The sequence below is a fragment of the Ischnura elegans genome, chromosome 1, assembly GCF_921293095.1.
Source record: "Ischnura elegans chromosome 1, ioIscEleg1.1, whole genome shotgun sequence".
Classification (NCBI taxonomy): Eukaryota; Metazoa; Arthropoda; class Insecta; order Odonata; family Coenagrionidae; genus Ischnura; species Ischnura elegans.
The window spans coordinates 117,885,266-118,173,623 of NC_060246.1; the positions used below are offsets into that span (position 1 = coordinate 117,885,266).

Below are 288,358 nucleotides of genomic sequence, written 5' to 3' on the forward strand. Positions count from 1 at the left end.
AAACATTAGTATAGTCACTTTTATTTTCTGCATCTGGGGTATGCACTTTAAAACGTTTTGAAAGTCGGAAAATTTCATGTTGCGCTGAAACACAGTGCCTCCATCTTGATTGAGATGTGACGTCACAAGGCAGTAGTCACCAGTGGAGTATCGCTGTATTCCGTCGCCTTCTTTAGCGCGGCGAGAGTTTCCGGGAATCGGTGGAGTTTGCTTCCTAAAAATGTCGTCTAGTACCGAAAACATGAATTCAAAATAGAATTATAAATGATTTTTTGTTCCAAATTTCATCTCGACGTCGAAACAAAAGCCTGGAGAAGATATTCATTCCCGTGCCTTAAGCACAAGCTATACGGAATAAATGGTTCAAGGCTGCTCCTGACTCTTACCTATCGATGATATTCTGTTTTGAAGATCATTTGAAGGTATTGTAAGATCAAATTGATATTTATATTATGATAATTTACTTATTAGGTACCTCAGTCACATCAGAAAGAGTGTTGAGTCAAAATATAGCATCTTCCGCGTAGACCTACGTAATTTATAAACTGAAAGTAGTTTGGTTAAAGAATTATGGCGCGACTGTTTTTTTACACGACCGGGCAAAATGCGTACTTTGCCCATGATATGTGCATATATGATAACAAACGATTTTTGCTAAAGTTAATCTTTATTTATTGAAATTATTACATTTATAGGTGATACAGATATAAAGGTACACGGCAGGTCGCGCGGCGTAATTTATACTCCACTGGTGACGGGTTCATCTTGCTGATCTAAAAAATTAACTACAATACATCGAACTTTGAAAACTCGCAATATAGGCAGTCAAAGTACATTGTAAGAATACACGAGACCATTATAGCCCAGAATGTACGTACAATGTCGAAATCCTTGGTTTTCAAAGATTGACGTATTTTATACGCCAGCGCGCCCGGTCCAGGGTTATCAACTTTTATTTCATCCTATTTGTTAGTTGAAATTATATTTCAGAATGGTTCTTTTAGCACTGCTACTGAGGTAAACTGGTAGGTACTGAGTACAAGGTGCTGAGGTATGTACTGAGTAAGTAAACTCCCTTTGGAGTAATGTGAATTACAAGTGTTCGAGATATATGGCATTTTATATTCGCTTTGTGTTCTTATTAATTATGCCTGTACGCATATTGTTGCTTGCCGCGAGCCTTTAATGGTATGTGCTCTTGCAAGAGTGGTTTTCATTTTTAATGTGGAAGTTGGTCAGTATAAGCAAAGAAAAAATTAACATTTCAGCGCACACCAACCCTTGTAGTCATCGTATCTCTGCGTTTGTAAAGACACTGCTAAAATACCTAAACGCCATAATGATGATTAAAAAATTGTCTCATGTCAATGATTGCTGCAATTATAATTGATGAAAAACTTGATGCCGTATGATCACAATGAAGACAACAAAAAATAATGCCATATCATAGTCTTGAACCACGGTCCTTCGGATGAGAACTTTCCTTTGAATCGTGCACACTACCACTACCCCAACCCAAGGTTCTTAGACGGTAAGGTTGCCTCATTCGTAACTGCGCATGCGCCAGCAGAAGTCCCGTTACGTCACGGTAGACCCAACTTCCAGCGCCATTTCAAATTCTAGCCTTTCCGCGGGCCTAACTGCTTACCGCAGCGAGTTCTTGAATTTACCCTCTATCGAACACTATTAGCCGAATTTTAAATTGAAGGCCGATTTATGAAAATAATGATGATAAGATTTAAAAAAAGATAAATTCGTGTATTCAGACGCCATAATTTCCTGATGAAGTGATGAAATGGGAAGGTGTGCGAGTTGATTCCGTGTCCACACTTCCTTCCTGTAACTCTCAAAACACTGTTTTCCTTGCTACTTCCGCAATATAATTTAAACTTAGATTAATATGGCTGGGAGGAAAATACGCAAAAACCAAATTAGTTGCTTCAAAAAATTACAGTTCTGCAACTTTTTGAATAAAACTTATGCTCGTTTTCATTCCTCGCCGGGCTTTGAAAATACAGACTGTCCCAAGGGTCGTGTGTCATTTTTGACCTGTAATTTTAGTAACTTTGCATCGAGCATTGTTCATGAAAATTGGCATATGTACTTATGGGAAAAGGTCCTAAGTTTTGTTGAGTATAAGCAAAATTTTACAATTTTGACCTTTTGACCTCACAATGTGGGTCCAAACCAAAAATTTCAATTTGCCTTATGGGGTTTCAATGTTTAAAAAATCGAGATAGAAAAAAGTCTGAATTTCATTGACCAAGATGACTATTCTTAGGTTTTCGGACACGAGAAACCCGAAAATAATACTTTTATTCACAAAACTTCAACTGTTGACCCAGTAAGGTCACCGTCAAGGTCACAAAGGTGGCAAAAAGAATAGTATACCAACAAAGGTGTCGATCCATGGGTTTTATAGGGTGCCCAAGTCATTGGTAAAGTCCAAAAACCCTTATTATTCACTAATTGACCTCCGAGGGTCACAATGGGGGTCAAAGGTCATAGAGTTAAACGTCGGGCCATCATGACAACCAACGTGTCAAACCATGGGTTTTGAAGGGTGCCAAAGTCGGTTAGGCAGTTCATAGATCCGTAGTGTTGATTTTTAGACCTCCGAGGGTCACAATGGGGGTCAAAGGTCATAGGGTTAAACCTCGGGCAATCATGACAACCAACGTGTCAAGCGATAGGTTTTGGAGGGTGCCAAAGTCGGTGAGGCAGTTCATAGATCCGTATTGTTGATTTTTTGACCTCCGAAATTCATAATGGGGTCAAAGGTCTTAGAGTTAAACCATAGAGTAAGAAAGTATGCAACGCGCTTACCATCCCTTCCTTCCGAATTTTTTCCATTTCCTCGCAGTCTTTTCCAACAGGCCCCCCGTGCTCTCTTACTTTAACATCGCAGTTGATTATTTATTTCTCTAAATATTCTTTTGATTTGTCGCCCAAAGTGTAAGACAAAACTCCGTTTAAAAAGATATTGGCTATGTCCAAAATTTAAGGTAAAAAATAAAAGCAATGGATGAATCCAGCTTTTATTTTGATTGTATCAAGCAATCTGATAAAAATTTGACGATTTTAGAGAAATATCATAAAACGACAACATTAATAGGATAATAAACTGAAATGTGAACATGGAGTTTTCATTGTGCTAGTCAACCATCCAATTGTAGATATGGTTTCGATTGCCATGCTCTTCTTCTTTTGAAGCTCCTGCAACATTACACTTTCTAGGTCTTCCAGTTTAGAATTTTTAAATTCGTTATAACGCACACCTGGAATTTTCTAGTACACGCTGCGCGGACAATAGTGCGCGGACACAGAGTCGGGAAAAAGGATGTCTAGGGAAATAAATAATCAACAACGGCTCGAAACTAAGAGGGCGGGGGAGGCTTGTCGGAAAAGACAGTCGATATGTGTACTACCACCACTCACTTGGTCACCCTTCTAAACTTTTGGCTGGGGACATTAGTTTTCCTATTACTCCAAAACATACCTCTATGACCTTTGACCCCCATTATGACCCTCGGTGGTAAAAAAATACACAATATGGATCTACGAACAGCAAAACTGACTTGGGCACACTTTAAAACCCATGGTTCCACACTTATGCTGTCATATTGGCCCGAGGTTTAACTCTATGACCTTTGACCCCCATTGTGACCCTCAACAGCAAAAGTCTATGAGCGGATCTATGAACTGCCTAACCGACTTTGGCACCCTCCAAAACCTATCGTTTGACACGTTGGTTGTCATGATTGCCCGAGGTTTAACCCTATGACCTTTGACCCCCATTGTGACCCTCAGAGGTCAAAAAATCCACACTACGGATCTATGAACTGCCTCACCGACTTTGGCACCCTCCAAAACCTATCGCTTGACACGTTGGTTGTCATGATTGCCCGAGGTTTAACCCTATGACCTTTGACCCCCATTGTGACCCTCGGAGGTCTAAAAATCAACACTACGGATCTATGAACTGCCTAACCGACTTTGGCACCCTTCAAAACCCATGGTTTGACACGTTGGTTGTCATGATGGCCCGACGTTTAACTCTATGACCTTTGACCCCCATTGTGACCCTCGGAGGTCAATTAGTGAATAATAAGGGTTTTTGGACTTTACCAATGACTTGGGCACCCTATAAAACCCATGGATCGACACCTTTGTTGGTATACTATTCTTTTTGCCACCTTTGTGACCTTGACGGTGACCTTACTGGGTCAACAGTTGAAGTTTTGTGAATAAAAGTATTATTTTCGGGTTTCTCGTGTCCGAAAACCTAAGAATAGTCATCTTGGTCAATGAAATTCAGACTTTTTTCTATCTCGATTTTTTAAACATTGAAACCCCATAAGGCAAATTGAAATTTTTGGTTTGGACCCACATTGTGAGGTCAAAAGGTCAAAATTGTAAAATTTTGCTTATACTCAACAAAACTTAGGACCTTTTCCCATAAGTACATATGCCAATTTTCATGAACAATGCTCGATGCAAAGTTACTAAAATTACAGGTCAAAAATGACACACGACCCTTGGGACAGTCTGTATTTTCAAAGCCCGGCGAGGAATGAAAACGAGCATAAGTTTTATTCAAAAAGTTGCAGAACTGTAATTTTTTGAAGCAACTAATTTGGTTTTTGCGTATTTTCCTCCCAGCCATATTAATCTAAGTTTAAATTATATTGCGGAAGTAGCAAGGAAAACAGTGTTTTGAGAGTTACAGGAAGGAAGTGTGGACACGGAAATCACTCGCACACCTTCCCATTTCATCACTTCATCAGGAAATTATGGCGTCTGAATACACGAATTTATCTTTTTTTTAAATCTTATCATCATTATTTTCATAAATCGGCCTTCAATTTAAAATTCGGCTTATAGTGTTCGATAGAGGGTAAATTCAAGAACTCGCTGCGGTAAGCAGTTAGGCCCGCGGAAAGGCTAGAATTTGAAATGGCGCTGGAAGTTGGGTCTACCGTGACGTCAAGCCAATGGGAGCCCGAGTCGCGAATGAGGCAACCTTTACTTTAAGAACCTTGACCCCAACCGACCCATTGGGTAAAGGTGGATATTTTAAATTTATATATATAACTTGTGAAAAGTAACGCATGAAAATTAATTAATTACAGCCTAACTAACGCCCTAATTTAAAAAGATGCAGCAAGGTACGCGGTCTCCCCTTGTTAGCCTTAACGTCTCGCATTTCTATGGAGCGTTGAACCTGCCCTTATTCAAAAATTCAGTAACCATAAATACATCAAAGTTTGGTATACCATTTATAAATCGTTGGAATTTTCCTTCTCCCAACCAAGATTACCTTTTCTTGAACCCATCCTGGACAGCGAACCATTGCAACAACCAGCCAGCTCGGAAATAAGGCTAACATCCCATGATTCTAGTTGCGAAGGGCGAACGTTCCGGCCGGCGTGAATACATACGCAACGAATAAGTCTTGCAGCAAACGTCTGAAATAGGTTTATTAGTTTGACTCGGTTCTTACAAAAAAAAGTTTTGGCATGATAAACGGCATTGTGCCAAAATATACCCAGCGAAAAATAAATGCCATCATGCATTTATTAAAGATTCAATGTGCTATTCGTACTACTCTTTCCAAACTTGAAGTTGACACGTAAATGAATATTAATATATTACGCAATGATGAAGTGGTTTAGTCAAAAGAGAAGCAGCCACATATACATTCTTAAGATATTTTATGACAGCAAAAAACGGATACCCTCAAATTCTGTAATTTTTCTATGCAATAATAGTGGTAGAACTAAACGGTGTAGAAGCTGCCTTCTGCTACTGCCTTGTGACGTCACGGCCAATATTCAACATGGACACCCGTTTTCGCGGCCTTTGAATTTTTCCATATTTCAGACGAATATCTCGAATCAAGTATTCACTATTAGGATTTAAACTGTGGTTTTACGACATTATGTTATTCTGAACTCTAATTTAAAAAATGTGTTTGATGCATTTGAAACACTAGTGCACTTCCCTATTGTTCACATATAGCTTTTTAAAAATTTCTAAGAGGCTATTTCACATCGTTTGAGGTGATGAAAGGGGACGAGGGATAGTTAATAACTTAGTTGGGGAATAGGTCCGACGCGTTAGCTATTAGGAGAATTATCCTTTGACGACGTACTTTTTCGTCCAGATGAGACCTTCTTGCTCAAACCACGATAGGTACGATAGTATTATTCATCGTTCGACTGGCAGCAAGGTGTCTCTTCGTTCGATTTCATAGTAAAACTTAGTGTAATCTGTTTGCGAAGAAAATAAATAAATTACTCGCCGTATTACCTCTTCCTTGCCATGGTATTAATATCTTCCTGTCTCTCTCTCCTGAGTAGGTATCACTAGACCAAGCATTATAATTTTTCGTTGATATTTTTTCTGTCAGTCGCTACATTCCTCTATTCTTGTTATTCTTTTAGCATGACTTTATTTTTCATTGCTAACAGTCTTCCTAACCAGAAATTTACTTAATGTGCACGAAAATTGATTTATTGGATCGTGCAATTTCGCAAACTTTATTACCGGTTATCTGCTTTCCCTCTCTTCGTTGGAACCCGCAAGAAAATATTGGTAGCACTACAACGGTTGCCGTGGTCAACTACATATTTAAATAAACGTATTCTGCCTGATATGAAACGAACTGAATTTACGGCGTGAAATGAAGCTCACAACATTATGCCAAAATTTGATGAATTTTTAAATCCTTCAATCTGGCTCGATATCAGGGGCTAGAAGGTTCTCATGCCTTAATCGATTCATTGCTAATGTTGACAAGGATAACTAATTTCATTTCAATTAAGTAAATTAAAGATATAAAACAAACTCGTTGAGATTAGATGGAGTCATAGCTCCTCTTAAAATATAATACAGATAAAAATGTCTTTATATTAACCGTTGATGCTGTTAACTCTAAAAACTGTAACCTAAATTAGTGTCATTGGAGCAATTATTTTTCACTATCTTTACGATAGCTCCCTTTGAAATAATTACAACCTCTGAAATCCAACATATAAAAGTAAACAAATTAAAATCACAACTCACCCAAAATGGAGTCCATTTAAATAATACCCATCACCTACAATTAGTGTAAAAACAAACCATGCGAGGAGCAAGCATCATTGCAAGAACGCTAACATTTATAGTGTAAAAATGTTTATAATGTAAATGTGTACTTTAAAAAGGTATTGGCACGTTTATTAATTAGCCTTAATCATTTATGGTACTTAAAAGTTGAATTCATACCTATGAATGCGCCAATTATTTACTGCTTGAACAATATCTTTTTTCATAATTTTAAAGCTACTGTTTGCTTGTGACTTTACAAAAATTAATGACTATTTCTATCAAATAAATTTTTGGGAAATATCTGCAATAATATTTCGAATTCACTAATTCACTCCATTACAATAATGAATGTTATTGCAGAGGAAATCTAAAAATTACAAAAATAAGTAAAATTTTTGCTACTTGTTATAAAGAAATTATTTAGGAACTTAGACTCATACACATTTCGTCGAAACTAGCTGTTGAAATTCATTGTAAAAATATTGTTAGTCCTCTAAAACGGTCTTGCCTCGCTATTGGTCTTTAGTAAATAACTCGGTCACAGCAGTGATTTGCATCACACTTTCCCTCAAGCAATGATTCATGCTTCTATTTAGAGTAGGTAATTCAGCATTCAAGAGGCAGAGAAATCACTCTGAAGCCTTCATCATCTTCTCTTCGTCCCGGTTATGCTTTCGGCTCGCCTTGCATTATTCCCGTGTTTATCCTTTGAGAAGCTGGTGGTCCGAACTCTTAACTCACCGGCTGAGTCCCGTCAGAACATAACGCCTCTCTCCTCACATCCATTCTTTCTCCCTCTCCCCCGGGAAGCAAGCAGTGGCCGCCGCGTGTGTCGCATGCCAGCCAACCAACTCCCTCCCTACCCCACCTTTCCCCCCCCCCTCCTCACATGTCTATTTCTGGAGACATTTCCCACCTACCGCCCGAATTCCCCCCACCCCCACCTCTCTCTTTCCCCCACCCCTCCTCTTCCATTTCTCGCGGCGCGGCGAGCGAACGCAAATACAGGGGAAGGTGGCTGAGGCAGGACGGTTGAATGAAAACATGCGAATAGGATTTGAAAGCTTTACTACTTGTCCCGTACACGGTTTCCTTTTGAAACCGCGAGACCCAACGCAAACTGTCTCCCATCGTCCACTCAGGACCCCCTCGTGCCACTCAACCCCTTCTCCTGCAGTCTACCCTTCACGGGTCCGCCATTATCAAGGTTTCTCCAGGACAATGGGAGAGAAATTGCGCTCAGCTCTTGAACCAGCAACTCGATATATATGCCATCATGCTCAAAATCTCTCTCATTTCTTTTTGATTAATCGATCTTAAGCCTGTTCAGTGGTGTTCTTAAAATTCGCATTCGAGTGGCGGAGATATTCAGCAATGGAGCTAAAAACTTAAGTAAATTTTATATTTCCCTTCGAAGCATAAAATTCTCATGGATTCCAATTTTCACAGCAGAAACATTTCTGTACTATGGTTAATTAATAAAAATTTTAAAATATCCATTAACTTATCCATAAATAAATAAAAAATATCCATAGTACTTTCAATGGCGCATTTTTTAGACAGGACGCATTATTAGCATAGATCTAGAAAAACTTCTACACTGGATAGCCGCTACTCCGACCAATAATTGTTTCCCTCATTATGTTCTGCCTCTTCTTTTCATTTATCATAATGTGCTTCAGAAATAATAATAAGGAACATTACGGTAGGCCATCATGAGCTATTTGAGCTAACCCTATAGTCGATGAAACTTGGGTGTGTTATGACATAAAAATGCTGCGTTTCTGCACCAGCGATTGCAGTTATATCCATACATCGGTTTTATTTTTACGACTGTAAAATCGATTTTTGACTATTTTTCGAAGTTTTGGACTTGTAACCTGATTCCTACTTAAGAAACATGGTTTCTGTCAACATTTCTATAATCAGCATGTATGGCTTCTATCAACGTTTCTATGTACAGCATGAAATCGGGAGCATTATTTAGAATTGTTTATATGAATTACGCCAAATATAATTTTTTACCTCTTTCTGGTAAGTTGGTCAAATGAAATATCCCTTTGCTTGGTAAAAAAACTTTTTCGACGCTTCGCTATCTGATAAGTGCATAACCAGTGTTTACATTACATTTACATGGCAATCGCTTTAGACCTAAGCTTTGAAAAAATGGGAATATACTTTTATTGACCCTTCATAAACGTCTAATGGGCTATCTAGTGCTCATGAGCAGCCTGAAGTATAGTATTTTAATTATTATATAACAGTCTTCAATACACATTATTCAATTAGACTTTTCACTTAGATAAATGATAAGTTCGCCATGATTTTAAATATATTTAAGTAGAACGGTACACTAATTCTCAAAAGATTTCTGTGTGTGAGTGACATCAGAAAGCTAAGTAGACTGTAAATTGGAGCCAACTGCGATTTGGAAACAATCACTTCCGTGCTTGGCTCTAGCATAAGAATGTCTCTCAGCCTCTTCCAATAAGAGGCGGCGGGTGTTCCCTCTCTGGCAGTCAACAAGTAAAACCTGATATGTAGAGGTGCTTAAGACGGCCTAAGACCTGTGCCAACCAACTGCCGGGCGGAGGGGATTCTAATATGCTCGCTTTGGCCTTCGGCAGGAAAGTTATCTTCGTTCCGATGAGGCGTCACAAGTGCTTGCCAAAGCCTCCTAAATCGCTCGTGCTATCAATTTCGATTCTAATTGTCATTCGTCTTTCCCACCTGATGTGTACACCTTGTATTTATTTTCATTGAAAACTTTTGCCGACTCGCGAAGCTTAAAAGTAGGTTTAATAGTAGCGATGGAAATCACCAGGAAGGCGAGACTAAATTTTGTGCAAGGACTAGCAATTATTTACTCCTTGTATTTACTTGAGTGTATCTCATGTTTGAATATTTGACTTATTAATTTTCCCATGTACAAAGTTTTTATGTTTGAGAAACAAGTAAATGCTGTCTAAGTGCAGCGGAATATACTCTTTGAAATTTTAAAAGTGATAGCTTAAATTTTTATTGAGCAATATTTATATATAAGAACCAGAAAAGGCAAAATGCGAAAAATTTTCGAGAGAATGGGATGTATCTGGGGAGTTTTTACCTCGAATATGGATGACCGTTATCAAAATATTTACTCTATACTTAAGTCCAAAATTTAGGATATTCGTATATTGAATTTTTGCTAGGGTCAAATGCATTCCCAGTCATGTCCTACTATCTGATAAAACTTTATTTCATTTACTAATCAAGAATATTTTATGACCTGCAACATACGTTCTTTCAAACTTTTTTATGGCAATATTTGTGATTTTAATTGTAAAAACTGTGGGCAACAAAAATAATCCGATACATGTTTTTATGCTTTGATTTAAAGCAACTCGATGAAGGAAAATAATTCTTAATTTTCCTACCTTTCCTTTCCTCTCCTTTTTTGACATATTTCGTAGTCAATTTTTTCCTATCTATGCTTTATTTTGTTCAGGAATTGCTGCTATGCTAAATCAAGAGCAATACAATTCCTGGATCCAAACCCGCTTAGCTTGGAATATTTTCTTCTCCATTCCTTTCCGGCTTTTCTTGTTTTATCTCTGAAGCTCATTCGTCCTCTCCAGTCCCGGTGGCCATGTAAACATTCTCATTTTTTCGGAATCCGGGAGATACGAGGATTCTCCCTTCCGAGAATCCTCTGTTCCCCTAACCCCTCCACACAGTTCCATCTTTTTCGATAACCCCCCCTTACATGCCGTTTCAAACGGCATATCCACACAGACCCATATCTCCCATTACATTCCCCCGGCCTTTTCCTCGTAGTCACCTGGTATTTCCTATCCCAAGCATACTACTGTGACTTTTGCCCCAATCTCAAAACGCAGCTTTGATCTTTCCCCTGTTCCCAACAGTTTTTTTTCATTCACTTTTCCGGACATAATTTTGTTTCCCGACATAAACTTTAATGCTTTAGTAACATCATTCATTCTTCTTCTTAAACATTTTTCAACTACCCTCTTTCCGCGGCTTAGGGCTATTTTTTATGCCAGGAGAGGGGAAGCCTCGTGTCTCATTTGCCTTTGCTTGTGTTTGTCTCCGCCGCAGCCTGATTTTCATGGCTTGTTTTTCGTCTCATTTACTTTTACTTCCTCCTATATTCCTCTCTCATAGTATTTTCCAGGTTCTGAGAGCAGTAAAAAACTCTATAAGGTAGAATTTTTCTCCCTATTCCTCATATTTGAATCTTCCACCTTGCGACCGACCAGTTAGTCACGAGCGTGATTATTTTCCCGTTTTGTAAAAAAGACTCTCTAGTTAGCTAAGTAAGTAGTAAGTTAGCTAAGTGGTAGGATGCTACCCGGTAATAAAGAGTTTTCCAGCCTCTCCTTTTCATGCTATCAGAAGTAATCTCTCTTTTTTTATTCGTGCCATAACTTTCATTCTCGTATATTCATCTCTAATTGACTTACGGAAACTTTCTGCTTTTTCGCCCTTCTCTTCGAAGTCTTCATTATGAGATGGGGCAAGCATTGAGAGTAAGTCATGATTCCACAGAAACACTGAACAATCCGCGGGGTGAATCCAATCCTGCTCATTATTATCATGGGTTGTAACTATTTATAAGGACATCTATATCGGTTTTTAATAACAGTTAAAATGATACTTTCAAGCACTACGCTTTACTTTATCCGCAGCTGTCTTTATTTTTACTTTTTCCCTCGGTATATTTTTAAGGTATACATTATCTGTAAATATTTTTATGCTAGAGTATCCGAGAAGTATAAAACAATTTGGTTCTAAATGATAAATTTAGGTTAACAGAGTGTAGAGACATGTTATGCAACAATTAGTTCTCCGCTACACGCCATTTTCTCTTCCTCATCCCAATTTCCTCTACGCCTTTTTATCTTTTTTTTGTTTTTTATTCCGTTTTACCCGGTCAGTTCTAATCTCCCTCACCGTTCCTCATCCTTTTCTTATTTCTGTCTTTATTTACTCTTGTCTCTTGTTTCACGCCGCCTTTGGGAAATGATACTCGGTGTTAGTTTCTGTACACACGAATGAACCACTCGTTCAATAGTAATCAGAGGTGAAACCGTATGATATCATAAATTTTTATTTCGTGCTGTTTTTCGTCAAAAAGGTTTTCAAGTGCGAGGTTATGTCAATAAAATCATCGCGTAAAATTTCCTTCGTATGACACAGTACTGAACATTAGCCTCGAAAATACTCGACATTTTAAGCATATTCGGAGTCATATCCGAGTGTTAACTGCTCAGTTCCTTTGTATCCTCTTCCATCGGTTTTGCTTTAATATATCATTATCACGCCGTGTTTGTACTTCCTTCGCGAAGTAATTTCTTTTTAAAGGCATACGTTGAAATTTTGAAAAAAAAAACATATTTTGAAATTTTTTATTCTCATAAATTATATCCTCTACAAAATTTACCCCTCTTATAATTAAGAAAATTATACCTCATAAAAAATACTGAGTCAAAAATTTCTTACGTAAGAGAGACAAGTGTTTTGAAAGGGCTTAATTTATGCATCCTATCAATTTCAAAGTGAAGTTAAGTTTTCTACAAGCATTAGTGCGCGCCGGCCAAAGCGGAAGAGATGCCTCCTCTTGAATGATTTCCCTCGACAGCCGCGGGCTAAATTTCCGATCACTTCCAATGTGGTGGCGTCATTGTACTCGTCAGATCCTTTTTGCGTCTGTGCATTAGCACCGTGGCCTTCAATCGCAGCCACTTCCTTCGATCGCTTTAACGCTACACCCTCCCTCTCATCCCTCCCGCAATCCCCCCCACCAATTTAGACCATTATTTTTCCGCTTTGATTTCATTGCCGCTGTTTATCTTACTTAGTTCCTGCTTTCATTCAAGCGCCCTCCGCGGATCCAACGGCCACTTATCACACCCAGCCGAAAGCTCGCTGTTGCTTTTCCCTGCTGGTAAACATGTGCCCCAATCAGATTTTTTGCCTTATTTAACAGCCGTCGATATCCCAGAAGGGGTTGCTGCGTGGTCAAAGTTTGCGCATATAGCGTTTTATATTCTTTCAAACTTTTATACATTTGATCTCGAAAGTTTTTTATCACGTAATCCTTCATGTTTTTACAACTCCTTGTAAGAGCCACTTTCTCCGTCTTTCCGGTGCGTCTTCACGTCCAACTTTTTACGCCCAAGCACGGAGAGTGAGCAACTTATCATTTATTTACTCTTGTTAACGGAGCAAGAATGCATCCCTTCGCCTACAAAACTCTCTATCGAGCCTTCGTTTAATTTTTCTTGAAAAACTGTGACCTCCTCTCCACCCAGGTTTACGCGGCACCGTTATTTATAACAAGCTCTACGCTCGCTCCGCTTCATACTTCAGTCCTGGTTATGCTTTTCTTTCAGCTTGGCTCCTAAATTTAGTAATTCTATCTCGCGTAAAAGAGAAATATGTTCTCTATAATTTACGTCATCGATAAAAGTTCACGTGTACTCCTCCGTTGACTGACTTTGAGCTATGATCCAATATCAGACCCCATGCTCCAACATTTTGTGATGCCCAGACTCACTATATCGTCAATATTGATCTCAAGCCTTCTATCTAAGTCTTCTAATTATTTTAAAATATAATGTACTAAGGGTTTTACCATTTTGATGAGTCTAATTTTAATTGGTGTAAGAAAATTTCTCTTATTTCTTACCAAGTTGCAGGACATAGTTTATGTCATAGTAATATATATATTGGCCTTGATATAAACTTTTGGATCATTAATTTTTACCTTCAAGTAATTGTCAAGGGTTCTTATGATATTTGATCATTAACTAAGAAGCTCATTTTCTGTTATTGCATGACTATAATGTAAACATTTTTCCAACAGCGAATGCGTGAATGAACAGTGAATTAGTCTTTGAATATGCTTCTGTAGTCCAATTTTTAAGAAACATTAAGAATTAAAATGAGGAGAAAATTAAATTGTTTCTTTACAGGGTTTAATCACATTTTCAATTTTGTTGTAATGGTCTTTGAATATGCTTCTGCAGTCCAATTTTAAAGAAACATTAAGATTTAAAATGAGGAGAAAATTAAATTGTTTCTTGACAGGGTTTAACATTTTCAATTTTGCTGTAATGATCAATAGTTTACCTTCAGAGCTAGTGAACTGTTTCTGTTTAACAAATTAACCCGTTTTCCATAGCGTTGCTCATGATGTATTGTAAAGAGGAAAACAATTTGCTAGCGTTTACGTAGGATTACCTAGCGTATCATTAATATGTTTGCTCCAATAACTCTCAGTCTATTTTATGACTAGGTTTTTTTTATATCTGATCATATTCTCTTTTCTCTGAGGGCTCTTCCGTCATGTTCTCTTGGCCCTCTTTCCATTTTCTAGGATATCATCTTCTGCCTCTTGCCTTTCCTGTCACATTTCCCCTTCCTCCCTCCCCATTCCATCCACCCTCGACCCCATCACGCCACCCCAAACCCTCCCTCCAACCCCCCCCCTTCCCCGAAAGATTCCTTCCCGCTGACTCCGTCTCCTCCGCATTTCGTTTTTATGCCCGCATCCCAGCGACGCTGTTCGGATGTTAACTGCCGCGCCATCGCAATCCGCGTCTCTGACCGCCACCACCACCGTCTCGTACCTCCCCTTCTTCTTCCACGGACTTATTCTCCTCACATCTTCTCTTCTAATCCTCGCACCCACTCCTTTCATCCCGATAGATCATCCTCGAAGCATTTCGGTGGCCCAAATCAGTGGCGTAGCGTGAGGACTCAGAGCCCTCACCGCCCATACTTCGACCTTTGACAGAGGCAAAAAGGCATGATGGCATTATAATAAAAGGGCGTATAGGAAATCCAAATTCCCAAAATCGATGATAAAGTCATGGTGATACTTTTTACAATTACTTCAATAAATTATTCGATGAATTAACAAATTTTTACTGAAAATAAAAATACATGTCAAGGTTGATATTTTTCAGTTTAAAACTCGTTATGACATTAAAAATACTGTAGTTTTTAGTAATATTTTTATTATTTTTAGTGTGAATAATACTTTATAAAACTATTGAAAATTATGAGAAAATCAATGTAAGTGATAATTAAATTATAAGTCAAATCTTTTCATTTTGAAATTCTGTGTAATCCGAATTATTTTGTCAGATATTTTTTATTTTGCAGAAAAAATCTTTTAGCTGATTAAAATGTCCCTGTATTAGATTGAGATTATTTTTCTCTGAGATAATAATTAATCCTTAAAATATTTCATTATTTTTTAAATTATTTTTGCGTTTAGATACCATGCTTATTTTTTAAGTGGAGGAACAACATACATACCAGCCCTAAGTGAAATAAACCTATATTATGCCGCTACCCGCTTCGCTGAACTTCTCGTCCAATCCTATTGTGTACCAGACCTCTCTCCACCCTTGTCTCCTGCCTCTCTCTATCTCCCAATCGAACTGATCCCCACCCGCAACCCTTTCCCCCCTCTCGCCGTATATCCATCTTTTTCCGCATTTCCTCCCATTAGTTTCAAACATCGCGCCCTGCCGCGGCAATTCATTTTCTCCAGCCGCATTTCGCGTCGTGCCCGCGGCAGCCGTGTAGGTATATTTGACGTCGCTGGTGCAACTAGTCGCGGGTGGAAGAAGTCGAGGAAAAAAGGGGACAATTTGAAACGGCACGAAAACAAAAAAAAACTCAAGTACCGACGCTAGGTCGTCTTTCGCGTATTCCCCTGATGCTAAATTTAGAGTAATTTCCTTGACTTGCCATGGTAAACTGTCTGCGTCCCTTAACTCTGAAGTTTACTGAGTCACAAAAGGCAGGCGTGTTCAAAGTGCGGAAACTTACAAATTGGACGGCCCAGTATTGAAAAAAATGGGCGCACATTTTTATAAGCAAGCTAACTAAGACTTTAAATGTGGCAGTTAATGATATCGTTAAAAAAAATAATTGTAGTATTGAATAGATATGAAATGAAAAACCATATGAGGCCATTCTCTTAAGGTTCTGAAAGTAAAATCGAGTAAAATTATAAAAATTAAAATATAACGGTGGGAAATACTCGCTCAAAATCAGAACCGCATCCTCATTTATTCTTCTCCTGTTCGCTTCCTTTTTTCTTCGTATCCTTAAAATATTTTAACAAATAATGCGAAGATTGGCAAGTTGTAATAGTGAGATAGCACTCTACAAACCTTATATTTCTATTGCATTATTATATGGGCAAAATCGAACTTGCTTCCATATTAATCATTAATTAATTAACTTTTATAATTTTCCCCATTCATCTTCCTTTACCTCTACTTTCATCCTTTGTGATAAAAAACGGCCAACATTTGAAACTCATGATATCTTATCATGATATAGCTTGAATTCGATTTTTACGCTAATGTATATTGAATCAAAATCATTAGTTTTCAAAGGATAATTATTCATTTATTTTTTTCAAAATTATGATTTTCTCCATCCTATTAAGATTCAATCGGAGTGTGCTCGAGAATGAGGTCGTCACTAGGATACTTTTTTTTAAGTATTACTTTTCTCGATACTTTCATTTTACCTGTAACTTTTTTCATCAACTAAAACACCTAGCTCCTAACGTCTTGAAACCTTTATTAGTTCATCTTTTATCTGGGGAAATATTCCTTACTACAATCGACTATTTGAACTTTCACAAAATCATACGAAATCGCATCTACTTATCATTTCTTGCTGAAGTGAAAGCGTTTATGAAGATGAATAAAAAAAGAGGATTCCTTTCCAATCCCTACATTTAAAGCGATACGCATTGCCTTTCAAAGTCGTATTCAAAGCTCTAGATCCGTATGGAAACATGCCGAAAAGCTCCAGAATCCTACGTTTTCGCAGCTCACGACACGTTCAAAAATACACCAGAAAATAGGGTTGCGGAACAGGAGAATTTTCTTTACTCTGTTTCCCTCCAAATTAACATTGAGAGGAGAGTTTCAGAACCCATTCCTAAAGAGCGAAAATTCATGGGATTTCGCGGCTAAGATAATTGACCACCTAGACGGGTCATGCCGCAACCGTATTTCCTTTCCTCCCAAGTTTACCACTCTCGTTACTGGAGTTTTATTGGCAGCGATCGGCACTTTTTGGAGCTGAAATAGAACGGTTTTTTTTAGGAGATGAGGGAGGGATACTTTCGTGTTTTCCACATTTTCCATAATATGAACGATTCTAACGCCCACCTCTCCCGCCGCCCATATATCCATAAGACTCCATCTCGCCCATTCCTATTACATTTTCGAATCGTGCCACGAGTTCACCTCTCGCTCGTATTTACCATCTACGGATTTTCTTCCATGAGGCGTCGCTGGAAAACACCCTTCAAATTATTCAAGGAAATAACCGCGGACTAGCCAGCGGTATACCTTTTACGGAGTCACCTGTAAGTGAACTTGAAATGTGAAAATTCCGCAGAGGAAACATCATTTGCCTTAGCCGGGATTCAAACCTGGATCTCAAAAATACACCAGAAAATAGGGTTGCGGAACAGGAGAATTTTCTTTACTCTGTTTCCCTCCAAATTAACTTTGAGAGGAGGGTTTCAGAACCCATTCCTAAAGAGCGAAAATTCATGGGATTTCGCGGCTAAGATAATTGACCACCTAGACGGGTCATGCCGCAACTCCAGGAGTTCTACTACTTGAAATGACAAGGCGTATTGTTCTTCCTCTAAGATTGTATTCTTAAGACGAGAGGATGATTATTTCTGTCATGGTTAGAACACTTGGCTAAAATTCATGAGATCCTTCCCTTCCCCAGTTCGAATCCAGGCCATGGAAAATGATTTTTCTTCTGCGAAATTTTCACACCATTCTTATTGCTATACGTTCTCGCAATCGTGTATTTTTATTCTCCCATGGCTCTCAACAATAATCCCCATCCATTGTTTACGCGTAAAACCTATTGTATTGGATTGTCAACGCTTTTTCATTCAATACCAAATGCGTAGTTTTCCTTTCGCTCGCCCAGTTACAATAACTTAGGTTCTAAGTTCTTATATACCGAAAGACAGAGAACTACTCTTTCACAACCAGATGAACTGGCAAGTATTCTTCAGAAGCAATTTCGTGCAACCTTCGATGCTGAAAGTGAAACGCTAAAACAACGCTATTCCACCGGATATATTTTTTACATGGTCTAATCTCAGCCGAGAGAAATCTCATGGCTTTCAATGGATGGGAGGAAATTATGAGTGAAGGGTATGGGTGGATTGTGGGCACACATGAATTTCAAGCAAGATGATTTTTAGCATCCTCATTGAATGCTAATTCTGCTAAATCGACTGAGGAAACGTAAATGAGATTGAACAAGACTTTTCGCCCCTTAAAGCTATCTAGATTTCTTCACCTTGATTAAACCCGAGGTCATCGGATACGAAAAATATTTAAAATGACGATTTACAAAATTATTCTCATAATTGCATGCTATTTGGTTCATTTCATTCAGTAAGTACCACCTCTTTGAAAAGTAAGTACCACCTCAGTTTTGAAAATTTCTAAACTTTTTTTATACAATGAGAAGTTTACTTCTTAGCTTGCACAGCAAAATCCCAATCCGTGATTCCCTGTTTCACATTTCAACGTTTCGCTTTCCTTTACAAACAATCGCTGTGGTGAGCAACTGAGGGTGTTCGGATACATTGTAAGCATGCATACCGCCGTTATCCAAGTTAGCCATTGCATTTTTCAGCATGCATCCGTCGCTACGTTATTCCCCGCCATAATCATGCTGTTTTCTTTGAAGTATATGTGCTCTCTCAGTTGCAAATACGTCGCCCGCACAATTCCATAACGTCTCTCGTCGGGAGCCGTATCATTCTATCTAGCCTCATCCCCCCTCAACCCGAACGAATCCCTTTTTCTCGCACGTACCCTTCACACTTTCCATTTTTACACCAGCCTTTGCCATGCCCAACACATACAAACACGCATTCCCTCCCCCTCTACCCTCTGACTACCAGTTTCCACCCCTTCCCTTCATCCTCCTCGTAAATCATATCGCCTTCTCTGACTCCGAAACCAACCTCATATCCCCCCCCCCCCATCTGACCCTCCCTCGCCTTCATATCAAACACCCTGCCGATGCAGTCTTTCCCTCCTGAGTATATATTCCACCGCCTCGCGAGGGATTGGGGGACACTTTCCCTCCCTCCCCCCATAAGAATATTTATAAATGATGTGGTGCTTCTGACAAAATAGTGGGAGTGTAGGAGGGGATATAGCGGATATGGAAAATAGTGGTTCTGCATTAGGAGTTTTCCAAATGCATATAAAATCGTATCCGGCTCGATTTTGTGGAAGTTCTTTATATCCATGATAAAAAGAAGAACACAATGGTAATTTCCACACTTTTAATGTCAAAACTCAGCAACCGAAACCATACGTGTTGAAACCATGGTCGGTTGCTGAGTTGTGACATTAAAAGTGTGGAAATTACCATTGTGTTCTTCTTTTTATCATGGTTTCCAAATGCACTCACTTGCGGGTATTCGAGTAACGAGATAAGCAACAGCGTTACTAGGACTTGGCTTTGGGAGGGATGTCGATGGATCAGATTGATTGGCACACAATAACGGAACTTTATGCGCGAAATTTTACATTATAGAAAAAGCATATTTTAGAAAAACATGCCTACATTTAATATTTTATACAGAAAGTTACAATTCTTTAAGTTTTTCACTGAAATGAAGGCGAATCGAGTGTAGCGGCAGATGTGTACCTAATTGAGTGCTCATAAAAGTGAATTGCGAGCACCCATGTATTCCCCTTGATGCTAGAGTGCCCAATACCGCCGAGAACACAATAAACCCCTACGCGTGAACGAATAACTCAGGTAAAAATTAAAATGGCTCCCGGAGTGTGCAACAATATGTTTATCTCAACGAATAAAACACGGCTGTTTACTTGATAACTACCGATTTTCCATGCGTTTTCCTGGGTACTTAAGTACTCAGAAGGTACTCGAGTGCTAAGGCTGGGTTTTCAATTAGAATACACCACTTATTCCCGTGTATTATCAATTAAGGAAATATCCGCGGGCTAGCCAACGGCATCCCTTCATGGAGTCACCTGAAAGACACATAGGATGCGGAAATTCATCAGAGAAAAATAATTTGCATCTAGCCAAAACAAATAATTTTTCCTCTGAATACCAAACTCTTTTCTTGGTACGCTTTACTTGGTTTTCTACTACTTTACTACTACTATTCTACTACTACAATTATATATTCGAGTGCATTTGGTTCATTCTTACCCATGACCGTCCCACCCTCAATAGCAGGATCTTAGGCGCAGCATTCGGCATTCCGACCAAGGTCGCTCCTTTGCAGCGTGGAAAAATTTATCGAGACCATGGGAAGGGGCCAGATGGGGTCCTGGCGTGGCGGGGTGGGGGTACGACACCGCAGGGAAGAGGGGAAAGGCACCGCAAGGACGTGAGGGAGAACTTGTAGGGCTAGAGGGAGCGTTGCCCTTCCCCTCCCCTCTGTTTTGGCCCTCCCCGAAAAAAAACCCCTCCGGCCGATAACCTCACCTGCGGCGAGCGAGTATTTTAATGGCCTCTCGCTTACTGGGTCTGCGGTTAAAATCTTAGTCTGCGGTGTGCAGCCACTCATGTGGATTTTGCGAGTGTTATGCACGGTTTCCAACAACTTAACTTAGCATAACTTAAATTAATATCACTCAGACCTGGAAATGATATATTTCACCAATCGCAGCTAAGACCGTGCAATCAATCGTGAAATAGATTTCAGGAACTTTCTATTTTCTCAAATGACAGCCAATAGAATTTATTACCATCGCTGCTACTCCCTACATTTCAGAGAAATTTAGTATCTTTCCGTTAATTACTGTTACAAAAAGAGTTGAAGAGTTGAGTTAAGTTGTAGTGAACCAGTACTCGATCTTTTTAATTTGTAAACTCCGTAGTTATGCCAAGTTAAGTTGTTGTGATCAAAGCCTCAAGGTTAAACTTAAGCATCTGTGCAAGGGGAGGAAGCTTTTGAAGTTCCTTCTTAAAAGAGAAATCTGTAGGCCCAACTTTCATCTTAAGTTTCATGTTTATGCTGATATGGATTTTGATACCTGCCAAGGATTTCAGCTTCCTCCTACATTTACAAAGTGAGTTGTATCCCTCGTACAAAATTCTTTGCTTATTTCTTATACAGAGAAAGTACTGCGAATTAATAGTAATCCGCAACGGATGTTTTGATATTCTAACTTTCGCAGTCTCCTTGTGGTATATTTTCCGGGTCGGCATCTGGATGTGCAGAAAATAAATTCGAGCTTCTCCTCTACCACTTGGACGCAATATATACGGAGCCAAAGAGATGAAGGCTATCGCTACCATAGTCCAATCAAGATGTCGTCAAAAAGGGCCTTAGCAGGAGAATTTTGGGATAGTTTTGGTTTTTCTGTCCTGTATGTTTTCTGTGCGGCTGAATCAAACTCTGAGTGTTCAAATAATTTCGTGACGCAGCATTGCAATTTATGGCAAAAAGGTAAAACATTGTTACATTTTTGTTTGATTTTTTTCCGACAAGGAATCTGTGATTTTCAGGAATGAATGTTGAGTTAAAAATTTAATTAAGTATAATATCCTACAAATTTTATCCCTAAGATCTTTCTCCGGCGAACCAATTATTTGAAATTTGGCATTTTTCGCTCATCTCTGCAAAGAATATTTATACTACTTTCATTGATGATCATTAATTAAATGATAAAAAGGTTCGCGAAGTTGCTTGATGTTTTGCATATCCCTGGTATACTGTGTGACTTAACAAGTGGAGCTAGGCCAATAGCTGCCTTTTACTTGCTTGGAGCATGCCGTTTAGAGCATAAATAGCAGTCGTCAACATAACCCACTAAAATTATAGCGCCAAAAGTAGTTTTATTTTTTTCTTTTCTATTTGTGTGCGCCTCGGATAATTTATTTCATTGTACATCATAAATTTTACAACTCTCCCAAAGGAATTCCCAAGAGAAGTTTACTTCCTTATACCTAGTCTAGTTTGGGACCCAGTCTAGTTTATGCATATAAAAATTATTTTCCGTCAAACCTTTTTTCCTAGCTGTTTCCTTAGAGTGCATAAATTGTCTTTGGTGATGGAAGTAAGAAATGCCTTCTAATTTCACGTAAAACGACTTCTGGCTGTCATGAGCGAACTTTTGCGTTGGAAGGAAAGAAGGTAGGATACTGCGACTTGAATCATCTCAAGGCCTTTGGCCTCCTTCGTATTATTCTTGATTAACCATAATGTCATCTCCATTATACCATTATAGGTCAAACTTTTTAAATATATATTTAAATTATTATGTTGGCAATAGTAAATTAGAATGCATTTTTATTGCATTTGTCAAAAAGGCCAAAGTTCATTGTGATTTGCAGTTTTTTTAAATTTTGAATCAAATGAGAAGTTTAATATGTATTATAGTTTTATCAACTATTTTCCAAAGTTATGGCATTATGTGCAAGTTGTTTCTGGTTCGATTTGCAAAATATAGGGGACGTCAATGCACTCTGACAGTTGGGATAACATATGAGGTAATGCAATTTAAGAAAAGTTTAATAATGATATGGAATGGTGGAGTCTGTCATTGCACTCTTTCCTCAGACCATAGAATTCTGCCACAAATTAATTACATATTAAGTTATCATATCATGTTCGTAGGCTATTTGTTTACTATCTAAATGCTTTCTTTACACTGAGGAGATTCCCGGATGATGGCGCTACAGCTATCCAAAATTATCCGCTAGAAACAAAAGAATACACCCTTTGTTGTCCCGAGTTTAAATGAGAATCTAATTTTAGTAAGGTTGGCTTGAAACTTGGCTTCCTTCGCCTCCGTTAGATAGAATTCCTTAAGTCTTCTCTGCTTCTACTTTCAACGTGTTTCTACCTTCTTTCTTCCGTCCGTTCATCCCACCTCGGCGGCTGTAGTTCAGAGCCGATTTTTGCATCCCTGAATCCTCGCAGTCTTACCTTTTATGCTCAATCACTCCCTTTAAACTGTCTCCTATTTTTCGATGAGAATTTTTAATCCATCAAAATAAATTGAACTAAAAGTTAATAGCCATATAGCATGCTACTTCTTAATGAAAATTTCGTCGAAAGTATTTGTATAACTATCCATAAAATATTATTATTTATTGAAGTGAAAACTTCTTTAGCGGCGTTAACCACTTTTGCGGGATGGGGAAAAAGCATAGAATTCGCGTGAGCGTCACCGACCCGACACCGCGATCGCTACAGCGAGATATACATTTCTCTCTTAAAATTCGTCTTTTAGTTTCACATCCTCGGTAGTATAGTGGTCAGTATCCCCGCCTGTCACGTGGGAGACCGGGGTTCGATTCCCCGCCGGGGAGGATTTTTTTCTCAGTCTCATACAATTTAAAAATATTTACAATGGATACAACTACGCAGGCTGACTAGGTATATTAAATAAACTTTGTTAATATATTGTTAATATATAGACTCTTAAAGTCTTTTTGTTTTAAAAATATTAAAATTGAAAATAAAAATCTATAGTGTAAATTGTATAAGTTCATTAAATATAAAGAGCTCGTGCATGAACGTGCAGAAGAGTGTACACGCTATAAAAATACAGGGCAGTACAATTTAAGGCAGTTTCTTTTATGTGCATAGTGAACAACTATAGGTTTTAAGCATATTAAATAAAAGAAATAAAAGCATATTATATTTTGATATATAAATGATGTTACTTTCTATTCATACACATCGTATTTTTAATATATTTAATAATAAACTGTTTGCTGAAAAAAATAATTTCAATTTTTGTTGAAAAATGAGTATTACTGGAAAAATTAGTTATTTAATAATATTAAATCTATATAAAAAATAAATGGATAATAATTATTTCAGTTTTCACTTCTGTCGGCCAGTCCCACGACTGCCCCGTTTTTTTTATCTTTATGCTTTGTATTATTCGTCTTTCCGCAATACTAAAATTTACATTTGAGAAAAATAGGTATTGTTTATTTGTATAGGAAATTCTTGTTAAATCAATTTTAAGTTTTGAAAATTATTTATTATTATAAAAGAAATTTATTATTTAATATTTTGTATCGAAACAAAAAATTAAAATAACATGCAATTTGACTTTGATATTAAACGATATCTGTTTTCTATAATTTTCAATTTCCAAAACAAGTATAAAAAACAGGAAAGTGCCTCGCTTCACCTTACCTGAGTGGTGTTCCACCTTTCTTTTTATTGTAACTTCTTAGCTCAATGGCTCAAACCTTATCCAACAAAATTTTTATCGCCATCAACGTTCTTATTTTGATCATATTTTTATGGTGAGAGAAATCCCTATATTAATGTCTCCACAGAGGTTTGTTTAAAGGGAATTTAATGCAGCCGTTCAAATAGCATGGGGTATGTCATGGACAAAATTATTTGCTGCGTAGATTTTACTGGCCTTCGAAATACATCTTCACGGATATGGACGTTATATTTTATCTATATTTACATTCTATACCGCAAGCCGCCTCAACAGGCGTGTGGCGAGGTTGTTAACTCACCGGCCATCAACAAATGGAAAGGATATGAGCGTACGAAGTTCCGCCTAGCATTCATTAAAGTGCTTTATTGTTCTGAAGAAAAACGAATTCATATATTTATCGCGTCGGAAAATATCTATATTACCTTATTGTATTAATGTTTTCTGTCAGACCTGAAAATATAGTGGGGTTCAAATATGATGTTCTCCGTTTCACTCTAAAAGATATCTATTCTCAATTACTCAAGAAGTCTAAGCATAGTGCGTAGCCTCTGAGCCTCTAGCGGCTTCCAACCTAATTCGTATAACATCTTTGAAAAGCTTTTTGTACGCCCGTGGCATTTTGTTGACTAATCGCACGAAATTCTTTTGAATTTCGTTAAGTTTACGGATAAAGTCTTTTTGCACCGAATCCCATATGCAAGGTGTGTCCGGACGAGTACAAAAAAGTATCCCTCTTTTACTGATTCATCCGTAAATCTTCCCACAACGCGCTTGACGAATCTTAGCTTATTCAAGGCGCTGCCAAAATATTTCTAATATGTGCACCTCACGATAGGTTCGAAGTAATCTTAACTCCCAGGTACTTTTCTTCATCTGACACCTTTATTTTGACACCATCCACTTTATATACATGGGGACAGTTGGGCAACCTAAGCAAGAAATGTACTACCGCCGTGCATTTGCTCAAATCAAGTTCTAGCCCCCACTCTTGTGTCCACACATGATGCTGTGAACTATCTTTCCGGAATCAGTATATACAGCCGTGTGGGAAGTTTCGACTGTCCAGGAAAATCATAATCGATAAAATCTTAGAAGTAAGTAACTCATTTCCAAAAGGATTTCTTCATTCTTACCCAATATATTTTCAGGTATTTTGAATCTCATTTATGCCTTGTTTCTTTGTCTAAAGCTCATGGCATTAGTGTTTCGATGATTAGCTCTTTATATACACTGCTCTTATCGTCTCGTTTGGCCAATAGTTTTTGAAAAATGAATATTGTTAAAGAAAAGAAAGCTATGTATTCAACTGTATAAGAACTAAAGAATAGGAGTTTTATGAATAAAATTCAAACGCCAGAAGCAACATTTTTCATGTAATAAACAATTTGAAAGCTTTTTCATCGGAGCTGAAGCTCTCCCATCATCATCATCATCATCATCGTCATCATCATCATTAGTCAACAATCCTGAGATTGGTTTGACGCAGCTCTCCATTTCTCTCTCCTATCCGCTAATCTTTTCATAGCTACATATTTCTTCTCTTTTACATCCTTTATAACCTGTCCTATATAACTCATTCGGGGCCGTCCCTTGCCCTTTTTCCCTTCCACTAGTCCTTCAACGATTGTCTTCATCAGACCATCGTGCCTCAAAATGTGTCCAACTAAGTTGTCCCTTCTTCTGCATAAGGTTTTTAGGAGGTTTCTCTTTTCTCCCACTCTTCTTAGCACTTCCTCGTTACTCACACGGTCAATCCATTTTATCTTCATCATTCTTCGGTAGCACCACATTTCAAATTCTTCCACTCTTGACTTCTCTGCTGCTGTCAACGTCCAAGCCTCGCTTCCATAGAGAAACATGCTCCATATGCAGCATCTGATGAATTGTTTCCTTACTTCTATGCTGGTATTTTCAGCTGTAAGAAGATTCTTCTTTTTGTAGAAAGCCCTCTTCGCCTGCGCTATTCTACTGTGTATTTCTTTCTTGCTCCGTCCATCGCTGGTGATTCGGCTTCCCAGGTAAGAAAACTCGTTCACCTCTTCAAGTTTATGCTTTCCTAGGTTGATGTTTGTTTTAGCCTCCTCTCTTTTGCTGCAAACTAATATCTTAATCTTCTTTTTGTTGATTTTCAGCTGATATCTGGCCATTGTCCTTTCCATCTTTATCAACGTCTTCTTTAAATCCTTCTCTGTCTCGGCTATGCCTGCTATGTCGTCAGCAAATCGCAGCATGTTAATTTTTTCTCCATGGATATTGACACCCGAAGCTTTCTGCTTGATTTCATTGATGGCTTTCTCTATGTAAACATTAAAAATTAAGGGGGAAAGCGCACAACCTTGTCTCACCCCTTTTCTTATTTTGCTTCTGCACCGTTTGGTCCACATTTGATCACAGCTACTTGGTTTTTATACAAACTATGAATAATTCTACGATAATTGTAGAGTACGCCGATTTCTTTCAGAATTCTAAGCATTGAATTCCATTCCACGTTATCAAATGCCTTCTCAAAATCGACAAATGCTATGAAAGTCGGTTTGTTTTTCTCCAATCTCTTCTCTATGAGTATCCTAAGTGCCAAAATTGCTTCCCTTGTGCCCCTGCTTTTCCTAAATCCGAATTGGTCCTCATCCACGAATTCTTCTGCTCTTCGTTCTATTCTCCTGTAAATGATTCTTGTCAGAATCTTCGACGCATGTGTCGTCAGGCTTATGCTCCTAAATTCTTCGCACTTCTCAGCTCTCTTCTTTTTGGGTATGGGAATGATGATGTTCTTCTCGAAGTCACTAGGTAAATCTAGGTAACGGCGGCGGCGGAGAGTACGGCGACGCGGCAAGCGTGTGGATGAAATATGATCTCATTCACTTTTATACGTAGACAAAAGATATAATAGTGATAGAAAATAATCACCAGAAAGTAAAATTAATAAATATTGCTACGAATTACTCTTATCATGCAATTGCTGGGCACTACAAGAGGTGCACTGAATGGCTTCTTTCTTTCAGTGCATTCCATATACTACTACGGAAAATGGACTTAAATCGTGATGTTTAAGTACGGAAACGGACTCTTTTATTAACAAACAAACTCTATTCCTAGGCAAGAGCCGTCGATGATCCATGGCCTCCACTTCCTAACCTCCCATACATATTTAAAGGCCTGCTGACAACGGTCGTTTTATAGTATTGTTGAAGTGCGCAATCCTTCGACCTTGCTTTTGGTATAGTCTCCTGCTAGCTGTCTTTTGGTAAGGTCTCCTGCCGTCCATCATCTAGGAAAATAAGGCGCGTATTGCTTGGTTTCTCACGTTATGGTAGCAATTTAGGAGCTAATTCTAGAAAGATTTTGATAAAAATGAAAAAATTTCCCGAGCACGAAATTAACTGCCCTTGATGAGAGGTGGGAGAGACGAAAATGTGATTATTTTGCCACGCCGCAGTTAATTGGTGGTCACAGCGAGGGCTTCTTTCCAAGGAAAGGAGGTTAGTGAGTGCGCGCTTCGAGTCTCCATCGCCAGGGCGCGCTCACGAGGCCTTGTGGTCGCGGCGTCGCCTCTCTCTTTTCATCTTTCCTCCACCGTAAATCATTTAGCCCCTTTGTGCGTGGAGGTCCATTTACCGCAGCAGCGCCAAGCAATGCCTCAGATTATGATCTCTCACTCGTTTGCCCGCCACGAGTTAAGTCCTCCGCCACCGCCGCCGCCTCCGTGCGCCTAATTGGTCAATTAAGATGCGCCCGCATGCACTTCATCGAAATCCGCTCTAATGGAATTGTGCGAATGTGACACTCTCTCCCTGAGTTGTCCCGATAACCAAAATGCACCCGTCGCTGTTGCCTCCATCCATTGTTCCGGACGAAAATGCAAATGCCCTTCTTGGTTCGCTCCACTCGCCCGCCGCAGCATCACGAAACAAGAGGGTGGGCTGGGGAAATCCTCCCTCTAACACCGCGCGGGTGTAATGCATGGCTCTCGGGTTCAGGGGTCGTGTGTTCTGCGGCCGCTGCCAAGCCCGGAGGACAAAGAGCGGCAAGAACAACCGCGCAGCATGGATGACTGGAGGTAGGGGGAGAGGAGTACAATCCTATTTTCTTGCTCGTCGCAATCTAAAGCCGGAAGAATTGCCTCCTCTGTGAGGCACGTCAGCTGATGCATTTTGATGGGAGCTTGGGACTCCGGGAAATTTATTTGCGTGCATTGTTAAGCCATGATACAATCCTGAGATTTGCTGTCTCTGGTCTTCTTCTCTGCCTATCTTTGATCTTCTTCTCTGCTTCTTCTGCTTTGTATTTCTTCTTCCTAATAGTGTTTCCTTGTATCCTTCATATTCTCTTGTGGCCTTCCTCGTGACTTGTGTTAACTGTTCATAACATATTTATGCACGAAAAGTCAGAAAAATTGTTAAACTCATGACTGTCATCGTATTTGAGTGTTCTCAGAATCGCTTGTGTTGAATCTATTGAAGGTTGGGAGGCGATAAAAGACAGAAGTTCCTTTAGAAGACTATACGGCTGTGTTAATTGGCTCATTTTTGTGAAAATTTCTCAAATAATTTAGTTATTCCATCAAAAACGTTTATACTCGTTAATAATCTCTTATAATTGGCGACTATGTAAAAAAGTAACAATCTTCAGCTCAGATCGTTCTCACTATATAAAGATGCAAGTTCAGTAGATCATGGATCATTTGCATTATGAATAATCGTCGTGAATCTAACCTAATTTTTCTGCGCAGCATCATTCAATGTGATCATTCAGAAGAAGTTCCAAAAAAAACATTTTCCGTTTCTTGTGCTAAATAGCTCTCATTGCGTCTTAACAGTTTCGATGCTAATCCGCTGTGTTTCACGGAAAACCCATTATGGAAATAATATAATGTTTGTCGTTGCGTAAATTCGGTGCAGTGATAACGGTGAGTGGTAGTAATGACTTAGAATGTTTCATTTAAGAGAGCACAATTGAAACTGAATGAGCTAGATTGCTATAAAATGTGATCGATAGATCACTCATCCAAGGGAAACTGAGATTTTCCCTCGGTCAGACTGAAAGGGAGCTGACGATTAGGACGATGCTTCACTGTAAACAGGGAGGGCTGTGTCAGATTAAATCAACTCATTATATGAACAGAATAATTCGAAAGCTCTTTGTGTTTAATAGTCGTGTGCTTAAATTGCCTTGAGAAATGAATCAACATAGACTTAAAAAGGGCGGTTATTGTATAGAAAAACTAACATCGTGTGCTTCGTAGTGCAGCCGTATGAACAAATGAAACATAACCGTATTCGCACTCCATCCGAGGATATGAATTATGAAGGCACTTGTGAGAAGCATTTGATCGATTCAAGAAATAATTTTGATCTATCTTTAGAAATTATGCGGTGAGTCAAGTTAGTACTTCTCATTTCTGGAGAGATACATATATTTTCCTTTTTTCCTTTGGACCTTCCAATACTCTATGAAATGGGAGAAATTCGCAACTTCTATATTCGGTTATAAATGCTGATAGATTCGATTAAAACGCAGCTTACTTCGTTGATAATTGCGATACCTTGATAAAAAGACGAAACAACGCTATAGGCAATTTCTGAGGAAGACAATCGTCGAGGGACATGTAGATGGCAAGAACGAAAAAGAAAGACCTCGAACAAAATATATGGAACGGGTAAAATAATAATGTGAACGAGAAGACTTACGTAGTTATGAAAAGATTTGCTGATAGGGTAATTGAGTGGAGAGCTGCCTCAATCCGATCTTAAAATTTGTGACCAGTGGTAATCATGATGATAATACTTTCTATAGGAAATTTAATTGCTTATTAGAGAGGAATTACTTGTTTTTAAATTTCATTCTCAGAGACATTCCTTCATTTATTTTTTGAATTCAACATAAATCTATAAAAGAGAGCAATTGAAAGTACTTTAACTAGTGTAATTGATAATTACATTGAATTGCAGGTTTATCAATTCAAACAATGTAACGTAATGAAACAGAAAGTATATCTAATTTAGTCTAATGAGGAGATGTTTTGGTCAGAATATATATTTCGTTTTTGCTCCTTAAATTAATAATGCCTGCCATGCTTTAGTAATTTTTCGCCAGTAGTAAAATATTGTAACACTGAGGAATTACGCGGTCATAAAAAACCATTTCCCATAAAAGAGAAAACTAAAGCTGAAATTTCACATTCATAATGGTTTGGAAGGTTGTGTGGAAGTTTAGCAGTGCCAATGCTCGTAAACCCTTGCTCTCATATATTTAACGCTTTTTGTACTTAGCCTTTGATACACGCTATATTTACCCGTTTTACACCCAAAACCTTTCCATTCGCATAATGGCGTGGCACGTCTCATTTCATCCTATGAGAAAGTGGGGAATATTCCCGCTAATTGCTTTTCTTCGCGAAAGTCATTCCCCAACTCCAGGCCATGGGAATCGTATTAAGGGCACTTCCTTACATTTTTCTTTTTCAACTTTGTACGAGGCGCCTGGGACGTTTACTTGAAATATCTTGTTTTCGCCTCTGTCGGACTTTGCCATCAAGAGATACCAAATGAAGCTAGAGCGGGAGATAACAGCATCATTGGAGGAATAAAGAGTTATGTTTGAGGAGACAAAGGGCGCAGTGAATGAAATTACCAGAGAATTGCGAAAGTTTTTTCTTCCAAAGACCTTACAATCTCGACCTGAGAGCTAATTTCTGCTCAAGAGCTAATTTTATGGAGGCATTTAAAGCATTGAGAAGTTGAATAAAGCGTTCATTTTTCCAGCTATGCGCCATGGGAAAAAGGTTCTTGGATTTTTCTGCTTGAGATAATCTTACATTTGAGAGATAACGGCAAACGCTAAACAACGAATCAACTCAAAGCGTTTAGCGTATCTCAGATATCTTTTCTGATGTGAGACTAATCAGGCTTTTAATACCAACAAGCATTAAGTAATATTCTTCATTTTTCGGTTACTGCCGTGTCGGTTGCTGTGGCGAAGACAGCAATTTCTTTGACACTAGTTCCAGCCTCTCCAGATGGAATAATCTGGTGTCTTCGTATCAGCAATCAACGCGATAGTAACCGAAAATGAAGAATTTCCTCGCACACCGCGGAAATCTCCGTTCTCACAAAGTATTAACTTAGGTATCAACAGTTTGGCTGGAATGGACTTAAATCTAAAAGTGAGAATTATTACCACGTTTTACCTTCCACTCGTAATATTTCAAACAAATTAGTTTAAAGATTCACCAACCTTCTTTTTACGTTGGACTTAATTTTTTTAATGTAAAATATTTTGTACTTGGGTCTTTTATTTTTAAAATGGAATGTATTCTTTTTCAATTAAATCTGCTATTATTTATCTGACTTTCTCTCGGAAAACTTTCAAATGAGAGGAGGTTTAAAGTGTGTTTAGATCCGTCTGCTAAGAATATCTAGAATTAGACGCTCAAAATGACATGTAACACAAATTTAGACATGAATGTACACCTATGAGATAGATTATACACCAAACATTTAAATTAACATAGATCTGTTTTCCGCACGAAACTACCTTTTATTTCTTTCGACCCTCTTTTGAATATTTTTCATTTTATAGAAGAAATACCCATTTTTATAAGTTGTATTCTGCTTTTATATTCCTAATGCTTCTACTACCACGGCGGAGTTCATGTTTCATCCATCCTTTTACTTAATAACAGTATGAAAATGGCCATTTTAAAACTAAAAGGAAAACGGTAATCAACTCCCTTCCATTCCATTTGCACAACGAAGTACATTTCCCGAATACCTAAAGGTAAAATATACAAAAATACATCACTATGAGTAACTTACTGAATGTTTCTATTGTAAAAGTTTCCATATATCCATAAACTTTTAGGTTTTTCACACACATTCAGCAATCTTTCCGCTGTTGCCTATGCTCTGGAATCGCTAAACGTCTCACCTAATATTGTAAGTAACCTCCTCTTGATTGCTTAAGAGAAACTTCAAGTGCTAAGACTACTTCTGGATTTGAAATACGTTTCTAGCACACGTTCTCAAAGGGATTACCTGACTTGACTGAAAGAGGTAGCACTCAAACTAGAATATGGAACCCTAAGCGACTATTTACAGGATAATATTTCTTAGACGATGTACGTCGGCCAAGAATAGGGACTATCACCATGGCACATGTATCTCGCCTGAAATAATCTTTCTGGTTTAGAATTTGAGCGTTAAAAAAAACGTTTTAAAATTAAAAAGAAAAATTGACGTTGACGCTGCATGCCGACGACATGACTCCTCACGTATCCGTCCTCGCCAGGAAACAATTATCCGTATGTAACGTTGAGGCGCTCTGGCAGCGCTGCGGCGGGCGAAAGAAGAACAAAAGGGAGGAGTGGGAGGGGGTATGCAGAGAAAGAGATACGGGAGGCCAAGAAAGAGGAACGCGGAAGGCGTGGAGGGAGAGCGGGTTAGAGGCGGTCGGTCGCCCTGGACCCCGGTGGGCAAGCACCGTTAAGCACTTCTAAACATATCTCCGTCTCCGGACTGTCGGCGTTAATGTGCATCGGGGGATGAGAGGGTGGGTGGGTAAAGGGGTTTTTTGGGATTTTTAGGGAGAGTGGGTTGGGTTGTTCACGGGCGCTGAAGGGCCAAAGAGATGATGATGATGAAAAGTGATAGAAGGGGGGGACGAGGGTGATGGGAAATGCGATATCTTGGGGGATGAATTACCATAAAAAGAAGGCGCTCTGAGGGTCTTTTTCGCTTCGGCTCCGTCTTTCCCCGGAATGGCATTGTTCCCCTCCCGTGAGCACCACGCTCCGCCGCCCCTTTCTTCGCTCCGAGAATAAATGAAGGAAAACAGAAAATGCTCCAGGGATAAAAATTCTGCCACGTCGTCAGGTCATGATGTAGCGTTTTTTCGTGGGTATTCCCTCCTTATCTGCCCTTTCACATCTAGGAAAAGCTTTGCATCGAATGAAGTCGCTCGGCACCATTGTGTGTTAAAACTTTTTCCTTAACTCTGTATGGCTCATTTCAATTCCCACCTTTTTCCATATCCTGAAGTGAGAAATCGTCATCCTAGCTAAACATACACTCTTCTGAGGTTCTTCCTTTTACTGTCGATAATTCTGAAGTATTCAAGTTATTTCGTGTAAATTATTTACATTTAATCCTCTAAATTAACTAAACACATGCCAAAATATATTTCACATTCTCATAATTTTCAATTTCGATGCTTCTAAAGACTAGCGTTTCTTTCGTTAATTTTCTATGCCTGCAACTCAAATAATCCTTGCGTTTAATAATGGGAAGGCACTTTCAATGGTATGTTTTACGACGTCAACATGTTTTTTAACTATGGGTTTTTGATAAATACTTGATAAACCATTAATTTAATTCAAATGGAAGGAATGGCCGTGAAATATATACTTGTGGCGCACGGTCAACTCTCAACATAGAATGCATACTTTATGCCTCTGCGCCTTAACTGTTTTAATTCCTTCGGCGGAATCACGTCATTCCACCGCGTGAATGGGGATAATAAATCCTTAATGAGTCATGTGAGACCTGTGACCCTGTGAAAACTTTGTGATGTAATTTTATAGGCGCGTTAATCTCGCCCCTTATCCATTTGAGACACTGCTTAGGGAAAAGGGATTTGCCACCCTCGTCGCCGTCATTAAGCGGGAAAAAAATGTCTAAATCCATCCCGTAGGGGGACAGTTCCTTTGATTTGCCTCAATATTCGGACGAGGAAAAAGGGGCCGTTGATCCACTAATTTCCATGGTAAGAAAGCTTTAAATGGCGTCCGCGCCGCTGGGCTTAAGATTTCAATGCGGCCTCTCCCAGTATTCTTGTCCTAATAGTCCAATCCTCAGTCGCGATTGCGTCCTTGAACTTGCTATAACAAAACGAGTAAGCACTTTCCTTTCTAATTCTCAATGAATAACTTCATCATAATATGATCATATCCGGGCATTCATTCCACTACGTTTCCAGTATATCAAATGCTTCCGTTTTTGGAGTGTGAGTTGGAATTTCCGTTGAAGTCTTTCAAATTCCTGCAGAAATACGGTTAGGCTCTAATAATTTTTATTTAATATTTTCTCACCGAGTTATCATCACCACGGAATTTATGAATCGTCATTATTAGCTGTAATTGTAACATTTTTGGCTAATTTAAAATTTTCACGCGTTCACTGGAGCTTCCTTCAAGTCTTCTTAATGCATTCGAAAGCATAAGATTTATAACCATCATTCTCAAAATTTAACTAAGTATCATCTATGAGTTCGTATTTTTTGCCCAAATACAACGATATTCTCATTCTTTACCTCAACTTATGATACAAATTCATCAAATGGATTACGGGAAAAAAATTTTATAGCATAACATTTAATTTCCACTTTAATTATATCTTTTGATGAGCTTTATTTCTGCCATATTTTCCTGATTTTACTGTGCATTATTGTATACTCAACTATTCCAATTTTATCAGTCACCAGATCCCATAAAGCAACTACATCAGTTTGATATCATACCAATTTGCAGTCCCTATATCTTTACACCTGGGATTCGCTATTTTGACGCGCATCCATACCATCGTAGCTTAGAATGGAATTGAGTGGTTTTCATTTACCGCCTCTCCATACTTATTAACAGCTTTTGATTATCCTTTGAGATGTTAGCTACATATATCTGATTTTGTGATTTCAGTGAGTTGATGAAGTAATAAATCGTGCTCATTTGTCATATATATGAAGTATTTCAGACAGGTTTTATTTATAAATCCTTTGCTTAGTGATTCTATTGAGTTTTTTTACTTTATGAATTATCATATACGTATTATATTTTCTAGCATAACATTTGCAGGTTTTTCATTAAAATACGGTTGTATCTTAGTGTTCGGTAACCTCTGGCTCATTCATCGTTATGTCTACACTCCTCGACACTGGGCTAGTCATGTTTTTCGCTTGTCTGAACAAAAAGGAACTTGATGGTCGATTCTATTTTTGTGATTCCTTACATTTATTTAGTCAAAAAGAGCACATCTGGAAACAGCTGGAAGCTACTTGATACCTTCAGGCATTTGAGTTATCAGAAGTGTTATAAAAGATGCTCCTCAGTCACCCACGAATTAATGGCCACGCTTGATCCCTTTCAGGACGTATTGAACCACAGTCCCTCTTCATCGAAATAAACAAATAAACTTCGCTGCGCGATGTGAAAAGGGGACCCACAGACCCATTGCCTCTCCTCATTTGCCTCTCGCTCCCTGATTTCACGGCAGGGCGAGCCTTATGCCAAAAGGGGTCGGCGGAGCGCCGCCGTGGCGGCGGCGGCTGGGCCCGCTTGCTCTCCCTTCGCCCGTTAAAACGGCCGTCACCCGTCATTGCGGGTAGAGCTCCACCTCTGACCCTCTCGTCTCCTACTTACAATCTCTATTTATATTTTTCCATCGATACTTCCTGATAAGGCATATTAATAGCGAGGGAATCGACCAAGATTATCCACCCTAGTGCAGCTTCTGAAAATGTTGCCATAGTTTTACTCGTAAAACTACTATTTTCTGTAGGTTTTTCTGGAATGAGTGAAAATTTTACATATAATATACAATATGTTTTTTTAATTCAATTTTTTTGAAAAATGTAGATATATGTGGGTATCAATCATTTATTTCTACATATTTGGTGCTAAGATAAGCGTTTGGAACTTTAAAAAAACAGGCCTGTATCTGGATTTGACTCTAATTCGCTGTCTATTCTCATGCTTAAACCTCGCCCGCGAAGAGAGATTGTTTCTTCAGGCCTATGAATATTGCTCAAGAGCTTACAAGGGGAGTAACCCAAGTGTTACCGCAAGATTGCGTTCAAACTGAGAAGTGTGATACTAACTTACTTCATGCCATTAGGTCCACTGGACCGTGTGACGCCAAAACCCAGACTCTCCACTCTCCTCTTCTTTTGGTCACTTCCCTCCAATCATCCTGGGCTTCCGTTCATTGCGGATATTCTATAATGTTATCCATCCAAATTTTATTCGGTCTTCCTCCTTCTTCCTTCTGGGACCATGTAATTTGCTAATTTAGAATATCTTTCGCTGTTCATCCGTTCTACATGTGCTATCTAATCCAATCTCCTGCTTTTCAGTGATCCTGTTATCTTATTGTCCTCATGAAGATTGTTTCGTTCCGGATTATGTCGTTTTCTCCATCCTCCTGTTGATTTTTCCTGGACTCGGTCATACATTTTCCTAATCTCCCGCCTGTCAAAATTAATTGTTTATTCGAGTCTTGTTTCCTTGTGCTCCAGCTTTGGCTACCATAAAGAACTACAGGAAGAATTAGTGACTTGTACAGTCTTATTTTAAGTTGTCTCGACACATACGGGATGTTTCTTCCGATAGTATTGTACCAAGATATTTAAACTCGCTACCTCTCTTAGGGCTGTCATCATTTGATTTTAACTATGTCTTATCTCGCAGGCGGTGTCTCCCCGCATTCATTTAATTAGTTTAGATGTGCTTACGTTCAGGCCAAATTTCTTGACTGCGAGTTGCAGTGTATGCATTATAATCAAATTACCAGTATTATAGAAATACTTTTAAGAGAAACGTCGACTACAGGGTCATTTGCACCGTTTCTTGTTCCTAACCTAAAAGAAAGCTTACTTTTTCCATTATGAGTATTCATTATGGAATGGTCTCCTATCGTTTGGCATTACAAAAGTTTGATTATGCACGTATTCATGACATAGAGGATAACATTATTGATGGCATCTACATTATTACCCGGGACGGTTAGTAAGGAATAAAATTGAATTTGTCATATTTTTCCATTTCTCTATTATTCTCTTCAAGGAAAAAAATTATTTCGCTGCATCGTGTTTCATATTTTGTGCGTACCGTAACTATCTCCATGTAAAGGGCTGCAAATGAGTGCAAAATTATATGGAACAAATAAATAAAATGTTCTTTTACTTCCAAAAAAATATGATGTCGAATGTTTATTTAAGTCAGGAAGGTTTCACCAATTAATTACAATTATCTCTCAAAAATACATTCCGTGAACTTTTATTACCATATAATTTTTAGTTACTTCAGCTGAAAAACTGTAGTAATGCTCTAATTTAACATTCTGGTTAGAAATAATATCGATTTATGATTAAAGACCTTGCCATGGTGTAAAATATTTTTCTATTATTTTTTTCAGTTCCTGTCCCTGTTTTGGAAAAAAATGTTTTAGTGGCGCTTTGTCAAAATTTCGTTTTTTTTAATTCTATTTTGTCACGAACCAGCAGCCTTAAATTTAATCCGCAAGGTCCCTTTGATATTCCCAGAGTTGACGGGCTTGAATAGGGCATGAGCCTTGTGCACTTGGAACAATGAGGTTGCAGAGCGGTGCAAACAGTATATCATTCCGCGCGCCGTGAACCGAGAGCGCGCGTGGGCGGCCGCAAGCCGAGGTTGTCTGGTGTCTGCTCCCTCGCCCGGTCTGTCACGCTTACGTCCGCGCTTGAATTATGGCGCCCGCGCGCACCGGCCCGAGAGATCCCGGAATGCAGTTGCCCGTCTCCTGCTTTCCATCTAACTACTTTTCCCCAATTTTTCTCCTCTCTCTTCGTCTTTTTTTCTTTCTTTCTTTCTTTCTCCTGTGTTCCTCCCTCCTTTTCTCACTAGCTTACCTCCCCTCCTCTGGGCCGCCTTCCAAAAGTTTCCCCCCTCTCCTTACCTCGCCCGTGCCTTTCCTCTCGTATAGCCAGAAAGAAAATCTTATCCGTATCCACTCCCCTTCTCTACCCTCGCGATCCCCACTCTAATCTCCTTAAAAATCATTCCGATTCCCTCTCCATCATCGAGCAATCGTATTCTCAAGCCTCATCATGACGCTTTAAGTCGTAATCTCGGAAGAGGTGAGGTGGGTCACAAAGGTTTTCACGCTCTCCCGAGTCCCTGTTCCGAAACGGAAAACCGGTGTTATCGTCTTCGCCAACCTTGGCAGCTCTCCAGTAACCTCCGTAATAGTTTCACGTATATTGACTGCGGCTGACATTTAGTAACCTTCTTCCAATACTTATTTTCTCAGGCTCTGACGGAATTCTTCGCTTTGGTATTTCTAAAATCCCATTCTTTTCCTCGCAAGGTTGATATATAAAGCTTGATTAATGTTTTCTCAGGAAAATGGCTATAGGATTAATTCTGAAACATACCAATGCCGCAGGGCTGTCCGCACTAAATTACTGCACCTACGGGTCTAGTCTCCGCTATTTTTTTCTCTCATTGGGTATGTCTCCGCTGAATCGCAATATTTTTCAAGAAGAGAAAAAAGCTTGATTAAATGTTCCCTCGAAAGTCTCCACTGAGGCCAGGTAGATCATTCACCTTCGTATCTCGTTTTTTTTTTATTTTATTCTCCTGCTGAGTTCAATTTGGTACCTTAGAGTATGAATTTTACCACCCAAATTTTTTAAACTTGCCTCTGCTTGAGGCAAAAATTTATCATAATAATTAAATTGACTTGTTCATAAATATTCCTTTGGCTGACGCCAGAGGTCAGTTGCCTGTTTCCATAATTACATTTGCGAAATATGTTGTTATTATTATATTTGCGAAAGTCCGTCTTCCCAAACTATCTATGCTTTGATGTGATTATTTATTCCTAAAATTTGGCTCCCCTTTTCTCAGTATTTTATTATTGAACAACGTGCACTATTATCTCTCATACCTTACCTCTCCTGTATTATGTTTTCTTTGGTAGGTGTTATTCCCAATGAAGCAAGACGACTTTATTAGGATTAGAATTTCACTGACAATGATAACGATCATTGCTCATTGTTCGTTCTAGTAATCATTCGTGTCATAAATAAAAATCTTTACATTTATTCAATGCCAATAATATATAAGTCAAGTTCCAATTATAGGCACAGTTTTTTAGAGTCATAGAAAATATTTAATCTAACACTTTTGAAATACATGCAGTCGTTGCTATGATTTTTCTGTTGCATTTCTTTCAGTTACCTTAATTAAAGAAAATCCCAACCACCCTCTCACTGAACCAACTTGAAATAGCCCTTGTTTGTCTGTCTGTATAAATTAAAGAGTAAATGGAGTATGCGTCTTAGCAGTTGGATAAATGTAGCACTATTTGGCGTTACTCGGAAGACTATAACCACTATGGTTATGAAAGTAAAAAGCATTGTAATTCCACTATGCATTTTAATGCACGACATAAAGTGACACATGATGGTGCTATACTGCAACGAACCCTGGGTGGATCATCAAAATACATTCGTTGAATTACAGTAATTTTATTTATATCTCTCTGATAGTTATACATTTGAATAGAAAAAAAACTTGAAATAGAAAGTCATTCTTATGCTCTGGGAACCAACCACATCTGGACTCTGGACATCTTGCCAAATGTTATTCCTGCTTTGCCAAAAAAAAATATTTGCCGCCCAACTACTTTGTAATGGTTTAATGATGACTGAATGTAGGTCTGTCCAAAGTTATCGAGAAAACCGAAATAAAATTGCGATACATTAGAAAATTCATATTCCCTCACCGTTTTTTATAGCTTAGCGCTCTGTGTATTAATTAATGTATCTTTAGTAAACCAGTTGCATATTTTTCAGCTCAGATGCGAACAAATTTTGCTGTTTGATTGAGTACTTGTTTTCTATTGGTTCATATTTATTAATTTGTTGATAGTTGATGCATATTTCCATTAAAATGGTTGTATTCGTGTAATATCAACCTTTAATTATTCAATCATCGTTAAAATAGCTACTATTGATATTTCTCCTGATACTATAAAATATTCCTAGAGACTTCAAGCATCATACCTTAAATAACTATTTCAATGAATACGTTAATACATTACTTCCCGTTGATTAACTATTGCCATTCGTAAAAAAATTTCTACTATGTATATTACGGCGGAAATTTGGTGGTGTAATGTTTTGTTCAATATATGAAGAGAATTATACGAAATAAATTTTCTTTGCACGGAACATCTTACATATTTCTTGCTGGAATATTTTTTTAGTTAGATAAGTGTTGAGTAAAGACGTCTTATTCAGAACTTCGGTTGTAGCATTATTGCATAGAATAATAAGACGGAATTTGCTCTTACAATTTTTTGGCTGACTCTAGTCCAAAAATCTCTTAAAATCTTCAATAGCATCCACGGCATATTATGAAACTATATCTGTCACAGTTTTGGAGTCAAATTTCATCTAATAAATTATAGGCCTCAGTTATTACATGAATTAAAATTTCTTCCCCTTCTTCTACTAATTTTCCGGACGTAATTCATCACCATTTTTTGTCGTTCCAATCAATATCTGATTCGATGTTATTTCCTTACAAATTGAATGAAGAGTATTCGACAATTTATGCTGGATAAAAATCGTCATCACAATTTAAATTTTTTAATGATTATCTTTTATAATATCCTATCAACATATATTTTCATTGAATGCAGGAGGAAATGAAAGTGAAAAATCAATGCATGTATGAAAAATTGAACCAGGTTAGTATGAGAACCGGATGTTTTTTTCATTCTTCCTCGCATATTGCAACTCTTCAGCACGCACTTCGGGAATTTATACTCTGTGCAATTTTAAATTCATGGTATTAAAATAAGCCACGAATTTTTAAGGAAATTTTACTAATTTATTCATCCGCATCGCGATTACCGCATCTTGAAAATGTTTTTCTGTGTTGCCGGCGGGGTTAGGCCTCGCCTGCTAAACCGAAGGTCGCGGGTTTGAGTCCCGCCTGGGTAGGTTGCCCTACCCAGGGAATGGTTGTGTGTGATCGTCGTTGTTTCATGTTGTTTCCTCCGGCATAAAAGGCCTTAAATGATCTGATGATGATGGCGATGATAATAAATAAAAAACTTTCCTCTATCCAGCGTATCTCAAGTGATTATTCGAAGAGAATGATCATCATATAGAGAGCGAGGCTATCTGAATTCCAACTTTGCTGTCATTAGAGTAACATCGAAATGATTGAAGGCGGGATAACAAATTCATCGTCTAATTGTGACACTGAACTCTAAACAATAAAAAGCCTCCTTCCCAAGGAAAGCGCATTGCGCATCTCGCTATCTTGAGGAGGGCCTCTATAGTTGCGTCCTATTTGAGTATGCATAGGATATTGCGCAACGTTTTTTTTCGGCGCGCATGATTCGAATGAGTTTTCAAATTTGGAGATACATTACTCGGATCCAGGGCGACAGCTTTTTCATTCCAAAATACATTATTACTTCAATCGAATTGGGCGTATTTTCCTATTTAAATTAATGGGAGTCGGCTGTGTTTGGAGCGATTGGACGGGTTTCAACCTGGCTTCAACCGCTCACGCGAGAAGTGCCTAGCGACCGGTATTTCATTGTTTTGAGTTCGGTGGCTTTTGATTTTGAGATCGGTAAAACTTCGCCTCTTCTCTAGCAACGGCTTCGTCGGCCTTCATTAAGCCTTTCCCGCTGCGTCGTCAACTACAGCGGCCTGTTGCCAGTTGGAAACTCGCGCGTATCGAATGAATTATTGCCACGAAGCGGCCGAGAAATAATGAATTTTCTGAGCTTGCGTTTGAGACGGGACAGGCTGTAGACGGGAGAGGATCCAGAGTATGCACGCGCAGTTTGTGGACACAAACCAAGGTTATATTTCTCGACTTTCGTTGCATAATTTTGTTAAAAAGTTCCTACCGCAATTAAAAACTGCAGTACAAAGGAGGGATCATTAATGCATTTAGAGAATGTAGTGTATAAATGAAAATGAAAAAACTTTGTGAATGTCTACAGTATTTATTCAAGTATGACGCGTTTCAGCGAATCATCGCTATCATCAGGTAAAAATGCATGGTTTACGTCAAGAAGTCTTATATATGTACATACGGAAAGGAGGGGGTATGGTTATGAGTTGGTGGAAGTAGGAGAGGGGTTGGGGGGTAAAGGATGGGGGAATGGAATGGGGAGGCGGTTGGGATACGTAAGGAATTGGGGTTCGGTTGAAGGTTTTAGCGGGGGCAGGGCTAACAGCGGGGAATGACTAAGGAACTCAATGTCGTTCATGATATTTACTTTGCGTTTCCTCCTTCTGGTGATCTCCCACTGCTCAAGTGCGTCGAGCCGACGTCCTTTATTCTCGAAGGCCAATATTTTTGGGTTGAAATTGCACGAATGGCCCTCGTTGACGAGATGATCGGCTACCTGGGATTTAGCGTCTTTCCTTTCATAATCACTTCTATGTTTTTCTGCCCGTACTTTGAAATTGCGGCCTGTTTTACCTACATATTTTGCGTCACACGAGTCACAGCTGATTTCATAAATATGGAAATAGAAAGAGGGTCCAATTTATCTAACGATTCGTCGAATAATGATTTAAGTGTCATTGGGGAATAAAAACAGAATTTGAATCGGTCACTCGGGAAGCACTTAGAGACTTTGTAAGACTCTTTGCCTACATATGGTAGTTTCACCTACTCTTGATATTTGAGGTCGGCTTAAGGTCTGTGATTTCTTTGATCAATAAGTGCCAGACACCGTTGAATGTAGTGTAGTCCAATCATGACTCCAAATCATTTTCAGCAGTATTTATCCTTAGCTAGCAGTGCAATTTGCTGAAAAAGAACTCTTAACCTTTTAAGTTGGTGTTGACTAGGCCTCAGGAGCTAAAAATCTCACCCGATCTCTAGTGCGCTGCTTTCGTGACTTGAAAGATGATGTGGGAAGAAACAAGCATAGGGTGAGGGTTGTTGTGTTGATTTGTTACTCAAAAGTCCCAGGTTCAAGTCTTGGTAGAAATTTTTCTTATCTGGCAATCCCGTGAGATTGTGGAGGGAACTATATGTTCAGAACTCCGAACGTCTGAAGGGACGTCAAACGTAACAATAGTTGTTTTTTGTTAAGACCGGAATAATGCTAACGCTGGTTCTCTCTCCACCCTTCATTTCATATCGTTCTCTGTGGCGTAAATGAGTTATAAGCGTTGCGAAAGCTTATGGCAATGCGATGGGGATAATTTTGGGCCTGGAATTTTCTGTAAAAGTGTCGGGTCGGAGAGCAGTACCAGATGGCTGATATTTATAATGTTTATTTCCAAATTTATAGCTTGTCATATTTCACAATCATAAATTTAAATTGTCTCCAACCATTTGTTGCAGTAAAGTACGGATGACATCTTGCCTCTTCCTTCCTGAGTGGCAGCTGCATAATACATATTCCATAACGAATCAGGTTGCTAAATGCGGCTCATATTTCATTTCAACGTTGAGACTCAATGTTGGTCATTCTGTCAACCATTTGCTTAATTCTCCTTTTCTTCTTCTTTGCTTCTTTCTGCTCCCAAATAGAAATTCTGCGCATCTAGAGGACATATCCTCTCTCGAGAATTGAAAGCTGACTGTCACCTCCTTCCAATGATCTTTAGGTTCCCGAATTGACGTGCTCACGGCATAAAACGCGACGAGCAAGTGGAATGAAGGGGCAGTAACGGTATATATCCTAAAAATATCGGGTGACTTGACATATGATGGGAAAAAACAAGTTATTAAGTGGAGAGAAGACATACAGTTTCCGCGTATTTTCCCCATGTGACTCCATTGATGAATCAAGGTGAAATTTGTTCTTAAGATCGCAATCGAATTTATCAGCCATAAACATTCGAGAAAATAAACGAAGAATACAACTCTAAGTAATGTAAACATGATTAATTTTACAAAATTTTATAGTACAACGTTATGTTAAAATTTTTGACGTAAGGAGATAAACCGAATTTAGGAAAATCCACATGTTACAAGTACTCCGAAAGCCAGTCCAGGCACATGAGCATGAAATGCCTCTTGAGAGACGCATTTAAAATATATCGAATACATATGACTAATTACAGAGTTCGCAACAAAAATCGTTCACATTAGTTCAGCAAGCATTGATTTTAGATCACATTTTAGAAGATATTTCTTATATTCGTCTAATCTCAAGTAAAATTTCCTGCCAGATTATACCATTTGAAGTGATATACAGTCAGTGGTATTGCATTATAGAAGGTAAACTCCTTTATGATTAAAATGAGCTTTAAAATGAAATTTACTTGAGGTGACTGGATTTTAAAATTATAACTTATATTTATATCACATTTTGGGAACATTTTTCCTTTTTTACAATATATGTTGCCTTTGAATGTACTTTGGCCCACTTTTCCTCTGACGTCAGACTAAGGGAGAGGCTCATTATTGGCAACAAAGTCCTCGACTCTGATGTACTCAAGTTTTATGCTCACAATCATGGAGACTAGCCCCCATTTTGTACCGTAAAGGCTTGATTTATGCCGCCACTTCGGGTGCTTTGCAATCGGTATCCTAAAATATCAGCAGCACGGTGATGATAGCAGAGCGATGCATTTATTCTCAATAATTGCAGTATAATGTATGCACTCACGAAAAATAGTATTTAGAAGCCAATAATTCGAATCGTGTAATATCATTTCGAATATAAGTTTTTGCTGGTAACCCGCATCTACACCTACGAGGTACCGCGCAAGCCAACGTCAGGGCGTGTGGCAGGGGGTGATTCCACACCAGTCATGCAGCACTCATCTTAGCATTAACCAGACATGTGCTTGCTTACCCGACACAGACCAAGTGCACATAATCCTATTCATAGCCTACATCCCCGTGAAATTCGCGTCACCCTGCCGTCATCGTAGAGTGTAGCGACTTTTATACATCCATTTAATTGCGCTGGTGGTGAAAACACATTTAGTGGCCCTCTGGTAAATCCTCTACTGTAGCATTCATCACCGCAACCACCGAGGAAGGCCCCACTTGCGTGAGTGAAGCATCCGATCGCCGAGGAGATGACTGGCCGCGCTCACGTCCGCCACCACCGTGCCGGAATTAGTCCACTGCCTCCTCGGTGGCGGTGGGGAACGGACTGGGTGCGATGGAGGGGTGTGGGAGGGGAAAGAAAGAGAATGGGGAGCGGAGAGGACCAGAAGAGGAGACTTAAGACGTCCCTCGCTCGAGGGAAGAAGAGCGGAGGAAAGAAGCGCGTGTGGGCATACAGAGTGGCGCCCCAAAGCCTTCAGAAGCCCCGCACTTTGAAGACACCACGACGACCCCCTCTACCCCCTCCGCAAATAATTTAAAAAAAGAGGAAAAATCTTCGACAGACGTAGTGAGTGCCTCCCTTCCCTCTCCACCTAGCCGCGGGATGATTATTCTATCGGTGCTTTTTTTGTGCGCGTGTGATGTGTGAGGTGGCCAGTGAGCTTTGAGTTTGAGGAAGTGGAGTAAGGAGACGGCAAGGGATTTACTCGCGCGACCAGGAATCCCAGTTTTGTTCTCCTCCTTTGATCCTCGCGTGTTTGTGAGAGTGAGTGTATTTTTCTCGTACCAGTCGCACTTCTCCCCCAGCGATTCTGGGTGGCCGCGGAGAGTGGCTTCGGAGGTCGAGGGGCAGCCTCCTGGGGGAAAAAGGGGGATGCACTCACCCGCCGCCGCGTCTCCCAGCAACCACCACCACCACCTGTTCTCCTCTGCCCCCGTGGAAGCACGTGGCGTTCCTCTTGCCCCCGCTCAACCACCTCTCTCCTGCGTGAAAAGCAGTCTTGCTAGCGATCAAGACTTATTCCGCCCCTTTTTTATTGCCCTAGCATAATTGTAGACGTGAGGAGTCGACGGCTTTACTGAGTGGTGTCGTCCTGATATCGGATGGATAAATTCCTCCTCACTACTATTCGCTGCCGCTAGGAACAGAAATTAATTCACAAGTATCATTCAGTACCTCAAAAGAGTAAAAACTAGAGAATGAAAAGAGATGTCTATTATATTATTTTAAAAAATATACAAGCATTAATGATCCACTGTTTACTTCACACTTCTGAGCATCATGTCACAAACCGATTGATAAAATTGACAGGGTTTAATTTAATTAATATTTTCATGATTTCCTGATCGATAGGAAAAAATGCATTATTCATTATCATACGTGATGTGATCAGCAAATTCCGGTAATGATATTGAATGAGCAAAAATTGTCTGTATTACATTTCATCTAAGTTACCATCCACAAGTTAGCTCTCCAAAATTAGATTTTTCTCTTTCAATCCAGGGTATTAGATATTTGCTGAAATGGTGGTAAAAACTATAATTTTTAAGGGATACCAAAAGCAGCCATTCCCAAATATAAATTTAATAAAATAAATATATAAACATACCAGATAGATACAGTTATACCCTAATAACAGAAAGTAAATTTTCCCCATGAAAAATACTCTTAATACTTCTAGATTCCATGAAACTCCAATGAAAAATTTAACTCCAATGTTTATTCGTAGGAGTATAAGCCAAATATTTGCGTACTGCAGCCCTCCATTTCTCCCAAGCTAGTGCCTTCGGTCCCTTTATGTTTTTCTTCCTTGTGTCCCTCTTGATCTGTCCCAGTGGCATATCTCTAGATTTTCATCAGGGAACTTTTCTTTCCATATTTCTCTCCATTATATTCCTCGCGTAGTTCCTCGTTATGACCCTTTGACATGATCTTCTCTGTAGTATTGTGTTCATGCTCCTTCTAACTACCCACGCGGTTATTTTCGTGTACTGCTTCCGTGTCTCTATTCTAATGATCTTGGGGCATAGTATTAGCCTTTTAGCCATTAATACCGTCTTAGTTTAAGCTATGAGACGATTTGTATGTGCTGTGATTCTTCCATCCCAATTAATGTTACTCCTGAGTGGGATGAATGATTCCATTTAGTTCAATGACTGCCATTAGAGGTAGATATTGGACTGCTTTCTCTCTCTCCCATGCCAATTTCTTTTTTTCTTCGCATTCATTCTCATGTTTTATTACTGGAAACCTCCTTCAGATGCGTTTACTATGATCTTTTGATCACTTTCGCCTCTTGCTACGGTAACGATATCATCAGCAAAGCGCAGCATGTCGATTTCATTTCCGTTCACCTTGATTCCTTGTTCTTCATTGCTTCTTTCATGTGAGTGTCATTAAGATTGCTGGTGATCATTATCGGAACATTTTTTAACTTCAAAATTTATTCAGTCCTGCGTTCGCATTTTGGCCAAGTGGTTATGGTAGAGACTTTTCTTCTGCCATTGAATTCCAAGCCTATTTTTTCCATTGTGCTGGACATCTTATTCAATTCAAAATGATCAAATGCCCTCTCAAGGTCACAAAGGCTATATACAGTGGTTTTTTCCACGTGTGTGATTCTCTGCCATTAGTTTCAGATATAGTATTGTATATCCCTCGTTCTTCTCTTCTTCCTAAATCCTAACTGGCTCGGTTTTGTCTATTGCGCTCATTTTGATATTGATATAAACCAGCGCTGTTTGCATGTAATTTTTGAACCTATGCTTTATAAATAGTTCCGATAGGTTTTCTGCTTTATGAGTAACCTGAATAGATGTGTATGAAGTTTTAGGGGAAATGAAAGCCGTGAAAAAACGAATTGACCCAATGCAAAAAGTCAAGTTGATTAATGTAAAATTGTAATTGATTAACGTTAATAAAAAAATTAAATTTGGCCAAAACATAGAAACACTATAATAACTCTCATTTTCAAATTTTTCCTTGGCATAACTTATTTCTAATATAGTCTTACATTAAAGGAATAAGTGCATTAACTTTATTGGCAATTGAAATTTGTTCACATATATTTTGCTGCCGACATCACCAAACGCCGTGTAGAGGTGGTTTTTGCGCATTATATATGAATTTGTTTAACTATCGAGGGTGATTTTTTTATCAGACAGCTATATCATAGAGTAGATTATATTTATTTTCATTAATTTCTGGTGTCAAAACCACATTAAATAATAATACGATTGATTTCCAGGTGATTTCCTGTGAAAATTTCTTCCTCTTAGGAGCGTGCTGATGAATTTTTCTTGTCTTAAATATGTTATCTTATCTCCTCCATTATTTTTAACAGGTTGCAGGGCTTCATTTGAGCATCACTTTCTCACAAAAAACGATCAACTTTATACACCTTTTGATATATCCATCAATGTTGTTTTTCGTTGTGATTATTTAAATTCCTCAGCAGATCCTCAGTAAAATGTAAAATTATTTTTTTCCGCATGCTTTTTTTTAATTAAAAATGTGCATCTGATATTCTTTTCTCTGCAATTTTTGGTAAAAATTAGTAAAAGCCCGTTGTAGTGGTCTCGGCTTCTGTACTCGCTTTCAAACCCTACACTATCTTTCCTCGATTAACCTCATAGTTTATTTGTTTTTTGGATGCCCTCAGCAGATTGTTCTCCTCGGTTCGTGGGGGTGTTTTAGGTGTAATTCGATAAATTTGCAATCCACGTAAAGGCAAGTGCGTTTTTGACCGAAACTTTTATATCTTGTGAATTAAATTGTAAAATAAAATGAAATATGTTAGTAAATACAATTAAATACATACTCACATTTCATGAAAAAAAAACACTAATAAATGCCTTCAATGCGATATTTTCTCTGTAATCTAATCAAACGGATAATTAATTTTGCAAATATCTCTCAACCTTTGTTAGATGTCAAATAAAGGAAACCTTTTTAAATCATCTTCTTTGATTCATTCTGCAGACCCTGAATTCAGCCTAATCGGGAGACAGTTGCCATCCAGGAAGTCTCAAGGGAAAGGTCATCATCTCTCTGATCGAGGATGGGCCGGAGGCAGAGAGCCCTTGAGGCCCAGTTGATGTTCGAGCGCCGCGTGCTGTTCGGCGTCACCGGCCTCGCTGGACTGTGCATCATAATATGGATCTGGGCTATCTCGAGCGACTACTGGTTCGAAGTTTACAGCGAAAACGCTCCCGAGGATCCACGGAGAAGGGAAGGAGGGATATGGGTCAATGAGACGAGGAGGTTCTTCCTCAAGTCCAACTCTGGCATCTGGAGGATTTGCAGGACCACGTACGCAAACAATGCCATGGACCAGAGGGCCATTTTCAGTAAGTCGGGACATAACTCACGCTATTCTATTCGTATTTTCATTAATGAGTGCAATTCGAGTGATTGGTCAATTACCTTGATTAATTATCAATTTCTTGAATGTGAGATACTCTTACTTATCACTGGGAGAGCAAGAAAGTGTCCTTTTATGGGCTCATACATGACTTGTGCGGAATTGAACGATTATCAGTAATAATTTACAATACGTGCAATGATCGATCGAGTTTTTGTATGGCTGAAAACTTCAAGATAATTATCAAATTTAGAGCAAATACTTTCTGTTTACTTAGTTCCACCTTGAAATGAGCAACGTTTGATTTGATACCGGCTTCAGTGGATTTCATGGTTAGCCACTATCTTACCTACCTGTTTTTGTATGCTATTTCATTAATACTCAATTGATTCCATTAATCCATTTCTTGTCGGAATACGTATCGCCTTTTATCGGCTCTCTTAAAATTTATCCCCATGGCAAAAAGTGTCATCCAGTTCTGTTTATGAGCCAAAATATTGGATCATACTTATTTTCTCCCCCGCGTAATATTTTATCACCATATTATCATCAGTAAAGATACTAGAGATTGCTTTGATCCTGCAACACAATCGATTCTCCAGCTATCTTTTTTAATGTTTTTATATTTCTTTTCTTTTACATCTTCAGGTCACTCTTATTGTTAATTGTTTGTACTTTTCAGAATTAATTCCTCAATTTATTACTCAAAAAATCGCCGTGAGATTAATTCATTAGGCTTTCAACTAAAAAGTACGGGTAAATAAATGCTTACTAAATAAATATCTTAAGTATGAGCGGACCCGCACGTACATGAGTGCTTACAGCCATCGCAGCTAATATAAGGTAAACCGGCTGTTTCAGGTGAGATTTAGTGGAACCATTCCATTAAAGTGAAAGAGATTTTCCAAGTTCCACTAAAAAATATTATTCACTGCAAAACGCGTTGCGAATCTTTCTCGTCATTTTCAAGTATTCTAAGCTCTTTTCTCCGTCCATTTACACCAATAGTATTTGGAATGGGGACTCTGGGACCAGAGTGGGGTCACTTTCCTCTTATCACCCCTTCTACATCATCCAGAGGACACCGGTAGGAAGATACTAGGACCTCAACCGCAGATCCCAGGGATATGCCACAGTTAAAGAGTCGTCGCACCGTGGGCTGAAATCGAAAAAAGCTTGCCAAAACCTCAAAAACTTTTTTTTAGCTAGAAAGTAGAAACTTACCATAAACATTCTCAGCTAAACTTTGCGTAACTTTCCCCATCAACATAATCCTTTTCCCATTAACATAATTCTGTTCCCACGCGTAAACAATACCTGTATATGAGGTCAAAGTTGAAAAAAATCTGGCGAAATCTACCGTCCTCGATTTTTTTCTGAAAATTACCAAATATTTTTTTCTGTAGTTTAAACAATTTATCTATTGGAAAAAATATTACACCGATTTTAATTACAGTTTTTATTCCATTTTGAGGTACTTTAATTTATTATCCACTGTAGATGCGAATCGAAAAAGCGGAGTCTGTTTTCAGCCAATTTTTTTACATACCTATACGTAGAGAAAAAGTAGGTACTTCGATTAATTCCGCCAAGTGACTATACTATGCTGTTCTACTAAGTCTCTATATTGGGAATCTAAAGTAAAATTAGTACATATAAGTAAAACCATAAGTATTTCAATGACCAATGCCGCAAATAACCCTTATCACCTAATCTCGGAGCACCATGAGATATATTATAAAAAACTTCTTTCTTTGAGTGCACCCCAGATACTTCCATCGGGTTTCCACTTAAACCGTGCAGTCTGTCTACAGAAGAAAATTTACTTATTTCTTTGACAAACTTACGCTCTTTTGTAAGCGCTAGCCGTTATCTGGTATTGCATGACATCTACTCCCCAACCTCCACTACAGTCCTACCGGCAAGAGTTGTTTTGATGGCATTGGGGAGCTCTTCTTCCAATTTTTTGCGAATGTTTATAACATATCAAATGTATACATTACATACGGAACAACTTTTTAATAAAGCTAACCGTACTGTCATATTAATTCAGTTATATTTTAAACTCGATAAATAATTCACATGCACTGAAATATTTATTTTAGCCTCCAAAATGTTCCTTTTGTACAACTGTAAAATGATCTTGTGATATAAGCATTTTGGTTTGCATTTATTAGCAGGAAATATTAATTAAACAACTTTATAATGCTATTATACAAAAAATACATGAATTTACAGATACCAATTATAAAATTATAAATTCATAATCCATGCTTTTAATGATTCTGGCGGTTATTATACATGTGTTTCATATATAACACTTGATTTAGCGATTAACGAGCAATACCTCAACAAAACAGCACATTTTATACTTCGATACAAATAAAGACCTGGAAGTTATACTTCAGCAATTGATTAAGTGTTCTTCAATCTTTTTTTCACTATCTGAAAGGGATATTTCATCTTTACTACCTGAGCTCAAAATTTGTTTTTACTAGGTAACAACAGATCTATCCACTTTCAACAAGCTTGAATTTTTCATCTGTGGAATTGGTGAGGAATTAGTATTACCCAACGTGATGTGAGGAGTAATCTTTGAAGTAAGAATTCATTCGCGACCAGATGAAATATTATCTTCGAGAAACATTCACTGGACCTACTCTCTATCATATTGCGTACATTGTTCTTCTTGAGTTGTTCCAATGGGTCACTTTATCATCTTATGAAGGATTCTTCTAGTCTTCTTTTGTTATCGTCATTTTTTTTAATTCTTTAAGGAAGAAAATAGTTACCCTCATTACCATCCCCTCAAATTCATTCATGGTGCAAATGAAAGTGTTGCATCGAAGGGCCTGGAGAAAGATACCTGGACTTTACCTTCCCATGTTTTTGATCTTACACTGGAAGCCTAGAAACATATTTCTACATCTATCTGCACTTACTGTCTCTGTACTGTAAAGTAAAGGCAAAATATGCATGACTTTGCATAAGGAATCCGCATAAGGTGTTCAAATAGAAAACTTGTAATCGAATAAATACGCATGCATTAGGTTTAAAACTTTGATTTTTATACCACAGCGAATGCAGGGAGTTTCTAAAAAAAACTTGAATAGCATTAAAATCTTACCGAGAAAAATATTAAACTTGACCCCTTTATGAAGAGTGCCAAAAAACGGCACTTTTTGCACTGTAGCAATGAAACAAAATATTATTTCATGTTTTAAAAATCTTTTTTCAATGCGTTCATACAAATTTATTTACTAACTTCAAAACTCAAACGTCCTTAATTTGCGACCGAAAATAGTTTTTATGAGTTAAAACTCTCTAATTCTATTTAGATCGTGCTAAAATGGCCACATTCAATAATTTACGGTGAAGTTACGAACCGGGAAATCCTGAATTATCGGACTCTTTTCTTTCCGTAAAGCGATCATGAAAAATTTTCAGACATTTCTCGGAAGAATATTAATCAATTATAAAATTTTCTCTCGTTTTGAAACTCTAATATTCATTGGAAATTTCTGATATCTCTCTTTTTAAGCAATCAAAAGCTTTTCAACCCCATCAGGCTCTAGTAGAACTTTTTAAAGCTTTTTTAATTCCATGACTCACCTAGACTGAGATACAGGGAAATTTTCCCTATCATTCCAATTTGTACTTATTAGTATTATTTTCCTTTCTTAGGAATGGTCCTTCTGTTCATAAGAGGTTAATCTCATAAAGCCAGATTATACTTGGTGAAACAGCTTCGCAGTGCACAGGAAATACCTATAAAATACAGATGAGTTCGTTCCTCTGCATTATTGCTACCTAAGAGAAAATAGGAGTCCATAATTCCACGTAGCTATAACTAACTTTCCTTGGAGATGGTGTATGCTAATGACATAATTGAGCCTACCCATACCTGCAAAAAAAAACAACATTTTTCCTGGTGGTTATACTTCATTAATTACTTTTTTGTTACTTGCGTTGCATAACCTAGAGGATAACATCTCTGATATTTGAGGCTGCATCAATTCCTCTAATTTGTCACTCAGAAAGAGAGTGGTAAATGTACCACGGTGATATCTTTATTTGCATGAAACACAGCGTACTTTCGTTCTGTTATGTTATAGTTACAAAATTCTACGCAAAATCTGCAGTAAAAAGGAAGGTGATATAACAATTTGAAGGTAGGTCTGATCCACCCAAAAATAGTATGTACTAAAGAGAATAGGCTTTCCTTATCTTTCTCCTCATTGCTTTTCAAACTGACTTTTGCAATGTTTTTCTGTTTTATCCACTTGGAAGGTTAGAATTTAGGCTAAAGTAACCTTTCTCAAGAGTTCACAGGAATGCAGCTTCTACCATGTGACAAAGGATGTCTATAATATTTGCACACACCCTCCGTCTGCTGTTGACCAAAGTAGGAAATAATAATGAAGATTTATGAAAACCATGCCTTAAGAAGAGGAAAATTATGCCTATGCCTTTAAAAGGTTCTACTTTTAGGCCGTCCTGAGTCAGCATATTGAGTTTCACTCACAAGTGGGGGCTTGTGATGTGCACTTGAGCATAAGATCAGAGGCATTTGCAACTTCCGTCTATCAGTGATAGTACCATATTCAATAGTCTTAGTATCATCTGTGAAAAAAAAACTTTCCAGGCAGCATACCTCATTATGAAAAAAATATATTTCCCATGACCAGCTTCGTAGGTTCATTTTATTGCAGTATGTTTGTTTTCCTAAGAGCATTCAAATGCTTCTTTGATATCTCTCTCTTTCTTAATCATTAGTTTTAACATAAAATATATGACTACATGGATGTATTGAGTGATTTTTTATGTTCATCAGGTCAAATTGCCATCACATGGGTACAGTAATTATTTCACTCATTTTTCGAATCTTTTTCTTTCAGCCCGATGCAGAAGTCATGAAATGTTCCCTTCTGAGCTTAGAGTACGACTGGATCCATCCCTTGATAAAGTCATATTGAGTAAGTTGCAAGGCAAAAACTAGCCATAAAAACTCAAGTGAAAATGGCTTTGGTTGGTGGTAGCATAGATGCTAGGCTTACAGTGCTTGATCAATTAGGAAAAGATATTTTTCAGAGGGACATGGAGAACATCATCTTAGAACTGCTTCATATTTCCGGGGGGATTACATATTCTGTATTTCCAAATTTGGGTTCAAATTCGGATAATGTCAAAGATTTAACCAAGTATGGGCATTGTTTGAAAGTTCAATAAGTAAATGCTCACAGCATGTGAGATATGGCTCTCTTCAATAGGATCAGTTCATTTCCACTGTGTAGTCATTGCTACCTTGATCAATGATTGAGTCATTGAACGATTCATTGAAGATCCAACAGGTATCGGAATGTGGTCTTACTCATTCGAAAATACTGAATTGCCCTCCAGATCAGGCAATTAAATAATAATATAAGACAGATATTGTTCAGAATGGAAAGGATGGGAATGTATTTTTCCTCTAACAATGAAGCCCCACATAGAACAAATGCTAGGTGGAACTTTAAGTCAAATCACTCCAACTCAACAAGCTCATTTTCTTTTTGTAAATTAGTGGTGTTTTTACTCCAAATGCCTAATGCCTAAAAACACCACTGACCTGTCTGGGGATGGGGCGTCAATCGGGGCAGCTTATGAGGTAGGATGTCGATGTAGACCTAGATCCTTGTCAAAAATTATTTCACTATGAGACAATTCCTGTGATTCATGGCGAGTGAGAAATCGGACAACAGATATGGAATTCCTGTCACTAAATTAGCCACTCAGCCATTTTTGGAGCAGTCTTTTTAACTGGCACATACCCGAGTACCTGATACATAGCATTAGTGATTGAAAAGCACTCTGATCATTGACCTAGAGGGCCAAATAAACCCTAGCACTGCTATCTGTGTACCATTGCCTAAGAAATTAGATACCTATAACCTATTGCATAAATTAAGATTATTTTGCTTATTAACCCTTTCTAACCCAGAGCTGATTTTGGGAAAAATCAATTTTCAAGATTTTTCATTCTGAAAACTTGAAAACTTTATGCTCCATTATAATTACCATGGCAGCTAAATATTTTGTAAGGGTAATTTAGATATTTCCTAAATAGGGCCGAACCTTTAAACATTTTTCGTGATGCTTAGAAGCAACATTGGATTATAAAGAGTTAAGGACTGAAGCTATACAGTGTAAAATCAAAAGAACTGTAAAACTGAGAAAAAATGTACATAAAATCAAGTTTTCACCATTGGAATTCCCGATAGATCCCAGTTGGATTTACATTTTGCTTTGCACCACTTTAGCTCTTCATTTCTGGTTGAATTTTTATTTCACTTCGTTGGGAAGGTAATGACTACGCACCATGAGTGATCCTTTATTTTTTCTCTTTTAGATTACAACCGGACAGAAGCTTCATTTGCCATCATAAGCTTACTGCTCATGTTCATGGGTTTCTTCTTTTCAATTTACACTTTTAGAAATCCAAGATATATGTTTAAACGCTTGGCTGGAGGATTGCACTTCATCACAGGTATGGTATTTTGCTTTCTCTGTATGTTATTTAGATTTATGTTATTAAATTTATGTAATTAATTGTACTGAATATATCTTTCCTGAAGCAAAATTTTGGGCATACATATTAGTTTGTAGGCCATTTTCTATAAATGATACGTAGTATACATAATGGGGAGTGTGTGCAGTTAGTCTGCTAGTTTAGCTACATGAAAATAGTCTGCACTTGGTCTAAAAACCAGCTTTGGTGCTTTACAATGAAGGAATTGATATCTAGTGGAGCTTCATGATTAGTTTGACTTGAGCATTTTCAACAGTAACTTAAATATTTTTCATTAACACATTCAACGCGGAGCTCGTCAATTGACGTGGTCCCATCCATTAAGCCGAGGTACGGAGCATGTCAATTGATGTGCTCTAGCAGTCGGGCCGGGAGCCCTTTCTCCACCTCCGTACGTAATATATATCCACTTCCGAGTCTTCCGATCATGTGCATTGCCTTGAGCAAGCTTCCTTCTTTCGACCTGTATATTCCCTTTATAAATAGCAGTATTTGAATGGAAGTTATGACACAAAAACCTCTATTTTTCTTTCTTATTTTATCGGCCGATTCTGACGACTTTCATGAAAATCGGGCCCGCATTGAATGTGTTAAGTATGTATACTAAAAAATTTTCCTTATCTTACATTATCTTTTTTTTTCATTTTCAGCTGGCTGTGTGTTCATTGTTATAGAAATCATGATAAACTCTATTGCTTATGAAAGAGAACATATTCAGTTCACACATCCAAAAGGTGCCACATATCAATATGGTTATTCATTTGCATTAGCTTGGGTTGTAGTGATTACATATATATGTGGCGGTTTAGCTTTTCTCATATACTCTCGCAAAAGGAAAGGATCCAAAGCTCCAAACGAGGAAATTGCCATGGCTGATGAGCCAACAATAATTGGGCGGTAGTAAAGTCTAAATGGTGAATGTACACCATTCCTGTATCTAACAGTTTTTTTTAGAGGACATTCATTGCCTCGATTATTAGAGGTCTTCCAGTCTGAATATGGTTTCTACTTTTCAGTCCTTCATGAATCAATGAAGTACTGTAATGGTCTGCTGAAAAGATCATAAGATGGACTTTTTGTGATATTGCATCTCTGAGTTTTTTCACTCTTTCGTAAGAAAACATCAGATTGTGACTCTGATTCGCGGATCTCAGTTTCATTACAGGCTTGTGTAATGTGACAAAACTTATCATTTCATATGGTGCTTGCTTTTTTTGGCCTATCTAGCATTTATATCAACTCTAAGTTTATAGTTTAAAAAAGCTCATTTAATGTTTCTCATTGGACATGAAGCAGTTGTGATCTGATTAAAAATCAATTGTTAACAAATATTTCATTAATGAAATCACTCACGAATGGAAATTTTAATTTTGGCAATAAGTCCTTTCACATTAATTATCATGAGAAAAAATTCCCCTGGACCAGGAATCCCACCTTGACTTTTGACTTTCTGGGCCACTGTCCAGGCCCATAACTATCAAGGCTATTTAATTTCCAAGGCAGTTTTGCCGAGGTTCACAGTGGCAGATTTTAGGCCCTAGCAGTCCATCAAGGATGTCAATGCAATGGAATATGGGCTTCCAAGAAGCTACTGCATACTGAAATGTTGTAACCCCCTCCATTGCACAATTATCGCCAAGCTAGCTAGATAAAGTATTTGTCGGCTCAGTGGTCAAGAAAGCCAAAGGTCCGTGGCTCTAATCCCGGTCCAGAGAAATTTTTTTGTCATTGCAATTAATGTGAGTTTCACCGCAGTTCACGCTGCAGGCTTGAAATAAACCACGTGAAAACAACTTCGTTGAGGATTTCATGATGTGATATTAAAAATCCTGGCCATCCAAAATTTTTATTTGGCTTTCCTAGATTATGGTAATACATTGAATTCCTGACAAGCAAGGAAACCACCTCCCAGCAATATGACAAACCATGGATTTATTCAAGGCATTCTACCGGTGAAGGTAGCTTTAGGCATCCTGGGAAAAAAAGCCTTTTTGGCAGAATTTATTCCTCATTTGTAGGACTTTCATGGTAGGCCACACATCATATAGTTCACCTACCTATCTCAGGGATTGGCATACATGCCTATGCATATATTTTTAATTGTATGAACAGTATTTGTATGACTGCATTACATACAAATTTTCTAATTGTATTATACATAGTCACTTCTCTTATAAATAAACATTTGTGCGTGTTCCAAAAGTTGGACTTCAAATTGAAATCCTTCTGTTTTACCACAAAATTCCCTATTTCTTGTAATGCTATGTACGGAATTACTGGCCTCGTGTTCTTTGAGACTACATATTTATAATCTAATGCTATGTTAAAGTGATAAAATAGAGACTCAAGAATTACTACAAACGATATAGGGACAGAGATATACCTACATGTCTGTGGTAGAGCTTCTCATTAGAAGCACCACCAATAAGGACTAACACCTGGCTGAGGTCACTGCTCTAGGTCCCTGGCATGGCTGCTATGGTACGGAAAGCCTAGTACCTGGAAGGCACCATAAAGACTCACTAAAAGGGCCTGAAAGAGAGAGGGCTTCCTTCCACATGCCACAACTGAGAGTGCCTCCAACACTTATCAGATTGTACAGTTGTATCATCCAATAAACATGGTCCGACTTAACTTGAATTTTTTTCGTTAAAGCGAGGTTATTTACCGTACACATCCAACCCCTTAAATATCCATATTAAATATGTTGTTTCTTTCATTCACAAGTTGTTTGTGTATCATCAAGTACTTTAAGTTTCCAATATTTACATTGATAAAATAATTTGATGAGATGAAAAAATATTCCGTAGAATGTACATATTTGTGTTCCAATGACTAGGCATATGCATCTTTCAGCTTGTGAGACTGCAAAATTACACTTCGGGGACAACTAGAATCGTGCTATTAGTCGTGCTTAAATCGTGCTATAGATATAGAAGGATCCCAGCTTTGCCTTTCATGACTTTCAAAATTAATTTTGTTGAAATGGATTGCTACGTACTTATGAGCCAACCATGATCTCAATGATTCACGGGAATGTAGAAATAATGCTTGAATGCCAAAATATGCCTTTTGTAGGTTATTTTGCAAAGGCAAAATAATGGATTTTTTTCTATAGAAGTATGATACATATAGCCGATATCGATCATTATGTATGAGCTGTCTCAGGACATGCAGTCTATTTGTTGGAGAAAACAAATGATTAATGAACATAATAGTGAGATTTATTAAGAAAGAGGTGCTAAAGAAAAGTATTTGATTAAGAGATACAGCAGAATCGAAACTCTGCTCTTGTTTAGGAAGGAATGTTAATTCTTTTGATACCAGCTGATACCATGAACTGCAATTGTTTATCAGGTTAAATATGAGAGAGAACAAGGCATAACTCATGTGCAATCATCATGGCTGTCTTATGAAAGGTTATTAGAATTTTTACTGCAGATACTGTTCTAAAGAACCCTAAAAGATGGGCATTTCTTTTCACTAGATAATTTCAATTCAACACCATGCCACTTGGTCCACCCGCAATGGGAGCATATGAAGACTGCCTCTTTTCACCTACAAGACGTCAACCCAAGGGTCACCTAAAGGTTCAAAAGAAAAGAAAGAGAGTCACGAAATAAATCAGCACAGCAAAGTAAAGCATGGATACATACATATACTGACGAACTGCCGGGTAGCACTTAACTGGTCTGAATATCCCTGCTGCCCTCTTGTCTGTCTCTGCCCATCTATGCTGTGCTGTACTGACAGCATACTCCATCTTGCCATCAGGTGTCACCTTGCTACTAAAGGGCAACTGCTGAACTGTCTGTGGGGCACCACGTGATCGAGCTTTGCTCCCCAATCTTTACCCTTTCCTGCCGGTGCCTACATGAGGAAAACGTTTTCCATGCTTCGAGTAGCATAAGAATCTCTGTACGGAGCTCTTTTTTGGGGTGTAGTTATCCTGGTATTCTCGTCCCTCAATTAGGGACCCAACTCAATGAGGTGTCCGGCTCCATATTTCTAGCATTACGTGTATTTTTAAATACAATGAGTGTATGAAAGGAGTAGACAGAGCGGATAAATACCTATCCTATTACTCCATTATGAGAAAAACAATGAAATGGTCAAAGAAAGTAGTATTGTGGCTCATAAATTGTGCTCTTTTCAATGCTTTTAGGGTTTTATAAAACTCTAAACGTTTCAAGTAGCATTCATTTCAAAGGATTTTTGCTCTAGATTGCCAAAGAGTGGGCAGTGAGTAAAGAGTCAAGTTGAGTCATCCTCGGACAAGGAGGGTGAAGATAAGCCAACAGAGCGTGTCCCTTCAAGGGATCACCCACAACGCTTCTCGAGAGACCTTGGTGGAGATCATCTCATCCCTATCATTGGAAAGGGGAAGAAAAAATACATACTTTGCATATCTGGTATTGGGAAGGGGAAGAAAAAATATGCAAAGTGCATATTTTTTCTTCCCCTTTCAATACCAGATATCCAAATACCAGAAGATGCGAAGTGTGCACTTCAAGAAAAATTAGGAAAGAGACTAGGTATGTGTGCTCAACTTGCGGGATTCCCTCCACAAAGGAAAATGTTTTATGGAATATCACACAAAGATGAAATACTGATATTATTTGTGAGTACTACATTCAAAGTCACACTTAAAAATATTAATTTTTAAATAAGTTATGGAATTTTTACTATGACTACCCATATGCACGTTCTAAGATTGAGGTTTAAAAATTCGCCGGAACAGAGGGTTAAAAGGCATTTAAATACCACGGTACGCGACGTGTTAAATATTGCCTGAATCGGGAGTAAGTTAAGAAAGATTTCGTGGTTTCCCAGCAAATGGACTTGGAGAAGAATTCTCGGGATCGCCACCGGGTCAGGAACTCCATATCTGCCAACGTTTCGATGTCCGACTCGGTCATCATCCTTAGGGCTATGAATGTCGAGTGAGAATTTTGACTTGCTTATATACAGTCACTCTGGTGGTCAGGTGACTGCAGATTGGCTGTCGTCAGCGGCATGCTCTGATTGGCTGGCGAGATGGTTTTGCCTAGCCTTTTTTATAGTCTTGAGCACAGGTTTCCAAGTACTGCTCGAAGCATATCCAGAATCTCTATTGATGGTATTATTGGCCAGTCTAATTTCAATAGACTCTTTGATGAGTCCATCCCAAAAGCTATTGGATCGGCAGAGCATCTTGGTGTCATCAAACTTAACAGTATTTCTGCATTCCATCCAATGCTCTGCGATGGCTGACTTTTTGGGATGTCCTAGGCGGAGGTGGCGCTTATGCTCTTTGAGCCGCGTATCTATTGTGCAGCCAGTCTCACCGATGTACATATATCTTCCCGCACCCACATGGCACTTGGTAAACGCAAGGAGTCTTCAATCGTACCGGATCTTTTGCTTTGCAAGTCCCGGGCCTTTTTTGGTGATTTGTGGATGGCCTGTATGTTGAATCTCTTCAGAATTCTCGCCACTTTCCCCGACACTGAAGAGATATATGGTAGACATGCCTTCGCAGTTGGATCGTCTCTTTTTCCATCTTCTCTCCTTGAGTTGGTCTTGGATATGGACCTATTTAGGGCCTTGGAAATTTGTCTCTCGTAATATCCATTCTCCTGGAAGGTTTTTCGAAGGTGCTTTAGTTCTGGTGCCAGGCTATCTTTGTCGGAGATGGATACGGCTCGATGAATCAGGCTTTTCATTACTGCCATTCTCTGCAAAGGGTGGTGGTGACTATGTCCATGTAAGTAAAGGTCCGTGTGGGTGGGTTTTCGGTAAATGCTGTGACCGAGAGTTCCCTCTGTCCTTCTGAAAACCAAAACGTCGAGAAATGGAAGTCTATTGTTTTCTTCTATTTCCATGGTGAACTTGATGCTGCTGTGTTGACAGTTCATGGGTGCTTTCCATTCATGCGACTCACGCGTCGACTTGTGTCTACTCGCGTCATTTGTTTATAACTCTCCTATTCCTGAGCGTTACCGTTTGTTGACTTGTGTCACAACAGTCGGCGACACACACCGAATGGAACACGAAATCCACGACGCAAGTCGACTTGTGTCGACGTGTGTCAATGAATGGAAAGCACCCCATGTGATCGAAGAATTCATCCAGGCTGCTTCTCCCGTGGGGCCATACCACAAAAGTATCGTCCACGTATTGAAGAAAGAGCAAAGGTTTCAATGGAGCCGAACTCAGAGCCTTTTCCTCAAAGTCCTCCACAAAAAAGTTGGCAATAGCAGGGGAAAGATGGGAGCCCATGGCCACCCCATCAGATTGCTCGTAGAACTCTCCATGGTATTGGAAGTAAGTGGAAGTCAGAACATGGTGGAACAGCTGCACCATATCTGCATCAAATTTCTCAGCTAGTAGTCGCAGGGTATCGTCTAGAGGTACACGTGTAAAAAGAGATACCACGTCTAGGCTCACCAGCAAATCTGTCTCTTTAAGATGGATGCCAGCGAGTATTTTTACAAACTCGGTTGAGTTTTTAATGTGGTGCTCACAGTGGCCAACATATGGTGATAAAACACCAGTGAGGTATTTTGCCAGGTTGTAAGTTGGTGAGCCGATGGCGCTCACGATTGGTCATAGAGGAATTCCGTCCTTGTGAATTTTTGGTAGGCCATATAGTCTTGGTGGAGCTGGCGCTGGTTGTCGAAGATTCCTGATCGTCTCCTCCGGTAAGCCCGTCTTTTTGATGAGGGCGTTGGTCTTCCTTGTCACGGCATCTGTGGGATCTCGTTTCAGCTTGACGTAGGCCTGGTCATGCAGAATGTCCTGTATTTTAGTGTTGTAATCCTCGGTTCATAAGAGGACAGTGGAATTCCCCTTAACAGCAGGCAAAATGGTGATACTTCTGTTTGCACGTAGGGCTCGGATGGCATCGCGTTCTTCCTTTCTGATGTTGGATTTGGGAGGTAAGGCCCTCTTTAGGACCACAGAAATTTCAGTTCTGGCCTCCTCTGCTGCCTCTTCAGGAAGTTTCCTTATTGCCTGTTCAATACTCCCCACGAGGCCTGAGTAAGGAATGGACCTGGGTGCAGGAGCAAAATTGAGTCCTTTGCTTAGTACCGATATGGTCGGTTTGTCAATTGTGAGGTCAGTCATGTTGATGACCAGTCGCATGTCATCATTGGTACGGATCGTCTTCTTGGATGAGGGCAAACGAGAGAACTTCTTTTGCCTCTCTGTATTCTTCTTCAGAAGCAGATCCCCCGAAGCTGCAGTGGCGTGGTCAATATATTCCCAATCAAGCAGCGAAAGTGTAGCCACGAGACGTAGGTGTAGGTCCAGAAGTTTCTTGTCAATTGTATCTAAAGATCTCTGTTTTTTGTGAATCTGTTCACGAACCGATGCTAGACTTGTCCGCCGCAGAATTTGTTGGGCCGCTGGTGACTTCACCGATGACCAAACCTGGGCGAAGGTAGGGATAATTTCTTCATCTCGACATCTCAGTAAAATGACAGGAGAGCTCAGAAGGCTCGCCTTATCCTTCCGCAGCTGTTCAAAGGTCCGAATGCTGCTGTGTATCTCCTCCCTGTAGAGGTAGGTGAAGAAGATTTCGTGCTTTCCCGGCGAATGGACTTGGTGAAGAGTTCTCGGGATCACCACCGGGTAAGGAACTCCATATCTGCCGATGTTGCCATAAGGCCTAGGATAGCCCGAAAAGTTAGCCATCGCAGAGCATTTGGATGGAATGCAGAAATACTGTTAAGTTTGATGACACCAAGATGCTCTGTCGATCCAATAGCTTTTGGGATGGACTCATCAAAGAGTCTATTGAAATTAGACTGGCCAATAATACCATCAATAGAGATTCTGGATATGCTTCGAGCAGTACTTGGAAACCTGTGCTCAAGACTACAAAAAGGCTAGGCAAAACCATCTCGCCAGCCAATCAGAGCATGCCGCTGACGACAGCCAATCTGCAGTCACCTGACCACCAGAGTGACTGTATATAAGCAAGTCAAAATTCTCACTCGACATTCATAGCCCTAAGGATGATGACCGAGTCGGACATCGAAACGTTGGCAGATATGGAGTTCCTGACCCGGTGGCGATCCCGAGAATTCTTCACCAGGAGTAAGTTGTACAAATATTTATTTGAGTCAGGGCAATCATACCTGATGAACGACTTCTCCTCAAAAGTAGTTCAAATTCATTGCATAGGTATCATGCAATGTCACGACTCAATTGAAAAAGAGATGCCGGAAATCTTCCTCCCACCTAATCTAATGTTAAATAGTAACCCCAAGAAAAAAACCTTAAGTAAATGTCTTGAACAAGCAAACATCAGAAGCTGAAGAGCATTAATGCTATAATTAATGCCATTACATTGTAGCAACTCCATGTTGGTTGCAGCACAATGTTTCTGCAACGTTTTCACAACACTTATGGTTTACAGGGTTAACACCAGGGTCAATAAAGAAACAACTCATGTGCTAAGACAAGAGAAAAGAAAATTCATTAACAGTAAAATAACAAAAGCAGAAGAGAACCAAATAAAAAACAATCCAAAGATCTTTCACAGATCAGTAAGATGTTTTCAAAAGGGAAACCAGCCAAAGGTTTTTTGAATCAAAGATATGGATGGTGCACTAGTTAGTGAAAAAGGAATTGTTCTGAATACTTGGAAAGAATATTTTCAGCAGCTATATTTAGTAGTGAAGAAGCGATGGAGATAGATGAAGAAATGCTTCAAATAAACAAAGAAAAAGCTCCTGTAGCTGACCAACTCAGGAGGAAATACGTATTTTAGTGTGAAATAAATAACTTAAGTAGTAATGTTCCCCAAATATTTACTATTCCGAGCCTAGGTTTCAACTATACTATGTAGTCATGATCAATGTAGCCGTTTGCAAATGGTTCACTGTGAGTCCCGTACATTCATAGTGAGGGGGTAAGTAGGCAGAAGAAGGGGAATGAGTCAAGCAGGCAAGGAGTACATGACTGGTCTGAAATGAGAGAGGGGATCCCCAGGATCTGATGCACACATGGCTGTGAATGGCCATTGCTTATTTCCACCATTTCGCCATTAGTATTTTCATGGACACAAACAGCCATGTCCTTTAAATTTGTCAGAGGCCATTTATAACGATAACTCCTTTCATATACCGTACATATTTTGGGCGGCACACAGTGCCGCACACAAATTTTCATCTCACTGCTACATTTTGCTCCATACGTTTTCTTCCACTTTCCAATCTTCAAATTTTCCTCCATTTCATATTAGTATAGTTTCTTGAAAAAGAATTTTTAAAATAAGCAATGCACTAAATTCATTTTTGAGGCCTATTAATTTGTAAAATTGTAAAACATAAAGCCTAGTCACTTAACGCGCTACACTTTGAAATTAATCGCATTCATTTGTTTGGAAAGGGCTTCTGCGAGAGACACCACACGAGATGTTATGGAACTGAAATTAAAATAAGCAACAAGGAATTTTGGCATCTGAAAATTTGTTGTCAAGTAATCTTTGTTAATGGCGAGGATTTTGTGGAACAAGTTGATCGACAAGAAGTGACATACCTGATTTAAGTTGTAGTACAAAAACTTGTTTCGATACACCTGAAAGTGGGGTAGTCATGAATGAGTTAAGTAGGTTAAAGGAGGAACTTTAAATGAACACATCCTGTTCTTGGAGTGTACCCGTGTGGTATGTAACACTTGGAATTGGATTATTATTTTAGTTATGGCTAAAGTATTCAACGGTTCGATTGACCGTTATGTAATGTTAATGATGGACGTCCTTCATCTCTATGTTTTACAGGTCACATAGTGATATATTTATCTATTTCGGGATACTACACTTGTTGGGTTGAACCTCATTTATTCTTGCACTATATGTTAATTTTCATTTGACTACTCCTGCAATCATGCATCACGGACTGACGTAGTGAGTGGTGTACTTATAGTGAACTAATAATAGCTAAGTGGTAGTGATCGACTTTGACTTGCACGTCAAGACTCCCGTGCCATGCAAAAGGAAGAAGTTATTCGTTAATGATCTGGTTAACTCTTAAGAAGCATGGAGGTTCCACCACGGGGCCACCAGTGACATTATAATCTTAATGAAAAATGGGCACAAGAGAAGATAATAAATATCTGCCATGGAGCTGAAGGTGTGGGTGGAAGGCATACAAAGAATTGTATGCGGCGTTACCGAAAGCACTACCTGTCAGGTGTGTATTTTAGCATTCGTGGCTCTGTATACTCGTACATTGTTTACCCTGCACATGTTCTTCCTGCTGATTCCTACGCTGTCGCTGTAATATTTCATATTTTCCTTAAATACCCTTACAGGATGTGGTGTATGCGTTAGCTCATGCAACCGGGAAAACGGGTCGCTTCACCTTAATCGAACGTTGGAGAAGCAGTGAAAGACTCCTTGCTCCCCACGAGCATCCCCTCGAGGTGAGTTACCTATTGGTTACCAAATTTGCCAATCTTTCGGTTACCTATCGATTGGTACTTATTGGTTTCTAAATTTTTCGCATGTGATGTTCTAGGTATATGCGAGAAAATGATACATATTTCTGTAATATCGTGGAAATCTTAGTTTTCATCTTAATGTCGTGAGGTTGTTGCTTTTTAGTACTTGTGATGTTATTCCCTGAGAATGTATTAGTATTTCAATCTTGTCAGATTAGTCAGCACTAATGGTGCCATCAAGAAATATAGTTTGTGCCTGTGTATGTATTTTTGTGTTGTTAATTTGACATTAACATTAGTTAGCATGTCGCACCTTTAGCTGGAACGCCATAGTTTGCAGCAAATTTTTGTCTCTCGAGAATTAGGTGGTTACTATCAATCTTATGACTTATTCGTTAGATATGTGTGATGAGTTAACTGATGGCTAGTTTTAGCCAGAGCTGTAGTGGTGAACTCAGTTACATGTAAGGTGTGTGTGTTTCTGAAAGAGTTGGTCTGTGTCAGTCTCCTTCTGTATGGAAAACTTCCATCAAATGATAATTTATGTAGAAATGCTGTTTCTCCTGCATTCCCAGGGAAAAGAATTTTATTACTAAACATTATTTTTTGAGTAAAAAAATTGTTGCCGAAACCAAGGGAAGAAAATTTACTAATTCTTGGTTAACCTTGTGGTATTCCATTATAAGTTTTTCCTGGATTTACACAATTACTAAAGTGGTATAAGTAATTGTGTACATCCAGGAAAAACTTACCAAGGGAAGACTTGATAAATCCCACTAAAATTGCACCCTCAATTTCAATGGTGAAGAAGTGGTTTACTGAATTTGCTTGTGGTTGTACCAGTGCTAATGATGTCAAACGTTCAGGACATCTGAAGGAGATTGTCACAAGAAATCATCAATAAAATCCATGGAATGATAGTGGACGATCAAGAAATTAAAATATTTTAAATAACTGATGCTTCAGTCACCTCAAATGAGCGCTTACATTACATTTGACATGAAATTATGTAAATAAAAAAGCTATCCCCACTATGGGTGCTGCGAGTGCCCACACTCGAGCATGAGCACAAACGTATGAACACTTCAAAGGAGTGTTTGGTGATGTTAAGTCTCAATCTGAATGAATTTTTGCACTGTTTCGTAGCTGCGGACAAAAAATAGATCCATTGCAATACACCAGAGACCAAAGAACAATCAAGACCATTGGTTTCTATGGGTGAATGTACACCAAAGAAGGCATAGGTGGGTGCGTTAGCCAACAATGTCATGGCTACAGTTTTTGAAAAGCTGGGAGTGTCATTCACATGTATTATCTTGGAATGGGGTAAAAAAATCACTGGTAAATATTATTCAGGGCTTTTATACAGATTCAATATTGATTTGAGGGAAAAGCGACTGCATTTGAAGGAGAAAAAAGTTTTGTTCCATCAAAACAAGGCATGGGTGCATACCTGTGTAGTCAACATGGAAAAAACTCAATAAATTAGGCTATGAACTGCTACCCCATCCAGCATATTCTCCAGATTAAGCCCCCTGCAACCACTTCTGTTTCCATGTATGAAGAAGTGGCTGAATGGTAAAAGATTTGGCTCGCATCAAGAGGTTATTACTGAAAAAAACACCTAATTTGAGGGCTTTACTAAATGCCATTTTTTTTAATAAATTAAAATATTGGATAAATGTTAGACTAAATGTATTGGGCTTAAAGTCGCCCAGGTAGAGATATAAAACACATTTTTGATGAAAAAATATATTTTATTCAACAATTTACGAAGCTTATTAAAACACTAATTTTAAGAATACTGGGACCAGCCACGGTGATAACTTTTACGGGAGTCACCCGCAATGCACAAATTGTGCGAAAAATCCACAGAGAAAAAAATAATTCGCCTTGACGAGGATACGAACCCGGATCCCCCGATTTCCGGTTGAGTGCTTTAGCCAGTCAAGCTAGCGAGGCATCATTCTTCCCTGTGGATATTTGTGGACACAACTGGACACAATCCTGGTCAAGGCGAAAGATTTTTTCGCACAATTTATTAAAATGCCATCATATCATCAATGTTTACAATTACATACATAGTATGTTTCACTACCCCTCTTGTGGTGGTCACTTAAGAATTGTTTTGTTGAGGAAGTTAAAAATAAATTGAAGTGTTGCCACCCGCTAGAAGCTTTCAAAAGTAGTTGCAGCAAAAAAATATCGTCAGCCTGAAGGTTAGTGGTCCATAGCTTTATCGGGCATTAGAAGCACTGAGACCCAAGAGTGGTATCATGTGCTTGCCGAATTATAGAGGCACTGTACTGCGAAAGCCTCACAAAGATAGGCCTCTGGCATTCTCCCCTGCTGCATTGGATGCACAAATGGTGGCACTCCCAAGTTCCTCTCCTCCCCTCTACTCACTTGCATGCAGGGTAGGCCTCTGACTGCAAGGCCATTTTAGGCAGTGACAGGAAGATGTGTAAATGCCTGACCAGCTGTTGTGTCCCAACTCAATCTGAATGAGGGAAAGGAGATTCTGCTCCTCAGCAAGCAGGGTAAATTTACCCAGTTTGTTGAGGGGAATGGTAAATTTATTGGTCACTTAATGTGATGAACATGGAAACTACTTGAAAGGAGCTGTATTCCAAAATATTTATGGTAATATTTCTCATTCAATGAGATAATGTTAAACTTCATCAGTTCTGTACCAGTCAATTTATTTTGTGTTCTAATTCCCATAAGACCCTATCGCAAGCTCCAAAATCTTAAGGTATCTAAGAAGTTTCGCATTTGTGGAATCATTAAGTGCCTTGCTGTCATTAGAGAATCATCAATTTGTCAAGAGGTCTAAATTATTGCAATGCCATAGCTTTATATATAGATATTTGATTCATAACATGTATTGCAATAGTGTCAGCAGTTACCAGAATCCCAATGTTTACATCTCAGTTGCCCAATACCGTATAAGCACATATAAGAGGTGCATCTTTATTCCCAGAAGTTGTAGCCGAAAATGGAGGTGTGCCTCTTACACGAACTTCTTATCTTCCCCCCCTCCCCTTCGCTGGTAACAAGTCCAAGGGGAACTGAGTGGCCTTGGTTTTCAGCATGAGTCAATCACCTGAAACCTTGGTCAAAAACAAGCAGCAGGCAGGGGAGTTTCTCCCTTAGTGATGTATTTTTAAAATGCTTACTTTTCTTACTCGTAAGCATCTCGCCGTCATGTCGGTACCTCAGAGGTGGACATGAAAAAGATTGCACGGGGTTTTTCGCTCCGGAGGGCGCGCTTAATTTACTGCCACGATTGGGCATACCACGGCATTTTTACTCTTGTCGAGTAATTTCCATTACACTAAGGACCTGATTTTTCAAAAATCATCTTCAGACACTATTATGAAAATTTTTGCAACTGAAAATTATATTGGTGTCAAAACCTGCGGTTTAAATAATTTGAACGAGGGTGTACATTGTTGGACTAAATAGGGAATAGAAGAAATTGGAAATGCTTATAGTGCTCAGAGTGCTGAAGGAGAGGTTGAGGGGAAGAAGCGTGCTCCCTCCATCTTTCAAGGTACGAGCGAAGGATCAAGGGAAGATCACGTCTAATCTTGCATGTGACGTAGTTGCCTTCAAAGCGAAGGCGCAGCAATGTGATATACACAGTTTGCATTGCCTGAAGTTTCCAGCCCGTTTTGTCTTGTTTGAATGTGCTCATGCTACACTTGTTTCATTCAAAATTGTCCTGTTTGGACGATGTTGATCATTAGTAGACTTGTAATTACAAATCTTTGTGAATCAATTAGAGCTTAAAAAACTTAAATGCTGGCAGGTCATCACCTATGTGTCACATTAGGTCTCATTCTTTATTGAACCTCGTGCGTGTCATACAATTGCCAAAAGCTATCGAGATATCTTTGAGCTCAGTAGGTGACTCACCTAGCATTTGGCCTCTAGAAACTGGGAGAATTGAAGCTGGTTGACCAAAAGAGGTCAGTTGGTTAGACAGGGTAGGGATGAAACACATTTCCATTGTTCCCTTGTAACTTGATATTTTCCTTTGAGGCAAGTGATTTATAGTCTGTGGGGTCTTATAGTCTCGGAAATGAAAAAAAGGCAGAGGCATTGACTGATGGAGGGCCGAGTGTGGTTCCATTAAATCTACGACGTGATTATTATCATATGGCACTGAGATTCCCCCGATTGTTGTCGAATCTCTTGGGAAGATTCATGCTATGTGCCTGCCATGTTTTGCCAGTAAATTTTCCACGGCTGCAATTCTATTGCATTACCCCTACGAGTTTGAACAAAAAGTAGCGTTTAAACAAAATTATTCGTGAGTGGGAGAAGCATCGTAGAGCAACGGCATATGCTAAGAGAGGATAGGAACTCTTTCTATTCCCTCTAATGGGACGTTGCATTCACTAAAGCATTGACTTAAAATTTTGGATTCAGATTCAATTTCTTCAACAAATTTGGATCTGAAGTATCAGGTGAAGGGCATTATCCATGGATATTTGAATCCGAGGTATCCGATCTGACCATACCTTGTAAGCATCATAACGTTAAGACTATAAGTGAATGCATACCTACTTATCTCCGAGCACCATACGTATCCTGTAAATTAGGCTGAAAAAATTCTGTGTAAATTTTTAGTGTTGAAAGAGGAAATTTTTAATACTGTCAAAAGTCCAGGCGTACATCTGCCACACCACGCGATAGGATAAAAACAAATGTCGCAAAAAAATTTCTTTAGCTCCGATGCTGAAAATAGGGGTGTGTCTCTTAGATGCGCTTATACGGTATTCTTACCTCTGAAACTGTTTCAACATCACCTCCCTGCTCTGTACTCACTCCATTCAAACCTTATCTTGTAAATGTCCATGTCTCCATGTTGTAAAGCGCTACACTCCAGATCAGACTCTTCACTAGCCTTTTCTTTTAACTCTTACTTAACATCCTCTCATCTGCTCTTTCCCAGTTAAATGAGAGGCACATATTGCTATTGCATTTTCAGAAGATGGCTGTTTTAATGTACCCTGGTGTTATGTAGTTGCATTTCAACATTGAGTTACGTAAAATTTTCCAACTCTCTACTTTGCAGCTTTCACCTTCATAACAATAAAATCTACACCAGTTCGATTAGTTTTATTTAGCATATTTTTTCTTTAAAATGTTTTTCCTATTATATATTTATTATTTTGTCATGTGATATTTTCATATGGTATTTCCTCTTTGCAAGATACTTACAAAATGGGGAGAGTACTCCAGTGATGTGCAGTTCATTTTACAAAGATCTGGAGCGGACGGGAACCAGTTATCTACAATTGGGCAAGGTAATTATAGGCCTGATAAAAAGGAAATATATAATTGTTTATTTCTACCTTATGAGTTGAGTCCACAATTTTCCATGGAAACAGATTTCCCTCTTAATTTTTACGGCATGGAAATTTGCAGGAGTTTTATGTGTGTGCTATGCTTGAAAAATGGGAAAAGTTTTTTCTTATAACTGCAGTGTGGAACTTTGTCTATATCTCTGCATTGAAATTAAAACAATCTGCTAACTGTTATTCTATGATGAAGGGATCTTTTCATGGGTAAGAGAGCTAAGTTTCTCATGGTCACCATTGGTCAGCTAAAGTGTCCATTAATTATTAACCTAAATTTGCCTTGGAAAATTGTCCGCACCGTAATCCCAATCCAATATTAGTGCTCATTTGTATCATATCCTCTTGAAATACAATTATCCGTATGATCATCGGTGAATCATTGTGTGAATGAGTGCATGGGCAGTCATAAGACAGTGTTCAGCTTGCTGCTAATGTACAATGACACCAATATGCTAGAATTTATGGTATACTAATTTCAAATTTGCTATGTGGACAACCAATATCAGTTTAAAAATAGGAAATACATAGCTTTAAATTTTGGCAAATAAGGAATAATGATTTATCCAAGATTTTGTAAACCTCACTGGGGTATACTTTGCATTAATCTTTTATGATTGATCTGGTTGAAATCTTATTTTAGTATCTTTAAGTGAATGCAATAAAATGTGATTGTTAATGTTCTAAAATCAAAGGTATGGGTTTCAAATTCAATTTCAGAATGGAACCACAGGCAGCCATGGTTTCAGTTACATTTATGTATGTTGTAAATAAATAGTTAAACATTTGTGATAACATTAAATTTGCATTTCACATATGTAATTATGTTTAGATATCTAACATGTAGTATTGGTACCTGAATTTCTTCTATTCCCACCATTTAAAAACATGTATAATAGGGTGGTTTCCTATTTTTTTATTGCCTAAATCGAAATACTATTACTCCTGGAGTACGAATTTCACGCTTTTAGATTTTTAAATGACAATATCTAATTTCACGATAAAATTAAAAGTGAAAATTTTCAAGCACGCAAAAACACGACAGCTAAGTGTGAATGCTGGGAAATGCCCGTATGACATCATTCTGGTTCTGGCTGCCGCTGTGTGAGGCCACCTTGGTGCGAGGCTATGAGCGCCGCTACGATGCAGGCTGCTAGCAGGTAGCACTTGGCTCAAAAAAGGATTATTAATACGTTATCAAGCAAAGGAAACTTTCTTACCATAGGAACTTTTAATAGGTGATTATTAACCTTTTCCCTACACAGGACATGTTTCCATGGCTTGAATTTTCCGATGCTAAAGGCCGAAGGCCGTGTTTCCTCGACTTGAATGTTTTGACGCTAAAGGCCGAAGGCCGTGTTTTCACGGCTTTGTAGTCAAGCATGCCAAGTGGGTCCCAAGCGCCATTAGGGTCCCTAGGCGGTTTGGTCCGACCCTTTCTTATTGTCCATGTGGGGATTATGTCGGCCCATTTCAGCACTTATTATCCCAATCAAGGAAGGTGCTCATGGTCACTTATTTGTTTGTAAGTTAGAATAACTAAAAACGTACATGTTGACTTTATTGAAAATCAATGCCAAGAATTATATTCTGGATGTTATACTGATCGGTTACAAATTTTAAACGGAACTCAAGCGTTCATGTGAACTGAGTTCTTCATCACCTAAAACAAATTTTGGAGACACTAAGGTTAGATGTTTAATTGTTATTTTTAAACCTAACTAGGAAATTTATAGGAGCAGTATTGTTATGATATACATCTAAAGATATACGTTACTCTGTTATCCACACTCTAAGTGTACATTTGCGGTGAAATTTGGTGAAATATCCGATTGAACTCCTATGAAAAATAGTCCTCGTAATGTAATAAAATATGATTCTATTCTCTTTCTTATTTCGTGCGTAATATGAATTTATATTTATCTAAGTGAAATTGCTTTAAAAATATAATTTAGCCTTTTCAAACAACAAATTTGTAAGATTCAAGTAGTTTTATGAGAATTTTTCAGGAAAATATTCTTGAAAAAAATCAAAATGTTTCATTCTCATGTTTTCAGAATGCTCAAGGAGAGCAGATGCAAATGAGGAGAATGTGGATTTGGGTATCATGGATCTAAAATATGTTAATATCATAAATCGTAAATACCTAGAAGTATGCCTGGTACAAAAGATTCCATTCCCTTTAAAGTATATGTTGGTCTATGATATATAAATGAAAGGTATACATTGATGAGCTGACATTTGCTGCAACAGTAACAATTTGAAAATATTAAAATCGCACTAGTAACAATAAACAGAATGCCAAAATAAGCCGTGATGGGCTACCTTCAGGAAAAGGGTCGAGGATTATATTTGCCCAGTTGCCAAGGAAAGGGTCCGGCACCCCGCTAAGCAAGGCCATTAAGTGGAGGAAGCAACTACCTGGACAGTTCCTTGCCGAGAAACAACTCCGTACAGGGTTAAAAGGAAATGCTCAAAGCCTTCGTACAGCCAAAAGCAACTTTCCGTGAGGGAGCCCGGCGCAAAAGGGTTAAGAGATGTTTCCCTGGGCTCTGTGCCTCATGCATGCATTGGTAATCTCAGACGATGTAAAATGACAATTTTCATGAAATTTGGGTTAAGCCTCACAAAATATGGGCTTAATATTAGGTAGCTAAGTTTTTTGAAATTGTAATGTTTTATTGCATTTCCATGTTTAGGAGGTTATTATAGGGTTAAATTTGATTAATGAATGATGAATGAAAAATATCATTTTTGTTCAATTCGCTCCTGTTTTACTTTTGGAATTGAGTTTTTTTTAAGTATTTGTTCTTTATTTGTGTTGTCTTTCTTAAACTTCTGATGACACGCTCAACATTTTATTTGGAATAGACAGCATCTTTTCTTTTATTTTTTTACGAATGGGGTGATGATGGTTATGAACTGTTTGCTTAATGCAGGTGATTCCAGTATTGTGCCACTTCACTCTGACTCTTTGGGAGGTGGCCCAACACCCAGAAGTGATCTTATTCGGAAATCGCTGACTTTTAGTGGTGGGCACCATCAGTTGCATCTCCACCCAACTGGTGGTGGATCAGGTGGAAAGAAGGCCTCTGAGAGTGGAGGACAGGGTTAGAACTCTATCTTTAAAAGATCTTTTATTTGATTTCCCGTAGAAGAATTTAATCATGAAATATTTTAGTTAAACTATGATCACAATTCTCCTATTTTGTCAGCTAACATATTTTATGATAGCTTTATATTACCTTTTGTATCATTTTTTTAGCTGCTATCCTGTTGCTTTTTTCCTTCTCGTGCAAGCATTTTCGAGGTTGCTAGGTTATTAAGCTTTTTAGGAATTGGGTATAAAGCTTTCTTATCTACTCAGTAGGGTATCTCTCTGGCTTAAAATATATTTTTTTGGGGAAAAGTCTTGCTCTCAGCCCCCTCCTATTTTGCTTTTGGTCATCTGATGTCGAATATGATATTTTATCTCTGTCAGCTATGTTACTCTTGCTGAATCAAATGGCAAGATTATATTTCGATTCCAATAGAAATCAGGAGTTTTTGATCAAGAGTAATTGATTATTAAAGCTCTGGCCCAAGGAGAATTTTTAATATCGTGCTGCACATTAAAGTTGGGGTATTATTTGAGGACCCAACATCAATTTTTTGGTTTTTTATCATTTTTTCCCAAAAAATTTTCAAAGTCTCTTATTCTCATAATCAACTCCATTTGTCTTATAAAGGATTTATTTGTCTGAAGTTATACTTTTCAATAATTTTTGATTCGTAGAGATTCTTACATCACAACTAAATATATACAGACTTTACCACAGGTTATGTGTCTTTTTTGACCTCTAATTTTAGTTACTTCCCCTTGAGAAGTATTCTTGAAAATTGGCATACTTATCCGAAAAGGTCTTAAGTTGTGTTGAGTGCAAGCAAAATTGTGTAATTTTGACCTTTTGACCTCACAATTTGGGTCCAAACCAAAATTTTGAATTTGCCTTTTGGGGTTTCAACGTTAAAAAATTCGAGATAGAAAAAAGTCTGAATTTCATTGACCAAGATGTCATTTCTTAGGTTTTCGGACACAAGGAAACCGAATATTACACTTTTATTCATGAAAATTCAACCATTGACCCAGTATGATCACAGTAAAGGTCATAAGGGTGGCAAAAAGAATAGCATACCAACAAAGGTATTGATCCATGGGTTTTAAAGGGTGCCCAAGTCATTGGTATCGTCCAAATACCCATCTTATCCACTATGTGACCTCTAAGGCTCTTACAGAGGTCAAAGATCATTGAGGTAAATGTTGGGCCATCATGACAACCAACGTGTTTAACCATTGGGTGCCCAAGTCAGTTTTGCAGTTCATAGATCCATATTGTTGATTTTTTGACCTGCGAAGGTCATAATGGGGGTCAAGGGTCATAGAGGTAAACGCTGGGCCATCATGACAACCAGTGTGCAGAAACATAGGTTTTAAAGGGTGCTCAAGTCAGTTTTACAGTTTATTGATCTGTATCGTTGATTTTTTGACCTCTGAGGTCATAATGTAGGGATGAGGAGTGGTCCGTTCACCAAGTGATCAGTGGGCGAACCTCCCATTGATGTACTCATTGCCTCTAGTTTTGAAGATGAAGGAAAAGATGCTCATATTCCTATCATATAGCAGTCAATTTTACGCTAAAATTCATACTAAGTGCATCACTATGCATAGGAATGGCTGATAGAAATATAAATATATATAACCCTGTCCCTTGCACTTAGTCAAATGAAGATAAAAATAAAAGCATATGTAAGATTTTTTAATTTAGGTACTCCGCTACCGGAATAGGTCTCATGCTTGTGTATGAGATTCAAATGAAATAAAAAAACCTTCAAGTGCTGACCAGACGTGAAGTGATGTACATGTATGCATTTAAATTTAGCAAAACAAATATCAACTATAGGTAGATGAAGAAAACGTTAAGTGAATGCCAACCAGGGGTGTAATTTTGATTTTTTCATTGCTTTTTTTAAATATAAGAAATAAAAACAAAATAATCTCTAACAATATCCCACTACTCTCATGGTTATGTCTTATCATAACAGAGATTTTATGATCTCATTTTTCAGGAAAAGAGGGAGAATTTAGTTATAAAATTACAAATTTTTTTTTCTGCATAACTTCATATTGTTGTGAATATGAACTAAATGTCTGACATGGGTCCATAGCTCTCCAATATATTCTTATGGGCCAAGAATCTTCGAAATATCCCTGCTATGGCCTTTCCTTACTCAGCCAAATTTTGTACCATACAGCTAATATTCTTTATTACAAGGCTATATTTGTCAAATTGGGATGTGGTGGCTGAGTGGGTGGAGCATCATCTTATGGACTAGAGATATAAGGTTTCAAATTTTAAGGAACATTGGTCCACCCCTGCCTAAAAATCCTTGTATTTCTATTTCTCATCTACCCATTTGGTTTGAAAAATAGATTTTACTTCATGGAATTATAAGAAATACTCAGATAATACAGAATTTTGACTATAGGTTAAGGACAAATAAATTTGTTGAATCTTAACTGGCATCTTTCCACAAATCAAAGGAATAGGCTGACCCAGAAGAAGTTTGTTTAATGTGAATTTTTGGTAGAAACAAATTTACTAACCTAGATATCAGATTAATTTCGGATCAGATGAATTCTTGATCTGTCTTAATTTTTACACCGAAAGTGAAATTCCCCTTGATAAAATCATCAAATCGCCTGATTGCACATCAGATATGCTGCCGGTTACACCACCAAGCCATCTTCCTCCTTGACAAATTTCAGACGGGGTTTACCAATTATGATGCTGACATTTCAAGTCTATGTTGTGTCATAGAAGACGGAGGTTGTACATAATAAGCCACTTGCAGAGAGAAAAACCCTACTTAATTGAGAGACCTGATTTCAAATCTCACCTGAGCCAAATGATTTTTCATGGAAAATTTCACTCTTGTTGTGGCTAACTTTGCACCCATGCCAGGGACTGCATAAAAAGTCGCTGGTTACATGCAGCATGTTCTATTTGTATTAGTCATTCCCTTCTGATTCTCTTACAGGTATTATTAAAAATTCTGGAAATAGTAGTGCTAGTTCCATTCGAAGTCCAAAGCAGCCTGGGAGTCCTGCTCAAGAGGATGAGAGCACACATGTGAAGTCCCCTCCTCCACCAAGTCAGGACAGGAGCCTCAAGTCACCTCCACCCTATCGAGAGCCTCCTCATAGAACACCACCAGCATACAGGGATCCTCCTCGTGTGACTCCAAATACAACTCCTCAGCAGAGTAACCTCACTGAAGGCCCTAGGGTTAGTAATCCCCTAAATAATTCTATTTTTTATCAGTAGTAGAAATGGTTATTAAAAGTGCTTTTTTTTATACAGAATTTTTAAACTGAATTACGAAGTATAGGAGTTATGTTGCTCGGATTTAACGGGAATTTAACTATTATTTGTGGTTGTAAGAAAATATTTATTATACATAAGAGCTGCATTATAACAAAATTTTGCGAAACTACCTCTGGTCCCGACACATTTTACACGTTAAAGCATTGGGAACCATCTTAATTACAAAATTTCACAATTTTGAGGCCAAATTTGAGTCAGTTTATTATTTGTGAATTTCTTAAAATTTACACAGTCTTGGTTGTGTACTTATTATATAGCCCTTATTTTGCTTTAATACCATAATGATTGAAACTCTAGTTTCAACTGCCAGTGACCCTGTAAAGTTTACCTCTGGTCGGTGCCGTTTTCAAATTTTACTCTGGCACAATTAATAAATCATAACCGCACAACAAGTGACCTGACAATACTGAATGATTCATGCCTGCGAGCTTGGTGTCTTATAATCTTTTGGCCATTTTCAAGTTGGCATGCTGTGTAACTTTTCATGAGAAGACTCAAGGCTGTGAGTTTGGCTACTTTGCACCACATTATATAAGCAACAAGAGCTCGTAGAAGTCACGTGCCAGGATTTTTGGTGCCGTGAATAGACAGTTGCACCAGTGTGCCATAAAATCAAATTACTAATTAGGATTTCATATGATGATTTGCAGTTTTGCAGTGAACGGAAGGAATCATATGAATTAATGTCTAGTGCATTTTGATTGATAGCAAGGCATTGAAGTTACAGCCTCTTGTACCCGTGCACAGTTGCCGCACCAGATGACTTTTGTGGTGGCATTATTGTATGCCTGTTGACTCAATGGGATCTCAGTGCTACTGGCTTTCGACCACTGCAGTTGGAGTAAGAGCTCATATTGCTCAGTGATCTCAGAACTGGTTCATGCTATACGTACCAAGTTACGTAAGAGATGCGTTCCGGCAGACTCTGCGAAAGTCGAAATTTACGTAAGTCAAACCTTTGCGTTAGTGCTTCACAGATTTCGATCGGCGGGTGAAATTCTCAGCGGAGAAATGCGCGGTAAATTCTCGGTGAAGTTTCATTAAATTCACTGCGATATTCATGAACTCTACCGCGTATTCTTACATTATTAGATACAAAATCGATAAACATTAATATAGTCTGAGAGTTGCATCTCGAGCATTGCCAATCAAAATGCATAATATTATTCCCAGAGTTGACCGATCACGTGGATTCGGGAAAGTACGGTATCTCAACGCTACATTACTAAACTGAATACTTAAATTGATTCATTATGTTATACTGCGATCTAAGGGCCCAAAGAATGCATTACCTACCTATAATCATTATATCTTCTGCCTTTTATATATTACGTTGATCGATGAATCTGGTGGTTTCACTGTCACAGTTAATACACGTAGGAGGAGTGTCTAGGATTACGAGCAAATAACACACAAAAAAATACCAGTAAATTACATATTCTTAGATACATTCACACGCACATACCCTCAATCTTTCACGCACGGAAACGTACTTTCATTCTCTCATATCTCAATAAAATAACGTGAAAATATCATCATTTGAATATTTACTTCGCTGGAAACATCGAAGAGTATTTCCAAAGCACGAAGCTAATTAAAAGTGAGCTTTTATTCAGCCAACTCCATCATTAACGTGCAACAAAGTAAGTGGGGAAAAGCTTTCAATGACGCAATATTCATTTACAGTTGTACACAATATGAGAGAACGAGAAAATGCAGCTTAATAAAATCTTCTGCCAGAAACATGTAAACAATTACGCAATTAATATCGTTTGTCAACTTTTTCTTAACTTTTTCGCGGCATTTATTGCCAACACTCAAAATTTCAATGCCTTTACGTGGGTACTAAACAATTCTTTTCCGCAATAAAGATTTCTGCTTGAATTTCATTTTCTTTTAATTCCACTGATGGAAATGTCCAAACTTAAGGATACAATTTTTAAATAGTTGAAAGTCAGAGTTCGGGTGTGCATGCTGTATAACAAGTTGTATCGTACAGGAATGAGCGCAACCACATCCATCGCTAGAACTGCAAATTTTCACGTTGATTGCTGACTTGGGATTTATAAGCGATTTTTCTACAGAAATTAATGAAAATTCCTTCGAGGAATGACAAAAAAGGGTCACTTTGTTATTTTTAGCGTAAAAAACTCTATAACTATTCGATATTTTTTCTACCATAGGTTGTACGAGCGAATACCGTATATCTCCGAATATAGTCCCCCCTTTTTTTCCCAAAATGGCCGCGGAAAAGTAAGGGGGGGGGGACTATAATCGAGTGTAATCCAATTTAGCATACTAAAGGTGACCATAAAGTAATAAATAACGGCATAATGGCTAATGTTCTCGTAGTCTTTCTATTTGAGTATATTTATGAGGATTATAATCGGAGATATTAGTAAATACTGCCACGTTTTACCGGAAATTAAGACAATTTTTACCACAAATGTTGTACAGATACGATTATTCCGATTCAAATAGCATATCGAATATGCGTTTTCACGGAATCCATCGGGTAGCCGCTAATTTTTCTTGGAAAAGTATTGTTAGAATAATTCAATCGACACTGATCACTTAATGACGCAAAACAGTAAATAATTAAAATGAAAACTAAACACACACTATCATTACATTAATCGAACACTAGAATTGAATCAATAGTATATGTACCCGTCGCTCATTTAATAGCTACACGATTTAAATAGTTGCGAAAAATAAACAGATAAAGTGAACCTTTCGTGACGATTTAGCATTTCATTGCGTCCGTAGCTACTATACGTCCGTGCGGTTCGTGTTTACAACCACTCCCTTTACCGCCTTCACAGAACAAGAATGCGCAATAGGTGATGCATTTGTTTCTGAAAAGGCGCAATAATCGACGACTTTAAACCAGAAGCGCCGGCATTACTGCATTTGATCGAAATACAGCGACTCAGCATCGAAAGTGTAATCAATTAATTGAGGAATATCTTCAATTCGTCAGGGTAAATAGGATCGATAAATTACGTCGCATAACGTTTCGCAATTATTTCCGCGATATTTTCTTTATTAAAAATAATTTTACGTTCAACAGTGAGGTGATGGATCAAGTAGAAAGATGAGGATCAATCCTGCCGCAGATTAGAGGCCTTCAAAGACGGAGTTTCGATGCCAATTTAAAAATAGCCGTTGCAGAATACGCCGTAAGTCATAGTATTTACAGCGCTAGCAAAGCGCTAATACATCGCGGAAGTCATTTCGGGGGTCTTGATGCGGCAGATTCAAAGAATTAGAGGAAAATATCGTCGAATTTGTGCGCAAATGCAGAGCAGAAGCTCTTTGTGTAACTTATGCAATGATTTGCGACGAGGCATTGAAAATTGATATAATTTTTTTTTCAGTTTTAATGTTTGTTGGAAAAAGTTTATTTCTTAATTTTATTACTTTGATATTTTTAAGTCCTGTAGTTTAATTGTTTTGCTTAGCAGGCATTTGATAGCAATATTTTTATAATATTTATAATTTATTTAACACAATTTTATTTAGATTTCCTAAATTCTTCAGGTCACTTGGATTTGTGATGACTTGATGGGTGTGTTACACTGGATCTAAGGAAGTTTCAGGGCCAAATGCAATACTGTTTATGGGCTTTAAGTTAAAGCTTATATATTGACATTGTCTGTAGTCATTTGGAAATCAAAAATATTAATAATTTGTGAAGGTTTAAAAAATACAATAGCCTTGGATACTTAAAAAAATTTCTCATTTCTTCATTACATCTGGTTAAGGAACTATAAATTACTGATACATGCAATGGATCACAACATGTTTTAGGTATAGTTATTTTGTTGTGATGGAAAATATGTGAACAGATTTGTTCTTAATCTTCACAGAAAATAATAGTTTTTATCGAATCTAGAATCTTAACTTGCTAACCACAGAAAAATTGCCTTCCTTTACATTTTAAAATTTTTCCCAAAACTGAGGTCTCAAAATTGGGGGGGGGGGACTATATTCGGGGGGGGACTATATTCGGAGATATACGGTATCTACTTCTTCGCGCTCGCATTCGAAAATTAACGTAATCATTTGATATACGGTTATCACTTATGTAAGTACGGATTTACGTAAGTCGAGACGTACATAACTCGGGGGATGCCTGTAGTTGCCTCCCAACTTATGAACTTGTTGAATCGTTCATATTTAACTAGAAAGAATGGGAAGTTTAGGGTTGAATAATTATTTAACATATAAATATTATAACAATCTTTCACATCATAAAATCAATAACAAAAAGCATTTTCTAAGAATTCTAGTGTAAAAAACCACCAAAATGTTGAAAGTAGGCTACTAAGGACAAAAGAGAGTGGTGGAAACAAATGTCAACATTTTTTGCGACATGTTAAAAAAGTTTGAAATTATGATACTCAATATTACATAGTGCTATTTTTCCGCTCCCGCTGACTGTGATATAATCAAGAGTTTACTGTAATCATTATAGGATTGACTGTCTTAATACCTTACCTTGCTAGGCAGAAGAATATTTACTTATTTTTGCTTAGCACATCACGGAAGAAAGAATCACAGAGAATCAGTGAGATTTTAGCTCCCATACAGCGGCTTCAAGAATATGGCCACTGGGGAAGTAATTCTGTCGTCCTACTTGATATTTTTCTTTTAATTCTAACGGAATAAATTTCCTATTTCTTCAAATAGTCCCACTTAAATTTAAAGTTACTATGTAGTTGGTATTGGTATCCAGCTTGAAATACTGATGTGAAAAAATTGTCTGTAAAAATATGATAATCTTTGTTTTCATGGTTACCCATTTCCACAAGATTTTCTACAACTGAGCGTTCTAAGCCAAAAAATTTTATTTGAGCCTTTCTTTCTTTCCCTGAACACCTCTATAAATATAAAAAGGTAACGAATACATTGGGCGAAACAGAATCACATGAAATCCTCAACTTTATTCCCTTCCGATGATGACTCTTGCCCGGAATGTATTGCTGCAGTTGCATGTGGTTTTTGGTGCTAGCCAAGTTTCATCCACTCTCAGATACTCATGTGGGGTATAGTGGTGCCGAAAACTTTGCTGGCATGGTCAGCGAGAGGCTGTATTTTGGCCAAGTATCATATCCATCTTTCCTTGAATGAGGTAGGTTTTTTGTGTCAGCTAAAGGATGGAATCTCAAGATCAATTGGAATCCATTTCTGGGAAACATCTCATGAAACCATCGAAGGGGCTGTGATTTTTGAGTGAATCGATAAGATTCATTTTTCGGCCTCTGAGTAAGCGCCTAATTCAAGGTGCATGTGATGAAAGCATTTAGTTCGGTGACTGATAATTTTCCCAATTTTTGGCTCAAGCATTTGGAGTAAGAGGTCCATCATTGAGGAAGAGTCAAGCGCATGCATGTATTTCCTGAGCAATTTCACTCAGTAGAGCATCCAAAATAAGAAGAGTCAAGATAAGTAGAGCATCCAAGATAAAAGATAAACTAAAATATTGGATTGGTGTGCATCACTTTGAGGAGTATGCTCTGATCCTGGTATCTCTATAAACTCAATGGGTATTAAGGAATGGTCAACACCATTCATTCTCACTTCGACCCACTCACTTTGGTCTGGATCAGCTATCCATTATCTTGTTCAGACCCACACAAGTCATCCCCCTTAGAAGAAGAAGTTATTCTATGCCTCTTTGTCCCTGACCTTGAGGTGTAAACAAAAGATTCTTCACTAGGATAAGAAATCTCTTTGTTGAAGATATGTGATGGAAAATCACTGTTATCCTCAGGGAAGAGTGTATCATCAATATTCTTACTTTACGTACACTTTGAATTTGGTCAAAGGACAGCCCTAAAAGAGGTTTCAAGGTTGTATCAAAATGAAAAATTACTATATTTACATGTCTCTAAACTGCATTGAGAAAAGGGGACTCATGGTTCAGGAGAACTAGAACGTTTGCTTACCATGCTGGAAACTGACTCTCCAAAAGAAATTCTAAGAGCCACTTAGAAAACATTCAAGGAGGAGCATGAAAAATTAAACACAATAATGGTGGCCCGACGGTAACAAATAACAGGCGGACTTACAGGGCAAAAACACTGTAAACAATTAACATGTATCTTACTGATAAAGTGGAACCTTCTTAGTGAGCTCTAGAAATGAAGAACATACATGCATATAAATGAGAATGCCATTGAAAAGGCCGCAGTCATAAAATAAAAAAGTGAATAAAAGTCAGGCCAATAAATTGGCCCGTTGGCAGTTTTTGCACTACCAGCAAGATCTGATATTTTGGCTCTGTGGCAGTAAAAGGGATAACGTAGAGTATAAACCTCTTCAAACTCATTTAGAACATGTTCATCATGAACAATAGACATCTTTATAATTTTTAATCATAATTTTCAACTGAAGAAGAAGGCCTGTACTCTTAATGAACTCTCTCGTATTCATTAAAACATAAATTTTAAGCTGGGCCATTCCATGTCGGTTCATCCAAGCATGACATTCAACGACTTTTTTAAGAAACTTTGTATTTTTCATCCTTTCATGTCTCATGAAGCAGTGTAAAATATTTCTTTGCTGTCTCCTACTTTGTCAATGACATCATAGAAAATTTGACAAAAAAAATTAAGCTTTTCAATAACAAAGAATGATCTGGTGCTTCAACAGGATATACGGCTCTCAGGTTCCCAACCAGGGGAGATATTGCCAAGCTCTCTCAACCAGTTAGAAACCTGAGAGGACTAAAGTCACAATAACAAAATTGCTACTAATTGTGTCCCTGGGATTTCATTATATTGAATTTCTACTGTATCATAACTTATGTTTACCATGTGTCATTGATGTTGGTGTAAACTAGAAATGTTCATCATTTGATGATTTCAGTGTACCTTTGCAAATATAAAAATTTCCTTTGGAATTAGAAATTAATTGGAAATGTAATGTTAGCCAGCTTATCTTACATAATAGTCTATCATTTTTGTAGCTATTTATATAATTTTCTAGTAAATAATTTTCTGTTTGCAATCCTTTGATCCTTCATCCACTTTGTGTTCTTGTAAAAAGCCTGAATTATCTTGTCTATGTTACGTTTATTATCTGAGCTTTTGTAGTTGTCTTTCTAACTACTTTATTGGTTCATTGAGTAAGGTTTTTGTTTATATTCTGTTTTGAAAGAAATGTGGGTCACTGTTATGTTATTTATAGTACAGATGAAGTGGTATTCTACTTAGAAGCCTTCAAAAAATTTTTGGAAGAACATCATCTTGGAAATGTACACCAAGATCTGTTCCCAACTGTCAACATTGTTGAGCCATATCAATTACAATGAAATTTTATGTTTTTTTTGGTAAATTAGTTAATTATTTATCATTCATATTATTTAACATTTTCTATTTCATTGAGCATTGATTTGAAAGTCTAATTTTCACTACCCATCGCTTTCATTATTTTCAGCTTATTACTTTTTTATGGATTTTTTATTTTCATACTTTGTTATTAGCTTTAATAAAACTGCTTGTAGTATTTTGGTGTAGCAATTAGAAACTTTGAGGATTTCAAGTGTAACTTCATAGAGTTTGATTTAGTAATGGCCTTAGAAATAACAACTGAGTGAGACAGTTATCGAATGATTTAGTGTCATGGAATAAATAATTATTGAATGAAAAACTACTAATCTAATGCATGACAGATTTAATATAAAATTTATTCTGTTATTCTTGTTAGTTCCAGTTTAATTGCAGTATGCATGCAAGCATGTTGTAGAAAGTTAGATGTGGATCCAATTCTCTGCTTTTATTGCTCTTGATTTATGAGAGACTTTGGCGTACTACTGATGTTTAGGGGTCTCCTGGCAACTCAGCCACAATGGGAGCACCAGGCCTCTCCTCGGGGTCAACTGGTTTGACCTCCCCTACATCATCACAACCAGCCAATATCCAAGGCAAATCGTCCAAGTCTAGGCGAAGCTTAATAAAGGTTTGCTTATGCATTACTTATGTAATATTTGTAATTATTATTTAATTACATTAATGTCAGTAGCCATCATGCATCTGCAGTAAAATCCTATTTTTTGCTGTATCTTACACAAAAATACAACTTTTATGCAAAGAGTGTGTTTTTTTCAGCTAGGTGATTTCACTATTGTCGTGAGTGAATTACGGTGAACTCTGCCTTTATTTATTCATTTTTGTTCAACAGGACCTTCGTGTATCAGAGCTGAACACAGCACTTTGTTGATAAAAAGTCATTGATTCCAGGATGTAGATTCCTTGGAATTAATGATCTCAAGCAATAAGTGGTTGCTATAATTATTGATAGGCGATACTTACAGTAAAACCTCTATTTAATGAATTAGATGGGACCAATAAATAAGTGATTTTCGTGCAGGTGTTCGCTAAAAGAAGGTATGAAATGCAGACAGCATTTTAAGATGGTGAGCAAAAAGGCTGTATAAATTGAGGGTGCTGCTCCCAACTTTAGCTGAAGTGCACTCTTAGGGTGATTTTTGAAGAAGTGTCAAATTTTGATGCTAAAAGCAAGGAAAACATATTTTATGACAATGGTGTATGATTCTGGGCTTTTTTCCAAGTTCAAACTATGTATTTCTCATACAAGAGACGACCACATACCTTGTTAAACCTTTTTCAATGCTATAATTTTTATGGCATTTGAAATGCTCAACGATTCTTGGAATTGGTAGTGGTTTCATTAAATATGCCATATTTAAGCTGTAATTAATTCTTTTTCATTCATTACATTTAACATGCCTTACATTATTAAAAAATTACTGCTCCATATCTCGTAGGTGTGTAGGTTTAGTGGTCAGCGCTGCCCAGTTTCAATTAAATTTCAACTGCAGCAAGCCTAGGCAGGAGGAGAAATTTTTATTGTTGTAATGGCTTTTAGTTATTTAAGTAGTCTTTACCGAACGTGGAGATAGGAAGATCAGGTGATTTTTAGTGATTTCAACATATTGAAAAGATGAGACAAAATTATCTTGTTACAATCCATTTTCGAGTGTATGTCTGCATGCTTAATATTTAAACTCAACGTTTCGTTCCTCCTGCTGGGAACGCCGTCAGGAGACTGAAGATGTAAATATATTTCTCTTGTATCGTTGGAATACTGGTACATTGTTGTCCAGGGTTTAAAAAAGTACATAAAAATAAAATTAAATAAAAACAATTTCTTTAAAACAGAAAGTAACTCAACTGTGGGAAATATGCACTAAATTTGTTGAAAATTACGGTAAAGTAGAAGAAGAGAAGAGAAGCAGAGCTGAAAAGCATTGACTTCATTCTAGCTTATTGTTGTTTGTAGGCTTTGTTGATTGAAAGGCATCCCTTGGTGTCTTTAGAGGGGAGCTATTTGTGGTACTTTCAGGCTTGGAATGCTTTGAAGGATACTCGACCTCTTTCCTCGAACTCTTGACCTCTGTCAAGCCCCTCTCAGCAGAGGTTGTCCATTTCCCGCTCTGTGTTTACCCAGTCACCTTTCACCAAAGGCTGGGTAGTATGTACTACACAGTTCCCTTCGAGATTCACTTGCTTGTCCTATCCAAGGTCAACCTCCACTTAGGAACCCTAGGATGGGACAGGATGTTTCTCCCTGTAGTGAAAGAACGTATTCTTCCCACTTTGAATGTCATCAAAAAACAAATTTCCGCAGTGAAACTATTGGTGCTTTGGATTTAGGATATAGAAAACTATCCCATTTGGAAATTGTTTGTTGCAAGGATATTTTTATGCGTGTTTGAAGGGAATAACAGCAGTAGTTTAAACTATGAAGTAGAGAATTTGCTTGCTCAGAATGAAAAAAAGAGAGATTTAATCTCATTTACAGGAAAAAATAACCAAACAGTAACATATCCAGCCAGGGATTTGTGGCTCTTACTTCCGTACTCAATAAAAATCCATAGTTCCCTGTTCATTTTATCTTTGCGGGTGAGCTGGTGTGGCTTAAGCAAGTGGGGGTGAGGGAAGGGAAAGTTTCTCGATGCATGACTTTCCCTTTGCCAATCAGCAAACAGCAGGCGTGGCCTCAGTCAGTCGCTCTCAGACCTTCATCGAATTAACATTGTGAATCTGCCCATGGAGCAGTGATGCCAAACCTTATGCGTTCTCCTTGTGAGTCTTCAAGTATGCCTTTCACCAATGATGCCTCATTCAGCATGGTTGCTGACAATGTCATGGGCTTGAAAGGATTATCCTCAATACCTTCCAAATGAGTTGGTATATTGTCTCAGCACCGATGTTTTTAGTGACAAACTAGGGCGGCAGTGTACCTTTGGCAATATTAGGTTCGCTCCTCCTCTCTCTCCGTACTATCCCTCCCATTAGCGAAGCCCTTAGAGAGTGTCACGGCACTGTGGCTAGTCCCTCTATACTTAATTTCGTCTAGAGCGAACACCACATTGTGCTCGAAGTTTGGGCTTTGCTCTCTGGCTGTGGTGCCGTGCGCACGATTTGAACTACTTGTCGCATAATATGCTCAGCAGTCTATACCACCTTGTCTGGTGTAGTCCACAAATTTCCACTGGGGAAAATGAGGCCTTGGTAGCTTAACTGGCTAAAGCACTCAGCTAGAAATCGAGGGATCTAGGTTCAAATCCTGGTCAAGGCGAATGATTTTTCTCAGTGAGTCAAGAAATAATTATTCCAGTGGATATTTCCTGGACGGGAAAAGATTTATCTGCAGGAGTTATTTTAAAAAGATCAGTGCAACCCATGAAAACTCTGTAAAGGTTTTATTTTTATTCAGCTTCTTATCCTTTGTATTACTCATGAAAGAAAAGGTGATGCCAATCTTTATTTCTCTTGAATAGTTCACCACTCTCAAACCTCAGGCACTTCCCTCGACACTTGCCCATCAAGATTCTCTAATCCATTCGTATTGCTTTTACGAAATATCCATTGCTTGGCCAATATTCTTAAAATTCTAATGCGGCAAAGCTTCATGATTTGTAGTACAGCAAAAATTTAATTCCTGTTGTGCAAACATCAAGCTTCTTAAAAACATTTTTTTAATACTTTTGGGACTGTGGCTTACTGTCCATTTCAAAAGTATAGATACCAGAGTTAGAAAGGCTGTAGTGAAGTAATGGCTGGTTTTATTTCAACGTAATTTGCATCGAAATAATTGTAATTATACTATGTATTTGTGGAAACTTGATCATGAAAATGTGTAATTAGTATTTCGAAGGTACATTTATTCATAAACCGTAATGAGAAAGAGTACAATTTTTCTGGCTCTTTCTGTGCGATCGTGTAATTTGCACCCTCATGAAGCCATAGTTAACCATTCCGTGAATATGAAGTTAATGCAAATGGTGGATCTTGCTTTTGTTAGTTAAATCCCAAAATTTGAATCCTGAGGTATGATTTAAACAATAGTTACTGTTAAGTATGTGTAATAACTTTTTCTTAGAAACTAGAAGTCAGTAAAAATGAGTGTTGGACTATTGCAAGCATCTCAACATTATTCATGTGATCTCATCGTGAATTTGATTGTGGAAAGAGTATTTACTGAATGCTGGATTTGGATTATTTTAAATTTTTTGCTCACCCAATGCCAGCCGGCTAAGCAGGTGGCTATCAAAAAGCAGGTACTTTTTTTGTTCTTAGTTTATAAACATACCTTCAAAATACTAATTCCACATTTTTATTGGCAACATTTGACCCATAATATAATTACTTTTGTTTTGATCCAAATTGCATTTTAATCAAACCAGCTGTTACTTCATTACAGCCTTTCAAACTCTGGTATATGTACTTTTGAAATGGACTGTAGGTTTGTAATTTTTCAGCCTAAAAAAATTGTTGATATCACCTCTTTTATCATTTGTTACGATACCCCTTAGGTTGGGATCATGACTCCAATTGGTTTCAATGAAAACTTTGTTATGACATATGTATGCAGTTTGTATCAACAAGGGTCTCCTGTATTAGAATATTTGAGTGGTCCAGCTATAAAATTTATACATCAACTTTTTCAAAAATACAGCTATTGTGTTTAGCTTATCTTCAGAAATGCACTCCTTTGTTAGGATGTAAAAGAGCAGTTTGAGTAAGTTACTTTCCTCAAAATGACATTGGTCTGAAAAGTGCTAAAAAATAGGATTTTACTGATGAATACATTTATTAGTAGCTAAGCTTATCATTAATGATTGTGTGCATGCATTAAATATTAGTTCTTAAAGTGCATGATTTTGTAGTATTTAATGGTTTAAACTTTTCCAGCTTCTTAGTAGGTGTTTTTTTTTATAATTCTACCCTGGTGCTTCCACCTTACATGCTTATCTGGTATTAGGTATGTGTATGGAAGAAACACAAAAGATTTATTTCAGTGATCTTAGGAATTTAGGAAGATATGGATATCCATCTCAAATGAAGTCATGAGACAGGAACCATGGGATGAATCTAGCATGTGATACATTAGGTTGTTTTTCAGCTGTTATTTTAAAAACTGATGAACTCAGAAAAACGATGGCATATAGTTCTTTTCAAGAATTGAATTTTTAAGTATTAAAGATGATGTGTAAAATGCTCTTGAGATTGAAATCATGTTTTGTCATCATAGGCAAAAGTACAAACAGAAGGTCAGACAAAGGGATTGAATGCAAAACTTTATATCCAGCTGAGTTGAGGAGCTGAAATAATAGCCAAAAACACATGGTGAAAATATCACAATAATGGGGAATCAAATCATGAACCCTCCACCAAGTGGGCATATGATCATATCACTATTTTATTAAATTATGAATGAATGTCAGTGCTTGGGTATAGGGCTAAAAAAATTCTCCACGGTTGTTGCTCCTTTAATCATCCTTGGGAAGTCTCTGCAGTCTGCTACCACCCACCAACTTAGGGAAAGCATTAGATCAGGAAATGAAAGAAAGGCACATGCACTGGAAATTTGGAAGAGAAACCTCGAGAATGATACCTTCAGTTAATAAACCTTTTATTGGAATAAATCCTAAATTTCTTGAAGTCTGAACCCAATGGGGAACATGCGCAATTTTGTAACAGCACTATGATTTAAAGGTTCCTACCTCAAATCCCTTGCTGAAAATTTTTCGGATGATTAATTTTTTTAAGCTGAGATATGAGTCTTTCAATATTACTATTCTTATTCTGATTGAAAATGCGACGGCATCAGAGCACCGGTGCATGACGTTACAGCATATCATCCACTGATGACAGACCGAGGAAGTGGTTAGAAAATTGGTTGATGTAGGGGCATAAAAAATTAGGCGTAAATATGAGGCTTTTGAGGAGGTATAGATGACCATAAAATTTGCATTATGTCAACGCAAAACCTATAATAAACCTATGATAATATAAACCTATAATATAAAACCATGGCTCTTTTTTGTAGAGGGTCTCGATTCAAAAAAAGGAACTCGAGTAAATACAGGGTAACTAGTTCTTGAAACTCATTTCTATATCAATCGACTACTTTTTTAATAATAGTTGAGCGATCATTTGGCTCTCAACACAGGTCGATTGGGGAAAACTATCTATTTTCCGCATGTTAAGGTACTAAGTAAATACATAAGATAGATTTTCAGCCTGCAATGGATCTATTAAATCTCACTGGGCAATAAATAAGTACCGTATTTCTCCGAATATAGTCCCCCTCTGAATATTGTCCCCCCCTTTACTTTTATCTAGGGCATTTTTGGAAAAAAGGGGGGACTATATTCAGACATATACAGTAAATGTTATAAACATTCATAATATCATTTTTATTGATTGCATAATTTTTACCTGCTTGCTTCTACTCCAGGCATTGTGGTAGTGAAGAAGCAATCACTGTTTGTCAGTAAATCAGCTAGCAAAGGAAGTTGACCAAAGGTAAACTGTCATATTGTGACTTATTAAATCCCTCTTAAGTCAATTTGTCCTCTAAAGAATTACTACAAAGCTTGACGATGATTATTTACTTCCGATTTCTTTCAATCAAGGCTCTTATCCCTTAGCGAAGTGAATGTTGTACCATGCGATGACGTCAGAAGGCGTTTCAGGTTGCGTGACTTCAAGCAATATTTCAGAACTTTTAATCATCATTTAATGATGTTTGTCGAGTACTAGGAGAGGTTTGGCTTATGTATTTTGACATATGAGAAAATTGTCTATTCAAAAAGACTTAGTAGCATGATGAACAAATTCCATGCATGTTCCCATAGGTTCTGGATCACCTCAAAATTCATGTGTAATGGAAGCAAAGTTAAATGAGTGCTCGCTATGCCTCACACGGACTCATTAAATTGAGTTCTTGTTATATACAAAGGTGATGGATTAAGCCTCTCAATTATGGTAATAATCTTTGTTTTCCATTCCTTGTCTTTAGTCTATGTACATACTGTTTGAAACAGCAGAAGACTCATTTTCGTGTATTATTGCGTAGTTATCAATCAGCTATTCAATGATCATCAAAACTAATCTTGCGGTAAAATTTAATCAACAATTTTTCCCTCATTCCTAAGCATAATCTTATATTTAATGCTTGAACATGCCATTTCCAACGTGTATATGTCATTCAAATGTCTGGAAATTTTCAGAAATTGTCTGAAAAACCTGGAAAAGTCATTAAAAATCAGGCTGATGTTTAAGTAGCCAGTGATAAGTGATTGTGCACTGCGCTAACTTGGACCCTTAGGAAGGATGATTGAGGTAAGCTTAAAGCATTGATGTGAATATGGGGGAGGATGGAGAAGTGAGGTGGACCAAGAGGAAAATGAATAAGGAAGGGTCCAACTTGGTGGGAGATAAGAGATTGCTGCATGAAATTAAGAAGCCAAAGATGTGGATGTATCAGGTACTGAAGGGTTAGGGAATGGAGAAAAACATGATCAGGGAATAGATGTTGGGTGAATGGGGAGTGGTGGGAAGTTTGAGAGTTTAGGTTTTATGGATACCGGAAAGATAAGGAGGAAGTTTCTTCTACTGAAGTGAAGAATTATTATCATAGATTGGAAGCCCTTGCTTGTTAAAACTAATTAGGCTTACAACTACTACCTACCCTTAATAGTAGATTGCCTTTGTGCTCTTTTTTGGCTAATAATTATAGAATTTTAAGTATATTGTTTGAATTGCATGCTTGAGTTACTTATTTATGTGTTGACGTTATGCCCATATTTGATAAAACTGCATTTTTATGGAATCTGGGCTCTTCAATGATAAAACAATTCTGGTTGCTTGAAATCTAAATACAGTAGACTCCCAATTATCCGGTCTAATGATGGGGAGTGACGGCACGAACAATCGGAAAACACGGATAACCCAAACTGTCACTTAAATGTCTTGCAATGTTCATAATTTACATAAAACAAACAATATATTATTATTTATGCAGTTATTCTGTTATTTTAGAGTGCCTAATGAGAGCTTTCTTTGCCAGCTCGCGATCTTTTTAGTGGTGATAACATGGTTGTTCTCATATTATTAATGCTCCATGTGAGGCCTGGTTTCGAAAACCACACATCCGTGGCTGTGTGATCGCGGATACAGAAAAGTGGTTTGCACAAATACTTCAAAACCATTGCTCGACGTCGGAAACAATGCTGTCAGGCACCTTGCCACGCAGTCCCATCTCGTACAAGTTGCCCGGGTTGCAACTGCTGCCGGATGTGTATCCGTGTGTGGCCACGCACGCAATCACGGAGTGTGGTCACGCACTGCGAGGCTTGCAAAGCACGAACACGGTGCTCCCGTGAATGCAGCTAGCGCGTGATTGCTTCCATTTTATGAAGGGGATTCTGAATGAAATGATAATGTGGTGTATCCTGGCATTAATGCAGTAATTCCGATGATTTTGTGTCCGATTTTATTTTTTTTATAAAGATCGCGGAAATAATTGAGCAAGAGTGAAAATCATGCACGGATAATCCACTACCCTGATAAACCGCAGCCGGATAATCGGGAGTCTGCTGTATTCGGTATTTTGAAATAATTTCCTCTACTATGTTATGCATAGTTTTTGTGCTTAAAATGCAATATCGAATTCTTTTTAGGAGTTTCGGTCCCCACCTCCTGAAAGTCTGAGTGAATCTGACTCAAGAATATCTGAATCGAGCACTCCAGGCAGCTCTGGAAGTTATCCAACTGCTAGTGGATCTGCAGGTGGCCTCGGAGGTTCAACGCTGGAACCAGTGGCTTTCAATGGACAGTATCGGGAACTTGTCCGGCTTGTAAATTTGCAAAGGGAGAAACTATCTGCTCAACAAGCTGAACTTACAAAGGTATTCATGCTAGTTTCTCAAATATATATCAAATTACAACAACAATTTTTTTGTGTTTAACAGTTTGTTGGCAACAATGAAAATTGTTCCAAACCGAGATGTTGATGACAATTCTGCTCAAATTCATATTGTAGATTTCCTGAAAATGACTCAGAAATTCATTATTTACCTCATGCATGTGATTAAAACACATTCTGGGTAGGATGCTCAGTTCTTTTGCTGAACTTTCTTGCACTATGATCATTTTATTTGGGGTATCCAAGGGCATAACCTGAAATTTGAAGCCATTAACCTTCAGTCCGTATCTAAATTTTCAACCCACTCTCTATCTCCCTCCTGCTGTAAAAAAATATGAAAAAAATATTGCTATTACAACCGTTATTTTTTTATATCCAGCTGAGTGATTTTATCTTTTTCAGTTTGATGCTGAAATTGTTTTCTGGGAAGGTAAAAGCAGAGAACAACAGCGTCAGGCTGAGTATGTGGCACGTGAACTTTCTCGCCTTGAAGGAGCCAGCAGAGCTGCAGAAGAGCAGGTATTTAACATCATAATTGTAGCCATTGGGTCTTGGCTCACTATGTTACATATAATAGACTCACTGTTTTATTGAGTATCAACAGAATAGAAGTAACATGCTTTTGTGCTTTTAATTTAAGACTAGTTAAAGGTGTTCGTGCATGGAATGAGTTTTTGTTTTATAAAATCAACAGATTTAGGCGTTACTTGGTGGAACGATGAGATATTCATGGTTAAATAAAAACACAGTACTATTCCACAACTTTATATTTTTGCAGTCTACTAGTTTCAACGTTACAACGTCATTATCAAGACTCAAGAGTCTTGATAATGACGTTGTAACGTTGAAACTAGTAGACTGCAAAAATATAAAGTTGTGGAATAGTACTGTGTTTTTATTTAACCATGAGTTTTTGTTTTGTTATTAGAGTTCTCTTTTATGCTTGCCCTTTCTTTGAATCTCAAGTTAAAACTTTCATGGCCAGTCCTTATGAAATATGGCTTTTACAATAATTCAGAGAGAGCTCAAATGCACACTGTCCCCAGTTACCAAAATTGAAAACCTTGTGTTCATCAAACCCCTTGACTAAAGTAAAATAAATATAATAGGTAATTCGGAATTTATATGCCCTCCACCATGTTCTGCTGTGCTGCCAGTTGCCAGAATGCGGAAATGCTAATTAATGATAATACTTACATTTTTTTTATAGGGAAAGAGTGTGTGCTTCAAAAAGTAAAACAAAACTGGGTTATGCAAACACGGAAGAGTCTAAATATATTTTTATTAATGTTGGCAAGAGTTCGTCTTTCATTCTGCAAGTTGGGGCCGTTTTTTTACAGAGCTTTCTTGCTTATTTACATCTTTAGTGAAATTATTTTCATTCACTTCTTGTGGTTTTTCATTAAAATTTGCCATTAATTCCAATAATAAGAGTTCCCTCTTGGAAATGAGGGTCAAAAACCAAGAGCTGATGGGGGACAAGGGGACCAGTACTGAGAATCGATAAAATTTAAGAGCCGACCTTTCCTTTGTTAAATTCATATCCAACTTAATTTGTTTTTCATATGAACATGGAAGTAAGTTATTTGGGATTTGATCTTTTTCTATGAAGTTCTTAATTTCCTCTTTCTTTCAGAATCCCTACTGCATTGTTCCCTGCTAGGATGATAACATATTTTTCTGCCTTGTATTGTCAGTAGAAACCAGAAAATCATTATGTACTAAAATTCAATGTTGTCATATCTTCTACCTCAAATTAATATGTAATTTTTAAAGTCTGTGGTACTAGTAATGGTATTTTTTTATGTTATTATTTTATGTTATTATTTTATGTTGATTATCTTCTCAAAGCCGATTTACAACATATTTGAACTGGCATATGATATGGTTTTAATACATTTTTGGCTGGTTTTTTAGGTTTTACTAAATATTCTTAGTTTGATGAGTATTTTTTAATACCATTCACTTTCATTATATGAATTAATGCTTACATTTCTTTCAGTTGAGAGCTCTTGGTGGTGTTGAAGAGGAAGCTGAATTAGCTCGACAGCAGGGTAAAACTCTCCGATCCGAGATAACTCTTCTTCGATCAAAGTTGGCCAATTGTGAAACAGAGCTTCTACAATGTAAAAATAAAATTCGGTAAGTACTGCTAATATATGTAATATAAATGTAATCTTTTAATGTAAATCTTAAATGTAATCTGTAAATATATGTAATCTTTTTCTGTAATCATCAAGCGATGGTGTATGATAATGATAAATCAACAAATTCAATGATAATGTGGGCTGGTAAATTTAATGTATTATATTTAAATCTCCATTAATCATTTATCGAGGGTTAAGACATATTCTTAGCCCTTTTACGACAATATTTCGTTGAAGTTGATAAAAATTTTATCCTTGGCCTCAATGGTTATTCTATCATCTTCTTCGTTGCATTTCCTCATTTAGTGTAAGAGATGATCTATAGACAGTCCTCTACTTTTCTCTATTACGTGCTCCTAAAAATGTGTGCATAAGTCAAACAACTGAGTTTAGTGTTCTTTTTGGGGTTTTGTTCTCAAGAAGTGAAAGATTCAAGTAGTTCCTAGCATCATTCTTCAGTCCTGATGATTGGTTTGGTTTTTAATCGGTTTTCAATTTTTCGGTTTCCTTTTCATTCTTTAATTTTCAAAAGCTATTAACAACTTTCATTAACTTCATTATAGTGAGAATTACCGAAGATAACCGATTAAATTGTCTCAAAAGTAATTGGATCCATAGCATCTCTAAATTTGCTTAAGTATTAAGGAGAAATTATGACACAGTAGAAGTCTCCATCATAATGAGTCCGATGGTCCCTGGAAAATCTAATATACAATACAAACTCACTATAGCCAATGTTCAGCTAAAATCTCTTCTTTATCCACTCTTGATGGCAGGAAAAGTAAAAAATTTGCCTTACTTATGCATTTCTATTTATCCAGAAGCAACTGCCATTTTCCCATGTGAAAGCACACGCACTCACGACTTCCTCAGCGCACAATGTGCACATTGGAGTCATGTGCAGTGGGAGTCGGACTTCATGCACACATGACTCCTTTCGTGCACACTGTGCGCTGGAATTGTGTGAGGCGAAGTCACTCCCGGTGCCCATAACTCCCTCAGCACACACTGAGGGTGTTGGAGTCATGAGCGGTGGAAGTCGGACTCCATGTGCACACGACTCCTTCCACGGACATATTCCGTGTGAGGCTCATCACACGTTTGGCAGGTCAAAGCTTTTCGCGGGTAGCCCACCTTTTCACGCCGCTTGAAAGATTCTCCTAATTCATTTTCTAGGTATTACTCTAAAGAATCTCGTATGACCCTTATCGTAATTCTCTCTCCTGCATGTTCCATGCATCGTGAAAGAAAAATGGTGGAAGATGCTCATGTAAAAGTTTTTGGCAAAGGCAAATTAATGAAAATAATGCAAGACAAAAATGAAAATTTGTTCTAACACAAACAACTAAGATTAACTGAGGAAATTAATTGCGAATTGTTAACATGATCATGTAGTTTCGGAGAGAAAATTTTGTTACTACAGAATTTTTTAAATTGCCGTCATCTCTAAGCACGAGACGGAATTCATTTTCTGTCTTCCATGAAAGATATAACGTATTGACAGAAATGGTTCCTCAGTTATATCTCCTGTTAAATATTGTGACTTTACAATACTTGATTGATTTGAAATCAATTTTTCAATATGTGATCTTAGAAATGTTGCATTTTAAATGTTCGTTCAGAAATTCCCCCTCACCACCTTCCCCTCTTCCCCTTTCTTCCACTCCTCTCTTCCCCCCTCCACTCAACCCAGAGGCACTTTGCTGAGTCTACCTGTGCCAGCGGCTCTCTGGAGTGTGCTGAGCAGTGAGGCAGCTTCACAAAAAGAGTTGTTTATGCCAGGGTCTCCAATTTACTAGGCCACGAGGGTCACACGCCAAGTTCCGAATCGCATGTGGGCCGGATAGCAAATTTGCCGATGACTGAAGTATTCGATTCCAACATCTACTGAAGTATCCAGTGGCGTATTTCTTATTTACGAACAGTTGAAGGCGACTTTGATGTGTAGCACAGCGCTGCAATGCTCCTTGCGGCGTCTCACAGAGTTAAACTAGCAAGAATCGGGCGCTACTTGAAACGAGTGCCCGGGCCAGATGAAAGCCCTCTACGGGCCGGATGAAAGCCCTCTGCGGGCTGTATTTTGGAGACCCCTGGTTTATGCCATTACTAGTTTATTAGTAATTATTCTATTACAATGTTAACTTCTTAATTTTCATTTGGTCGTATGTATTATACTTTTCAACAATGCCTTTTCATTTGATGTTTGATAAATTATAATTCTAACTTCATTATTGGCAATTTTTCTCTTACATAATGCTCATCGGCAATTCCTTTTTTAGCCTCTTAGTGGATGAAGTGAGGAGAAGAGAGAAAAGAGAACTGAGTGTTGCTGAGGAGGGTGATGGCAGTGCCAAAATGGACACAGGGACAGGATTGGCTGACTCAGAGGGTCCATCACTGATAAGGGAAGTGGAACGGCTTCAAGCTGAAGTGGAATCAGCCCGGCAAGGGGCTGAAGCTGGCTCCAGGGCAATGGAGCACCTTCAGAGAGAGGTAGGGAGCTGAGCTATTTATGCATATATTTATGCATATTTGAGATAATGCAAAATCAGGGTTATGGCAGACCAGGGTAGTCTGTGAAAAGTGTGGTTGAAATTGAAGTTTAAAAAATAGAAATGGGTCCGAGAAGTCATGCAGTAGCCTGGGAATCTCACCCATGGCATAAAGGAAAATTTACGTCATTAAATCCTGATCAAAAGAAGTTTCTCACTATTGGATGGCCAAGTGCTTGCATATTTGATGAGGAAAGACAGGGTAACTTGGACTTTGGAAAGATGTGGTAACTTTGCCTTAGGAAAGGCACTTTTTCTGACTAAATTAATCATCAAAGTAAATTAAGTATATGTTTTGTCTGTCATTGTAAATAGGTTTTTTCCTCCTACTTTAAATCTCATTCTATGTTTCAATGTAAATTTCACCTCTTATTTAGGCTTCTATTTGACTGAAACTTAATTTATATACAGTTGGATCCGGATTTAATGTCTTCGCATTTAAAGTTTTTCCGCATTTAGCGTTTATTTTTTTGGGTCCATTCCCTATCAGGACAATGTAAAAATTATCCGTATTTAGTGTTTCCACATTTTGCATTCTTCTGCATTTATGGTCATAGAAATTTTTCCCGCACAAGATTTTTTTGCCTGATTTAACGTTTTTCATGACAGTTCATGCAAATGATTGTCCAAATCTCCGAATTTCTGCTCATCAACAAGAAGAGTCTCATGAAAGTTTACCAAGAGTCAATAGAATCTACCGGGGAACGCTTCTTCAACTGCTATCTTCCGCGAATGCAGCGCTGGGACCTTCAACTCGCAAGCTGGGTGATTTGTCTTCTCGTAATGTTTCGCTCCCCTTCTGATCCAAACACCAGGCACTTTTTGTATCAGATCCGATCTAATGGAGCTAAGTCATCCCTTAATAACCTCAAACTACCTTATCCTTCACTTATTGAACTTGACTTCGATCATACGTGACGATTGATGACACGAGTTATCCTCCGAGGGCCGCTACAATAATGGTTTTCTCGTAATGTTTTCAATTGATGGCTTATGCTCCTTTCAACTCTACTCTCGGGTAGGCCATTTTTAGCCCAATAATTTTCCAGCTGGCTACTTTCTCTTTTCAAAAGAGGAGGCCCAATATCATTTGCACAGTTCACTAGAAGATTCTTTCTATAATCCATTCCAAGGTCAGTTTCCAAATTTGGTCGGATTTGGTCTCCAATAAAAATCATAATTTTAGAAATTCAAATTTTGATTTGTCCACCATTACATGAAAGCATGTTTCTTAAGAAAAGGTAAATATTTTATCTATGGCTGAGAGAAAACTTTGATAGAAAATTTGTTGAATTGTGTAATCAAATTTGCTGGACATAGTAGATATTGGTAGGTGAAATTTTGGAATTCATGAGGCTGATTTGATAAGTGATAGCTAGGAACGTAGGCTTTTGCAGTGAGATGCATTGTTGTCAACGGCTTTCGGTAGCAGCTGCGTTTTGCACTTTGTCAAGCTTTGGCGAGACAAAGTGCAACACGCAGCTGCTCCCGAAACCCATGACAACAATTGATGAGTGATAGTAAAATAATGACTGCCACAAAGGAATTTGTATGAAATATGTACGGAGATAATTTGGTGCTGAAATCTACTTCAAAGCCTTTTTATAAAGCAGAGGCAACTTTTTGGGGTGAATATAGGAGGCAGTGTGAATTTGGAAAAACTTGTTATTTTCAATAAATTGTACAGTAGACTCTCGTTATTAGGAAGTTCACAGGACAGAAAAGCCTGAGGTTTGCAATAATGAAGTTCATAAGAACGTTTCTTTAAGGATTCATCGAAAGAACAAAAAATTCTTTGTCAAGAATTTTTGTCTCTTCAACCTCTTATAATCTTCAGAGTTAAGTGTATAATAAACATGATTAAATTATGCATAAGTCCTCGGTATATGAGGAAGATGCGTTCCGAAACCTTGCTTCTAAGTTGATAAACCTATACAAGGCATCGAGGAGAGTGGTTATCCTTCAGAATGCCACGCTGCATCACATTCGTGCATTAACTCACGATTGTGATGAACTGAGCTTGCAACGTAGCCGGAGCCGAAAAAAATCACTGTCCGCGGGAAGAAGGAATGGGCGAAACGCTGAACAGTTCCGGACTTCACGCCGGATTAAATGATACTATGTATTATGCCCAAAGTGGAAGTTCCTCTACGCCACGTCGTGTCGCATCGGCTTACTCCGAAGGCGCCAAATTTGAAATTTCGGGTGCGCTTGAATTTTTTGAATCTTCGTATCTCTGAAAGTTCGTAAATCCAATGTGCGTAGGGAGGGGACTAACTGTACGACCAATTTACAAGCGTTAATCAGTGGGTCATGAAGCTTATTAGATGATGTGATGTGCATATCGAAGTATCTCCTACTGAAGAAAGAACCAAAGTTGACACTCTTGGGCACAGTACAAGAAGAAAACTTAAACGTAGATCAATGATGATAATGTAGCGCAGTGTATATCCACCTAAATGTCGTTACTTTTTCTTGGAACTATGTAATTAAGTTCATTTTGCAGTGCTGGGACCGGGACTGAGGTTTGTAATTTTGTAATACCGAAAATTTCGTGATAACATTTTTTATACTATAGATTGGATAGGCCTTTTCGTCGGAACCAACGAATTACTTCGTAATAACGAGAACTTTGTAATAACGTTGTTTGTATTAATGAGTCTCTACTGTATTAAAATACTAAATTTTACTTAGCATTAAGCTAATATGATTGACCCTGCTGTGGGCATTTGAATAATTGTGGGAAATACCATGTGTATTCTCACAGACACCAGTTGCTGTTTCAAGTCTTACAATAGACTCCTGATATTTCATTTATGGCTTTTACTCAGAAACTCTTCAGGATTTGCATACCGTTATGAAGCACTTAGTTATTTTATTACTCTTTTTTTCAAACAGTTTGTATCATTTTCAATGTTGTCTCACATAACTTAACATGTTGCGTACAGATGGCGAGAATTCTCGTCATTTTTTTCCCGAACGTTCCGGAGGGATGATGAAGATTCTCGTCAGTTAGGCGCATCAACCTAAACAATATTTAAGCGCACTATACGTATTCGTTAGTATGCTTTCAGTTGTTGTTTGTTATGCATAATGAATTGATGCATAGTAACGTTTGATTGGGTAAAGTTATATTCTAAACATTAGCTTTTTAACCTAAGGCATTACACCCTAATAGGCACACATTTCCCAGAATCAGCATTCCTAGGAATTTAAGTACCCGGGTATGCAACGTGTTAGTAAGTATGTATTAGGGGATATCTAACTCTCCACTTCATTGTGGTAATGATGCCTCGATATCATAAATCTAAATGGTGAGTTGAATTTTGTACAAGAGACTGTGTATCTCTTTGGTATTTAATGGTGTGCATCCTGTTAAGGCTGGAAGTTTATGTTTGAAATTAGATTTGCATAACATGGATTCTTTCCAGGAAATCATTTTTACACTGTGGAGATGTTGTGAAATTTTTCCGTGTTGCATTTTATAGGTTACTGGTCTTGAAGCCACTATAGCTGAAAAGAAACAACAAGTAGAACGATTGGTGAGGGAATTAAAAGAAGCCAACTTACAAAGTCTTGCCATTGCTCCTCCAGATGAACTGCGGACACTTCTGGAAGGTAAGATTGCTCTTTCGTAAGGTTTGATTGATTGGTTCATTTGATAAATTTATTTTGAACTCTGATGCATCATTAAGTTGAAAATCATCTTTATCCACTTAAATGTTTGCAATGGACAAAAATTCATATGACCATGAATTAAAAGTACTTTTTTGGCTTTAAATGTTCCCTTGTACCGCAATTATTAGGTTCCCTTGAAAAGGGAAACAATTTTCTCTAAAGAAATATATTTGTCCTTACCCTTCCTTCGTCATTAACTACCTGTATCTAACATTCAACATTTAAAATTTTGTCATCAAGTATGATGATATGTACTCTTTCCAGAAGGGAAAAATTTATCACCTGTCTTTAAAAGTTTTGAGTTGACATCCCATTGACAATTTTCGGAAGTTTACCATTTATACTGGTGTCCATGCATGAGAGAACAATGAATTCTATAACAGCTGATCATGGAGGAACACATTATGGGGCTGTTTCTTCCTTCTGAGGGTCCGTAAAGGGGCGATGCCTGGCTCTTGACGTCCATGGTGTCAGAGAAAACTTGTGTAAATCAAAATGGAAATAAAAAAATCTCACTTCTGTTGATGGAGGCTTCCATAGAGTGTATGGCCAATTTATGTTGTCCAGTTGGCTGGTTGCCATACAATGGGAGTTGACAATAAGAGAGGCGTAGGAAGTTATCCCTCTTTTCGATGAAATTTTTTGCTAAGACAGGAATCCCTGACTCTTATTTACGGTGGTTTGGGAACATGACCTAAAGGATGAATGCGCCCCATAAAGGGATACCCTATGTTCTTTGAATACATTTGAGGCTTTCCATTATCAGAGAGTTGTTATAGGTTATGGTAATCAGAGAAAAGTCAAAGAATTTGAAGTGGGCGAAGGAAGTCAGTGAATCACATCCATGGTGTTAATCAAAATGGGAATCAAAAGAACCTCTGTGCTGTTGATGGATGCTTCTATGGAGTGGTGCAATTGGTGCAGTGAGGTTTCCTGGGTGTCCTCAGCATTGATTCATCTTTGTAATGACAGTTTTGCCAGCATTGCAGGCAGAATCTTCAGGTTTGAAGTGTTGGATGCAGGTTTTTGTCTGTCTTATATAGGCCTTGGTTTTGGCAAGGTGCATGCAGATTGGTTGGTTTGTAGAAGAGCCTCTTCCAGGCGTTGGAGAGCAAATAGATGTCCTCCCTGTTGATAGTAGATGTTTTGGCTATTTTGATAGCTTCTCTTATGGGTCAGGGATTGTAATCCTTCTCTCTAGTGATGAGTCTAGTATTTTCAAAGTTAACATTATGCGTTGGTCCTTCCCATGCATGCTTGGCGATGGCGGCCAACCAAACTGTCTATTCTTGGTGGCCCATTGGTGTTATTTCATTCTGCATTTCATGGCTCTTTGATGTTTGGACAATGTATAAGTCTCTGCAAGAGCACTAGTTTCTCTTTGTGTATTCCACTTTCGTATCTTAATGGGCATGTAGACTTGCATAGGAGGTCGGCTATCTTCAATACAAAGTTAAAGCATGTCACTATCTTGTTCCAACATTGGAAAAAGTCATGAGGACAGCTATTAGCTCTCCAATACCTGGAAGAGACATTTCTGCAGACTAACCAATCTAGGTACACCTGCCTGTTGCAAATCCAGCAAAACTATTGTCGTGAAGATTAATCAATGTGAAGGACTGCCTAGAAACCTAGCTGTACAAATCTCCGTGCTTTTGGCTGGCTGATGACTTGCGTCTTTGATCCAGAAAGATGGCGTAAATTTTTCTTTAGAAATTTGGACTTCACTGGTTCATTTTTTTGCCATAACTAAGTTATCATAGTAAATGAAATTAATGTGTTTTATGCATTCATTCCATGAATATTTTGAGTGTCCATTCATTGTTGACTCTATATTTTGACTTCTATTCAACTGCCACAAGTTACCGTTTATAATTTTGTCATTAATAAGTAATATGTTTGAAGAATTTTTGGACTTTGTTGACCTTTACTATTCAAAAATATTGTTTATGATCAAAAGGAGTGTATGAAAAAGTGAGGGGAAGATTTTGTCAGGAATATGTGAGGAAAAATTCGGAGAGTTTGAATTCAGTAATCTTGTAGCACCCCTGAAACATTACAGTCTTAAAGAAACTTACATCACACTACAGCACCCATTCTCTTTTGTTTGATTATTCATCTGTTGGATTATCCTTCTATGAGATCCTTATCTATACCATCAGTATAGAAGCACTATGTATTTAATATATGTAGATGGGTTGAATGGGATTTTTCTCAAATTCGAATAACGAATACGAAAACTTAATTTTTTTCTGAACACCTCACTCGAATATCAAATACTGAATTACTGAATATTAGAGATGGGTCGAATAGCAGATTTCTCGAACTCGAATATCGAATTCGAATATTAAATCATTGCTCGAATATTCGAATACCTCGAATTTCGAATACTAAATGATGAATGCTGTAATGTTTGACTCGGTTGCCTATGTAGCAGGCAACACAAGATTTTGGGGAGTAATTTTGATTTCCTTTAAAGGATTCGAACAGGAATTTAGCTGATTAATGGAATATTTTAATTTTATGGAAACAATTGGGCATATAATTAATTCAACTAACATCGCTTTACCCCCACTCCTGCTGCCAAGTGCAAGCTGATAATCTGAGGCATTTTGTAAAATACAAGCTCTTCTCCACCGGATTTTCTTCAATTATTTTCAGTCCATCTTTGGTAGTTCTCAGGAGATAAGAAGATGAATTGGAATTGCTATCAGGGAGAAACCAAATATCCTGAGAAAATATCCCTTCGTCTGGGACTGTAACAATAAAGATTTATAGCACCACTCATAAATTGTAACTTGATATATGTTTTCGGAAAAAAATACCGCATCAACTTCCCAGGAGCTCTGCTGCTCATATCGAGTCTCGCCAGAATGCCAAGTCTCCACCCTATTTTGACATTTATTTCCTCGCGTAAAATGCTTAAATAAAGTCAGAAATCCGTCGCGTTTGGTCTTGTTCTTTTTTAAATTACGTGCACATTACTAATATTTCAATACAACAAAGGTGTAATATCAATTGCCAAAAGTCATTGTTAGACACTTTTTCAGCGAATAGGTGTTTCATGCAGCAGTTGACCTCCAGAAACTGGAAACTTAGAAGCACGTTGGCTGAAAACGGTCAGTGGGTGAGAGAAGGGGGGGTGGGGCACAAAACACATTTCTTTTGTTCTCCTGTAACTTGATATTTTTTTCGAAGCTAAGGTCTTCGTAATATGATCCCTGCGCGAGCTGGGACTTTTTTTTATTTCGGAGAAGAGGAAAGCCTCAGAGGGGGGCTAGTGCTGAATGGAGGGGGATAGCGGATCTTGGGAAATGTGCTAATGTAACAATTCCACGTGACTCATGCAGCAGTTGACCTCCAGAAATGGGGAACTTCGAAGCAGGTAGGCAGAAAAAGGTCAGTGGGTTAGAAAAGGGGGGCGTAAGACACGTCTTTATTGTTCTTGTGTTCGAGACCTCGAATATCGAATACTTTCTAGTATTCGAGGTATTCGAGTATTCGCGGATACTATTCGCACATCTCTACTGAATATGCATTTTTCCACCAATTTTAAATACAAATGAAAATTAAGATGAAACAATGCTGAACACTTTGCAAGTATTTTACATCAGTGTGGCTCCCAAATCCTGACACAACTGTCACCCACGAATACATCAAATTTGCACACATGAAGTAATGCAATGCTTTTGTTTTTTCTTATATGCACATTGGAGGTTATATTATTAGTAGACATGGGTTGGTTCAGGTTCCCGGTTCTCGGTACTGCTGGTTCTTGGCTGTGGAACCGGTATCGAGAACCGATCGCATAAAGTCGGTTCTTTGGAACCAGCACGAAATGAAATTTCGGCGCGATCGAGTGAAATTCACCTCCCAATAACCAATTTTTCCGGTTAAATTTTTATTTTCATATGAATAATTTAATATTCGTAGCGTTGGAGGGCAAATCAGAGACTTCCACTGAATAAGCCAATCAGAATCGTCATTATTAACCGTAACCATAGCCTTCCGTCGTGTGTTTCCGCCGACCCCAACTCGCGGCTTGCGGCGAATTGCAAAAAATGTTAATGCTGACTTTCGTAAATAACTCAATGTCCCAATATTTACACGCTCAAAGATATGATATCTAGAGCTATGTACTTCGAACGCATTCTTTTGACGGTTGTTTAAGATACTTTACAGAATTACAACGCGTAAATTCCGAGAAGCATTTTTTTTCACTGGCCGCCATCTTGGATAACTTCTTTAAAATTTAACTAAATTACGGAAGATACAATGTGCGCGCTAGAAGATGAAAGCCAAAATTTGCATCTCTTAGTTATCTTTAATATATGACTCAGTAGTTACTCTTGTTTCATTCACATTGTTTATTTCAACATCATCTAAAAAATAGGAGAAACTTTTGCATTTGCCGCAATCTAGGATAAAAAATATTCGCACTTAAGACACGACATTTCCCATTGATCTAGACGTTACTTGAATTGAGTGCTTTATACTAAAGGTCAGTCTCTGTCTGTCGGCGATTGTAGCGATGTCCTAACGTGATGTGAAGCGGTGTTGATTTTCTCCTGAGAAAAAGGTTTGCGACGCCCGTCAATTGTTGCATGAAGAAGACGACACAGTCTAAACATGCCATGTTTAGACTGGGCCAATGGTGATGCCTCACCCCTGTGGTAGCAGCAAAAATCCATGAATGACAGCGGGATTAATTCAGCGGTGGTTGGCGGGAGTTGATGCACTCATGGGGAAAGTAGATTTCTTCCTCGATCGCTGCACGGGCCCAAGCATAGGACTAACAATAAAAAATGTGCGTGTTATTTTCTCCCCCCAACTGCAATAGCTAAGTTGCGACCTCTCGACCGAGGGGTCATATCTGCGGCAAAGCGGCATTACCGTCGGATTTTAGTGGAGTTTTTGGTTTGTCGAATGGATGTAAGGGATCGGCGAAATTGAAGAGGACCATTTTGCAGGTAATGCAAGGGCTTTGCAAAGCTTGGAAGCGTGTCGCACCTGTCACCATATTTAGTTATTTTGCAAAAACCGGGTTTGCAGTCAACAGCATCATTATCGTGACTTATTTTACTTCAATGAGGCCTTCCAAGCTGTTTTCTTATCGGGAGTTGTCAATCCAGTTTGCAGTCAACTGCGACCACGCGATGGAGAGTGATGACGAAAGCCGTGAATCCTGGCAGGGTCTCTCAAAAGTCATGAATATTGAAGGGTCGTTTGATGAGTTCACTAGAATAGACTCAAATTTCGTAATCCGCAAAGCCAGCGAACTGAGGGTTGCAGAATATAACTTCTCGAAAACTCATTTTTCAAAATCGTGACGTATTTTACTTCGAGAACTCCTGCATAGTGCCTTTCAAGATGTTTTCTTATCGGCAGTTGTCTATCCGGAATGCGATGGAAATGATGCTAGTACAATGAATTATTTACGAAGCCCGCGACCGCAAATATTGCTATGGAGTATTCTGGATTCGACTACTATAAAGAAATGCTGCCACCCACTGAGCTTTAATGGGTCGACGAAAGTCGCACTCGCGCCGTTATGGTAGAGCGATCTTAATTTCATGATGAAGCTATAATTGGCGCTGTTACTTTAACTTTATATTAGTAATGGTCAAATCTATCGAATTCTTAATTTTTCAATGTAAACTTCGCGAATACATGTACTCTATTTCAAATATTGAAAATAAAGGGATGGCCTCGCACTCACCGCTACGTTGCATACATTTTTGAAAACCGATGAAAAAACACGCGAAGTGATTGAATAATACGAACTGAGGCTTCCTAAATGTGGTCTATTGCCCGCGATTTGCATTGCAGCTGAAGAAATAAGCACTGTTTTGAAGTATGCGAAGGTAGAATGAAGATAACGCATGCAGACTTGCTTCAATTTCCGAGACCCTAGAATGATGCAACGTGCGCATCACCTCCGGGGAACGAACTCCCGATCAACGAAACGGCAAAATTTCGGTCCCTTGAGTTTCGTTTAAGAGAGGTTTTACTGTACCTAGATAGGGGAAAAATGTTGAATTTTTGAAACTAAAATCTGAAGGAAGAACCAGTGGCTGCCAGATGTAATGTGACATTTGGTTGATCATGCATTATTTAACAACATGTTATTATAAACTTTTACTTGGCAAATAAAATAAAAGGAGACGATCTTAAGTTTTTTTAAAGAGTTTTCCTACTAATTTATATCTGTAGTGAAATTATTTTCATTCACTTCTTGTGGTTGTTCATTTGAATTTCCCATTAATTCATATGATAAGAGTTCATTCTTGGAACCGAGTATCGAGAACGGAGAACTGATGGGGGAGAACCAGACTGGTAGCGAGAACCGAAAAAATTTAGGAACTGACTCATTCTTAATTATTAGTATTGCCTTACTGCATTCTTTGAAAACCTAAAATAAAATATAGAATTGACTGTAACTTTAAAATTAGAATATGTAAAATATAAATTTGATCGTGCCAAAGGGAGTCAGAAAAGAAACAGTCTTCGCGCGTGTATTTGAAGGTGTACATTCTTCTTTGTGTTGTTCTCGCGTAGTCATCAGGATTATACGTATTGCAATGCTTATTTTCAATGACAAGTTTTTGTAAAAATATTATTAAAAAATTGAATCAACCAAATGTGCAAACCTTCATGTAAGACCCAACCATTCTCAACGGATTTTAATTGAATCACGAACAATCTGTGCTGTGCATTTGAAATTCAAAATAATTTATAACTTTGTGTCATCGAATAGTGTAAAAAGCTCATTATTTGAGGTATTTAATAAAACCTTTGAAATGTCCATTGCTCATCGTGAAAACCTTAAACTATATATCATAAAATACATTAATTTTTCCTTGTTCTTCCCATCTGCATAATTAAAAATATATCAATAGTAGCTGTTAGAATTTTAATTATAATAATTTTTATTGCATATGAAAATATAAGGCACCTATAGCAGAACTTCAATTATCCATCCTAATGAAGGAGAAAGCTTGAACACATGAGAGGCAAATAATCTATTGTAAATCATTTGCTTGTCAATTTTATGTTGGTGTCTGTGTCATGCTTTTTCTACATCTTTTGTCCCTATTTATCGGAAAAAACAGGTTGTTGTGAGATGAGGATAGATCAGGAAATGGGAATAGCAGTGGCCAAGAAAGGGAAAGGAAGGAAGTATTTAGGATGTGACTGAGAAGTGATAGGTGGATAATCCAATGAATGGATAATTGAACAAGGATTAGGCTCTACTGTATTATTTGAATTAATTGTTTAAATTATAAACAAGATATGCCTATTGCAGGTATTATATTTATGAAGTTTGCCAATGAGGTAATATGTGTGCATGTTCTGAAACAAATTTTTAAATCAGTCTCTTGGACCGTGGTTAGTGGTACAGTTTTATAGACATTAATGATCGTGCATTCTGCTTTTGTCCTACTTTAAGATGATGAGATTGGCAAGTGTTCAAATACTCACTTGATTCCTGTACAATGTTGTCATATTTTTGGGTTCTAGTAAATTTATCTTAAATTATCATTATCAAGTCTCTGGGAATGAATTACTGCATAAGATTTAAATTGTCAATGTTTGCTTTATATTTCCAATTTTTAAAAATGTTTCGGAAACATTCATTCATCTGAGAATACATTTGAAATGATTAACCTCATGATGATTTTTAGTTATGACTGGAATGATGAAATGTAATAATTTCACCTCAGATTTATTTTTCAATTTCTGAAAGAAAATTTGAGTCGAAATTGCTTATGTTAGAGCACTTTTGGTGGTCAATTCCACTTTTATTTCAGTTGTTCTTTTTGGTTATGTATTGTTATAACCTTTACTATCTAGAAGCTTTGTACATATTTGATGGAAAATATATAACTGCTCTCGATCTTTCTTTACAATGCTGTGTCATTGTCAGCTGGATCATCCTTCTGCCTTGGTAAGAGCTCTGTGGCTCCACTGCTTTTGCAATATTATTCTTATAATGTAGCTTGTTGTTTTATTTTTTACCTGCATGGTTGTTGATGTGAACTTATTATCTAACATAAATCATGAAAGTCATCATGGCATCTTAGAACTTGTCTAAATTAATCATGCCAGGATCATTATATATTTTCTATGGAGAAAGATTTAGAGAATGGAAGTAGTTGAGTGATAATGGAGGGATTTATTTGTATTACATTTAAATACAAGGTTATTCACCTAGTAAATATATGATGTAAGTAACTTCTCTGTTAATATTTTTTCTCTTTCTTACATTTGATTTCATTCATTTAATACGCAACAATAGCCTGTTCATTTTGCTTTTGGCCCAACCATTTCTCTGTGTAACATTTTGCGTTTGGCTGGAGATACTAACAACTTACATTTATATAATGTCCCTGATAGGTATCCTTCCACAAAGGTTTTTTATACCCAGTGTCAACATGGCCAGAAGGATATGGGAGTTTTTTTTCAGTATGGTAGATCATGGACCAATTATTTACGTCTGAATAAATTTCTTGTTAGCATAGGCTGTTTTCTTTGATACATATTTGCTAGCATTTGCAATTTAATTGTGATTTTTATAAGGGATATGCGAGTGTTCTAAAATTCAATTCAAGTCAATTAGTGAGTAACCTGAGTAGACTAATCTGTATCTCATTCTTGCCTCAACCCCTTTCCCACCAGCGAAGCTCACCGACAGTATCTAAGAGCCCACTCTAGGCTTGTCCAAGCTTCGCCTCCTAACCCACTCATATTCGGAACCCATTTGACTACAATGATATCAATTGCACCGATTTTGTGTTGTTGGCATCTGAGACAGGGCCGTTGGCATGGTGGGTTGGTGCCAACATCTGATCTGTACAGAGAAAGCTCCAGGAGTTGGCTGGGAGATCTGCACTTGCTCTCCTTTTTACATCGGACCGAGTGTTCAGTTGAAAAAATGTACAAGGGCATTGGAAAAATAAAAATATGTTGGTGCATGCATTATTATATTGCCTAGTGGAGAAAGTATCATACTCAATATACACGAGTAGTTGCAACTCAACTCAATACTCGAGATCATTAAGTATTACTCGCACACCCCTTAGTAATATTGATAAAGAAGGCTGCCATTCTATTAAAATTGTTAGTATTTGGTCATTAAAGCCATTCATCAAAAGAGAGTTTTGAGTGAGGGATTCTCTACTGGATAATTGTTACATCCCTGAATGCCATGTATGTGGCTTTAAGCATGGCAGGTCTACTTGACTGTGAATTTATGTTATAACAACGGTGTGCTACTTATATTGAATCCAAACATAGCCATGTACTCCTTTTGGTATGTAGATGTATTTATGATATGGTTATACATATTGCTTGGTACCTAAAGGTCCTGTCTGGGAATTTTATGATATCTAATGCCTAGTGCCTTATACGATGCCCATTATGAAAATTTAAATTGTGTATCACATCTTGGTATTCCATATCCACCACTGCTAATTGTTGCATGTCTTATTTAATGTAGATTATTAAGTTCTTTAGAGCTATTCAAAACCCTACTCAACCTGCTTGTTCAGTCCTGGTCGCTGCATTTCTTGCAGTCATTTTTTTCTTAAGTGCACACCTAATTAAGTAATAAACTTGATGTAAAAGTCATTGCTCTATGATAATTATGAGATGAGATACTAGGAACACTATGATTCAAGGCACGTTTTTGGCAAAAATTAAAATGAAAATAATTTTTTAACAATCCAAAAACAAACTCTGGAGCAGCCCTTCATTTTCAACTAGAAAAATTTTTATTTTCTTTTCTTCTTCTCTTTCTCATCGCTGCCATTGTACTGAGTAATAAGATTACATTTGCCATAAAGAGTGAATTTATGTATAATTTTGCAATTGAAGTACCACAAGACAATTATTGGCACTCATTTGCATAAAACACACTTTGTGGCTGTGTGTTGTGTGATGCATAAAATGTGATCACAGATGTGGAATCGTTCGTAATTGGTATGATGCAAAGGGTTGTAAAATGGCTGAAACAATATTCCACTCCCATACGCCACTCCAAACAGTCGCACAAAGCTGCAGAGAGGAAGTCGTAGTGAGACCTGGTTCTAAGAGCTTGTGGAGCAGTTGAGACATCTGCAGCACTTGGAAACAATAAACATTCTTTCATGAGGGCCAGTAAGGTGCAATTGTACTATCATACATCATGCAGATGTGTGGTTATTGAATGCAAGTGCTTAAAGCCACTGATATTTTCGCAGGCAAGGTTGCCCTTGTGCATTGTCATCAGTCTGGGAAGGGGAGACAGATGTTGACTTGTGTATTCCTATTTTCCATTTCTTGACTGGTCTATTACATGTAAAACCCAGTACAACTCTGAGCTAACTCCGCCCTTAGCCCACACTGTTGCTCTTCATTGACATGTAATTGGTTAGATGCTTATCTGCCTTCCACTTCCAGCTTTCATATTAAAGAAGAACGCTGTGATCTCATGAAAATATGCTTAGGATGGCGGTACATAAGTATTCTGTGAGGGAATCACCTTACATCTTAACATTCTTTTCACACTTGAGATGGCACTCTGGCAACACTGTTGATTCATTCAGCATGAATTAGTGATTGACAAACAAGAATTTTGCTGTATGAAATTAGATGTGGAAAAAAATTAATATCCATGTAATGAGATGATTTAATGAGCATCAGAGCCTGGATTTCAATATAATGCAGAGACAGTCGCACCGGGGAGCAGGCTTGAAGTCCGTGGATTGGCATAGACAAGTTTTCGATACAAAGGGGATACTGAGAATATTCACAAGGTAGACTCATCTTGCATTCTCATCTCAGCTCCCATCACTGCCCTGGTTCAATTACAGACAGTTTGATGTTCAGACTTTGTCTTTCCGTGCATGAATGGCTTTCATGTTGCAGATCTGTCATAAAGACTTGTTCAAATATTCACTTCAGCTGTGCCTGGCACTTAATCATTGTAATTACATCTGTTGTTTACTTGATGCCTAGACGTCTAGTGGCTTATAAAATAAACATTATCACACATATTTTTGGAGGTATTATTTTTGCCATATCTGGTCTGGTTTGCCGGCCTCGGTGGCGGCGGGGTAAAGTCCTCGCCTGCCAAACATGAGGTCGCAGGTTCGAGTCCCGCCAGGGTAAGTTCCCCTTATCCAGGGCATGGTTGTTCGTGTATGTTTCATTGTTGAATTTGTTGAATACCCCAATTTAAAATGGCCTACGAGAGCTGTATTCGGAGGTTTGGGAATAAAATTAAATTAAATGGGTGCCCTTATTTATTTTCAATGTTAGCACTTATGCACCTCCTTGAAAAGATGTACCTCATAATAAAGGATGCATGGCCTGGCAGGGACTTTGTGGCCTCGCTATGCCCATATTTTTTACATGCTAATCATAGGTCTTTGGATTGTACACTACCAATCACTGGCTATAACGAAATTCTCGTTATAGATAATACTCACTAAAACAAGCTTCCACTATACTATATAAACTAAGGATGGACGGATCCAGGATTTTAAAAAATCTGGATCCGGATAGAATCCTTCATTTTTGGATATTTTCGGATCCAAATGCATTTTCAAACTCCTGCTATAAAACGAAGTAATTATTCAAGTTTCTTCTGGGTACATAAAATCAAAGGAATGCTTTTTAGATTTACGTGCACAATTTAATATGTTTACTGGTAAAAATAATATTTGCATATAGATAGCCTTAAAATAATATAATATATAGCCTTAAAATTATGTTTTTTAAAATGATAAAATCTTAATACCCTCAGGATCTAAACTTGCTTGCGTTTGGAAATGAAAATAGGTTTCAATCTTTGGATAAACCATTGACAGAATTTTAATATTCCTCACTTAAATGTCCCCCAAATTTTGTCTCTTTTTCATCACATTCTGACTTGTGTTTCACCTGCAAATGCTTCAGTTATGGTGAGGTGGATTTTGCACTTCCTCGAGCTAGTTTCACTTCACAGCACATGCATGTCGTTTTCTTCTTTTCAATAAAAATGTTTCTACACAGTGAAAGACATTTTTATCAGTATATGTATAATTATATCAAATTGCAACTGCGCAATCTGCAATACAAATAACAATGTTTAGAACAACGTTAGTGTCATGTGCGATGAGTTGCGGGAACAGAACAAGACGACCGCTCAGTGAGAGGAAGGGGTGGGCAGCAGAAGCACATAAAGGATAGGTGGAGGGGAAGGAGCACTCTCCCCTCATCTTTCAAACAATGAGGCTACGAATGAGAGTCTCAAGTACGAAAACGTCAGATCTTGCTATTTTGTGACGTCGTTGCCTTCAAAGCAAAGCTGGGCAACCTATGTGATATATGCAGTTGGCGTTTCCAGGCCATATCTTCTTGTTTAACAGTACTGATGCTGCATCTGTTTCTTTGAAAAATGTGCGGCTTTGACAATGTTGAATATTGGTATTGTCTTGTTGTAACTAAAAAATAACTTTGTTTCAATTAATTTTACCTTAAAAAACCTATATATGCTAGGTACGTTGGTATATATGCTGACACGTTTGGTCTCATTCTTATTTGAATCTCGTGCACGTCATCCAATTGCTGAAAACTATCGAGACGTCTTCAGGTCCAGTAAGTCACTCACCTAGCATTTTATCTACAGAAACAGAGAATTGAAGTAGGTAAGATGAAAAAGGTCAGTGGGTGAGATGAGGTAGGGGTGAAACACGCTTTCATTGTTCTCGTTTAACTTGATATTTTCCATTGAAGATAATGATTGATGACTGTGGTGTAAGAAAGGAAAAAAATATCAGTGGCATGGGGTGATAGAGGGCCAAGGGTTATTTTTTCTGCTACAAAGTCACTTTTGACATGGTTGTTATGCTATGGCGTTGAGATTCTCCCGATGGTTGTTCAATCTCTTTGTAAGAGTTGCACTATGTGCTTGTCGTATTTTTACATAAAAATTTCTGGGTCTGAAATACTTTTACAGAACCTCTATGAGAGCTTCGGAAGGTAGGATTGGAACTCTCTCCACTCCCTTGCACTGGATGCTGCATTCACTGAAGCATAAATTTAAAATTTCAGATCCAGATTCGATGCCTTCAGCAAATTTGGATCCTAAGTATCCGATGAAGGGCATTATCCATGGATATTTGGATCTGTGGTATCTGATCCATCCCTAATATTAACCTAATTTGGCCAGTAGAACAATAATAATTGGATAATACAGGAAAGTGCCGGTTATCCATCATTCGATCAACACCGTTAGTTGGCTTATTTATCTGTCACTTCTGTACTCAGTTCCCACTTTCTACGTTCCTACTGTTTCTTTCCTTTCCTACCAACTTAGTGATGACTACAGGGTTTTGGGCTCTCCAGCTGCTGCATCGTTGACTAAGGGAGATACAGCAAATAGTGCTGGAGAACCTGAAGTTTTGCACTCGTCATTAACATTGCCTGGTAATCTTATGCAAGAAGTCCTCAATTCCTTCTTTCCTACCTTTCCACTCCTACAAAAAATAGTTTTTCAAAGTAATGGGTATATTAGATTCAGAGAAAGTATGCCAAAGAAACCAAGGTGCAATTTTATATGGAGTTATTATGAATTGTTCATCTGCCTCTGTAAAATTATCTGTTAGGGCCCCTCCTCTCCATTTTATTTTGTCTGAAGGATTTATCAAAGAAATTAGTATATAAGTGTATCATCAAATTTCCATTTTTCCCTTCTGAGAGTTCAAATTTTTGTGATAACAAAAAGTGACATTGTGAGCATTTCTGCCATATATTCTGCATTTTTTTCATTCTCAAAAGTCTTCATATGGTACATATTTTAATTTCGGTTGGCCAAAATTTGTTCCAATTTACATTAATCTGAGCTTATTAGGGTCAAATTCAATCCAAATTAGCTTGGAATGGTCCACAATCTTTATGAATGAAAGTGAAAGTGCTAGTATTAAAAACTGTTTAAGTCCTTATATGTATTAGTTTATGTGAAAGAATGAAAACCTTCAAGAAATATATTTTATCCATGCGATGGTGGTTGGCGTAACATGGTGAAACTCCTTCATGATGCACAAAGGTTAAGAAAAGACTTAGCTGTTTCACAAAATAAAATATATTTGCGACCGGTTACAACAACGCAGTCGCAACAAAACGCAACAACAAAAACGACTCGCACTCAACCTTATTTACACAGATAGAGGGAAAGATGATGACACGAAATGGCATAGAATCCCCTATCTCGGTCGTATATCCAACAAAACTGGAAAATTACTACCTAAAGATCAAGTGAAGGCTGCCTTCTACAGTAGAAATACACTGGGCAAACTGTTGGGCAGTGCCAAGGACAAAATTAGTGCCGGAGAACACAGCGGAGTATATAAACTCCGTTGCAATGACTGCAATTCCTGTTACATAGGAAAAACTGGACGGAATTTCAACATCCTGGCCAAGGAACATCGTTCATGTTTTATTAACAACAAAGAAACCTCACACTTTGCCAAACACCTCTTGGATTCCGACCACACAAGCGATTTTGAACCGATAATCCTACATAAAGAAAACAACGGCCCAAGGCTTGACGCACTCGAGCAGTTAGAAGTTCTAGTGGGCCAAACCTCACCCAACATCACATTAGTTAACGAGCAGTTGTATTCTCACCATTCACCACTTTTCAAGGTTTTTTCCAAGAAACCATTACGGATGACACTCACCACTCCATAACACCCCTCCCCGTATTTCATCATCATACACCAACCCTCGGCTACCCTGTGCAGTGACCCATCAGCGACGTACTTCCCAAACCTACCTTCCCTTCCCTTACCCCCTCCACCAAATAATACACCGCAATTCACGACACCACTTCTCTCACAAAATATCAGCAATACATTGTATGCTTCACAGATTATGATTGATTCCATTGTCGAATTACAACAGGATGAAGGAGCTAAACACAATTAACTAATTGCATCCAATAATGGGTACTCCGAAGTTCCCCCCTTTCCCCACATCCACTCTACCACCCCTCTAACGCCTTCAAGGGTATAAATTCTATGTACTGATACTTGTAATTGCCAGATGATGATACGCTGTATCGAAACCGGTCGCAAATATATTTTATTTTGTGAAACAGCTGTCTTTTCTTAACCTTTGTGCATCATATTTTATCCAATTGTAAAAATAATAAATAACAAGAATTTATATGCATTAAACCACATATTCCGTAGAACAAAGTGGAGATGTGTATACAGCTGGAAAACACTGTGTCAACAAACAATGCAATTCAACCAGCTTTCCTATCAAAGAAATTGTGTATCAATTTTCATAGTGTACAACGGGCTCCATCATATGATCAAGTAATAATGGTTAATGTATCCTGAAACATGGTGGAATCATTAGAGGGGTGGACCCAAGTATAATTTCTCCTATCCCTTCCAGTAGCATTAATCATTAAAATTAAAGCCTAAATTTTGAATAATTTTATGGGCTCTTAATGATATAGTGACAGAGTGATATTTTTTCCAACCTAAAAGAAAGTTTTTGGTGTTATCTTCGATTGCATAGTAACCCATATCTTTTAAATTGTTCTAACTTTAGAATTGTGGATTTTCAGTAATCTCTTAAATGGCAATCGGGTAATTGTTGTATTATTACATAAATATGCAAAAATAGAAGAAATTTTGTGTGTGAAGCCTTAAGCTTAATGTCCCTTTTTAGCTAGAATGATTCATCATCCAAAGAATTTCTTATTGAAATAAAGCAATATAAGTCAGCTAGACCAGACAGTGCCTCCCAGACAGAGAGCTAAGCTGTTGTTACCTTATTTTTCTGTTGTATATTAAAAGGTGTACTGGAGGACTGACTACTTTTTGTGTCAGTTCTTGAATTTGATTTCTTCATTTATAGAGATTTCTTTAAAATCTTATGTAATTGGGTGTAGTAAAATTACAATGCATCTATCTCTTCACATCCAGGGCCCCACAAACCTGGAAGTACTAGGAAAATGATAGGATCTCCTAGGCAGCTAGAAAATGCTGTTCCCACAAGTAAGAATCCTCACGGAGTGTGGGTGTAGCAGCTGAGAGCAGAGAATCATAGATCTCAAAAGGTTTGGCTCTTTTTATTAATTTTATTGCTTCATTAATTAATAAATGAGTAATTTTATTATTAAGTTAAGAAAAATTTAATTGTTAAATGTATACTGTTTAATATTTAATCATTGGTACTGTGTTTCGTCAAACTCCAATTGAGTTTGTTAATTTACATATTTTACCTGAGTTTATAACCCCAAATTTAAATTTGAAGTGGTGTATGGTCTGCCATTCTGAATGGGATTTCAACCTCACTATTTCCCAAGATAGTGGGAAAAGTGATTTTTGTGATCCAGTGGCAATTCAGTGGTCTGAAGGGAGTAATTTCAGCTGAAATTGTAGCAGCAGTATTAATTTTCAAGATTTTCTGAAATGCGGTTGTTATCTACTACTCTGAACGGCCATTGGGCTATAACTTACAACTGGGCAAGCTGCAACATACATACATAAAGCGTGATCACAGTACTGCGGCATTAGGGCTGTGCTTATTTTTTCAAAATGGTCCAATTTAAAAATTCATGGTCTCAAAATGTGCGAAGTGGTGAGAAAAAAATTCCAGGTTCATGCGAAGTCAGATAGCCATGCTTGAGGTGCCTATAGGGCCTTAATGCAGTTATTTTGAATGTTAAGTTTTTCGACACGAATAAAACATTTTCTTTAGTAAACAATATATTTCAAAGATCCTAGGGGAAAAATTTCAACTGTGTAGTCATATTTTGATTCTTTCATGCGTATACGATGCCTCAAAGTTTCCTGCCGCATGCCCCCACCTCCCTGCTGCCAGGCGCACCACGTATTTCTTGATTCACAGACACTGCCTAATCCTGTGGATCTTCCCTCCCTCCTCTTTCATGCTGGCAGAGTGGATCTAGAGTGAGTGATAATAACAAGCGGAGGACCATATGATTCATTTGTCAATGCAATTTTATAAAAAATCCAAGCCTGCAAATGTCAATTTTGATTGTTAGACATTGAGTAACGAGATCTCGAACAGTTGTTCCATCGGATTTACCTCCTGAAAATTCTAGTTTTCCTCCCTCTTTTTGCTTAAAGTGTACTGTATGGGGTTTTTAACTTTATATTATTTTAAGTTGCCTTGGCTCTCTCATCCATGGCGTCCGAAGGAGTATAGGGAAAGTCACATAGAAAAAGGAAGAACTCACATGTCGGAAAAATCACACTTTGTTGTTACTTCATTTGCATACCCATGCCGACTGCCCCAAAGAGCCATCATTTCCCTCTCGTCAGCACTTCTGTTATTGGCTCGGGTGTATGGCAATATCACGTTCACTGCATGTTTTGCCTTAAGTGTCAGCACTTCCTAAGACAGAACATGGGAAACGAAAAGAACGGGAAAATGCTGACTTTGGGTGAGAAAGGAAATTAAAGGAGAAATATGACAGCTGCCTCTTACATTATTTTAATTATGACTTTCTCTCGCTGGAAGCACTGATGAAAATGCATGTTCTTCGGATATATAACTAGTAGTTTACATAGCATCTAGTTGCTTCTTAAAGCCTATTGATACCTGTTACATACAAAATGGCGCTTAACCTTTTCCCTACTATACATGTATATATACGTGTGGACGTTTCCTGACCCGGGAGACGACGGCCGTATATTTACGTGTGATATTTTGCTAGCCAGGAGAACGAAAGCCGCATATTTTTATATATATATATATACATTTTCTAGCTCTCCCCCTTTTAGGACGGGCGCGGGTTTACGACATCTTTGTTTCGAGACCCAACCCTGCGGGGTTTAGGATTTACCCTCAGAATCTGGGAGCAGGTACCCGGACCCCTCGTCCTTTACAACCCCTATTAGCGGTAAGGGACAGCGGTCATTCAATTGTTTATCCATTCAGGTTTCGAAATAAATATTTGCTCATTTCTCAAGAAAAATAAACAAAGAATTGAATTATTTTTCTTTTGAGCAGCGTTTACAATTTTTAAACGAAATTCTACGATTAATATTAACTTATATCTCGAGTAATGTATAAACATCAACATGGAAATTGTTGCTGCATTACATGCGTTAATAATGGCCTTAGAACTTCGTTTAAAATTTGACAATTCTCAGATAAAATGAGGAATTTAATTCAACGTCTGCAATTCACATGAAAGCAACAATTATGCAATTTCTAAATACATATAAGCAATACATAAGTTGACCGCGAACCAATGCCGCAGGTATGGCCGTAAACCCGGAAAGGAGGGAGCACAACTACTCTCGGAGTCCGAGATAATGTGAAGTCCCAGCGGGGAGGGGTCGAAAAAGGTTCAGCGAGACCCTTCTTAACGAATGCCCTCCAAAATTTTCCGTACCACGAGAAAGAAGTCTCTTGGGGCTCAGTACAGCAGTCATGCTAAGACGAAAACTCAGCCGTCTCGAAAGGGTTAAGGGAGGTCTGGGATATTAGATATGTGGGAGGAATGGGGCATTATCCCACTCCTTTCAAGCCTCTCCTCCTGTTATTTTTTAAAATTTTATTTTATGAGGCATTTTAATTTTTAGTTTTTGGTAATTATCTATATATATAAAAGAAAGTCGAAAATCGTGTTAGTTAGAACACTTATAACTCGAGAACGGCTGCACCGATTTCAATGAGATTTGGTTCTTTGGATTCGTCTCAGGCGGGGTTAACATATAGGCCATTAAAAAAAGGATAATTTCACACAAAAAATTCATCTCTTTCCTATGGACATGCTTTTAGGAGTTATAGTAACACAACAATTGATAAGTCGGTCAAAACTACAAATTAAATAATTTGTTTTGTTTTTACCACTTTAATAACTGAATTTAGTAACAATATAACATTTTAATTACTAAATATATTCAAAATATGAATTAAATTGAAATTACATTTTTAAAATTTAATTCGAGCTGATTGTAAGCCCAGCCGTGGCCCAGCTCGAGTTGACACTTCACTACCGTGTTTGTAAACAAATCTCCAAGCAATTGTTGACAAACGGTAATGTCCGTGTTCCTGTCGAGGAATCGAGTAGTTTTAACTCATTTCCTTTGAATGATTGCAAATTAGAGTCAGCGGAAGGTGAGCTCATCAACAAAGAGTTCCAGAATATGATTGATCACCAAAAGAATCAAAGATGGTTGATTTAGCGAGCAAGAACGAAGATGTGGATGACTAAAACGAGGTAAATTCAAATAGTTCGTACTCTGCATGAATTCGAATCTTTTAAATGTGTAACAAACGAAGACGAAATCACCAACTATCTATCTGAATATTTTAAGTCCTTGGACGTACCTGGCTTACCAAGGCACGATTTACAGAAAAATTTAGTTTCTGTGCTCATGATCTTTCGAAGCCTAAACCAACCATAACTATCCAACGGAACGTGTTTGATCATTAAAAAAATTGGTGATGAATGTGATTCACGCAACTTTACTCAAAGGAAAATTCAAAGGTTAGGAAGTCCTCATTCCGTAGATTCCATGATCTCAACTCATATGCCCTTTTGAGCATAAACGTATCCAATTTACAATTCGTGTTGCATTCGTGATAACGATTAAAAAATCGCATGGTCATTCTTTCAGTTTTTGTGTTGTTTGTGCTCATGTGCTAATGAAAACCCATGATTTTCTCATGGTCAATTTAGCGTGCTATGTTCACGAGTCGATAAACCATCCTCTGTATTTCTTCCTTCGCTTCAAGTGCGTAGCTAGGATAGGGGGTTTTGGGCGCAGCTAATACCACGGGTCTGTAGGGTATAGAAAACTCGCTAAGGTAAGCGGGAAGTGTGGGGGCACTTCCCCCAGACATTTTTTAAGATAAATGGTTCAAAATAGTGGGTTTTGTGGCTGTGTGAATAGTTAAATATGTTTTGTTTGTTAGTCATCCGTCCCACTAATATTAATAACAAAATCTTTCATAAAAAAATTCTCTAAGCTCTTGGGGGGGGTTTATCCCCAAAAACCTCCCCTCGCTGCGTCACTGCTTTGCTTCGCTATATTTCTTTAGCTTCATCCGCTTCATCTTGCGCCTGATAACAAAACAAAAACTGTTGTTTCTCAGAAGGTGCTTGACGCAAGAAATTAAAACCGAATGTGTAGGGCTCACCGTGGTGTGTTTACGCATGCAGTACGTTTACGCAGTGCATTTTTTCCAAACAGAGATACTAAAACTGGCGCGCCTTAAGTCATTTAATGCGAATGCTGCTTCATAGGGGCTTTTCTTGCACGATTTTGAGCATCAGTCAAGCGTCGGTCTGGGGTCGTGTCAACCTGCCCCCTGAATGGGCCAAGTGTATGCAACAGACTTGGACCTAAAAACATTTTTTTATAGCTAATAACGCAAATAGCCAGCAACTGAATGCGTATAATTTTTTGTTTCATGAACTGCTTTATTAAACCACAATACCCAAAATTTCTTAAGCTAAAACGTAAGAAAATTTGTTGAAAAAAATCCGCGTAAACGTGCTCCGATTCACCCTATGTAGATTCAATAAAGAAAATGCCTTTCTGACAAGCAATTTTGGTACTCATTTACGTAGTTTTATTGAATTTGTATCCTTATTTTATTAAAATAAATTAAACATGATTAAAAACTATACAGCCGCTCTTGATTTATAAATGGTGTAAGTAAACTGTAAGTTCATTGATTGTTAGGCGGTACGAAGTTCGCCGGGTCAGCTAGTACCATATAAGTGGAGGGAAAAAATCCAGATTTGGTACTAGTGCCAAACTGTACCATTCTGGAAGCTGTGAAGATGGTTTGTGATGAAGACAAAAGTGTGAGAGAGGTAGGAAGAGTGAATAATTCATAAAAATCAGCATTATCAAGACATGTAATGAAAGCATTTCCTTCCAAGAACAGAGACGGTAATTTTTCAAAAAAATCTGAAATGTGGAATGGTTTTCGTGTTTTGCACTATGCAAGGAAAGTTTATTGTATTGAGTGTGATGATGAATATGATGTAAAATTCATGCAAAAAAAGGGGATTGCCGTTGCCATGCGAATTTAAAATTTTTCTTCCCTCAACAAGAAGGCATAGTTTCCAAGAGAAAAAAGATATTGTTCTGAAACTGAATTCTCCAATTTTGTTTATAGTAGGGATGTGCCTTTAGACTAGGGTAGTTAATTTTCATTTATTTCTCCACTGCATTTATTTTCCCTCATGCATTTAATAATAATAATTTTTATTAGACTTAAAACAAGTTACACCTTGCATTGGTCTTTGTCAAAAAAGACAAGTCGCTAAGGTTGATGAAACAAAGTGAGAAAATGGGAAAAAAATGTTGTTGTCTACAAAACTAAACCTATGTTCTATACTTTGTTCGCTTCGGCCAGTTAGTCTCGGAGGACTCAAGATTCATAAATATCATTGATAATTTTTTTTCAATTTTTCTAATCTTTGCTAGAAAGTGCTTGTTCAGCCACACAAATGTGTAGCAAAAGGCAATTTTCTGCAGGCAATAATACTGTAACATGGAGACGTGAAAATCTGCAGCCTGAGCATTTGGAACAATTGGTATTCCTGCATGAGAATTTGGGAGGATCAATTGCATGATTTATTTATGAATTTTATCTGCATTACAATTGTACAAATGCCTTTACTCAGAGCTCTTTTGAGCAGTTTTTGGAGCAGTTATATTTATTGAAATTTTGGCATATTACTAGAGGTTAATTCATTTCAATTGTGCTCGTGGAACTGTTTAAGACACTTTCATTTTCATTCATCTCCTAATTCTGACACAATTACCGTTCAATCAATCAACGTCTCGCATTTTCTTTTCCATTTAAATCATGCTAAGCATTGAGAACAGAAAACTTATAAGGGGATTGGAAAAATGAAAATGTGTTGGAACATGCATTGTGGTATTACCTGGTCCAGAAATTACCGTACTCAACTCGATACTCGTGAGTTAGTTACTCGAGATCAAAAAGTATGACTCGCAGATCCCTTGTATTAAGGCATTGAAAGAGTGAAATCCTTGTTTAAATTTACTACTATTACCATAAATGGTATAAATATAATTAGAAATAACCTCAATATCTACTATTCATGCATTTTGAATCAATATTTACCGTATAAGCGCGTGTAAGAGGCGCACCTTTTTTCCCAGAAATTGCAGCCGAAAGTGGGGGTGCTCCTCTTACACAAACTTCTTATCTTCCCCCCCTCCCCTTCACCGGTCGCAAGTCCAAGGGGAATTGAGTGGCCTTGGTTTTCAGCGTGAGTCAGTCATCTGAAACCCTTGGTCAAAAACAAGCGGCAGGGAGGAGAGTTTCTCCCTTGGTGACGTATTTTTAAAATGCTCCTGTTTGTTTTTCTTGTAAGCATCGCGCCGTCACGTCGGTACCCCTGAGGTGAACATGGAAAAGATCGCGCGGGGGTTTTTCGCTCCGGAGGGCGCGCTAAATTTACTGCCATGAGTGGGCATCCCACGGCAATTATACTGCATATAGTAATCGCTTATCAAACGTAAAGAAACGCGTAGTTTTGAAGGACATACCTGGTTAATAGTCAACATCTGTCTTGCCGAGCAATTTCCATTACACTGAGGACCTGATTTTTTTAAAATCATCTTCAGACGTTAATATGAGGATTTTTGCGACTGAAAATTATAATGGTGTCAAAACCTGCTGTTTAAAAAATTCGTACGAGTGTGTTCATTGTTGGACTAATCGGTGGACAGAAGAAATTGGAAATGCTTATAAGTGAAGAGCGCTGAAGGAGTGGTCGAGGGGAAGGAGCTCGCTCCCTCCCCTCCGTATTTCAAGCTACTAGGCTATGAGCGAAGGAGCAAGGGAAGAACACGTCCGATCTTGCATGTGACGTAGTTGCCCTCAAAGTGAAGGGGCAAAGGCGCAGCAATGTGATACACGCAGTTTGCGTTGCCTGAAGTTTCCAGTCCGTGTCGTCTTGTTTGAATGTGCTTATGTTACGCTTGTTTCTTCCGAAATTGTGCTGTTAGTTACACGCCTAGCTGTTTGGACCATGTTGAATATTAGTGGCCTTGTTTTAACGGTACATAAATCTTTGTGTCAATCAATTAGAACTTAAAAAACTTAAATGCGGTCAGATATACGTAGCATTAGGTCTCATTCTTTTTAGAATCTCGTGCGTGTCATACAATTGCTGAAAGATATTGAGATATCTTCGAGCCCAGTAGGTGACTCACCAAGTATTTGGCCTCCAGAAACTGGGAGAATTGAACCTGGTAGACCAAAAAAGGTCAGTTGGTGAGATGGGGTAGGGATGAAACACGTTTCCATTGTTCCCCTGTAACTTGATATTTTCCTGTGGGGTCTCAGAAAGGAAAAAAACGCCAGAGGCATTGGCTGATGGAGGGCTGAGGGTGGTTCCGTTAAATCTACGACGTGGTTATTACCCTGCGGCACTGAAATTGCCCCGATTGTGGTCTAATCTCTTGGGAAGGTTCATGCTATGTGCCTGTCGTGTTTTGCCTTAAAATTTTCCACAGCTGCAATTCTATTGTAATACTCCTGCGAGAGCTTTTAAACAAAATTGTTCGTGAGTAGGACTAGCATCGTGGAGCAACGGCGTGTGCGAAAAGAGGATCGGAACTCTTTCTACTCCCTCTTATGCCGCTATTACCGCCGCAGTTATCAAAATTTCCTCTTTAGGATTGAAAGAGGAAATTTCGATAAATGTCGAAATTCCAGGCATACGTCTGCGACACCGTACGATAGGATAAAAAAATGCAGCAAAATTTTTTTTCTTTATAGCTTCGATTCTCAAAATAGGGGTGCGCCTCTTACACGTGTGCGCCTCTTACACACGCTTATATGGTATTTTTCTTGCCATTTTTGCATGTTTACATTAGTGTCCCATTCCCGCCGGAATGAGGGAGGACTGGGACAAATGTCATATGCTAAGAAAATGCTAAGTTCCACAGTGCTCACCTATACTATTTTGTTGAGTAATTTTCTATGGAATTCAGAGAGGTCAAAGCAATTAAGGATTGCAAAAAAAATTTATTTAAGCTGCTAATATTTTCACAAAAAATTGTATTAAAAAAAGTGTTCAGGCCTCCCTAGTGTTCACCCCTTTATCATGATTGGGCATATTTTGAAATTAGATTTTATTGATGGTTGTTATTTTTCCAGTTTCAGGATTTATGCCTTCTTCTGGAGAAACGGAAGCAGAAGTTGCTTGACTTGTTCAGCAGTGATTGCTGAAATCCGTAGTCATACCAAAGAAGGTACAAGGCACAAAAGGAGTGAAAGTATTACATTGAAGCATTTGTATCATACATTATTTAGATTTCACTTGATAATCTACTACAACTCTTCTTTAGGCATAGAATTTCACAGGTTTTCCATTCCAATTACTTCAATTTTGTTGATTCTCGGGAATAGATTCCTTATTGAAATATTATATTGCATCTTTGTGCATAATTCACTTACTGGAGTTCTTACAACAATTAATCAGGGTACTTACTTGCAATCAGTGGGAATTATTGAATACTTTTCTCCTTTTCTCATGCACATTTTTGCCGAGTTTTTATAAGGACTAGGGCTGCCCATGGATCATTGCAAAGTTTTCAATTGTAGAGTTCTTTATGGAATGTCTCCTATTACTCTTAAAGTAGTCCTTAATGATATCAATCTAATTCTTAAAGTTTATGAAAAATTGTAAGGAAGAGTGTGGCATTCAGGTTGTATTAATTCCAGAAGAACTAGAAAGAATGAATTATTGAACCATAAGGTGGGGTAAAAGTCCAATGAGTTAACCGCATTTTTATAGGTAATTGGTTGTATATTCTTGAATGTGGATACCCTATCAACTGTTACTGAAATGTAGTCTACAATCCTAGTCATTGTGAAATGAATTCCACATGGTCATCAGAATTATCCTGAAAAATTAACTACTTGTCTCTTGAAGTATCTTCATTGGAATTTATGTGGTACACTTGTGAAATCTATCATTTTAAAAGCTAATTATGCTGGTGGTTGTATGAGTAACCATTGGCTAAAGGCGTCAAAAGGTCAGCTCTCCTCCATAAAGTGGTATTAGGTGATACATTTCATGATAAATCTTCTGCACTGTCTCAGATAATGATTATTATTTGGTGCCCTGCCTTCACTGGCTGGGCTTAATGTTTATCTTTCCAGCAACCATCTTCTAAAAGATTTCTGAAATTTGTATTTGTTATTTTATATTTTGTTGCTCGTGCAAATTGCACATTTTCTGAAGGTTCTTTGGCTATCCTTCATTTTTTAAAACCATATTTAATTCAATTACATATCTTTTTTTGACAATTGTGGATCAGGAGCAATAGGGGTATCGAATGGATCTCATCTAACCTGAATGGAAATGCCAAAAGAGTGAGTTAAATGTGTAAATAATGAAGATTTGCATTGAATCTAGTGATCAGTATCAAGTTTGTTGTAAACGTATGGCCTAATCATGAATATGACTTTAAATGATTGTGACCTGACATCCTGCTTTGATTGCTGGTCATTGTAGAGGATTATCAATGCAGTGTCTTTAACCTGGCATTATATGGTCTGGCCAAGATATTACCAAGGCTGAATATTATCAAAAGTGGTCTTGGTTAAATGTTATTCACTCAGTGTTGGAGTTTTGAAGAAAGGGGAGCATTATGTAAAAACAATGTAGAGTGAATATTTTTTCACTGCTGCTTAGGGGTTTTATTTTGGAATTTTTTTCACAATTAATTGAATCAGACTGAATCAATCCAAAAACAGAATTTCTATTTGGCTGCAATATTTTTGTTGTACTGTATTCTTAAAGCTTGAAGAAACTTTTTGTTTCTTAACCTTTGCCGCAAAAGTGTTGCATGATGGTGCTTCTGTTGTTAACAGTATAAACATATTAAGGACTTTGGTAGGGAAAGTAAACTAGCACCTGCTGAAAAGGGTATGTGAAGTATGTATTCATGTAGGTATGGAAAACAAAAAGTATCTTTTAATTCAGAGAATCGATTTTGATAAAATAGTTTTAATTTGTTTCAGTGGTGTCATTTTGGAATTACTGTATGATTTTCCCTCACTAAAGGTAGCTTTATCCATCTACTTGAAAGGATGTGGGTAGCCTAAGTATTTATATGCTGTTACTGTTTGCTCCAGTATTGGTTTTTAGTAGTCTATTTTGGTTGCAACTCCAGTATCACTTTAATCACTTTCATTACTACTTTTTTTTAAGATCTGGAAAGGCTCATAGTCCTATGATTGCTGTTGAAGAAGTACCTAATGCTTTTAATCTTTCATATTATGTGGGTTAAAATTAAATCTAACAATTATGATAACTGAGCCATCACCATACTCTTGTGCTGCAATTCATATAAATATGCGCCTCATCCTATAGAAACTGATGTCGTGATGGGAAGCTTTGTGGAAAAATTTAAGGTGGCTGCAATAATTTTGATTAGTTTCCATGTTTCTGAACAGATTTCATTTTCTCTAATGCTTGTACTCATAAGATCTATTTTGACAGATTTTTTTGTCTTTTAATGGTATTTTCCTAAAACACGGGTTGTTAGGGCTATTCCATTTGATAAGGTCAATATGTTCTCTAACAGGCCATATCAATTTACTTTGTTCTGTCCTCTCCCCCCTACCCTAGTGAGTTTATTCTTTCTCTGATCTGTGTACTTACATATTCTCTTGATTGTGATCCAACCATACGTGTGAACTTCAGTTGACTCCCTTCTGTACAAGTAGTTTCTAAAATGTGTGTGGACTGTTTTCAGACTGGAAAAAAGAAGATGAACCCTTTTTATTGGACAATTTTTTTTTCCTCTATCATGCACTGAATGTGTTATTAATTCTGTGCCATTCAGCTGTCTAACTGCGAATGCTGTGTTATTGAGACCTTAGAATTCTTTTCTCAATTGTTACAATGTGTACTCATTCTTGGACTAGCATGGTACAATGTACCTTTGTTACTTGTATGTTAAGCATATTTACATATGTTAACCCATAGACTGCGTGAACATTTTTATACAGTTTGTATGCTAACCGTGGAAAAACATTTTTAAACGTTTGACCATTGCTCAGCTACCTACGGCAGTTTCCCAAAATTTTTATTGCTACCTGGGTAGAGTCCAAGTGCATTTTCCGTCACTGTAGGTATTGTTAATGTGGCTTAACTCTCCCTGGCTGTCTCAGAAAAACAAAGCGTTTAAAAATGTTCCCGCTGTCTAAGGGTTAACTTAGCACACTCATATGGGCACAAGAAAAAAAGCTCCATTTGATGCCTGGCATGCCAGTACAGGCATGAGAAGTTTGAAGGGTTGGAATTAATTCTTGCAGGGAAGGACAATAGCTGAACAGACAATCCAGAGGCTTATGGTTAAACATTGTGCCAATGAAATAATGATTTACTTTGACCACTATTGAGTTCTGTGAACCAGTGAAAAGATACTTTGACTGAGATCCAACCATATTTGGATGTGCGCTTAGGTTTGATTTATGTAATGCATTCAGTAATTTTTTGGAAGTTATTTATTTTCTCACACCCTTGCACCTCAGTCTTCCACCTACTTTCATTTTCTCTTCCCAGTCTGTCATCTTACGCCACACTTTTCCATCTGGGGAAGTTAAAGTGAGCTCTTTAAAATAATATTTGTGGGGTGATTTATTTAAAAAATTTCAGACACATTTTTTTGTATCTTGCCATCTTATGACTTGATTGTTAGAGGCGTAACTTGGTGAAAGTGATTCATAATTAAATTAAAAAGAAGAACTTTGTTCTTTCACATTAATATTTATTCACGACCATGGTTTCAACGTTAGACGTCATCATCAGGTGAACTCTACAGAGGTCCATCACATCCTTTTATACCAGGCTAGGAGGAGGAGGGAGGAAGGTAATTAGGTTGATTGGTTATGATTGATTAGAATTATGGTTAATTAGGTTATTGCCCTCTTCTCTGTTAACCAATCCGTTCAACCTAATTACCTTCCTCCCTCCCCCTCCTAGCCTGGTATAAAAGGATGTGATGGACCTCTGTAGAGTTCACCTGATGATGACGTCTAACGTTGAAACCATGGTCGTGAATAAATATTAATGTGAAAGCACAAAGTTCTTCTTTTTAATTTAATCTTATGACTTATTTTCTCATGGAAGAGTTGTAAACAAACACTTCAAATTATGTGTATGTTGCCATGACAGATATGCATGGGATCCCTAGTCACTGTGAGAGGTCATGAAAATATTCAGTATCATGTGATTTATCGAATCTATCAATGTAAAACGTTGCCTTCATCAAGCATTGAATCCATGCTCACAGCAAAAGGACAGCAGTTGAGCAATATGTCATTTATCGAATTTATTGTGTCTTGGCACTAGTTTTGAGGGAGAGGTAACCGTCCATTACTGTGCATGTGCCCTTGATAATGAAATTGAATTGATAGATGACTCAGTAATGAGTGCTTTACAAATCCCTAGAGTAAAATTACACTGCCATTTATAATCCTGAATCCTAGTTAGTAGGCATACAATGAGGATGTGGTTTGAAGAAAGGTATGATTTTATAAATAAACAAAGAGCTCGTTATTTAATTATGGTTGTTTTCTATAAAATTGAATATCCTTGCACTTTATGCATTCTTATGTTTAGTAAAATAGACTATGATTCATTTTTGCTTACGGAGGTACTTAATTTCCTTCATTAATGTTTGTTATAATTCTTAGTTATTATTCTTCAATCTGCTAAACTTGAGAGTAAGAGTTACCATATTATCATAAAAAGTTACTCTGAAATATGTATTGCTGTACTTTAATTATTTAAATTCAATTTTGAAGTTACTTGAATAGAAAAAGTGACTGTGGCTGAAATGCTTCAATTTTGACATGTCATAACTCTGATGAATGCTTTGTTAGCAGCAAGAAATTGGTATGTGAGTCTTTAAAAATATTTTTGTGCAAATGTGTGATTTCTACGATAGTTTTGATGTATTTAATTTTGTTAAGTACACTTAGTGGTTTCGTTATGGTGGTAAGAATGTGAGAGTGCTATTTTTCTGAAGTAAGGCATGTGCTTATTTTAATTCTTGATGGAAACCTGTTATTACTTGATCCAATATTGCTTACTCTACTTTAAGCAGATGTAAGTGGAAAGCAAATATTGTTGTTATTTTGTTTTATTTTATGGAAAATTATTGACATCACCATGTACTTAAAGCTGTTGATGTAAGACTAAGAATGTATATGTGTATTTTTTTTCATGAGAAATTTATGTGTTAGCTAGCCAAAAAGTATTTAATGAACAATATTTAAAAATAAATTGCTTTTATAAGGAAAATATTCCTCTGTATTTGTTTGACAGTAGTTGTACAAACCTTGGGCAAGTATATGTGGTGCTTTGGGCATTGGTTGAGAAATAGTTTTAAGCAATGAACTTAACTTCAAGGCTCACGTGGAAGCTTATGGACTTAGGATGTGTTGAATATCAAAGGTGACATTTGTTTAGTTTTGGGGGAAATCAAATACATGGCAGTCATGGTTCCTGTTAGTGTCATATTATTAATGTTGTAAAGTAGGCAGTTATCCATTGGCCTCCTGGATGAGTGTAAATAACTTTGGGGCTTGCTTGCACTGCCTTCTTGCCTTTATAAGGATGTTAATCCAGCACTGCTAGCTATCAAAGAATTTTAAGGGCAGAAAGAACTTAGCTGGGATTTTTTGATATATCTGTAGCAGTTGTGGAATGGAGGTTAAATTTGGTACACTAAGAATACATATAATAATAATAAGGTTTATTATCCATGGGCAAAATACATTTGCATGGAGTCGTCAAAAAGTACAATTACATAAAAATGATCAAGTCAGTTACATCACAAAACAAAATATACAACTTGTTGTAATGAGTTACAATTACAAAAAACAAAAGTACAACAAGAAGGTCATTTTGGTTAAGAACAGTATACAAAGATAAATCTTAAAAGACACAGTTCATATATTCTTTTACATCATAGAACAAATGTTTTTTCAGGATATTTTTTACGGATAATTTGAATTTCTGATATTCTAGATTTTTTATTGCAGATGGCAGTTTGTTATAAATGTTGAATCCTTGGTGATTTAAACGTTTCAGTCTTTTAGCTGTTCCATGGCTTTTTAGATGGATGAGTTCATTTGATCTGGTGTTATAGTTATGAAAATGAGAGTTTTTTTCAAAAGACATGTGGTTCTTGTGAATGAAGGACACTGTTTCTGATATGTAAATGCATGGTACTGGTAAAATGTTGAGTTCTGCATATATTGGTTTGGTGGATGTTCTTAAAGGAACCTGTTTCATTATTTTTAAAATTCTTTTCTGCATTTGAAATATTTTTTTCACGTAATGCGAGGATCCCCATAGGATAATTCCCGGTGTTATTCTTGAGTAAATATGCCCATAATAAACTACCTGAAGAACATCGAGGGTTGTGGATTTAGCTAATATGCGCATTGCATAGCACAGTGAATTTAATTTTCCTACTAATTTATTTATATGTTCATCCCAAGATAAGTCGCGGTCAATCCAAACTCCTAGAAATTTTGTATGATGCTCTTCCTTGATTGTAAAGTTGTCTAGAATTAAATTTATTGGAGCAGACTTTTGTTTTGTGGGATTAAAATCAACAAGGATTGTTTTGTCAACATTAAGGGTTAACTCATTAAATTTTAACCATTTTTGTAAATTGCACTCCATTTCATTAACTTTTCGCTGTAATACTTCACAACTGCTGCTTTTCAATATGATGTTTGTGTCATCTGCAAATATAACTGGGGTAGTTAGCGGGAGAGATTCAGGCAGGTCATTGATAAAGGCTAGAAACAGGATAGGTCCTATAATTGAGCCTTGGGGAATCCCACATTTTAGAGGTAGGGGATCTGAGATAACACTATTAATTTCTACCACTTGTTTTCTATAGTGTAAGTATGATTGAAACCATTGGTTAACCTGCCCTCTTACTCCTATTTTATTCAATTTATTGAGTAGAATAAGATGATTTACTGAGTCAAAAGCTTTTTTGAGGTCAAGAAATAAGCCAAGGGCAAATTCTTTATCATCTTAGTAAGTGCATAAAGAGTTTCTTAGTGTTTTTCAACGTAGCCCGACACTACATAAAGCAACAGTGACTATCTTGTTACAACTATATCGAATATGAGGAATGGAAGGTACTGAAGTTCCATTTAAAGTTATTTTGGAGTGGGCCTTCAGTTTGCCAGGGGAGGACAACCCTGCCACCACCAAAGGTTGCAAATAATAAGAAATTATCTTATGAGCAATTGATTATAAGAATTACCCAATAAGCAAGTTTTGTTTTGTCACCATTACTAATTTTTTTGGTGGTTGGAACTAATAACTTTACAAATTTTCAAAAAATAAGATGAACGCAACTGATAGTGGTTAGGTCAATGCAGAAGATAATCCCTTGTGAGTCTAAGATTTTATCACCCAATTTGCTCATCTTTTCTGGTGTAAAGAAAGGCACGAACCGGGAGAAAACTATTCATAATCGTATGTATAACTTTGGGAGTGAGGAATGTGCATTTTGGTAAGGCTTAATTCACATAAAGGGAGATATGATCACTTGAGTGAATGATCATTCAACTATGTTGAATATATAACCCTAGGCGAGAAATTTAACTGCATGTTCAGGCAGCAGATTAGAATCAAACAGAAAAACAGCTGTAATAGCACTAGGCAGACAAGAACACTGGTAAAGGAAGCACTCTTGAATCAATAAGAAATGTTGGTGAGAATTTCATTACTTTTGAGAGATAGAATACTAATGCTCAGGGCGGGGCAACCGCCCCGCCGGTCGTGAAAAAAAAATTGAAATATACGATATTTTTGAAAACTATTGAAAAAGCGCGCTTTTTATGTTTACTTTACGTTATAATTTTATGAATAAATATAATTATAAATTTTATTTGTATTATACTATTTTGAACTCAACTGCGTGATGGCATCATAACGGCGTAATTACCAAGTCTGAATTTGGAAGGGGAACACATACTTAGCCAGAGAGTGGTGGGGATTCAAAATGCTCGAGTTTGTAGATGGGGTATAAAGTTTAATATTTTAAGTGAAGGGCCCCGCACTGAAGGTTCGCCCCTAGCCCCACACCTGCTAGGGCCGGCCCTGCTAATGCTGGTAAAGATACCTAAATATGTTATGTAGCACTACTTGGGAAACACTGATGTTGAAATAAAGAGGACAAGAAAAGGCTAGTGGCATTTCAGATGCATGTAAGAAAATGGAAAGGTAAAGAGGGACAAAGAAAATAAGTAATTTATTCTAATCGAAAACTGAGGTAATTTTATCATATTCAATCCTACAATTTACCTTATTTGGTAATATATAATATTTTTTTGAAATTTATAATCATGCATGATTATACTAAGATAAGAGACAAGAGAAAGGGTAGATTTTGCATCCACGAAAAGAATTGGAATTAAAGCCATATTCAAGTTACTGAGTTGATATCTGCGATTGGAGTCAAATAACTCAAAAGAAGTGAGGCATTCATTACAATACGTTTCTTACGGCGTACTAATTCGAGAAGAAAAAACAACACATGGTGGCACCTCGATAAATATGTACGTACGCTAATACATTTTATTACGCTTCTAAATTTCTTGCGAAAGTTATTTAGGTGTAATTGTGTGTAAACTTAAACCTCTAAAGCTAGTTTCGGTTCTTCGAAAGGGTAATGGTGAATTTCTACCAAATTCAAGGGCATAAACGCTGTTTTAATGAGTGAAACCAGAGTGGCATGTGTATGTGCATTCACTGGGCTGAACATTTTATCAAAACGTCCACTAAGGTCAACGAAATTGCACTTCAGGGGAAAATTGTGAAGTAAAATATTTTAATTTCCCAATTTACAGGGCACAGCTAAACTGGTAAAAATATAATCTTCGTGAAAAATTGGGCCTTTTACTTTCAAGAAACTTGGGAGGATCATGCAGATTTGAATTTACTATATCCCACCGAAAGGTTGATTTAAAAGACATTCTCATTTCCAAGGTTACAGGCGATAGAGACGATCTTAGGCGATGAACAATAGGCAATCCAACGGCGAGCAAATATTTTTGTTAGCCTACGCATACTTGATTTTGGACGCCAATAACGCGATAACGCCTGAACAGGCTTGCCATAATGAAAATTCAAAAAAATAATGTTGCAACCAACGCACCCTATGTTTCAACGCTGAAAATACTAGACCTCATTATGCAAAAATATCTGAACCGGAAATTTTATGTTTTGTACATTTGATATAGACTTTTTGAGTGTAATGGTCTGTGAAGAAATCCTGGTTTAGCCTGTACTACGAGCATGAAGACCTTTCATTAACGAAGAGGTGAGAAAAATGAAGCGTGATTCCGCAGTCGTCCGCAGTAATGCATTCTTCGGAATGACATAATATAAAAGTCTCCATAAGGCCATTTTTTAAGTTATCTGTTTGAGAAAATGTTACTCCTGTGAAGCTTGAGTGCAATTAGAGGTGAATGTACAGTAGTTTTTTCCTCTTGGTGCATGTTTTTATTACTTGCGAACGCTGAATTCTCCTCTGGCGACTAAAAGCTTGGAGCCGGTTGTCAAAGTCCGGGACAATATGGCCGACCATGGAAAGGAAAGAATCACAGAATTTTTCTGAAATGCTGAGCTGATATTGATTGCTTTTCACGACGAAAGCTCTTCTAAGTGTGCGTGGGAGTTGTCTCACAACTTATCAGCGTTTCCCGTTGGATTTAAGTGCGCTATTTATTCGTTAATTTATGTGAAAGGTTCAGAATTAACTGCTGAGTAATGAAAAGCCAACCAAAATTCAGAGCGTCGATTTCATGAACCGAGTAGCCTTTGTCTAGTACACAGCTCTTGAATTCCATGCCGGTTCGTTCTTAATCTCATAAGATGAGGAAAACTAAGGTAAATTGTTTTAAATCGTTAAGTGATTAAAGTGATGATGCATTCGGAGCTGTTTTAGCTTAGACGGAATTGTTGCCATCCCTAATAGCCATTACTGTATGAACGTGTAAAGTGTGTTTTATGAATACAGAATTAGTATGCGGCTTGTATGTAGATGCTAGTGTAGTTTTTGTCGATTAAATAGTGAGAGTGTGCGCGATAAAAACAGCAAGTGGAAAGAATTTGATTGCTGAAAATAATGTAGACAGTTCATCTTTGGATGATTCGATAATTCGCGTATAGAATCATTTTGATATATTTGCTTGTAAAACTTCTTTTCTGTCCAACAATTCACACAACCTCCATAAATTTTTATGCAGGTTAATTCACGTAGGCGAGAACGGCGAGGCCCCGTGCAAGACATGTCCTCATCACCAGCTCCATCAGCGATGGGGCCCCCACCTCAGCAGCCCCCTCAGCAGTCCCAACCCCCCAATGCTTCTTCTTCGCCGTCACCTGCTCAATCACCGATGGCCCCACCTCCACCAATGTCACCCAGTAACAACAGCACCCCACCAGCACCAAGTGCAAATGGGCACCCGGGAAGTAATGGTCCTCACCCCCCTTCAGCAACTACTCCCAATCCGGGAACACCAAATTCGCCCTCACCAGCACCGCCATCGAGCCCTGCTTCTGGACAAGGGCATGTGATGAATCCACAAGGAGGCCATATGCCTCCACAAGGAGTGGTAAGTGTTATTCTATTATTATTTCCTCAACCCATTCTAGATTGGAAAAATAATGTGCAGACTAGTAGCAACTTTCCTGCCCTAAATGTCAGTGTAACTGGGAGCAGTGTATGTGGGGCGGGTGTGTTGGGAGTTGCCATAATTTGTCATGGTTTGCTTTTCTCATGCAATCAGGGTGGACAGCACATGGGTGTGCAACAATCTCAGCAGTCTCATCCGACATCGCCTCACCACCCTCACCATGCACAACAGCACCCATCCCCATCAGGTCCCCCATATGGTGGACACCACCCACAGCATGTTGGTCCAGGTGGACCCCCTCCTCCTCCACATGGCCCACATCCTTCTATGCATCCACACCATCAACCATATGGACAGCACATGCATCTCCCTCCTGTAAGTCTCATCATACTCAATTTTCAAAATTTAGTGTTCATTTGGCTACTCTTGCTCTTCGAAAAGGAGTGTTTCCTAGTTTGTGCAGGTTCTGAATTATCGTTATGCTCTTTTGACGTTTGGTTTTTATTGGAGGGTCACCTTAATTCACATTTGGGCTTGCATTGTCTTTTGCTAAATAATACCTTTGGTCTTGGGGAAAAATATTCTTGTTGAAGAGAATATATGTTGCATTACTGCAATGGTCTAGATGTAGGGCTCAATAGCTTTGATTTTATAATTTCAGGTATTATGATATAATTATTGACCCACTGGAGATAATGTGCATCATTTGCTTGAAAAGTCAGCGAAAATCATAGAATGTGTTTGGTTTGTGATGATGATGGTGTAGCTATCTTGCTATCACAGTAAGCTCCGTGACATTGTACATACGATTTCATTCCTTGGGAAAAATTATTATGTCATAAAGTCACATGATAAAAATATTGAAGGACAAAATATTCAAATTAGGGTCTAGTTATGGAATAGGCCTCTATAAAGGGATTAAAAGAATTTTTTATTTTTCTTCACAATTAACCATATTTTACATTTTTACCCTTTGCAGAAAGTAGCTATACTTAAGCTTTTAGTTCAGAGTGGCTATGAAAAAATATGAATTCAAAAGTCTTGTTTTTTGAGTTACTTCTTTCAGTCATGTTTCTGGTAGTTACCCTACGTGAGGATTTTCATGGTGAATTATTTTTCATCCAGGTTCTATTCTTCCATATTTAACCTTTTCATTTGGTCACTAGGCTAATGAACGATTTTTTTCCTTTTCTGTAGTGTATTGTAAATGCAAATTCCTTTGGTGGATCATGCGTCTAAGAACAAGTTTTTCGAAGACAAGTCCAAATGGCTTTGAATGCTATTTGCTCTTTTTGCTGTGAAACAGAAAAAAGTATGGAGAAATTTCATTCCATGTTTAAAACTGTGTCTGAATACCTTGGTATCAGCTTTACATTGGTGAAAAGAGTTGCCTCTAAGGAAAAGAATTGTGACTGGGGGAACTCAAGTAGTGACCATCTTACGGCACAGAAAAGGCTTCGTGTGTTGGGTAGGCTGAAGATCTTCATCGACAAATTCACAATTTGTGTAATAAGGGGAACAGTGCATGAGTTCCATTTGAGGAATATGTTTCCTACATGAAGTGGGGTGATAGGTAACTTTCTATGCCACCCCAACCTGACATCTTTAAGTTTACCTGAAGGGAGCAACACAGATACTTATACTGTACGTGCCGGTCATTTAAATGAAGGAAGCGTGCTGACTGCTGAGTGGTGCCTACCAAGCACCCGTTCTCTCCTCCTCCTCCCACGACAGAGCTAACGGTACGCTTGTAGAAACATCTAGATGAATAATAAGCGATATTGACCTTATTAGTGATATTGAAGGTAAATGTTTTAAGAACCAGCCTTGCATTCATTGTGCAGCATACATCAGTACCAATCAATTTTCAATTGACCCATTGGTTTCGATGTTAGCAGAGGTATGTGTTTTTTAATTTAATGGTATAAACAATTTGTTTTCTGCAAATTGTCAATAATAGATCTGGCTTTCTTTTATCAAAATTGCAAGTTACTGGAACGAAAACTACAGGAATACCAAGCGCTTTAAATTGAGCAACTTGATTTTGCAGGCAAAAAACAGGTACATATTTGAGATACAAAAATATGTAGTGGAAATGCTAATGAGCCAGACATTTTTTAAAGCTAATGATCAAACTTAGAAATAAATTCTCTACTGTTGATTCTCTGTTTTTGTGGCATTGAAATTGATTCCTTCTTTTAGACGATTGAGCTCCTCAAACTTGGGTGTTGCTTTTTCTTTACAGACAGTATATTATCACTTAAGCCATTCATATACATTATGTATCTTAGATTGAAACAAGGATTTCATTTTCTTTCAATGTAATTAAAGATGAGATGATGAAATTAAAACTCTTGCCTTCCAAATTTGATTGATCAGCTGCTGTTTTGTCTAAGATGGAATCACATTTTTTGATTTTTTTCTATCATCAGAGTGGAGGGTATGTGAGCCAGGGAGGAATGCCACCGCAGGACAATCTCAGTGCTCTACAGCGAGCCATTGATTCCATGGAAGAGAAAGGCCTCCAGGAGGATCCACGATATTCACAGCTATTGGCGCTGCGCGCTCGGCAGGGGCCCTCTCCGTCCCACGCTGCATCGTCACCTTCCCCTTCACCAGCTGTAGGAGGTGGATCAATGGCATCAGAGCATCCAGGGCAGCCGATGGTTCATGGTCATCACCCACACCCATCAGCCCATGGCCCACCGCACGGCTCCCACCCTCCTGGCCCCCCACATCCCCACATGCCTCCTCACCCTTCACAGCACCCTCCTCATGGGCATCACATGCCGCCTCATGTCCCCTCCCACGGACCTCCTCCGGGCCCGCACGGCCCTCCGCATGGACCACCTCCCCATGGGCCCCCCCACGGGCCTCCACATGGTTCCCCACATGGCCATGTTCCTCCTCACGGTCCTCCCCATGGCCCACCCCATGGCCCGCCTCACGGCCCTCCCCATGGGCAGCCTCATGGGCCTCCACATGGGCCCCATGGCTCACCACATGGGCCACCACACGCTCCACCTCATGGTCCCCCTCATGGTCCCCCTCCACATGGACCTCCTCATGGGCCTCAGCATGGCCCCCATGGCCCACCTCATGGACCTCCACGGACACACGTGCAGGTTAGTCAATTTTGCATTGAATCGTAATGTTGAGTTCTCACCTCTTTATGTTATAGAAGAGAAGTCAACTTGGTTAAGAGACTGATTTAACTTGCTTGTTGGACTGAAATAAAAATATTAGAAATTATTTTTTCTACTCATATGGCTAAGTTATTTAAACACAACACATATTGAACAGATACATGTTTGGTGTGTGGTGTATCAAAAAGGCTATGAAACCTGTCATCAATTGTTTCAAAATATTTTCTCCAAGGAATGAGGAATCCTCATTCTAACTCAGTAAATGCAACACAATTTTTCTCATTGTTCATGTTAACTTGATGTTGTAATGAATAATTATTCTTTTCTTAGGGCTTTGGAATGCAGAATGATGGTATGCAAGGCCCTGGCAGTGGTGGGCCTATGATGCCTCAGCAAGGGCAGCAGCAACAAGGGGGGCAAAATCAAGGACCTATGGGTCCAAAGGCCCCGCAACAGCCTGGAATGCCTCCACAGCAAGGCCAAGGACAGGGACTTCAGCACGCATTCAGTGGCGCTCAGCTGCAGCAACTGCGTGTACAAATAATGGCATACAGATTATTGGCTCGAAACCAGCCATTGTCTCAGCAGCTTGCTCTTGCAGTACAGGTGAGTTGAGCTGTTGGGAATTCAACCTATTGGATTGTGAATAGCAATAACTTATCCTCATCTTGTTGGTTTTACCAGTTCTGTTGCAGAAGTATTTCTTTCGAACTAACCATTTCCGCACAACAGTTTTCCAAATCCTAAATCAAAAGTAGCAATAGTTACACTGCAAAAATTTGTCTAATTTTGTTGTTCAAAAAGGGGAAAAATGTCCTCTGTAGCAGCGGGGAGAAATCTCATTTTCAAGGGAAACTATGCCCCAATGTTCTAGGGTTCCTATCCTGAGATGAACTTTGCACTAGACTGACAAGATTACACCTCCAGGGAAAATATGTCAGAAATGCTGCCTTGCACAGAGGGTGGATCGTAGACAACCTCTTCTCAGAGGGTTTTGACAGAGGTTTTGAGGTCAGAAGAAAAGTCTTCAATATATTCGGCATCTTAGAGTGCTCTGAATAACTACCCTCTAAAGACAGTATAGGATGTCATGCAATCAGCAAGGCCAAATACGAGCGTGAGAAAGGGGAATGCATCTTTCTCAGCTCACATTGGAATGAATGAGGACACCGTATAAGCACGTGTAAGAGGCACACCTTTTTTCCCAGAAATTGCAGCCGAAAATGAGGGTGCGCCTCTTACACAAACTTCTTATCTTCCCCCCCCCTCCCCTTCACCGGTCGCAAGTCTTAGGGGAACTGAGTGGCCTTGGTTTTCAGTGTGAGTCAGTCATCTGAACCCCTAGGTCAAAAACAAGCGGCAGGCAGGGGAGTTTCTCCCTTAGTGACGTATTTTTAAAATGCTCCTGTTTGCTTTTCTTGTAAGCATCGCGCTGTCACGTCGGTACCCCAGAGGTGAACATGGAAGATCTCGCAGGGTTTTTCGCTCCGTAGGGCGCGCAAAATTTACTGCCACAAGTGGGCATCCCGCGGCATTTATACTGCATATAGTAATCGCTTATCAAACGTAGAGAAACGCGTAGTGTTGAAGGACATACCTGGTTAACAGTCAACATCTGTCTTGCCGAGTAATTTCCATTACGCTGAGGAACTGATTTTCCAAAAATCATCTTCAGACGCTAATATGAGGATTATTGCAACTGAAAATTATATTGGTATCAAAACCTGCGCTTTAAAAAATTAGAACGAGTGTGTTCATTGTTGGACTAAATTGTGGATGGAAAAATCAGAAATGCTTGTAAGTGAAGAGTGCGGAAGGAGAGTTCCAGGGGAAGGAGCGCGATCCCTCCGTCTTCGAACCAAGCAACGAAATACGGAGTGGAAGGAGCGCGCTCCCTCCCCTCAGTATTTCAAGCTACGAGGCTATGAGCGAAGGAGCACGGGATAAACACGTCTGATCTTGCATGTGACGTCGTTGTCTTCAAAGCGAAGGGGCGAAGGCGCAGCAATGTGATATACGCAGTTTGCGTTGCCTAAAGTTTCCAGTCCGTCTCGTCTTGTTTGAATGCGCTTATGCTACGCTTCTTTCTTCTGAAATTGTCCTGTTTTGACTATTTTGAATATTAGTAGCCTTGTTGTAACTATAAGTCTTTGTTTCAAACAATTAGAGCTAAAAAAACTTTAATTCTGTCAGATATGCGTCGCGTTAGATCTCTTTCTTTTTTTGAACCTCGTGCGTGTCATACAATTATTGAATTTATCCCCGGCTCCGATCTCTAAAACTCTTTCTTCTTGATTACGGTGCACTATCCGCCATGTTCCCTTTGGCGGCCTGGCGTAAATAGCGGGTCATTTGAAATTTCGTCAGCGTAAATGCGGGGAAGACTTCACAATGTAGAGATACTTAAATCATCGGGACTTGACGAAAATGTCGCAAATTGCGGGAAAACGTATATTGCGGGGGCGTAAGAGCAAGGTTCTTCTGTATGTACATGTCTGAATATAGTCCCCCCTTTTTTTCCAAAAATGCCTGTGGTAAAAGTAAAGGGGGGGACTATATTCAAATGCATTTTTTAACTTTTCCCAAAACTGAAGCCTCAAAAATAGTTAAGAGTGTTTATTGGGTACTATATTCGGAGAAATACGGTATTAGTCGGATCAACAATAAGCCCGAAGTATTTCCATAAAATTCAAATATTCCTGTAAACAGCTAAATTCCTGTATGCATTCCTGGGAGAATATTACAATTGCCAAAATCCTAAGTTTCCTGCTGCATTATAAACTTAGTCAAACATTCACGCATTCAACATTTCTTCTTAATTTCTTACTGTACTTAACTGTGCTTAATAATAACAGTTGAGTGGTGAGAAACCACTGAGAAAGAAACCTTAAGAAGTTCGACAGTTGAGCCTCAAAACTTTTGGTCTCATGAACTTTGTAATGACAAGAGTCCACTGTAGCCATTTCCTTAAATAATTAAAGTAAAAGCTGTTGACTTTTGGAATAGTCAAGAGTGTTTATTGATGTAATATTTGCCAAATTTGTGTAGGGCAAGAGGATGATGGGAGACCCTAATGCTCCTGGGCAGCAGCAACCGCAGCAAGGTATGCACCAACCAGGTGTGCCTACCAGTGTGCCAGGCCCAGGTGGAGATCGTGGTCCACAGTTTCCTCGGGGTGGATCAGTCCAAGGGGGATCGCCAATGCATCATCCTGGCCAACCCAATGGACCCCCGCCATCTATGCCTCAGTCACCTGTTTCTGCCCAACAGCAGCATTCTCCCTCACCTGGACAGCAGCCTGGACCAGCTGAAGCAGGTAGCCTCCTATTTATGATCTGAAAATACATATATTTAAGTGTCATAAATGTCATTTCCTGTCTACAAATTTATCCTTTTCTCAATTCACCAGGCATTAAGTAGGAAAGGACTTAGTTTTCATGTGAAGTCTAAAATCAATAATCGTAGTCCTTTGATAATTCATTTAAATCACCTTAAAAATGATGTTAAATCTTGCACTCTGTTTTCTTTTTATTTGTTGAAAATTTTTGCATTCTGAACGGCAAAAAAATGTGGAGGTACATTGAGCAGTAAAAGTAAATTGTCACTACTAACAAGCCACAGCTCAGAGTTAGCATGATGCTCATCAAATTCGTATGAGAGCTTGTCTTCTGTTAGTAGTACATTTGAAAACAGATGCGACTAGAGAAGTATGAGGTGGATTGGTAAGGAGAAGTTAGGAGTTGGAAGACGGGAAGGATATGATCCACCCTGTCCAGTGAGATTTGCATGGAAGTGATTCTACTAAAAGAAGGAACTGATAGTTTCTGCTGCTTACTAATATCACAGTGTATCACTGAAACCTTAATAATATCCTTAGGCCTGTTGTGGTTGTACCGATTTATGAACAGATTATGTACGGTGGGTAACACTGCTACTGGTGCAGCAAGTAGTTTTCTTGAATCATTCCGACCATTCTTCCCATGATAGAGGCAGAAGTACTTTTGATTACCTCTTGGTACAGTAGACTCTCGTTAATACGAACAATGTTATTACGAAGTTCTCGTTTTTACAAAGCAAATCATTGGTCCCGACGAAAAGGCCTATCTAAGCTATAGGAAAAGAAACATTATTACGAAAATTTTGTTTTTTCGAAATTATGAACCTCAGATGCGGTCCTGGCGGTTACAAAATGAACTTTATTACAAAGGTCCACGCATAAGCTATGGCATTTAGATGGATATTCACTACGCTAAGTTTTAATAATCACGCCACGTTTAAGTTCCCCTCGTGTACTGTGACCAAGAGCATCATTTATGGTTCTTTCTTCACCATACACCCAACGTCATATAATAAGCTTCATTCCTGGGGAATCATGGTGACAGACTCATTACAGCACGTAAATTTGATGTACAGTTAGTTCTCTTCCTATGCACATTCGATTTACGAACTTTCAGAGATGCCAGCATTAAAAAATTTCAAATTTTGAATTTGGTGCCTTTTGATTTGGCTGTTGCTACGCGGTGCGGCATAGAGGAAATCGTACTCTGGGCATAATCTGAGCAAAGTATCATTGAATCCGGTGTGAAGTTGGGAACTGTTCAGCATTTCTCCCGTTTTTCCTTGCTGCGGAGAGTGATTTTTTTTGGTTCCGGCTGCGTTGCACGCCCAGATAGATCAGTTCGCCACAATCGTGAGTTAGCGCACAATAGCGTAGTTTCCTTCATCAAGGAAAAGGAAAGGCATTGATTGCGATTCATTACCCACCATTATTGTATTCATAATATACAAATTATTTGGTTTTAGAAATACCGGTTTAGACGAATGGCAATGGTCAATTTTATCCTCATTTGAAAAAGGCCAGATTGGCGCCCATGCGATGCCACTCCACGCGACGTCACAGGGACCTAGTTTCTATACGAGTAGATAGGAGTTTTACATCGTCTGAGATTACCAATGCATGCATGAGGCACAGAGCTCATGGAAACATGTCTTAATAATCACCTACTAAAACTGGCTAAGGTCGGAAAGTTTTCTTCGTTTGATAAGGTATTAATAATCCTTATTCAAGCCAAGCGTTGCCAGCTAGCAGCCTGCATCATAGCGGCACTCATAGCCTCGCACCAACGTGGCCTCACACGGTGGTAGCTGGAAACAGAATGACGTCACACGGCCTTTTACAGCATTCATACTTAGCCATCGCATTTTCACGCGAATGAAAATTTTCACTTTTCAATTAATCACGAAAAATAGATATAGTCATTTAAAAATCTAAAAGCTTGAAATACGTTCTCCAGGAGTAATAATCTTTCAATTTAGGCAAAAAAAAAGAAAATAGGAAACCACCCTATTGTTATGAAGTGTTGCATTCCGCAGGATAACTATACTCCTTGATGCCTTGCATACACCCCAGCCAGCAAGAGTTGTCCGATGAAGGCACAATAGGAGGTGGGGATAACCCTGCGCCAGCACGGTTTGCAGCCAATCGCTGCGGGACAGGGACTGGCTGGAAACCACAAAAATTGCAGAAACTTTTTTATGCTGGTGTTACTGGGTTAATGACTTAACCACTCAGATTGTTGAGTGATTGATTGATGAGTGTTGTCCCAAATGGACATTCCTTATAATTTATTTTGTGGGTATTTATTTTGTTTGAATGATTGTTCTTCTCAGACTCTTAAGATTGTTTTGGAATTTGGCAGGCACTGCACCTGGTGGTGGGAGTGGCTCTGGGGGTGGTGCCATGATGCAGCATCCAATGCGTCCCCCTGGTCCACCTGGTGGTCAGCCCCCTACCCAGTCGCCAATGACTGGTCAAATGGCCCCATCTACTGGGCCACCTCCAGCTGGCCCCCCTCAAGGACCACACCCTCATCCCCAGCAACAACAAGCCCAGCAGATGCAAAACCAGCAGGTACTGGTTCATTTAATCTTTTCCTTAATTTTAACGATAATCACATCTCTTTTATACCCTTTTTTCGAACTGATGGCGGCTGGGTGGAAAGTAGCAAGTTGCCAATCAGAAGTGCTGCCCCTTCCACCTCTTCATTCCCCTCCATCCCCTTGCCTTTTCCCGTCCATCTGGGCACCTGGCAATGCCAGCCTTGGGAATGATGGTACTTTCGGGGGCAGCGGAAGATTCTGGGATGAACGCTGAGCGATTCAGTTTGGCAACACTGCTGGCTGGAGAGCGATCTGCACTGCACGGAGTTTGGAGAGAGACTGCAGGCTCCTACGCACTTTCTCCTGTCGCTCTTCTGTGATTGGCTGGAAGAGTGGGTGGGTTTTGAGCATGCTCAATGTCAGCCGCCGTCAGTTCAGAAAAAGGGTATAGACATTATTGAAAGCACCAAAATGTGAAAATGAGCATGAATAATGTGTAGTCCTCTTAATTGTTCAGTTGCTTATTGAACAGATGGAGGGCTATCATTATGTAAGCTCATTTTCACATTTTAGTGCTTTTAATAATGTCTAAAAGAGAAGTGATGATCATTTAAATTCAATCAATTTAATCCCCTAAAGATAATAGTCCAATTAGTTTTCATTACGCCCTAGTCCCTTAATTAAGTTTCCTCTTGAGTCCCTACAATCCATTGACATCTAACGTCTCTTCCACAAGCTATGCTGACAAAAGTTGTCAGTAATAATGGTAACTTAGGTGTAATGAAAGATTTTCTTGCAGCAGACAATTCAAAAATTCATGTGAATATTTAATTATCAAGTCTTATAAATCTTAGTATAGTTCTTGGGCAACCCTAAGTAGTGTTTCTGGTGCTTTGGTTGCCTTTATAGAAGTAATAAATTTCAATATTGTAGAATAGAGGATATAGAGTAGAACCTCGCTGATGAAACTTTCAGTGGAAAAAAAAAGTTTCATCAGTGAGGCACTTTTATACATGACGTTGAATGGTATGGGAGCATGAAACACTCTTCAATCAGCTCTGATGTCTCCAGGTTGCAATTACTCAATTGGAGGCTAGAAAATGAAGCCTAATAGTCTTATTTACAAGCTACACCACTGATGATGTGTTACCTAAAGTGAAACATAAATTTCCATTCCTGAACAATGTTTCCCATGATTGAAAGTCTTGGTCGAATTGTTAGAATTTCTTACTGTAAGCCACAGGGCTGTTACCCTGGAGAAAATTCGGAATGGTAATATTAAATGTTCCCAGAGAAGATAATTTTCAAGAACAGTTGGCTCACTAGCAGCAGTTTTCAGGCAATTCATTTTATCAGCTCTGCACAAACCAAGATTGGAAATTGAAGAAATGAGATACCCCTGGAGAGTCATCCAAATTAACCCCATTAATAGGGAGAAAATTTTCACTAATGCATCACAAAAGTGTTGCGGGAAGGGCACTTCCAGTGAAACACTCCAGTGTAATTTCAATGAGAAATACGCAGATTGAAAATCTCGCAGTGATAGCCACGTCATTGTATGATAAATAATAAAAATTGTTTGTCATCGCTCAAGTACAGTAAAACTTTGATTTTACGCAGTTGGAGGGACCGAAATATGGGCACTGTGTAAAATCAAGAGTTGGTTTTGAGGAGGAGTATAGTTTCCAGGATAACACTTGCTCATCATTTTTAGAAGGCTTAGTCATACACTTTTTTATAGTTCTGATTTAAGCCAGAACCGGAACCAAAAAAAGAATGAAATCCTTTTCAATCCTGTCAGATATATGTTTCCTGGATTCAATTACTCATTTGGAGGCTAAAAAATTAAGCCTAATAATCTTATGTACTCACCAGCAACACCACAGATGACGTGTTACCTTAAGAGAAACAACGTTGCATTCCTAAACAATGTTTCCCATGGTTGAACAACATGGTTGAATTGCTAGCATTTCTGTCACTAAGATTACTTCTGTTACCTAGGAGAAATTTCAGAATGGTGATATGAAATGCTCGCAGAGAAGTTAATTTTTGAAAATATTCTATCTGAAAGAAGTTTTCAGGATATCCGTTTAACCACCTGCAGCCAAACAAAGATTGGAGATTGAAGAAATGAGATATCTGAGGATAGTCATCCAAATTAACCCCATTAACAGGGAGCAAAATTTCGCTTATACATCACTAAGGCTTTTTGTGAGCCTGGGTTCAAGTCCTGGCAGTAGCAGAAACTTATCAGAGATGGCCCTATCCCTACTTGAGTGTAATGTGGAGGGCACTTACAGTGCACCACTCTGTCCACCACTCGTCCAGAAGGGACGTTAAGTCCTGGTCCCTTTTGAGCCTATCATTACAACCTGGCTAATGCCAACGTAGGGTTCCTATCCCCCCAGCCCTTACTTCATGGTGCTAATGACCCCAGCTGTCCGTTACCTCCTTCCAAATAGCATACCATAGGTAATACGGAGCGCGCAGGACCCGGGATATTCGGAAATACGGCGCAGCTACCGCCATGCCACCAGTAATGAATAAAAAATGATTGATAGTCCGGAAAATTTTTCCCTCTTTATAATTTTTACACATTAAAAAATCATTTTCCCGTGAAATTTTTGCATTAGTAGATTGAATCTACCGGGTGTAGCATCTCTGTCGGCATTCTTCCGCGAATTCAGCGCCGGGACCTTCGACTCACAAGCCATGTTACTCATCTTCACGTAATATTTTGCTCCCCATATCTGATAACAACACCGGACACTTTTTGTATATCGATTTAATGGTGCTAAGCCATTCCTGAGTTTAAAGGGACTGCCTTATCACTCACATCTTGAATTTGACTTCAATGATTACATGACGATTGACGACGTGAGTTATTCTCCGAGGGCATTAACTCCGTTCCGTTAAGAATAAATGCTTGCCACCTAATGAAGTTAAGCTAATAGCTATTCAAGTTCCAACCATGTTTCATTTAAACCCACTGACAATGATATACAAGTGGAGTCAGTTCTGATAAGCGTGCCGTACAGTCAACTTTCCCTCACCTCCCATTCGTCCTGCAGATGTGGGGTTAGCCCGCAGAATGAGACAACGCATGCTGCTTTTACCATCGTGTTGAATCACCATCGATTTACATCCATACTATAAGTACGACTATCTTTTTTGGATGACCTTGTAAGCCAAAATTTTGGCACGGGAGGATTTTTAATGGCTCATTTCGCCGTTTTATTTCGTTGGGGCGACGGAAAACATTGCGTAGGCAAAATTCTATAAAACTTTCCGTTAGGGATAGATATTCCGTAGTTCATAATTCTGGATTAACGGCCATATACTGTAATTACAATAAATATATTATAAACGGCGTTGACCAATAAGTTGAATAATAAACGAAAGGTGATAATGTTAATATCTCCGGCGATCATCTGTCTTAATCAATAATAGTTACGCATACACGGCGATTGCCGTATGTTCTAGGTTTGGATATCCTTCTGTGGCAAATTTGAACTAAGAGCGATATAAGCGTTCGTAAAGGAGCCTGAAATATTACTGAGAGGGTGCAGAGGGAAGCAATTATTAGATTTGCGATGTTTTTAGTTTCACGTTTAACAGCGCGACGTCATTTTAACCGTTTCTGTATTCATTTTTGCAACTCATTGAGACGTATAAATAACCCTACTTCATGTTGCTCCAGTCGGGATTTTCAAAACAAGTCGGAAGACAACTGCGTAAAATCAAGATTAGCGGCCTCTTTGGGGCTGGGGTTATGCTGCGCAAAATAAAAAAACTGCGTAAAATCAAGAAAAGATGTAAAATCGAAGTTTACCATTACAATTCCCTATGCTTTCCAGCCGGACTTGAGTGTCGCTGCGTAAAAACGAGACGTGATGTAATATCAAAGTGCGTAAAATCGAAGTTTTACTGTATAGGTTTTAATGGTGAATAAGGCAAAATTGAGAAATTTACTCGACTTACATTGCAAAGCACACGGCACACTTGGATGCCCCTCTGCTGACCATAACTGAAACCCACACACCACCTTCATGCAACGAATCTCCCTGAAGCGAAGTCATGATTTATCCGGTCCCAACGAATTCGTATGGAGGTTTTACTGTAAATGAGTTTTAATGAAATGTACTAGATGATTACAATTCACGCCTTGAAAATCAGTTAATGTACACAAATGGAATGTAATGTAGCCAGTGAAAAACTGCATAGCACCCCATCACGATTACTTCAACCTTTCTTTGAATAAATTAAATATTTTTTTCAGGTAATGTTTAGTTTAAATCAGAACTGAATTCTCCTCTTACAGTTCCATTAACTTGACTCCCATTCTACACGTCACTGACTGACCGTTATACCCAGTTTTTGTTCATATATTTCCCCTTTGACTTCATACTAGGGATGGATGGATCCAGGATTTTTTTCGGATCCGGGTTTGGATCGTATCCTTGATTTTCGGAGCCGGATCTTGGGATATTTTCGGATCAAAATGCATTTTCAAATTCCTGTTATTAAGTGAAGTAGTTATTCAAGTTTCTCCTGGGCACATGCAATCAAAGGAATGCCATTTAGATTTTCATACACATTTTAATATTTTAGCTGATTAAAAATCATATTTATAAGCTTTCAAGCTATTTGACAGTATTCAAATTTTCCTCACGCACGTTTCCCTCGAAATTTGTCACTTTCTCACCGTATGCTGACTTGTGTTTCGCCTGTAAATGCTTCAGTTGTGGTGAGGTGGATTTTGTACTTCCTCGTGATAATTTCAGCCCGCAGTTCAGTGGGGCTGCCAGGAATTGCGTTTGGGGGAGTCCAAAACCAGAGGGGAACATTTTTGTAAAACAGGGTACTAAGTGGAGGGTTTTAAACTAGTTTTAACACTTTTCATAAATTAAAAAACTTCATTGGTGAAATTTGTAAATTCATGATTTTTCAATATTTTTTTTTTTATGAAGCGAAGTAATTGTGTTTTCATATTTTGTGGGGGAGCTGTCCAGACCCCCCGGACCTCCCCTTGCGCTAAGCCACAGCCACAAGGCACGCACATGGCATACGTTGAGCTCTCCTTTTCTCAATAAAAATGTTTCCACACAATGAAATTCATTTTTATCAATATATCATTAACTGAAATTGCAACTGCGCATTCTGCTATATAATTGACTACGTTTAGAACTACAGTAAAACCCCTTATTTACACTTTTCTAGGGACCCTAGAAAAAAAGTGTAAATTGCGGGAAAATGCAAATAGTGGGAAATAGAGAATTTTCACTTTTACTCACATACTGGCTTTGGAAATGTTAACTTTGTAATTGTTCAAAGCATTATTCCAAAGATTCTTCCCCTCTGCAGCACAGTGTTTTTGCTGGCAGCAAAAATTAAAAAATAATCCTGTTTCGTCTGCATTGATAACATCTTTTGGGCCATAACTTCCAGAAGTCTAATATATTCAGATTCTTTCCTCTGAGTTGCTCTCTCTATGTTAACATCTTTGCTTTCACCACTCGCCGTCTTGTATACAAGACTGTACCTATTTTTTAATCTATCCAACCAACCATTATAGATGCTGTGGAATCTTCTATTCCCAATCTTGTGGGGAAATACTTTTTCTCAAGGGCCTTTGGGCCTGTTTATACGATACATTAACACATACGAGTTAATGTCTGCTTGCATGAATGATTTTTGTGGACCGGATCGGAACATGTACGAATGCATGCTGGGGCAATTCCAGGACTTTTCTAGGAAGGGCGCAGGAGGGCCTGACAGGCAAACGATCTTGTCGTAATTGAGATTAAAAACAAGATACAAGAATGACTCTACAAAATTCTTTTTATTTTTATATCTAAGTTATTATTATTTATTTAAATGATTGAGCCTCCGTAAAACACAAAACAAAGCGAACGTAATGATGACTGTCAGGGGTGGATTCGGGATTTCTTTCTGATGGGGCACAAGCAAGGCCGTATCCAGGATTTTGTTCTGAGGGGGAGGCACAAGGATACCACGGAATACAAAACGAATGCAATGATAACAGGACTGTATAAAAATTCTTGCATATTTTTAAGGGTCTGCAGGGGCACGCCCCCTTCCCCTAAATCCGACTATGAATGCATGAACCAAATTTGAGCAGGTTCTATTTTCTGTTCATGCATTCACACAATTTGGGTGAATACAAGGTGCATTTTCGTGTTCATAAATTTAGACATTAACTTGTATGGGTTAATGTACTCTGTAAACAGGCCTTCAGATGACACCATTCACAGGGACATTAGATGATCTTGCACCTAAAAACCACTCTTTCAGAAATCGTTCTAATTCTTCTTACCTGGAATTCTTCACATATTTTCTCTTTTTTGATAAATGTCCGCACTGGTTATCATGCTTCACAATGTCATCGCGATTTTTCAGCACGGTATTGAATGTTGAGACTGGCAATCCAGTCAGATTCTATTTCCGGTACTAATTGAGGGTAACTTGGCAACACTCGAGTATCTGAACTACTCCTCGCCAATTAACCATTACAAACTGCAGTGCGACGTCATAATTTTTGAAAGTTACAATAGTTCACGATGCACTGCGATTTGAATGGGATAAGTCAAGTTTAAATAAGTTTTTTTAAGTATTTAATTAACCCATACTTGGTACGCAACTGTTGAATGAAGTCAGCGCAAATGATCCCAGTTGTCGGTCAAATTTTATAGTTCCGGCAGTTATCACGTTTCACCACGTCTGGTTTCCTTTCAAAATTGCATCATATCAAATTATATACTTCATGATTATTGTCAAAATTCCATCAGGAGTTCTTACATTATAATTATTACAGAGCTGGATAGTTCAAAACACCTTATACTTTCATATCATGAATCTTTTCGCCGCGACAGAAAACGAGATGACATAGTTCAACTTTCGGACGCTAGTGGCGTTGTGTCCCGCCGCATTCAAATTCTTCCCGAAAATAGTTCTCATTACGTCTCTCTCTCTCTTATATTTTTAAATACAAATCCGCGAAAGTAAGCCAAAAGACAGTTTTTAAGGGCTGATATGCACGATTATTGTTTTAGTAGGCAAATTATTTCTTTTAGTCGGCACGTCGTGATGCAGATGGCGGGAAAACGAAAAAAACATGACGTAAATACAGGGTTCTATTTACGTTGGAGATATAGGAAATTTGATGGGGCCCAGAAAAAAACTTGCAATTTGCGGGAAAACGTAAATTCCGATAACGCATACACTGGGTTTTACTGTATATTGATTTCATGTGTGAACGAGAAGACTGCTCAGCAATCTGGAGAGAAAAAGTAGCAGAATCGGGTGAAGGAGAGGTAGAGGGGAAGGAGCGCGATCCCTCCATCTTTCAACCAACGAGACTATGAATGAGGGAGTCAAGGACGAACAAGTCAGATCTTGCTATTTTGTGACGTTGTTGCCTTCAAAGCGAAGCCGGGCGCGGTATGTCATATATGCAGCTGGCGTTTCCAGCCTGAATCCACTTGTTTAAGGGGGCTAATGATACGCTTGTTTCTTTTAAAATTGTGCTGTTTTGACAATGTTGAATATTAGTATAGTCTAGTTGTAACTATAAAACTTAGTGGAAATCAATTAGAGCTGAAAAAACTAAGATATCGTCAGAAATGCATCGCGTTTGGTCTCATTATTTTTTAAATCTCGTACATGTCATCCGATTGTCGAAGCTATCGAGACATCTTCGGGCCCAGTCACAGAAAAGTCACTCACCTAGCATTTGTCCTCCTACTGGTGTGGGACCGATCAAAAATAAGGCCTGAAAAATTTGAGACCTCTAAGTGAACCCCTGACCCTCGCTCAAATGCAATTTAGGGGGGAGGGTCAAAATTCTAAAAATATAATATTTTACGGTCATTCCTTATAGATTGTGCCTGCCTTGATACTATTCTTCTAGGGCAAACATTTCATGCATTTTGACGTATCTGCCACCGTTTAGCCACAAAATCCCTAATTTGAGTCCACGAAGAAAATATTCCAACGCCCACGCAGCGTCGTGGATACAAGAGCAGCAGGCCGATCCCATCCCCTCCCTGCTTGCTTCTTCCCCTCCCACGCCTTGAATACAGCAAAATTCATCCTGCATGTGCTGCTAGGAGGGCATTCATCTTTGATAATATAAATCTGAAGATGGTAGGAGGTAAGAAAGGATGCTTAGTGAGACGACTTGTCCCTCATTTAGCACCTCGTAGGCGTTAAACAAATTGATGTTACCAACTTTTAGAGGAGTGATAAAATATTTTTAGATCTGAGAAGGAAGGAAAGGAGCCTACGGTCTATGAAGAGGCCTCCCGAGTGGCTATGATGGTGTGCGAACTATGGTGACGTGCTTCTCTTCCATTATGTGTGTGACTGAATGGATTTAGCGGTACCACAGGAAGTACTAAAACTTATGGAAAATGCTAAACGGCCTAAATCTAGTAGAAACGCTCCCATATGCTTGAATGCAACTAAGTGTCGCGGCTCCTTCCCATATGAGGACGTTAAAATTGATGTTGATAGATGTGAAGGGAGAGGAAAGTAGGGAGGAAGTTGAACACAAGCTGCATTGTTGAGAGAGATATTCCTAGTGTGTCTTCTGACTACTCCTCTTTCAAATGCATATTGGCATCGAAGATGATGAGATATCTTTCACTAATATCAGAATTTTGATACTTGGAATTGTGTTATGAAATCGTGAGTTTGAATAGGCCTAAATTAAGTCATAAATTTGTTCTTATAACTTATTGTTTGTATCATTAGGTATTATCCATGCTTGTTCTCATCTTTTTACACTTGGTAAATGTAACTTTGTTCCCGTAGGATTTTTTTTGTTATTTTTAAACCATACTTGTATGTCTCTAGTGTTATAATTTTACTGCATTTAATTTTAAGAGTGACTTGCGTATGTAAATATTCAATGTATAACAAGGGTTAGATGAAAGATGGCACTTTCAAGTTATAATCTTGCCCAATAAAGTCACATTATTATCATATATTATTATCGTTCCTGTTCTGTTATAATCTCAAATCTACGCCTAGTATTTAGAGGTTTATTGATATTTTGTGGCATGTCATCCTGAATTTGTCGCACAAATTTAAGGGAGGTGATGTGACATAACTACAGTGCAACCTCGATAAAACGACACCCCACGGTGCACCAATAAACACTCGCTATAGCGAATTGTCGCTTTACCGGAGGTGGTGCAAATAATAGCCAATATACCTCATATCACATATTTTTATTTTCTCGCTTAGACGTGTTTGGTGTTCTTTTGGCCATGGTGTGTTCCATCAAATGCTTTCTATTCATGCAACTCATGGACGTGCGGGTATGCTGACGACTGCTTTCTGCCGCCCGAGGAACAAAAGAAGATCAAGCATTCGCGAATGCTAATGCCACAATATTTTCACCGAAATTAACTACTTATTTATCGAACGACAGTTTACCAAATAAATTTGAGACTGAGCACTCCATTAACTTCATTTCTAACAGATCGCTAGCAATTACAGAGATTAAGGAGTCTTGGTGTAAGTTTTTCCGGCGGTGAAACCCTCGCTATGGCGAGAGCCAACACCAAAAGGGCCTCGTAAAAATGAAATTTTTAACATGCTTATTATAGGATCAATTGACGGTGCATCGGCTATCTCTCGTAATAGCGGGGGTCTCGCTATAGCCCGTACTCGCTTTAACGAGGTTCCACTGTGCATCACATATTCTAGCTAGGCCCAGAAAAATTATGTCCATTGCAACAGAGATCTCAAATCATCCCAAGACCAACGCGAGACTGTTATTTGAGCACATTAATCTTGAAAAAAAGAGGAAATGAAAGGGCATTTTTATCTTGCTCTGATCTCAAACAATTGGGGCTCGCCTAGTCCTAAATATATGAAATATTGTTTTTTCCACTTCGTAATTTTAGCAACCTCAGCAGGGTCCAATGATGCAGCCTCCTCAGCAAGGTAGGCCTACGCCCCCACCACCTGTTCCTACTCCGCCTCCTTCGTCGCAGCCACAGCAGCGAATGGGATCATCCCCCAGAGATGTGAGTTGACTCATTTATTTGCCTTTATTATCTATTTTATTTATTATTATTTAATTTTATTATTTAGTGTAAGAATAATGGGTTATGATTTATCTATAAATGGTAGAACATTTGGTGTGATTCAATTTGTAAGCAGCTGTATAATGTTTATTAAAGTAGTATTAATGAGGAAATATTACTATCACGCATTGGTTAACTTTATTATCTGTGGCATGATAAGTATTTAAATTCATACATTGACTGAAAATTACCATTATATGAATGTGGTGTGCTTTAGTCTTGGGTCAGTTTTCCTTGTTTTGGTTCTGGTCTGGTATTCAGCTCTGGGTCTTGGTTTTGGTACTCTCTAATGGTTCTAATGTATTCATGCCATGGAATAATTTTAAGAAATATGATCCATTCTATTTTGATCGTCAACTTAAATGGTAATATCTTTTCTATTTTTTTAGTGATTTTCTGTTAATGGTCTCAAAATGATTTTCATTGGTCGAATTCCTAAGATAGTGGCTACTGGCAATGCAGTTTATTAAAATGAGATCACCAAGATATAATTTAACTTCAGCTTTAATGGAGGGAGAATTTGGGAAGTTTTTTTTTGCAACTTGCTTATTCTAGAAGATTAGCCAGTGGTTGGATGCACGAAAACAAAGCTCTATGTTAGAGTAATGAGATTCTAAGTGTGTCTGGACTTCAGGAATAAAGTAGTTTCCAGAGCCATAGTAAAATAATTTCAAATGAAAAATATTGTCATGCATAAGTCATTTTCCTGATTGGGGCTGATGTGTAGACGTCAATCTAGAGAGAATTCTTAAGCATAGAGGTTCATTACTGGAACTTTCACTAATATTTTCATCCTGAATTGCTTAATCCAAAAGGTGTTCTTGTTTCCATCTATTTTCACTGCAATCCATTCACAACTTAATCTTTTCACTAGGATTTTTTAATGGTCCTATTTTGAGCTTAATTATTTACAGTGTCTACTGTGTATTCATTATAAGATTTTATATTGTCTTTAAATTATACTGGTATCTTGTATTGTTAATTTCAGTTTTGAATATTTATATTTGAAGTTAAGTTTATTCATTTGATTTGAATTTTGTCTTGATGGAAGAATTATGGGAAATTGTGATGTTGATTGTCTTATCATTTGCTCTTGTGAGGTTTTGCTGAGGGCCATATCCATGTGTTTGCTGCGTAAATTCATGTTTGTGTGCTTTCAAGGATCAGAGCTGAGGCACCGTTTGCAATGGCTTTGTGCATTAATAACCTTTAGTCAATCAGCCCCCAGTAATGATGGTATTCTGTATTTTTTCTATTGGAAAAGGGCGTGAAAGTAAAAATGTCTCTTAATAGCTTCACTAATCTGCCATGCTTCATTTGAGTGTGATTGGGAGTGATGCCCGTTTTTATTGTTAGGTGAAAATGGTAAGCAGTGTTGATGAATGGACTGTCTAATAGTGTGTTGAAGGTAAGGTCTGATGGAATCTGAATTATGGGATTCTCTTTAAGTTTTTTGACTTTTTGCTTGTATCAAAAATCCTCTAAAATGGTGGTGTAGTCTGGGGATTGAGTTCTCAAGAAGAATTGTCGTTTAGTGATAAGAATTTCAATGGCCAGCTGACAGAGATTGTGTAAGTTTTATGCTGAATACTCTGTTTGCTCATCTGTCATTCAAGTGGTGAATTTTATATTGTAGGAATAGATACACTGAATCAGAGTGTGACTAGTCAGTTAAAATAGTGTGTTAGTGGAAGTATCGACTGGACCTGACTGATACCAATGGTGTAATGGCATTGAGTATATTTTACATTTTTGCAGGAAAGAAAAAGTGGCTTTACTCTTCCAAAAGTTTAAATATCACTTACTCTTTACCTTCTCATAACACAAATAGGTAATAGCTAAGATGAGGACACCCTGTTTAAGAATTTGTGCAGAGTACTAAAGGAATTTATCACATCCATTGGATTGCCATCTGATTTACTATTGCTTTATGAAGGCACTCATCATTACAAACTCCTGATTGATAGTGAATTGGTTTGTAGGAAAGTTGGCATTAATGTATATCAGTAGGTAACATGTACATGGTGGAAGCGGGATCTGGTGTACCATAATTTCAGACAATTAGTATTAATTCTACTGCTCTTCACTATCTCGATATTAAAATCGCATATTATTTGCATTTAGATTACATTCTGGAAATTGTCTATCACTGCCATGGACCATGTTTGTCTTCTTACTTATGAGCACCATTACCCTTAATTACTATGTAATAACAGAACTTGTTTAGTGTGCTTGCATTGATTGCCTTGAAAATATGAATGCTGTCTGTGGCTTCCATTAACAAAGTTGCTTGTCTTAGTCTGTCAGTGTCCTTAACAGCATAAAAATAAACATGTAGCCTGTGGTTTGTGAATCTTCAACTTATTACTATTAAAACTAGCCACGGGTATTTCAGGAAGTAATATCCAGACCCCTGTGAAGAAATTGTCAGAAAGCGTGTGCCTTAGTACGGCCACTGGTTGCCAGTGATAATCATGACTTCAGCACCCAACATGATTCGTTGCTTTAAAGGTCACCTTATATGTTTAAGTTGGTTCATATATTCTGTCCAGCACTATCTAATTAAAACTCTCTTGTTATATATTGTTACATCGAGATAAATCAAAAGTTTCTTTGTGTTCCAGTGATTTCAACCTAGGAACTATTTCTCATTGTTCAATTTCAACATTTCTTTGTTTGTGAAAATGACTATCCATCAACATGACTTTCAGCGAAGTATTGACTAAACGTTGAGAGATTGAAGTTGCTTTTGGTGTTATTTTGAAACTAATGTACTCTATTTTTTCCGGACCAATTTGTTTTGAAGATCACCAGGATTTTAATTCTCAATAATACCTAGTCACCAATTATTCTTCACGCTAAAAGTAGGAAAATTGCTGTGATGCTTCAGTGCCTCAAAATGACTTTGATCTGATCATCTGATGTCGATATTGTATTTTGCACCTGGTCATGTTTGGCGGTCGACAGTGTAAACATTTGGTGGACATAATTCAATCATTGAGCAATCCATTAAAAAGCTTTACCACTTAGTGTATCAGTATTTTGAGGCTCAATTTTTCTGATGTTTAATAGCTACAGGTATGTGCTACTACATTCACCATTTTGACCTGCTACCTGTGTGACTGATAATTAAGTCTTCATAATATGACATGTTCGTAAGCTTGGGACCACCTTTATTCTTATTTATCATCATTTTACTAAATATCATAGGTCTATTCCTCCCAGAATATTCGTGAACAAGTTAATTAATATATATGCGCCCATAATTAGTCTAGATTCATAACTGCTCTGTTTTTGTGTATGTCTTTCATATCATCTTAGAATATCCATGTTGAAATACCTAAAACCTAAATTTGAGCTTGGTATAATTGCTCTTCTTGCACTTTGACTTCTCTTAATGTTTTTCTTTAATTGTGTTTTTTTCTCTTGTCATTTCCAATGGATTCTTAGGGCCTTTCACTGTTGTCCCAAACAACTAGTTTCAGTATGGAAACAAAGCATTCTTGATATTAAGTATGGATTGACTGTGCGACTTCTTTGCAGTCTTTATCTCTGAGTGAGGGCCTCCATGTGACTTTGATGACACTAGAAAATGTTTGGATAATGCCTTAGTAGAAGCAATTTTCCCATAGAATGCTCAGTAGTGCCGAGTGGGTTAAGTTACTCCAACAGCATAATTAGACTACATATACAGAATATTTTGATTGCAATGAACTTTCTTTAGGAGCCTTGGTCATAGCATGAGCTTTTATTATCCTCATGAAAAGGAAAAGAATCAGGTTTAATTTATTTCTTCTTCTCTTGTTTCCATGGCAGAAATATATCGATAAGTTATTGTTGTAATTCTCAGTAAAATTTGTTGTCAACCTGAAAACTCATCTTGTGTTTTCTCATTCAATTTCTTCTGAAAAAATTAATTCTTACATTATATTCTTGGATGACTCTAAAATCTCAACTTCTCCTTCAACTGCATTAATAGTGCTTTTGTATTGGCTAGGTCAATTTGCTTTTTCTGCCTTTTTATCATGGTATAAGTGTCAAGTAGGATTTAGTTAGCTGTTTGCATTTAACTATTATACTTCCCCTGAGTGTTTTTGATAGGTTCAGCTAGTCAGTTCATAACTTGTTCAACTTCTGTTATATCTGGCTGTGTTAGTCTTTCTGAATTTTCCAATGTTCTGCTTCCAAGGTCATCTTCTCTTGGTTGTGCCATTATGGGGCACCAGCCAAGTCTTTAATTGTGATCTTTATGGTGAAAAAAGGATTTTTGTGTAAGGGTATCTTCCACATACTTTGATTCAGGGAAGTTGATTGATCACTCTTCTTTTGTGTTTATGTATTGAAATTGGTGTGATTTTTTTGTCCAGTCCCAACAGCAGCCCCAGCAAGTTCCATCTCCGGCCCCTGCACAGGCCACCCCACCCTCTCCCCAGCAACCACCTCCCTCAATTGGGCCACCACAGCACCCCCCTCCGAGCCACGGCCCTCCATCTGCTCACCCTCCCCCTTCCACCCACCCTCCGCCTCCTTCATCCCATGGACCCCCTCCTCCCCACATCCCTCCTGCACCCCATGGCCCACCCCAGCAGCAACATGGTCCACCACCTCCACATGTCCTGCCCAACTCTCATCCAGCCCCTTCCCACTCGGCCCCGAGCCACCCATCGGGACCGCATCCTCCTCCTCACCCTCCCTCCCACCCTCCTTCCTCTCATCCCCCACCCCACCCACCCCCTCCTTCCCACCCGGCTGGCCCCCACCCTCCACCTCCCCAGCAGCCTCCACATCCTCCCTCATCTCACGGCCCTCCGCTTCACCCTTCCGCTCCACAGCCATCCCATGCCCCACCACAGGCTCATCCCCCACCGCCTGGGCCGCACCCTCCTGCCCCCCAGTCTCACGCCCCTCCTCCACCCTCACATCCACCCACCTCAACACCCCTCCCTCCCAGTTCCCAGGGTCCCCCCTCTGCTGTCCCACCCCCTATGTCCCAGATGCACCAGCAGATGCAGGCAGCTGCCGCTGCGGCCGCAGCCGCGGCAGCTGCAGCCGCCGCGGCTCAGAACCACATGGGTCAGCAGCATCCTCCTCCTCCAGTGAGTGTTTTGACTCTCACAAGTCCTCACTGCTGTCAGTTCTATCCAATTGCACGAGTCAAGTTTTTATTTTAAAATCTTGCTGTTCATGTAGTAGTGCATTGGCAGTAAGGTGCATGTGTGAAACATAGTTGTTTATAATTGAGAACTTTTCATCCCTTAGTATTGCTCAATTTTTAGTGAGTTGTTTTAGTTTCTATGGGGCATGTCATCTGAGAGTGCGAATTGTCTCCCAGCTTTTACTCTGTAATGTAAGAAGGTACTTTGGGCTTCAAGAATCCTCGTAGTGTTCTCTGAATGAACGTGATCTGCTCGTTAAGTTAGCTAGATGTCCAGGTTTGGTGGTGTTAAGTTGTGCTGGTGTATTTCATTTCACTTTGTTGGTATTTGTTGATCAATTTTTGCTATGTGTGAATTATAGAATTGATCTAAGATCTACAGTATTTCTTTGAAGTTCAGTAGAAGATCAGTTTAACGAGTGCTATAATCCCTCTGAAATTACTCGCTAAACTGAGTACTCGTTGTATCTGAAGGTGTTGAATAAACCCACCAAAACATCATAATCATTCGTATTTACAGTTTTTCTTTTGTTTCTGTGGTATTTAACAAAGTTAAACTGGTAAATAGTCATAACCAGGCACAATCTGGTTGAGTATCAACATATTTAAAGAAAGAAACTGGATTTTCAATTATATAAAATATTAATTCCCCCAGTTTTGGTGATATTATTCCCGTTCTTATATTTTTTGATTGCCGAAGAAAGCTGTAAAAACAGCACTACTAGTCTTAATCAATATATTTGATATGCGGCGGAAGATTTTTGATAATTTTGTGAATATGGCATGCCGACAATATCAGATTTGTCGAATTTTTGAATGTTAACCAGTATGTACATTCAGTTGGAAAATTGGCCAGAAGGTTCAGTGAAATACAGCATGATTCAGTGGTCGAAGATATTTCTTGCAAAGTCACCTATTCCCAGCAGTTTCTATTTCTCAAATTCAATAACCTCCTGTAAAGTAGTGCCGTTGAGTATTTATTTACACTAGTAAATTCCTCAGTTGTTTGGGTGCCTCGACATCTCCAGTACCCCAAGGATAGTAAAGTGGATATTGCAGGGTTGATATCTATTCAGGTAACTTTTAAGGACTGGATTCCAGTCCTCGCAGCTTTTGGATTTACACTTCCTGACTCGCCCGACACTTTTTGAAGAGATATACCCTCCCTTAGCTTTAAGCAAGCAACCCATCCATCTGAACTTATGAAGTTTTCAATTCCAAGTCCATTGGCTTTGTAGTCAGCTTTCGTCTTTAACCGCACCGTTTATAGGTAGTCCAGAAGACCTTTGTTGGGTAAACCACTTAAATAGTGCAGATTCCATTCCACTGAAATACGGCGTGATTCGGTGATCGAAGATATTTCTCTCAAAGACATTTTTTCCCCATTGGAAATGTAGTCAGCTTTCGTCTTTATCATCACACCATTTATGGGCAGTCCTGCAGAACTTCGTTGACAAAACTACTTGAATAGTGCAGATTCCATTTGTGGATATTCCCCTTGCCACAAATATTTTTGGCTGCTAGGTGTTCCTACTTTGGTCATTGCTGCACAAATTTTATCCACAGGATTGTTGAAGTTTTTGAATTGCTCTCTTCTGCTGAATGCTGAGGACGCATCAGTTCTCTGCTTGCGTCGTGCCCAAAGGATCAGGTGCATAGAGTTCACCCCTCTATAGTCTGAGAGTTTTTGGAGAGCGATTGCGATCCTACATATATTTTACTTAATGTACAAAATCTTCAGTTCCTCAAGAAAAAAATTACCCAGGGTGGTTTCAATACCTACGATAAAAGCATCGCATGGGAACGGAATAGCAGCAATGCATATGCTGCGTTGCACAAATAGGAACGGAATATTATTTTTGACATAGTCTGTATGTGGGAACTCATAATCAATGCCAAGAGATTCAAAGGGTCTGGTAGGAATCAGCCTTTTTTTTTTTTTTTTTTAGGGGATTCACTATGATTGTTTGCATGGGAGAGGATTTCTGATATCAGCACAGTAATTCTGCTTTTGCAAAATTTTTTCAAAGCTGTTTAGTCGGAGGTGCTGAGTCCTCGCTAGCCAACCTAAGGTTGATTGTTATTTTACCATCTTGGCAATAAATGTGATTTTCCAGCAATGCAGTAGCTGAAGATGTCTTGTTCAAATGATGTATATTCCTCTGCATAAATAAAATATCGAAATATACATCGCTGGATAGTATGCTGGTAACATTGCTATAGCTTTCCATAAGTTGAAAGTCAATGTAAGGGTGCTGATCTAACTATGGCAATGTTGTGCTTTCCACTTATACCCAACCCGGGAAAAGATGGAGGGGGTTAGTCCTCAATGTAAGTTCCCATGCGCAAAGAGGATGGGGGGAACTAACTCCTTCTCCCACTGTCATTTCCCTCCCATCCCTTCCCACTGATAATTTGGCCTAGAAAAAGAAGGTAAAATGGGAACACGCAGAGCATACTCAAGGTCGTAAATCACATAAATGCTTGGACATAACTGGCTTTAGGTATTGTAGATCTGACACACATCTTGTATTTTTATATTAGCAAACAGATAATACAAAATGTAATAGATAATGCTTGCTCAGCAGTGCATCACCCTCGAGAAATAACTGTCTTATTACTGAGCGTATACAGCGGAAGGAACTTCTTGACCTTGCTGTATCCGATTTATTTTACATGTAAAACTTAGGCCATTTGGCGATGCAAAGACTATCACTTGCTACAACGCGATTCACGTAAAATGCCATACTTGCTAAATCGGGCTACCACTGTATTTTTTTCTGTAATCCTATATATTATACGTCACACCATTCTTTGCCAATAATTTCCAATTTGATGTATTCACAGAGTTATCAGGAATTTCCAATTGTGCTGATTTCATTCTTCAAAAGAACATTTAAATGCAGTGCATTGCAAAAAAATTTGTGTTATTTCTTCAATCTTCATAATAATAGTAATTTTGTGTATAGAAAAGCTCTTTTGAGGTAGATGTAAAGTCAGGGGTTAATAAATGGCATTCTTTTTCATTTAGGAAAGTAACTGCTTGGTGAAAGTACTGAAAAAGTGAATGAAATTAGATATTACTTCTTTTTTTAGGGCTTTCATTGTGTTCCTTCTCACCATCTATTTGCTTTTTTAATGGCTTCCTTCCTGTTATCTTTTCTTGTCTGTACATTTGTTTGTTATGTATTTTTTAAACTAATTGCCTGAGCTTGAATTTCAAAGTTTTATTCGTCATGTAATTAAATTTTAAAAGATAACCTACAGCTAACAGAACTAACTTGGGGCTATACATTGCTCACCTGAAAGCTTCTTGTTACTTTTGCATGGCTATCATTTTTGTATCGTTAAAATGATGTCAATGGTTTCCCTTCCTATGCAGTGCATGATATGCTGATAATTTTTTAACTAAGCTTCTGTTTGATATCCTTTCTTTCCATGATTTTGGTGAACAATATTATCTAGATTTCACAAAGGCAATATCCTATGATTGAAGATACTACTGTAAAATTTGTCGTCTGCTGAGGCACATTTTTCATTGAAAATGTTTATTTCAGAAAGTGACGTAAGGCAATGCTGAGGAATCATTTATTTTGTAATGTGGAAATAGTGTTTTGCTGTGGAATACTAGATTTTATGGAATTTTGGGTTATTTATGTTTTGATTGTGGAATTAAACTTTACTTGTTACCAAACATTGGTTAAATTTGTGTACATGTGAATAAATTTAGTTCAACTATGTATAAATTTAGTTTAATGCCATGTGGAAAACTTCACTTGTGTATAATATTGAGTGAATGTTACTCACAAATATTATTATTACTCTGTTTAAATGCTTGTTATTTATCCACAACTTATATTAGGTTGGATAAATATCAGTAAGTAGTCCATTCTGTTAGTACCTGACAGTGCTCTCAGGTTATTATCCAATGAACTGGCTAGACTTTGCTACAGCCAGTATAGTCATCCTTAGTTTAAGTTTCTACTAGTGATGGGTCGGTTCGATTCCTCGATTCTCAGCCAAGAACCGGAATCGAAAATGAGTACTTGCCAGGGTGAAAAATCGATTCCGATTCCAGTAGTACTTCAAACAACAAATTTATATACGACCGCGTTTCCAACAGTCATTTGAATTTTCGCGCCGCGTAATCGTAATAACAAAACACATTATCTTCTAGGGATGTGCGAGTACTTGAAAGTGCGAGTCGAGTCGATGGTACTCGACTCCAGCGTTTCGAGTAGCTTTACAAATGTCGAGTAAGTTGCGGTTACAGAGCTTTCGAGGCTAGTAGGTCCAGCAATCTGCCGACAGGAAGCGCTATCATGAAACTCCTGTAGTTATACAGTTTTTAAAGCCGCTAAGTCATTCTAATGCCTTGGCCTGGTAGTTTCAGCTTGCTGTATACTCTATAGTTGTCGAAGTGGGCGCCGAATACCTTTACGCCAGCCGCGGCGGCCGATCGTCTTCCGACCCAGCGCACACCTGTCCGAAATCGGAAAAAGCTGGAATTAGTCCAAAATCACCTTTTGGGGATAGAGACTTGAAACTTAGCGTAAATACTCACAAATCGTTACCAGATATAGATTTATATGCCATTTTACATAAAGACGACCCTTTAGTGATGATACAGTGGCCAAAACATGACCAACTTTTCAAAACCACGCGCGATCTCGTTAATCCTCGGAATTTTTTAAATTTATCCAGGTGGTGTTGCATGGGTATGATTTTTATGGATTAAAAAACGCAATATTCCTTTCACCTGGTGCTTTGCATATACTTCCAATGACTTTTGAAGATTTTGGCTTTCATCTCTCTGGTTTTACAACGCAAAATGGTCGACCCGTTTTTCACTTGAAATCTGACATAAAGTAGACATTATCTTTCGTTTACGAAAAATATAACTCGGAAAATTTGAACCACAATATAAAGTAGAGATTTCTAAAGAGTACTAAGTAGAAATATTGGAAAAAAAAAAACGTTTGAAGGAAATAAGAGCGATTTTTCAATCGCGCGTCAAGGCTGAGCTACTCACCGCGGAACTCAGGGGCTCGGTAACTGAGGCCGATTTTTCTAGTTTTTAAAAACTTTAGTCTTGAAAATCGTCATTTAAAGCACGGATAATCGTCTTCTTTGAATTTAAACACTAAAATGAGGGTGTTAAAAAGGGTTATGTATAGATCGACTTGACCATTTAAAGCATTACTCGAGTGAAAATACTAAGGATTGGATATTTTTCGGAACCATCCCACGCATAAGAAATATGGCTTGGGTATTGAAGTAAAGTGAAGAGATTAAGTCGGCATGAGAGAGGAAAATGAACTGTTTCCTCGAAAGGCAACAACCAATACCCTTTTTCCCTTTCCACCTTCGCCGAGGTGAGTCGCGTGGAAAGGGGGTTTTCACATCACAAGGCATCTTTTAGTCTTTTGTATTACTGCGTCCGTCCGATGTGATATTCATTTGTAGCGTTTATTTTCTTTCTTGAACTTAAAAGAAAACAAGAGTTTTTAAGGTTGATTAAATGATGTGAGAAGTATAGATTTTTTTGGCTCTACAAAACTAAAGCTAAGTTCTTTAGTCCATTCGCTTAGTCACTTAGAGTTCCATGAGGACTCAAGATCCATAAAGATCGGTGATATAGTTTTTTACTAAAATTCCAGTTTCCGAAATCTTGCAATTTTGGTAGGAAAGTACTTGCCCAGTCACACAAGTGCCAATGGCGTCAGAATCGATGGAATCGGTATCGGTAGAATCGGAATCGAAATGTCGGAATCGGGATCGGAATCGATAAAATTTTGGAATCGACCCACCACTAGTTTCTACTGTTATTGCTGTCTTGTAGTGGCAATAGTAGCAGTAAAGCTGTGGTTATGGTAGCCATAGTAATCAAATCCTGAAATGATTAGTGAGTGAACTTCTCATGCTCTGGAGGAAGGATTAAAATTCTGTAACTCACCATTGATTAAACCAGGTTCTTTGTAAGTCAATATAATTTGGTACAATTTTATGGGATTAATTTCTTAAATTAGCGAAGGGCTTTAATTTTGGCTAATGTTTCGACCCTAGTGAAGATATCTTTAGTGTATTCAAAGTTTGTAAGTACGTCAACCATTTCTGACATTTATAATTTTCTCATTTCTTTTACACTGAGTTTTCTATAAGTCTTTAGAGATATTACTTATTGAGTTTCATGCAAAATCCAGCTTTTGATGAAATATTTAATTATTTAATTTCTGCTCCTCAGCAGAAGTTATCCTTATCCATAGGAATAATAAATGTGGTTAGCATTAAGAACATTACTTAAATTTATATCCATTTAAGGGTATAATAATGAAGAAGCAGGAGCAATTTCCACAATTTTAAATTAAATTGCTCATGCTTCTTCATTACGTTTCCACTCCATCTCGCCTGAAACCTCAGATTATAAGGGAATAATTTTACATTTATCTTGTCAGAATCAATGATTTGTGTTTAGCCTTAAAATTTCTTCGAGCTGAGTGTTTTGGTAGGCTTCTTGTGCTACCATTTTAATCTCATTATCTCACCAAGAATTGTCAAGTGGTTAAAATAATTGGCTCTCACCCTGGAGGCCCAGGTTTGATTCCCAATATTGGAAGTTATTTTTGCCTTGGGGTGAAGGAAGAATCTGGCCTCACTCTCCCAAGAGCAAATGAAATTTAATTAAAATCAACCCATTAATTAGACCCCATGACTTGTGAATAGTGTGTTTAGGAGATAAGTGACATGACTGGTAATCTGGTTGAAAATAAGAGAAAAATATGATGCTCGTCAAAGAGTAAGTTTGATCATGATAAAGGATGTCAGATGTTGGTGTTCTTGTGAAATACTTGTGAATTCAGTTTACAGCAACATATTTCTATCTAATTTTCATAACAGTGACCTCACATGATGTAAATTTACACCGTAATTTGGACAATATGAAAATCGTATTCGTGGATCTCTCCATTTCCCGGGTTTTCGCTGTGTTTGTGGCCCGGGAAATGGACAGATCCACGAATTCTGAATGCCACGGAAGACTACAGGGAACATGAAAATTGTATTATAATTGCTCTTATTATTAGGAAATAATGGAAGAAATATTATTAAGAATTTGAATGAAACATTTTCTTAGAATTTTTCCACCATGAAGGCAGAACAAAGAAAACACTGCAATTCTATATAAGTATGTTTACGTATGAACTGATCCATTACCCACCCCTCCTCAACCGACTTGCAGTATTTTCGTCCTCCCAAATGATGCAGAAGCATCTGATGATGCGACACTGTGGTGAAACCTGGGTCTTACATTAAAATATTTGTATAGAATTGCAGTTTCATCTCTTCTATCTCCATGATTACGAATTTGCAATCAACAATGAATGTTTGGGCATCAATGAGTGCCCTGAAGTTAATAGATTGAGATTGGTTATTTTGTATTTTGAGCTTAGATTAATATGCAGGTATCATGATAACTCAGTGTCATGCGTATTATAGAGATGAGTGTTTGAATTAGTTTAGCCTCAGTAATTTATTTTACAGATGATTTAGTCATGATTCAGCAGAGGTAGCAACCTTGCCTCCACTTCTAAATGTAAAAAAATCATATTTTGGAGGAGCACTTGGGTTGGCTTAAAACCTACCATAAGAATTAAAGTAAATGCTAATGCTGGTCAAAAATTATAGGAAAACCTAATTTAAAATATTTACACTTAAATAAAATTTTTGGCTTTGAGATTTTGTTAGGAAACATTTTTCCTGTGGCTTTTGTGCAGTTTCAGTTCTTATATGTTTTGCAACTTTGTTATTTTATATGTAGCTTTTATCCAGAAGTTATAAGATTACATTTCAGTTTTAATTGCCTCTATCATTAGTTTTAGTTCTTAGTGAGATATTTCAGTAGATTGCACTGAGTAATGTGTATATTTTTATGGGGTCAGTTGGCCCTCATCAGTTTTCACAAATATATCCAATTTATGATGCTTGCGTGATCTGTCATTCGGCATTTTTAAGTTATTAAAAGTGTAAGAAAAATGTCTTGAAAAAATTACTTCTAGTGGATGTTTAGGTGGATGGAGTTTTTGGGTGCCCTGGCTGTTTGGTTTTTTTCTGTAATCCTCTTAGTATTACATACATTACATAATATCCCAGTCAAGGTAAAAGATTATTTCCCTATGGCATTTTGCACCTTGTTTACACTAGTGGGTGACTCTATAGTGATGTGCTCCGGCTAGTCTGCAGCTAATTTATACATAATGCCTATAGTGTAAATTTGTGTGAAAGTACAAGGTGGAATATGTTTTTAGCAGTTTCTATAAACTTATCTTCTTGAAAATTTAAGGGGCTGGTAACTCAATGGTGAAAATATGTGAGCTGCAAAATATTTTTGTGTTACATTTATTTTGCAGAAAAGTTCTCCAAAAATCTCAGCCCAAGTACTTTTGTTATGTGTATACATCCAGGTGAAAGATTCTGGGAAGCACATGTGCGCTGCGAGCTTAGTTGCACCATTTATTTTTTTTATTTTTTGAAGTAAGGTTGCAGGTCGGTGTTAGGTGTTTATTTTTCTCTTGCCCTCTTGCAGCATATGCACCCTCACCTCCACCAAGGAGCAGCTCCACAGCAGGTGCCTCCTCAACACCACATGGGCCATCCACATCATCCCCACCATGCCTCGACAGCACCCTCTCAGCCTCCTCCCCCCCACGGACCTCATCTCCCTCCCCCTCCTCAAACCCATGCAGGGCAGATGGGCCCTCAAGGACCCATGGTAAGCCTCCATACCTAATGCATTAGAGCTCATTGCACTCCAACTCGGGACTGCAGATGACCCTTGACCTCTTAGATTTTGATGAAACTTCCTGTACATGTTTGCCTTCACAATTAAAAAATATAATTTGAAGTATGCATGAATTGCCGTGAGAACAAATTCCCTGTGGACCAGTAACCAAACTGTGGATGTTTGGATTTCTGGGCCACTGTGCAGACTACTCAAGCACCAAGAGCCTCGGTACAATTGCCATTGGAATTAGTGGTCTGCACATTGGCCTGGAAAGCCATAGGTCTGTGGTTCGATTCCTGGTCTAGGGGAATTTTTTCTCATGGCAATACATGTATATTTCACTGCTGTTCACGTGGCAGGCTTCAAAATATTACATATCATTGGAAGTATTTTGTGACAATCAAAAGAACCGACAGATACACAGATATTTTCAAAAGTGTGGTTTTTCATGAGAACAAAATTTTTGACATCATTGCTTATGAGAAGGAATTAAAGTAAACAGATGTTTGATGACTAAATTTGTCAATAAATTCTTTGAAAATCCTAAAATATTGGTTCAATATTTTGTTATATCAAGTTATATATTTTGATTATAGGGTGGTCTCCTATTTTCTTTTTGTTGCCTAAATTGAAAGATTATTACTCCTGGAGTACGTATTTCAAGCTTTTAGATTTTTAAATGACTATATCTATTTTTCGCGATTAAATGAAAAGTGAAAATTTTTATTCGCGTGAAAATGCGATGGCTAAGTATGAATGCTGTAAAAGGCCGTGTGACGTCATTCTGTTTCCAGCTGCCACCGTGTGAAGCCACGTTGGTGCGAGGCTATGAGTGCCGCTATGATGCAGGCTGCTAGCTGGTAGCACTTGGCTTAAATAAGGATTAATAATACCCTATCAAATGAAGGAAATTTTCCGACCATAGGCAATTTTAATAGGTGATTAGTAAGAGATGTTTCCCTGAGCTCTGTGCCTCATGCATGCATTTGTAATCTCAGATGTTGTAAAACTCATATAGCATGTAGGTCCCTGTGACATCACGTGGAGTGGCATGGGTGCCAATCTGGCCTTTTCCAGATGAGGTTAAAATTGGCCATTAACATTCGTCTAAACAGATTTCTAAAACCAAATAATTTGTATATTATGAATACACTAATAGTGAGTAATGAATCACAATCAATGCCTTTCGTTTTCTTTTCTTCTACCCTATTGTCATTCCTAATGTATATTTTTTCTAGTACTCTTTTCAATGTAGAACTTTGTATCAAACGAAAAGGAGGGTATTAAATATTTAACTTTTATTGTTTAGAAGTAGGGTTTGTAAGCAAAAACCATTGAAATAAATTTCTGTTAAGTTTTCGTGCTTTCCAAATAATATAGTATTTTTAAAAAAAAGTCCGCTAACATCTGTTTACCTTGATTCTATCTCAAAAAAGTTTGTCAAAATTTTTTTGTTTCAGGAAAACCACCCTTTAGGAAATACCCGTAACTCACCTTTTTTGTTTTTTAAAACATTTTCTAATAGTAATTTTTATTTGAGGAGGTAAAAATGTACACAAATTTTTTTCATAATTGAGGAGGTTAAGGTTCAACTCCAGTCCTAGCTGATGTGGCATGACCATTAGATGTTTCGAGTTCTTGTCCAACTTGACATTTGAGAAGAAGCATTAGTGCTCTCCGAGAAAAATGAAAAATACTGGTACTTTATTTGACAATTGTTTTCGTTGTGGTATTCACCATTGGGATATCAGAACATGCCCTTACTGTTTCCTGTGGAATCTTTTAATATATTTTTCCTACTAAATGGCACTGAAAGTACCATTTTTTTCTCATTTATTCTTGATGTATCTCAGATAAGTGCATTATTGCCTTGTGGTATTGCTGTTAGCCATTGGGCATTAATCACAAATTTTATTGGTGCAATCTTTGTACTGATAAATTGATTGATGATGCCATGTGCGTTTTTAAGGGCCGTATGGTGCCCCGTTACCTTTAAATTTAATTTTAAGAGTAATAAATGGATTTTTTAAGATCTTGGATCAAGTGTCTTTTAATTTTAGCTCATCGGTTTTATACACTCATAGAACTTTTTGACAGGGTGCGAAGCACATTTGTCAGATAAACACATTTAGCATTGAACAGAGTTGTGTTGTGGGGGTGAAATTTGACCAAAAACTTCTGGGCAAATTTTTGCCTTAATTGAGCTTGTCAAGGTGAGATTTTTTCATGTGTTTGGCCATAACTTTATCTCCAAACACCACTTTATTCATTATTCTGTTTATACTTCTAATTCTTAGTTTCTCCTGTTATGTTAAGTTTCATTCATGTGTTTGCTATTTAAATACAGTGCAACCTCGATGAAACGAGACCCCACGGTGCTCAAATAAGCACTCGCTACAGCGAATTGTTGCTTTACCGGAGGTGGAGAAAATAATAGCCAATATACCTATTGCGAACAATTATACAGGAACAGGAGTGGTGCGGCAACAGAGAAATTTCTATCCGATAAACGTAAGCATAAATCCAGACAAAAGGCGATGTTTTTTTGCATCACTAAAGTTCCTTACTTAACACGTTCCGTGCTGATGACGTAGCGTCTACGTCATGGCAGCCACTACCCAGTGACTGATGACGTAGACGCTACGTCATGATTCCCTTTTGCGTTATGTTCCGCCCTGAGCGCCAGCCACCGCTGTTAGGGTATGGGAGAGGGTCAGTCACCACTCTTCGCCTGTTTGCCGTGCGGAAAGCTCCGAAAAAATATTTTTTCGATTTTTTCTGTGTTTTTCTATTTTACCCTGTTTTTCTCTGCAAGGACGTCTTTGGGAGTGGCTTTTTACAATGTATTTTTTATTACTTTCATTTTATAATGCAGAAAACATTTATATTATCTCACAATTGTTATTTTACCTTAAAAAAAACTTTTACAAATATTCAGAGCGAAATAATAAAAAGATACTTTTGATGACGAGGATAGGTAATTACTTTATTACAAGGTATTTTATCTTTCTTCATGACTTTTAACGCAATGATTAGATTGTGTTTATTTAATTGGTTTTTACAAGAAGGAATACAAATATTTTTCCCTTGTTGTTATTTTTATTTTTAACTTCAATTAACGCTATCGTGGTAAATTGCTTAGCTGGTTGCCTAATTTCGGACATATGTACTCCAGGTATGGTTATTTTTATCCTTACGATATTAATAAATGCTTCCGTTCTCATACTTTTAAGTTTCTGAGTGAATTTTATTTGCTATGATTTCATCATGGCAAAATTTGTTGTTATCCCTATGTTTATTTGCTGCTATGCATGAAATAATAAGTATATTTGCATAAATTTTACAATAACTTCAGTGAAGTCCTGGTTCCACATTGCAATTTATTTTTACTATTTACATTTCATGCACAATAGCTAGACTTCCCCATCCTTATGTTCACTAGCATTTGAATTAGAGAATCATTACTTGATTTTTTCCATAATATCCGAAATACTTACAAGCATTCTATTTGGCATCCTCCCCAACAAAAAAAAGCCTAAGAGAACAATTTCCACTAACCCAGTTACATGCCGCCGAACTCGGAGAAACTGATCCGGCCCGAGGATATATACATCCGAGGATATAAAATGGGCTATACGTGTCCTGAAGGAAATTTACTAGATGGAAATACTTAACCATAGAAGAATATACCCACTTTTTGGCCTTATTTTTCGTGCTAGAATTATCCAAATCTCCCGTATCTCCAATAATTGAAAAGCTTGATCTTTATATGACTTGCATTGCTTCAGGAGAGAGAAGTCGCGTGATCAATTCATGTCGATTCTCCAAGCCCTTCAAATCAACAAGAACCTATCTACGTTCTCTGACTCTAACACTCCTCTGGCCCACTGATTATTCAAAATTAGCCCCATATAGACGCATTCAAGGAATCAATGGAAAAAGTAGTGACCCGCTCACATGACCTAAGTTTGGAAGAGTCTATGGTTCCTTGGAGAGCTAGGCTGGGATATAGTGAATATGTGAGGGGAAAGCGCTACAGGTACGCAATAAAGTTGTATATGTTGACGGAAGCAAAGGGCTTGGCACTGCAGGTCCTCCAACTCAGAAGTGTCTGGAAAAGGGCATTCGGAGAAGATGGTAAAGAAATGATGTAGGATCATTTAGACTGAGGCTAATCGTTTTATATTGATAACTTTTATAACAGTGTAGCCAGTTCTAGACTCCATCCAAATGGGAAACCTAACTTGACGGGGACACTGAGGAGAGGCAAGAAAGTTATTCCTCTTTTGGTGCTCTGCTGCAAATTAAAGAAAGGTGAGGTGGTGGAGGCCTTTCATGAGTATAAATTGGTATCCTAAGGTGGATGGATAAGAGGGAAGTGCGGATGATCATCGCTGAATTTAGTGCAAAAAATGAACAAATCTACGAAAAAACGAGGGTGCACGCCGAGAAAGCCACATGCGGTGGTTGAATACAGCAATTACAATTGTGGCCTCGATCATTGGGATCAAATGATGTCTGACTTTTCCATTGAAAGGAAATCCATCAAATGGTACTAAAAATTGGGAAACCACCAACTGAAATCACTGTTGCTGAAACGTAATTTTTATTCAAAGAAAATGTTTGAAAAATTCCTCTCATCGACTTTCTAATTCCAGTTATAGAATCTCTTATGACAATATCTGTACCTTCGATCCCTTTGAGGAGATAGTCATCCTAGCCTGCCACAACCAAAACCAAGGGCTTATTAGGACAATTACCCGATTATATGAAAAACACGATAGACAGAAAAGACAAAAACAGAAGAGATGTAGGCAGTGCTTCAAGAAGAATGTCCACCAAGATACATCATATTATAGCCCTGCCTATCTGATCCTCGATTGTGTCTTGACTGTTTCCAGAAGTATCACAAGAATTTGTGATGCAGAAAATTATTTACCCAGCAGAAAAAAAATTATTTTTTAATGTTTACCTTTTATATTTTCTATTTCAATATTTATTTAAAAAGATATTATTTTATGCGAAGTATTTAGTAACTGAAAAATTATTCTAAAAATGCTGGTCAATTTTTGATTTGTAAAACAATATGTTTCGTTGCAACAATTCTTCGATTATACAAATTTTCCCTTTCATTTATAAACCAATGTTTATCATTATAAAATCTTATCCAAAGCATATCATATCGTTCATAATAATTTTTTCACAATAGGGAGCAACACTTTTGCTGGAAATATTGGTAATACTAGCAATATTTTCTTTTGAGTAATAAAACATTTAAAGTCGTATTTGAATGTATCATTTCCAGATCATAAAAATAATGTTTGCTGCATTACTATTTCCATTAGTTTTTTCCAGAAAGTGATAAAGTCTGAACGGGTTTTCGCTACAGTACTGACAAAGAGCAAAGAAATGTGGGAAACATGTAGGTGTGTTGCGGGAAGGTATCAAACGTTTGACAGGATACTTTGAAAATTTAAATTTCAAATTTTCAAAAAATGAAGGGTTATTTTTTAAAAAAAAGTGCGAAAACATGTAGCAGGCATCACAAATCATAAGATCACGTCGTTAAAATAATAATAAAAAAATACAAATTTTTGCCAAAAAGTCAGCCACAGGGCATTTTCTTCAAAAAACGGTCAGCACGGAATGTGTTAAACAACAATTAACCGTTCAAACAATTTATAAGCGCTGTACTGAATAAAAATCATGCAAAGAATTGCTTTGTCAATCATTATGCCAATGCACAACCCGACGAAGCCATTTTTCTATGTACTTCATTAGTGCATTTACGTGATCATTCTATTATTTTGGTATATTCACTGAAAATTCAAAAAATAACTGATAAAACTTTATTGCAGTTATTTAATGCCTCAAATGCTTCTATTGGTCTATGTTTATTGTTCCTGTACGTTAAGTGGCAATGAAGTGAAATAACGTATTGCATTTGTTTCTGCAGACTAAAACGGTGGAAGGTTATATAACAATCCTGCCTTGGAAGACTTTTTCTATCATATAATTTAATATCTTCATTATCTAAGGTATAAAGTTTGCTGAGCATACTAAATGATGTGATTAAAATTGCAGTTGTTAAAAAAAAGTACCTTTTTGAGTGTTACGCTTTCAACGTATTTGTAGAGGTCCGTGAAAGTGGTTTTATTTTTTGCTTAAATTCGTTTTAAAACCATGTGATTTCGGGGTTATAGAAAATCTTGGCGGTGTTATTTTAATGCTACAATTTTCCCATGTTTATAGGCGTTTTATTATTTTATGTTACACATTTCATGAATGCTTAAACTCTTACTAAGCATTTTACATAACTTTTAACACAATTGAAATTCAGGCCACTTTCAGACGAGACGACTCTCTGCCATGCTGTGGGCATGCCGTGAACGGCGGCCCGGTCCCAGCAAGCGGCCGTGTTTAAGTCAACGAAAATGTTACATTAGACCCGCATTCAAGGTTTTCCTGGTACAAGTTACCCAATAACGCTGTCTAATGCGTCGCGGTGAGTCACCGGAATTACTGCTTGGAATTGACGCGTATCGGGCGTGTGAGCTTGTATTTCCGCTCTTCCGCGGCCGCGTTAAATTTCTTTCCGCACATTTTTAACTCATAATATCTAATTCTTCAGGTGAGAAAGCACCTCATTATAAATATTTCAGGATTGATACATGGGAATCAAAAAGAGAGGCTGTGATAAATTTAACGGAAAATTCTGGCGGAGAAATCACTACAGTGCACGATATTAAGCGGATGCGTTATGCGTGAGGCTAAATGAGCCTATTGACCTTGGAATCGTAATGAGATAGAGCAAATAAACGTCGGCAGCGTTAAACAATGGATTATGACTCATTAGATGTGATTTTTTCGCTAATCCACCTAAAATCGCAAATAACACGAAATTTCATTTTTACTTACCGATTTCGCATTATTTCGCGATATCGCATCTCGCGAAATTCACGGAGTTTCTACGTATTTGAAATAATACACTGTTTACCATGGCACTGCAATAAAGACAATTTGAAATAAAATTGGTAATATAAGAAATGATATTAACGTGATATTATTTCACGAAAAAATATAATGCAGATATTATGCTGATGTCACTTACATAAAACAAAAGCAAGATACAAGAAACTGCGACGAAATGGGTAAAAACTTACATGGGTAATATTTGTGACGAAGAAACGGAAAGGCATTCTCATCTGATGGACCCTAAGTCCAAAAAAACTTAAGAGTATGATTTTGTTGATATAGCATTCTCAATAATGACTGAGAAACATGAAAAAGGAATGCAGAATTTTTAAATTAAATAAACTAAAAGCACATCATCAGCTCTTCACATATGCCATCTGCATACGACATGGCGCCAAACGAGAGTCAGTTGTTATGTGAGTTCTTCCAGCGGCCACCAGGAGATGCTCGGCCGCCCGGGTGACAGAAGAGAGCACCAGTGCAACTCCGACCACTGACGCGAATAGTTCACCCTTGTGAACAGTACATTGTGACCGTGACTATTACTTGTAACCGCAACACAGAATAAATACATCCGTCCAGACAATTCACGCAGAGTATCATTGTATCGTACATCCTACACCATCGCTAAGGCGCACTGCCAACCTCTAGAAGCATCATTGCAAGAAATACCTCGTACTGCCGGGGTTTTGTCGGGGAGTAGATTGTAAAAGAGTTCCGTTTCGTCTTCGTTACATCACGCGGGGAATACTTCTTAAGATACTTAGGATGGGAATCCTTTCTTCCACGACTTCGGGTTTACATCGCAGGCATCACCGGCAATTATGACGGGAGATAACGCATTAGTGCTTTGAATTATTATAACCGACCTTCCGAACTCTTGAAGTTCTCGATACGCAATCTATCTGTGAAACACTCTGCTTTAGTCTTAGGCATTGTCCCTTTCTCAAAAGTTCCCGCAGATTGAAGTGGACAAAACCACCCGAACAAAGCTCCTTCTAACTTTTCATGATCTGCATTCCTTGGTCCTTTTGTTTTTTTAAATTGTGAAGAGCAAATAGGAAGGCAAATCAATTATGCCACACTCATATTGCTCTAATATTTTTATTTTCTTGCTTAGGTGCGTTTTACGTTTTTTGGCCATGGTGCCTACCATCTAATGCTTTCTATTCCCGCAACTCACAGATGTGCGGGTACACTGCTGACTGCTTTCTGCCACCCAAGGAACAAAAGAAGATCAAGCCTTCGCGAATGTTAATGCCACAATATTTTCACAAAAATGAACTACTTATTTATTGAACAACAGTTTACTATGGGAATTTGAGACTGAGCACTCCATGTTAACTTCATTTCTAACCGATCGCAAGAAATTACAGAGATTAGGGACTCTTGGTGAAGGTCTTCCGGCGATGGAAACTCTCGCTATGGCGAGTGCCAACACCAAAATGGCCTTGTAAAAACAAATTTTTTTTACATGCTTATTATAGGGACAATTGACGGTGCCTTGGCTATCTCTCGTAATGGCGGGGGTCTTGCAATAGCCCATACTCCTTTAATGAGGTTCCACTGTATGATGTTTTTATATTGTATGGTATTAAAGTTTTTGAGTGTTTATAGAATATTAACATGTAAGTCAAGTATAGCGTTGAGAATCCATTGTATTTTAGGATCATGACATTCTAATGTATAAGAATAAATTTATTGATGACACAGGGAATGACAGTGTGTGTTGCGTGTGTGTGCTCAAAAATTCCATGAAACTATTCGATTAACTGTTGTGCTAGTTTAGAATGTTGTGATATAAGAAGACTGTGGGTGATGGAAGTTGATGGAAATGGGGATATAGTTAAGTTTGTTGTAAGCTACTGTTGTTGATTTTTCTTGGTTTACATTAGGCTTTTTGATAGCCCTGTTGGGATGACTTTAATATTGTTTTTTCACCTCAATATTTTGATTCTTAGTGAAGATTTTGGTCTAGTTTTTTATGCAGGCAGAATAACTACTTTGGAGTGTAAAGGTCTATAAGGTTTAAGCTTTCGGGATAAGTTCAATGAAGGGGGAGTAATGGAGGTGAAATGGTTGTTCTTTCTCATGGGATATAATCCTAATTAATGAAATCTGTGAACTACTAAAGGATAGCGATATGTTGAAGTTCTAATTCATGAATTTGATTGAAATTTTGAAGTCCTACCCTATATTCGTTCAATGGTATTAGGCTCAACTATGTGGAAGTTGATATTTGAAAATGAAAAGTAGACGTTGTTGAATTTGACTGATTTATTTCGTCCGTACGACATGTTTGGAACCATCGAGGTCATTATCAGGTACCATAATCAAGTACCACAGTACTTGTACTTGTAAGTACTTGATAATGACCTCTATGGCTCGAAACATGTCGTACGGACGAAATAAATCGGTGGAACTCAACAAAGTCTCCTTTTCATTTTCCTACCATATATCTTCAGAGAACACATGATATAAAAGTATGTATATTGTTGTAGATAGAGGGTGGAAGTGCAGTAATGATGACGTAATATCTTATGATCTTGCCATAAAGGTGGTGCTCTAACAAATTAAAACCAATTGGAAATGTGCTACTAAATTAACTTTTTCCACTGTATGCATAAAATCTTACTCAATTTCACAGATGTCTATTCATCTTCGGAAATAGTACAAATTTCTTTCTTCTCAGCCAAATTTCTAATTCATTATATGATTTGATAGAATATTTGAATCCCTGCCCCCATCTCTAATCAAAACAGTCACTGGATTTGGTGTAATCTTCAAATCCTTGTCCCAACTCCAGCATTGTTTATCCAGTAAGTTTTCTCTTCCTTGCTATGATAGCCTATCATATCCTGCTTCCTGCACATTTTTGGGTCAAACAGACCCCACTATGTGATGACTTTCTTCTATTCCTCAAAATTATTTTTGCAATTCATGTATCATGATAATTTTTTTATCATTTTGTTAGAATCGTCTGAAAATGGTTTATTTTTAGTCTTCTTTATGTTTTTGTATGCTCAATAAAATTTTCATCTCTTATTATCAACCATTATATGGTTGCATTTTATTGGTACTTCATACTGTATCCATGTACTGCATCAATATTAATTTGAAAGGCACGTGCTTAACAATGCCTTCAAAGTCATATTGTTTTCATTAAATGCCTATTATTTACATTTTATGTCATTTGATTGGAATGGATATATCTCTGTCTTAATACCAATTGTCTTTTTGGTTCTTGATTATCACCCCTAAGAATTATAAAGTTCATTTTTAGTGTATGAAGTATTTAGTCAATGAGTTACCATGTAATATTTTTGAGTACAGATGTATTTTATTCGATCACTAGTTAATGTACCATTTATACAATTGATGGTGTTTGTTTAATCGATATTTGTTTATCCATAGATGGGGCAGCCGCAGCAAGGTTCCACTCCTCATCACATGCACCCTCAGATGATGCCGATGCCACAGGCCCCACAACAGGGAGCAACTGCTCCAGTTCAGCCTGCAGCTCCTCCACAGCAGCCAGCTCCTCAACAGCCCCCAGCACAGACTATTCCGAGTCAGAAGCAGAACAGAGTCACCTCTGTTCCAAAGCCACAGGGGCTTGACCCATTCCTTATTCTCCAGGAGAGAGAAAACAGGTAAGCTGCAGTCTTTTTAAGTTGGAGTTCACTATTAAGTATCAGGAAATGAACATTTCTATAGTTAATATCAGAAATTTTTCATATTCCTAAGTCCTCCTATATCAGATTAATTAGGCTCTCTTTACTTCCAAAAATCTTCCCGAAACATGCTTGATGAATCCTAGTTTCTTCTCAGCTCTGCCACTAATATTTCCTGCAAGTGTTCTCCACAGTAGATACCATGTTACCATAAGTACTTCAGTTCATCTGTTGCCTGTATGTTGACATGATCCACAACATGTACAGTAAAACCTTGCTTTTATGCCTTCACAATTTATGTTTTCCTGCAATTTGCAACATTTTCATTAAGTCCCATTGATTTACATATCTCCAGTGCTATATCTTCCCGGTTTTTATGCTTATGAAATTTTAAAAATTCCACCTTATATGCACGGCTGCCAATAAGAACATGGTGGATAACGCTTTACAACCACACAAGAAACTAAATGGGAAACAGCGGAATTTTTTAGGACATAGGCAACAATATTCACTGTTAGAAAATCATATCCTTAGTAATTTATGATCGTAACTGAATCATAATGAAAATAACTAATTAAAAAGATCATTCATTAAAATGACAATAAGGAAGGAACTATAAATATTAACCTACGATGGTTATTTTGGAAATGGGCTATGATCCTTGTTTTTCCTGTCACTGAGCGATAGAAGGTGGTTTGGCGGGCTGCCGTTAAAATTTCGTAGGCTTTGGAAACAAATATGTATTTATCTTATGCATTGATAATAGTTGCTATATTTGGTACTGACCATAAAATTCTTAGATTAAATTCTTATGCAAAAATTTACAAGATGTTATTTGATTACGTTTTCTGAAGTGGACGGGAATTTCTTTAACACTAAGATCGTTTGTATTTAACAATACAGAATCGGAAGTTTAGGGTCGTGTAATTTTCAACAATCTTTCACATCATAAAATCAATAAGAAAGAGCATTTTTAAAAATCGTATCTTAAATAGCCACTACAAAATGTTAAACAAGGCCACTAGAGACAGAAAAAGGGCGGTGGGAACTAGTGATGGGTCGATTCCAAAATTTTATCGATTCCGATCCCGATTCCGATTCTGACATTTCGATTCCGATTCTACCGATACCGATTCCATCGATTCTGATGCCATAGGTTCCAAGAAAAATATCACTTCCAGGAAACAAGAAAACTACTTTTTAAAATATTACTCTGTGAAAGAGTCAGTTCACAAAAGAATCTTTCATATCATTACTATGCAATTAAAATATAATAGCTAAATTTCAAAACAGAACATACCTGAAAAGTGGTGTTACATGATAGGTATTACTTTAGAATATTGGCACTCATAATATGTCGACAATATATATATATATATATATATCCAAACTACAAGGGAGAGCCGTGAGTACAGGAATTTTCATAGCTGTAATAAAGATTACATACTACGTATATGAATCATGTAATATTTGGTCCTTTCAAATTCTCAAGCAGAAAATCCAATTATTCTACATCAGTGGCGGATACAGAAAAAACTCAAGGGGGGGGCGCAACATATCTTGAGTTGTCTTTACTTTTATCGTGATAAAAGATAATCAAGTCACAGGCAAAGTACCTATATGAAAATTTTATTTGAAGTGATTATAAACATGTAAAAGACAATGCCATCTTATGATATAAAAAAGTTACAATTGTGGTTTTGCAATGTTCGGCAATACAGGCGGACCCGCAAGGGGGGGGGCGCGCGCCCCCTGCGCCCCCCATCTGTATCCGCCACTGTTCTACATGCTCAGCCAGCAGGTTTTGACGTCTCCATGTTACAGTATTACTGCCTGCAGAAAATTGCCTTTTGCTACACATGTTTGTTATTGGGCAAGTACTTTCCCACCAAAATTGCAAGATTTCGGAGACTTTGGAATTTTTATTAAAAATTATATCAACGATTTGTTGGATCTTGAATCTTAATGGAATTCAAGTGGACGAAGCAAAGAACTATTGAACTAAACTTTAGTTTTGTAGAGCCAAAAAAACTGCTATACTTCTCACGTCATTCAATCAACCTTTAAATCTCTTGCTTTTTAAAGTTCAAGAAAGAAACTAAACGCTACAAATGAATATTACATCGGATGGACGCAGTAATAGAAAAGGCTAAAAGAGCCTTGTGGTGTGAAAACTCCCCCTAACGCGCGACTCACCTCAGAGAGGGTGGAAAGGGAAAAAGGGTATCGCTTGTTGCCTTTCACGGAAACTGTTCATTTTTCTCTCTCTTAAGCATACTGACTTAATCTCTTCACTTTACTTCAATACCCGAGGCATATTTCTTACGTGCGGGATGGTTCCGAAAAATATCCAATCCTTAGTATTTTCACTCGAGTAATGCGTGCTAAATGGTCTAGTCGATCTATACATAATCCTTTTTAACATCCTATTTAGTGTTTTAAGTCAATGAAGACGATTATCCATGCTTTAAATGACGATTTTTCAGGACTAATGTTTTAAAAACTTGAAAAATCGGCCTCAGTTACCGAGCCTCAGAGGTCCGCGGCGTGTAGGTCAGCCTTGACGCACGATTGAATAATCGCTCTTATTTCCTTCGTCGCAAACTTTCTTTTCAAGATTTCTACTTAGTACTCTTTAGAAATCTCTACTTTATATTGCGATTCAAATTTTCCGAGTTATATTTTTCGTAAACGAAAGATAATGTCTACTTAATGTCAAATTTCACGTGAAAAACGGGTCGGCCATTTTGCGTTGTAAAACCAGACAGATGAGAGCCAAAATCTTCAAAAGTCATTGAAAGTATAGGCAAAGCACCAGATCAAAGGATATTGCGTTTTTTATTCCACAAAACTCATACCAACGCAAAACCACTTGGATAAATTCAAAGATTTTTTGAGGGAAAACGATATCTCGTGTGGCATTGAAAAATTGGTCATGTTTGGGCCTCTGTATCTCACAGAAGGTTCGCATTTATGTAAAATGGCATATAAAGCAATATTTGGTAATGATTAATGAGTATTTACGCTGAGTTTCAAGTCTCTATCCCCAAAAAGGTCATTTTGAACTTTATTCCAGCTTTTTCCGATTTCGGACCAATGTGCGAGGGGTAGGAAGACGATCGGCCGCCGCGGCTGGCGTAAAGGTATTCGGCGCCCACGTCGACAACAACAATAGTGTATTCGGCAAGCTGAAACTACCAGGCCAAGGCATTAGAATGACTTATCGGCTTTAAAACCTGCACTATTACATGAGTTTCATGATAGCGCTTCCTGTCGGCAGATTGCTGGACCTACTAGCCTCGAAAGCTCTGTAACCTTAACTACTCGACTCGACATCCGTAATGCTACTCGAAACGCTCGAGTCGAGTGCCAACTACTCGATCGACTTGAATTTTCGAGTACTCGCACATCCCAAGAAGATATGTGTTTTGTTATTACGATTACGTGGCGCGAAAATTCAAATGACTATTGGAAATGCGGTCGTATATTTTGTTGTTTGAAGTACTGCTGGAATCGGAATCGATTTTTCGCCTTGGCAAGTACTTGTTTTCGATTCCGGTTCTTGGCCGAGAATCGAGGAATCGAAGAATCGAGGAATCGAACCGACCCATCACTAGTGGGAATGAAAGCAAACATTTTTTTGTGGCTTATTAAAAAGGTTTGAAATTATGAAACTCAATATTACGAAGTGCCTATTTTCTGGTTCCGCTGACTTTGTATAATCAAGAGCTTACTGTAATAACACACAAAAATATTATTGTAAAATAAAAATGTGTCTCACTTGCATCATTAAAAAATAATACGTCATGTGTTTTAAAATACAAGTAGCTTTACAAAACATGCTATTTGTCGTATTTTTATCGGTTAAAAACATATGTCAGATAAAAAAGAATCAGAAAAGACAGAAGCACAATAAAGCACCAGAAATTTGGTCTCTAGGCAGCTATTTCTTTACTTTAGTGAGCATGTATTGCAAATTTTCTGGTTACATTCATGGCGTTCCCCCCCTGTATTTAGGAGACATAGGGAAAACACATCAGTTTAAAAATGAAATAATTTTCCTGGAGAATCAAAAAACATTAATTTTTGCACATTTAAATAAAACAAAACGTTTAAACGATTTTTCTGGGACAGAACAGAAACCGTGGTGCAAAGTAGATGCAAAATATCGGCACTTCGACCTGAAGATGCCTGGTGCAATATAGGCGAAACTGTCGTCACCCTATGACAAAAAACAGTGAAAACCCGAAAGATGGAGAGATCAATGAATCAATAACGCCACGGTAGACTACAAGACAATAAAGGACAGCGCTTAGATGAAATGACCAAAATTTTGGCATGAGAAGCATATTTGAATCTCTGGGATATAGACAAGAATGATTTCAGAATATGTCGTTGTGTATTTGATTTTATGGATTCCCTGAGTCTGGAGTTGAACTTGAGTGCATTGTAAGATGTCTTCTTGAAATCAAGCGCAACAAGAAAGTGTGACTGACATAGGGAGTGCCGATCGACCCAGAAATATATTCAAACACATTCAATGAGTTTGTTGTAGAAAATATCTATGGAAGTTGCAGGACAGTGGAATACCGAAGAAAACCATCAGAGGAAGCGACGATCACGGGATAGTAAGACTGTGTACAAACGACCGAGTTGACGGGGAGGTGGTTGGAAACATCCATGATCTTTTACGTGATACTGGTAACGATCACCAGAAATGCCTCTGAGCGACAGGGCGCATCAATTTTGGGAAGAAATAACAACACACACCTTTGTGCCTCAACTGGTGAAAATTTCACTTGCTATAATATAGGGAAAATGTCAATGTTTTGCCGCATTTGAAATTCATTCTTCCAATGAACTGAGCACAAAAAAAGTTTTTACCAAATTTGTTCATAAGGTATAGCTCATCTTGTAGGATCTAGGAGTTTGGTGAACTGAATGACCTCAGTGTGGGCTGAAGTAAGGGAATGGGTGACTGTAGCATCTATGATGAGGCAGTAACCGGCATGCAGGTTGTTACATGTCCCGGAAAGGGTAAATTCCTTGGGTGCTCACAGGCAGCCCCGCAGGCTGCCGTCTGGCTTGGTTGGCAGCAGCTACACACAAACACAGAAATGAATTTCAGCCAAATAAATGTTCATCACTGCCCGTAGAATACTTTGTAGGCTTAGTAACGACTCTTTATGATGCAACATACCCTATTTTTGCTTATGGGTCTCACCTTTACATAAACTGCAAAAACATAGGTAAAAACTTATAGGCAAACTTTAGTAATATTTCTACGTTTTAAAGTTGCACGCTATGATATTTGACAAAATTGATGCAAGAATCAACAAAAGAGCTAAATAACAGAATTAAATGCAAAAACGATCAATTGATCGCTTGCAGTCATTCTAGGTAAAAGCTGACATTTCTCTTGACATGAATCCCCCCCTCCCTCCTCCCCCAAGAAAAAAGCTTAATTTTTGCTTTCTTTGTTTAATAATATTGAAAGTCAATCTCAGCATAATTGATCGAAAAATAACGAAGTGGTGTGCGAAAGAAAAACTCGAATGGGAATTGACCGCCCCCAGTCATTTTAGTGTTAAAGGCTTCAAAGGTATGATCAAGCCAGTTAAAAACTATTTTGTACACAAATCAATTTGTGATGAGTCAAGCAGTGTTAATTCCCACATATTTGCTCAGTGGAAGGAACGTTATTTGTTGCAATAGTTGCGTTTTATACTTATTATCTGTTTAAGACATGATTCAATTGATAAGTATAGTGGGACCTCGTAAAAGCGAGTACGGGCTATAGCGACACCCCCGCTATTACGAGAGATAGCCGATGCACCGTCAATTGACCCTATAATAAGCGTGTTAAAAAATTCGTTTTTACTAGGCCCTTTTGGTGTTGGCTCTCGCCATAGCGAGGGTTTCACCGCCGGAAGGCAATTTCATCAAGACTCCTTAATCTCTGTAATTGCTAGCGATCTGTTAGAAATGAAGTTAATGGGGTGCTCAGTCTCAAATTTATTTGGTGAACTGTTGTTCGATAAATAAGTAGTTAATTTCGGTGAAAATATTGTGGCATTAGCATTCACGAATGCTTGATCTTCTTTTGTTCCTCGGGCGGCAGAAAGCTAACGTCAGCATACCCGCACGTCCATGAGTTGCATGAATAGAAAGCATTTGATGGCTGACTCCATGGCCAAAAAAACACCAAACACGTCTAAGCGAGAAAAAAAAAAAATAAAGGAGTAACATGAGTGTGGAAATTAATTTATCTTCCTATTCGCTCTTCACAATAAAAAAAAAAACAGAAGTGCCCAAGGAATGCAGACTATGTAGAGTTATAAGGAGCTTTGTTCGGGTGGTTTTGCCCTCTCCAATCTGCGGGAACTCCTGAGAAAGGGGCTACGCCTAAGCCTAAAGCGGAGTATTTCAGGGATAGATTGCGAATCGAAAATTTCAAGAGTTCGGAAGGTTGATTATACTAATGCAAAGCACCAAAGCGTTATCTCCCCTCATAATTGCTGGTGATGCCTGCGGTGTAAACCCGAAGTCGTGGAAGAAAGGACTCCGATCATAAGTATCTTAAGGAGTATTCCCCGCGTGATATAACATAGACGAAAGGGAACTACTCCCCGACAAAATCCTTGCAGTACGAGGTATTTCTTGCAATGATGCCTCTAAATGTATGTAGTGCGCCTTAGCGATGATGTAGGATGTACGATGCAATGATACTGAGCGTGAATTGTCTGGATGGACGTATTTATTCTCCGTACTGCGGAGTCACAAGGGTGAACTATTCGCGTCAGTGGTCTGAGTCGTACTGGAGCTCTCTTCCGTCACGTGGGTAGCCGAGCATCCCCTGGTGGCCGCTGGAAGAACTCACAGAACAACTGACTCTCTTTTCCAGTGCCGTGGTAAACTCGGTGTATTATTTCAAATATGTCGCGAGCGTAACACTCAAAAGGAACTTTTTTTAACAGTGGCAATTTTAATCACATCATTTTTCAAGCTTTGCAAACTTTTTACCGTAGATAATGAAGATATTACATTATCTGATAGAAAAGGTCTTCGAAGACAGGAACGTTCAACAACCTTCCACTGTTTTCAACTGCAGAAACAAACGCAATACGTTATTTCACTTCACTGCCGCTTAATGTACAGGAACAATAAACATACACCAATGGAATCATTTGAGGCATAAAAATAAGCACGATACAGTTTTATTAGTGAATTTTTGAATTTTCAGTGGAAAATACCAAAATAATAGAATGAATTTGTAAATGCACTAATTAAGTGCATAGAAAAATGGCTTCATCGGTTGTGCATTGGCATAATGATTGACGAAACAATGCTTTGCATGATTTTTATTCAGTGCGGGGCTTATAAATTGTTTGAATAGTAAGTCGTTGTTTGAGTAAGGAAATTTAGTGATGCAAAAAAACATCACCTTTCGTCTGGATTTATACTTGCGTTTATCGGATAGAAATTTATCTGTGGCTGCACCACTCCTGTTCCTGTATAACTGTTCGCAACAGGTATATTGGCTATTATTTGCTCCACCTCCGGTAAAGCGACAATTCGCTATAGCGAGTGTTTATTGGTGCACCGTGGGGTGTCGTTTTATCGAGGTTGCACTGTAGAAAGTACTGTGAGGGATTATTTTCATTAAATTGTGCCTAACCTCGATTTACACTTTATTCCTTTATACCCCTCAAAATGTAACTGATTGAAAAACTCTACCACCTGTCCTGTTATATGGATCGCATGTGTAGATTTTATAACCTCGTGGGAAAACTTTGCTGTCGCTCATATCTTCTGCAAGCCATCTATTCCTATGTCCACATCTGCATTCTAAAATGTATGCTTGATTTCAGCAGGCTCGTTTTTAATGCTACGGAAATTTACTGCAACTAAGTTAATATCATATTTTATTTTAGTGTGAGTCAGTGGTTCTTTTCCTAAAGTCCTAAAGGATTGTGGTTCATAAAGAGCAGTTTTTCTGATTTTTGTGCTTAATTTTTCTCTGCCTGATATAATAACTTTTTGGATAAGGAATTATAACATTTTTACCCCAATTGTGTCCAAACTGTCTGACTTTATTTGTTTGCTATGGTATTTTGTGTAGTGTCTATCTGGAGTCCTGGAGCTTAAGTTATGGAATGATTTTCTTTATAATTACAGATTAGCTAGTCGAATTGCATTAAGAATAGAAGAATTAAGCAGCTTGCCCACCACTATGCCTGAGGACTTGAGGGTTAAAGCTCAAATAGAACTAAGAGCTCTTCGTGTACTGAATTTTCAGAGACAGTTAAGAAGTGAGGTATGTTTGGATTAAGAATCTATTATATCCTTTATCCAAAATCCAATCTGTTTAATAAATTTCTTGATTCTTGTGCTCCGTTGATAATATAGTTTTACATGAAAATTTCAGATTGTAGCCTGCACTAGAAGGGACACAACACTGGAAACAGGCTGCAATGTAAAGGCTTACAAACGAACAAAGAGGCAGGGCCTGCGTGAAGCTCGTGCTACAGAGAAACTTGAAAAGCAGCAACGTATGGAAGCGGAGCGTAAGCGACGACAGAAACACCAAGTAAGTGTTGACTTAATGACATAAATTTTTTCAGGTGTTAGTTAATGTATATTCTTATGTATGCATAAAGTTAGGTAATGAATATTCTTATGGATTAATGAACTAGTGGTAATGTAAATTTGTTGTTAACATTTAGAAAACCTTACAAATTACCTGATAATGAGAGTAAAATTTTCTGATAAATAGAGTAAAGTCATAGTTTTTGTATTATCATTTTGTGGACAATATTATGGCAATGTAAAAGATGAACATTGTTATGTTTCAGGAATACTTGAGTGCTGTACTACAGCATGGGAAGGAAGTCAGAGAAGCTCAAAGAATGGCACAGGCAAGAACTGCTCGTCTTAATAAGGCTGTGCTTGCTCATCATGCTAATGCTGAGAGGGAGCAGAAGAAGGAGCAAGAGCGAATTGAGAAGGAACGTATGCGTAGGCTTATGGCTGAGGATGAGGAAGGCTACAGGTATACTTTAGCATTCAAAGTCCAAAGTAGTCCTTTTGGATGACCAGATGTAGTTGTTAGAATTTTTTTCTTATTTTTTGTATTAGTTCATTGCTATTAAATTAAATATTATTTACTTGTATTCAGGAAACTCATCGATCAGAAGAAGGATAAAAGGTTGGCATTCTTGCTTCAGCAGACTGATGAGTATATCGGAGATTTGACAGAAATGGTGATGCAACACAAAGTTGAGCAGAGGAAAAAGCAATGTCAAGTTAAGGCTAGAAAGGTAATTGTACTATTATTAATGAACAGCTTCCCTTCATGCTATTATCATATTTGCCTTAATTTTATTAGGATAGCTTTGGAAAAGATATTATGCATTTACTTTACTTAGAGACTATTTCAGGCAATTAATGATTTTTTGCAATATCATTTAAACTCGCAGGGCTTGTAAATAATATTGATTTCGATTCAATCCCTAACATTAAACTGGGAAATACTAATGTTCCTTTTTCAAGCAAAATAAAAAATCTAGGAGTGACAATGTCTAATAATCTCTCATGACTAAATCATGTCCATGGCATTTCTAACAAAGTCAGTAAAATTGTGTATCAATTAAAACTAAGCAAAGAACTGTTACCTGTTGAAATAAGGAAATTGTTAATATCCTCCATTGTTTTTCTGCATTTCGATTACTACTGTTTAGTTTATAATGATATCCCAGATGAACTTGCTTTAAAACTGCAGCGCCAATTAAATTCCTGTGTAAGATTTCAACCTTCGAAGAGATGTACGTATATCGCCATACCTCAATGAAATTAGATGGCTTTCCACTAAAAAATGACGAAAATATTTCCTTGCTGCTTTCTTTTACCTATTTTTTCGTTATAAAAATCCAGAATATAGACATAACCTGTTCAAAACTAAGCCTAAAAATACTACTATGACTACAAGATCAGATGCTAACTTCATCTGTTATCCTGCTCATCGCACAACTTCTTTCCAGAAGTCATTCGAGGTTGTGTCATCCAATCTCTGGATGTTAAAAATACCCTGTTTTTGAAATCGTTCTAGGCAAAAGTTTATAGCTCATTACTTACTGCCCCATAATAACTTATTGGTTACTTGAAGAAAATTGTGTATCACTTACAGTTCTTTGGTTGTTTGTTCTTTTCATCATGTTACTTAATGCTATTCCTAAAACTACTTCCTCGTTGGTTTTGTGACTTTTCGCTGGACCATTGTGTATAGTATGTTTTTCTTTGCTGTTGTTGTTGTATTGTAGTAATGATATGATTTATTTGTATAATGGAACTCCTTTGTTATATTTTCCTGTTAGTTTATCGCTCACAATGAGTAAGTTGAGTTGATTTCACGATTTTATGTTAAATTGATTCTATGTTTAAATCTAATATGTTTTTGTGTAAGTAAATTTTATTTGTTCATAGAGGACAAGAGTCCTAGAACAATAAATATCTTTTCTTATTTCATTTCGAATCTATTGCTAATGAAATTCATTGATAGTGCAATGCAGAAAATTCGGCAAACTAAGCAGCATTTGCATAAAAATTAGAGCCTGCTCTAATTTTTCTCGGATGATCCCAAGGATGGTTGCATGACACGAGCATGTAGTGTCCATCTTGTTCATTGTCACTGCCTCACAATTTTAAGATCTTATTTTGCAATCATTGCAGCTAATAGGGAAGTACACTAGTGTTTCAAATGCACCAAATACATTTTTTAAATTAGAGTTCAGAATAACATAATGTCGTAAAACCACAGTTTAAATCCTAATAGTGAATACTTGATTCGAGATGACCGTCCGAAATATGGAAAAATTCAAAGGCCGCTAAAACGGGTGTCCATGTTGAATATTGGCCGTGACGTCACAAGGCAGTAGCAGAAGGCAGCTTCTACGCCGTTTAGTTCTACCACTATTATTGCATAGAAAAATTACAGAATTTGAGGGTATCCGTTTTTTGCTGTCATAAAATATCTTCAGAATATATATGTGGCTACTTCTCTTTTGAGTAAATGACTTCATCATTGCGTAATATACAGTAAAACCCCGTATTTGCGTTATCGGAATTTACGTTTTCCCGCAAATTGCAAGTTTTTGTATCCATCTCTCCAATGTAAATAGAACCCTGTATTTACGCCGTGTTTTTTTCGTTTTCCCGCCATGTGCATCACGACGTGCCGACTAAAAAAAAATTTTTCCGTAGTAAAACAATTAATCGCGCATATCAGCCCTTAAAACTGTCTTTTGGCTTCCTTTCGCGCATTTTTATTTAAAAATCTAAGAGAGAAAAACGTAATGAGAACTATTTTCGGGAAGAATTTGAATGTGGCGGGACAGAACGCCACTAACGTCGGAAAGTTGAACTACGTCATCTCGTTTTCTGTCAGCGGCGAAAAGATTCACGATACGAAAGTAGGTGTATTGAGCAATCGAATTATGTATTAATTATAATGCAAGAACTCCTGAAGAAATGTTGACAATAATCATGTAGTCGATAATTTGATATGAGAGTTTGCAAGGGAACCAGACGTGATAAATGCCGGAACTATATAACTTGACCGACAACTGGGATCATTTGCGCTGACTTCATTCAACAGTTGCGTAGCAATTATGGGTTAATTAAATACTTTAAAAAAACTTATTTAAACTTGAATTATCCCATTCAAATAGCAGTGTATTGCAAACTATTGTAAATTTCAAAAATTATGAAGTCCCATGACAGTTTGTACTACGCACTTGATCGCCGAGGAGTAGGTCAGATACTCGTGTGTTGCCGATCGGCAACTCGAGTTACCCTCAACTCGTACAGGAAATAGAATTGATCCGGCTTGAAAATGGAAATTCGAGGTGAAAAACGGACATTTTTAATTGACGAGAAAATGAAAATTATATAGATAGTTGATTCCCACACCGGAACCCGCATCGATTCAAACGCTGGCGACTCGAATGTTGGGACTGGCAATCCGTTCGGATTCCCAGTCTCAACATTCAATACCGTGGTGAAAAATCGCTATGCCATTGTAAAATATGCAAACCAGTGCGGAAATTTATCAAAAAAGAGAATATATGTGAAGAATTCCAGGTAAGAATAAATAGAACGAATTCTAAAAGAGTAGTTTTTAGGTGCAAGATCATCAAATGTCCCTGCAAATGGTGTCATCTAAAGGCCTGTTTACATAGTACATTAACCTGTACATGTTAATGTCTAAATTATGAACACGAAAATGCACTGTGTATTCACCCAACTTGTGCGTATATGCACGAACAGAAAATAGAACCTGTTCAAATTTGGTTCATGCATTCATGGTCGGATTTAGGGGAAGGGGACGTGCCCCCCCAGATGCTTAAAAAAAGAGACAAAATTTGAATACGGTTATCATAGGAGGATCTATGGGGGGGGGGGCACGTGCCCCCCCAGACACTTAAAAATATGCAAGATTTTTAATACGGTCCGGTTATCATTGCGTTCGTTTTGTATAACGTGGTATCATTGTGCCCCCCCCCCACTCCAGATCAAAATCCTGGATACGGCATTGCTTGTGCCCCCCAGAAAGAAATCCTGGATCCGCCCCTGATGGTCATCATTATGTTCGCTTTGTTTTGTGTATTACTCAAGGAGGCTCAATCATTTAATTCAATAAGAATAACTTTGATATAAAAATAAAGAGACTTTTGTAAAGTCATTGTTATATCTTGTTTTTAATCTCAATTAAGACAAGATCTTTTGCCTGTCAGGCCCTCTAGTGCCCCTCCCAGAAAAAAATCCTGGATCTGCCCCTGCCTACATTCGTACATGTCCCGTTCTGGTCCACAAAAATCATTCATGCAAGCAGAAATTAACTCGTACGTGTTAATGTATCGTATAAACAGGCCCAAAGGCCCTTGAGAAAAAGTATTTCCCCACAAGATTGGGAATCGAAGATTCCACGGCATCTATAATGGTTGGTTGGACAGATTCAAAAATAGGTACAGTCTTGTATATAAGATGGTGAGTGGTGAAAGCAGATTATAGGTTACAGCCCAAAAGATGTTTTCAGTGCAGACAAAACAGGATTATTTTTTAATTTTTGCTGCCAGCAAAAACACTGTGCTTCAGAGGGAAACAGTGTTATGGAATAATGCTTAGTGAACAATTAAAAAATTAATATTTCCAAAGCCAGTATATGAATAAAAGTGAAAATTCTCTATTTCCCACGATTTGCATTTTCCCGCAATTTACACTTTTTTTCTTGGGTCCCCAGAAAAGTGTAAATAAGGGGTTTTACTGTATTAATATTCATTTACGTGTCAACTTCAAGTTTGGAAAGAGTAGTACGAATAGCACATTGAATTTTTAATAAATAGATGATGGTATTTATTTTTCGCTGGGTATATTTTGGCACAATGCCGTTTATCATGCCAAAACTTTTTTTGTAAGAACCGAGTCCAACTAATAAACCTATTTCAGACGTTTGCTGCAAGAGTTATTCGTTGCGTATGTATTCACGCCGGCCGGAACGTTCGCCCTTCGCAACTAGAATCATGGGATGTTAGCCTTATTTCCGTGCTGGCTGGTTGTTGCAATTGTTCGCTGTCCAGGATGGGTTCAAGAAAAGATAATCTTGGTTGGGAGAAGGAAAATTCCAACGATTTATAAATGGTATACCAAACTTTGATGTATTTATGGTCACTGAATTTTTGAAAAAGGAGGACAGGTTCAACGCTCCATAGAAATGCGAAACGTTAAGGCTAACAAGGGGAGACCACGTACCTTGCTCCATCTTTTTCACTTAGGGCCTTAGTTAGGCTGTAATTAATTAATTTTCATGCGTTACTTTTTACAAGTCATATATATAAATTCAAAATATCATCCACTACCCAATGGGTCGGTTGGGGAAGTGGTTGCGTGTATGGTTACAAGGAAAGAATGCCACCCTGAAAACCAGGGTTCAAGTCTACGTCATGGCATAATTTTTTTGTCTTCAATGTGATCATATGGCGTCAAGTTTATCATTAATTATAATTGCAGCAATCATTGACATGAGACAATTTTTTTATCATCATAATGGCGTTTAGCCGGTATTTTAGCAGTGTCATTACAAACGCAGAGATACGATGACTACAAGGGTTGGTGTGCGCTAAAATGTTAATTTTTTCTTTGCTTATACTGACCAACTTCCACATTAAAAATGAAAACCACTCTTGCAAGAGCACATACCATTAAAGGCTCGCGGCAAGCAACAATATGCGTACAGACATAATTAATAAGAACACGAAGCGAATATAAAATGCCATACATCTCGAACACTTGTAATTCACATTACTCCAAAGGGAGTTTACTTACTCAGTACCTACCTCAGTACCTTGTACTCAGTACCTACCAGTTTACCTCAGTAGCAGTGCTAAAAGAGCCAGTCCGAAATATAATTTCAATTAACAAATAGGATGAAATAAAAGTTGATAACCCTGGACCGGGCGCGCTGGCGTATAAAATACGTCAATCTTTGAAAACCAAGGATTTCAACATTGTACGTACATTCTGGGCTAGAATTGTCTCGTGTACAATGTACTTTGACTGCCTATATTGCGAGTTTTCAAAGTTCGAGGTATTGTAGCTAATTTTTTAGATCAGCAAGATGAACCCATCACCAGTGGAGTACAAATTACGCCGCACGACCTGCCGTGTACCTTTATATCTGTATCACCTATAAATGTACTAATTTCAACAAATAAATATTAACTTTAACAAAAATCGTTTGTTATCATATATGCACATATCATGGGCAAAGTAAGCATTTTACCCGGTCGTGTAAAATAACAGTCGCGCCATAATTCTTTAACCAAACTACTTTCAGTTTATAAATTACGTAGGTCTACGCGGATGATGCTATATTTTGACTCAACACACTTTCTGATGTGACTGAGGAACCTATTAAGTTTATTATAATATAAATATCAATTTGATCTTACAATACTTTCAAATGATCTTCAAAACAGAATATCATCGATAGGTGAGAGTCAGGAGCAGCCTTGAACCATTTATTCCGTATAGCTTGTGCTTAAGGCACGGGAATGAATATCTTCTCCAGGCTTTTGTTTCGACGTCGAGATGAAATTTGGAACAAAAAATCATTTATAATTCTATTTTGAATTCATGTTTTCGGTACTAGACAACATTTTTAGGAAGCAAACTCCACCGATTCCCGGAAACTCTCGCCGCGCTAAAGAAGGGGACGGAATACAACGATACTCCACTGGTGACTACTGCCTTGTGACGTCACATCTCAATCAAGATGGAGGCACTGTGTTTCAGCGCAACATGAAATTTTCCGACTTTCAAAACGTTTTAAAGTGCATACCCCAGATGCAGGAAATAAAAGTGACTATACTAATGTTTCTTTTTTAGGCTAAACTTTCAAATTCAGCAATAAAAAAAAATTAGTGCACTTCCCTATTAACCCTCTTGATGGACATTTTTTTTTAAATGTGGTTTAAGAGTATTCTTATATTTCCACTGCCTAAGAATGGCCATCCAGTAAAACCATTGAGGATTTTTTATGTTTAAAACATATCTCTTATAGATTGCAACAGTATTTGTGCATGATACTCTCGTAAAAGTCATTATCAACAGACATCAATCCAAATGTGAATTCACCCTACTCTACTCACAATTTTCTTACCAGCTTATCATAATTTTTTTCCTGCTTAATTCTTCTACTCTATGAAAAATTTTAATGTCTCATCTTTTTGGGGAATGATGACCATTTTATGGCAAAATCTTAGCTTGGAAAGCAGATTAGGATTAATGTGACTGACACCATTATGCTTGTGCAAATTTGTTGCCTATCTTCTGGAAATGATGGGGAAAGAACTATCATTATATCCATGGATGTTGCAAATTATATATTTTCCATTTAGCTGAATAATAAATAATGCCTCAATAATTTTTTTATTAACTCCAGTGTTTTCATTTAAATATGTAGCCGTAATCTGTTGATTTTTATGTTATGATTTCAGTACAAGGTTTAATATTATATTTGCATCATTTCTTCTATAAGCAGAAGAGGAGGAAGAAGAAGGCTGAGGGAGAGGGAGGCGGTGATGGAATGGACGGCCTTCACGATGATGCCTCACAGATGTCTGATCTTCACATAACTGTGATGGAAGTAGCCACAGGTAAGCAAGTGCTTAAAATATGAAGTTGACCAATGACAGTTTATTTTAAAAATGGACTTGAAATATTGGTCTTGGTTTTTTTAATGCCTTTAATAGAATTTTTAAAAGGTGCAATGATTTATAAATCTCTACTTTACCCCTTCACTTGTTATGGAAAAATCTTGTTTCAACAATAGGTAAAACAATCAGTGGTGAGGAGGCACCTTTGGGGAGAGACCTTGCTGCATGGCTGGATGCTCATCCTGGTTGGGAGGCTGTTCCTCGGGAGGATGATATATCTGACATGGAAACGGGAGAGAGTGATGGTGATGAAACAGGGGATGAAGATGGTGAGGGCGATGATAACACAATGGATGTGGATGTGAAAGATGACCAAGATGATGGTGAACTGGGAGAAGACGGAAAGCCAAAAGGTTAGTATAATCCTAAGATGCTTTAACTGTTTATCTCCAAGTATAGTTCTCCCTAATTTTGCCCAAAATCTGTTGGGAAAAGTAATGTAATTGCCTTATATTCAAGAACAAGTGACTTGACTGAGTCATGAGGCAACCCGAACGTCGCTGTTAAAGTTCAATATTTCTAAGTTTAATGAAGTTTTAACAGTGAATTTTTGAAGCCTATGATTTTACTGTTTGTTGGAAACCAGGCCTAATTATGCCATTTTCTGCCAACAATCCAACATTTTTGAAGGATTATTTCAAAAATTGGAAGTGGAGACATTGCAGTTATGATGATTTTTTTCTGAAAAATCATGATTTCTACTCATGAAGTTCCTATGGAATCACTGTGAAAAATTCTGAACTATAAAATGAATTCATCCAGTCATATTTAAAACATTTTCTTTGTTTAATCAATCTTAAATCCTATGTCTGACGTCATGTTTTCCAAGTGCGTGCAACTGCAGCAGTTGACATTAGCATTTTATGCAGTTGTAGTTTTTGTATGCCTTTCATCGTTATTCTCTCATGAAGACTTTCATTGCAAGAAAAATTATTTATGAAGTGGAAAGCCTTATATACCTGCTTGGTTTTAGTATGATGGCTTAATTTGTGTGTGTTTTTTAACCTAATGTTACTCATTTTAATCCTTTCTCACAAGTCTTATTTTGTTTAGCAGCTTTATATGATTGTGATCAAGTAACCAAGACTAATTACATTAATTTTCCTATTTGAAGATGAGGATGAACACACAACAACATTTCATCCAAGGGGCCTAGCCACATTGACATATTTTACTTAAAATTTTCTGCGTAGTTTTTTCCTTGTGATAATTTATAATCACCGCGGAATTACTTCCATTTTTGTATCATTTGTATCACAGCAAGGAAGAAAGGAGACTCCAAGACTGAAGAAGAGAAAGCAAGGGAAATGATAAGGAAAGCTAAAGTGGAAGATGATGAGTACAAAAACTATACAGAAGAGCAAAACTACTACAGGTAGGCTATACTATCAATTCCAATTATTACTTCCTTTGCATGATAATAATTTAAGAATTCTTTTGGTACCTTAGAATTTTGATAAGTTTACATAATAGGATGTCTTTTTTTTATAAATAATATTATCAATTCTTGGTCCAAGTTGCCTCTTGCATACTTTGAATTTTAAATTTTTTTCAAGTCTGTGATACCATTACTTAGTGCAACCTTTTTCTGTAAAATGTAATCACTTGAGAGTATTTTAGTGTTAAAAATGTTATCAATTGAAGTTAATTTCTGTCATTAATTGCGTTGTATTCTTTTCCAAAGCATCGCCCATACTATAACTGAAAATGTCACTGAGCAAGCTTCAATCATGGTGAACGGGAACCTGAAAGAATATCAAATTAAGGTAATATTTTTCTCATTTGTAATAAATTTGCTAATTAATGAAATTAATATCACAAATGAGGAATTTTTGCTATAGTTGTTCTGGTAAAGTAGAAAACTCACCACTGTAATACACAGATGCTGTTTTGCATACATCTATCTATTTTGATGAGGTGATGTATTTTGACTTTTTTATTATTATTATTTTTTAAAGCATTTAACAGTTCATTTATCCTACCTGAGATAGCTTTGAGTGTTAGGAATATTTTGTCTTCATCAGCCCCAATAATAACTGCCCCCTGATAATTTTCTGTCGTGATTGTAGAATTATAATGTAATCATTGCTGTGATGAGAACCATATCTTGCCATAAACTTCACTATAGTGCAGAACTCTTTCATTACTACAAGCATTATTATTATGAAATTTTCATTGGTGTGAATTCATCTTCACGACCAAAAGAGTACAAGTAGGTACAAGTGAATACCTACTCATCTCCGAGCAGCATACATATCGTGTAAATTTTGCTGAAAAATGCTGTGTGAATTATTAGTATAGAAAGTGGAAATTTTGATAACTAATGAAAGTCCAGGCGTAAGTCGACACAGCGCAATTGGATAAAAAAATGCTGAAATTTTTTTTTACTTCAGCTCCAATGCTCAAAATAGGGGTGCATCTCTTACACCCGCTTGTACGATATTAATTCTGAAAGGATTTGGAAACATATAAGTAGCTTACTTAACATGTTGCTCCTGTACATTTCTTAAAGTTATTTTTGTTGCTTATTCTTTTATGAATACAATAGCTGAACATAGTTCTATGCCTCCAACCCTTCAGAATAAAATTCACTTATTTATGACGATTTTGACAAAGAATGGTGTAGTACCTGATTTTCCCATTGTTATTTCAATGCATTTTATGTGACCGGTAATTGTTCTTATTTTTAAATACAGTGGAACTTGGTTAGTACGTTCCTCCTTAGTACGTTTTCCTCCTTAGTACGACGATTTCTCTCGGTCCCGGTACCATTGGAACAAAATACAGGCAAAAGTATTTGGTTAGTACGTTTGAAAAAATTGCGCTTTCCTGGTTAGTACGCTCAATTGCTAGCCGTGACGCAACCCGCAATTCGTTCTCCAGTATCTTCTTAAGGGTCGTAAAGCTCCGAATTCATGATATAATTTGTTATTATTAGCCATTGACATTCTTGCATTCATTCTACATATCTTTCTTCGACCGTGATTAATGCAAATGCATTTCTCAATTCTTATGACGTGATGATTTTATCAGGAATGTCTGACTATGCAAAACTGCAGCCAATGAGAAGCCCCAATTTTCCCCACCCCGAGCTCCTCACCCTCTGTTGCCTCTGGAGTGCCCACTGCACACAAATTTCACGAGTGGGCAATTGTTGCTATTGCACGAGTTATCATGATGAGGAAATGAGTCTTATCCAATTCCCACTTTATCTAAAGCAGTACTGCACGACGTCAATGCTACCGAGTACGTGCGCATTTGACTACTGCTGCGGGAGCAGACGATGTTCTGGATCTCCACGCGAAGCTTAGCTTAAAAATACTCGATCTCGGCACGAAAGCAGACGGCATTAAACAAATTTTTAAAGTAAATTTCAACTGTATAAAATCTTCTTGTAATTACGTCGTAATCTAATAATCTTGCGTGTTATTATTCGATATATCGATCGATATAACAATCGATATGGCTTTATTCCAGAAGCAAATGTGTACGGCTGTTGCCGTAATTTAAGGTTAATATAATTTTGTCCAATTTTTATGATGTTTAAAAACAACCCGTTGACATACTCAGGGTTGTTGTTATATTCTCCGAGTATGCTGTGACAAAAAAGAAATGACTTAGCTTTAATTGTCCTCTTTCTGTAAATACATATAGGATAAATCACGGGAGAAAGACGCCGTTTTCATGTAATTGTCTTCGGAAAATCTATGAAACATTGTGATTTTTATTCACATGGTATTGTTTTTCAAATTAGTGCCCATTTTCTTTATTTTAAGGGTGAAAAGAGTTCAGGAAGGCAATCCTATGAGAACTACCGATAGTAATTGTAATTATGACGACTTTTCCACAGATTGCAATTACCCCGACTGCTATTATTTACTTTCCTCGTTAGCACGTTTTCCTGGTTAGTACGTTCATTTTTTGTGGTCCCTTCAGAAACGTACTAAACAAGTTCCACTGTATAATCAAATAACATGGCAGTAATAAAAGTAGTATTAAAAGGGCAAAGTAGGTATTTAACCAAAGATACAGTAAGAAATACTATTTTTTTTCAACGTTTCTGAAAAGAAAATTGTTTGAATTTTGTTAATATGACCCTCCCAATTGGTTCCTTGAACTTCATATCTATGGTAGTGTACTGTCTTCTGTATCATTTTAAGGCTAATGTCTAATTCGATGCCTTAATTGTGTATTTTAAATAGTAGTTCATTAATAACATTTACAAAATGCTTTATTTATAGGGATTGGAATGGCTGGTTTCTTTATATAACAACAACTTGAATGGCATTCTTGCCGATGAGATGGGTCTTGGGAAGACTATTCAGACCATTGGCCTCATAACTTATTTGATGGAGAAGAAAAAAGTCAATGGTCCATTTTTGATCATTGTTCCACTTTCGTAAGTCTGATGATACTATGCCTGAAATTTTCCTGCTCATTAATTTAGTGTTGTAAAATGACCAAAGCTTATTTGTTTTCAGTACTCTTTCAAATTGGGTGTTGGAGTTTGAGAAGTGGGCTCCATCTGTTGCCCTTGTTGCATACAAAGGATCACCAGCAATGAGACGTCAGCTACAGAGTCAGATGCGTGCCACCAAGTTTAATGTTCTACTTACAACATATGAATATATAATCAAGGACAAGGCTGTTTTGGCCAAGGTATGCAGCATTATTTGAATTATCATGAAACTATTGTGGATGGTGTGAGAGAAAGTGAAATAATTCACTTACAATGTTACCTTCAGTGATGAGAGCAGAGATATTTGTCAGGTTTCCCCTCCAGGTATTGATTTGTGTATATGGTACCAATGTTTCGAAGCCCTATTCCACCATTGTTTCAGGAGTATATGATGATAGCAGATGTAGCCTTTACATTTTAAGACCACATACACTAATCAATACTTGGTGGAAACCTAAGAAATATTTCTGAAAACAATATCCAGAGAAAACTGAAATCATACAGAGAAGAGTTTATTGACTCACATGCATGTGGAGCTAAGAAACAAGCCTGAAACACCAAAACAAGGGATTTTTCCTTTGGGTCTGTCAAGGTCGTCATCCCTTCCGGCATTCCTTTCTTCACAGAAGCATTTTGTTTACATGTAACGTGGGCGTTTCCTTTTCTTACCTGGCAACCTTACCCCCTACCCCCAACAATTATCTGCGGCCAGACTGTATAGAGGGGTGAACTCAATGCCCCCGATCCTTTGAGCACGACCCAAGGGAGAAGGATGATGGGGCCTCAGCATTCAGCAGAAGAAAGTGATTTTATACTACTTCTACCATCCCCTCGACTGCTTGCACCTAATCATACGACGAGGGAGAGTTGGGGTGTGCGTGGAGGGGTGGAGTGTACTCAGTCTCAGGGGCATAGTAGTGTTAGGTGGTTTGCGCAAGTGCATCATATCGGGGAAAGTTAAACGCTCTCATGATAAAAGGTGAACTTGCGCTAAGTACACACAATATTGCTATCATTTTACGCATATTAATAGTATTGCTTGCCTCAAATCTTATTTGTTGTTTATGTATTAATCGAAATCCATAGCTTTGCAATGGCCAAAAACAGTACTCGTCATTGGGTCCAGATAGCCAGCCTACCGAAGTAATTTATCTCATCTCCTTGACAGAATGACTATAGCTAATTTAGATCATTAATTAAGGGTGGAGCTAGTGGAAATGAGTTTTTTTTTTAAGCAATACTGTTTGAGACGTAATTTTTGCCGTCATAGGTTACCGGGCGAATGGCTTCCAGGTAGAGGGTCTACGCTAAAGCCTTCAAGGTCATTGGTATTCACTGGGGAGAAATGGAGCAGTTGCTGAGTTGCGTATGAATAGCATCAACATATGAAAGGGTCTGTGCTATAGAATCTCAAACGCAATGGCTTCATTCCCTCCAGCAGTCGTAGGCCCTCTGCGTCTCAGGAATACAGTGCAGCAGTAGAAGGTGATTTTGATAGAGCCATACAGAGTAAAAACCAAGAGAACAATTGCAAAAAATAGGAATGCAGGTAGAAAAATTAAGAAGTTATCAAGAAAAACCATAAACCTAGAAGGGAAATTGAAAGAGGTCAATTGCTTTGAAAATGGAGAGCGTCAAAGAGATAATGTGCGGAAGTGTAAACTCTCGATGCCTTATTCTGAATAGAGACGTACGAAGTTAAAACATTAGTAACCTCAGCCGCGAGCATCTTCAACCATGCGGTCAACACATACGGAAAGTTCATCGTGAATCTGTACAAGAAAACGAGGGTGGTAATCGCTCCAAGGCATTCAGTGAAAGCTCCGATTGGTTCTAGAATTTTAAACAGCAAGCAGGTATTTTCAGTGCGGTGATATCAGATGAATCTGCAAGTGTTTATAGCACAGTTACCGAAACATTTTCTGATGAACTCCAAGCTGTGATTGAAAGTGGCTATTTTCCCCCTCAACTAGTTTTAAGTGTTTACGAGAGTATATTGTTTTGGAAAAGAATGCAATCTCGTTCATTCATTTTCAGGGAAGGAAAACCTGGGTCAGGTTTCAAGGCATTTTAAAACTGTTTCGTGTAGCTGCTATTTCCTTGGAGGACTTCATATTAAAATGATTTATCATTCATAAACTATGTATGCTATGGTAGCTATGAAATAGCATTCAAAGTAGCATTTGCCTGTCATTTCGATGAGCGAAAAAAGGGCCTGGGTGACATAATAATTGTGTTTAGACTGGTTTGAAAAATCATAAACTGCCGGCAATGCATTACGAACCCTTGAGATAGCAGATGTTAGCCCACCCGCACGACAGGAGGGAATTTCAAAAAGCACGTACGAATTTTTTTAAACGTGAATGAAAGTCTTTAAATGCGTGCCTACTATCTTTAAAGATATTTTAAACTATAAAAATTTTTTAAAATACGGTTTTCTAATGCTATTTATGGGAATATATTTGGTTTAGAGGAAATTCGATACCCAACACTTATGCTACCAGGAACGCATCCCTATCTTTCCAATGTTAAAACGCTCTCGTATAACGCAAAGACCCCAAGGAATGCATCCCTTGCGCTGTACGTGGCATGGGTGTATTAGGACATTAAAATTATAGACAAGTGCTAAAGTAGCTGGACTTTAAAGACTGATATCCGGAGGTGGTTTGGTATCTCGCCATTTACGTAGTTCATAGTATTAAAGAAAGATACAATTCGTGCAGTAGTGAACGAACTAAGAACACTGAAAGTCGAGGCATATGTCTGTAACACTGTGCGATAAGAAAAAAATGACTTTTTTTTTTCTCTATCTCCGATGATCAAAATAGGGGTTAGTCTCTTACATGCATTTATATGGTAGTCAAAAATAAAAGCATTGTTTTATCACACCCATGTGCTGTGATAATTATTTCTTTGACAGAAATTTTGTCTCTCCACCATGTTAATGTGTGCTTTGTTTGTATGGGGTTTGAAACTTAGTTGCTCATTCATATATTATTTTTTTGTGTAGATCCACTGGAAATACATGATTATTGATGAAGGCCACAGAATGAAGAATCATCATTGCAAGCTCACACAAGTACTGAATACTCATTACATCGCTCCTCATAGACTGCTACTGACAGGAACTCCCTTACAGAACAAGTTACCTGAACTTTGGGCTCTCCTCAATTTCCTTCTTCCCTCAATCTTCAAGTCATGCTCAACATTTGAACAGTGGTTCAATGCTCCATTTGCTACTACTGGAGAAAAGGTATGTATCTGTTGTGAATAGTATTTTTTTAATAAATTTTTAAATACAGTGAAGCCCACTGTAACGACTAAGTCAAGCATAATACTAAGTCCCACTTTTGAGTAAGTGAAAGCCATTCCTCTACAAAAAGGCCTCTTAGCCTTTCTAGTCTCGCTTCTAAAAAGTTAGTCTCGTAGCAAGATAAGTCACATTTTAAACCTCATCCAAGCTATTGTAAAATGTTATTCTAAGTGCTGCATGTAAGTTCACAGTATGGTTACCCAACCACAGGTACACACAAAATCCCACCCCTGACATGAGCTGGGCAAAACCTATCTCAGTAATGCACCCAGGGCTGGTTTAAGCAGTAAGCAAATTACACAGCTGCTTAGGGTGCCAAGCAAAAGGGGACACCTAAGCACTGGTTTTTAAGCTCTAAAAATATAACATTCAATGTATAAGAGCAAGTACATTATAAGTTCACGTTGATATTTAAGTCTCGACCCTTATTCCTTAAGTGTTTGTATTTAATTTTAAATGTATCCAAAGAGAATCCCCTCTATCTCTCTGGTTATATTTGAGTGGGGGGTGGCAGAATGTTGTTTGCTTACTCTGGAAAAATGTCTAGAACCAGCCCTGAATGCACCACGCAACTCGAATTACCTCTTGATACCTTGATACCCCCTTCCCAACTCTGCCATCGACCCTTTCTGTGTTTGTCGATCTCTGGTGGTTTTCTGGCGCATCTTGTGCTGCATTCCTGAAGTGTGCAATCGTATAGATGGTTTTGTAATATTGATCTCTATGGAGGGCGATGGAGGAAGAAAAAAGTGTTAACTTAAAAGTACAGAATTGGAAATTGGATAAGATGAACATGACCATTGTCACAAAAAAGTATGAGATTTCACTTAGTACTTTATCAGGTAGTTAGAAATAATTAGGAGGTACAGTAGAATTTCTTTATAACATTTTTGAAGGGACCACAAAAAATGAATGTGCTATCTAGGAAAACGTGCTAACCAGGGAAGTAAATAATAGAAATAGGAGTTATTGCAATCTGCAGAAAAGTCATCATATTTACAATTGATGTCTGACATTCTTGTAGGATCGCCTTCCTGAACTCTTTTCACATTTAAAATTAAGAAAATTAGCGCTAAACTGCCAAAAAAGAAACCATTTGAACGAAAATCACGAATTTTTCATCGATTTCCCAGGGACAATTATGTACATAAAAACGTCATCATTCTCCCGTGATTTGTCGTATATGTTTTAATAGGGCAAGTTTAGCTGGATCATTTCTTCTTTCTCAGAGATAACTCGCAGAAAATGATGATAACCCTGAGTATATCATTTGGTTGTTTAAAAAAAATCATAAACTTTGTGCTACATTTTCTTTACCATTAATCTTGGCAACAGCCATATGGATTGGTGCTCTGAATGAACCTATGCCGATGAATACATTGGTTGATTTATCGATATTGATATGACATTGATGATTAATAAGACATTTAAAGATTATTATAATCAGATTTTAATATTCTGCAGTTGTAATTCTCCACAAAAATTGTTCAATGTAATCTGCTTTCTATTTCTTGTACCACGATCGAGTATTTTTGCATTAAGTTTCACGTGGCAATCCAAAGCATCATCTGCTCCCGCAATGCTAGTAAAATTAATGACACGCATACTCTTCGCGTTGAGAAATGCATTTGGATGCATCAGGGTCGTAGAAAAAGAGATGTGGGATGAATGTAAGAAGGGCAATGGCTGATAATAATAAGTAACTAATGAATTCGGAGGTTTACACACTCGGGAAATACTAGGGAACGACTTGCTGGTTGCTTCATGCCAAATAATTGAGCATACTCCCCAGGAAAGCGCCTCTATTTCAAGTGTACTAAGTAAATAGTTTTACCTGTATTTCGCTCGGATGGTTCCGGGACCGGGACAAATTGTCGTTCTAAGAAGGAGAACGGAGGACTGTGCTAACCAAATTCCACTGTAATTGAAAAATGTAGTGATTGTGTGACTTAAGGAGCTCATAAAAAAATCTACCGCTCCAAACTTACGAATAATGGCGATCCTGTGTTTAAGTGGCCCTGAATCAAAATAAAACTCTGAACATCCAAGATCCCCCTACCTGTTTCCTAACCAGTTTCATGGTGCTTTTCCCAAAACCCAAGGCAGGGTTGACTCATCATCCCACTTCCTTCCCTTCCTAGTGGTACAACCCCTCTGTTCGTTGTTTTACTCCCATCCTCTTCTGTGTTTCTCTCCCCTCCAGTTGAACCTTGTGCGTTCTATCCCTCCTTCACTTCTCAGAATTGCTGAAATAAAGCTTACTGACATGTCTTAAAGGTGGCTAGTTTCAATGATAACGATAAAAATGCAGCATACCGTTTATAAAAGCATTTGCACAAGAATGCATGATTATAAATCTAGTAGCCCCTGTACTCCTCTTCTAACACCATAAGAACGTGCAAACTTCCTCCGCTGTCATATGCAAAACTCACCTGAAATACTCCTCACAAGTCCTTCCCCCTCTTAATCAAAGAAGTCATAAATTTTTATCTGATCGCTTGGTTCTTGCTCCAGGGTGGTTAGTCAACCTCTGATACTTTCTTTTATGTCCAGAGTTTATTGCACTGAACAAAGACTCTTGTAACTTCTCTCAGAAACAGTGGTATGAGAGAGAAAGATTGTGTTGAGGGATAGAGGATCTATATTATTGTGAATTTAAAATTTTTATATTTGTTGTGTTGTTTGCTATTCGGCATGAAAAATATCATGTCCATTATTTGTATTTTTCAGGTTGAATTGAATGAGGAAGAAACCATTCTTATTATTAGACGTTTACATAAAGTACTCCGTCCATTCCTTCTACGACGACTCAAGAAGGAGGTCGAATCTCAATTACCAGACAAGGTTGAGTATATCATCAAGTGTGATATGTCTGGCCTCCAAAGGGTTCTTTACAGGTATGGTAGCTCAAATTTCTCTCTTCTATTGTGTTGCAAATATTTTGAGACCATAAGGCTCTGTGACTTCTTTTTCATACAAAATATAATTTCCTTGGCAAAAATTTTGATACAGTTGGCATTTAGTTATGCATCATTGTTTGGCTTTGATAAACTTGTTAGAGGTTGGTAGGCATTAGGAGGAGGTGACCCATAGCTAAGGTTATTTATGCCTCAGGAAAGGGTAGGGGCTGAAGGTGAAGGTAAATCCGGCATCAGCTTTCTTTTGGAGGAAGGTGCCAAGGGAACCACAACTCAACGTCTTTTTCAATAGATGGCGTGCTGTCCGTGAAGTGGCGTCGTATAAGCACTCAGAGATTGCCTCTGAAAAATCTCCTCCCCCTATGAGATTTTAACTGAGGCCTATTGGTTAGAAGCCAGTTCTCTAGCCACTACACCCAGCCTGTTCCCCACGGCATTTTAGATAATCTGTCACTTCCCTACCCAGTCCCCCTGAACTCTCCTCTGACATCCCTTTCCTCCATCCTTTATTCACCTTCTCTCCCTCTACCTTCCTCAGAATGCTGTGAAACTCCAGTTTTTATTTTTTATTTTTAAGGGAATGCTTGAAAAAATAGGTGTTTTGAGGAAAATGTAAATAGAGGAATAATGTTCATATTAGGTTGCAGCTATGATCTTATAAAAGTATTTGATGTCAAATTGTGAAAAATGTCTGCTAATGGAATGCAAGAGGAATCAGAGGTTTCACCGTAGCAAGTATTTCATCGAGTAGGTGCAAAATATGTTGAGAAAGTGCCATATAAGCTTGCGTAAGAGGTGCACACGTGTAAGAGGCGCAAAGTATTTTGAGCATTGAAGCTATAAAGAAAAAAATTTTGCGGCATTTTTTATCCTATCGTGCGGTGTTGCAGACGTATGCCTGGAATTTCGACAGTTACCGAAATTTCCTTTTTCAATACTAATTGAAAGAGGAAATTTTGATAACTGCGGCGCTAATAGATGCATAAGAGGGAGTAGAAAGAGTTCCGATCCTCTCTTCGCACACGCCATTGCTCTACGATGCTAGCCCTACTCACGAACAATTTTGGTTAAAAGCTCTCGCGGGAGTATTGAAATAGAATTGCAGCCGTGGAAAATTTTAAGGCGAAACAAGACAGGTACATAGTATGAACCTTCCCAAGAGAATGGACCACAATCTCAGCGCCGTAGGATAATCTATCCACGTGGTAGATTTAACGGAACCACACTCGGCCCTCCATCAGCCAATGCCTCTGCCATTTTTTTTTCCTTTCCGAGACCCCACAGGAAAACAGGAAAAATATCAAGTTACAGGGGAACAATGGAAACGTGTTTCATCCTTAACCCATCTCACTAACTGACCTTTTTCGGTCTACCAGGTTCAATTCTCCTAGTTTCTGGAGGCCGAATGCTAGGTGAGTCACCTACTGAGCTCGAAGATACTCGATATTTTTCAGCAATTGTATGGCACGCACGAGGTTCTAAAAAGAATGACACCTAACGCGACGTGTATCTGACAGCATTTAAGTTTTTTAAGCTCTAATTGATTGACTCAAAGATTTATAGTTAAAAATAGGCTACTAATATTCAAGATGATTTTTGAAAAATTAGGTCGTCAGCATAATGGAAATTGCTCGGCAAGACAGATGTTGACTATTAACCAGGTACATCCTTTAAAGTCGCGCGTTTCCCTACGTTTGATAGCGATTACTATTTGCAGTATAAATGCCGCAGGATGCCCACTCGAGGCAGTGAATTTAACGCGCCCTCCAGTGGGAAAAACCCCATGCGATCTTTTCCATGTTCACCTCTGGGGTACCGACGTGACGGGGTGGGGGGGAGGAGGGGGGGGGGGGGGGCGATGCTTACAAGAAAATCAAACAGGTGCATTTTAAAAATACGTCACTTAGGGAGAAACTCCCCTCCCTGCCGCTTGTTTTTGACCGAGGATTTCAGATGACTGACTCACGCTGAAAACTAAGGCCACTCAGTTCCCCTTGGACTTGCGACTAGTGAAGGGGAGGGGGGAAGAGAAGAAGTTTGTGTAAGAGGCGCACCCCCATTTTCGGCTGCAATTTCTAGGAAAAAAGGTGCGCCTCTTAAACGTGCTTATACGGTATTTTAAAAGCATTTCTTCGGTGTCATTCTGACGTTACGTCACGATTTCATCCAGTACCTCCACCTGATAGTTGGTTGGATTAGTGAGGTTAGAGGTCTATCCAGGTATGAGCCACATGTGTATGTTATTTAACAAATTGAAGATGAGGAAACCAGATCATTTCCTTGGGCCAATTTTGCAGTGCAACAATTTTTGTCTTTTGTGCTCAAAAGTTTCACCCTCATTTGTACTTGGGGCCCTTAATTGAGCATGAAAATGCTTCATTCAATCTGTGATCATTTTTTCCTCTTGGCACAATCTGCTAAGAGTGAAAAGTCAGGGGTGGGCAGTCTGTAAAATTATTTGATCATTTAATGGCTTGTAGTTATGATTATGTTTTCTTCTTTTTAGAAAATGTCAGCTAAGGGTTTTATTCACTGAGTAAATGTAGCAAATGCCTCTAATACATTACGAGTGGTTTTTATGGCTGAAAGTGTCATCATAGAAAGAACAGCTATATTGACCCATCACTTCATATTACCGGGAAAATGCATTTATCAAGTGTTCAATTGCTACAGGCACATGCAGAGCAAGGGCGTCCTCCTAACCGATGGCAGTGAAAAGGGTAAACAAGGAAGAGGAGGTGCCAAGGCACTTATGAATACAATTGTGCAATTGAGGAAGTTGTGCAACCATCCCTTCATGTTCCAGCACATTGAGGAGAAGTATTGTGATCATGTTGGTGTTCAAGCATCTGTTGTAACTGGGTAAGTGCTGTATGTCAGTGAAGTATTTTTAGCTAATGGCATATTTATTTTAATTATTATATATTTTTAAAAACATCCCTGTTAGATGCTTATTTACAGCTTGTGTTAAGTAATAACTTTGATATGCTGTAGCAGATCTAAAATTTAGTGTATATCGTGCCCAGATTTAGAAAAAAATTAAAGATGTGTGAACAGTATCCGTGAGTACTCGAATATCTCGAATGCTAGAAAGTATTCTATGTTCGAGATCTCAAATAATTATGCTTAAAGTATGATCTCGAATACTTGAATTTTGAGCCACACACTTGTTGCACGCACATCGTTTGTAGTTGACGAGGAAAACAAATAGAGGACTCCATCAAATTCGTAGATAAGAGTGGTGAATAGATATCGTTCAATGTGGGGGACTGAAAATGATTGCGGGAAACTCTGAAAATCCCCTATTTCCCCCTTGAAACCCCTAAAAAAAAATTGGAAAGGCAGGAAAAAAATCGACACACATTCAGCTACTTCTCCTGAACCGTTCCACTCATCGGAAAGATCATCACGGATTCAATGACTTCAAGGATGAGGGCTTCTCCTGACGTCAGTTTTGTTTTTCTATGCCAAACACTGTGTCCGCAATGACGTGTCAAAGTTGAAAAAAATCGAAATTTTCATTAAAATAACAGAAAAAAAAGGTGGGTCTCTTGGTGACTTCAACGACTGCATATGTGGGCCCCTGGCTGAACGCATACCATCAATACACCAACATTCAAATAATTATTTTCACCACATATCAATCTAAGCTCATCCAGGATGAACCCACAAGGTGGACCTCGCTCTTGAAAATGATGAGAACGTCTTCGATGCATCTTCTGGAACAGAAGCAAGGAATAACATTAGCTGCCTCTAACCTGAGTTTTTATGTATACATAACTCTACATCAGTGGAATGCTATCAAGCAATTGATAGAGGTCCGTGAAAGTGGTTTTATTTTTTGCTAAAGTTCGTTTTAAAACTACGTGATTTCGGTGTTATAGTTAATCTTGGCGGTGTTATTATAATGCTACAATTTTCCCATGTTTATAGGCGTTTTATTATTTTATGGTACAGGTTTCATGAATACTTATACTTTTATAAAGCATTTTACATAACACTCAGCACAATTTTGATTGTACAAAATTTCTGATAAATGTAAGTGAAAGAAATGGTTCAACTTATATTGATTTAAGGTATATGAATGGTTCAAGTATGCAGTCTTGGTGAATATGATTGGCAAACGGCAAATCCCCACTACCATATATGTGTATACTTTAAGAGCCATTCCAGAATTTTTGGAATGCTAAGCTTCTCTACACTAAATAAAGCCTTTAAAAAAGCTTCTGTAGCAACAACAAACTCCTCCTTTGCTTTCTTTGACTGAGTGACTGTATGTTCAAATGATAGCTGTCGTTTTGCGGGTCCCCTTCCTTTCGCATCTGTATGTGTATTGCTACTGATGTGCTTTAACATAGTGTCACATCTTTCAAATTCAAATCTTTTATCGTAAACTTTGCACAGTAATACTCTGTCTTTCACATAAAATCCTTCTGAGCTGAATTCACTTGCCCTGGTATGTGCGCAATCACTAGCTTTTGGCATTTTAAAATTCCTTTCCTTCGTTTAATATTTAAACCTATAAATATATTGGAACCACGATAAAAAAAGTCCAACCACAAAACACAACCACTCACGAAATTCAAAAAAATGTTCACAGACAACGTGCAGAAGTCTGAATTCACCAGTTCGCTTAACATGGTCAAACACGCTCTTTTCTTGAAATGATGAAACCAGCCTTTGCTAGCCTGAAATTTGGGAGTATCAGTATCTTCTTCTCTTAATTGTTGCTTCCATCCTTCATACAAAATTCCAGCCTTAGCCTGAATATTTGCCAAACTCGAGAAATATTTTTTTGTTGCTGATCTGCAATCCATACCGTCAGCAATTTTTTCATCTCCTCCATTAGTACACCTTGCTGCTTACTAACAATCCCCAAGGAAATTTTCCCTGCATTTCATACATTGTGTCTAATTTTTACCTTTTTCCTTATCAATCAAGCGCACTCTCGAATGACTAAATTCCCAAAATCGTTTAATTGCAGCTTATGTTTCCCCACATTTGGCATGTGTAAAAATTGTCAACCTTATTTATACGACTGTATTTAGTTTATGCAAACGACACTATTTTCCACTAATCTCTGCCTCCCCAGTCCAATTTTTTCAGTCAAATTAATCCCAACAAATCAAGAAATTGTGCAGACACACAAAAATCGCCTAGCGTTAAGTCAGCACTGCCCTCGATTGTATGCATTTTTATCATCTGCTTATACTATCATGTAAAACAGTTGAATGTTGTAATGTGCTTTGGGATTAAATTTTGTGAATAAATAATTATTCGGGAAAAGTTTTTATTCATGCAAATGTATAATAATCAATGAAGAGGTAAATTGGAGACATTTCTCTTTAGTCAAGAATGGAATGAATATGGCTCTCACCATGGTTATTTTTATTTTTTGTAGACCAGACTTGTATCGAGCATCAGGCAAATTTGAGCTTCTGGATAGGATATTGACCAAGCTTCGAGCTACTAATCATCGTGTACTACTGTTTTGTCAAATGACTCAACTGATGACCATCATGGAGGATTACCTCACCTGGAGAAATCTACCGTATCTGCGTCTGGATGGAACTACCAAAGCAGAAGATCGCGGAGAGTTGTTGAGAAGGTAATTTTCCTGAGGCTTCATTTGAGATTAATTCTCAAGAAACTCTAAATTTAACCTAAGTTTCTAACATTAAGTATTGGTGGATATTGTTATTATGCCTTATTGGCGGACCATTTTGTTTAAGTTGGTGTTTGGGCATTTAAACCTACTACAAAAAGGATTCTGGCTTATACTAGCTCTCTGGTTGTAGCAGGCATCACATAGTCTTGATCCCTGTGTGAGTTGGATAGCATTTGAAGTTATTTTTCAGTGTTCCCACTCAATTGTGTAAACCTTAAAACCGTGAATAAGCCGTGAATTTCGTGAACCGTGAAAAAAACCTGGAAATAGCCGTGAATTTCATCATAAAACCTTAAAAATCTCTCAATTTTGATTTTACAGTCGAAGAAATACAATTGACAGATTAAAAGAAAAATGGATATTTCGGTCATATTTCTACATCTACATAATACCCCGCAAGGCGCCTAAAAGGTGTGTGGCAGTGGGTGTTAGAACACCAGCCATATACACATAAAGAATGAAGTACTCTTACGAAGGTGGGACTAGCGTTTATTATAGTCCTTTATGGTTCGGGGGAAAAACGAATTACCATATCTATCCGTTCGGCAAAACATCTCTCTTAATTTATCGCTTCTATCGGACCTGGAAATATAGTGTGGCTCTAATATTATGTTATCTGTGTCACTCTTAAAGATATCCATTCTCAATTGTTCATGCAATCTAAGCCTAGCGCACAGCATCCAAGTCTCCAGCGGCTCCCAGCCTAATTCGCTTAATATCTGGGTAACACTGTCTGTGCGCCTGATGCAGTTTTTGGCGAAGCGTGCAGCCTTCCTTTGTTTTTTATTCAGTTGGCGGTCATATTTTAAGGTCAGTCACGCGCAGACATAGCCACGGATTTATCTACACACGTATATTCGAAGCTCAATTATTTGTCCGTGTGCTATGATAACGCATTTACCTTTAAGCCTGTACCAAAGCCGGAAGACTGGTAGCCGAAGTGCTCATTAACACTTGCGAAAATTCAGACACTTCTTAACTTCCCTGGCACCGTGGTTCCTCTATTTTGCCGCTCACAACCTATAGCCGGAGCAGAATTTTGCAAACGATATGTGACAGATAGCACTTTGAGGAGAGATAGCACTTTGATTGCTGCGTTTATATTCACGGTGTCTGTCGCGTTTGTTAAATTTGTAGTTAACGTGCGGCCGAAGATTGTTACGTGTTCAATATTTCTGCCTAAAATGGTTTAAATACAAATTGTGAATTTGAAGACAGTAAGACCATGAAAACCTGGAAAAAAAACCGTGAATTTTATAACTTAGATTGAGTGGGTACACTGTTTTTATTTTTACATAGTTTATATTTTTCTTGAAAATATGTATGCTAGTAAAATGAAATGTTAGCATGTGGAAGCTCAGCTGCATAATTTAAAAAAAATTGTGTTCTGCCTTGGAGAATTAGCTGTTATGCTGAAGCTGAACAATTCTTGTGTAGGTTGATACCAATTGTGAATAAACATTGGAAAATATTTTATGTGATGATCTAATTGTCATCTGGTCAAGTTCAGTAGAACCTCTAATTTATATAGTTGAAGGAACCCACATTTCCTAGCATGGTAAATCAGAGGGTTTGTAAAAGGGAGGTACTTTAGTGAATTGTGGGCTACATGCATTACTCACCCTGTAAGAAAATGTTCATTCTTGATAATATCATGCCACTCACTTCTAATGGCCAATATATTTGAGTAAAAATTTGAATATATGCGGTATTGATGTTCCTTATGCTATAATAAATATTTCTTCAAACATCAGAATGACACCTATGATTGAATTTTTAATTATTTATTTCAAGGCATTGAAATTGAAGCCGATATTAGCACAGTTCAGAGTTTACTATCTGTTGTAAAGTTAGGTGACTTACTGTATGTCATTATGGTTATGGATAATGAACAATATTTTGTTTTTTTTTTCTAAAAAGTGAGCTGTTGTCTTAAGACTGTGATTGGGGATGGATTCATTATAAATTCAATTATATGAAGATATAACAGTTTATAATGAAGTGTTTGCTGTATTCGAGAAAGTATTAATCTCTTCCATCAAATACTCCGCACAATATGGCAAGAATTTTTCAATGCTAACTGCTACTGATTGAAAAAATATTTGCGTGTATGCTATAATTCTATAAATTTACATTTCAAGTAATGGATGGGTGGATTCATGAAGAATTATCTTTCCAGGTTCAACCGTGCTGACTCTCCATACTTCCTCTTTCTCCTAAGTACTCGAGCTGGAGGTTTGGGTCTCAATCTTCAGGCTGCTGACACTGTTGTTATCTTTGATTCTGATTGGAATCCTCACCAGGCAAGTTTCTCCCTGTATATCTGATCAAGTTTAATGTTCTAGGAGCTTCAAACTAGAGAATTGAAGTTAACTCATGAATGGCATTTTACTTCGCAGGATTTGCAAGCTCAAGATCGTGCCCATCGTATCGGGCAACAAAATGAAGTTCGAGTTCTTCGTTTGATGACTGTTAATTCTGTGGAGGAGAGGATTTTAGCTGCGGCAAGGTATACCTGTAGCAATTTGTATTATTAGGTGTAATATTAATTTTTGTACTTCCTTTTTTTTAATTACTTAGACTTTCATGGTTGCTCATCATGTTGATGAAAATTTTTGGGTTTGTCACAGCATCACTATCAGTATGGTCCCAATAATACTGTACTGATGGCTGTCACTTTCTCTAGGGAATCTCCTTTTAAATTCTGTAGAAAAGTGGACTTTCATTTGTCAAATAACATCGGGACCATCCTGACAGTGATGCTGAGCAGTGACATGGATAATTGAACTGCCGCTCCTGTTTCAAGGATTGCATTGTTATCAATACATTTATTTTTGACAATAGTTAATGTTAAAGTACAGTTTAAATGTCTTGGCTCATGAGTAGCAAGCATGGTTATGATATTTTATGGTATTTGGTATGTTTTTAGTTCTTGGAATATTTTATCAGGAATCCATCATGTGTATTGCTCTGGATGATATCAGTTATGCCAGCATTGCAGCTGGTGGTGTTCAATGGGGTTCAGGTACAGTGGAACCCCGATCTATCGTTCCCTCCTTGATCGTTTTCCGGCATTCATCGTTCGCCGCTCCTGGTCCCAAATTAAGTTCCATAAAGACAAGTTAATTTTTTCCCGCATCTATCGTTCCCCGAATTATCATTTTCCCGCATTGATCGTTTGAAGATCAGGGCCCTGTCGTAGAATTTACCCGCATCCATCGTTAGATGAAAATGAGAAAATGAGCCGTGGGATAGTTACAATCGCGCATTTCCCAAGATCTGCTATCCCCCTCCATTCAGCACTCGCCACCCCTCCTCTGAAGCTTTCCTCTTCTCCGAAACAAAAAAAAGGTCCCAACTCCTGGAGTGATCGTATTACGAAGACCTTACAATTAGCTGCGAAAAAAAGTATCAAGTTACACGAGAATAATAGAATCGTGTTTCACGCCTCTCCGATTCTCGCCCACTGAATTTTTTCAGCCTATGAATCACCTACTACCCAAAAAGGTGTCTAACAATGAATTTCGGCATTTGGTATTATATTTTTATAAGATTGAAATATTAGTAATGTGCACGTAACTCAAAAAAGAATGATACTAAACACGACGTATTTATAACGTTATTTAAGCATTTTAAGCAAGGAAAAAGAATTATACGATGGTGATTTCTGGCGGATCTCGATATCCTCGCAGCTGATTGTGACCTTCTCGGCATTTTTTTTTTCGAAAACAGGGCATCAGGTTGCAATTTATGAGTTATGCTACAAGTCTCACTTGTCAGAGTTGCTAACGAAGCGATGTCTTCTGAGGATATTTAGTTTCTTCCTACTAGCAATCCTAATTCATCTGCTCATCTGTCGATACGCTCATTAGAAAAGAATGGGTAAGTTGCCTTATCTTTAGAACACAAAATTTCACGGCGCAGTCATATGGTCATGCTTCACCCTCTGCAGTAAGCTCTGCTTACGCCGTATGCTATAGCATTAGTGCTGAACTTCACTTCGTACGAGTGGTTCCGTACTTTCCAGGGTGAGTTGACTTAAAACCAGCGAGTGTTTTCCGTGTGGGTTCAATAAAGTCCGGTTTCATTTTTATTAGTTTTATTTTTATATGTCCTCGGACCATGGCCCTTCCGAAGAAACACGTGAGAACTTTAAAATATGGACTGAAAATAATTGAAGACAAAGAAAATCTGGGCTAGAAGCGCATGAATATTGCAGAGCGCCTCGGGTGGTCCGTTAGCACATGACGGAAGGGGTGGGGGTAGAGCAAGATACCTGGTGAAAATGAAAGTGGGATGAAGGGCATGCCACTGATTAACGCAAAATTGTTAACGCTTTACACATTGCCTTAATCATATTAAAAATTTAATTGCTAGAAAGGAACGTTTCAAATAATAAAATATTTTTGGCCTTTTTGATCCATCTCACAACCAATCACTGCGTCGGCGAAAGCGGCTGTTTTGGGCATAACATGCACATTGCTCTCGTAAATACATGTACATGAAATGGTGTTTGATGGTTAAGAATTTTTAAATCGGACAGAAATCCATATAGCAGTGAAAATGCCAAGTGAAGTGCAATCATTTTTTAGCAAGGTGGCGTGTTCCTTTAAGATATTTGAAAGAGATATAAGTCAAATCAATATTATGACCTAAGTGGTTCGATGAAGTAATAATAATCCTGTAATCAGATGAAATCTTGTTTGAATCCATTAATAAATATCATAATTAGCAAAAAAATCCAGCGTTTCCTGGGACATAGGCAACCTGGTCAAAACATTACCGCATTGATCGTTTTCCTGCATTCATCGTTTTTTTCATCCATACCCCTGAAAAACGATAGATCGAGGTTCCACTGTATTATCAATTACCATTTTATTAATAAGATATGTTATGAATAAACTTCTGAAAAAATGAAACTCCTCTAAATATTCACTAGAACTCCTCAATTATTGTGTAAAATTTTTATCTCAGTTTCATATATGTGGGATTATCTATTAATACTGTTTAGTCTTTTGTACCTCCAATTGAAAGTACCATTTTACATTTATTTAAATTTTGTTGGTCTTACAAATGATAATTTTGATTGTTTTTTCTGAAATTGTCCTGGCATGAATAAGTCTTCTTTCTCTCTATCTAAATGTATCTTAATTTAGTCTTATGAATATCTTTATTCTCATTACACACTTAGATACAAGCTGAACATGGATGAAAAGGTTATCCAGGCTGGTATGTTTGATCAAAAGTCAACCGGTACAGAGCGTCAGCAGTTCCTCCAAACTATTTTACATCAAGACGAAGGGGAAGAAGAGGTATGCATTTCTTTGTCTTGGAAATTTTTTTTTGGAAATATTTTATTTATAGTTGGTCTAGTTTACTAACATATTGGCATCATGTTGAATCATGGAATGAATTTGTTCACTGAACCATCATGTTTTCTGATGCTGCATTCACTTGGGCTAACTTTTTTCCAGCAACCAAATATTTTGGTGCCGTGCAATATTATTTGTGATGCCAAGCTTTTTGCATATTAATCATTCAGTCAGCTAATTGCAACATTAATGAAATTGTACATTTCATGTAGGAGGAAAATGAAGTACCAGATGATGAGACTGTCAATCAGATGCTAGCCAGAAATGAAGCTGAGTTTGAGCTCTTCCAGAGGATGGATCTTGAGAGAAGAAGAGAGGAAGCAAAGCCTGGGCCTAACCGAAAGTCTAGGCTGATTGAAGAGAAAGAATTGCCTGAGTGGCTGGTGAAGGATGATGATGAGGTGAAATTTTATTACATGCCATTTTTTTTCTACATTTTCAGTTTACTAAAATGGGGCTGATCTGGTGTATTATTTCTAATAGCTCTCCTAATAGTCGGTTTGTTAGTTTTATTTTTTGGTTGAGCCACCAAAATTATTTCCAATGTAATTGGAAAATTTTGTTAGGCACAGGGACATAAAAAGAAGTGAAATGATTAATGAAGTTTGCCTAGGGAAACGAGAGGTGATTTGACAAATGGCATGTTGGGGTCAACCCCATTCTTCCGTGCTCTGCCCACTGTTACCGAAATGGCCTCAGCTACTGTGCTACACCTCTTCCCTGCATTGCATTTCATCCATTGCAGGCATTTGAGAGCCTCACCACTTCACCAGACTCCAGTGGTCTGCCTGTCAGTGGTCCAGGGCATAACGGGTGGAAGGGAGAATGTAAATATCATATGTCGAAGTGTACTAACATGGCACACTTAAAACATATAGAATTATTTCCTGGCATGACTCCTCTCAAGACCTAAATGTCGTCAATATCCCATTTCACAGAATCACTGCCAACTCCTTCACAGTCAAGAGCAGTTTTACAGTATTGTCGTAATTGAAACAACATCTGGTTGCAATTTTCCATTGATTTTGGCTTATTAAATTCATATAATACCAAAACAGTCAGTGAGACGCATGCCTACCTATGCAACTCGTTGTATCAGTGTTCGACATGTGGTTTCTCCATGGAATTTTTCATCATTTGTACTGTTTTTCTAGAAGAATTAATATCATGTTCAACATGTATCATTTTGCGGGCCCGGCAAAAAAGTCTTAGGTAGGGAAACATAAATTGCGTCTGTGTAACAGCAATTTTCTCATGTGTACTCAAACTTTATAATACATAATGGGTGCTTTAATTGCTCATGAAGCCAACTCAAAAAATGAACTTTATTAGGGTTTTTCTTAGGATTAGCTCAAGATTTTGCATGACCGGTAGGTTCCCAAAGAGTGAGTAGCCTTGGGGGTTTTCAAATTAAAGCCAGTTATGATTTATCATTCAACTCCTCGAGTAGTGAAATGTTATTCGAAGTAGCATTTATCTGTTATTTGGATGAGCAACAAAAGGGCTTGGGTGACACAAAAATTGCTTTTAGACTGGTTTGAAAATTTGTCACTGGTGGAAACTGAAAATGAAAGAGCAGGAGCAATTTCCACAATTTTACATTTATTGATACGACCGGTTTCGCTTTTCAGCATCACCTGATCTTTCATTTTCATTATGTCACGTTTCCACTCAATCTCGCCTGAAACCTCAGACTATATTTGGTGGAAACTGCTTGACATTTGAAACTGCTGGAAATGCATTACAAACCCCTGAGATAGCATGGAATTTTTCCGTAATGTTAGGCCACCCACTCAAGAGGGGGGAATTTCAAAAGCACTTACAAATTTATTGTAACGAGAAAAAACATCTTTTTATGCATGCCTACAATCTTTAAAGATATTTTAGACTATAAGTGTTTGTATAAATAAGGTCTTCTAAGGATATTAATAGGAATATTTATGGTTTATAGGAAATTTAATACCCAACACTTTGCTACCGGGTACACATCCTTATCTTCCGAATGTTCAACGCTCTCATGTAACACAAATTTGTATAGTGCAAAGACCCCAAGGAACACATCGTTTGCGCTAAGCGAGGCATGGGTGTACAGCTGCTTTTGATTTACAAATGGTGAAACTGAAATCCTCCTTGATTATGAGGCGGTACGAAGTTATCTATGAAATGTAATATAATGTATCATTCACACTCCTGTATTATTTCAGGTTGAAAGGTGGACATATGAAGAAGAGGAGGAGAGATATTATGGAAGAGGATCTAGACAGCGTAAAGAAGTTGATTACACTGACAGTCTCACAGAAAAAGAGTGGCTTAAGGTACTGTAGTATTTTTGTGTTATTATTTGGTTAGTACTATTTATCAGATGAAATTTTAATATTTTTTTTTGCTCAGTTCAAATTTGTTGAAGCCATACTTTTGATATTTGTTTTTATAATCATTGAATGGTGCAACTATGAGGTGTCTCTTGAAACATTTCTTGTTTATTTTTAATGTAACCCCATTTTTCAATGCTGAAGTTCTGATACTGGTTACTGTTGCATAACAATGAATAATGGAAAATAATTTTATTTTACATGCATCATTGGTTACAGAATTGTTATTCGTTAATATTGCAGTAGTTTTAATAGGAATAATTTCTCAATCCTCAGGCCATTGATGAAGGTGTAGATGAGTTTGAAGAGGTTGAAAAGAAATTTAGGAAGAAGACCAGGAAACGTAGAAGGAAAGGAGATGATGATGACGATGACGAAGATGCTTCCATTGCATCGTCATCTTCAACTGCAGCTATGGCTACATCTACCCCATCTAAAGAAGCCCTTCAGTCATCAGCTGCAGGAACTCCAGCAACATCTGCATCAGGAACTCCAGCGACTGGAAAAAAGAGAAGAGGACCAGGTAAATGTGCTATTAGGGTCAGAAATGCTTGCTACAGTTAGCTATAAATCCCTACTTTATCTTGTATTTTTATTGTGTTATTTAATTATTTTTGCATGCATAAATTTTTTTGTAGCATATAGTTTTACTGTTTTTTAAGTCAGATACATTATAAAATATTGATAAGAAGTGGTAATATATATTTAAAAGCAACTTATTTAGAGTTTTTACAATAATTTAGAGTGACCCTGTTTTTGCAGCCCAAGCTATTGACAAATCAGCATTAAATTTTTCTAGGATGAATTTTGTGGAAAATTTTGTTAGTACGATTGTGTTGACGTTGGCAGTATTCAATGCTCATAAAATCATTTATCTAGAAAATTGTGATGCTTCCAGCTAAAGCAAGGGATGCATGATTACTTTTTGGCTGTTTTTCTCGATGATTCAGATAATATAAGGCCAGAAATCGTCGCTTGCTTATGATCCATTTTGGAGAGGGATATTTGTCTATAGAGCATCATTTTGGTGTGATGCAGTGTCTGTTTCAAATAGTGTAGTTCTCATAATTACAGATTTGGTTTGTCCTAACATGCAAACAAATAGGTATTGCTAGCTAGCTGTATTTAGTTATGATCAACAGCTGGTCAGTACCAAATATATTGTGAAAACAGTAGAATTAGTAACTTTCATGGTTGGAGAACCCAAAATTCTTGAAATCGGAGGGTATTTCAATAGGATATGACCTTCTGTTGTGGCTTACAAATAGAAGTCACCTGGCAGGCATATGATGATACTCTTCTAATGTTATCTCACTCATAGATTTAAAAAAAATAGGGTGTGAGTCACATTTGATATTTCCAAGAATTATACATCCGAATTAGCTGAAGATTCTTACATTGACTAAGTATGCATGTTGCTTCAATGGCTCAAATGTTGTTATACCTTTGGCCTAGATTACAAATTATCTGAATATATTATCACAAAACTTTTACTTACTAATGACTTAATCATTTGCTTATGTTTAATTTTGCTTCCAAATTCAACATCCTGAGCGCTTCTTCTTGTTTTGATGAATAGCCTGTTTTTGTTGAAAACTCTGCAGCGTATCATTAGCATGAATGCAATGCCAATGGTGGATTTTAAGGCATTCATTCATTCTTCACCCCACTACATTCATAATGGAATGGCTTAGGGTTTATAACCTGTAGACTTACTGCACTCCACGTGTGCTTGCTAAGGGGCTACAAACCTTTGAAACCCTGGATTCGGCTTTGCTGTCTAATTTTGTGGGTGTTAAAACAATTTTTATACAAGTAATCTGACCCCAAAGTCCTAGGGGCCCGGCTTTGCTGGCCAGGGGGGAAGGGTAGCACCCATAGCAGCCAGCCCGCCAAGTGGGAGGGCAATGGACCCTTGGCTGCGCCATGACCGGCATTGCCATTACACCCCTGAGAAGCCCCAAGATGGTGTGAACAATAAGTATGAGCAGATGTAAATGGGATAAAAACATTTAGAATATTTTTAAGGGGGGGGAGGAGGAATATCTGGGTTTTCAATACTTTCATGAAAAGCACATCCAGTAAGCTTTATTTAAGCAAAATTCCTTATCGGCTGTGTAATTTGGAAGTCTTTGAGAATGAAATTTTGTTATTTTTCCATTCTCACTGCGTACACCCATAGAAAGTTGCCCGTCAAAGTCCAGGTTTGAAAAACTTGTTTTTCCAGAATTTTTGAGGTTAGCAGAAATAAAAAGTTCACCAAAGTAAGCACAAAACCTTCTGCTCTCTCCATGGTTTACAAAGGTTTAGATGCCCAAGCTCCCTAGGTGTTGGGAGTCCGTCGACTGTAGACATGCACAGATGAACTGGACTTGCACCATTTCGAATTTTTTGTTGTAAAAGGGTGTGGAAAGTTGTTTTTTTTTGTAATTTTCCTCCTAATAATTTTGGTTTCCCCACCTCTATGGAAAATTTAAGCTGTCCAACTCTTCTGTAAGTGGTTGGGACTTCGTATCATCAGTGAGTTGGTCAGTCAGTCAAGCAAGGAGTTGTATATTTATGGGCATGCTACTTCAGTTATCAAGGTCAGAAGGTTTGTGTCTTTTCAATAAACCTCCCAATAGGAGTGCACTGTATCTGCACTATATTTGTGGCACATGTTGCAATTTACGCCAACTCTTTCCTCATCCAGTGACAACACAACCCACAAAGCACATCTGCATTCTGAACTTCATTACGATGTAGTCCCTATTTTCCCGGTCTAGTCAAATTCTTTATGTGGAAGTTTCACTGTATATACCTATGAATGTTGTGTTACATTTTAAGGTTTATAAAAATTTTGTCATATATTCACGTATTTTACCTGTAGGTGGTGGAAGTTCTGATAGATCACAAATTACGGGGAGTGGTGTTGTGGGAGAGAAGGGAGGCTCCTGTGCCACTGGTGGGGCCTCATCTAATTCTTGTTCTTCATCTTCATCATCATCGTCCTCTGCCTCTGGAGGACCTCAGCAGTCTGAGACCAGACTAAAAAGGCATATGAGGAAGCTAATGGATATTGTTATACGATATACTGACAGGTTAGTGAGTCATCTTTAAAATTTTTTTTTATTGACTTTCATAGAGCTCAAGCTGCTAATAGATCAATTACAATAAAATCTTTTTATTTTGAATCCTTCGAACACAAATTATTAATGAAATTGGTCTTTGTCAGTCCCATGAATCCATAGGATTTTAAATACACCCATGTCTCGTATAGCGCAAGGGATGCGTTCCTCGGGGTCTTTGCGCTATACGAATTTGCGTTATACGAGAGCGTTTTATCATTGGGAAGATAGGGATGCGTTCCTGGTAGCATAGGTCTTGGGTATTGAATTTCCTCTAAAACTATTCCCATAAAAAAATAAATTCCAATAAAAAAAAAATATTCCCATAAAAAGCCTTAGAAAACATTATTTATATAAATGTTTATAGTTTAAAACATCTTTAAAGATAGTATGCACGCATTCAAAGACTTTTATTCACGTTAAAAAAAATTCTTACGTGCTTTTGAAATTCCCTCATGTCGTGCGGGTGGGCTAACATCTGCTATCTCAGGGGATCGTAATGCGTTGCCGGCAGTTGACGATTTTTCAAACTAGTCTAAAAACAACTATTGTGTCACCCAGGCCCTTTTGTCGCTCATCGAAATGACAGGAAAATGCTACTTTGAATGCCATTTCATAGCTAGCGGAGTTTATGAATGATAAATCATTTTAATTTGAAGTCCTCCGAGTCATTAGCAGCTACGTGAAACAGTTTTTAAACACCTTGAAACCTGATCCAGGTTTTCCTTCCCTGAAAATGAATGAACGAGATTGCATTCTTTTCCAAAATAATATCGTCTCGTCAACACTAAAAACTGGTTGAGGAGGAAAGGAGCCACTTTCAATCACAGCTTGGAGTTCATCAGAAAATGTTGCGGTGACTGCGCTATCAACACTTGCATATTCACCTGATATCGCCGCACTGAAAATACATGCTTGCCGTTTAAATTCTGGAGCCAACCGGAGCTTTCACTAAATGTCTCGGAGTGATTACCACTCTCGTCTTTTTGTACTGATTCTCTATGAACTTTCCGTATGTGTAGACCGCTTGGTTGAAGTTGGTGCGGCTGAGGTCACTGATGTTTTAACTTCGTCTTTATTCAGAATAAGGCATCGTGCGTTTAAACTTCCGCGCAATATCGCTTTGACGCTCTCCATTTTCAAAGCAATTGACCTCTTTCAATTCCTCTTCTAGGTTTACAGTTTTTCTTGATAAATTCTTGATTTTTCTACACGTATTCCTATTTTTTGCCATATTCTCTTGGTTTTTACTCTGTATGGCTCTATCTAAATCACCTTCCACTGCTGAACTGTATTCCTGAGATGCAGAATGCCTACGACTGCGAGGAGGGAACAAAGCCATTGTGTTTGAGTCTCTATAGCGGACCCTTTTATGTGTTGATGCTATTCATGCGCAACTCGGCCACTGCTCCATTTCTCCCCCGTGAATACCGATGACCTTGAAGGCTTTAACGTAGACGGCGTGGACCCTCTACCTGGAAGTCAATCGCCCGATAACCTATGACGGCAAAAATACGTCTCAAACCGTATTGCTGAAAAAAATCATTTCCACTAGCCCCACGCTTAATTAACGATCTAAATTATTTATTATCATTCTGTTAAAGAGACGAGATAAATTACTTCGGTAGGCCGGCTATCTGGACCCAATGACGAGTAATACTTTTGGCCATTGCACAGCAATGGAGTTCCATTAATATATAAACAAAAAAGAAGCTTTGAGGCAAGCAATAATATCAATATGCGTAAAATGATAGAAATTTCGTGTGTACTTCGTGCAAGTTCACGTTTTATCACGAGAGTGTTTAAGATTTTTGATTAGGCTACACTGCGTTGTAATGTTTCCCCAAGGAACGTATTTGCGCTACAGGCATCCCCCGAGTTACGTATGTCTCGACTTACGTAAATCCGTACTTACGTAAGCGATAACCGTATTTTAAATGATTACGTTAATTTTCGAATGCGAGCGCGAAGAAGTAGATATTCGCTCGTACAACCTATGGTAGAAAAAATATCGAATAGTTATAGAGTTTTTTACGTGCTAAAAATAACAAAGTGACCCATTTTTGTCATTCCTCGAAGGAAATTTCATTAATTTCTGTAGAAAAATCGCTTATAAATCCCAAGTCAGCAATCAACGTGAAAATTTGTGGTGGCGTATGTGGTTGCGCTCATTTCTTTACGATGCAACTTGTTATACAGCAATCTCTGAAGCGCCAACGCAAAGGTTCGACTTACGTAAATTTCGACTTACGCATAGTCTGCCGGAACGCATCTCTTACGTAACTCGGGGGATGCCTGTATATCAAAATTGCGCTATACGAGACATGGGTGTAGTGGAGAGAACAACAAACCCTTGATTTACATAGATGATTCAATCTGAAAATTTTACCAGTAAAGCAAAAAATACCATACCAACTCAGTAATGCATGGTCCAACTTTTTTTCCAGTAAATTTTTAATCAGTACATTTCATTTTAAATGGCTACATTTTTGTGTGTATCTAAGGCTATCATTTTAAAGTTTCTTGAAAATCTCCCTTTCTTCTTCAACCTTGTAATATGATAGTTTCCAATTTTTACATGTCTCTAGTGAAAGATTATCATGCCTGGAGTAATAATTTTTCACCGTTCAATTTTAAAGTGGCGATTTCTTTTTATTGTATTTAAGTAAAAAATGAAAATTTCATTCCCACAAATTTGAGCATCACATGAAATGATGGAGATTATGGTGCTTACCCATCCTGCCTCTAGACTGTGTATCGAGCCCCTGCAGGCCTTCAACAAAAGTAGGAAAGGCAAGAAAGATGTTCAACTAAAAATGGTTATGATTGCTTTTACATTACATGTTATACATACCATATTTTAATGCTAGAGTCCTATTCTGGATTGCGAAAAGGATTACCTTCAGTGTGATAGTATTAAAGTAAATACCGTATAAGCGTGTGTAAGAGGCGCACCCCTGTTTTGATAATTGAAGCTATGAAGAAAAAAAATTTTGCTGCTTTTTTTTAATCCTATCGTGCGGTGTTGCAGACGTATGCCTGGAATTTCGACAGTTGACAACTGCGGCGGTAATAGCTGCATAAGAGGGAGTAGAAAGAGTTCCGATCCTCTCTTCGCACACGCCATTGCTCTACGATGCTAGTCCTACTACTCACGAACAATTTTTCTTAAAAGCTCTCGCTGGAGTGTTGAAATAGAATTGCAGCCGTGGAAAATTTAGAGGCGAAACACGACAGGTACATAGTATGAACCTTCCCTAGAGAATGGACCACAATCTCAGCGCCGTAGGATAATAACCACGTGGTAGATTTAACGGAACCACACTCAGCCCTCCATCAGCCAATGCCTCTGCCGTTTTTTTTTTCCTTTCCGAGACCCCACAGGAGAATAGGAAAAATATTAAGTTACAGGGGAAAAATGGAAACGTGTTTCATCCCTACCCCATCTCACCAACTGACCTTTTTCGGTCTACCAGGTTCAATTCTAGTTTCTGGAGGCCGAATGCTAGGTGAGTCACCTACTGAGCTCGAAGATACCTCGATATTTTTCAGCAATTGTATGGCACGCACGAGGTTCTAAAAAGAATTACACCTAACGCGACGTATATCTGACAGCATTTAAGTTTTTTAAGCTCTAATTGATTGACACAAAGATTTATAGTTAAAACAAGGCTACTAATATTCAACAAGGTCCTAACAGCACAATTTCGGAAGAAACAAGCGTAGCATAAGGTCATTCAAACAAGACGAGACGGACTGGAAACTTCAGGTAATGCAAACTGCGTATATCACATATTGCTGCACCTTCGCCCCTTCTCTTTGAAGGCAACGACGTCACATGCAAGATTGGACGTGTTCTTCCCTTGCTCCTTCGCTCATAGCCTCGTAGCCTGAAATACGGAGGGGAGGGAACATGCTCCTTCCCCTCGGCCTCTCCTCAGCGCTCTTCACTTATGCATTTCCGATTTCTTCTATCCACCATTTAGTCCAACAATGAACACATTCGTTCGATTTTTTTAAACCGCAGGTTTTGACACCAATGTAATTTTCAGTTGCAAAAATCCTCATATTAGCGTCTCAAGATGATTTTTGAAAAATCAGGTCCTCTGCGTACTGGAAATTGCTCGGCAAGACAGATGTTGACTATTAACCAGGTATGTCCTTGAAACCTACGCGTTTCACTACGTTAGGTAAGCGATTACTATATACAGTATAAATGCCGCGGGATGCCCACTCGTGGCAGTAAATTTAGCGTGCCTTCCGGAGCAAAAAACTCCACGCGATCTTTTCCATGCTCACCTCTGGGGTACCAATGTGACGGCGCGATGCTTACAAGAAAAGCAAACGAGCATTTTAAAAATACGTCAAAGTGAGAAACTCCCCTGCCTGCCGCTTGTTTTTGACCCAGGGTTTCAGATGACTGACTCACGCTGAAAACCAAGGCCACTCCGCTCCCCTTGGACTTGCGACCAGTGAAGGGGAGGGGGGAAGATAAGAAGTTTGAGTAAGAGCCGCACCCCTATTTTCGGCTGCAATTTCTGGGAAAAAAGGTACACGCACTTATACGGTAAACTAGCGTCACACTTCAAAGCGTGTGTGACATGGATTGGATTTATGAAATGATGCTCAATAAGATACAAGGTTTCTGTGGCCATGGAGTCCACTTTCTCACTTAATCTGAACTAAGTTTCATAAAACCGGAATCTAATGCTTGTCATCCCGCTCTCTGAAAGCCTTTTCGTTTTGTTAACAATAATAGAGTTGGTATTAGGTTCTTCGCGTTGATAGTGAAAATTAAATGACTGGTGGAATATTCCTTGCAGGAATGTAACAAATAGATAAAAGCAATCAATGATATCGTGGACCATGAATTAAATAAATTTTATTCAAAATCAAATGATGGTGTGTGCAAGAGGGCACAAAACACACTGAAATGAACTTGCATTCTCTTGTAGATGAATTATGTCAGTTATTTGATTGTCAGGGCTCAAGAGCAGAATGCTGTTGGCTGCGTATGAGGTTTTATAATGAAAAATAATATCTTTCACATCGAAGGAAAATGTTCCACTCGTACATATTTTCAATAAATTGTTATTACCTCATGGCTCTCTGAGCTCAATGCCTCTGAAATGCTCCGATTATTTTAATTGATAGTTCACTACCTATCTCTCTCCATGTTAAGTTTGAATTTCTGATGTCACTTGACTAAAAGCTGTGATGGCTGCCATTCTGAGCATTTTAAAAATGAGGCTAAATTTGACCTTTTATCTCCAGATAAACAGAGTTTTCTTAATTTTTGTCACTAGCAAGTAATTATGGTATTAACGATGAGGCACATGCGACACTGAATAGATTTTAATTTTTTTGATAAAAGAAACTACCCTATTGTCTTCCCAATATGTATCATTCTTACTCATAAATATACTGTATGGTTACCTGGATTGATAATTTTTAAAATATTTTTAGTGATGGCAGGGTTCTCAGTGAGCCATTTATGAAGTTACCATCAAGAAGAGAATTGCCTGATTATTATGAAGTAATAAAGAAGCCTCTGGATATAAAGAAAATTCTTCAGAGGATTGATGAGGGCAAGGTGAGAGTTGTTTAATTTTATTTCTTTATTCACAGAATATGAGTTGTTCAGACTGAAGTGCATTGTTAGTTTTGCCCTTATTATTGGTTAGCTTGTAAGTTTTTTCCTTTTGGTGGACTGGAAATTTTCTATTATTAGTTATTTGGATTATTTATATGAATGAGAGTGTCTTTACAATACAAATTCTGGAGTCTTGATTTATTTATATTTCAGATATGTGATTTTGATGATCTAGAGAGAGATTTTGGCCAACTCTGCAGGAATGCCCAGGCATACAATGAGGAAGCCTCCTTGATTCATGAAGACTCAATTGTTCTCCATTCAGTATTTTCTAATGCTCGACAGCGGATGGAATCTGAACTAGCTGCTTCGCAAAGAGCTGGTGATGCTCCAGAAGGTATGTGATGCCGTTACTTTTCTACTGCTCGTATTATGTGTTATATGGAGTTATCTTACTAGTTGTTTACATATAGGAGATCCTGAAATAGAGGAAGGTTCCATGAGAGGAGGACAGGGGTCAACTGAGTCAGTGGCTTCTCCTGCAGCTGCTGGTCCCCAGACCTCCCCAACGCCGTCTGCTACATCACACACCGTCACGGCTTCTTCGTCTTCTGTGCGAGTGAAGATCAAGTTAAAAGGCGCTGGTGGTGGAAGGGGTGGTGGGGCTGCTGGAGGGAAAGCAAGTGCGGCAGGAGGGCCGAGGAGGAAGCGCCTCCTACGCAAGTACATAAGTGACGAAGAAGAGGACGATGATGGGCAGGGTAACTAAGTTTTGGGCAAATGTGTGCCTGTGTGTGTGCGCGTTTGTGTTATAAATGATATGGGACATAAAAGTTCTTTGTAAAAGGATTATATGTCTGAATTACCTACGTCTATTTCTTTTTTGCCACCAGAATATGAGCATGAAATATACATAGTTGCAGATAAATGCTAATGACTGGAAATTTCATTATTTATTCATATTTTCTCAATTCTCACCTGGTGCTGAAAGCTGTTACAAATACATTCCATCAAAGAACACTTAATGTATACGTGAATTTCTTTCTCTGGTGGCATGCAGCACATGGAATATATTGTGATCAATGTTCTTGCTACAAATACAAAAAAGAAAATAGCTTCTATGTTCATGGGACTGGGCGTCTATTGAAATAAACTGATGATATTTAGAGAAGGGTGCAAGGTATCCATTTGTCTTGTGTAGAGGAACTATTATTGTCAAGTGAAGTAATGAAGCATTTGATATAAAGCAGCTTCAACTGAGTGATCATTTTATAGTTATTGTTCTTCATGAAATGAACTATACATTAAATATAGTTTCATTAATTTTTCCCTAAGGAGGCGTCATACTTCCACAGATCATAGTCTTCAGTCTTTATAATTGTGAGAATTTAGTTCTTGGATGCTACAGTCTGTGTTCCTGTACCTGTCTGGGAATTGCTGGAATGTCTTTCAATTCCAGATTTATTATAATGTAATGATCTCTTGATTTATAGAGTTTGATACTAAAAATACCAGATGAAATGTTCTTCAAGAGACTGGCTTGTGTAAATATTTTTGTAGGGCAGTGTAGTGCTTAATGTTTGAAAATCAAATCTTTTTTTTTATCTCATGGACTTTGGCATAGGTTAATTTCTATATACAATGCATATCTCTTAATTTCTACTCTGTGTAATTATCGTTGTTGTATGTATCAACTCATACATCCAAGAGGATGTAGTAAAAATAAATTCAAATAATATAAAGAAATATTGAAAATTTAAAATTTTTATGATAATTGTGTATATTCATCTAGTATTGAAGTTGGGGATTATGCAAGTGCATTCATTTGGTGTGTAAAAATTTATTATTATCATTTGCTTGTATTTTTTCACAGATAATTGAAATGATGGTTTTGCAATTATCCACCGAACAATTGTTTTGTGAAACCGAGATTAGACATCCCAACGCAGGAGAAAGCTAAAGCCATCAATACAGAGAGATGATCTGTTCTTAATCATTTTCTTTTCAATTTTTTCAATTTGGGTGTTGGGTAATGCTTTCTCTATTTTAGTGCCCATAGAAATACTCATTGTTGAGAGGTGGTGAAGTGTGGGGAAGTGAGAATAGAGGTGGGTGGGAAAGGTTGAGAAGGGGTGTGATAGGGGGAACAGGCTACGTGAGTGACAGGTAGATAATCCAACATATGGTCAATTAAATTGCAGGTAATCAAGGCATGAGGCCAAATAATAGTTTAAAAGATGCTAAAGTAAGTAGGAAAATGCCAATGCTGAAGGCTGGTGGAGAAAGCAATCGAAATAGCAGTCACTGAAGAGCATGACCAAAGAAGTTGTTTACTATCTCCATGATGTATTTGAGAGAATCAACCAATCTATGAGTACTGCAGCAAGATGATGGGAAAGATGTCCTGTATAAAGAGGGACCAGAACTGCAAAGTTATATACAGTAGACTCTTTATTACGATGTTCACGGGACCGAAAACCGGGATGTTCGTAATAACGAAGTTTGTATGAACGTTTCTTTTAGGAATCGTGTAAAAAACCGTGTATGATAAACGCGGTTAAATTACGTGGAAATATGTATAAACAGGAAAATTCGTTTCAATTTCTCAATAGAAGAATGCGGCATGACATAATTGAGGGTTGTTTTCTTTCCGAATACTGTAAGTTCGATGTACGAACTAGATGCATTCCAAGACCTTGTTCCTAAGTTGATAAACCTACAGTCCGGCCATCGAGAGTTATCCTATGACAGGCAGAATGGTGCAGGTCAGGGCAGCATTGCCAGGTAAGAAAGGGAAAAATCTACAAAGAGCTCCGTGAAGAAAGGAACCGGAAGGGACGACGAGCGTGAAGGACCCAGCGAAAGAATCACTTGTTTTGGAGATTCAAAGATGTGGCATGTTTTGGTGGATCAGGCTAATGTCGGTGCTTTGACAACGTTGTATGAGTATGCGGTGGTGTGAGGTGCATTTGGGGGACAGCGATTGGCCGTAAACCGTGCTGGTGCAGGGTTATCCGCTCCTCCTATTGTGCTGCCATCGGGAAACTCTTGCTGACGGGACTGTATGCAAGGCATCGAGGAGTACGGTTATCCTGCAGAATGCAACACTGCATAAAAATTGAACTCTAACTAATGAGGAGACGAATTGATCTAGCTGGGCGTGCAACGCAGCCGGAGCTGAAAAAAAAAATGCTCTCCGCGGCAAGGAAGAATGTGCGAAACGCTGAACAGACCCCTCCTTCACACCGGATTCAATGATACCTTGTTCAGATAATGCCTAGAGTGTGAGTTCCTCTACGCCGCTCCATGTAGTAATGGCTAAATCAAAAGGCGCCAAATTTGAAATTTTTGCAGGCCGGTATCTGTGAAAGTTCGTAAATCGAATGTGCGTAGGAAGAGGACTGACTGTGCATCAAATTTACGAGCTGTAATGAGTCGGTCACCATGATTCCCCAGGAATGGAGCTTATTATATGACGCTGCGTTTATGGTGCAGAAATAACCATAATTGACGCTCTTGGTCACAGTACACGAGGAGAACTTAAACGTGGCGCGATTATTAAAACTTTGCGTAGTGAATATCCACCTAAATGCCATTGCTTATGTGTGAGACTTCATAATAAAGTTCATTTTGTAACCGCCAGGACCAGGACTGAGGTTTGTAATTTCGTAAAAACGAAAATTTTGCAATAACATTTCTTTTCCTATAGCTGGGATAGGCCTTTTCGTCGGGACCAATGTTTAGCTTAGTAATAACAATGTGTTCAGGGGTCCAGGGCGGGCCCCTGCAAGGATACGCTCTCGAGGACCGGGAACCAAGTCTGAGACTTATACGCCCGAGCCTCTCGAGAGGGGGAGGACAGATAGGAACAAAGGATTAGAGGCATCGCCGCGATTAGAGCCCGACGACGCCTCAGGGAAAGGACGGGGAAGGAAGGACGGGACAAGGAATCCTGCACTGTCACAAAGGCGGGCAGGTCCTACTATAAGCGAAACCAAGCAATATGCAATTAATATTCTAACGACCTTGGGGGATTATTCTACGAGGAAGAATAATCCAACGATCAAATCGTTAGATCTTAGTAATAACAATGTTCGTATTAATGAGAGTCTACTGTATGAAGCCAGTTGATGATGGGGTGAACTCTGAGGAGATTGTAGTTGATGTCAGTCAATGCCGGCTGCCAAGAACTCACAACCTAAAAACATTGAGAGAAAATTTTAAAAATGATTTCACTAATAAGTTTTAAAATTTTAATGAAAAATTAACCTCGTTGTCGTCTTATGTTCATCCACTCAACTCTTATTTGTAAAAGCCATTAATCTTAGCATCCCTTAGTCACCTTAATGTAATACTCTATTGTCTTATGTATTTGTCTTTATTTATTTCTTTACGTAATATATTTAAAAAAATGGTGGTGCTCTCTTAAGGGGATTGAGTCTCTTAATTCCTATAAGAATAAGAAATTAAATCTCTCAAACTTTTTTTGCTGACTTTGCAATCAATATGGAGGCGAATGTGTTTACATGTCAAGTGGCAGGCGAAGAATCATAGCATTTTTATTATTATTTAAATACTTAAGTCTGTGGATGCTTTTACTCAAAGCCAATCAGCAGCTCCCTTAACTCCTTTAATGGATGTATGTTTCCAAAATGGCTGCTTAGGCAAGTGCATTCATGCAACCGTAAAAAATACGCGAGTGCTTTAACTTCGACTTGCATAACCATGTCTGATGTATTTGCTTTGCCAATATACTATCTTGAGTCATTTGTTGAAAGATTATGTTAAGGATATATTTGTTGCAGTATTTTCTGGTAAGTATAATTCTGTAGTAGATCACTGTATTTCAATTTTATCTTTACCAAATGGAGTGAGACTTTGAGATCGGTGATTTATTGGGCACTGGTGAGTGTTACTCTTCTGATTTAAAAGTGTAATTACATGACATAAGACTCATGAAGTACTTAGATAAGTTCGGAGTTGAATCATGATCATGAGTTAAATTCAATGCGATACTGTGAATATTGTGTTTCTTTACCTAGTATTTCATAATTTCTTGGAAGTAATAGTGTAGTAGCTTCCCTTAGCTGTGGGGACATATCCCCGAATCTCAGTTTGTGATGCGGATTGAACGTCATAAAATTTGATGAAGGAATCAGATTAAATTAAAAATATTATGTAGCATTAAATTAATTTCAATGGCCGTACTTCCGTGAATTTTTTTCAATAGTGTGGGTATGTAGCCTTGGAGGAATTAAATGAAATGATCATCTACTATTGTAACTTCAGACTCATAAGAGTGAATTGCAATAACTACTGTTGGAAAATATATTTTTAGGCTTACAAAATTTTTTCCAATCCGTAGTTATTGCCTTCCAATAGTCCAATTTGTCGGTGAATCAAATTGAGTGGTCAACCATTTCATACCATATTGAAACAGCAGAAGATGAAAAAATTTGTTTTTACTGTTCTAACTATTCTTTCTGATTTTAAGTTGAAGGTTGCCTATGTCACTGTTTTATTTTATTTAATTTTGAGGAAGTGGGGATAATAAAATAACATATATTACTCAATCACTCAAGGAGTACCGAAACCATTGGAAATTTTACAAGGATATACTTGTTAAAGCCATTTCAGTCTAAGCTGTACAACTTGGGGCTTAGGGCTCTGGAAAGCCTTCTAGTGGGCTCTTTCATCTAGCAAAATAGCCATGACTGAGAATTTTTCCCTATGTGAGAAACATATAAAAAATATTTGACTTTGTGTAGTGTAAACTTGGTGTCTTACATCAAGGTAATGCCTATGTGGGCACAAATCCATCTTTTGTAATGAGCCTCTTAAACGGTGAATGAGTGTACTGAATTCAGGGGGTATTTTACATGTTGATTGATTGTGCACTGCAAAGAAAACTGTCAATCGATGCTCTTAACTGCCATCAAGATGTTAAGACCCTGTATCCCTGGATGATTGTCCATGACTTATCCTTTTCTGGCACATTTTTTCTGGGTATAGCTGGTGTGTCATCTTTTTCACAGTATTAATTTCACAAAACCCTCCTGATAAACTGTAGGTCATTGGGGTAGGCTATGAAAATTATGAATGGATGGGATAAGGAAATAAACAAGGGGATATCAGCAGTTGTTTTGGAGGGTATTCACTAGTCAAAGGCAAAGTATGTTCTCCAGGATTGTTAATAGTTAAGAAAATAAAGTGACAGCACTCCTATGGGTCTTAGTAAGTAGATAAGCTTATGTGACTTGACCTACCCTGAATTGGGTAGCCATGGTAAAAAGTCCCCGGAGGAAGACCAATGTACAAGTACCTATACCCTTAATCCCAACTAATGGAGGGGGACCTTGAACACGCTTGAGGCCCACCCTTTCTTCTAGCCAATCACAGAAGAGTGTCAGGTGAAAGTGTGTTGCAGGCCAGTCTCTCTCTAACTTTTTTGCAGTTAACATCGCTTTCCAGGTCACAGTGTTGCCAAACTTAATCTATGTTGATCAAGCTCATTCCGCCTCACATACAGTTATTTCCATGGACTGGCAATGCTGGTTGGCCAGATGAAGGGGAGCGGAAGGGAAAAAGGTGGAGGATGGAGGGGAACAGTGAGGTGGAAGGGGCAGCGCTTGTGATTGGCTACTAGCTCTTTTCTACCCAATCACCAACAGTGGTACAGTACAGATAAATAAGGTTACATGGGGGAAAAGACTAAAGGAGGTATGATAACTGGCATGGGATTGGGAAAATGGAGGGCTACAGTTTATCAATCTTAGGATTACAATACTTTGAGTGGTATGAATGAAAAAAGAATTCATTATAGTAGATCGAAACATTTTCCTATCTTGTCTGCTCTTATTTTCCATGTCCCCTTTTTTATGCCTGGCTTCTCGCAAAATTGGCCATCAGATTGTGATTTCTTTTTCATGGGAAGAATTTGCTTTAATGATGAAAGGTCCTGTGAATATGGATCATGATCTTAAAGGTACATTGTGGAGATAATATAAGTCACTGCCCTGCGGGGAGGGGTTAGAGAATACTCCCGCAGCATCCCTGCTTGTCGTAAGAGGCGACTAAAAGGGTTAGGTAATGACTCCAAAGGGGAGAATCATCCCACAGGTTAGTCTTGCCTGTGTCTGGGGTTGTGGCAGCTTTAGGTGGTGGTTTTGGCTGAAAACATCAGGAGTCCATCTGGGTCATCATGATGTGGTTGTCTTTGCAGATAAGTTCATAAGGTAAACATTGCACCCAAATTTGTAATTTGGAATGGTATTATAATGGAATATCCTTTCTAAAACTGCATTTTAACAAGTATCTACTGGTCGTTTTGAATTGTTGTAAATACATACAACATAAGAGGAGATAGAAAAACTTAATTGCTCTGGAACCTATTTCCAACATGCTAACCAGCTCATTGTTAAGCTAACATTTCGGCACATTGGCTGAAAGGCTGGTGCTTGTTCCTCCTCTAATGATCTGGCTTTATTCTTTGGTGGTTTATCTAACCACCTTGTCTTGTTAGTGAATTCTAGATAAAATGTCGTTGGAGGTATAGACTGAATTTGGGTCTTAACTCAGTAATTGGACACGACTTCCTATCCGTTCTTGTCTTCCATACGTAAGGGAAACATTCTTTATAACAAACATATACAATAATAGCAGACTCCAAGGATCCATAAGTTGTGAACTGACAGACGGTTACATCCAGAAGGTGATAGTACGCACACAAGATCTATCATAAGATTAGTAAAATTACAATCAATCCAATTGTGCACATAAATGACAGATTTCTGAATGTTTTTTTTTCCAGGGAACCTCTTCGTACAAGAGGTTCTCTACTTCCTGAATCTTATGGCTGGCATGTTAAAGATATGCTTTGGGTGCAAATTAATTTTTAGTTTAATAACACCTCTCATCACTCTTTTATCGACAAAACAATCATTAAATAAACGGCTAGTATTCAAACTGATAATTGTCTTTGATGCCAAAACACTACAAATCCCCAAGAGGACAAGTTCCACAATTCTCTCCACAAATTATCCCATAGGCTACGCCAGTCTCTTAAAAGTCCTTTGTCCATCCACCAGAAATGGGGAAGACAGGAAGATATTAAAAATTTCTTGTCCCTCTATTTTCATGTAGCAGATATGCCAGAACATAGTTCAAATATTTTGCTTAGTGTCGATATTTTAGTTTTTACTCATGCACATGTTTCTCTCCTCCGTTCCATCGAGAACATTTTACAGTTTATGAACTATAAGGCTTGCACATGGGTGAAAATCTGAAGCTATGCATGGAAACTTATCATTCCAGCAAACCTGAAGATGTATATTTCGAGGACTATGTATTTTTCTAAAACATTAGTTCAAGGCACTGAAAAGGAACGTAACTCTTTTCTGTCATAATGAAGTTGGGATTTCGAAAATAGACGTAGAAATGTTCGTTTCTAAGTGCTCAGGATGCACTACACTTTCATGAAAATAAAAATTTAAAATATGCATAAATGAGAATGAATTATTGTGTCAAAGATTAAAACCGTACCATTTTTTCTTCAGTTCAAATTGTTGGTTGTTCTCTGACCTGCGAATGTGGGGGAAAGGCGATGTAATTCCCTACTGCCAGTAAGTTCAAGTGGGCAGTTTCCAGTTACGGGGTATTTCTGCTTCCTCCTTCAGTGCCTAAATATTTGTGCTGTATGAAAACAAAATTATTACAGTAACTGCAAATACTTGCCAGAGGAAGGTTATTGTAGGAGAATACACTGAGTGAGTGACTGTAAGGCCAATTTTTATCTTTTTTTTCATAGGGCAGGGGACTGAAAATCAAGACAGGGAGCTGAGAAAAATAATGTCAAAAATAAAAAATTTAGGGGTAGAAAATGTGGAGGTAGATATATCACCATGTATAGTCCACTCACCAATGTATACAACTAATATTTCAAAAGTAGTTATAATGAAGAAAATGGGAAATTTATTCACCAAAAGTGTAAACAAAAATATAAAGTAAATAATTTGAAGCTTATTCTTTGTATATATTAGGGCCACTTATAATTACATGTTTTCAAACATGTCAATGGACTTTTCTTAAACGTGACTTGTATATGATCATTCTCTCAATGTTTTTAGCGAACTTAAAATTGATTGAAACAGATGAATGCATATATTTAGTTTGAATGCTAATACCCTTAGTAATGTGTCATTAAACACAATTTGTTTTACATACGGACGGTTGTGGTATAAAATGACCTTTGCCGTCGACGCACCCAAAAAACAAACTAATTAACTCTGTGGGCAAACAATGCTGATGAGACAAGACTCCGGTCTTCCGACAATGTTTATAAGGAATTTTTTTAAATTTCGTCTTGAAGCTCTACTTTCATTCTCTGCCTAAGGAATATGATATAAGGAGGAATGAAAACTCCTAGTACATTGAAATAACACAACTTTCAGGAGATTTAAGTGAGCCAACTTGGCGTCTACCATTTAAATCAAAAACCTTAATGCTCCCACCCATGTCCTTCTCACCCTGTTGTTTTTCGTGTGAGCGATCTTCTGCTAGTCTTGACGGAACTTCAGTGGCTGTAGCGACAAATGAATCTGTATTTGATTCCATCCGTCGTTTTGATAGATTCCGCTGACATCCACCAAACCCTGGCGTTGTTCGGATACCCACTCTCGGGGTCGGTGGTGCTGGCGGTTTGAGGTCCAATGTGGGTGCTGGACCCGCCGCCTGCTTCAGCGGATCTCGGTTCTAGCTCTGTGTATGACGATTCTGATAATGTTAAGACAGGTGATTGCAATGTCAATAACGACGCAGTAGCGGAGAGGTTTCCCATCAAAAACAACCTTTCCCCTCACTCCTCACCCTCCTCCAGCATTCCTACTACGACATGTTTGCGTCACTCATCCCCATCGCTGCAATCCCCGGTTTCACCTCATTGTCATTTTATTAACCGATTCCTCAATGCCCCGTACATTACAGTATCGTATTGTTTCAAATATTGCGGCAGCACCTCCGTCGCCAACTGAGCCCTTCTCTGCACCGCCGCCGCCGGCTGCGTCATGGGCAGCACACACCTGACCTGATGTAGGGTTGCGGCATTCTCGACGACCGACGCCCCCCACACACTCTCCGTGTGCACCGCAACCGCCGGTGTGATTATGTCCGTGATGGTTAGCAGCGCGTCCGTCCTGGCATAAACCACCGTGTTCTGGAAGGGGCCGTTCACCGCTCTGGCCATACATCTCGGTATGACCGTACCCTTAGCCTCGCCCAGCCCCACCCTGAACGTGTTACCGTTCAGTGCATGCTGCTCGCGGATGTGGGCCCTGGCCATCATCTCCAGCGCACCCTTAACATCGCCCACCACCATGCGCCTCTTCAACGCCGCCCTGTAGTTATGGGGTAGCTTGGCGTTATTAGAGGGCACATCCCTTCGGTGCCAATGGCCCTCTGGCACACGCAGATCGTGCACGTCTGCTTAGACTCCAGCTGTGCGGCGCCTCCGGCGCCGATCACCACACCCACCATTTTAGTGACACATTTCTGGAGTAACTTAGAGATTTAAAAAATCACTGTATATATACTAATTGGAAGGAAAAAATCTGGGGGCCATGCGGTTCGAAACCCTAACGGCGGCTGTCATCAACAGTTCATAGTCAAGCACTTTGTCACTGAGCCACCTGTTCTTGTGTGAGAGTTGAGAAATTGGCTTTAAGAGCTCTTGGCTATACAAATATATCACAATTTTTTTTCAAAACATGAGACATGTATACACGTGATAAGAAAGTAACTTAGTTAACAGAATTTTCTGGCCAGACATCACTTTTTGAAGGCATAATTGTAAAGTCCTTATGTATAGGAGAAGACTGTCGAAATACTAATTAGGAAAAATCGAGTTTTGGGGTCTTCGGGATTCGTATCCCTAACAGAGGCTGTAGCCAACGGTTCCGAATCCGCCGCTCTACCACTGAGCCAGCTGATCTTATGCGGAGACACCAAAATAGTAAGGTCTAAGAACGTCCCTCTTATAGTCTTAGTTTTATCTAAAAAAATATTGAAAACGTTGAAAATATTATCACTTGAAATGAATAGGGCATAATTAATTACCTTGTCTGGTACCAAAGAAGTGTACCTTCTCAATCTCCATACCAAAGGAGGTTTTGAATCATACAAATACAGATTTTATATTAATGGTTAGCTTCCAAACCACCTATTACTGTGTGTTCCGTTTCCAAGATCAAGAGTGATATTTTCTGGTTTCCTCGATAACAATGGAGAAGTGGAGAGATACAACATCATACAAGCATCTGGAATCAACAATTTAGAGAATCGTCAGAAAGGCTGACGCTCAACTCCCCATCATTTACCTAAAACTTAATGAGACCATCCAACCTAGAGTTGGTGTCTTCACTGAACCTGATGGATGTGGGAGACGTCTATGAAAACAAAAAGTTCTGGTGATGTACCGGACGCACTTAAACCAGTGAAATCTACCATCTAGGGGTTTTGTCTGAGAGTGAAAAAGTTGATACTGAAAATTGAAGACTATATGTATGTATATTGACAGGAAAAAATATCTTAGAAGAGTTCTTATTCATTTATTAAATAATAACACAAGAGTAAAGGTTTAATTTTTTTATTTTCACAAATTTTGTTTCGTATACACCAATCAACAGGTTAAAACAATTTTTTCTGGTACTGTAGATTACCATCCGTATGAATTTCAATTAAACATTCTTCGTTCATGGTTAATTTCGAGAATGAGGGACACCCATAAAGTTCCAGATTAGCAACACAAACTATCTTGAGAAGAAGACTGGTTAAGAAGGCAGCATTTTGAGCACCCTTTCTGAATAGATATTTAAACTTTTTCGTATATTTGTGAAGTATGCACTCAAATTACTTATAATCCACATCTTCAGAGTATTCACACAAGCCGTGATAGATGTTTCTCAGCAAAGCAGACTTTTGTAAAGAGCAATCTCTGTAGTGATTTAAATAACCACGCATTACAGCATTAATTCTGGACAGCGATGACTGCCAATTCTTTGACAGTAAAATTCCCATCGCTACCCGTGAATCCTTGAAATTCGATAATGGCACTAAACGTGACGCATGTCCCACTAACAAGGTGTAAGTGGCAAGTATATATACGTGGAATCTCGAAGGGGGATATACTTGTTTATACGGAGCTCTTAACCAATGTCTTCAGACAAAGTCCATCCTGACTCTTTAGCTTGAAATTCGGGCTTTTCTTTTAAAAATTTAGAAAATATCTCGTCTTCAATCTGATTTAACATCAAAAATTAGGACTCATTGATTACTAGTCTCAGATGAAGTATCTAGCCCTTCGTTGTCTTCCTTTCGAAATTTGCAAATCAATACAAGGTTAAACTTTATACTCGTGTTCGTCCTTATTTTCTCGTTAATTTTCTCCTTCAGCAGATTTTTATTCCATCGAGAAAAATTGTTCTAAATTTTCTATATCTAACTCAAAGTTACTAAAACTAGGCAGCTTGTAAATATATGTAAGCAACAGGTGCTTATACCACTTGCCAAACTGCATTACCGTTGGGTGGTCATTACACCCGTGTTGTTGTCGGATCACGGAAAACAAGTTTTTCAAGGTATCCTGGTTCAGAACTCTTGATAAGTACATAGTTTTTGGATGCCACAATGATCCTTCATGTCATGAAATAAATTAATCAAAATCCTAATAGTAAGTAATCTAAGGCCTGCCGCTTACAGCCAATGAATTTACTTCTCTCCAGCTTATGCGTAGCATCCTGTAAGAATTGGAGATGGGGTGTCACTCCCCGTAGCATATCCTAATTTATACAGATGGCATGCAATTTGGCTGGTGTTAAAGGCATCAGAGAACAACCACAACATGGTTTGGAAATTTACCCATTGCAGTAAAAGCCGCAATGGCTACACTAACACTATTGCTAAACACTTGAGATGCCAACTTGACTCTAATTTTCTTGAAAGCCTTAAGGCCGGTATTCACAATGCGAGGCTGCTTGATGCGAATGCCTCGCGCCATCTGCCTCAGGGTGAGGCATACGCTCTTCAGCTAGTTTGTAACCACGAACGCTCACTGCGAGCACGCGAACCACCCGCATTCGTAGTGAAGGCAGTAATGCAATATGTCTCTTGTTTCTAGAAATGTGCAAGTTGCTGCCGCTGCTTTTATTGTGATGGCGACGATTATTGGAAAAAAACAACGGAAAAAGCGACGTAAGCGTTGGTGGGTCAAAAAGTTTTATCAAAATCGGTTAGAATATGGAAACAGACTCCTAGAAGACGTGAGATTCGAAGAAGACATGCCAAATTTCTTGCGAATGTCCAAGCAAGATTTTGAACATTTACTTACATTGATAGAGCCTGCCGTGAAAAAAGGTGACTCGTACATGCGAAGTGCTATTACCACCAAGGAAAGATTAGCTCTTACTCTGAGATTCTTAGCTACTGGAGATTCATTTACAAGTTTGCAATACCTCTTTCGTATATCCAAACAACGAATATCTGTGATTGTTCCAGAAGTATGTGATGCACTGATTGAAGCCCTAAGGGACTACATAAAGGTAAGAAAACAATTTAGGTACTTCAAAAGATCAATATATTATAATGTTTAACAATGTAGCTTGCATATTACAACATTTCATGTTATTATATTTGTTCCGGATTTATGTTAGTTAGGTAGTGTAGTAAAGTGTCTTCTTGTTGAGGAGGCCTTGATTCAATTTCAAGTACAGCATCGGAAGGTGGAGGCGTAGGAGTTGGAGGGTAAGTACTTCCAGACGAACTCTGTGTGGGCGTACTGAAAGAACTGTAGTGCCCATAAGTGTTACGGACGTTGTGATTGGGGGTAAATTCTCCAATATCTGCTCTGAACAACACATCTAATATTGCCCTCTTCACATGAGTTAAAGTGTTGGAGTCATATTTCCTCAGTTCACTTGTTACATGCATTCCAAAAGTTTCATAGTGGTCAGTAGGAGTAGCCGATGTCTTTTTCAAAGTGGAGTATGCATTAAGTAGCATTTCATTTTGTGCGTTGTCAGCATCATTACGACGTTTTCTTTTCCTAGCTTGGGAAATGTTAGAAGTAGGCGCCGTCGCTGTACTCGTAGACGCCGCCGTTGCAGTTACAGACGCCATTGTTGTATTAGTAGACGCCGGTGGTTCATCTTCGACCGTTGCGGGTTCATCGACAATAGATTCATCATTGTATGATTCTTCTCGATTTTCCTCAGGACCCCTTTGCGTATTAGCCTGTTACCAAAATAAACATTGTATGTATATAAACATTATATATAATAATATAATATATACGTTGTGATTGGGGGTAAATTCTCCAATATCTGCTCTGAACAACACATCTAATATTGCCCTCTTCACATGAGGTAAAGTGTTGGAGTCATATTTCCTCAGTTCACTTGCTACATGCATTCCAAAAGTTTCATATAAAACATATACATATACCTAAATAATAAACATATACATTGTATATAATAAACATTCACGTGGAACTTTGTGATCTTAGGTATCATCTCCTGCTTGAGAGGATTGGTCAAGTAAGCTAGCTCGCGATGGAGTCATTGGACTAAATTGACTAATAAAATTGTAGCGTGCAAGATTGTTGCTCGTTGACTTCAATAAATATGGAGGGTCAAACATGAAACATCTTTTGCCTTTAAAGTACAGAAAGGGTGCCTGTTTAGTGGCCCCAAGATTTATACCACGGCTCATTGGTGTATGCGTCAGCTCGCGAAACATATTTGAAAGCACTAAATTCAGTGCACAACGCAGCACTGGGGCGTTTCGGACCAGCCCGATCCCCAGTATCTATTCTAATTTGAGATGAAATGGCCCTATTATTGGAGAAATAAAACATACATTTCACATGAGGTAGTTTTAAACAGTTTCAGCTATTTGAATTGGGAGGTGTCAACCCAGAAGAAAGTCATCGGTGGTTGTTCAATGCAACTGCACATGGAAAGTAGCCCAATGACAAAAAACAGTGATTGAGTGAAACGGGCACTTATGCATGGCATCAATACTTGTCATGTCTGGGTTGTTTACAAACATGGACAACTTCTGCACACCGCACATGCATTCATGATGTAACACTAACAAATTCATGTATAAAAGCATACATTATTGAAGATCTTACCATGGAATACTTCATTGGGTGCGTTAAAAAAATACTAAATTGGATTAGTGGATAACTAAAAATCACTGGACTTTGTTGAGTGCTAAATAGGTTATGCCCTGTTCACGGCTCAGTGCTGGCCATTTTATGCATTAATGAAAAATCAATTGATAGGTAAGTAGTTATTATATTTTATTTTTCTTTTTGTAGTATCAAAGTTTTAAGCTTCTTTTAAATGCTAACATAGTTGGTTTTATAATTACTTAATGTTTAATATTTGTTATCTCTTTAAAAAAAAAACCTTTTTTCGTGATTTTTAAAAAATTTCAAAAAGTATACTTTTATGTTTATTGATTTAAACTTACAATTTTTATACAAAATAAGTCATCAATTATAGCAACATGTACAATAGCTTTTGTTCTATGGATCATAAAAAAGTATAGCATCTACTTATGAAAAATTACATTCAATATTCAGTAATCATTTGTCATACACTTTCTTGCTGTGAAACATTCGCCCGGGCAGAATCCCTTATCACAGTCTTTACAATACCAGCTGGTATCTTTCCTTCTGGCTGTTCCGTCTTTTCGCGTACCTTTCTCTGAACAAACGACACATCTTCGTGTAGCACTTTATTTTCCTTCTGGTAAAGGAATCTTTTCAATTAAATGTTTTTCAGATAATCTTGCTAATTGAGAAGTATTCCGTTTCGTAGGGCGATCTTCTATCAGCACCATCTCTGTACACACTTGTATGAAGGATGTTACAGCAAGCCTCTGTTTCTTGATTTTATTATATAGAACGTAAGCATTGCATGTTCCCATTAGGATTTGGTGGAATGCCAGCTTTCGCCACCATCTGAAACTTCGGTGACTAAAACTAGAGTTCAGCCGCGTAGTAAAGAACCTTCTCGGCGAACGGTGGGCGGAGCTAAGGCTACCTACCCCACCTCCCGGCCCTGCTTCCCCTTCTTTACTCTCTCTCTCACACACTAGAGGAGAGGCAAACCGTGTTGCCAAGTTTCCTCCGGCGGATAAAAGATAGGCACGAAACTACATTGTAGCCGCAGTGGAGGGATATAATTTAACCCTTAAGTAGGCGTCCGGGGGACATATACAGAGGAAATAATTCATTTTATACCATTTCTTACCGTAAAACGCCACCAAATTTTATGCAAAGATAAGGATATTCAAGAAAATCAAGTTTATTAGAAATCAACTGTTACATATTTTTAAACAATTATTAAATATGCTTAGAAATGGTGTATTAATTGAGTGATTAGGAGAAATAATTTCCGGAAATGTACAATTTAAAAATACCTAGCCAATTCAAATTGTGCATTCGCTCTCTTCCGAGGATGTCAATGACATGTCGGAGTCTCCACTAGTCTCACTGCCACTGAGTTCCACAATTATTTTGTCTATTTCTTCGTCCATCAGTGCGTCAGTTTTCCAATATTCCTCTTCGATTTTCTTGACGTGTGCGCACACTTTCGTTCATTTCTCCGTGGAATATTCGGAACAAATTTTTTTAAACAATTCCGCTTTCTTGTCCAGTGATGTCGCCTCCAAATTGTGACGCACCTAAAGGAATACAGAAAATGTGTAGTAATTAACAAATTTAAATAGATGTAGATAACATTTGACATAAAAAACAAATTGAATAAATGCAATGGCAGTTATTCTGCGAGATTACCTGTTCTTTGAGGTCACCCCAAACCATTTCAATGGGATTGAGGTCAGGATGTTAAGGGGGTAAACGAATCACTTCGTGCCCAGACTCCCGTAATAATTCGTCGATGACAAATATTTTTTGCACATCTCTAGACTTTGCCAACTGTAAGAGCTGTGGCTTTCTCATATCCAGGGAGAATGGAATATTATTTGTCTTTAACCAGTTCTGCACATCAACTTTCAAGCTTGTCGACGTTGGGCGTTTGTTTTTCTGTACGCAATGGTAGGATGCATTATCCATTACGATGACACTGTTCAGTGGAATATTGGGAATGACTGCATCTGTTAGCCATTTGGTAAAATTTTTGGAGTTCATTTCATCATGGAAATCTCCACTTTTCTGATGTGACTTGAAAATGAGTAATGCATTTTTAATGAATCCTGCTTCACCTAGAAGAAACAAAGCAATCGTGAAAACATTTTCTACTACCCTGACGATAGAATTAAAACAATTGACACTGACGCAATTATGTGTCTAAAAGAGTTAATTTTGCTAATAAACAAAGTATAATTACCTCCAGCATGTGCAATAATCAACCGTCGTCCCTTCCCTATGGGTTCAATCACACCGATCTCTTCACGGGACTGCCAGCATTTTGAACTCACATGATTTTCATGTAAGTAGGTTTCGTCCAAGTAGACGATGTTCTTCCCCTCTTCTCTGCAGCTCCTGATCTTTCGTAAGTATTTCTCCCTCCATGCAGCAATCTCGGGCCTCTCAATTAGGATTTTCCTCTTGGACTGACAGCTTTTCCAACGGAACCCTAACTCCAAAAGTATCTCCCGTAAGTAGGTCCTTTGGCAGTCAAGGATTCCGTCTTCTTTCAACGCTTCCAAAAGGTTCTTCACGGTTGGCAATGTTTTACGAACTGCGTAAAACTCGTGAACTTTCCTACGAATGCAGCATTTTGCGAAGTCGTCCAGCTCTATTCGCTTCTTTCGTTCGCCCCTTTTCCCCTTAGGCGTTGAAAATGACAATTTTCCTTTCTCCTCAGATAATTTTCCTTCGCTTGCAATTCTCTTCACCGTGGAGGCACTAACTCCCGTAGCCTGGCTTGTAGCTGACACCACGTTCAACGTTAGTGCTTCCTCCGATTTCAACTCGTTCAAAAAACGGCTAACTCTATACACGATTTCTCGAGCCTGACTTTTGAGGGGCCTACCTCGGGCAGGTGAAGATTTCGACGAGCTGGCCATTGCAAATAAGCAATACCAGAGTTAAAGAACGCAAACTCAGTTAACAAGAACCAAAGCCGTAAAACCAAATAGAGTAACCGAAACGGAAGCGTAAGTCAAAATATTACTAGAAAGAAACCCAATTCAAAATCCAAAAAGAATGTCCAAAGCAGTGTCAATACGAGAGTTAAAGGACTCAACAAGAACCAAAGCCGTAAAACCAAATAGAGTAACCAAAACGGAAGCGTAAGTCAAAATATTACTAGAAAGAAACCCAAATCAAAATCCAAAAAGAATGTCCGAAGCAGTGTCAAAAGTCAGGCGCGCAAAACCGAGAGAGAACCGTAAAGGCTCAATTACACTGGGCTAGTTTACACGCTACAAGCCAGCTTGTGAGCGAATGAGATTGTAAACTAGCCAAGTGTACTCACCGCACTCGCTCACACGCTGCTTTTAAAAAAGCTCTGAACAAGCTCATGGTGCCGGCGACTTTACACGCTGCTTGTCTGCTTTTGAGCGAATGCGATTGCAAACTAGCCAAGTGTACTCACAGTTGCTTGTGGCGTGTGCACAAGCGACAAGAAGCAGTTGTGTAGAAAATGTCGGAAAAAGTGGTTCTCGCGGGAGTGGTAGTCGTGTCAACAGTGCTAAAAAACGCGTTAATAAGACGACATAGTGCAAAACGAAAAAATAGGAAAGTTTGGGTGAAACCATGGGTAGAAAGACGTTTTCGTTTTGGCGCATCAAGTGCATTAGTTAAAGAATTGAAGAACGAGGACCCTGCAGGTTATAGAAATTTACTAAGAATTAGAGCTGATAAGTTTGATGAACTACTTGAAATGGTACAGGAAATGTTGTCAAAACAGAACACAAAGTTGAGGATGGCAATCCCCGTAACCACAAAACTAGAGATAACATTACGTTATTTAGCGACTGGTGATTCGTTCAAGTCTCTAAAGTACTTATTTAGAGTACCAGAAACAACAATATCAAAGTTCATACCCTATGTACTTACGGCAATTTGTTGTGTTCTTCGACCATTCATCGAGGTAAGTGAAAATTTCTTATGATAATTATATATAGGCCCTATATACACACTCAAGAGTTTTTCTATACCCGAGTTGAAAATGAAAGCAAAAAATGGGTAAAGCAAAAGATAAGTACAGTATTTTGTAATGTTTAAACATCCTAAATTAGAAATGGTTGTTTTTTTTCGGAATGACCCTTTTAGATTAATTTTCACATCCCTTGTTTTGATAATAGTATATTTCATCACTAGGTCCAAAAGTGACACTTTTTGATACGAGCTCATGGCCGTGGCCATTTTTGTGTGAACCGACAACAACAGCTGGCAGAACTGAAATACACAACAGAAGTGTCAAAAGGTCGTTGCCCTCGACATATAAAGATCATCAAAATGATGTTTATTTACCTAGGGAGAAAAAGAGCCACTTTAGCACTTCAACGCTAGTGTCATAAACAGCTGTTTTTAGTGCAGAATGACAAAAATTGGTTTTAAAATGACGTAATAATTATAAAAACACATTCCAAGTTTTAAATTATATAATAAAAAATTTTTAATGAACAAAAATTCTGTTGACAACATGAAAATTAATACAGTCGTTTAATACACCATTTGTCCAAAGCACAAATTCTGTTGACATGTGAAAATTAATACAGCTGTTGAAATGTTGAAAACGACTGCAAAACTGATCATCTCAATATGTCCTCGCCATCATGGGATTGCCTTGAGCTACTGCTTGCCTCGTCGCTAGAAGCAACTGATTGAGGATATTCAAGATATCTACCGAATTGTTCTGGAGCTGTTTCACTGTCCAATAACTGTAACTTACTATTGGTGATACACTTTTGTATTTCTTGTTGTAGTATGATGGCTGCTCTCGTAGGTAACTGACGCAATTCAGCAGCTACATACTTGCCAAACTCGTCATACGGCTTGTCCACAGTAGTTTTGTTTGCAATTTCATCTAATTTTTGAATAGCTTGCGATATTTCTTTGTCTGCTACATCTACAGATTTTTTTAATTTTTTTTTAGGCGGTTCAGGTGGCTTCATTATTGGAGACGATTTGGTGATGTTGTTCTTGGCCGGCGTATTTTCTGGTATACCAGGCTCATCAGGATCAGTTTCTTCTTCTACACCTTGTTCTGAATTTTCAGACTGGTTTAGGTCCTGAAAAGAGGCACAACAATTACAACAAAGACTGTACTAATATGTTACTTACTTATTTCAGCTGGAAAAGAAGTTATAATAAATTATTTTCGTTTTTCAGATGCCCAAAACTGTTGAGGATTGGAAAAAAATTGAAAAGTTATTCCTCCAACGCTGGAATGTCCCCAGATGCTGTGGGGCGATTGATGGCAAACATGTGGTCATCAAAAGACCTCCTTGTTCAGGTTCAGAATACTTCAACTACAAGAAAGCGTACAGTATTATACTTTTTGCAATGGTGGATGCTGATTACTGTTTTACATATGTAGACGTAGGAGGAAATGGCAGAGCGAACGACAGTGCAATATTTAGGGATAGTACTCTCAACATTGCAATTGAAAATCAAACCATTGGGTTTCCTGAGAACTCTGTTATCATTGGAGACGATTCTTTCCCATTACGCACTGATCTGATGAAGCCTTTTAGTAAGCATGGACTCAGTGATGAAGAAAAAATATTTAACTATCGGATATCCCGAGCCAGGCGAGTTTCAGAAAATGCTTTTGGCATAGGGGAAGGTGTTGTACCTTGGAACAGATTTTGGTTTTTTAATCATTTTGATACTTTAAAGGAGAGGTCGGAGGTTCTGCCTGTTTCCATTCTTTGGTACCACTATTGTATATGTTTTCTAAATGCCATTCAGATAAATAATAAACAGATCCTTAATGCAATCATTTAATTTTGATATCAATGACATGTGTTCCAAGGTACAGTGACTTCTTGTACCTTGGAACATCTCATGTTGTACCTTGGAACATGGCTTGTATAAATCTGGCAAACGTATTAGCAGTCCATCTAATCTTTTAATATGAAAACATCTATACTCATACAAATACTAAGTGAACATTTAGCAAACGTTATGTCCTAATTCATTGAGTTTAATTCTGGTACATGAAAAAATCCTCTTTTTGAAATTTGCCTTGGAGAGTTAATACCACCTAAAATATCTTCCCATGGATATATTAAAATGTCTTCTTTCTCTGGCCATTTCCATGACTTTTTTGATTTTGTCATTGAGCTAATGGTTGCCCCATCATCATTAACATTGATTATTTTCCCAGGATACAATTCGTTATCATATGTAACTGCTACAAACTGCCCCACTGCACGAACAACACTTTTTAGAGGAAGAACATATTTCATGCTTTTTTCTCCCATACCCACTGCAATGGCATTTTCTTCGATTTTGTCTTCAGCATCTTGTTCAAGTATTTCTTGCACACTCACTTCTTTATATGAAGAATCTTGACAAATCACCTGTTCGCACTCGTCCCCACTATCGTCTATTATCAACTTACGTTTAACGGGCTTTTTCTTCTTACTGATACCACTTGTTTTCTGTGCTGCAATTTCCTCCTTGTTGGGTGTGTCTGTTAGAATTCTAGATTTTCCTTTTGCTCTTCCTTTAGAAGTCCCCTTCCTAGGCAGCGCCTTTGGAAACGGTCTGATCATCACTGGTGAGATTGTAGGCTCTTCACTTGTTGAAGGTTTACTCACCAATTGCAGTGGCTCATGCCTTTCTCCTGGATTCAGTGCTGGATCGGGACGGTCTGAGACATACGAGGAAAGAAACTCATCTTCCTGAAAAATGTCCTCATTCAGTGGCGAGATGCCAGTAGCACTAAAACCACTCAGAATGTTGCTGGTAGTAAAAGCAAGAGGAAATGCTCTGCCCACCAATTGAGCAACATCATACACTGACACAGATTTCCCTGGGTTGGAGGACATCCAGTTATTCATTGCCCTATTATAATGCATCTTGAAAGAACCAAAAACTGTCCGATCTAGAGGCTGAAGTTTATGTGAAGTGTGTGGAGGAAATGTGATCATAATTATTCCTGAAGCTCGGGCCTTCTCAATAACTGGGATATTCACATTGCTATCATGGTTGTCAAGGAACATGAGAATTGGTTCCTCTTTTGAAGGCTTTGCATGTTGTATGAAATGATCTAAAAATTTCAAGAATAGACTCTCATTGGACCACCCGGATGGGTTAGCACCTCCTATGCTACCTACTGGAGCTCCAGTTAACATGAAATCCTTGAAATTTACTCTCGGAAACACAAACATAGGAGGAATGTGATTCCCAACAGCGTTAATTGCAGCAATCATGGTCACATTCTGTCCCCTTTCTCCAGAAGTCATACTTCCCAACTGTTTTATGCCTTTTGGAGCCACAATTTTCGGTGGTACGTGGACCGTTGATAGCCCTGTCTCATCCACATTGTAAATTTGATGTGCAGGAAATGGACCATGCTTTTCCAGAACAGTTTTAACATTTTTAAAGAATGCTTGTACATTGAATTTATTAAAGCTTGTTGATCGAGCAAGAGACGTTGCTTCAGGCTTCCGAAGTGCAACCGAAGCTTCATGTTTCTTCATAAAATTTCTCATCCATTCACCTCCGGCAGTTTGGTTTTCATCCCACTGTTGAGGATATTTAACTTTGTTTGCTTTAGCATACTGGTATGCAAGCTCCCGTATCTCCCATTTCGTTAACCCATAATGCAGAAGAGCTGCCTGCTTTATGTAGTCAAGCAGTTCCTCCTCCATTGTAATATTAAAAACTTGTTTTACTGCATTTGTTGCTTCATATTTATACACATCTGAACCTGACTGTTTATGAATTTCAATATGTCTGTGTAGTGTTCCCAATTTTACTGTAAAATCTGCACATGCTTGCCGCAATGACATTTCACCATTTATGACTGCCATAACTGCACATTCAATATTTTCTTTTACAACTGCTGATCGTTTCTTACCTTCTTTACTTCTAGGCATATTCTGGCCTAACCTAAAACAAAATAGATACTGGTATGTAGCTTCATCATAATTGTCTTTAGTAAGTAATTTACAAAAATGATTCATGTTAGTGTACCTTGGAACATGTTCCAAGGTACACTAACAATAGTGTTCAGAGGTACACCAACTACAACATTCATTTCCAAACACCGACTTCTTCATATAAATTACAACAATTAACATTAAAATAAGTAGTAATAGACACAGTTATACTTACAGTTTAAGAACAACTAGATGAAAATTCACTAACAATCGTGATGAAGATTCAGTCAATCGAAAATACTATCTCTGAATAATTACTTTTTCGCCACATAAAATTCAACTGGAGTTTACATCAAAACTTGTAAACATCAGGCAGCCATTTCAAAACAATTGAGCATCTACTGGAGGTAGCTTCACATAGTTCAAACCATTCCCACTAGATGCCATGGTAAGTACTAAATATCTTCAATGTTCCAAGGTACAAGTGTTCCAAGGTACAACACCTTCCCCTACTAACCTGGCGTTTTCGAGTGTTCTCCCGACCAATTCAACTAAAAACCGACACAGTTGATAGAGTAGTTTGGGCTGCCTGCAGTTTGCATAACTGGCTTCGAAAAACTTCCCCAGGCTATTACTGTCCACAGCAAGCAGTGGACAGAGAAAATTTGTACACAGGAGATTTTACACCAGGTCAATGGAGGCAAGAAACTAACATAATACAACCAGTAAACATACGAGGCAATAGCAATGCAAGTAAAACTGCTATGGAAGTCAGACAAGATTTCATGAAATACTTCACGGAAGTTAATCCTCTACCCTGGCAATGGGAGAAACTTGGACTAAAGAAACCTTAAACAATGTATCTGAGCACCAAAAAATCATTTGTACTATGCTACATTGATGTGTTAATAAATTTACTTACCAAATTTGATGTACTGCTTCTAGTTGCCAAAACCTCACTCCAGTAACTTGCTTCGTTGAACCACTGTAGCTTAGGTACATACAAATCATCCGTCCCACAGCCACTCTTCCTGCTTTTCTCAATTTTAGCCAATTCTCCTCTATAGACATCTTTGAGGGCCTTTATTTTAGCCTTAACCTGCTTCATATCCATTGACCCTAACAACTTATGTTTTTCCAAATCAGCCCCGCACGGGGGGAGGAGAGTTATCTCTTCCTTTGGGGAGTCGCGCCCCCACGGACCCGAGCCCACCGAGGAGACAAGCTCGTAAAAAAACCCCGTCGCTCGCTCGGATAGTGTCCAGACAGCATGTGACTCTGCTGCTCTGAGTAGCCGTAAGATCTGGCGTCCAGAATCACCCACGTGTTTGCCGTGCGTGGAGACCCGTACGTGGGGGAGAAGGGGATCCTGGTGGGTGAGCTCTCCGGCACCCAGCTGGGCGTCGGATACCCGGTATGGGCCGGAGTTCAACACCCCACTTCGGCCCTGGATTCCCCGCAAAACGGGCGGCCGAGAAGAGCCCAGCTCGGTCAATCGGCTCCTGGCGGCTGGGGAGCTTGGCGGCTCCTTCCGAGCGCACGCCAGGACGGGTTAGTGCTGGAGATATGGGGGTCTCCGTAGGGCGGCTGAAGGCGTGTGGGTTCGGAGGGCCCCCGCGCTGGAGGTTCTAACCCGAAAGAGACCCCCTTTCGAAGGTTCCTATGTCCCTTGGGTAGCCCTGGCGACCACACCGAATCTCGGTGTGGCGTCCCGAATGTGTGGCTCCGTGGTGGGTGGGGAGCCCAGGGGATGAAATATAACGTAGTATGGAGTCTGAAATTCTTCCTCCACCAAAGAGATCCCGCCCGGACACGGGCGGAGGAGAACAGTTATTCGAAAGAGCAAAACGGTTTCTGTCATTGAAATGCTCCAAGGACGGCGAAAATTTGAAAAAGGTTTCTCCCTTCTTCATTAAAAAAGCACTTCAAGCCATCATTCCAGGAGAGCCAAACTCAGTAAAGAAACTAAGAGATGGTTCCCTACTAATCGAAACAGCCAATAACGTACAAGCCGAAAAATTGTTAAAAGTAGATAAGTTGCACGATATACCAATCAATGTCGAGATCCACCGTACTCTAAATACATCTAGGGGTGTGATCAGCCACTACGACCTACTATATGTCGAACCAGACGAAATTAAGAAGGAGATGGCTTCCCAGGGTGTCATTGATTGTCGACGACTTACAACAAAGCGTAACGGTGAAGTGATTAATACTACCTCGGTAATCCTCACGTTCGGTTTGGATAAAATCCCGAGCAAAGTCTACCTAGGCTATGAATCGGTACCTGTGAGACCTTTCTTTCCCAACCCGATGCGTTGCTTTCAATGCCAAAAATTCGGCCACATCGCACCGCGATGTGAGGGCAAGAACACCTGCCCGCGCTGTGGCAAGGACAAGCATGACGGTGAGAAATGTTCATCGGAGCCTTTCTGCGTCAACTGCGAGGGCACGCATCCATCGTACTCCCGAGATTGTCCCGTCATGAAAGATGAAAGGAGGATAATGGAAATAAAGACCCTGGAAAGAATCCCCTATTCCGAGGCACGAATGAAATACCGGTCACAGATGGCCCCAACATTTTCAAAATCGTATTCGCAAATAGTCGCAACCACCACTAAAAAAACTACATGTACCATCTCTACTCAGACTTATAATGATTTTCGCATTGAGAGCACGAAGATGCCCATACGAGAACAAAAAAAAACAGAAAAGCAAATTAATAAAGTCACAGACAGGAAAAGTCATTCTAAGGCGGTTTCCCCTAAGAAAAACCCAAAATCTACTTCTGAGGATGCTGGGAATAAGCGGGATAAAACACCCCCACCCACATCCTCTAAAGATGCACAATATGATGCCATGGAAGAAGACCTCTGTGTCTCGGACACAGAAGTGTTCCAGGCCAGGATAAAGCAGAGGAAACAGCGGTTAAAACGTTGATCCTCCGCTCACTGTGTACATACGTACATTTCCAGATTTTAACCTATTTATTTATTTATTTATTTATTTTAACAATTTAAACCATGAATTTTATTCTACAATGGAATATGAATGGTTTTTATAGGCACAAGGAGGAGCTGGTTGTTTTAATTAGAGACTATAACCCCGTCTGCATATGCCTGCAAGAGACGCATTTTAAGCTGACAGACAAGACCGTTTTAAAAGGTTTTAAAATTTTTAGACTTGACGACACCAGTGGTCAGCGAGCCCAGGGTGGAGTGGCAATTGCTATTCGGGAGGCCCTATACACCTCACGAGTGCAATTGGACACTCCGCTGCAGGCAATTGCAGTGACAGTACACGCACCCGAGGCAATTACTCTCTGCAACGTATATCTGCCGGAAGGTGCACCTGTGAGTCGAGTTAATTTAGAATCCCTCGTTCGTCAGTTACCTCGGCCCTATGTTTTAATGGGTGACTTCAACGCACACGACACCCTATGGGGTAGCACAAGAACTCAGTGCAATCAAAGGGGACACATAGTCACAAATTTTATCAATGACCTTAACTTGTTTTTACTAAACACCGGTGAAAAAACTCGATTCAACAGCTTCAACGGTACCTTCTCGTGTATCGACTTAAGTATTTCGACAGGTGGCCTAATGCGTAGGCTTGAGTGGTCCGTACATAAAGATTTATGCGGTAGCGACCACTACCCTATTTTAATTACTAAAGGTGGCGGTTTTATCCACCGTCCGACTCAACCAAGCAATTGGGTTGTCCGCAAGGCCAATTGGTCTCTTTTTAAAAGAAATTTTTATTTTAACCACGACGACAATGTGAATGGTGTGGGGAACATAAAAGTACTCACAGATAACATTCTAGAAGCCGCAAATTCCACCGTACCCCGTTCTAAATGCAAATCTCACAGGCCCACAGTTCCTTGGTGGAACGAGGAGTGCGCAAAAGCTATACAGGTGCGAAAGAGGGCACTCCGAATATTTAGCAAATATCCTACGGCGACAAATCTCACCGCCTTCCGGCGCCTCAGAGCGAAAGCTCGGCAAGTGGTTAAGGAGGCCAAGAAAGCTTCATGGGAGGAGTTTGTGTGTTCTATAAACCACAGGACTCCCATATCCAACATCTGGAGGAAGATTAAAAGCATCTCTGGCTCTAACCACAACCCTGCAATTTCATCCCTGAAGGAGACTGACCGAGTTCTGACGACACCTCCCGAAATAAGCGAGTGCTTTGGACGTCGACTCTCGGAGACGAGTCGTAACGGCAGCTACGACGAACCATTTAGAACACTGAAAGAGCAGAATGAGACGATACCTCTTACCTTTAACCCGAGAGACTCTGGCGAGGTTTACAACGACCCCTTTTCTCTGTGGGAGTTGACCTCCGCCATCCTCGAATCCCGTGACGGCTCACCAGGAATAGATAAGGTGCATAACGCTTTTCTAAGAAATCTTCCCAAAGAAGCACTCCCCCATATGCTGCGATCCCTTAACCAAATTTGGTCAGAGGGTAGTTTTCCAGACCCTTGGAGGGAGTCCATAGTCGTACCCATCCTTAAACAAGGAAAAGATGGATCGGACCCAAACAACTATAGACCGATATCTCTCACCAGCTGCGTATGCAAGGTGATGGAAAGAATGGTCAACCGTCGTCTCGTTTGGTGGTTGGAGCGGCGGAACCTTCTTTCGGATATCCAGTGCGGCTTTCGACGGGGTAGGTCAACCTCCGACCATCTCGTCAGGACTGACAGTTTCATTCAGGAAGCATTTCTCTTGCGGCAAAACGTAATTGGCGTGTTCTTCGACTTAGAGAAAGCGTATGACCGTGTTTGGCGGTACAAAATTCTGAAGACACTTGATAAATGGGGGTTTAAAGGAAATCTACCTATTTTCATTAAAAATTTTCTGTATGCCCGAGTTTTTAAAGTTAGAATAGGTGAATATCTATCTACCTTATATCCACAAGAAAATGGAGTACCCCAGGGGTCCGTACTGAGCGTGACCCTATTTGCCATTGCGATAAACGATGTGACCGAGTGTATCCGCTCCCCAGTTATGGGCTCCTTGTTTGTTGATGACCTCGCTATTTTCTGCAGGTCATCAAAATTAACGAATGCCTCTAGGCTGATCCAGCTGACTCTGAATAAGCTCTCCGTTTGGTCTCAGAGGAATGGATTCCGTTTCTCTACTGAGAAAACGAAATGCATTCACTTTTACCGAGGACGGGGTGTACAAGCCCCACCGTCCCTATATCTCAATGGTAATGAGCTTCCTTACGTTGAGAACGCCCGATTTCTGGGTATGACATTGGACCGGCGCCTGAATTGGCGCGAACATTTCCGAGCTCTAAGAGACAAATGCTTCAAAGTTCTGAACATTTTACGGTTTCTGTCACATTCGACATGGGGCGCGGATCGTACCTCAATGCTTATGCTGTATCGAGCATTAGTACGTTCAAGGCTAGACTACGGATCGATTGTGTACTCATCCGCCCGTGAGACCTACATGAAACCGCTCTCGACGGTTCATAATACGGGACTGCGTTTAGCAACCGGTGCCTTCAGGACCTCCCCTGTCTTGAGCATTTACGCCGATGCAGGAGAGCCTCCCCTAGTCAATCGCAGAGAGACGTTGATGTGCAATTATGCCACAAAAATTTTATCCGCGCCGAACCACCCCTGTTTTAACATTATTTCTCACCCACTGCTTTTAGACCTTTTTAACCGAAAGACAAGATCCACTAAACCTCTAAGTGTTCGCTTCAGAAACCTAATCGCAGAACGCAATTTTACCTTGCCCGCCACGTACCCCACTGGGTACAGCAACGTGCCGCCGTGGTTAATTCCCCGGCCAGCTTTGAGACTTGATCTTACTCGCTGCTCTAAATCTACTACTATGCCGGGAGAATACCAACAACTTTTCAAGGAATTCCGCGCCGAAAACTCCGAATCTACGTTCGTGTACACTGACGGTTCGAAATCGGATACCGCCTGTGGGTGCGCTGTGGTATCCCCATATCATGGAGTCCTTAAGGCAAAATTGCATCCGTACTGTTCCATTTTTACGGCTGAGCTCACTGCCATTAGGATTGCTCTCCGATCCATTAAAAACAGTGTTGCGTCATTTATGATCTGTACAGATTCTTACAGTGCTCTCCAATCCATCTCTCTTTATTCTCCTTGTCACCCCATTGTTCAGGACATACAAAGCACTCTGTTATCCCTGAGTAAAAAAGGGACCACTATAAGCTTCGCTTGGGTCCCTGGACATGTGGGCATACCAGGGAATGAGAAAGCAGACTCTGCAGCCAAAGATGCGCTCAGGTCTCCGGATACAGATTTTCAGTTAATGCCAGCGGAAGATTTAGGGAATGCCATGAGGGGTATGATTAGACAAAATTGGAAGACGCAATGGCTCGAAATCCAAAATAACAAACTTCGGGAAATAAAGCCCGTAATAACTGCGTGGCAGACCTCTATAAGAAATGTCCGCAGGGAGGAAGTGGTTTTAACACGCTTAAGAATTGGTCACTGCTTATTAACCAATTCATACCTCTTCACCGAAGAGAGAATACAGCCCCAATGCTTAAATTGCGATTGTCCACTAACAGTGCGACATATCCTGACGGACTGTGCAAGATATCGTACTGCACGGGTGAATCACAACCTCGGAGTCAACCTAGCTGAGGTACTAGGAGACACTCCCGAAAACATTTCCCGACTGATAGCATTCCTACACTCAACTCGACTTTTCAATAAAATATAAATGATACTCTTGTAAATTATTGACACGTTAATTTCAGAACGGGCCTAATCCCCTTTATCAATACCAGTCAGTGAGTGGTGCAAAATGGCCTTAGCCGCCGACGCACCCTATAAAATAAACACTACTACTTTTCCAAATCAGACATGAGTTGTTGAAACAACGTATCTCTCAACGATTTATTGCAGTAGTCTTTATGTTTTACGTTCCACAATGCAGCATACGGTTCATAAACTTGTAAAAACAAAGAAATATTACTCACATTCCACTTCATGATGGGCACTGCTTGCACACTACAGAACACAAACCACTAGTAAACACTCAACCGTACGGATGAAGGCAAAAACAGGTGGTGTCCACACGCTAGCCTATTGGCTACTGAGCGAGTGGAAAAAACCCAGTGTACTCGGGAACAAGCTCACTCGCCAACAAGCCAGCTTGTTTAGTCGCCGGCGCGTAGCGTGTAAACTAGCCCAGTGTAATTGAGCCTTAACGAATAGAGCTGGCAACAATAATGAAGTGACACGGGTAGGGGAGGCTCGGCAGGGGAAGGAAGGAGCCTTGAGTGGGGGTAGCCGAGGACAGAGGGGGTGCGCGGAAATTTTCGCGCAGGTTCTTTTCAAAGCGGCACATCTATAGCATAGGACATCCTCTGGTCACTTAAGTCAACTCCGTATTTATGTTTATTTTAATCTATCACACATAATGGTCTGGTTTTTTCTCTTCCTCTTTTGTCAGTATAAGTAGACATTCCTGCTCTGTGCCTCGTAGATACCATCCAGACATCTCTTTTATCTTTCCAGCGTGTCAGTAGAACATTTCCTTTCTGTCGGAAAACTTGCTCATTTCTTTTCAGCGATTTGGGTTCATAGAGAACTCGTGGGCCCCGTCTTGTTTCATTGACAGTACCAACTAGACATGTATTCAACTTCTCAAGTTCCATGGCCAAATCAGGTGAAGTGTAATATCTGTCCGTGAAAAGTGTGCGGCCTGTATTCACAAAGGAATCAAGCAATCTCTTTACCAGAGCTGGCACTGAATTATCAATTCCTTCTCCTTGGTAAACCTCAAATTTCCAAACATATCCAGATGTAGCTTCAGAAAGCATACAGATTTTCATTCCATACTTATTGGGCTTGTCGGGCATGTATACACAAAAATTTACACGACCCCTGAAAGGACACATGCCTTCGTCAATTGTAATGTTTTCACCAACGTTGTGTGTTGATTTGAACTTTTGTACGAGTGACATAATCAATGGCCTAACTTTATACAGGGAATCAAAACCTGGCTCTCCTTTCCTTTTCAATCTACTATTATCAGCCATGTGTAAATTTGATAAAATAAGTAAAAATCTGTCCCGGCTTAGGACATTTGGGCAAAAATTACAGGATACATCAGGGTCACTGCACCAGTGATCCGATAAAGATGGCCTATCACTGATTGACATGTGAAGAATGATGCCTAAAAATTTTTTTATATCGTTCAGAGTTACGGCTTTCCACTTATGAAGTCTACTGTTAGGTGAAAGTCTATTTTCACTTCGTTTGCTTCGAATATTTTGCCGGGCGTAAAGATTGGTTTGCTCATTCATCGTGCGCATAATATCGGCGTCAAAAAAGTGAAAGAAAAAGTCAATTACCTCGCACGATTCATCCAGGCCAACCCCATCCACCACCCTAGTATCTCCATGAAATACCGGAAGAGTAGGTGTGCAATCATTCTCTGTCCAACCAATGTTGCTATGGATATCCACTCGTAAGCGTGGGCGTTTCTTGCGAGGAGCCTCTTGGAATGCATCGGGGACACTCTCCGCAGTTGCATCATCGACGTCTTCGTCTTCAGCACTATCTGCTTCGGAAGTACTCTCTAATGAAATGGATTCAAATATATTCCAAATTAACATGCGATAAATGACTACTAACTTTAGAAAAGAAAGAAAGAATTTTATCATTAAGAAATATAAGATAATTTGAAATGAAAAATTATAGAATAGGAATAAGAAAAACAAACAGAAAATGTAGCTGAAAGGACGCAGAATGGCAAAAACACTCACCTTGCTCTTTTGGCAGCAGAGGAATGTACGTTTCATCATCTTCAGAATAGTCTGTGTCTTCATCAGGACTAATATTCTGTAGTAAATCAATAATTTCTTCATCCTGAAGGTGTCTTGAACAGCCAGGATTCTCCATGTTCACATGCACGCAATAGGCTCACGAACGACACACACGTGTTCTCGGGACACATCGTCTTCTTGTTCTTCTGCGGATATTAGCGGTTATGTTTATGATTTTATGGGTAGTTTAATGAAGCATATGGGATCTAGACAAGATCACTGGAGTTCACCGATCTTAGTTTGGGGTATATAACAGGTGGAGTAAGTAGAGGAGCTGATGCCTGAGCTGTAGTGGCCCCTAGATCTGCTTTTGTATGTTTTGTTTTGGGAGGATTGTCAGAGCCAGGCTTTCGTTCTCTGAATGATATTAAAAGATGGGCAATATTATCCCATACGCAACCGAGAAGAGCTATACTGAATCCGTAAACACGGTACAGTGCGATTCCGTTCATAACGGAGTCTACTACAATTTTGATTAGCTTCCCTATAACTATAAACCCTAGAACTCCTGACATAATCTGACCGAAGTTAGAGAATATACCCCATGCTCTAACAAAGAAGTTTTTAGTAATCCGAGACATTACATCCTCATCAATATACGTGTGAATAGAACTACCTTGTGAATCTATATCTCGTCCTATAAATTTATTGGTATTAATTTTGGTTAAAGCATTCTGGCTTGATGCTAACATTAGAGTTTGTTGCCATGATTCAACATTCTCCTGTGTGTAAATCCCAGACTTGGATAACTCATTAGGACTTTTATAGCTCCATTCACGTTCTCTTTTGGGATCCAGTATTATAGGACTAGGTACAGAAATCGGAGTAGGGTAGACATTGTACCATTTCCCTTGTAATTCATACAGGACAGGGGTTAATTGTGAACATTACACCTCCTCACTAAAGTCTTGGATAATGTTGGTTTTTTGATGCTAGGAACTTTGTTTGATTATTATAATTAATAACTACATCATTGTAGCATCTGGATGATGATTGCACAGACACATAAATAGGAACACATTTGATAAGGTAAGACACTTCACCTCGTCTCACAGAGGTGTACCCCGGTTTTACTAGTTTCACGACAGCGAGCGCTATAGACGGCTAAATTATGCTTTGCGTGAACAATGTATACGATCATGAGCCAATGCTCACTGCTAGCAACGCTACAGAGTGTTACTTTCCACGCAACAAAGTCTAAGACCGTGCAACAAAGTAATAATTCCAGCAACGCATATGTGCGTCGCTCGAAAAAACCGCAAGTCCCCTGTCGACGCACATTTGCGTCGCCAGCACTCTAAGTGTTAATGCATGGTTCCTGGGGGCCAAAATAAGAATACTGAAGTGTAACTGAAAAATACTCTCAACAAATTGCCTCCTCGTCCGTTTCTAGTTAGTAGCACTGGGCGTTTGCACACATTTGACGCCATGGAAGAACACAGGATTGAGCTTGCATTCAGTGGATGTAACCAATAATCCAGGTATAAATTTTGTATCCGTTATGCATGCCAAATGGGATGTATCTTCATTTCTCCCCTCAAAGGAGTGTAATCTTGGCGTGCGAAAGGAGCGCATTTTGTCAAAAACATGCCTAACTTTGACTTGCCTTAAAACAAAAATTATACACATAGTACCCTTGATCTCTGCATTTTTCCAGGGTTTTCAAACCATCGCCGCGGAAACCTACGTTCTAACACATAGTACCCTTTTATATTTTTTCAATCGATAGCAGAACATTTTAACTGGCAACTGAGAAATGTTTAAGCAAGTAAAAGGTCGCTTTTTGAAGTAATAACTTGTTAAATAATTACTAATTTTGTTTAAACAAGTCCTATTTATTTTTATTATTTCAAGTTACTTGAATCTTATGTCAGAATTTTCTTTTGCGTTTTATTCCAAATAAAACAATAACCACTGCTTCATGGGCCACGATTAATTAATTATAAGCATTAATATGATCTTTCATTTTTTTATTCCTGAGGCCTGACTCATCAGTGTTCAAAGGACAATAACTTTATATCGGTTTAGTTCGGAACAAACATAAAGCGATCATAATTCATCGTAAGGATGCTGCTTTCACTAATATAACTTAAGAGATATCGGTGACGGTCACCTGACATGATTTCACACTCCATTTCAGATGAAAAGTACATGCGTTGATAGCACGATTCACTAGCCAAATGTAGCACAAAAACTGCCACTTACCGAAATTCATTTCCCTTTTCTTCCACCAGCCATGAATTTTCTCGCCTTCTTGGCTGTTTTCGACGAATTTCAGTTTTCCCCAACATGTGCGATGGCACACTACTTGACAGCAAATAAAGCGAAGGTGTCGCATCCAGGCGCAGTCGACGTCTAAGGACTGGCGGACCTGTAAATATTAATAAATAATTACATAATTAATCAATACAATGATAAATATAACACAAACCACGTGAAATCCACATGCACACTTCCTCTAACGGAGTAAGAACAATTTTCACCTTGAAATACATGCATTCATGGAAAGTTATAATAAGGAAATAAAGTTCTACCTACACTGTATTCTGTAACACTGAACAACAAATTTGAGGTGAAAGTGTGTAAATTGCATGATTTTGAGTTAGTTATGTTTCTTTCAGTATAAAACGATACAAAATCATCATTTTCATAAATACTTAGCTCTAGTATTTCAAAAAAAGTCATCTACATTTTTGTATAAATAACTCACTAACTAAATATGCATTCATGTTCCAAGATTCAACATAATAAATTTTAAGTGAATAAATACTTTAATTCTTTTATCTGTTAAGCATTGATGAGTTTCATTGCCATTCTGGAAGTACAAAAGTAAAATATTAAGAAAAAATGAAGATAATATTACATGAATGAAAATACTTTGTAAGTCTACTTTGTACCAAAAATGTGTGAAGCACAAAAAGAAATATATAAATTAACTGGTCACAAATGTATATAAAGGATTACAAATGTTAAATGTTCATATGTACAGTATATACAATTACATATTTTGTTCAGAGATAAATTCAGAAGATGAGCATTTTCGCTTGGCTTGACGTTTATACACATACTCGGGAACATCCCTTATGACAGTCCAGCAGTAATCTGCTAAAATAGTAGGGCTCCACTTTCCGGCATACCTCTTCTCAAATGTGGCAATATCTTGATGAAATCGCTCCCCATGTTCATCACTTACTGCACCACAATCTTTGGGGAAGAAATCAAGATGGCTATGTAAGAAATGCATTTTCAATGACATGTTGCAACCAAGTTTTTCATAAGATGACAACATGTTATCTGCAATTTCCTTATAATTTATTGCTCGGGTGTTCCCCAAAAACTGTAAACACGCTGTCTTAAAACATTCCCATGCATGCTTCTCATCACCTTGTATGATTCCATCAAATGTATGTTCTCTGAAAAGCTCTCGATCTGTGGGCCTACAAAGATGCCCTCCTTTACTTTGGCATCACTTAAGTAAGAGAATTTTTGCCTCAAATACTTAAATGCGTCACCATCTTTGTTCATTTCCTTAACAAAGTTTTTCATGAGACCCAACTTGATGTGCAAGGGCGGGAGCAGAATCTTTTTAGGGTCTACAAGAGGTTCACTTTTAATGTTCTATATACCAGGTTGAAGAGATTTTCTGGTGGGCCATTCGTGTTTACTGTAATGAGATGCATGAGCTCTGCTATCCCATTCACAGAGAAAGCAGCAATATTTAGTGTATCCTAACTGCATTCCTAATAGTAGTGCTACCACTTTCAAGTCACCACAGATTAGCCACTGAGAGTCATTATACTTGATGGCTTCTAGTAAAATTTTCATATTTTGGTATGACTCTTTCATATGCACACTCTGCCCAACTGGAATAGAAGGAAGTTTATTACCAATATGTAAAAGCACTGCTTTTAGGCTTAACTTTGACGAATCAATAAAGAGTCTCCACTCATCAGGGAGCCTTTCTGAGAGCCTTCATGAGACCAGTTATGTCTACTTATGCCAAAAGACTATCTTGCATGTTAAAAAAAAGGAGTGAATTGTTGCTCTCTTCTGCGGTAAAATGAAACATTTACATTGCTTTCCAGAAAATTGCGCTGCTGCAGTCTTGATGCTAAAATCTCAGCCTTAGCTTTAGAGAGCTCCAAGTCTCTAATGAGATCGCTTAACTCATTTTGAGACAATTTTTTTGGCTCATCAGTTGATGATATATTTGGAATGAACTCTGGATCTTGTGATGTACATGGTTCAGGACAATCAGAATCCCCCTCAGAAGTAATGTCGTACTCTGTCGGTGGATTAGGTATTGGCAATCCTTCCCCATGTAGATCTGGGCGTATGGCAGATGGAATGCTAGGATAGATCACTGTGTGCTTCTTCTTCTTAGACATTCCCTTTTTGATTGGAGGAACCATACAAAAGTAGCAGTCACTGACATGGTTAGTTGGCTCACGCCAGATCATGGGCACTGCAAAGGGCATTGAACGTCCTTTCCCATGCATCCAGTTCCTGAGGTTGCTTGCACAAGTGTTGCATATCACATGTGGAGCCCAGGGTTTATCCTGATCACCTATTGTACCCAAAATAACAACTGTAAGCTTTTTTAATCAATGGAGTTATTTGCTGTTTTTGTGAAGCAAATGTCACTTCTCCACACACATAGCAAAATGTGTCACTACTGTTAACACAAACTCGAGGCATTTTTGTTCACTTCAATAGCAGTCAACTTGAACAGCTGGTAGTTAATCTGGAAACAAATGTGCAAAAATTATTACATGCATTAATAAAGCCTTTCACTTTACCTTTGTTCAGCGTATGCATGGTTGACATATTGTCCGTGTACACAATAACATGCGTCCCAATTGGGGATATCTCAATGGCGTGACAGGGTGCCATCACTGCTGCAATGCACTCTGCCTTATGTATAGGCACTTCCTTAGGCAAATCCAGATTTCACAAATATCATGGCTAGGAATCAACCAGGCAACTTGCCAAGGTGTGGCATCACAAAAAACTTCAAAGTTTACATAAAAATTTACAAAACGACGTGGCCGGTGCAATATTGATCGTAGTTGGTTTCGACTCGTCTGTCATCGCAGATTGACAGATCAGAGCCGGTATCGACGAGAAATCGACGACGGGAGTACCTATCAGTAATGAAAAGGCGGCTGCTCCCTATGGGGCCGCCGCCTTCACTGCTCGCCGCTGGAGTTTTCCGTAGCTCGGGAGCTAGGCGCTTGGCTCCTGGCTGCATTACCGAAGCGTCGATGGTAGTAGCACAAGCTGGCGTCGTCGGCTGGGTGGTAAGTCTGCGAGGGGCTTCTGGACCGTGAGGGAAAATAGTCTCGTCTGCGGGAACGACTGCGTGAGTGCCGGTGCTTATCGTTTAGTTGCGAGAGGAGAGCCGTTAGTTGTTTTTCGAGGATCCCCAGCCGTCGGGCCAGCGAAGAGAAATCTGTGGAGCTAGTTGTAGCGTAGACGGCGGGATCTGAAGTGTCCGTTGAGCTGGCAACAGCGTTGACGGCTAGGGCGGGGGTGGAGGCAGCGGTGAGACCTCGACGATCCGATCGGCGATTTTGGCGAGTTTGTCCAGCGGCAATGTTGTCTGTGCTTGCAGAATGGCTTTGACGGTAATTGGAAGGCGCGTCAGCCATATTTGTCGCAAGAGTGTATCCTGGATTTGGAATGTTCCGTTGAGTGAGCGCAGATGGCGTAGGCATTGCGACGGCTGCTTATCCCCGAGTTCTTCTGCCTGAAGTAGTTGGCTAACCCTCTTTTCCTCGGAAAGTAAAAGGCGTCGGGTAAGCTCATTCTTCAGATGTTCATACCGGTTTTGAGCTGGTGGATTTGATAGGATGTCTTCCACTTCCTCGGCGAAATGGTTGTCCATTATGGAGACCACGTGGTTGTATTTCGTCTCTTCCCGTGTTATGTTGGCAAGATCGAACTGCGCCTCGGCTTGAGCGAACCAAACTGAAGGCTTACTTGGCCAGAAGGACGGTAGTTTCACGGGGTACGCGGCATGCAACCTGCTGATTGGTTGCCTGGAGTGGTGCGGCATTTGCTTCGGCGATTTCGTCGTCCTTGCTGGGCATCGTGGTTGTGCCCGTGGTCCGGGATCATCAATGTAGCATGCGTCGGGGTTGTCTGCTAGCAATGAGAAGTCAATGTAGTAGTTTGGGACGATGTTTATTGATCCGTTCCGAATACAAGACCAACAACCACTCCCCCTTTTTAAATATTGGTATTTTAAAAAATGGAAAAAAATAATCACAAATACAAAAAAATAATAACTTCCAAGTATGAATTCACACATAAATTATAGCTCAATGTTCGAACCAATTAAAACTGACAGAGCTAACCCTGGTACATACAATCAATGCTTTAGTCAGCGTTACTTTACAGCCACCATGTTTTTCATTTAGTGTCAATGGTATGTTTCCATACCCAAGAATATCTAATTTTGTCCCATCACCAATGCGAGCATACCCACAATTTTTTGTTCACAAAATTGACAAAATAACCTTTGTGTGGGCTCATGTGACGGGAAGCTCCAGAGTCCAAGTACCAATCACTTACGGCTGCGCTACTTCCCTCAGAAGCGCACAATGCTACTGACTCCCAACACACAAGACTAGCATTTCTGCTCTCCCTTTCATTCACCGCTTCACTTGCACTTTAAAACATAGCCTGTCAGGCACAGACTGTGCACAGGTAGGGGCGAGCACCTCTGCTGCCCGCCGATCACCGGAAAAAAACTTAAAAACACAACTTGTGAAAAAAACTGAAGAAATAATAAAGAACACTGCTTATATTTGCCTAACGTCCGGCACTAGGCCCACAAAACACACTAGGAACGTCACATTCCTCGATCTCTTAAAGTTCCGCTATCTCCCGCACGGGGGGAAGAGGGTGATCTATTCCTTTGGGGAGCCGCGTCCCCACGGACCCGAGCCCACCGAGGAGACAACCTCGTTAAAAACCCCGTCACTCGCTCGGATAGTGTCCAGACAGCATGTGACTCTGCTGTTCTGAGTAGCCGTAACACCTGGTGTCCAGATTCACCCACGTGTTTGCCGTGCGTGGAGACCCGTACATGGGGGAGAAAGGGATCCTGGTGGGTGAGTTCTCCGGCACCCAGCTGGGCGTCGGAAACCCGGTATGGGCCGGAGTTCAATACCCCACTTCGACCCTGGATTCCCCGCAAAACGGGCGGCCGAGAAGAGCCCAGCTCGGTCAATCGGCTCCTGGCGGCTGGGGAGCTTGGCGGCTCCTTCCGAGCGTACGCCAGGACGGGTTAATGCTGGAGATATGGGGGTCTCCGTAGGGCGGCCGAAGGCGTGTGGGTTCGGAGGGCCCCCGCGCTGGAGGTTCTAACCCAAAAGAGACCCCGGATCGAAGGTTCCTATATCCCTTGGGTAGCCCTGACGTCCATTCCGGCTTGCGGGTGGCGTTCCAAATGTGTGGCTCCGTGGTGGGTGGGGAGCCCAGGGGATGAATTTCTGTTGTGAGTTCAAGGACAAAAATTTTCTTCATCCAACGAAAAGATCCCGTGAAGTGGGCGGGGGAGAAAGTGAGTGTACCACTTGTCGGAAATATCTTGTTATGAAATGTGCAAATGATGGTGAGACCCTTACAAAGGTGTCTTCCTTTCTAATAAGACGAGTTCTGTCGGCAGCGGTACCCGGTGATTTAGAATCTGAAAAAAATTAAGGGATGGATCACTGTTAATTAAAACCAGCAACGAAACGCAAAGCGAAAAGCTATTGAAAATGACAAAATTCAACGAAATACCTGTTAAGGTCCAAGTGCACCAAACACTCAATACATATCGGGGAGTCATCTCGCATTACGACCTGCTCTACGTCTCTGAAGACGAGATAAAGAGTGAGATGGCGCCTCAGGGTGTAATAGACTGTCGCCGTCTTAATACAAAGAGGAACGGAGAGCTGATCAACAGCACGTCCGTCATCCTCACTTTCTGTCGTGACAAACTACCTGATAAGGTCTATGTGGGATACGAATCTGTTTCCGTACGGCCATTCATCCCTAGTGCCATTCGGTGCTTTCAATGCCAGCGTTTCGGCCACATCGCTACTAGATGTGAGGGCAAGGCCACCTGCCCGCGCTGTGGCAAAGAAAAGCACGACGGTGACGCGTGCACCTCTGAACCAACCTGTGTAAATTGCGAGGGATCACATCCGGTATACTCTCGAGAATGCCCCAAGATGAGAGAAGAGAAAAAAATAATGGAGATAAAGACCGTGGAAAAGCTGTCATATCATGATACCCGAAAAATATACAAAACACTTGTCGCGCCTACGTTCTCCCGCTCGTATGCTGCCGTAGTAGATAGTGAGAAAAATAATAATACAGACACGCAAGAGAAAAAGAAGGAAGAACATACTATTAAGAATATAAAACAAGCCAAGCCGGATAAGGCTACTAAACCGGCGACTAAGAAGGGCACACCGCCGGAAAAAAACTATGCTAGTCAGGGTTCTTCAAAGAAAAACCCAACCACAACCACCACCGTGGCCACGCAAAGCAGGCGTGGAAATTCTCAGTCCCCGGGTCCATCTGATTCGCCTACACGTAGCCAACCTGAGTCTATGGAAGAAGACGAATATATTTCTGAGTCAGAAATTATCCGGGCGAAGGCCAAGGAGAGAAAACGCATTAAGCTTGTCTCTCCCTTTGGCAGTTTTAAATTAATTTATTTTTATCAATTTTTAATGACTTTTATCATACAGTGGAACTGTAACGGTTTTTACCGGCATAAGGAGCTTGACATTTTAATTCGTGATTTTAACCCGATGTATTTTTCACCAAGAAACGCATTTCAAAACGTCGGACAAAGGTATTTTAAAAGGTTTTAACGTTTTTAGATTCGACAACACCAGCCCGAGGTGGAGTGGCGATTGCTATTCGGGAGGCACTTCACACTTCCCAATTGCAATTGAATACTCAATTTCAAGCAGCTGCAGTAACAATCCATGTTCCGGAGGCCATAACTTTGTGTAATGTATATCTTCCGGAGGATGCGCCTGTCTCACGATGCACTCTGGAGACACGAATCCGTCAACTTCCCAGACCCTTGCTTGGAGATTTTAATGCACATGACGCCCTTTGGGGAAGCGCAAGAGGCCAACGTAACAGACGAGGGAAGATATTACCTGATTTTATTTTAGATACTAATGATATTTTATTAAATAGCGGAGAGAAGACACGGTTTAACAGTTTTAATGGCGAGTATTCCTCCGTAGACCTTTGTATCTTATCAAGAAGCCTAATGACGAAAATGAGGATGCCTCTCAAAACGTGGAAAATTTAACCACAGCCATCGTAGAAGCTGCAACTGCAAGCGTTACGGGTTCTCGTGGTTCGGGAAAGCGACCCAGGGTCCCATGGTGGAACGACGAATGTGCGAGAGATATTAAGCTTCTCAAGAAGGGACTTCGTATCTTTAATAAATACCCCACGGCAACAAATTTGTCATCTTTCCATCGTCTGCGAGCAAAAGCTCGTAAAGTGGTAAAAGAGGCCAGAGGCTCTCCTGGATGGAATTCATAACCAGTATTAACCACAGAACACCCCTTTCACAGGTATGGCGTAAGGTTAAATCAATCTCGGCTTCAGGACAACTCAGCAGTGTGCCGTACTTGAGAATTCACGGCAATCTCTTAACAACAGCTCCCGCCATTTCTGAAGTGTTTGGTCAGGTCCTCGCCAAAGTTAGCAGCGATGGTGATTTTGATGCCTCCTTTCGTAACATTAAAACACGACACGAAGCTGCCCGGATTTCTTTTGTAGAAGGCGACACAGCTGCTGGTTACAATGACCCTTTATCACTGTGGATATGTGCGAAGTATTCATATACCTCCAAACCTACGTTTGGGTGATGCAGAACTCCCATTTGTAGAATCACTCCGCTTCTTAGGGATGACATTCGACAGGAGTCCAAATTGGCGTTATCACATTAGCGACCTACGGGATGGTTTGAGGGTTCTGGGCGAACCCTTCGAAGTATACAACACACCGGGGCCGGGAACCAAACCAGTGGCTCATACGCCCGATGACCCGGATCATTCCATGCCAATGTTTGGGAGAGGGATGCTCATTGTCCTTTTCATAGTGAGTGCCCATTTAACAAAAAAAAACACTTAAATCGAAATTAAGACACTGAAATATCACTTACTGTCAAGGTATCAACAATAATGAATTTCATAGCACTGAAATAATGACACACTACACTTACGTCTACGTCTTGGCCATGCATGTCAATTCCTGGCAGCTCGAAAACAAAACAGCTCAAACAACAACCTTGAAACCACCACAAAACAAACACCTTGGTTTTTCTCAACATAACGAGCATCCTCCTCCTTTTAATAATACATTACATAATAAATATATTGGCCAGATGTGAGCATGACATAAAAGCGTAAGGCATACAAAATTATCGACATGGTTAGAAATGAAGCACTCCCTTACTTGAGCATAATTCAATGGATCATTTGCTTTTAAGGTTATCTGTGAAATATGTTGACAGCCTTCTTGACCACAAAATTAACACTGAATTATCTACACACTACAATTAACAAATGCACTAAGTGCGAACAATTTGACTCTCTAAATTTATCAATGCACATGCAATTACTATCATGTAATCAGCCATTTTAACCAGATTATTGTCATCATTGTTGAGGGTTTCAATATTGCGAAATCCTTAATTCGCCCAATCACCCACTCGACATGAATCCTGAGGCTTGCCACCTGTTTTGTCAAGCGAGCATTCGCTTGGCTCATCATCTCACCCGCTGAAACAGATGGAGGCCTCGCCAGCTTACTATACCTCATGGCAAGAGCACCCTCAAGGTGCTTGAAGCCCCTGTCTGCCATGACAGTACTTCCAGGAGATAATTTCTCCATGACGCCGCAATGTGTTGTGATAGCTTCATCAGAGGCCCTTCCCAGGTATCCCTCTGAAATAAAAGTAACAAAGCCACTCGACAGACAAGAAATTAAATATTTAATTGTATTGGCCTTGTACTGCGACCCCGCACGGGGGGAAGAGAGTAATCTCTTCCTTTGGGGAGTCGCGCCCCCACGGACCCGAGCCCACCGGGGAGACAACCTCGTCAAAAAACCCTTCGTACGCTAGGATAGCGTCCAGACAGCATGTGACTCTGCTGTGCTGAGTAGCCGAAACATCTGGCGTCCAGATTCACCCACGTGTTTGCCGTGCGTGGAGACCCGTACAAGGGGGAGAAGGGGATCCTGGTGGGTGAGTTCTCCGGCACCCAGCTGGGTGTCGGAAACCCGGTATGGGCCGGAGTCCAACACCCCACTTCGGCCCTGGATTCCCCGAAAAACGGGCGGCCGAGAAGAGCCCAGCTCGGTCAATCGGCTCCTGGCGGCTGGGGAGCTTGGCGGCTCCTTCCGAGCGTACGCCAGGACGGGTTAGTGCTGGAGATATGGGGGTCTCCGTAGGGCGGCCGAAGGCGTGTGGGTTCGGAGGGCCCCCGCGCTGTAGGTTCTAACCCGAAAGAGACCTCCTATCGAAGGTTCCTATATCCCTTGGGTAGCCCTGGCGACCACACCGAATCTCCGTGTGGCGTCCCGAATGTGTGGCTCCGTGGTGGGTGGGGAGCCCAGGGGATGAATAAAGGGTTAGTCTATGGATCACAATTTATCTCCACCTCCAAAAAGATCCCGTCCGGAAACGGGCGGGGGAGAAATGAAAAACAACAAGTTCTTGGTAATGAAAAGCCATAAGGAAGGGGAAACGCTGAAAAAAGTGTCCCCCTTCTTAATCCGTAAAGTGTTATCTGCAGCAGTACCGGCAGACATAAAGTCTGCAAAGAAGTTACGCGACGGGACCCTATTAATTGAAACATCGAACAAGGCGCAAAGCGAGAAGATCCTTAAAATGAAGCTGTTAAATGATATCCCAGTGACAGTGGAGGTCCACCGAACCCTAAACACTTGTCGGGGCGTAATTAGTCACTACGATCTTTTGTATGTGGAAGTCGACGAAAGCATGAGATGGCATCTCAGGGAGTGAGCGATGTTCGTCGACTAACCACAAAACGGAACGGAGAAGTAACAAATACCACATCCGTAGTGCTTACGTTTTCGTGCGATCGGCTCCCCGACAAGGTGTTCATAGGGTATGAATCAGTTCCCGTGCGACCATTCATACCAGCCCCGATGCGCTGCTTCCAGTGCCAGCGCTTCGGTCACATCGCAACGCGATGCGAAGGCAAGGCCACCTGCCCACGCTGCGGCCAGGATTCACACGGTGACTCCAGCTGCCCCAAGGGTCCGCAATGTGTGAACTGCGAGGGCACACACCCCGCTTATTCCCGCAAATGCCCAAAAATGTTAGAAGAGCGTAAAATAATGGAGATTAAAACAACAGAGAAAATTACACATTTCGACGCAAGGAAGAAGTATAGATCAATAACTGCCCCGACCTTCTCGAAATCCTTTGCTAAGGTTGTCGAATCAACGGTCACTAAGGCCTCAATTGGTACACAAACCGACTCTATCCCCAAGAATGATAATAACACTGTAGAACCTGCCAAACCGGATAAGGCATCTAAACCGGCTGCTAAAAATAATTCCACCGCTGTGGGTTCCCCTAAAAGGAACCCAACCAATCAACCCACTGGCGTAACGCAAAAGAAGCGTGAGGTTACGCCACCCCCAACTACCTCCGGCGTCACAAAAGGTAAACTGAACCAACCAGAGTCAATGGAGGAAGACGAAAGTCTCTCAGAGACAGAGATCCTCCAAGCCAAGAAAAAGACAAAGAAGAATAGACTTAAGCGCTGAACATACCTCACGCAGTTCAAGTTTATTATTTATCTTTAATCATGGCTTTTATTTTACAATGGAATTGTAATGGTTTTTATCGGCACAAGGAGGAGCTGGCCATTTTACTGCGTGATTTCAATCCAATGTGCATTTGCCTGCAAGAAACACATTTTAAAGCAACGGACAAGGGTATTTTAAGTGGTTTTAACGTTTTTAGATATGACGACATAAGTGGCCAACGGGCACACGGTGGTGTTATGATCGCCACTAGGGAGACCCTTCATCTCTCCCGAGTGGCGCTTAACACGCCTTTTCAGGCGGTAGCGGTAACGCTGCACGGCCCCCAGTCGGTGACTCTATGTAACGTATACCTTCCAGAGGGGGCACCGGTGACCCTTTTTTATTTAGACTCCCTTATCTGCCAACTGTCAAAACCCTTTATTATAGTAGGTGATTTTAATGCCCATGATACACTATGGGGTAGCTCCAGGGCACAGTGCAATCAGAGAGGACGCATTTTATCGCAGTTTCTAACAGTCTCTAAACTGGTTTTATTAAACGACGGAAAGAAAACTAGGTTCAATAGTTTTAACGGCAATTATTCGACTATTGACCTTTGTTTTACTTCGAGCACATTAATGGACAAATTCCAAATGAATGTTCACGACGATCTATGTGGGAGTGATCACTTCCCCATTACTATTAATAGAGAGGAATATTTTAACCCCAATATTTTACGTCCTAGCAATTGGAGTATCCGGAGAGCCGACTGGGCTCTTTTTAAAGAATCATTCAATTTTACATTTAACGAAGGCCGCTGTGGTATCCAGAATATTGAATTTTTGACAAACAGTATCGGCGAATGTGCAAATAGTAGTGTGCCGAGGTCAGGACACGCCCGTATGAAGCCTTCCGTTCCATGGTGGAACGACGATTGCGCCAAGGCTATTCAGGCACGCAAGAGAGCGCTAAGAATTTTTAATAAATACCCAACAGCCATAAATTTGGCTTCCTTTCGCCGTCTCCGAGCCAAAGCCCGAAAGGTGGTCAAAGAGGCGAAGAAAGACTCCTGGATGTCATTTGTATCCGGGATAAACTGCCGGACACCAGTGTCGCAGGTGTGGAAAAAGGTGAGGAGTATCTGTGGTGACCACCGTCAGCATGGAGTCACATACATTAAAAACAATGACAACATCGTAACCTCATCGGCCGCCATCAGCGAGATATTCGGACGGCTGTTAGCTAACATGAAATGAGTGAGTCCGTTTCAGACGGGAGTGAAGGTCCCTATATGGATACTGGGAAAGGAAATACACTAAGGTGCAGTAGTGCAAGTGATACAGACGTAATAGAGACGTTATCAGGAGGTGTTGAACAAATAGGAGAGTTCTACAGCGATGTAAATACGCTAAGGTGCAGCACATCGGCGAGAAATGTCACTATCCCCAATACTTCACAGCACCAAGATTCCAAACTTCTAACGTGTGAAGGAGGTGGAAAATGTCTTGGAGATGCAGGTAAGGGCTTAGCAATTTTGCAGGTTAATTGTCGAAGCATTCTAAATAAGGTTAGGGAATTTGAAACGTTGGTCGATGCATGTAATCCCGACATTGTGGTCGGTACGGAATCTTGGCTTGGTGATCATATCATGTCAAACGAGATATTTCCAAGAGATTTTACGGCATATAGAAGGGACAGGAATAGTCGTGGAGGAGGGATATTTATTTGTGTAAACAAAAAGTTAATTAGCACTCAGGAATGGGTAAGGGATGATTGTGAAATGATGTGCGTAAAACTAAAGAGTGGAAACGAAAAGAAAAATTTTAAAATTATTGCCTTGTACAGAAGTCCCAACGAAGGAATGCATGCAATGGACGTTTTAGCGGAGGTATGCTCGGAAAGTCCATCGGATTATACTCTGATAGCAGGGGATTTAAACCTTCCGGGAATTGAATGGTCAAACGACGTGGCCACGGTCGGGGGAGGGAGGGCGCAGGAAACTGCTAATCGTCTCATAAAAGAAGAGGGCTTTGTGCAGGTTGTAGACAAACCCATCCGAGGGGCGAACACCCTAGACGTCATGCTGATGAGACCAGACAACTTGAATAGGGAAGTAGACATTATTCCGGGAATAAGTGACCACTCAGCTGTATGTCTTCAGCTAAACTGGGAAAAGTGTAGTGGCAAAGGGATAAGAAAAACAGTATGGCAATACAACCGAGCCGATACCAATGCATTTCAGAGTTTTCTGAGAAGTAGATATTTGGGGTGGGTAAGCAAAGGTAAAAACGTTGAGGAAATTTGGGATTCTTTCAAGGATATACTAGAAGAGGGGTTGCGTACTTTTGTTCCGATAAGAATTCTCAAAGAAAATACCGATCCGGAGTACTACAACAACAAAATTAGGTTATTAAAAAAAAGGGTAAGGTCGAGTCACAAAAAACGCAATTTGAGTAGTGATTCAATGGTAAATTATAGAAAACTATGCAGAGAATTGAACAGGGAAAAGAAAATTGCCAAGGAAGTTTTTTTTACAAAATATTATCTCACAAGATAATGGAAACAGGTTTTATAAGTATCTTAGAAGAAGAAAGGACAACAGAGAAAATATACCGGTTTTGAAAAATGGGGACGGAAATTTAATCACTAACGACAAGGAGAAGGCAAATGCTCTGAACAAATGGTACGCAAGTGTTTTCACACATGCAGCAAAGCAAGTAGACACTTTGGGCTTGGAACTCAGCTTCCAAGACTTTCAGAGAGAAACAAACGTAGTATGTAACGCAAATGTAAAATGCATTAAAACTTCGAATTCTGAGATCTGTAAAAAAATTAGTAAAATGAGGAAGAATAAATCAGTTGGGCCAGATGGCATATCAATAGATTTACTCAAAATGGGAGGCAGTGAAATTTCAAAATATGTGAAACATTTATTCAATGCTACGATAAATAACAAAGTTCTACCCAAGGATTGGAAAAAAGCATACGTAACACCCATCTTTAAAGGAGGAGATAAGGGATTGGTTGAAAACTACAGACCGGTTAGTTTGACGTCAACAGTGTGCAAATTAATAGAAAAGATAATTGCTGATTATCTTTGGGAACTATGGGAGAGCACCGACTGGTTGTTCAATTTTCAACATGGGTATAGAAAGGGGCACTCCTGCGAAACGCAACTACTGGGTTTTTGCCAAGAAATTGCAGACTCTATGGATGAAGGGATAGAAGTGGATGCAATAATTGTCGACCTGTCAAAAGCATTCGACAAAGTAGAGCACAATCGGCTTTTAGAAAAAATGAGAAAATTACCACCTCAAACAGACAGTAGTACTGTATTTTTGGGTCGAAAATTTCCTGAAGGGTCGAACGCAAAAGGTTAAAGTGGGTGAAATGTGCTCCGAAGAAGCACAAGTAACGTCGGGTGTCCCACAAGGTAGCGTCCTTGGACCGCTTTTATTCTTAATTTATATAAATGACCTCCCAAATAGCATTAACTCCCATATTAGGCTTTTCGCAGATGACTGCATCATTTACAGGAGAATAGAAAGGGAAAGCGATCGAGAAGTGCTTCAAAATGACATAAATAAAATGACAGTTTGGGTGTCAAAAAATGGAATGGACATAAACGTAAAAAAGTGTAAATTTATAACTTTTAGTAGGAAACTAAATGGACCTAGGAGAGAATATTTATATTCAGGGACGGTTATTCCAAAAAGTGACCGATGTAAATACTTAGGGATGTATTTAATGAAAGATTTAGGGTGGGAGGCAAATGTCGAACAATTAACAAAAAAGGCGTTCAAAACGTTACATTGGGTGATGAGGAATCTTAAGGAAAGTGATCGAACTACAAAGGAGAAGGCGTATAAGACATTAATCCGGCCGATTTTAGAGTACGCGTCACTAGTGTGGGACCCGTATGAAAAGGGACAAACAGAATCCATCGAGAAGGTGCAAAGAAAGGCAGCAAGGTACGTCATGGGGAAACATAAAAAGACCGAAAGTGTCGGTAAAATGCTGAAAGAACTGGGATGGGACACACTAGAACGGAGAAGAAAAATAAATAGGCTTTGCGCACTCTTCCGCACACTGAAAGGGGAAAAGGCATGGGGGGAACTTCGGAGGAAGATTGAATACCCCAGCTATATTGGTAGGCATGATCACCAATTCAAGATGAAATGCCGGCCGCAAAGGACTAATGTAAAGAAATTCTCGTACCTTAACAGGACGATTACGGAATGGAATAGACTCCCTGCAGAACTGTTTAAGCCCTACCCTAACAACGTAAGGATTTTCAAAAAGAGGTGTAGAGGATTAATATTGGAAAATTAATATCACTGAATTTTAATACTTTCCAGTTTCATTTTGGTAATGTATTTCTCATTTGCTATATTTTTGTTTTTCTTTTTATTTTGTATAACCTGTTACCACCTGGCAAATAGCCAACTTGTAACTTGTACTATATAATAATAATAATAATAATAACATAAGCGGCAACTCCAATTATGAGGACTCCTTCCTATCCTTGAAGAGACGCTGCGAATTGCACACACTTTCTTTCGCTGATAGGGGGACACTGGCGGACTACAATGTCCCATTTTCCCTTTGGGAACTAAAATCAGCAATCGCAGCTTCCCGCGACACGTCCCCGGGGATGGATGAGATCCATAATGCCTTTCTCCGGAATCTTCCAGAGAGAGCTTTATTGGAAGTTCTTTTATGTTTCAATCAACTTTGGGCAGAGAGAAGCTTCCCACCGTCCTGGCGCGACTCTATAGTTATTCCAATTTTAAAACAGGGCAAGGATAAATCTGATCCGAACAACTATCGTCCAATATCCCTCACCAGCTGTCTGTGTAAGGTAATGGAAAGAATGGTGAACCGACGACTTGTTTGGTGGCTGGAGCGTCGAAACCTTCTTTCCACTGTCCAATGTGGCTTCCGACGCGGCCGATCGACAGTTGACCACCTTGTCAGGACAGAGAACTACATCCAGGAGGCCTTTGTCCTTCGTCAGCACGTTGTTGGTATTTTCTTTGATCTAGAGAAGGCTTACGACCGGGTCTGGCGCCGGAAAATACTCTTGACGCTCCACAAATGGGGATTTAGAGGCCATCTGCCAATATTCATTGACAATTTTTTAAAGAACCGCACTTTTAAGGTCAGAATAGGCCGAGACTTATCGCAATCTTATTCCCTGGAAAACGGGGTACCACAGGGCTCCGTATTGAGCGTGACACTTTTCGCGATAGCCGTAAATGACGTGGCGGATTGTGTCAAAGCCCCAACGATGAGCTCGCTGTTCGTGGATGACCTGGCAATCTTTTGCCGGTCGTCCAAACTTGTATCGGTAGCCAGACAACTACAGTTAGCTTTAAATAACCTAGGCAACTGGTCACGGAAAAATGGTTTTAAATTTTCAGCGGAAAAGACCAAATGCGTGCATTTTCACCGGAAGAGAGGTTACTTTGCCCCTCCAGTTTTAAAACTGGATGGCAGACCCCTTCCGTACGTGGAGTCGGCTCGGTTCCTAGGTATGACCCTAGACCACCGATTAAATTGGCGGGAACATATTCAGTTTTTAAGAAATAATTGTCTTAGGACCCTAAATATTTTAAAGTTTTTAACCCACTCCTCATGGGGCGCCGACCGCAGCATGATGCTTTTACTATATCGCGCACTTGTTCGATCCAAGCTGGACTATGGGAGTTTTATTTACTCGTCTGGCCGCGAGTCAATTTTAAGAACCTTGACGACGCTGCACAACACAGGGTTGCGGCTCTCAACTGGTGCCTTCCGCACCAGCCCGGTGCTCAGCATTTATGCAGACGCTGGAGAGCCGCCTTTGCAGAGCCGAAGGAACATCCTGATGTTAAACTACGCGGCGAAAATCTTAGCCTCAAGAGGTCACCCGTGTTTTAACATTGTTTTTAATCCAAAGTTTTTAAGAATTTTTATTATAAGAACGAGAGCCACTCAGCCACTATGTGTACGATTGAAAGAGTTCATCGAAGCATCCGGAATTCAACTCCCGGATGTAGCTCCAATCGTTTACCCCGATATCCCGCCATGGATAATTCCACATCCCAAAATTTATGATGCTTTTAAAGGACTCCAGAAAGAATACTCCACTGCCTCAGAGTATCAGTGTCATTTTAATGAATTCGTCAGTCGCCATAAGGGCAGTCGACTCATGTATACAGACGGATCCAAGTCGGAAGCCGCCTGTGCCTGCGCAGTGTCCTCGGCATACCACGGCATCAAGCAGACGAGACTCAGCCCGTTGTGTAGCATATACACAGCGGAGCTCATCGCCATTAAGATGGCGTTGGGGATGGTCGCCGACGATTGCAACCCTTCCACCATAGTTGCACCGACTCCAAGAGCTCGCTGCAATCTATCGCCGCTATTTTCCCGACGCACCCTATTGTGCAAGATATCCAAATCGCTCTATATTATATCTGTAAACGTGGACGCCAAGTGTCGTTCCTATGGGTTCCCGGGCACATGGGAATAACAGGAAACGAAAAAGCAGATGCAGCTGCAAAGGCGGCGCTCACGCTGCCAGCGCAGGCTTCGACTACTGTAACCTATCAAGACCTGCAGATGGCCATGCGCGGAATAGTTCTACGGCAGTGGAGTGAGGTATGGACGAACGTAACGAATAACAAACTGAGAATTATCAAACCGGTTACGTCAATGTGGCCCTCTTCTGTTGGGAGGAATCGTAGGGAGGAGGTCATTATTACTAGACTGAGAATCGGTCATTGCGCCCTGACACATTCCTATCTCTTCACCCAAGACAAGATCCCACCTCGATGTGGCTATTGTGACTGTCCCCTGACTGTGAGACACCTCTTGACGGAGTGTGATGAGCATCATATTACGCGAAGCCGGACAGGCGTCAGGGGCAACCTAGAATTTATTCTGGGCGATGACCCTGGCCGCCTATGCCGCGTCATAGAATTCGTTAAGAAAACTGGTCTTGTGAATTCGATTTGATAGGCTCGAAGTTTACATCAATATTGTCAACAGTGCCGCACCAAACTGAAATCATAGTATATGCGTATGTCGCAATTTGATTGCGCGTGGTGCTAATGACCTTAGCTGTCGACGCACCCTTAACCCCAAACCTACTACCTTGTACTGCGACCAGGACTGGGCTTGATGTAGAGGATTTTGAGGCTTCTCAATGGCAATTTCCAGGCAGTCTATGATGCATGTGATATGGGATAAATTGGCTTGAAAAGCAGTCGGCAGGGTCCTACGTCTGCTCTCCTCACTCGGCCAATATACCGAGTCCTTCAGACAGCCGGCTATTAATGGCATGGTATCCCTTAAAACACGACCTACAGTGGTATAATGCATTGAAAACTCATTGCCCAACACTTTCACTTGACCATTCAATTTAATCTTTTTCAGGCATACCATAATGACACGCTCACTAGCAGGTATTGACGAACGCAAAAGGGAAAGGATTCTATAGCTCCTTGGGCACACTCTAAGGTAGAGTTTAGGGTCCTTCTCGATAAAGAAGCATACATTTCTTAAGCTCTCATCACTGTATTTTGTCGCTTCTTCCCCCTGAAAACTCTCCTCGGAAGAGTCACAACTAGCCAAGTAATCACATGAGACACAATCCTCTTCTGAGGAGTAGCCACTTCCTGCCAGCACCTCCTTCATGGGGGAAGTGTGGGTGCTCCTTGTGCCTTGTTTAATAGGGGAGGTAGCCACATTAATTTTGGCCATTTGCCAGTTCTGGGTTGGTCTACTTCGATATGGCGACCGCACCTGAATGCCCCGGTCAACCTTAAGCACAACCATGGGCGGATGGCAACGAGGCTCTTCCCTTTCTTCCCAATCACAAGGATCAAGAGGAAGGAAATCTGGGGCATCCTCAGATACTTCGGAGTTGTACATTTCCTCGATGGCCACCACCATTTCCTTGCGTCGCCGCTTGCATTGCAGGTCTCTCCCTTACAGACTCGATAGAAGTTCTATCTTGGCAAGAGAATATATGAGGCAGAACACCTATCCTCATGCCAAGGTTAAAGCTCATTTACTTGCACTGCATATAATTTTCAACACCATCTTCCAACTGCAAAGTAAGAGACAAGTCAAAAGTTTTTTATAAATATTTCAATGGAAGGGTTAGGTTGTGCAAGTCGTCATTCAACAATAAGCTCGTACTCATGTAGCACAAAATATCTTCTACATGTCTACAAAATAGGTTTAACGTCTTCCGCTAATGTCTAGAAAATATCTTCTAATATCTTATAGATATGCTCTCTGAGCTACCCATTGCACCACAGCAATTGATGTGTTTAAGAGGAGAAGTTACCAGGTTAAAATCCAAAACGTAGCTGGTGTGTGCATGAAAAAAACTGAAATTGTTCAAGCTCCACACAATATAACATTTAAAAATTTTAATTTATGGTCTGATAGCCCAATGAATACAATTTTTTGTGGTTTTTTCAACTAATTTTTGGTGGCATACACCTTCCTCACAGTTAGGTAGGAGACGGTCAGTCAGGTAAGGCCTTGACAGTCTCCTACCTCACGCTGAGGAAGGGTGATGTATGCCACCAAACATTTAGTTCATTGACTTTTTTATACCTCTGTGTCCTGTGTTTCTGCCCAACCTGGGATATTTTTATGTCATTTACCTCGTCGAGATAAATTTTGCATTATACTTTTCATTTTAATACATACATAACTTTTCATTCATACATTCTCTTAAGAGTAATCTTGATGAAAGATATATAATATAAAATCTTGATGAAAGCGCACTAAGCGAAAATATAAGTCTCCCCTTCCCCTTCTTCCACCCCCACTACCTCACCAAGGAGGGCGACTGGAGGAACTTACCCTGCCTGCAGCAGTTCACCTTCAGCACTGAGGATAGCGGATCAATCCGCTGAAACGTCTGAACGTTTTTTGTGAGTGCCCCTTTTTTACGTGTGTCTATGTTTTTATTAGTACAATTTTTGTTCGTTCGCCTTGATCGGCCACATACTTATATGCTTTCACATAGGAATACTTTCCTCTCTCCCACCCTCCGCCTCACCGCTAGAATTGAAAACTCTTGAGCAGTCTTCCATTTGGCTATACCAAGCTTTCAACCCGCCTGGTCTTAACAGGGCCCACTGATCTCTATCTCTATAGCCTTCTCCTCTTTCCCATCCCCCATTCCCCACCCTCTCCCTTCCCCTATCTTATCCTAATCCCCTCAGCCTTTGGGCATCCTCTGTCCTCCTCCTCAGTATCTCCTTGTCTCCTTCCCGACGAAGACCCTAAGAGGTCGAAAATTTGAAACTAACGTGTGAGTTCTCTTTTATTTGTGTCTATGTTTTTGTGGCCTATCATGGCATTTATTTATATATATAAAAGAGATTTCTTTTGGCATTTTCATTTTCTACTTCGCTATTTCTGTGAAATTATGTGTTTTTCTAGCGACCTTTTTGCAATCATTTCATAAATGTGAATAATTTTCAAATTATGGCCGTGTGATGTTATTTCTACTCATACTATGGAAGTGCCAAGAATGGAAAAATTATTCTCTTACATAAATCCCTCAATGAATGCTCTAAAACGATTGAATTAGAACAACATCTACGGAAGTGCTGAAAGTTTGGCATCCATTTTGTCATTATTCGGGATTTTTTTCTCTTATTAATTTTCATTGCCCCGAAAACAGCTCATTTAACCCATTAATCCCCAGCGTTGCGGAAACGCAACATTATTGAATCGTAATTATTAGAAAAAACCTTTGCGTCAGGATAATTTCTTCTCGGGTTTTCTGAATTTCTGGAGTACCTTTCGTTCTTAATCAGTTATTTTTGCAAAATTTTTCATTGAAATAGTAATTATTATTTTACTTCGGAATTTGCCTTTTTCGAAGAGTTGAAGTACAACAAATTGTAAATGATTTTTTACGATGATTGAGTTATCTGACGAGAGGTAATGTTTTCTCTTAGTTTTAAGTTTCTTTATTCATCATGTTTATTTTTTGTCTCGAAATTTCGTCGTTACTGGTATAAATATGATTGTTGTAAATAATGTTGCATTTACGCAACGATGGGAATTCTCTGGTGGACCAGAGGGCTTTTCTCAAAGCGTAACGAAACTCGTCAGTATGGCTTTAATCGACAACGTAGTCTTTTGGAGGCAGTTAAGCTGCATTTTTGGTACTCACAGGTTGTGAGTTTACAAAGTAAAGGGTGAATGGCATTTTGAAATCCAAGATGGCCATCTGTAAGAATTTTACATTGGACACTATGGTACTTCGTAGAGTCGAACTGTTGCGCGCACACGTGGAACCGATACAGGGCAATGTGATTCCCATGTCGTTGAGTGGAACTATTACTTCATAGACGTTAAATTCATCTTCAGAGACTGAGAATGATAGGGTGAGAAACGTATTAGTTGAAGCAGAATTGAGATGGAAGGTGGAGTGTTCCTCTAGTCGCTCTTCGGAATTTTCTCCGTGCAGTCCTGAGTTACCTATTTTTTCTTCAATCGCTTAGGTTATGTAAAGCTAATAATATAGCTTCAGTTGGGTTTGTATCAGTTAAATAGTCCTCTGAAATGCATCTTTATCTCTCTTCCAGTAATTATATCAATAATACCGCAGTAGTTTAATCTCGGCGTTTTGCAAAATAATTCGTCCAGGGGTTTCATTCAGATATAAAAGTGAAGAAAAGTTAACCCGTTATTTCTATGCCTCAGACGAATGCTTAAGAAGAAGCGTCAAGAAGGTAACAGAAGAATATAAATTAACAGTAGAGGCGATGTATAATATTTTATAAATTTTGCAACTACAATGGAGATTACATCTTCTCAGTATTTAAAATATGGATGAGGTGCTGCAAGGCAAGTCACAGTTTACTCAAGTAGTATCTAAAGACAAATTGTCCAGTAAACGTGCACGACTAGGTAAAAGATGTAGAGAACAAAATGGTTCATCTAAATGTGAAAAAATAGAATCTACCTCCGTAGTAGTCCCGAATTTTTGCGTGAAAAAAGCAATAGAAACACTTACTCAGCATGGAGGACACTCACTAATTGAGATCTGTCGCTTATTCCTCAGTGAAAAATACTTGAATTGATTTTGTGCTACTCAAGTAACTACGCTGAGGAGATAAATAACCATACATTTACTCAGAGTAAGGCAGATTTAAAAAAATAATTGGAATCGTAATGTTGTCGGGGTATAATATATATTACCGCGCACTAAGTTGTACTGGACAAGCCAAGATGTCTGTCGCAATTATGAGGCAATGTATGACGAAGATTCGATTTGATGAATTAAGTAAATATCGACAGCTCTCCAATAATTCTCAACTACACAAAGTAATACACTTCTTAAAGTCAGACCTTTTCTCAACAGATTATACCAAAATTCCATTCAGTTAGGAATTTTCCCAACAAATGGTTTCATATTTCAGGTAGCACGCAGCTAAAATGTTCATTCGTTGGTAGCAATTTAGAGTAGGTTATACATTGTGGTGTCTGACCTCATCTACAGGCTATCTCTATCAATGTTTGCCATATGGTGAGGCGGAACTTGAAAGTGATATTTATAGGATACCTAAGTTTACTAGGAGAAAGGGTTGTTCTAAATTTGCTGAATTTTTGTAAGTCTACAAAAATTTCATGCCGCGTATTTTGATAATTTCTTCGGCAGTTACAATCTGTTAGCAACTTTTAAGTGATAATTGTTATTTTTCAACGGGGACAGTAAGAGAAAATCGAACGGAAAACTGCGCACTTATGTTTTCGAGAGATTTGACAAAAAAAACCTTACCGGGATTTCTACTATTCGTTCGACGGGTCAAAACATATTCTCATTGTGCGATGGCATGATAACTCTGTCATCGCTGTTGCTTCAAATTACGGTAATATGGAACCCATACTAAGGACGAAAAGGCACGAAGATTTCCGAAGAAAATCGAAATATAATCAACGATTACAATCGGGGAATGGGAGGGGTAGATTTACTCGATAATTATGTTGCATGTTACCGTATCCAGATTAAAGGCAAAAAACCTCTGTTCCGAAAAGGAATTGATAGTGCAGTGGTGAATCCGTGGTGATTTTACGCCAAAGTCACGGGGAAAGCAATTCCATTGTTAGAATTTCGGTCCGAGATCATAAAATTTTACTGAGACAAGAAATCGTTTCCAATACAATTGCTGATGACATTTGACATAAAAATCGGTACCCACATGCAGGGCATCTAAGGAAAAATGGCATACCCCAGCATGCCCGTCAAGGGAGAATAATGCATTTCATCCGTAGGCATACTTATAATTCCCGGCGAAGATTTCGAGTCGGCCAATCAAAGATAAGTTATATTGTTAAAAGTGCTACGATTACTTCCATGCAGAATATTATTGAACATTGCATCAGAAATGACGATGAAAAACAAAATATGCAACCTAAGTTTTGAAAAGTCCTTTTTTGTTTTTATTTACCGGAGTTTTCCCAGCGTTGCGTAAACGCAACATTATGTAAATCTTATACTATGATGAATATAATATTTTTTAGAAATTATAATTATTTTTCTGAAAATAATCTTAATTAGGCCAAAATAAGCCGTAAAATACGAAATAACCGAAGGTAAAAGCCCTATGTGGAGCCTGGGGGAATAATGGGTTAAGGTCTTTTAAATCAGAGTAAATATCATTAAGCAACGTTTAACCCAACACACACAACCATTCTCTGGGTAGGGGCAACCTACCCAGGTGGGACTCGAACCCATGACCTTCGGTTTAGCAGGCGAGGACATTAACCCCGCCACTTTTTGTTGGCCTGGTCGTGAGAAACCCATAACAAGCGTACTTTATAAGTACCTTCCTTATTACTTCCTTTTACCTTATGTCAATGACTTACAATGTGTTAGCTGGGATGGCATTTCAAATTAAATAATTAAGAGCTCTTAACCTTATAACACACATCCGCACCTATCTACTTATCACTATTTGAAGGTACTTTTTCCCAAAAAAACTAAAATTAAGTGAAACCCATCCACTTTTTTAAAAGGAAAAAAAACTAATCTGGCAGTTTCAGACCCGTTACCCATCTCTCAGTTTTCCCAAAGATTTTTGAATAAGTTATGACATTTAAAATAATATTTATTGCAGGAGTCAGACTTAGGGGCTGTATATTGACCAGAAATACCGATGAGACAGTAACACATGACCTTATGCTTCTATCTTTAACCAACTACGGTATAATTGGACTTAACCACACCTGGGGGGGTGTGCTTGAATCGCTCGAGATTAATTCCGATACGTAACCAAGGACTCGCCCTTAAAATTTCGATTTGAGAGAACTAGAAGAGGAAGAGGGAGAGTTTTGAGAA

The 288,358-nt window shown here is 38.6% G+C and overlaps 6 protein-coding genes and 1 non-coding gene across 18 annotated transcripts; 5 read left to right on the forward strand and 2 right to left on the reverse strand.

The window, feature by feature from the left end:
- Nucleotides 1-23,415: 23,415 nt before the first annotated feature.
- On the forward strand, nucleotides 23,416-23,487 carry Trnad-guc. Its single transcript has one exon. It is a non-coding gene; the product is annotated as a tRNA-Asp (tRNA).
- Nucleotides 23,488-45,328: 21,841 nt separating this feature from the next.
- On the forward strand, nucleotides 45,329-58,518 carry LOC124168730 (voltage-dependent calcium channel gamma-1 subunit). Of its 2 annotated transcripts, none has more exons than XM_046547007.1 (5): nucleotides 45,329-45,718; nucleotides 48,935-49,302; nucleotides 54,215-54,292; nucleotides 55,705-55,842; nucleotides 56,535-58,518. In XM_046547007.1, exons 2-5 carry the CDS (start codon nucleotides 49,014-49,016, stop codon nucleotides 56,783-56,785), a joined length of 756 nt encoding a protein of 251 aa, XP_046402963.1. In that variant the 5' UTR covers nucleotides 45,329-45,718; nucleotides 48,935-49,013; the 3' UTR covers nucleotides 56,786-58,518. The 2 variants fall into 2 exon arrangements, with proteins under 2 accessions (XP_046402963.1, XP_046402955.1); XM_046546999.1 differs by having other exon boundaries at nucleotides 45,329-45,520.
- An 859-nt stretch (nucleotides 58,519-59,377) lies between these two features.
- LOC124162253 lies at nucleotides 59,378-63,877 on the reverse strand. The gene is made up of 5 exons (XM_046538758.1): nucleotides 63,867-63,877; nucleotides 62,742-63,424; nucleotides 62,023-62,270; nucleotides 59,551-59,695; nucleotides 59,378-59,442 (listed from the first exon to the last, which is right to left on the reverse strand). The coding sequence occupies exons 1-5, from the start codon at nucleotides 63,875-63,877 to the stop codon at nucleotides 59,378-59,380; spliced, it is 1,152 nt and encodes a 383-aa protein (XP_046394714.1).
- Nucleotides 63,878-65,280: 1,403 nt separating this feature from the next.
- LOC124168745 (ras association domain-containing protein 8) lies at nucleotides 65,281-130,413 on the forward strand. 5 transcript variants are annotated; one of them, XM_046547015.1, is made up of 15 exons: nucleotides 65,281-65,542; nucleotides 65,657-66,068; nucleotides 66,190-66,300; nucleotides 71,543-71,636; nucleotides 74,627-74,797; nucleotides 77,766-78,013; nucleotides 85,946-86,080; nucleotides 94,119-94,346; nucleotides 94,766-94,882; nucleotides 96,366-96,505; nucleotides 98,790-99,003; nucleotides 102,551-102,680; nucleotides 110,668-110,688; nucleotides 118,706-118,839; nucleotides 126,918-130,413. In XM_046547015.1, exons 2-14 carry the CDS (start codon nucleotides 65,997-65,999, stop codon nucleotides 118,804-118,806), a joined length of 1,782 nt encoding a protein of 593 aa, XP_046402971.1. In that variant the 5' UTR covers nucleotides 65,281-65,542; nucleotides 65,657-65,996; the 3' UTR covers nucleotides 118,807-118,839; nucleotides 126,918-130,413. The 5 variants fall into 5 exon arrangements, with proteins under 5 accessions (XP_046402971.1, XP_046402976.1, XP_046402993.1 ...); XM_046547020.1 differs by lacking the exon at nucleotides 110,668-110,688; XM_046547037.1 differs by lacking the exon at nucleotides 85,946-86,080.
- Nucleotides 130,414-135,947: 5,534 nt separating this feature from the next.
- LOC124168768 (ATP-dependent helicase brm) lies at nucleotides 135,948-231,999 on the forward strand. Of its 5 annotated transcripts, none has more exons than XM_046547076.1 (34): nucleotides 135,948-136,135; nucleotides 137,064-137,432; nucleotides 137,607-137,828; nucleotides 139,886-140,578; nucleotides 140,930-141,205; nucleotides 143,648-143,915; nucleotides 146,299-146,510; nucleotides 156,415-156,537; nucleotides 170,334-170,519; nucleotides 180,921-181,159; nucleotides 189,359-189,497; nucleotides 189,609-189,770; nucleotides 190,036-190,232; nucleotides 190,359-190,500; nucleotides 197,274-197,391; nucleotides 197,568-197,804; nucleotides 198,712-198,826; nucleotides 199,136-199,217; nucleotides 201,693-201,850; nucleotides 201,933-202,110; nucleotides 204,921-205,163; nucleotides 207,954-208,120; nucleotides 210,815-211,003; nucleotides 213,543-213,749; nucleotides 215,989-216,112; nucleotides 216,209-216,318; nucleotides 219,001-219,121; nucleotides 219,394-219,582; nucleotides 221,386-221,496; nucleotides 221,830-222,076; nucleotides 224,423-224,633; nucleotides 230,127-230,253; nucleotides 230,467-230,650; nucleotides 230,727-231,999. In XM_046547076.1, the coding sequence occupies exons 2-34, from the start codon at nucleotides 137,106-137,108 to the stop codon at nucleotides 231,020-231,022; spliced, it is 6,600 nt and encodes a 2,199-aa protein (XP_046403032.1). In that variant the 5' UTR covers nucleotides 135,948-136,135; nucleotides 137,064-137,105; the 3' UTR covers nucleotides 231,023-231,999. The 5 variants fall into 5 exon arrangements, with proteins under 5 accessions (XP_046403032.1, XP_046403041.1, XP_046403015.1 ...); XM_046547085.1 differs by lacking the exon at nucleotides 135,948-136,135 and adding an exon at nucleotides 136,162-136,279; XM_046547059.1 differs by lacking the exon at nucleotides 135,948-136,135 and adding an exon at nucleotides 136,416-136,704.
- Nucleotides 232,000-237,287: 5,288 nt separating this feature from the next.
- LOC124168812 (protein ANTAGONIST OF LIKE HETEROCHROMATIN PROTEIN 1-like) lies at nucleotides 237,288-252,117 on the forward strand. The gene is made up of 2 exons (XM_046547132.1): nucleotides 237,288-243,842; nucleotides 250,616-252,117. The coding sequence occupies exons 1-2, from the start codon at nucleotides 243,405-243,407 to the stop codon at nucleotides 251,231-251,233; spliced, it is 1,056 nt and encodes a 351-aa protein (XP_046403088.1). The 5' UTR covers nucleotides 237,288-243,404; the 3' UTR covers nucleotides 251,234-252,117.
- Nucleotides 246,061-260,506, reverse strand: LOC124168791. Of its 3 annotated transcripts, none has more exons than XM_046547120.1 (4): nucleotides 260,192-260,506; nucleotides 254,261-254,471; nucleotides 247,109-250,515; nucleotides 246,061-246,996 (listed from the first exon to the last, which is right to left on the reverse strand). In XM_046547120.1, exons 1-3 carry the CDS (start codon nucleotides 260,332-260,334, stop codon nucleotides 250,036-250,038), a joined length of 834 nt encoding a protein of 277 aa, XP_046403076.1. In that variant the 5' UTR covers nucleotides 260,335-260,506; the 3' UTR covers nucleotides 246,061-246,996; nucleotides 247,109-250,035. The 3 variants fall into 3 exon arrangements, with proteins under 3 accessions (XP_046403076.1, XP_046403068.1, XP_046403060.1); XM_046547112.1 differs by lacking the exon at nucleotides 260,192-260,506 and having other exon boundaries at nucleotides 247,109-247,536; nucleotides 247,662-250,515; nucleotides 254,261-254,470; XM_046547104.1 differs by lacking the exons at nucleotides 254,261-254,471; nucleotides 260,192-260,506 and having other exon boundaries at nucleotides 247,109-247,536; nucleotides 247,662-250,622.
- Nucleotides 260,507-288,358: the final 27,852 nt, after the last annotated feature.

Excerpts from the sequence above, each read along its gene's own strand:
- LOC124168730 (XM_046547007.1), top strand. The coding sequence starts at position 49,014 with ATGGGCCGGAGGCAGAGAGCCCTTGAGGCCCAGTTGATGTTCGAGCGC. Across the intron at positions 49,303-54,214 it reads GGACCAGAGGGCCATTTTCA|CCCGATGCAGAAGTCATGAA; the intron begins GTAAGTCGGGAC and ends TTTTTCTTTCAG. Across the intron at positions 55,843-56,534 it reads AGGATTGCACTTCATCACAG|CTGGCTGTGTGTTCATTGTT; the intron begins GTATGGTATTTT and ends TTTCATTTTCAG.
- LOC124162253 (XM_046538758.1), bottom strand. Across the intron at positions 62,271-62,741 it reads AGCCCTACGTGCAAACAGAA|ACGATACCCTGCGACTACTA; the intron begins GTATCACCATTT and ends GTGTACCTCTAG. Across the intron at positions 59,696-62,022 it reads ACGTGGACGATACTTTTGTG|ACAGTTCAGCAGTTGCCCTT; the intron begins GTATGGCCCCAC and ends GGTGCCCCACAG.
- LOC124168745 (XM_046547015.1), top strand. The coding sequence starts at position 65,997 with ATGGAGCTGAAGGTGTGGGTGGAAGGCATACAAAGAATTGTATGCGGC. Across the intron at positions 66,069-66,189 it reads CCGAAAGCACTACCTGTCAG|GATGTGGTGTATGCGTTAGC; the intron begins GTGTGTATTTTA and ends ATACCCTTACAG. Across the intron at positions 74,798-77,765 it reads CTCTGAGAGTGGAGGACAGG|GTATTATTAAAAATTCTGGA; the intron begins GTTAGAACTCTA and ends ATTCTCTTACAG.
- LOC124168768 (XM_046547059.1), top strand. Across the intron at positions 146,511-156,414 it reads AGCAGATGCAAAACCAGCAG|CAACCTCAGCAGGGTCCAAT; the intron begins GTACTGGTTCAT and ends TCGTAATTTTAG. Across the intron at positions 189,771-190,035 it reads AGCGACGACAGAAACACCAA|GAATACTTGAGTGCTGTACT; the intron begins GTAAGTGTTGAC and ends GTTATGTTTCAG.
- LOC124168812 (XM_046547132.1), top strand. The coding sequence starts at position 243,405 with ATGTCTCTTGTTTCTAGAAATGTGCAAGTTGCTGCCGCTGCTTTTATT. Across the intron at positions 243,843-250,615 it reads CCCTAAGGGACTACATAAAG|ATGCCCAAAACTGTTGAGGA; the intron begins GTAAGAAAACAA and ends TTCGTTTTTCAG.
- LOC124168791 (XM_046547112.1), bottom strand. The coding sequence starts at position 248,343 with ATGGCCAGCTCGTCGAAATCTTCACCTGCCCGAGGTAGGCCCCTCAAA. Across the intron at positions 247,537-247,661 it reads GATTATTGCACATGCTGGAG|GTGAAGCAGGATTCATTAAA; the intron begins GTAATTATACTT and ends TGTTTCTTCTAG.